This window comes from Nesoenas mayeri, assembly GCF_963082525.1.
Source record: "Nesoenas mayeri genome assembly, chromosome: 18".
Taxonomy (NCBI): Eukaryota; Metazoa; Chordata; class Aves; order Columbiformes; family Columbidae; genus Nesoenas; species Nesoenas mayeri.
Window position 1 is genome coordinate 5,254,692 of NC_137566.1, and position 243,793 is coordinate 5,498,484.

At 44.8% G+C, this 243,793-nt stretch overlaps 1 protein-coding gene across 1 annotated transcript; it reads left to right on the forward strand.

Moving 5' to 3' along the window:
* Nucleotides 1–66,199: 66,199 nt before the first annotated feature.
* Nucleotides 66,200–240,716, forward strand: PAPPA (pappalysin 1; the record flags this gene model as incomplete). Its single annotated transcript, XM_080356158.1, has 22 exons — nt 66,200–67,212; nt 92,296–93,364; nt 117,320–117,465; nt 121,867–122,160; nt 126,136–126,328; nt 132,645–132,766; nt 138,069–138,576; nt 155,005–155,133; nt 156,681–156,772; nt 169,298–169,494; nt 187,916–188,029; nt 188,439–188,574; nt 192,210–192,423; nt 201,402–201,570; nt 208,007–208,190; nt 210,762–210,972; nt 211,575–211,746; nt 215,050–215,197; nt 217,838–217,947; nt 224,776–224,847; nt 228,458–228,556; nt 240,609–240,716. The coding sequence occupies exons 1-22, from the start codon at nt 66,816–66,818 to the stop codon at nt 240,714–240,716; spliced, it is 4,884 nt and encodes a 1,627-aa protein (XP_080212284.1). The 5' UTR covers nt 66,200–66,815.
* Nucleotides 240,717–243,793: the final 3,077 nt, after the last annotated feature.

Genomic DNA, 243,793 nt, shown 5'->3' on the forward strand with positions numbered 1-243,793 from the left:
CACACGTTCAAGTGCTGGCCTGGGCTCTGCTGCTGCAAAAGAGAAATGCTGGTTTGTGCTGGCTGATCTGCGCCCACATTCTGCATGTGGCATCGGGTCTCTGTGTGCAAAGGGGTTCGGGGTGAGCGAGGTGTCTGTGTAGGAGGTTTAGGCACGCTGGCCCAGATTTGTGGTTGTTTTCCTCTGCGAAATATGTCAAGAATAAAGGAATAAGTCAAACAGAAGGTCCAGTTCGAGAAGGGAACCTGAGGTGCTTGTCACCCTGTTTTTAAATGTTCCTTATGTACTTAAAAGCTTAAGGGACTGCATAAGTGATTCTTTGACTGCTGTCTGGGTACTAATTCCAATTCAGATTGGTGAGAAATTAATAGGAGTCGGATGCCTGGAAATTGGTCTGTTATTGATGACCTGAAATGGGGTAGAGTAACACGTGTGTGTTTTTGATGATGAAGGTGCACTTTCTCACTTGGCATTAATTGTCCCTACAACCCTGTTCCATGGAGCTCCTGCTCTGGTTATTTCTGACCATGTTTTGCTGTTCTGGGTCTCTATCTAGTGCTCACCAGGATGTCCAGAGGCAGATGCTGCTCTAAAAGCAGTAGCAGCACTTTCCTTGGCTTTATGGCAGCCTTTGGGGAATCTCACGCTGGTTGTTTCATCTACAGTTAGACTTTGGATCTAACGGCCCTGATTTAGGAATCTAGATTCAACTTTGCATCACCTAAGGCAGTAAAACGCCTGGCAGACTTGAAGGCTAATTATTGAGATAAAAAGGAGACAGTGTGGCTTGCTGCCTTTTCCAGGCAATGCGAGACATGCAGCCTCAAAACAAAACGACATTTATTGTTGGAGTCTCTAGTGAATTTGGAAAGCTTGAATACAGGACAGAAAGAAACCAGAGTGCAAGGGCAGGGGATCTCTTTTCCTTGTCTATTACTTGATATTGTAGAATGAGTTGTTAATTTTTATACTTCGCATTTCCTCACACCTTTGGGCGTATTAGGCTTCTTTGTGTAGCTCCCTTTGGAGCAAATCTGGATTACCTGCCAGACCTCCTCAGTTTAGATTTAACTCTGTGTTGTGTTTTTAATATTGTGCTCTAACTCTTGTTCTGCTTCAGCCCAACTTCCCACTTGTGCACAGAAACACTGATGATAAGGTGAGCAGGGCTGCAAGCTGAATCCATCTGGGCAATGCTGCTGAACAGAAGGATTGATCATGCTCTGGAGGTCGTGGGGGAAACAAATATATTAGAAGACTGTCAGCATCTTTTAAGGCAATGGTGCTGCTTCTCTTTGTCCATCCGCAGCTGCTCCAGAACCGCATCTCCACGGCGGGGATAAAACCGAGCACGTCACTGCTGCCAGCCCAGGGCCTGTGGTCACAGCACTCTCTACAAGAATCTCTCTGTTTTCTTGGCCAAATATCTTTGTAGGTAACTCCATGCTTCCTTGCTAAATTCCTCTCGAAGTTTTATTTTGATTTGCGTCCATTGCTTGTGTAATATGAACTTTTACTTTGTATTGACTAGCACTGTAAATGCCTTTTTTTCTCCCCCAATACTGATAAAAGCCTGAGTTTGCAAAGGGAGAGCTTTTTGGGAAGGTGTTGCAGAATGTTCCTTTTTCCCCAGTGCTCTTAATTTTCATCCCCTGTCAGGGAAGGGGATGGTGAGCAGGCTAAACAGGCCCAAAGGAGTTTAGAAAATGCAGGAGGGGTTGAAAAGCCAACGCTTTTGCAGGTTAAGGGATGAATTTGGGATCCTCTGCATATGCAGATATCTGGATGTGCTGGTGAAATCAAAGAGCTGTAAGTTCAAGTGAGTGTTTACAGGCTCCCAAATTCAGTTAATTTATGACATGTTTAATATGTTTTTACAAATGTTTGCTGTACTCAAGTAGTGACGACGCTTTATTTGGTCAGTAAAATTCCATCCTGCCTGCAGTATGCGAAGACTTGAATGTCACAAGGATGTTCTGTGTCTAAGGAAAAATATTCACACTCATTTAAAGAAGGTATTTCAAATTCTTCATTTTTTTTTTTTAATAGAAACTTAAACCTGTCACTAAAACCACCAACAGGACTTTGCCGTTCTCACTAACATTAAAGGATATTTCTGTTTTTTTTTCTGGTTTCTATTCTTCCTCTTCCCTTTTCTTTTTTCTTCGTTTTCTTTCTTCAGCATAACAAGATTGGAAATTAGTGCTGGCTTGGGGCCATGGCTGCATCTACGAGGCCATTTAACGTTATTGCTCTCTATTCCCTCTGGGCCAGTAGGAAGTTCAGCTGTGATCACAGAGGGGAAAAAACCCACCTCAAAATGCTAGAAATAAAATAATTAAAGAAAAAAAAAATAGTATGAATATGGAGTTGCTTTTGAGTTTTGGATGAAAAGAATCATGAAAGCAGCTAAAAATACCGAAAAGCAGCTTTTTGTGTTGAGGTGCTGGGTTTTCTCTGGTGACATTTGTGGTCATGGCCAGAAAGGAGAGTCTGGTTTACTCTGCACTGAGTTTGGGCTTCTGGCCACTGACTTTCACTCAGGTATAAGCAGGAATAGTCCTGGTGGGGTTCGGAATTTGGAGTAAGGGAAAACTCCAAGTAACCAGGGAAATGGGAAAGGATTTGCGGCTTCATTCCCATTCTAGCTCTGAATTTTGCAAAACGTCTTATGCAAGAACCTGGCTTGGACTAAGATTTGGGAAGGTGGACATAATATTGCTCAGCATAGGCTAGAATTTTAGTGAAAGAACCTCCAATCGTAGAAAATACCCTCGTAAACAGAAGGTTTTTTGGCTGTAAACAGGGAGCTGAAGAACCGGCCTGTGCGTGTTCACACAGATAACCTTTTTGCATGTACAAGTTGGTGGCTTTTCAGCCAGTTTGTGCACAGGTGTGAAGGCATCTGGGTTGGTCCAGCGGGTGTGAAAAAAGCAGATTCTGGTGTATATGAGTGAACGGGCACCCCTGAGCCCTCACCCTCTTTGTTTGTATGAAGCTCAATGACCTGTGAAATCTATACCCACAAGCTTTCTTTTAATTTCTGTACAGCAGTAGCTACTGAGCAATATTTGGGCTACTTCTTCTTGGGAGGCAAGTGGAGTTTCTGTCTTTGCAAGCAGAAGAGGTTTTCTAGGAGAGAGGGAACAAACATATTCACTTCCAGTGAAAAGGTGGAGTGTTTGGGGTCTCTGTATGAAGAGAAGGGGGCGGCGTTTGATGGATTTAGACATTCTCCCAGCACCAAATACACAACCTTTTTCATGGATCTGGAACACGGTTTGTAGGGCAGGGAAACAATGAAACTTTTAAAGAAATGAGTCACGAAAATGCTTTAGGTCCTCCTGATATTTTCCAACTAATAGTAGCTCAGGATTTTTCTTCCTTTGAAAATTTCCATTTTCCACTCAACTCTAAAATAATTAAATCCAGTCATTGATGGAGCTACAGCCCTACTTGCTATTGCCTATCCTCCACTTTTGAAAAGCAGCTCAGGACAATAAGTGATGATTTGGTATTATTTTGATGTTTTTTAATATCATAGAACCTCTGTAGACTCTGAGGATCTCATCCTTGACGCTATGCACATGACGTTTCTCATTACCCCCCAAAGTTTACAGTCAATCCAGGTGAGACAACGAGAATCTTACATCACATCCTTGATTGACACCAAATTCAGTCTGTTCTAATTTCAGACCAGTTACCCTACAGCTCAATTCAGTGCCATATCCACTTTTCAGATTATTTTAAATGAACGCAGGCCCTCTCTTCGCTGAACAGAGATTTTGCTGTACATTTTCAAACCTAGGGGAATTCTTTAGATTTCTACCCTTGGGTTTCCCATTTCTCCCTTAGTCGTTGGTTGGCAGAACCTGCATAAGAAACTCTTTGCTTTCTTGTTTGTCATGAAGGGTTAAAAAATAAATATCTGCGTGTGTTCTGGGGTGCCAATTTTTTTCCCCTGCTCTGTCTCCTTTTGATTTAAAAGCTTTGTTTATCTCTCTGTAAAGTCACTGGCAGGCCATAAAGAGATATATTGCCTTGGTGCAGACAGCACAGACTCCGCTCCTGGGAAAGCAATGGACTGTGAAGTTGAGTGTGTGCGTGTGTGGGCCCGCTCATAACTCAGGAAGGTTCGTTCTTGGGAAGCTCCCAATGGACACGCTGCCTGCAGCCGCTTGCGGCTCCTGGTAGGAGAAGTGTGTGTGTGTCCATGAGGGTTGGTCGGGCTCGCTACTTCTGATGTTCCCATAAAGTCATCGCTTCAACGGTTGGAATCATAAGGCTGTTGAACTCAGTCATAATGAGTGGATAAAACACTCCCAATGGTTTTATTTTATTTTGGGGGTTTTTTTTGATGGAGATGGCATGTCAGAGCCTGACTTGCTTGGGCACTCTCTGTTGAGCCAATGTTGAGTGGTGAGATTCAGCATCAATATCACAGACTGGTTGGGGTTGAAGGGATGTCTGGAGATCATCTAGTCCAACCCACCTGCTAAAGCAGGTTCACCCAGAGCAGATGTCACAGGAGCGTGTCCAGGCGGGTTTGAATGTCTCCAGAGGAGGAGACTCCACAGCCTCTCTGGACAGCCTTGTCCAGGGCTGCTTTGCTTTGCGTACGCCATCATCAGTTGAACCTACATGTGTAGATTCCTTTACGGGAGTTGTGCTCTGTGCATTTGCAAACTGAGTGTTCCCCCAGGTACACCCCCAACTGCTTCCCCAAATGCAGGGGGTCTCTTGGATGGGATAAAAGGCATAGGGTGTTTTAATGGGAGAGATGGAGTTAGGTGGATTATTTATGTCTGGCATTTAGACTGCAGAAACTGCTTATTTAGCAAAGCAGAGGACACTTGGGTTTAATCTTCAATGGAATTGACTTGTAATGTCCTTTTTCGTTTATCACTAGAAGAATCTACTGCAAAAGAGGGCAGAGCACCAAACGCAGCTGAACCACTGCCAGCAGAAAGGTTATTGATTCCCTGCAAGAGCAGGCAGGAAGCTGCCTCTTCTCTTTCCTCTTTTAACAGCAAGTGGTGCTTTGTGGGAATCCTCTACCTGCAGTCACGGATTTCCAAAGGTCTGAGTCTTGAGAAAGGGAGTTGGGAAGGAGCAGCCCCCTGTCTTGGAGAATATCCTCTGCGTAGAGGATTAGCATGAGAACGACAGATCATTTCAACCCTACTGCCTTTCTCAATACATTAAGTGGCATATAGCCTAGAGGAGGCCCCTGAAGATTAATGCTTTCCACAAATTTAGTTTATTTGTGGAAACTCTACTAACATGTGTAGGACACGGGTCCTCAGCCTGCCACCTCCTCAGCCCCAGCAGCCCCTACCCACCCTATGCATCCTCACGGGTGACACAAAAGGGTTTCCAGACCCACTATGTTTTCTGCATCTCTGGGTCACTGTATGTAAAAGGTTGTCAATCACAGCCTCCTCATAAGCTTGTTAGCCTGGGGAGAAATCATTAGTACCTTTTCTACAGTGAGGATAGATCTGAGAATTGCCCGAAAATCTGCAGGAAATTACTGCTCGAGTGACCGATGATATGACCTCTAGTTTCCTAATGATCTAGGAAGAGTTCAAGCCCAAGTGCTTGTATATGCAGAACGTCAAATTTATATACACAAAGCATCATAATTACTGTCATGGAGATTTACAGCGCTTTACAAATCATTAATAACCATAATGATAATATTTACCATAACTCTTTCTGGCATATAAATTGCAATTCTCTTTGGCCATCCTCGAACTACTTTTCTTACAACATCTTTCCCACTGGCATGAAAACGAAGTACACAAAACATAATTTATTGACATAAAGGGTGGCTTTATCTGCATGTGTTTATTTGAGACAAACCCAGCTATTTGCTGTTGAAGTGAAAGCACAAGCATCAATGAATCAGCAGATCTGTTCAGACCGTGCTGCATCTTGCTACCTTTCAATGTGGCCTCAGCAGGTGATGTGCTCTGGTGTGTTTGGGGTGTGATTCTTACTGCTCCGTTCAGGGACCTCTTGCAGTTATAAGTATATAAAAGACATAGTCATTTGCACGGCAATCTTTTAGGTCTTTCATGTCTGCTTTGGGGTAGAATATCTACAGAAGATAAATGTCAAGTTTAGGCCACACTGACTGATGTATAATCGATGGAGTGAGGTGATAGACATTTCTCATTCTTCGAAGTACCATCAAAATGATGAGGTTTGGAGAAAGGAAAAAAGATGATGTTTTCCTATTTCCTCTGCTTTCCTTCTCCTCAGTACACAAAGTTCGCAAGCAATTTCAGATGGGGTAGAAAATAAATGTTGGCATGCAGTGGCATTTTTTAGTTTAAAATGTTGTATGTTAATATATTTTTCTTATATTTCCTTATATTTTTATAAGATAAAAGGCTTTACAAGCTATTTTATCGCAGCAGTTTTATGAATTTTCCTGCCGTTTTTGACAGCATGTACTATTCCTGCCAATGTAACGGGTATTGTTTCTTTTATGAATTATTCTGTCTGGGTCTGGGTTTATCCATTACTAGAAATCTGCTATTAATAGAACTTTATCCTACAGCAGATTCATTAATATGAAAGGGCAGTTGTTGTTTATACTTCTTGACATTGTTCTGTTATCTATTAAAAAAAAGTCAGGCAATATCTACATGTTGTATCTTAGTTTCTCTTTGCTTATTCATCTAAAACATATTTTGGGTTTAAAATGATCATTCCACTTGCTGTGGTGGCACAGCTGAGGGGTGGAAGAGATGATCTGCTTAACCGGTTACAGAAATGCTACCAACTGGTTGATGATTTAAAACAAGTCTGGTTCTAAGATGTACCAACCACTCACATCTTGGTTGAACTTACTGGGAGCTGCAAGTAGCACATGAGTCAGAGCTGCAAAACCGTGTAACCTCGTATTGAAACACTGCTTTAAATATATCGTACAGAGATGTAATTATTTGTCAGAAAGACACAACCTTTAACTGCTTTCAATATTGCAGCATCAGGCTCTACCGAGGTAGAACAACCTGGATATTGGGAAAACTTCCACAGGGTGACAGACAGAAATCTGAGGCACCCAAACTCTGTCTCATCAAACTTTCATCTCTGTGAGACCATTACCAAAGCTCGTGTGTTATAATACAACATGTTGAACTCTCAGTGCCTGCTGACATGGAGAAAAATGATAATAGTATTTCTTTCCCACCTGCCTGTCCTTCAACTTAATTTTATGGAGCGTGTCTCATAATTTATTTTAAGTTTCTAAAATAAGACTTAAAGAATCTTTTCTAAAAGAAAGTTCCAAGCAAGTTAAATGTAGAAGTTGCTGCCAATTCTGCCCTTAATACTTTTAAAACAAATATAAGTTTATAGGCACACTCATTCCAAAGCTGTATGCCAAAGGCCATCAGAACTAAAAGCATGTTTTAGAATATGTATGTATAAAGTGGATTTGATGATTCACATAATTTGATGCCTGGAGGCAGAACACATTTACATGATGTTCTTTAAGCTATTTCTAATTTATAGGATGTTCCTTGGTCCAATCTGTTGGTTCTCCATTCCATGTGTCCAGCAATAGATGGTGCGTGTGTTGGTGACACACAACGGCTCACCCAACAAGGACTGTTCTATGTTTATTCATATATTCTCCATTCAGTGTAATTCCAGAGACATAATTACCCATGAACGCATTCTTCTTTCTCGAGTAAATTAAAGGGTTTCCCATATGGTACATCCTCCTGAGACCACAAGGAGTTTTCTGAGACTCTGCAACCGTTCAGGTACAAGGAGACTCCCAGCTTAGCTGTAACCTTTGAGGTCCTTCCTATTTTCATCCCGACACCTACGTCATCAATCCCATTACAGAAAAATTCCTCTAATCGGAAAACCCTGCTGGTGGAAAAACCTGTCCTCACTCTATGAAAAGCAAGAGGTACCACGGGGCTGTTTTTGTTGTTAGTGAATCATATCTGGTAGGAGTTGTTTCTTTTTCTTGCCACTCCTCCAGCCCCCTCCGAGCCACCCGGCCACTTGCTCTGGCTGGAGCACCCATGGAAATGCAGTGGACAGTAATTGCTTCATTGTGTTGCTTTAAGAGGAAAGGAAAATAGCTATTACTGTGAGCAAGTGCTTCTGGTTTTTTCCCCCCATTGCTGTTGTGTGTTTTGGTTACGAAATGTATCCTATTATGAAACTGGGTTGTTTTTGAGCTGTTGTTCAGGTGGAGGGTTGGGAATGGGTGCCTGTTGGTCATGCAGCCAGTGGTAAAAAGAGAAAACATTGCTTTGGAGAAGCTGTTACTGATTAATTTTCATCCCAATCTCTTTATGGAAGATAACAAAGCAGCATGGTTTTGTTCCTGGAAAGCATGCCGAGGCTAGGCTCGATGCCTATGTCCTTTCATCTCATCTTCAATGACATAAAAGTTAATGGAGATTCAAAATTACTGTACTTACGTGTTTACCCATTTGGCTAAAGATGTAAATATGGAATTTAATGGTCAGTCAGTGGCTGAGATTAAGCTCTATAAATTCAGGATACTGCCTGTAAAGAAGCTCTTTCTCCATAAGGCTATTCTGAGAAAAATGGAGAAAAAAAGCCCAGCTCCAGTAAACTGAGATCAGACTTATTACTGGAGATATCTAGAAATTTATGATTGGAAAAGGTATTAGGTTGTGACCTGATGGTCTTCTGGCTCTTAGACTCCAATGGTGATTAGGAAGAACTGATTTCACAGAATCACAGCATGTCAGGGATCAGAAGGGACCTGGAAAGCTCATCCAGTGCAATCTCCCCATGGAGCAGGAACACCCAGATGAGGTTACACAGGAAGGTGTCCAGGTGGGTTGGAATGTCTGCAGAGAAGGAGACTCCACAACCTCCCTGGGCAGGCTCTTTCAGTGTTCTGATATCCTTACTAAGAATAAGTTTTTTCTCAAATTTAAGTGGAACCTTTTGTGCTCCAGTTTGTACCCATTACCCCTTGTCCTACCATTGGTTGTCTGAGGGAACTGAGGGGCCCAGAACTGGACACAATATTCCAGATGTGGTCTCACCAGGGCAGAGTAGAGGGGAAAGAGAACCTCTCTCGACCTGCTAACCACCCTCCATCTAATACACCCCATCGCCATATGAAGGTTACGGTCCTCTTCCCTGTTTTTTTAAATTCTTGTTGAGAAGCTTAACAAGGTATTCAGGACTAAGAGGAAAAAATCGCCACACATACACATGGAGCGTTATCACTGCTGGCTCCTCATCTTCAAAGACCCCTGACTGGAGGTCTGTGTGACTAAGTCCACTTGATTCCCCACCTAAAAGGAAAAAGTAGAGTTCAGAAGTTCAAGGAACTCTTTTGCTGACCACACGCTTGTGGTTGTCTGGGCGGCAAGGTAAAGAGTGGGAGCTGAATTGCTCAGTGTTTCAGACCTGGTCACAGTTTGTGTAATGGCTTCTTTCGAGGCAATGAATGGCCAAAAAGGTGGAAGGAGGGGTTCACACGCTGCTGGGGGGACCTGAGCGCTCTTGGAAATGTAGCCTTAGGTGTCACCTTGGGAGCTAATCAATGTGGAGTGTCTGGAAGTCTCATCCCAAGTTCTGGGAATGTTTAGCATAAGATTGTGTATTCATGGCCTTGACAGACTCATATATAACCCTGTAGAGCATCGCCCTTTCCTCCCAACTTGTGTAACCGTTAATAGTAGTAGTCTCCTATAAAGCTTAAAGTACATAGACCATTTAAAGCTTATAACATTTATAGATTGCTACAGTAGCAGGAGAATCAAGCTAATGAAAGGATTGGGTGGGTGCCCTGAATTAATACGACCATAATCTAATTCATTTTACCTTCTTTTTTTGCTGCATATAAAATCTTCCTCTCTTCTCCAGCAACACACTTAGGGCCCAATTCACGGGTTCATGGCAGATAATGGGAAGGTTCCCACACAATGGGGGCTGCGAGTCAGGTTTTGAACAGAAGACCCTTGGCAGGGGCAGGGTAGTGATGGAAGAGGTGACCGAGTCTTCCATGGAGGGCAGCAGGAGGTCTAGGAATAGGGGATTCAGAGTTTAAGGGGTCAATAGGAGAGTGAGAGCCAGGAGGTGTAGATCAAACAGTTTTTAAAGCGTCTCTATGCTGTAATTTGAAATAGAGATACGTTTTTTTTTAAATATATATAATTTAGTATAGAGCTTGCTTGCACCCAGACATTGTCTTGTAAGCTCCTGCTTTTCATTTACAACCATACAGCATTTTACCTTTCCTTCTCTGCCCTTGCCATTCCCTGGAGAAATTGTGTTTGGAGAATACTTTTTGTAGTTATAACCCTAAGTGCAGTTAAATGTATTTGGTTGTACTGTCTACTTTTGTTCTTTGTTTCACCTCCATTTACCATCTGTTTTGTTTGTTTTAGCCAAAAAGGAAGGATTACTGAGTGCTCTATAGATCATCCCTCGGAGGATGGGGAGAGAGCTGGGACCTGCGAACGGTCAGGATGAGAGGAGCTGGAGGGGAAAGTGGTGATTGTGTGAGTGAGCGAGGTATTGTGGATTGTTCTGACAGATTTTGTTGAACTGTGTTGCTGGATCACTGAATCCAAGAAAATATTACAGCACGTGTCCATGTAAGAGCTAGTTCATACTTCTGACCTTTTCATATTCTTTTCAGAAGCTACACAACACTGTTTTCTATGCATATACTTTGACCGCCCTCCCTATCTACTAGGGAGTTGTGGAAAATACTATAGTACTATTATAACATGATAAAGGACTATCAATTTATTTTTCTTAACCCTGAATCTGAGCATGCCATGCTGGGGTTTCAGTAGCTTCTGTGTGCTCACAAGCTAAGGGATGGCCCCGTTCTAGGATGTGGAAAATTCAGTGAAAAACAAGGCATTGAAGAAAGTAATAGCTGGACAGGATTGAATGAGGAGTACTGTTCTGCATGGACCTGTCCTGAACTCGTGCCCCAGCACAGTTTGAGGACTGGTGTTGTGCTTGGAGTAAACCTAAAACCAAAGCTGAAGCCATTTGTGCTCATTAAAGAACTTATGGCAGCAGCTTTCACTGTGCTGGATGAGCAACACCTTGCCCTGGTCAAACACTTACTGGAGTGAGTCTCTTCCATGTGTTGATTGCAGCTATTAATAACACTCTGTTTAGGAGGTATTCTCCATCACTTTCTTTCTCCATTGAGTCAGTGAAGGGAGAGTGCATCTAAATTATGTTTCTTCTCTTATTTGCCTTCTGGAAGTATGTGGTTTTCCCCTCACTGAGTATATAAGAAGCCTAGAGAGATTAATCTCCTAATATAGACTAAGATAGGTATCTAAAAGTAAGTGGTGTTTACACCTCCTTTCTCAAAGTGTGGCCTGCATCCTCATTGAGGTAATAAGAGATACCTTGGTCCTTTCTCCTAAATTGCTATGTCATATTAAAGAGTTTCCAAGGTGGTTGCATATCTGTTATGATCTCATGCTTTTGTGAACACCCAGAAGTTTACGGGGGTGATAAAATCTGTTTTATCTGAAGGGACTTACAAGCAGTAAAATACTGCCTTAAATAGAGAAATGCTTGCAAGGGTTTGCACAGAAATATGTGCAGGTGAGGAAAATCATGGTGCCCCCTCCCCCCCCCACAATTAACAACCACTACCTTCCCCTCTGCTCTGCCCTGGGGAGACCACACCTGGATTCTTGTGTCCAGTTGTGGTCCCTCAGTTCCAGCAGGACAGAGAACTGCTGCAGAGAGTCCAGCGCAGCCACCAAGATGCTGCAGGGAGTGGAGCATCTCCCGTGTGAGGAAAGGCTGAGGGAGCTGGGGCTCTGGAGCTGGACAAGAGGACACTGAGGGGGGACTCATCCACATTTACAGATATATAAAGGGTGAGTGTCAGGAGGATGGAGCCAGGCTCTTCTCGGTGACAACCAATGATGGGACAAGGGGTAATGGGTTCAAACTGGAACACAAAAGGTTCCACTGAAATTTGAGAAGCAACTTGTTCCCGGTGAGGGTGTCAGAGCCTGGCCCAGGCTGCCCAGGGGGGTTGTGGAGTCTCCTTCTCTGCAGACATTCCAACCCGCCTGGACACCTTCCTGTGTAACCTCATCTGGGTGTTCCTGCTCCATGGGGGGATTGCACTGGATGAGCTTTCCAGGGCCCTTCAACCCCTGACATTCTGTGATTCTGTGACTTAGAGCTGGATTAAAGTGGGTGAATGCAGGATTGTGCTACCCAGGCAAGGGATCTGGCTGATGAGTTCTGCGGGGACAGTGGTTTTTCCCTGCGAGGAAGGACAGTGCAGGCAGACACTGCTCTGCAGTTTCTCATTCCTGGCTCCATCTGCTCTGTCCTGGCTCCTGCTGTCAGGCACACATCACAACGCTGATATCTCTTGGAGGGTTCTGTGTGCTGCCCTGGGTGAGGGTCCTCCTGCTGTCAGCTCTACCTGAAGGGGACGTGGTGCAGCCCTTCGAGTCTAGGATGCGAGCAGTGAATAATACCCGCAATTTGCATTATCTGTAGGATCACGCAAGGGATTAACAAAGGAAATGCTGAGACCTGACTTGGTGTCTAGTGGGGAGAGGAAACCACAGCTCTCAAAAGGAAGGTGTCAGGGATAGCCACCAGAAAACCACCACATGGTGTGGTGAAATATGCCCATACTATGCTGAAACCTGCTCACCTTCCTTGTGGAAGAGCCATAATCTAGAGTCTTTCCGTAGACAAAGTATTTGCAGGCAAAGCCAATGAGATCCTACCCCTGAGGAGCACCTGCTGAGCCAGGTGCTCTCCAAGCCATTTCAGGATGCATGGCGGAGCAAAGCTGGGCAGCCTAGAAATGCCATAATTTGTTTATTTACACAGAAACTCCCTCTTGTTCCTCGTTTGAAGCCAGAGCTTCATTAAGGAAAGGAGCGTGTGTGCTGGTTTGGGCAGGGAGCGTGGCACGGGGGACACCTGACCTGCTTGAAACACAGCTCCTCTGACTCATCAGCTGCGAGCAAAAGGAGCTGTATATATTTAAAGCAAAGCTCTATTTTAAAAATTAATGATCTGCAAGGGAGAGAGGAGAAACTGCTCTTCTGTAATGCAGAAAAAGGCCCTGATGACCACAGCCTGGGTCCTTTTCCAGATGATGTCATCATCAGTCTAAATAATAAACTTTTAACGATGTGGAAAAGAAAAAAAAAAAGGAGGAGGAAATATAAAAGAGGGGGGACTCTGTTTCAATGGGGAGTAAAAGTAGCTGGTGGCAACAGGGTCTAAGGAAAATATATGGTTAGGTGAGGTTTCTGCCCTGTGTAATTAGATTATCCCAAGTGTAGGAGTGTGCTGCAAAAGGCACATTTAAATGCCAGTAATTGACCGCTCTGTGTCTTCCCCGTACCTGTGCAGAGTGGAAAATTGGGGTACTTGGGACATAGAAGGCAGGGGGGCATTCTATAAACGGGATTGCTAATAATAGGCAGTTAAGATGAGAAGGGAAAGTATGGGCTCTCATCAGCCCAGAGACTAGGGCATATTTTCCCCTCATAAATAACAGGCCACAAGAAATCTATTCAAATGGGTTTGTGTTTGGTTGACAAATGTGTGCAATATATTACCAATGGAGCGCTCATACTGGTTCTTTAATGCAGCTTAAATTGCTAGCAACACATTCATTTCTAAACGTGCTCCGTTTTGTTTCATGGTACCCCCCTGGAAACGTGTTGCCTGTTGCCACGAGCACATTGTGCAGTGAGGGGGGCTCAGACAGAGCCAGGCAGACATCGGCACCAGGGTTTTTTGAGGGTCTGTGGCACCAGCATGAACTTGAATTGGGTTTGTTTTTTCACTTCACATTGATTCTCCATCACAGGGAGCCCTTGGGCATTTTCCATAAGATTCCAGCCAGAAGTTTCACCAAAAAAAAACCACCCCACAAACCTCAGTTAAAGCTGGAATTGTGCGGGATATCGGATTGTATCTGATGTCATTTTAAGCTGTGTTTTAAGTGATCTGGCTTCCAGGTCCTGTTCAGGGCTTGAACTCTGTGTGCTGTGTATTCCTGTGTAGATGACCCTCTCCATGCAGAACTTAGAAGCTAAGGAGACAAGACGGCAGCTCGTCCAACCTGGCAGGCGAGGGGGCCCGACTGTCCAAAAGCAATAAAAAAAGTCATGTCAAAGCTGCGGACCAGAACTGCATTTTTTTGACTCTCAGTCTTGTATTTTCAAAACTAAATGTACTAACCCCAGTCAAAATTTTCATGGACTTTCAGCTATCTGGACATCAGGCCCTGAAAGGAACAGATGTGTTTCATAAGATTTGGGGGTTTATAATGAGAGGTTTAAATGGTTTTAATACCCAAATACACACCTTTTCCTTAAACTATAAGGGAAGGACTTAGGTCATGTTTTGTAGTGTCCTGATCCTAATAACCGTCGTGAGACAGATTTACTGTAGTTGTCAAGACAGATTTGCCATAGAAGTCAATACCTCAGGCTGATGCCTTAAGGAAAAAAGGGCTTGGTGTTTAATGCTGTAAATATTTTATTCTTGCTCTGCAATACAAACCTGGCTTGGCTTTACAAATAACTTCTATCATGCCTCAGTTTCTCATGAGTTAAATAGGGATAACAACACTTCCAAGAGTGGAGTGAATAAGATGGATGAAATAAGGAGACTTCTGACCAGAAAGATGGGAAGAAAGATCTTTGCTAAGCCTCATTATTTAGTTTAAATGAATTATTTCCTTTTTCACTGTTTTCATTGCTGTTTAAATAGTCACTTTAATTTCCTTTCCGTTTTGTTCTGGTACACAAAGGCACACCATTTAGATGCCCTTCAGCTTTGCGGGTCATTTGGCGTCTCTCTGCGTTGCTGCTACTATTCCCTTAGTGAGCGAAAAAGACACCCTGGAAGTATTCAGTGGGTTTGGGGGTGACATTCACAGGGCCCAGCAGAGGTGCTGACGTTAGCAAATACAACATGTATCTTTCTACAGTTAGTTGGTGGAAGTGCAGAGGAAGAAAACAAATATCCAGTCTCAGCTGTCAAGTACTTTTGTCTGCTCTGAGTCTCCTGAGAGGAGACGCTGCTCTGCTCACAGCTGGGTTTTTCTTTTCCGCTGGCCAAGCAAGAGAGGACCAAACAGGGCTTAAATCCTCAGGTCACTGACATGTCCTTTGTGTTGCAATATTTCTTCCACCGCTGTGAAGGATACACTGAGCTTTGGGTTTAATGCTGGGCTAAAGACACTCTCATCCGTCTGAGCCTGCTACAGTTGAAAACACAACAGGTTTCACTGGTCTAATACAGACAATAACAGGCTCTTTTTTATTATTAGCTTCCCCAGAGTTTGCTATGGATGGACAGTTTGTTACATGTTGGCTCAGCGGTGCCTTTTTGTCTGGCTGCCCCATCAGTGAGGAACACACAGGTTAAACGTGGCTCTTTTTGCACAGGAAAACAGTTTGTGAAAAAGATGAGCCGTTTGGGTAGAAAAAGGACACCAGGCTGGCAGCAAACCCGACAGAACAAGCCGACCCTGTTCGGTGGAAACAAACAGCGCCGGTGGGAGGACTGGAGTCACCTCGCCGCTCCTCGCGTGTTGCACCGGCTGCTCCGGGCTCCTTTGCCAGCAAGCTGGACGGGGAGCGGGGAGAAAAGTACAGGAGTTGCCAAAGGCTGTCTGGATGGGATGCGTGTCCGGAGGAAGCGTGAGCCATCACACCAGCTATTTTGGCAGCCGAGGAACCCGTCTGCAGAAACCAGGCCTTCTCCGAAATGTGAGTTACACTGCGTCTCAAAAGCTGGATGTAGCAAGAAATGACTGGGAGGCCGGTGATTCATTCTGGGTTAATGTAAAGGTACCAGAGGGGCTAATATAAAGGAAGAAAATTGATACTGGCTTCGCAGTGTTTGTGGTGCAGAAATGTGTACAAATGTTTTCCAGGGAAAGAAGGGAACAATGCGATGCAATATTAAAACCAAAAAAATATCCACCCAACAACAAACAAACAAACAGCCACGGGGACGTAGGGGCTGGTAACAGTGTTTGGATATCTGTAAATCAGCGCAGACTGCTCAGGTATTTGCTTACTGCTCTACATTTCATTGCAGTTGAAAGGAAATGGCCCTTGTGAGATGGTAGGAATTGTATTAGAAAACTTTGAATTGTAACACTGTGTTTATTGTGTCAAATACACTTTGGTGTGTAGCCATGGGAGCTACACGAGGGATGGATTTGACCCTTTGGGATAAATACTTTGGGGAAATTAAAACTAGCTATAAAAGCTATATATAGTTGCAAGGGCTATGGTAACATTTTATAAAGTATGAGCCATGTTCTATTCTTTACAGAAACCCATATCTGTAAAAAAGCAATTAGAAGTGCTTCCCTGAAGAAAGGCAATTGAACACAGTGAATGAACTGCAGGAATTGTACAGTTTCCAGAAAATGGTGGTAGTGAAGCATTTGTGGGATCCATAAAGTCACCATAAATTCCTAACTGAATATGGATTCGCTCTCCAACCCTGAAACCACAAGATTTATTTCCTGCTGGCTGGGGAGGTGAGGTTTGCAGCTCTCGATCACTGTTGAGCGTGCCAGCAGGTGGTGAAGCACCCGCACGTTCCCCAGTGTGTCATGTTCCCAACATCACCTTGGTTGGCCGTGTCCTTTCCAGATGAGAAGACAGGACTGTTATTTTTTGTTGAAGACTTGTCTGTGCTTTCAACACATGTAATTGTATATGGGTAGGGGGGGTTGGTAGCACACAACATGTCCTGTTGGAAAAGAAGGATGACATGGTGGGTACAGCACTGGTTTCATGCAGGAAGATCCAGTTTTGGCTCAGGCACTGGCTTTAAAGTCACACGAGCTCTATCTGTGCGATGGGGATGCTGCTGGTGATTCAGATTTTGTTGTACGAACCTCAACAATGTAGTAAAGGTTACTTTGCTTCATTTGGTGAAGGGACTTGAACACAAGCCCTGTGGGGAGGGGCTGAGGGAGCTGGGCTTGTTTAGTCTGGAGAAGAGGAGGCTCAGAGCTGAGCTCAGCACTCTCTAGAACTACCTGAAGGGCAGTTCTAGCCAGGGGGGATTGGTCTCTCTCCCAGGCAGTCAGCAATAGGACAAGGGGCCATGGGCTTCAACTCTGCCAGGGGAAATTGAGGCTGGAGATCAGAAAGCAATTCTGTGCAGAGAGAGTGGTCAGGCATTGGAATGGCTGCCCAGGGAGGTGCTGGACTCACCAGCCTTGGAGGTTTTTAAACTGAGACTGGACATGGCACTTAGTGCCATGATCTAGTCAGTGGACTGGAGCTGGACCAAGGGTTGGATTGGATGATCTCTGAGGTCTTTTCCAACCCAGTCGATTCTGTGATTTAAATCCCCTTTGTCCCCCAGACTGTGCATGTTGAATAGACGTGTACTTGCAGGAGGAGGTATGGCTGTAGATGGTGGACATTTTGTTGGTGTATAGATTTGGTGCTTTTTTTCTTTCCCACCCCCTCCCCTCTGCTCGTTTCCATTATTCTGTTCCTCTGGGCCCTGATTCCAAGGCCATTCACTTCAGATTCAAATCTTTTAAACCGTGCTGTACTTCTGCTGCTGCACGTAAGGAGGACACCAGCTCCAGCAGCCCAAACTTGTAGCCACTGACTGCCTGCAATAGTGATGGAAATACGCATGTTAATGTGGATTTAGGGTGGGAAAACTGGAGGATAAGTTATAGCTTCAGGTAGGATGAAGTAAAACGGGGAGATATGGACTAAAAGTTTCTGCACTGAAATGGAGAAGCCTGCGGCTGCAGAGATTTGTAATTATTTGGGCCCTGTCAGAGATGAATAGCTGTGTCTCTTTCCGAAGTCATCTGCATAGCTGAGTAAATGTGATTGCATTGATTTAGTGTGTCTTCAAGAGTCTTTTTACAACCACAGGAGCTAGAAATGTCTTTTGTTGTTGTTGCGTGTTTTAATGAAAGCTGACGTTCTGGAGCACAAGTCAGCAGGAAGCGGGGGTAAGTTTATTGCCTGTTTTGGTGGGGCCTGGAGAATAATTCTGCCTTTCTCCTGCCTTTTGTCTATTCAGACTGTAAATTCATTGAAGCAGGGACCGCTTTCTACTGTGTGTTTATAGCATTTGCTGCAGTGGATCTGTGCTCTCAGCTAAATCCCCTAAGGCTTAACAAAATACAAATTAGGATAATGGTATAATAAGTTAAATGTTTGTGGGGGGTGGTTTATTTACATGAATTATCACCTTAAAAAAAAAAAAAAGAGTTCCTTCTGAAATCCTGGTGGGAGTTTCAGTTTTGTGGCAGAAACTGTGCATTATTCTACAGTACTGGGAAAACAGGGCAGTATTATGGTGGTTGTGCCCCGTTTTAATGGAGAGGACACGGGCTGGTTTCAGACTTCCTGTACCCGAAACTTCTTTAAGCTGAGCCTACTGTTAGCAGTGGGAAATTGCTCCCCATAATTCCTTTCCACAGGCTTTAGTGATTGCTTTGTGTTGCACAGGAAGCGTTCAGAGCTTTGACACCCAGGAATAGATCCTGGAAAGAGAAGATAATTTCTCCCTCCTTCAGCTCCTATGCAAAGGGATCTTCACAGTGTTCCTTGTCTGTTTTGCTAAGAGATGATGTAATGCTGAACTGGGCACATGTTACAGAGTGGAAGAGTGTGATAGAGCTGTACCAAGCCTGATGTCTTGTGCTGATGAAGGATTTGTACCTGACTACAAATAAGGCTACAGATTGTAAGACCGTGGGATCCAGGTTGTCGTGCGTGTGTAGCAGCTCAGAAAAGATGTGTAGAAAAGGCAGGAGTCCTCAAAATCCAGCGCAGAATTTTGTCATCTGTGTTGTGCAAAAAATGGTAATCCCTCCCAATGATCTGTCAGGTCCAAACCTGCATAAGTAGCTCGTTCTGCTGCCTCCAAACCCACAGCCTCTTGTCTGCACCCTTTTAGGCGCTTTGTTTAGGGCAGTGCTGAGACCTGTGGGTACTTAAAGCTTGTGGAAAACTGGTCTCTAGCTCTTGTTTTTGGCATAGCTAGGATCAGCAGCAGCAAAACTTTCATGAGGACTAGCAGTACCTGAGCAATAGAAAGTTAGCGGTCTGTCTGCTTTGAGGTGACCTGCAGCTGTGTTGTCAGCTCAGGAGGAGGCACAGTGTTTCTGGCTTTGCAGAGCAAAGCAGCCCTAAAGTTGGCAAATTTTGCCACCACAAAACAGGCCTGTTTGCAGTTTGCTCAGTGCAGTGATGCAGTGAACATCCCATATCCTTATTGTCTCCTTGATAGTTCCAGGAGGCCAGAATAGCCTGGCTGCATTTTAGCACTGATTTGAACATGGGTATACCTGTCTCCCTGAAGCACCCCCTTCTGCGAGAGATCACTCTTGTTTTTCCATTTCCAGAGCAGCCAGCACAGCTCAGACACACCAAAAAGAGCCTCATTCCAAACAGAGCCCGGAGTAAGAGCCAAACTGAGGCCAGTGGTCTGTCAGCAGATAGTCCGGCTTGGGAAGAGGCAGAAACAGGATTTGCTGTCAGCTTCGTGCCAGTCACAGCCCCGCGACGTTATTTGCTGGAGATTAATGTGGGAGAAGGTCCTTGCCGACAACCCCTGCAAAACAGTTCAGCTTCAAGTGGAATTACAGTGGTCCTTTTAGATAAGTGTATTTTTGCCAGCTGATCCCCAACAGCACGCCCAGCGGTGGGGAAAGCTGAAACTATTACTGTAAATACAAAAGGGAAGACATACTTGGCATCCCTTTACATTAGAGCTGGCTCAGAAGAACGTCTGCGTAGCTGTTCCGCTGCCAAGATGGATTGTAGTCAGATAGTACACATTGCAAAGGAACCAGAGCACACACTGAGATCTGTTGGGGTTTTTTTAACAATAGTTTATTTGTGTTTCAAAGGGATAGTTACAGGAATCCAGATCAATATGCTTGTCCAGAACTGTGCCTTCCTATTTTAGGGCCTGGATGAATAGGAGGTTACTTGAGTTCACATGCATATTGAGGGTAATGCAGCCTCCCAGGCTTGTTACTTTTCCTTTTTGAAAGTGAACGTGAAAGAGCTGCAAGACTGAAGTTGCCATTGTTCTGGTTCCTGGAGTTTTATTTTCTTTCCAACGAAGTTTGTGTGGCATTGCGTGTTGTGAGGCTCTTTATGAATGATGAGGTCGTGTCTCAACAGGAGATGGTAGGAGCTGTGCACTCCCCATCCAAGGTGTTTAAAATGGATTTTGGTTAAACCATTTTAGATGCGTGTCCTGAGAACACGTCAGGCTTTGGGCCGAATTGGACACCTCTGAAAAGGGAGGGCAATTGTCTGTTTCAGTTAAGTGTTCTCATTATTTAAATGGCAAATTGTGTAAGTACAACTCTTCTTTGATGAAAATGTTTGGCATTTCCTAATCCCATGTTTTGAAACCATATATATATTGTCATGATTTTAGCACTCTGGCCCATTTGTCGGGATAAGAAAAATGGTTGACTAATGGAGTTGGTTGCATGAGACCGAAGAAATTATGTCTGGTTGGTTTTGTTTCTTGAGACCTTTTGAAATGCTGTTTCAGACAAGGAGTTTTTAGGGCTAGAGAATTAGACCTGTAATTGCTTTGAAATTCTTGGTTTACAACCTTTTTTTCTCTACTAATCTTGTTATATTTTGAAGTGACACAAGCGAAATAGGAGTTTGAATAGACATGGGTACTTAGATGCTTGGGGTAAGCATAAGATATTTTCCTGTTTAGAGTTTTCAGCCCTGATTTATAGGAAGCAATACATTTCTGACAGTTTTAAGCAATCATATCCCACTGCTGCACCTGGGCTTTTGAGGGCAAAATTTCAGCTGTTACTTGAGCATATACGGTATCTAGCTGATGATGGATTATGCTGCTCATGCTTTGAATGGTGCCACTGCATTTTTTGTGAAGCGTAGACTCAACAAAGTATATCAGCAGACGGAGACAGTTTCTTCTGAATTTCAACCTATGACAACTTTCTCAACGCGCGCTGCTCTGCGTTGATCCAAGGGGCTATCTTGACGGTGCGTTCAAATGCAGCAGCGCTTCAGAGTTCAAATTCTGGTGTCATCTGGCAGATTTCTGGTGTCTCTGGCTTTAGTGATGACATCCTGTTATATGAGGAATTTTGGCTGGTGCACCATGTTCTCCTTTCAGCTGTTTAGCATAGCCAAGGAAGATACCATCCTGACTAAGTCAGTGGAGTTTGCAGCAGTGTGTCTAGTCTTTGTTGTGAGAAGGGTTTCTCTAATCTCAGCTTACTTTTCTCAATTTATCTCATTCCCCATGTGTTTGTGCATTGCCAAGAGTGAATGGTGGGGTGGTCACTGGGGCAGGAGCAATAAGCACTGTGGCAGTCCCAGAGAGGGGCAAGAGAGTTGTGGTTCCTCAGGGGTCTCACAGCCCTGACTCTTAGTTGCACTAGAAGGCGAATGATTGGGAAGGTTACGTAAAGGATGTGGATTATCTTCTGTTCACTGCGGTTTTGCTGGTTTGTTTTTACCTGAGCTAAAGGGATGGGGGAGAGCGGAGAAGATTCTTCCCAGACACCTCAGCACAGTGAGGGGAAGAAATGGTTTTACAGGCTTTAAAGAAGCAAGGCAAGATTTCCAGAAATGCATTAATTACGAACTAGGTGTAACTGTAGGAGGTGTTTTGAGAGCAGAGCTCTTCCTAGATCCAGGTCCCTTTAAAAATAAACCCTTAGCGTGTTTCTAACCCCACAGAATTAGGGGACTGGGCCACCACTGCTGCGCTGAGAGGGACAACAAGAGCACGATCCAGAAGATGCTTGCGCAATCCTTCCTGGTCCTGGCTGGGACTTGAAGTCCCTTGCTGTCCTGTGCACAGAAGAAAACTCTGCACACTGACATTGCCTTGCATATAACTGGCTGGGAATGGATTTCTTCAGGGCTTATACTCCACGTCCACCCACACGTGCAGTCCCAGAGTCACCAAAGAAAGTTTAAAAATATTCTGCCAAATGTTTCCTCATTTTTTTAGGCCTTATTGTATTTAACCTCTGTTTTGATTCTTTTATTTTTTGTCTCTGTGCTCCCTTAAAAATGTTTCCATTCTGGGGGATGATCATTAGGAGCTGGATGTGTAGGAGACTCACACAGGAACAGTAGTCACCTTGCACGTGCTCCCATGCGATGCTTTTCTCTGCACACAGTTGTGATCTGGGAGTTTTATTTAGCATTTTTTGATGGGAATCAAACCAGGGTTGAATTTCAACATCTCTTGAAGAGCGGGAATGCACGGCACAGACTGCATTGCAGGGAAAAATAACCGGTGCGTCATGTGCTTGATCGCTCCTCATTCTTCACTTTGTTCTTGCTGCTCTTCAAGTCAAGGGAGCAACCTCTATTTGCCCCTGTTCAGGAGTAAAGTCACCGAACCTGAGGGGTGATTAGAAGTCAGAGAAGTTCTTTGTTCTGCATAACGAGAAAGAGCCTTTTCGTTCTGTGTGTGGTTGGTTTGTTTGTTTTGGTGGGGTTTGTTTGTTTGGTTTTTGTACTTTGCACAATTTTTGGAAAAAACAGTGGGCTTCTATGTCTATGATATCTGCAGCATGGGGTCCCTGTGTTGAGTCTACCTACACTTCTGGTTGACGAAGAGTGGAAGAGAGGGCAGGGTGCAGCTTCAGGTTCAGCCCAAGTCACTTAATCAATCCCTCACCTTGAAGGTCTGAGAAACATGCTTGGGACAAGCTTCCAGCCCCTGTTGGCTCTTGGATGCAGAAGATCATGATCTGCCCCAGCGGTGCTTCCCCCACCACCACTGGGGAGGTGCAGGTACAGTAACTTTGATGTACAGTCAGCGGTTCTTGTAGGAAGCTTATAACCTGTTCATTTATCAAGATTTTCAATATGTGCGTGGCTAGAGAGGAATGAAAGCAACAGATTTGTTTCTTTAGGGTGTGGGTTAATCCTGTTTCAGCAGTTTCTGGGCAGGGATGTGCAGAGGGAGAGCTGTTTCTGGCGGTCCAAGGCAGCATGCTGTGAGGTGCATTCAGATGAGCTTCACCTCGGCACGCACACTGCGTTGCCTTGGCTTCCTTGGCAGGTCTGCTCTTCAGCATCCCAAGAGAACCCCCAAACAAATTACCAATTACATTTTGTGCTTTAATTAATCGGAAAGGTGGGCATACACTCCAGCTTCACTGTGAGCCACAGCATTAAATAATCTCTTGAATGATTACAGACCCAGCAAATTTGGGGCACTGTTTGCTGCTTTTCTTCACATGTTGGTGACTTACCCTGAAGATCCCCCTGTGAGTGGTGAGTTTAGTGTCCTCCTAACCTGCCCCAGAGAAGTTTTGAGACTTGGGAATGGTGTGAAGAGCCTTGAGCATCTGTTGAAGTCAGTGGGAGCCCCATGTTGTTAAGGGCTGGCTGGAAGATGCTCATAATCCTGCAGCATCTGGGCCCTGTGTGCAAGACCTGATATTAAAGCAAGGAGTGTATCCAAAAATTGTGTCACAGAGGGAAGCATTGGCAACATGACAGGAGCCCAAAGGTTTCGCTTCATTTGCATATGTATTTGCATAATTGCAAATGCATGAGGTGCACATTAATAATCACTCTTGCATCTTTATCATTCTCAATAAGCGCAGAAAAGATTTCTTGTTCTTGGAGTTCATCAGCAATAAAAACCTGCAGTGTCCTCGTTCTGTAATCGCAGGGAATTAGGGACACCTTGGGAGGGACATGTTTTTGTTATTCTGCTGGATGCATCTGCCCTTAAACCTGTAGTCCAAAAAATTTAACTCTGGACTAGTTCAGGGCAAGAGAAATTAACTGTGAATGGAAAAGTACTTTGAATTTTTAGACTAGTGGAGATATTCTGAGTAGCCTAGAAAAACTGGTACCTGGATCCTATGGAATTTCAGTGGAAGTTCCACTGTCTGTTGCACTGTTCAAAGCCTCAGCAAAACCTTATGGGGCATGAGCAAGGATGAGCGTCCTTCTTTTTGGGTGTTCTGTGCAAGACTCGTGAAGCTCGTCTTTACCATTTAGTCTCTTTTTAACCCTATCAATGAATTTCTTTCTCAAGCTTGTATTTGCTTTGCAGAATTGTTCCTTATGATGCCACTGTTCTGCGTTATACTGAGATGGCATTACTTGATTACTGGAAATCACAGTGGTTTTAAGATGGAAAGCGATAGTTTTTCACAAGTGATAGTTGCCTGTTGTAGGAGGGACCTGACTGTGATGGCCTTGATTTGATGGACCAGTGCTGTGTTCCAGCCTGGAAAGCCTGGACTCTGCTCATGTACTTCTGCAATGTTTTTGTTACAATTGGCCTGAAAATCAAGAACTCATTTCAATATAAAACTTGGTGTTTTTCTTTTTTTTTTTAAACTTTCTAATGTTTGTTTTCATTTTTTCTCTGATTTAAAACCTTTAACATTTTTCAGGATGGTGGAGCTGGACAGATACGATTACATTCCTCCCAAACCATCACTGTCCAGTGGCTTGGATTCCTCTGATTCAAATTCAGAGTCGTCCTATTCTTTATTTGGGCCTAGAGTCAAATCTGGGTGGGTACCTTAATCATACTGGAGGGCATTCTGGAAGAGATTCATGAATCCCATCTCGATCTTTTAAAACAATAGTGTAACTGAAACTTATCACTACAGCGTCTGGTTCAACAAATCAGTGTTTTCTCTAAAAGCAAATAAATATCAATAGGTATCATTGATATTGTTCCTTTATCTTCTCTGCTGCATGTGCTGTCATTGTGGAATATTACCTTAATTGGTGAAGACAGGATAGGTTATGCATTTACTGCTGCAGCATCTCAGTCTCATGTCTCTCTTAGGAGATTGGCTCTAGAGTTTTCTTAGTGAAAAAGGAGGTTTTCTTGAGTTTGTCCACAGAAGCAATAACCTGTGAAGAAGGGGACCAGCTCCTTGCCAGCCTTGTGCTGCATGATGAGTGTCCCATGGTTTTGCCACAAGCAAAGGTGTTTCCAGCACCTGCTTTGCCTCAGCATTCATTCTTTCCTCCTCTGTGTGGTTTCTCAGGAATCTGGGAAACTGCTGAGTGTTTGCATAATTGTCTTTATGCTTCCATTTCAGATGTCTTCAAATGTTTCTAAACTGAACACATAGGAGACTAAGCAGGCATTGATTGGTTTCTCCAAGTTAGATCTCATGTTTTTCTTCGACAGGATTTCACTTTACCCTTCAAATAATGTTTGTGCCCTCAGATTCATTGTGGCTTCCGCACTTACTTTGAAGCTGTATTGATCACGGAATTAAAGTGTCTTCCAACCACCTCAGGAATCCAGCAAGATTGAAACCTAGGCTTTCTCAGCTGGTTTCAGAAACCTCAGTCTGTCCTTCATTTTAATCTCAACTCCCAACCTGATTCTTGTGGTTACTTACAGATCTTGCAGCCTGTGCTCCTCAGAGTCTTCAGCTGTGCAGGGTTCAGTCAATTAAGTTAAGATGATTTAGATGGATCTCAGTCCTGCACTGTGTGAATTCCAGTCTTGCATTGTTACTGTCTCATTTTAGATTTGGATTTTCTGTCCACAGGCCCCAAGGAAGACATGAGGAATCACCGTGCAAATAAATGCATGGAGATCCATCCCCTTGGGCTTTGCCAACTTCTGGCAAAGCAATGGCAATGATTCTAGTACTTTTTATTTAAAATGATACATCCTGATGAAACGATTAATGCAATGCTCATCATTCAGTTTTCAAAACCATCACTGGTTCACTTTATGCCAGCTGTGAATAATGACAAAGATGCTTGCCTAAAAAAACACTTTGGACAGATATCTGGTTGATGGACTGAATTGAGTAGCACTACAAAGTGAGGCAATAAAAAACAAGCAAGACTGTTGACCATTCAATCTTTTTTCATCTCTATAGTATCTTTCACAGCTGCTACTTCAAAGCCCTTCACAAAATTATCAATACTTTTAAAAGATGCTTGGGACCGACAGTACAATTCCAGACGCAGCTAAATTATTTTGGGAAAGAAAGGGTTTAAAAGGTTGTTTTAAGGAATAAAACACACACTAGCAACAAGAGGAGGCAAGTCAAGAGTGAATGTGAGTACACTCTGGCAGAGAACTTCCCAGCTGAGGAATATAACGCAGAAAGCCTATCGGCCAAAATTTTCGGTCCAAGACTTCCAAAGTCCAGCATTACCTATAATCATGTCCAATCTCTCACCGATCCAAAAGCCAATTTTTCAACTCAATTCCGGCTGAAATTAGAAACCCATGTAGAGATGTCGGATTGGTGAAAAAAAGCCTGTTACCCTGCGTGCCAGAGATCATTCCTCCTGCCACAATCTGGACCAAGTACAATTCTTTCTAATAAAAACATTTCTGGCAAAGCTGTACATGAAGAGTTAGTGTAATCGAATCTGGATGTGAGGAAAGCATGCAAACTTGCTTCCAAGTCAGCAAGAGTTAGGCAGGATTTAATCCTCCATGTATTTTTATTATGATATAAAAAGCTGTTATATTGGTATTTTTAATACATTTATCAAAAGGAAACTGCAAATCCAAAGTCACTTCCAAATTTCCCACTGATACAGAAATGAGTAGCTGAGACAATTCCGAAGTGAACTAAGGCAATGGGATTTTGTAATACGGGTTTAGCTGCCAGGAGACCAGCACTCGGATTTGACTTTTAACCAGTTCACACTAGAACTATGCAAACATTTTCCCTGAACATTTGCTGTAGCATGAAGCTGCTTTGTTTGAGCACAGTGTTTTGTTGGCTTTTCATGAACATTTTAGCAACCCATAGGGTCTCCTGGGATGACAAACCAGTCACCAGCCATGCACCAGCAGCTCCCACCGCAGCCAGCGCCACTTACTTAGGGGCCTAAGGATAGGAGGCGGCAGACATTTCTATTAAACCCTCTTTTTTGAAAAAGGAGCTTGGCTCCCATTTACTCATCTAAATAAGGTCCAGATTTTCAGAAGAGCTCGATGGATCGCGTGCTGAACACTTGTGAAAATAGAGTCTACATTTCACGTCTACTCTGGGGCTCGAGGCTTTCAGAAAGTTGGCCTCAAATTTCTTGTTCTTGGACAAACAAGGAATGTTTGGGGATACCTTGGGGTTGATTCTGCCTTCCTTGCCCTGTGGTTTCCAGCGGTGTGACGCCATGCAGTGCGAGTGGCCAGGCTGGCGTGACATCCCGCGGGATACGGGAAGAAGTGGTGAGGGGCCTCCGGTACCCAAGACGAGCATTTCATTCCTACTCCACCGCACGTGGCCTTCAGGGTCTTTGGCGGAGATTTTCAGGTTGTTTAATGGATTGTTTGAGGGTTAAAAGGAAACGATTCAGTTTTTGAGTCCTGGAAGTTAAGATACTTTGAAAGGACCTGATTTTGAGACCTACCTTTGCTCTTTGATACATCCCAAATCAGGCGGTGTGAGTGGAGGAGCTCATAGTCATCGCTCAGAGTTCTGTTCTCAGCTTGTGTGCTCTGACTTCTTGGTTTATTTGTTTGCATTTTTAAATTCTTGCTTCCTAGGGATTTGTGAGGACAAATGCATTAATGCTATAAAAAGTGTTTGGGAGCTATGCTAATAGAGACAGTGTAAATCCCATGTACCGATTCTGAAGCCCAATTTAGAGCAGCCTAGGGGCATCTCACCATCTTTTTATTCCTTCTCAATGCCAATTACTTTTGGATGCTAAACAACCTGTCCTGAAGCCTGACTGTACTACAGTATCTCTCATCGTGAAAAACCTTAAAACTACGCAGCAGATATATTACATAAACCACACGGAGGTCATTTTACCCATCGTTAGAAAGCAGCCTCTTGTGGGTTTGGAAAGTGTGAGAACAGCAGCGTTATGCAGGAAGCATCGTTTTTAATCAGGATGCTTTCATCTACGCAGTGGAAATCCCTTGCCAAAAGCTCTCTCATCTCTGACCCCTTATGCGGTGATCTAATGTAGTTCCTCCTGGGGCATGAGAGATGCTGAGGTCAGCCTTGCCATGTAGTCTGAATTGCTGATATTAAAGAGGATAATTGGCATTTCCACCACCTGGTACAGTTAATAAGACAGCATCCAGATCAACTGTCTAGAGCCCTGTAAAGTAATCATGAGGAGAATACAGTTCTTTAATAGCAATAAAAGTATAATAAGGTCCTCTAAATAGAGTAACAAAAGTTGAACAAACCCAATATTAAACCACTATATATTATTAGATTTTTTTTTTAAGTCTATAACAAGGAGATCCTTTGGCACACAAGTATAAAATCAAATTTAACAAGCGAGTTAAATAAGCAATTAGGAGTGGGGATTTTAAACTACTTTCCAGTCTCCACTGCTCTAATTTAGCATAAGTGGAGATCTGCCTTGCGTATTGCAAACCTTCTCCCGTGATGGCCAACGCTGAACAGTGGCACTATCAGAGAAAATGGCACTTTTAGGAAAAGACTGAAGACCTGGCTCTCATAGTGGGTCAGATTCCCCAGACTGACCCTTTCTTACATGGCATCCTTGTGTCTGAATGCTCATTCAGGAAATTGGAGATTTAAATTCAGTTTTTGCTTCTGCTGGGGAGAATTCAGACCCAAATCTCCTTTTTTCCAGCAGTATCTCTGCCCAGGGAGCTGGTTGCTCTGCACTGGGTGCATTTTCCAGCATTGCAGTTAGTTTTAGTTGTCTCTTAATAAGAATATGGGAGTCATTGGATAAGGAGGAAGGAAAAAACAATCCGAAGCCTTGTAAAAAGTGCCTTTGCCAGTGGTGGGAGACCTGAGTTCCAGTGTTAACTCCAAGGTTGTTTAAGCATTTTTCATGCGACGCTGAGCAAGCAAAGAAGCAAAACCCAAGGAGCTTGGGGAATTCCAAAGAACTGAGTGAGGTACCTTTAGGGTTCGCAGAAGTTTTCAGGTTGCTGTTTTGAGTATAAGAATCTAAATTCACGATCTAAATCTGAAGATCCAAGTCATGTTTTGGCCTTGTCCTGATGGACTCTAAAAAAAAATTATCTTTGTCTTAAAAAATGTGTATACAGCAAGCAACAAGCATATTTTCTGTGCAATGAACTCTCCTAGGAAACCATAGTGTCTTTCGAACCCAGCCAGTGGGATTTTACTGGAAAATTGCACATCAGTGTGTGAGGTCCTGGGATGCTATACATTGGAGGAGCTCTGGGACTGCTGATGTTCACATTTGCACCAGTGCCATTTGAAGAATCTGGTCACTTATAGCCATAAAGAAGACAAGCCATCCTATCTGCTTTTATAACTAATGGGTCTGTTGTGGACATCCTTAAGACAAGGTGGGATTTTTAAGCCATTCTCTTCAAGTGTTGCTACAAGAGGGATTTTCAAGGGATTTTTGCAAAGCTGGACTGATGTGCTGCCATCCCTGGCAATTCTCTGTTGATGATGGACTCCATCACCTTTAAAGTCTCTGTTTCTGCAGTTATTGGAAATGTCATGGATGGTAACTGACCAGCAAAGTAAAGACAACCAACTGTTTTGGAGGAGTACAGTGTTTCAGCCACGTTTTGCTTTGCCATTTCCATACAGCATCTGTCTCGCTCAGGAGCGTGTCCTGGTTTAACTCTCTGCTCTACAACATCAGCGCTGGCCCCACAGTCAGCACTAGACATGTCCCTTTTCATTCTCCTTTGTCTGACCGAATATTTCCCTTTAACTATTTTATTTTTTACAAAGAAACTTTTATCCATAGCCACATGTGCAAAACGCTTAAATGGGCTGTTTCAAATCTAGTCAAGGTCATTGAAAAAAGGTATTTTTTTAAGTGACTAGGGCTCTTAAAAGTCCTTTTGGATTCCCCAGAAGCAAAAAAGCAGCATTTACCCTGTAAGCTGTATAGATCAAGGACTTGAGTACCTTTCAACATCCTAAAGCCCGTGCAGACTTTAAACTGGTATTCCCAGATCATTCGCCAGAAGAAGAGGAGGAAAACAAAATGAACTGAAAGCTTTTGCCTTGAGGTTTGGTGCAATAGGCCTTCTGAAGTCTGGAGTCAGAATTGTTTCAATCTATGTAAATATGGGGAAATTAAATTCCATATGTCTCATGCCAGATGCTCCCAGCTGCTGCTGCTGTGTGGGGAATGGGAAGTAGACAGTTTAGCCTTGTCAGGCAGGGGAGGGAAAACGAAATAGAAAGGATGGGAGAGGGGACGATTGTCATTTTGAGGTCAGGAGGGTAATGTGCACAAGTGCCTGTGCCAGTGAGCTGACAAGCCAAATCACCGAATGGCTGTAAGTGTCGTGTGAGGCTTAAAACTGGAAGACCCCAGCAAGAGCGTCACAGGACTTGGCATTAAAGCTTGACTCTAATGTATGTTGTTTATTTCAAAGCCTATAGAAATTGTGTGCGTGTGGGAAACGGTCAGGTTTGGACTGTGAGTGGCTTGAGTGGGTAAATCCAACTTTGTTTTGTAGCCTGGGAAAAACAGCCCAGAGCAGTCAGAAGCTGATGGCTGAACCAACAAGCCATTGCTGGTGACTGCACAAGCCATTTGTCACCAGCCCCTGCTGTTCTACCCCCATGTCGGGCCATACTCCAGCATTGCCCTTCTTCATCACCCTGGCTCCAGCCGTGTTTGCGTCTGACGGCAGGCTCGCACGTTTATTTAGTAGGTTTGTTATTTATATCACGAGCCTCGCGCTGTGGAAAGGACAGAAGCAGAACGACGCAACCACAATTTCAAATGACCTGTTCTTAAAAAAGCACACATGCCCTAATGAAACTAGAGATTTAGGAATCCTCGCGGAAACTCCAGCTGACTAAAAATAGGCAATGCCCCTCTGGTTTCTGCACAAATCCTATGCTGTGCCCAACCAGAGGTGGGTGCAAGTGGCACCAGCATGGCCTGGAGCAGCCCCTCATCTGACCTGTGCTCAAGTGGCTGCTCTTGCCTCCTTCCCCATATTTATTTATATTTTTCTTTTTTTCTAACACAGTGACAAGTGGAACGGTCTGTGAAAAAAAGAAAGCGGCCTTGTGGTTTGCCCCGACATGGCCGCAGACGTTCAGTAAACACGAGAGAAGCCGGAGCCCCGTGGCCAGGGCGAGGAGGACTGAGCGGTTACTCAGCATTTGCTGTCTGAGAAGGTGAGAGTTACTGTGGAAAAACCCTGCAACTTTATTGTTCTAACCTTTATTTAAATATAGAATCTATAACCCATTTTTCCAGAGAATTTAAAATAGCGGTTTTTCTGCTCGCGACCAACTTCTGAGGTATCGCATACTTGCGTATTATTTTATGGAGCTGACGGAGGGCGAGTCTAGGGGGGGAAAATAACTGAAATAGTCGTCAGCAGAGTATGGTATAAACCCATGTGCACATCTCGGGAGGAAGGTCGGCTGCCGCAAGCCTGGCAAAGACCCCGCTTGCTTGTATTTTTGCCCACCATCCTCCTCCCGCACGAGGGGCTGGGACTGCCAACACAAACCACCATTTCCCCACGCAGCGCCTGCGGGAAGGGCTCAGGACGGGCCCTCTCGCCCCCGCCAGCCCGCCTGAATGATTTATTTGTAAACTTTGCCAGTGGAGGCATATCATTAGAAGTGATATTTTCTAGTGGTACGCCTGGAAAAAGAAGCGTGCGTGGGGGAGAGGGTATCGCATGAGCGCAATGGTTTCCTCGGAGCCGCTGCTCTGCACCGGAGTTTGCGTGGCCTCGGGGCCTCCCCCACCGCTGCCCATCCGAGACAGCGTGTTTTGGTTTCTTGTACGTCAGAGGAATCCCTTACAACATCCATTCCTGCTCCTCTTTCATTTCTTTTTAGCATGTTTTTAATACTTTGCCTGAGACTTTTGCTAAAGAGTGAGAGGCAGAGAAGCCGTGAGGGAACACGACCCTTATTCTCAAAGGGCAAACCTGTGCACATATGCGGGGTAGCATTCAGCAAGGCTTTTTTTAAGCTATGAATGCTCATATTTCGGTATTGTCTTGAAGTCCCCATGGAAACCTGGGCCTTGGGTAGATAGTGCTGCGCTGATGTCCAGGTCTGCACAGACAGGATGGGCAAACTGCACATGGGAAGGATGAGGGTCACAATGGAGCTTGATGGCAAAGCCAGGTCTGCTCTGCTGCTCAGCGGTTTTCGTGTTAGTATGTTGGCCATTTTCTGTGTGGCTGTTTCGGCCCTGTTCTCACAGTGTTCTGCAAAAGGCACGGCATTTTTCTTCTTGAAAAGAGTATATTTTAGGGCCTTAAACAGTATCAAAGCAGTCAAGGTGTGCTTGTGGGTTTGCCAACTGAATCTCAATGGATGCACTTAGCACTCATGTATCTGTTCCTCTGGTGCTTCCCTGATGTCATAGGACTTAATTCTTAGTTTTCTGCGTTTTTGAAGGGTTGGCACATTGATTATCTAATGGCTGATCAGAAGTTGCCTACCTGTTTCCCAGCCTTGATAAACCAGGCTGCAGAACTCAAAAGTTGTTTGCATATCATGGCTGAAAGATATTGGGCCAGAAGCAGTAAAATAAATGTAAGCTATCAAAAGGTATTAACCAAATCAAAATGGAATGACGATGGTGGGTGAATGTGTGTCCATCTCATCAGAGTGGGATTCAGAAAGGTGAGTTACCTTTATGGGGAAAAGTTGTAGTGTCTTCTTGTCTTCTTCAGTTGGTTATCTCAACGTGAAACTGTAGTGTGTGCAGGGCATAAGGGAAAGTTTGACAAGATCAAATAAAGGCCATGGCAGCAGGTTAATCAGTGACTCAACCAGTATATTCTGGTACAAGTTCTTAGGTCCATCATAATTTATTATGGAAACATACAGAACAGCTAAAAGAGCATGGTGTACATTATCAGGTACAACATACAAATAGTAAATAAAAGGAGACTGCTAAGGATCTAAACTGAACAGAAAGTGCAGAGGTAGGAATAGGTTTGAGTGATTTTCAAAGGTGTTTCCTCCAATATGGCATCTAAGGTATTCACAGGAAAATGTGACTTTTTTTGGGGAGTCCTTGTGTGAGCGTAAGTTACTCATGTGTGTCTTTCTGACCAGTGTCTCTAAACATGTGGAACGCTAATTGATCTGTTTTCAACTTCTGTAATCACATGGGATTTAGGTTTCCTTTGAAGCCCTCAGTGAAAGTTCAAGTTGGTTCTTATTTACCATAATTTATTTGCCTACCTCTAACTGTGAAAAAAGGGCACTTTTACCATGATGTCAGGGGCCCAGCCTTCCTCTCTGCTCCCCTCCCACAATGTGACCATTATATCAACATATGGCAAACATTTCTCCTATTCTGTGTTTACTCCCAGCAGTAAAAATTCAGTAAAAAGCCAAGGGCCTTCCACAGAGAGAGGAAAACTCAGCTACAACCTTCAGGACAGGAAAAGCAATACACTTTTAACAAGGAAGTTATTGGGACATTGCTAAATATTTCCAAGAAATAAAATAACAAAAGAGCTTGTATCCAAGAGGAGTCACATATCTTCAGAAAGTATAAGCATCATGGAAAAAAACCCTGAAGGATTAGGATTGAAAGGTTAGCTGAAATTAAAAGCATGTTTATGCAGCCAAAGGAGTTTTTGGGCTTTAATTCATTAGCTCAGGTTTCATCTACCAGGATTCCGCCCCCGGCACGTGTAATAAGATTAGTTCATTAATCGTCAAGTCCTTGGGAATTAACATGCTGGAGGTGCTTTTCTCCCCCTCTGAAAGGTCCCCCTGGATATATAAACACAGCAGCGATGTTGTTGAACGTGGGATCAGAGTTAGTTGTGCCAGGTTTGGTTGATGAGAATGACTGAATCCTATAAACAAGTGAACAGTGAGAGAAATATATTAAGGAAAAAAAACCCCTTGTTTTGTCTTTTGGAGTTGGACTGCAGCGTTTGGCTGGTTGCGTGTAGAAATCCAGTGTATTAACTCTTTTAAAGAAGAAAAAAGAAAGACGAAAAGGAAATACAGAGCGGATTTTGTACAGGATAATTTCCCTGGGATCTCTGTTCCCTACCTGCCATACCATTAGAAAAGGGAAGATGAAGGGTCAAAAAGGGACCCAAGCGGCAGCTGGGGACGTATGCGTTCTGGAGGTGTGAGGTATGGATGTGTGCGCATCCTCGGGGCCATATTGGGCATAACGATGTAGAAGCATTTCTACATCCCAGAGAAACATGTTTCATACATCTGTGCAAGGGATGGTGGCTCTGTCCTGGGGCAACGCTGGCCTTGCTCAAAAGGCAGGACAAACTCTTTCGTGGCTCCCACAGCAGATGTCTGAAATGGATGGAGCGAGTGTATGGTCAGCAACGTGGGCAAAGGATTTTGGGTCTTCCCTCACTCAGAGCCTAAACAATGTCAAGGCAACGATGTGGCCCAATCCTTTTCACTGACTGAATGGGAAAGAACCACCTTTGCAATGAGGTCTTTTAAAAATCACTTGGGTCATGCGCCCATTTACATTGTGCCATGTTGTCGTGCAATTTAAGCAGATTAAAAACACATTTAACAAAGTGCAAGGAAGGAAATGCCCTGATCCCCAGTGGCAAGGGTCAGAAGTGACATGAGTGATTAGGTGCCTTATTGTGTATTTTGATACGCCGTTGCTTAGTTCTGAGGTTCTTTAAGGATTTTGAAGCAAGGAGTGTAAAGCATGAGGCTCCAGACTCATGGGAATTTTACCTGCCAGAGGGTATTCGGCTTTTCTTTTCTTGTCATTTCTGAATCTATTTTTTCTTCTCTCCACAATCAGATACAAACTATTTTGTAATAGAGGCATATTTCACTTTAGGAGCGATAGGAAAACATTCCTGACATTGGCAAAAGAGACCAGGGTGGGATGATTTACGAGTAGAAGATTAAAAAGAGCTAAACATGGCTACTTGGTTTAAAATGACTAAGTAGGTATACGATAACTATCTTCAAACACATAAATACTAGAGAGAAACAGAAATGTCTAGTTTGAGCCAACAGAGGCAAACCCGTAGGCAGTGGAAGGAAAATAAGTAAAACTCAGGCTGAGTATCAAGAGAAAATCCGTAGCAGTGAGACTTCTCTAAAATTCTCAAGGCACAACAAAGCTCCAGTTATAATAATGTTGTAAAAGTGTCCTAGTGCTACAAATATTGTAAAGAGTGCTGGGGATTTCCCATTTATTATGCCCAGGTGGGATTAAATAACCCAGGCAAAGGAAGGCTTGATTCAGTCATTAGCCCCTACGAGGATCTGGAAGGAGTGAAGGAGTAAATCGGGTAAAACTCTCAGTGCCAATAAGTGGAGGGAGACGATGACTGAAAGAAAGGTGAATGTGAAATTATCCTATTTGGGCTCCAAGTGCAATCTGAATGGTGAATGCTCTTAATGAAAGCATGGCTGCTTTAGTAACCCAATACATCCATTACTATTTTAGGTTGTAATTGTAGCTAATAGAAGGAAATGGATTTATATTTTGCTAGAATGCATTATTTATCAGTAAGAGTTTTAGGAATCATACAGGATTGTGGTGAGAACTGCTTGATAGAGAGAGCCTGAATAGATTGATTCAGCTATAATGTATGTACTGGTTTTTGGGGTGTAAATCCTGAGTCCAGAACAACAACAACAAAAAAGGAATAATAATTCTATATTGGTATGGCCAAAGGAGACTTTGTAGAGTGAAGGCAGCAAGAAATACCCGGTGAGGGTGTCACTGTGGGATGTGCAGCCTGTAAATAAGGAACAGAGGGCAGAACATGAAGGCAGAATCTCCCAAATGTTTCTAAATCATGGGGTCGATATGTAGACAAGGACTGAAAAAACAACAGCATCAGAGACCCTTTCCAGACCTGCTGGGCTGATGACAAAGTCCTCTTAGGATCATAAAGATCCGCAGGAAATCCTGTATTTATTTCCTTAAAAGAGAAACTTTGTCATGATCCAGCAATCCCAACAAGGTGAATCCTGCTGAATTTTAATTCTACGCCATCCCCTTGCTAGAGAGGGAGCAGTGTGGGGCTACAAATAACGGAGTAACATAGGAAAGAAACACAATAAATATGGTTATTAGGAAACGTCTACAAGCGATGACACCTGGCTACGGAATAGTCACTGCAGCACAATGGTGGAATCCCATTGTTTAGAGCCTTTTTTTAAAGCCATCTGGACGCAATCCTAGAAAACGTCTTTGAAGACAAACCTGCGCTGGCAGGGAAATGAGCCGGATGATCTAACTGGACTTGTCCACCTCCAGCTCCGGCCATCTGAGCGCAGTGTCCCCGAGGAAAGGCCAAGCTCAGCCTGAGTCACTCAGCGGCTGGGTCGGACCCGCAGCCCTGGACGCTCCTGCCGGGCGTCTCCCCGCTCTGCGGACACCGGTGGGACCGTCGTGTCCGTCATTCCTCCCTCCATAAGGAGTTGTTGCACAACCTGGCCCATCCATTAGGAAGTGAGCCATCTAATGAACCATTAACTGTGCACATCCTAGACGTAATTTCTACACAAGCGTTTCTATTTTATCATCTGTACTTATGTCTTTGTGGCTGCTGCTTCTTTCAAAAACCGAAGAAAACAAAGCGAGCTGGTTTATATTTTGTTTTTCTTAGTAATTTATGATTAATGAGGTAAATCTTGGAATCACTTCATGTTACCCGGGGCTTCTGTTTATTCATGTTTTGTAACAGAAATAAAAAGTATTTCCTTTTAACTTAAGGCACCTAATCAGGATTAGGCCTGGAGTGGAATATTTTGCATTCTTGCATTCCAGGAGCACCTTCACTTGGAGTTATCTTTTGTCAAGTGTAGATTGAATATTCAGTTACACTACCTGGTTTTTAGAAAAGGTGTTTTAGGGCCTATCTGATCAACTGATGCTGAATACAGTTATTCTCTGCACCGCATTGCGTGGATGTGGGTCTTCTTACAAGTTCGTTAGCTGAAAGTTGATAGTTGAAGAAGAATTTGGTTTGTGAAGCTGCCTCACGGAGGGACTGGGTGCCATTAATTGCTGTATAAACTGGGCAGCACTCTGCTCACGTCTGGCACCCAGGTTATGGGTCTCAGTCCTATGCTGAGCTCAGACTAGTGTTATGCTTTTAGTCCCCAGTTTATGTAGTATCTGCGGCACAGGAATCGCTGTATTCCCTCCCTCCTGTTGGCACTTTGTCCTTTTCTGTAGACCAACGAGCACTATAATGTTTAGAAGAAGCCGTGATTTATGTACAAAATCAAGGCTCTTTTGAAACAGCATCTAATTTGCAGTTGTTTGAAATAACAGTCTGTCCTTATATCTCCAGCGGGGGAAGACGAGTGACTCGGAGGCAGACAGATGTCAAATCAAGGCAAAGTGTGTCCTGGATGCTGCTCAGTCAATGCCTCATTATCAAAGCCAAACTGAATTGTAGAGCTTTTCTGCAATTACAATAATAAGCAGCTTTATTTAAATGTAATTGCTTTAACTGAAAATACCCTAATGCGGGTTTTTTTGTTCTATCTGGTGTTTGGAAAAGTCTTCATAGCTTTGAGTCACCTATTTTGAATTTTTAAAAGGTTTATGTCTGGTTACAGTACAGACATATTATTACGCATCGAGGTCTTAGTCATTTTGTTCTGCTCTTGCATCCTGGTGTGCTTATTCACTTCGGTTTATCTGAATAGGGAGGGAGGGAACCCAGAGGGAGTGGGAAGGGTCCACAGATTGAAGAAAGGGTCCTTCTTACATTTAGAAACACTTGTTGGCCTTTTAAAAAATAAAATAAAATAATAATAAAAAAATTCATTGACTTACTCTAAATAGTGATAGAATTGTGGAGGAAGGAAGTTGGGAAAAACTGTTTTTCTAAGACAGCTTTCTGAGTCGTGCACTGTGCTGGAGAATCCCATTGAGTTGTAACGTCAGATCTCACCTCTCCAAATAGCTTTTATATTTACAGTGCATTATTTGCTTTGATTTTTATACAAAGGGATTACTTGTTCCTCTTCTATTATTATTATTTTTCCTTTTCCGTTGCTGTGCCTGCAATGTACTCAGAAAGCCGGGCTGTTACAGTAGTGCTTGGCAGCCCTCACTAGGAACTGAGCAAAACTTCCAATGCCTTGACCTTTGGTTGTCCAAAATGAAAATCTGCAGCAGAAGTGTGTACGTTAGGCTTATCGCCTCAATATCCCGGCTGATGCTGCCAGGTTCGGGCCGCAGCAAACCTCGTTTTGCTCTGCTCTGTCGCTTTTGCTCCCCACCCTTCCTGTTGGAGCTGTGGCCTGCGCAGCCACGCAAGAGCTTTTGAATCAGGGCTCCTGAACCTCCTCTCGACCCCGCGCGGGACACTTTGTACAACGTGAGTCACTTTACCAGTCAGTTTGGCCTCGTTTTGCCTGGATATCGGGCAGATGACATCAGTGGGCTCTTGGCGGGACTGTGGGTTCTGGGTCCATCTGGGCTGGTGAGAGCAGCAGTGGGATGACGCGGAGGTGACGCTGCTGAGCAGAACTGTCCCTGAGGCAGCCCCTGTACCCGGATGACTCCCCGTCGCTTTGTCTTCGGGCAGTGGCAAAATTACTAAGTGTAAAAAAACAAAAAGAGGATTATTAAAACTAACGTGGCAGGAGAACTTGTACATGCTGAAGTAAGCGCATGTAAGGAGGAAAAGCATCGGCCAGGTACAAGGAGAGAGCACAGGAAAATGGGGAAGGGCACATCTGTAAATGAATATGAAGAAAGGAAGCAAATTTCCTTACAGGCTGTCCTGAACGCAGCTCTCTGTTTGCTTGTTGTTGCTTTTACCAACAGGGAAGTCGGCCTTTTAAATCTCTCTCCGGCTGCGCAGGTGGCAGTGTAAGTAGCATAAACCAGAACTTGTCAAATCCAGGAATCTGGCTTGTGGAGAGCAAATCCCAGAAAGAGGGGGGAAAAATAAAACAACCCCAAAACAAAACAAAACCACGATACCTAAACCAGACTTCCACTCCTGGGATCAGATCAAAACAACAAAAAGCCCAGAAAGATTAAACTAAGCTGAACTTAAATTAGTTTATTGTGTTGCATGTTTCTCAAGGCAAAAGAGTTTACTTTGGAATTATAGCGCGCACACAAAACACGGCCGTCGACTGGACGTTCATCACTCTAAGAGCTTGCAGAGGAGTTCAGGGAAGTAGACGCTAAAAACCAGATGGGTGTCGAGAGGCGCCGTTGAGGTCTCCGCATTCCTCTCCACGTATCGACACGGGCTTGTTGTGCTGAGATGGTCAGAAACTATGCAGCTGTTTAATTCCTCTGCTTAAACAGCTCTGCACACGTACAGCTGTCGAACGCCCCGTAGGGCCCTATATACCGTATAGCGCAGGCTCTGCCAGGGACCTGCTGCAAAGCCGGGAAGGGGGCGGCAGAGCGGGAGGGCACTTTAGGGGGCTGGAGACCTGCTTGGAAGCATCGGTGAAGTGCTCTGGGTTTGCTCTTTCCAAGAGTATCTACCTCCATCATTTCTTGTGGCTGTGGGACTTCTCGTGTGAGATTTCTCCCAAAAGATTTTTCCCGTAGCATTGGTTTGGTAGCATTTTGTAACGTTTTGGCAGGCGGGGTCCTGGCCGCAAATAATTAGTGCAGAGGTGGCATGAAATTGAAAAATGAATTATGAAAATATTTGCTTTTTAACTTTCAGTAGGAGCTTTGGTGTCATGTTTGGGAATAGTTCCTGTTTCATCGCAGCTGGTTGAATTTTTTTTACTTTTCATTCATCTTTGAGGTGAGCAAAGGGCATTTCTTTATGCCGGGGGTGTCCCCACGAGCCCATCCCCACATTTCCCTAGTGAATGAGGAAAACATGGGTTGCCATGATAGGAAAGGGTCACTGTGAACACCCCGTGTACTGGTCCCCTGAGGAAGCTGCTGTGTTCCCAGCAGATCTGTCACAACGGGGGGTCACGAGCCCATGACAAGTTCATGTCAAATGATGCTCCAAGGTGGAGATGAAGCCCCTGGTAAAACACCTGGAGACAACTGTCCCAGTGACCCTTTTCTACAGTAGTAGGGGGTGCAACCTTCCCTGTTAACTCTGAGGACTGGCAAAGGAATGGAGATATTGCCAGTCTTAGGTTTCTGTTTTATTTACTTATTTTTAAGGCTGCAGTCTTGGCAATAGGAAAATGCCAATGGCTATTTGTGCAAGACCGCTAAGCTGCCTTCCACAGCATCGCTGGGCTGCCTGCCCCGAGAAGGGCATTTCTCTCAGGGTCATCTCTTGAAGACCAAGGATTGCTGTGTTCAGATGAGGGACAGAGTCTCCCTTCTTCTCTCCCCCAAGGCTGCCTGGCTGGACATCGTGCACTGAGAGCTTCCCAGTCCCACTGACTGGGAGGGCTGGGACGTGACGGGTGTGAACGCAAGGACGCTATGGAGAGCAGGAAGAGTGGCTGAGGTGGAGAACTGCCTGCTCTTTTCTTCTACTTCTACTGGCCTAACCCCAGGCTCTTCCTTTACCCCATAATATCACCCAAGATACAACTCTGGTCCATTTGGTGAAGGCACAGGTAGGATTACAGGGCTCTCTGGGAGCAATTAAGAGGCCAACCCTGGGGCTTCTTAATTGTGACACCATTTGTCACCAATTGTGACACCACCCTGACACTATTTCTCAGTTGCCCACAGCAGCACCTCTCCTTGCTGCTCCGGCTTCTCCAGGTCTGGGGACAGCCTGGGCAGATGCCTGTGCTGGCCAGCAGCTCGGAGGAAGGTAAGAAGCAGGGGGTGAAACATTAGTCCCTTGAAGATGAATTTTGGAGAAAAAGAGCAGCTTAGAGTCCCGAGACAAGGTGTCAGAGCAGTGCGGTGCTTGAGGAAAGGACAGGCTGGTTTTCCTTAGTTTATTTTCACATTTGACCTTTTGGTTAAGGAGTCCAGTCAGTCCAATTTCTTCCAGCATAAAGAAAAGACACTGAATTTAATTTGTAACTGGCAGTGGAAGGTTGTATTTTTGGACTGGGGATGTATACTAAGGGAACCTATTCATTAGCTTTCCTAATATTCTGAGTATTAGTTGCTGCTACTGCTTTATGATTCTGGTTTCGTGTGAATAGTGTTTATGCTAGCACTCTGCTTTGATGGTATTGGATGTGTTCCCCAACAGCAACTCCTATGGTACAGTAAAACGAGGTGGAACGAGCACACGATAAATAGAACCACCTGACTTTGCTATGGCCTCATATGCCCTTGACTCTCTTTGCAGTCAGTTGAGGTGTCATGTGGGGTTTCCCTAGCACTAAGTCTTTCATTTTATACAGATTTTTTGAGGCAAGAGGGAGAAACTTTTTTTTTTTAAAGATCTAGCTTTCTTGAATTAACACATAAAAGTCAATAAGGTTGTTAGTAGCTACATTGGGGATCATTAATCCCATTTTTACAGATGAGTGGTGGCTGTTAAGGATGAATGCATGGTTACATCCTCTCTAAACCACACTGGGATAATAAGAAAATGTACATTCTACCCAGTGTTTTACAGGATTGGTGTTTTCTCATTGCTAGGGACTTGGCCATAGGAAGGGCTGTAGTTATTGGCTGTTATGTCCAGTCCCAATGAAAATAGGAAATCCTTAGGAATCACCAGAAATCTATCCAAATCTCATCCATTAAATGAGAATAAAAATAGTGAGGAACCAAACTGATGATCCTCCCTAATATCACGTTTACTGCTGGAGAGGTGGTCCCTGAAATCAGCCAGAAGGTGATAGACACTGGTGGACTTGAAGCTGGAAAACAGCTTTAGCAGGGCTACAGGTAGCGAGGATGCAATGTTTCCCTCTCCTTTATGTATCTGTTTGCTGTACATTCAAACTATCTCCATGTGCCATATTGTGGCATCAGGATTTTTAATTCCTCATTGATTCGAGGGAGGATTTTTGTTTAAAAATCACCATCTCAGGGTGGTTTGTGAGGAGCAGGGCAGGAAAACCCGTCTTGTGTTTGTGTAACATTTGCTAGAATTGGTTAAACAGACACACATCAAAATAAATGCTGTAAACTTTCAATAATGTTTAGTCTCCTTGCGAATGAACATACTGTAAGTATGTGTGTTAAGTATACACCATTAATAGTCTCTGTGACATTTGGGCTGGCTCCACAGGGGAGATGAAGGGCATGCACTGAAAATGGTATCAAAAGGGAAAAATAATCACCTCAAGTCACAGAAATATTATTTACCAGAAACTGCAGGAATAAAAATAGGTTATTTGGCTTCTCTTGATTGAATCTGATCTCTGTGATGCTGCCATCAGAGGACACAGTGTAGATCCTTTCATAGCTCGGGGTTCTTCTCTGAAGTTGTGACAGGAATGGGTCCAAAAATTCCTGGAGAAGCGTCACAGATGATGGATAATTTTGGTGTATGTTACCGCTGTTACTTAAAGGCAGTAGTTTTTTCTTAAATTCTGACTCTCTCGAGTGATCTGTTCTGTTTGGAATGCTATAACCATAAGCATAAACACCTGAAGACAAATTCCCACTATGGTGGACTCAGTCCCCACCAGAGTGCCCTGATGTTCTGCTGAGGGATGCAATCTGCTGCTCTGGAAGCACATGAATGGTCCCAGTCCTCTGCCCCAAAACGAGTGACAGCAGAGAGCTGGCACTGGCCTAGATGTCAATTAAGAAATTCCATGAAGAGCAATTTTGATGGAAAATATTATAAAGCCTGTGAGGAACTCTGTTAATGTCAGTGGTCTTGAATACAGCTTTGAAGGAGCATAAACAGGATCTTTTTGTGGTGGGTTGTTTTGTTTGTTGGTTTGGTTCTGTTTGTTTTTTCTTTTAAGAATTATACTCTACCAGCTTGCTGTTATCTGTGAAACACCCCCTGCCTGATGGTTTGGTTTGCTTTTCTATAATGAACACAATGGCACCAGTTAACTTTGTAGGTTTATTTCCACTAAGCCTGAAGCTGAAGAAGACTATGACTTAACTAAGACTCTGAGCTGTATCAGGTTTTGCACAGGCTCCAGAAAGCTTGGTTATTCCCTTTTTATTAACTTTTCTTGTCTCCCGTTATCTCTCAGTGATAAGAATGGTTGTTATTTCTGGACCATTGAGCTAAGACTATTTGAATTGTTTATTGGTGTATAAAGGCTGATGTGATTCTCGTGGTGGATCGTATCATCCTACAATAAACAGTTAGATAAAGTGAGATGGGATGCCTCAACCTGGTGGATTAATGGTGAGTTTTAGCAGAACACGAGTTCCATGTGATGTTCTGAAGGCCCCTGAGTTCAGCCAGACGTGGCCACTGCTGCCTTTTAAGGCTTTGGACAGTAGAGGTAAGTCACTAAGGGCCGTTGCAATGGATACAACTTTCTATTTACAGTGGATATACGTTCAGTCTTGAGAAAAACTGTCCTCACTACGGTGCATTGCTCAGCTCTGGGGTGTAGTTTGGGTGAATGTAGTTGTCGTGAGTTTATATAACTACTGCATCAACTATGTACATCTTGGTTTAGCTACAAGGCTTCATCTTATGTTTTTCTGTGGCTCTTAATGTAAACTGAACTGACAGAGAGGTGCTGCAGGTGAAATCTTAGGGCCTTTTTGGAATACCCATGGTAATAGGAGGACTTGGGAGTCAAATGCAGCTCTATTAATTTTGTATCACCGTTGCATCAGCCCTGGCCTTGGGGAATGTTCCAGGCTGGACTGGAATAAACTGAGATAGGAGCAAATCGGGGCATGGCTCAAACAGACCTACATTTGGCTGTGGCTCTGCTGGCAGATTAAACTGGTTTTCCAAACTATTTTATCATCGGTGTGACTCAGCATCATTAAGCTTAAAAGCAATAGCCTAATTGGTGATCAGAAAGAGACTTGGGGACCATCACTCAAAGTTTGATGGCCTATAATAAGTCAGAGTGGCATCCAGGTGACTCATATTCTTGCAGGTCTTTAAACCAATGTTTTTTAAACACAGAAGGGGTTCTGAACCAGACCCAACCTTCCAATGGTTTGAGGTTCACCTATTTTCTGTGTAAGTTAGGCAATGGCTTATATTTAGAAAAAGAACTTAATGTGTAAACATTAAGCACTTTGTTTAAATATTAAGCATTAAAGTTGTAGGTTGTTTTTTTCACTTGAGTATGGAAATATGTAACCTAATTTGCAGAGGTGTGGAAGCCAAATCAATTTTGGGGCTGGAGTGAGCTCAGCTCATTGCACTTACGATGTGTGTATTGCTTAGAGCTATAACCAAAATGTTTGCAATTTCACTCAGTGCCCTGGAATGGTCAATATTTGGGATGAAAGAGACATTATTTGCAATTGTAATATTCCAATGGCAGGAAATGAAACTGATAATGTCTGATTGCATTTGAATAAGCATGTGAGAGGACAAAATCCTAATTCTGTAAAGGCTTTTGTGTGTAAACAAAACTTTGCATCCTGGGAGTAGCTGCGTGAAACAGCAATCATAAGGCATACATTAATAATGTACATATGTCTTTACGGGACTGAGGATGTAGATATTCGTCCTCTGAGAGCCAAACCAGAATGAAATAAAAGTGTAGAGTTTGCCGCTGCGATGTTTGTTTGGGGAAATTTTGGAAAACAAAGAACTATTGTGTAAAACTTTTCTCCTTGTTGAGACTTGTGGTTTATCCTCCTCCTTCCTCAAACAATTACAGTTTCTCAAGAACAACCTAAGAATTGTTGAGTAAAGGTCATTTATCTAGTATGGCTTTTCCCGAGGATTGCTTTTCGCTCTGGCTGTCACAAAGATTTCATGCCAGAATCTGCCTCAATTCATTATTGAAGCAAACTTATTAATACAGAGCTGGAATGTAGATGTTTGGAGGAGAAAAGAAAGGCCTCGTCCACTATGAAGAAGCAATATCTTGTTTCAGTTTGTTACCTCCTTGCTTGCCATATTGGTGTCCAAAGAGCAATAACATTTCTACAAACAAAAACAGGGATGACAGCCAAATGCAAAATCCTCCTCATTTATTTAAGATAGTATCTAGATCTACCCACTTTGGTTAGATTTGCTGCTTTTTAGCTTGTTTGTTCCATGTACTGCTTGGATTTAGTGGGATTTGCCAAAGCAGACCTTCAAGTGCTGCCAGCAGGAGAAACTCTGACAGCGCAGTACGTGAAGCTCTCAAGAGGACTTTTCTAGCTCAATGTGTTTTCCAGAGGTGCCTTTTCTTCCTTGTATTCTCAATAAAGTACATTCCCACAAGTTGTCATATCTCCTGCAGTATGACATTCGTCACACAAATGCGTAGATCTTTCAATATGGGCGAACACCGAGTAACGAGAGCTAAATGGAGAGTGAAGTTGAGAGTCACGGACTGGGATATCACGAGCTTTCCTTTAACGAGGTTGTCATTCAAATGAATGTTGGGTTGTTGGTGTCTGAACGTTGTTGCCAGCTGATGATTGTCCAGGCATCCAGGTGGTTTCAGCTCTGGATGTGTCAGAAGCAAACAAACAAATCCTCTGTCGTTTGGCTGGCTCCGGTTGTTGCACTTTCAGGCAGTTTCAGCCAAAGCCTATTTTCCGTGTCTTTGCCAGATCTCAGCTGCAGGCATTTCTCAAGGCCTGGATTTAAAGACTGGTTTGAGGCTGTGAGTGTTTGCTTGTGCGTAGTGAAAGGCACCTGCATGAAAGCTGTCACTTCCCACGAGATCTGAGTGAGCTACATAGACTCCCTACTAACCGCTCCTGATGTCTCAAGGCTCCCTTAATAGTCAAAAGGTGGTACGTAAGACAAAGTTTGGGTCTTGCTGTTCGGGTTTGTTGGTTTGTTTGTTTTCTGCAGGATAATTCATCATAACCTCCTCTCTGGCTATTAAGGGAACCCTAAAAGGTTAACCTGACAAAACCATGGATGAGCTGTGTGAGTGCCACCACCATCACGCATGTACCCAAGCCCTGGGGTCACTCTTCAGTGCTTGAAGTGACAGCGCAAGGTGCAGGAACCCCAGCCGGCGGCTGTGGGGGAGCGGTGGGTGCGCTGCAGCTGTCTGGACTGCACCTATTATGTGGATAAGCAATCAGCTCCTGTCTCCAGGGCTGTCAATCTGGAACCTTTCACCAGCACTAAATTCACTTTAGAAAAATAAAATAGAGAGACAGGGAGATTAGTCAGACTTCTAAAATGCTTCAAGAAACTTTAATGTTATTATCTAAGCAGAAAGATATCCAGCAATTCCTCAGCTATTTAACATAATAGGCAGTTGCTGACAAACGACGTTATCGAGCATACACTCTTGAGTGAGGAAGAACGATATGATCTTGCTTAAATTGTATTTTAACAAACATGCCTATCTAACAATTAAGCTGGAGCAATTTTACTCTAATAGATGCTTTTGCTGCTTAATATAGAAATTTACATGTTCATTTGTAGCCCCCAGAGATCCCACAGCTGCCAGACTCCCAGCTGCCACCACCCCAGTCCTCCCCCTACAACTTGCTCTCAGCTTTGGCTACGAGCACTTGATCTAACGAAGCACTTGAAAATACAAATCTCACTGTTTTCTTGGCCGTAGAGCCGAGCTCACTGGGCTGTGCTTGACACTGGCTGTCTGCCAGCCAGACACCCTTACTCACCTAAGCTAATTTTACTCCATCTGATGGCAAATTTAGACGTTCCCCCTCCCTCCTTATCAGAATCATGTTGCGTTATACGCAATGCTACGAAAGCCTAGAAGGGGCGATTCTCCTCGATGCACTTGGCCGTGGAGTGAGGGCTGTACTGCTCGGGATCAGCTCCATGGGCAGTTTTGGGCAGGACGGGCACCAAAAGAGGCAGCGGCTCTTCGGTTGGATGTCTGCCATCCGATTCACGAGGCATTTCCCCGATAAGGAGCTTACAGTGGGAGGTGGCAACAGGCAACTTGGGCGCTGGCAGCATTTTTTCCATTCTCCAGTTACTCTGTAGTTCAGCTTGGGACAGACACGAGCCTGACGTAATGCGCCGTGTGCTATTTCAAGGAAACGGAGCCCGTGTCCTTCAGGCTGGCCCTCGGAAAGTTTAGTAGATAAGAAATCCGTCTCTGAATGCTTCTTATAGTCTCAGATGAGAGAAGTAGGTAACGCTTCCTTTCAACTCTGCTGGAGAAATACAGTTGTTTCATCTGAAATCCCAGAAGCAGGGTGCTCGTAGCTCAGCATTTCATGTGCACACACGCTTTTAGCATTGAACTCGCAGGAGGTGGCAGGTAGAAATGAACACATGGCTAGCAAATTGAGAGTTGTTAGAGAAATGGGAGATCAGTTTTCTGTGGACTATGGTACCAAAACCCCCACAGTGATGTGAGTACTTGGCTCCTTTTTCCTCTGGGATAAAAAGTGAAGGCCTTTGGTTTTACATTCAGGTCTTATCTGTTCCTCCGTCACCTGGATGAAGGATCTTCTGGTCCAGGTGCTGTCTTTTGCCTCTGGACACACAGGTAGGATACTGAGCTGGATGGAGGCGGGTTCTGATCTTGAGGTTATTCTTATACAGGAACCAGCAAAACCACATGTCCAAACTTCTCTATGAAGTGATTTGGCATGAATAAATCTGTAAGCTATAGACAAAGGGGCATATTGTCCAGTATATTGGCCTACAGCTTTTTCCTCTGACTTGCATACCATCATGACGGTTTGTAAAACGTTGTCAAAGATAATTCATTGTGGATTAGCTTGTGTTATGATCAGGTGTCCATATCGTAACAAGTAGAGTCCAAAAAAGTTATTTCCTCCCCTTTCCCCTTGCCGGATGCTAAACCTCATACCTGCAAGGGTTGGAAGGCCAGAGAACCTGTTCCATTTGTTTTCCCATTTAAAACAAACCCACTTTTACTTAACCATAATCAAGGAGGAAGGCAACACCACTCCGCTTGGCAAACAAAGTGCACTTGCTGGAAAAATTTACAGTTTTTTCCTGAGAAATAGAGCGAGCATATTGATAGCAAAGTGCAATCTGACTTGTGCTTCCTGCGTGGCAAAGGGAATGAGCATCCTCCTTAAGTCTAGAGCCGACCTCTCTTGGGCAAGGTGACGGATGCGTTCATTTCTAAATAGGCCCAATATGAATCAGGATGATAGAGCTCCACAATGAACTTGGGAAATTCCTCCCCTCCCAGAGGGAAGAAATGCATGTTCTGAAATAACTTGTGGAGGATAAGAAGTTACTCCTGTAAGAAGTGATCCCTGGGCTGCTCCATGGTCAGACAAAGCACCACATTGAAATATATTCAATGAACAGCTTTTCCTCAGTCTCCTGCAGGCTTTCCAGAGATGAACCAAAACTCTTGGAGAGGACTTTCCCAACTAATTGAGCACTGCAAATGGACAGCATTGGACAACTAACTACCAGAAGGTACCTTTTAGCCAAATATGAAGGTGTTAATGCAGTTGACAGTGACTGCATGGTTGAGGAGGTTATGTCTGGAAAGCATCTTCCAACCCACACCCAGGAGAGAAAGCAGAATCTTAGATAACCGAAGTCTTGGAAATATTTTCCTCTGCTTAGCGTGTGTCCAGAAACTGCTGGGAAGAGGCTCCTGCTCATCTTGCATAGAGAAGATTTCAGCCTGCAGAAAAGCTCTGCTGACATTTGTGGCATTGCCTCTTGTCAGGGCCACCTCGTGAAGTGTCTTCCCCTCAAGACGCGGAGTGCATCAGACTAGACGACAATTTTTGTGTAGCTCAAAATAAGGCATTGAACGTAGGCGTTCAGTGCTTTAAAATTAAAATGGAGGTAACTTTGGTCTCAAAACTTCACATGAAGTGAAAAATTGAATCCCATCATTCAGAAAAGTTGGAACCAAAACGTTAGGACTCTTTCAAAAGCTTTTGTTTTCTGTTCTTTTTCAACTCCTTCAGCCAAAACTGTTTGTTTAATTTTATAGAGCTTCAAGAGGAATTGTGAAGGGTCCAGAATTTCACTTAAAACAACCCAACAAAACCAAACCATCAAACCGACCTTAAAACAAATGCCTTCAGGTGTAGCTGCTTCTGAGAACAGGCAGTGTGAGAGAGTAGCAACCAAGGTTATGATTTTCTAGTGCGTTCAATATAAAACTATGACTTCTTTTTCGGTTACTCATGCACGTTGAAAATTTTCCTGCTGGTTCATCTCTTAAAACATTTGAGCCAAAGTAGTCTCTTTCCAGGAACAAATTGGGAGGAAATTAGGTTGTATTACCCATTAAAAAAAAAAAAAACCCAAACAAACTCACAGCTGTTTCGATGTGAAACTCTCCAACGTCCACACAAAAAGACTTGACATTTACTGATAGGACATGGGGGCCTCACTCTGCTGATGTGCATTTTTCTGGTCCTAAATTTGCAGCTAATTCTGTCTCCAGCTGTGCATGTTGCATGGATTTGGAGCCCTTGCTCCTGAACTATCAGTGCATGGAAGAGGAAGAGGCTGCTGTCCATGCTCACATACCAAAAATAGAGTTTCATTTGCTCTCCATCCCAGTTCATTCCTGCAGCGAGGATCTGTGCCCCCAGACAGCCCTGAGCAGCATGTGACAAAAGAGCATGTGATCGTAGTGTTGGGGACATTGTTGTAGTGAGTGTGCACATGAGGAATGAATTTTGGTTGCACAATCAGGCATAATTCAGGGATTTCCAAATCGCTGAAATCTTGACTCTCTGACCGTATGAATTTTCTTCCATCTGTGGTGGTGTAATTCATTGCCATAATTGCAACAGATGGTTGGGTTTTGTTTTTTTTATTTAAACCATGATACAGCAAAAAATTGAAATAGTAAAAAATTGAGAATCTTGCAGTCTATGACATGATACACTGTGTGAAGTGTCAGGTTCTGATATGAATATACATTTGGCATTACCTGGCTATAAAATGCAGTTTTCCTTATCAATATTATGAAAATACCCGCTTGGATTTTTGGATAGCTCACAATACGCTTCCTCCTGGGTGGCGGCCACATGCCTCTGTTATAACTCTTCCAGCTCTGTCATGTGGATGCATCATCATCTTCATCCTGACACTACTGAGACTTTTTCCCCAAATCTTTGGCATAAGTCAATGTACATTGTGAGCGCAGTGCTTAGAGGAGATTCAAGGTACCCTCAGTTTCTACAGACCTCTGCAATTCCCGGCTTCACAGCAGCAAGTATGTCAAAATCAGAGTCACAGAATGATAGGGATTGGAAGGGACCTCGAAAGATCATCTAGTTCAATCCATGTCCTGTCAGAGGCAGTTTTGATGGCATCATAGTTCAACTAAACGCAAGATGTGGATCCTAGGAAAGTTTTCCTGCCCTACTTAGAATTTTGGAGACCCTACAGCAAAGGCAGTAGAACATCTGAATTTTTGGGAGTGTCCTTCAAACAAACCTCTGAACATTTTGAGGGTCTAAAGAAAGTGTCAGAGTTTACCTAATTCCATATTGGGATAAGCAAACTGGAGAACGTTGGGAAGAATGTTCCCGCTCCAAATGATGTCTTCCCATTAAAGTGTACCTACCATGCTTCGCCATGTGCTGTGCTGCTGGGGTGCTCTCCTTTGGTACTTATTTGGGGACTTGCTGGTTTAGTGGCAGATTTCTTTACCTGTTTTGTTTTTCAAGGAACAGAAGCCATATATCAGCTGAGAAAAGTTGCAAATCTGTCCTACTGTAGATTTTGATCATTATCTTGCATTTCTCTTGTGTGAAAGTTTTTGCGAAGGATCACGTAGAGGTAAGAGAAACTTTGGACCAGCATTACCCACCTTCTGATACAGGGTGTAGAGCATTTCTAATTCTCCCTACTGCTCCCAGAGCATGTTACAACTGCAGAGAATAATGTTATAAAATTAAAACTATTAGTTCCAGGAGGTTTTTTTTAACTTAATATGTTCACTTGAATTTATAATTGCGGCTGCCTGGGACATCTTTTTAATCTAGTAATGGTATAACTCTATAACAGTCTATTTGAAATGTCAGCATTAGAGAGGGTGAGTGAGCTTGATAGCTGGAAAATGTCCTCATCTCTAATGCAGTTATTAATACTTTTAAATAACTTGTTCAAAATGAGGCAGAGTGAGTTGCTGACTGCTCGTTCAAAGTTTTTTCCCCACCTTGGGATCCATTTTCATCCTTAGTGGAGGTGCGGAAGAAGGGAAGCCAAGGCAATGACATAGCTTCTGCCTTTAGCCCTTGCTAGAAAAACATCCTGTTCCACCTAAAATCCTCCACAGCAATCGCTTCATTGGCCACAGCCCAGAAAACCTTCCCGCTGACGCTGGAGCCTCCTGCAGAACAGTCACAGACGTCGGTGACGGCCACTTGCGAGGTGTGGCTCTGACTCACGCTTTATGTTTGTGCCCCTTCTTCCTGCACACCCACCCCAAAACATGTCCATGGAGCACGGCCCCACCGTGCATTTGTCCCCTTGGTCATATAGCCAAGCCTGGTCTCCTTTCCAGCATCGCCAGCTACTTCTGAGGCTGCTCCTGTGTTTTTTTCCTTTCCAGTTTCTTGAATCTTTTCTGCGGGGTTTGATAATACCCTCTGTAATTCCTGGTCGAAAAACTAGGCAAATTCTACTCCAAAGGTGTTCTAATCAACAGCAAATGTGTGACTGGATGCCTCTGCATCGCAGGGCAAGATAAGCGGTTGGGAACGTTGCCTCTGCTCTCTGGTTTGCACAAGGACTGGTAACCAACGTGGTGGGTTCTGCAGGAGCTGCCCTATGTATTCTCCCTTCCACTGCCTCCTTTGCGTGCTCTGAAAACTTGGGGTCACACTACTTCTAATACATTGATATATTATTTTTTAGTCAGTTAAGAAGCACAGGAGGAAATCAGTAATGGTAGACTGTTGGGATTATTTTTGAATGGTGTTTTATTCCCTTAGTCAACTATAATGGGACTGCAGGAGGCTTTATGATGAGCTGTAAAAACTCACCGCTGAGTATGGTGGTTTAACAGTCATAAGGACTTTCAAAAAAGAATATAGTTTATTTTTATGTAGTGTCCTTAAAAAAAAAAAAAAAAAGAGGAAAAAAAAGTCGAAGTATTTTAAAGGGAGGAAGTAGAATAGGCAGTGAATTCTTCCAGGAGCTGGATGCTGCTTTGGAGGGAGAAAGGGCAAAGTGGTATATAAAGGACAGGTACCATTTACAAGTGGAAGGATGAGGGGAAAGAATGGAAAGGGAGAGCAATGGGACAAAGAAAATGAACGTGGAGGAGTTGGACAGTACGAGAGGGAGAGGATGCAATTATAGAAAGGGGAAGAAGTGCGGAGGTGGATGTTACCTTTGGGGTAGATGTGGAGGACCAGTTTTTGGCAGGAGAGGAGGGTACTGGGATTGGTGGGAGGTGGCTGCTGAGAGGGGCAGGGGCTGTGAGAGAAGAAGGAGGAGGATGGCTGGGCAAGGTGGTTGCCTGACCGAAGTGGTGGGTTTACGTCCTTCTCCTGGAGGTGATGGTTGTACTCTGGTATGGGATTTCTGGGAATTTAAGGGAAACCTGATTCCAATATTAGGTTCACCAGTCATGGTACTAGTTTCTGCACAGGAGCACTCTTTCCAAGGAGTCTCCGTATGGGATTTGCATAGAAAGAAAAATTGCTAAGCAGAAACACCCTCAGATAGAGCAAGCATCCAAACTCCCCTTTCAGTGATAAAAGTATCCAAAAATAGAACTGTCAAAGAATAGTCTTGTGTGCTTTTAATCCTAAGTGATTATATGGCTTCTGCAACATGCCCTATGGTGGCAAACCTCAAGAAAAAGGCAAGAACTTGTTTGAGCTAAGAGATTTTCACTGAAGCTCTCCTGACTGTTTGTCTTCAGAACAAACTGAGAAAGTAGCTCTTGTAATCCCATTACTCGGGGCACAAATACCTAGACACAAAGGCTTGGGATGTAGCAGGGTTAGAAGGGCACGAAGAGACATGGTATCTCCAGGGTGGCACCTCCTGCTCTTCCGGTTGAAGAGGGAACTTCCCAATGTAATTTTAAAGTCAGCATGCAACAACCAATCTGAAATCTACCCCCTGTTGCAACCTGTGTCCCCTCCTGGTAGAAGCTCGTTGTTAAGGCTTGATAGTGCTGTCCCTGTCTCAAAGACCTCACAGGCCTTTAGGAGATGTAGGGATGGGGAGATCTGGAGCCTTTGACAAATTGAGACAAGAAATAATCTTCCTTCCCTTGAAGAAGGCAAGTGAATGAATTTTATGCAGATGAAGTACTTGGTTTTAAAAAAACACTATACAACCCCCAACCAAACAAACAAATCCCCAAACAAAAACCAGGATGTCTGATGACTAGAGAAGGAAATAGTGAGAGAAAGTACCAAAGAGCCTGGAGGCTGAAGAGCTTTTATTCCTTACTCTTCTTCAGAGTAGAGTAGATTTAATGGTCTCGGGAGAGAGGGATAAGGAAGCTACAAGCAACAGAAGTAATTATAGTAAACTGTGCAGAAAATTAGTCTTTCTGAACAGGGTTATGGCTTGACCATTTGTCAGTGAATAATCTTAGCTTTTCCTTTGGATCCTCCCGGTTAGGGTTTCTTACAAAGTTCTGGACAGCCCAAAGCTGTACTCGGGGTGTGAAGGTTCCCCCGGCTCACTGCCTCAAGGGACCCTCACGCGGGGACACCCAGCAGGAGCCAGATGGACCAGGGTGCTCTTCGTGCGAACCTTAGATGTCGAGATGCAGCGCAGAAGTGGAAATGCCACTGTGAATTTCCATTCAGTGTCTTTTTGCCTGAGATGAACCACTGAAATTTAAAAAAAAGCCATCCAAGAGAGAAGTACTCTCTTCCTCTGACCTGCTTCCTACCCGGCTATGTGCGTGCTCCTACTGTAGACATTAAGGCTGTAAAAGCTTATTGTCAAATCAATTCCGCTCTTACTGAGACTGGAGAGACCAGGAGTGCACCTTGAAAGACTTTAAACCTTGCCCCTCCCTGATGATTTGCAAAGTTTAATTTCTGTAATGGGCCCCGGTGACAGAGGCATTCACTGTTTTTCCAACAGGAATTGCTGAATGTATGAATGACTCATTCTGTAGGCGGGAGATATAATGGCAGCCTTCGATATCCTGATCTAAGGGTGGGGAGGTTGTGTGGGAGGGGAGGAATGGGGTACACTTGAAGTTAAATTATCCACCTTGCTTGCCCCTCCAAGTCCCTTCCTGGCCTGGTATCAGGGTAATGCTGAAGGAGGGAAAGGGAAGGCTTGAGGGACGTCCTGTGGGAGATGAAGTTTATAATATATGCATTTGCCTGGAAATGCCATAAGAAATTAATATTTGTTACAGAAACAGTGGGACTGCATTAATATTTTAATATAAAATGAATATTTAATTTGAAAGCTTTGATTTGAAAGTGAATGAGACAGCCATGACATGAACAGTTGTGCTGTTCCTGTTAAGAAATGTTAATGATTTATTGACAATGTCGGTAGCAATAACTTTACACTGTTTCAGTTACATAATGCCTTTGAAATATTGGTGAAGTGATTACTGAGAACAAAAAGCAAACTGGCTTCAGCAGCCCTTTTGGGAAGGATTCGCGTTAGGAAAAAAGTGTGATTTCCTCTAGAAAGAGGATCCCACCCAGTCCCGCGGAGCCCAGCCAGCTGGGGCCTTGGGTGGCCGCCCTCCCCCAGCATCAGCATCCTACCCCAATTTTGCTTGTCTTTCTTGCCTGAGGTGTCCCACGCCAACATGTTTCTCTGGAAGTGCCTCCGAAGAGTCAGGATGAACCCGGAGGGGCTGAGATGTTCCAGGCTTCTCAGCCGGCTTCCCAAAGTGTCTCCTGCTATGGACCTCGATACCTTTTATAGCCAAAAATAGCTTGCTCCAGGGTTTCTTATGGCATTTCTGGCTGAATATGACTCAGGGGTATCTGTTAATTTTCATGCGTTCAGTAATCTTAAACATCAAAAACATCTTAATCACACAAGCAGGTTTATTTTGTACGTTTTAAAGGGCTGTGAAGCTGTATCTGTAGTTTCTGGGAGTTCTCTTAAGGTTTTTCTCTGGGGTGTGAAGGCATCAAGGGAACAGAGGGAAGCAAATGGGTCTGTTGCTTCATGAGCATCCTGAGTTTAATCTTAAATTGCAGCTGAAACTGGAAGTCCTTGGCTGAATGTGGCTCCAGTGAACCTGAACTAGATGCCTACAGCCCGGAGGCATCAGTTCTGAGGACTCTCTGCCTGTAGTTTTTAAACCCCTTGAAAACTCTTAGAAAAAAAGTTCTGCTGAATAAATAGGAATGTGGAATATTTTTGTGACATGGTCTGTTACCCATTAGCTCAGAACAAGGAAAATTCATCTAAAAAATAATTAAAGAGACACATTGGCATGGTACCTTGAAAGTTGTACCAAGTTGTAGGTTCCCAATTCCAGAAATGTGTTTCTTCTTAAGTCCAATCTTTGCACAAAATTAAGAGAAAAATGAAACCCAAACTCACAATATGACCCAATCTAAACAAACAGAGAGTGTTTTTCTTCCTTTTTTTTTTTTCCCTTTTCCCCTCTCTCTCTGTTTCATGTTATTGTTACAATCAACCTTATGAAAAGTAAGTTAGTGGAAGGAGGAAACAAAAACCCAGTATAGGTTGGAGTTTATAGTACTGCTTCCTGAGCCTGGTAATCTTTCTCATTTTTCAGATGGCAGCCTGGGTGAACTGAGTGTTGGCAAAAGATGGTAGACATAGAAGGATGGAGGCTTCAACTTCTACAATAAACGTCAGCACATCTTTTATTTTCTGCTGCACATCTACCCTGGTCATTCTGCTGCCTCCTGGTACCTTCAGGAATGGCAGCTCGAATACATGGCTAAGGCAGGTAATTAAACCGACGACTATGTGAATGACCTGGTTAAGAATCTCAAGAAAATAGACAATTCCTCAGGAGGAATCCAACCTTCAGGTGGATTCTGGGTGAGGTTTTCAGGAGTGAAGGCTCGTGGTGTCTTCCAACAAATCACGTCACAGAAGGCAATCGAAAAGGATCAGATCAACTTGAGAACCTTGGCCATGCTTGTCAGTGTTGGAAAATGAACAGCTGTCATTGCAGCCTGGTAGAAACTTAGCAGTTGAACATGTAAACGTCAACTGTTATTTAAATCCTTCACTTTCACTGATATAATTGGAAAAGTAGGCACCAACATATACCTATATAGCTCCTGATTTTTGTTGGTTTACCTTGGTGTATGCAACGCGGCTCATCACCCCGCTCACCTTTAGCAAGAAAGCTGCCCACGTTCCCCACAAAGCAATTGCTGTAAACTCCATGTACAGCTCTTCCTGCTAAAAGCTGGCAATCCGTGACTCGCCACAAAGCATGCAGTGTTTTGGAGCACATGACGTTTGAAGGGCTGAAATATTGTGAATGCCTCTAGCAAAATTGATTTCATTTGTGAACAAAAAGCCTCCCTATTTTCTGTAGTAACTGGCCAGTAAACTATTCTGACAACAACTCAAGTCTGATCAAATGAAAATCAGTCCAACCTTTTTCTAGTGCTGAACAGAACTGAAAAGATTTTGGTATCCTAGAAAGAGTTTCTAACCTTTCTGGGCAGGTCTTATAGCCTTTATTAGCAAAGCGTACCTTTTTATATAAATATTGTGAGCTATGGAATTTAATGAGATTTGTATTGCGCTATAGAAATGTACTTTAGAGAATTAATTTTAAAGTCTGTAGGTTTAAACGTTTTCTAAAAATAGCATTGAATATATACAGGGCTTTGTGCTTCTATGCCTATTTAGTTTAGGAGAATGTTTTCATGTATTATTTGGGCTTTCATTTGAAGCATTTTTCTCTTTCCTCATTCTTTTTTAAAGCATTGATGGCAAAGGAATGAAAGGAAACTATTTTTTGCTACAGGATAAATTTTGATATTTCAATTCCCGTTTTTGCCTCCTGAGGAATTGTCTATTTTCTTGAGATTCTTAACCAGGTCATTCACATAGTCGTCGGTTTAATTACCTGCCTTAGCCGTGTATCTGAGCTGCCATTCCAACAGTCCAGTCCATTTAGTGTGCCCGATTCCATGCACAGATGTACTCATGCAATAACAAGTAGTTTTAAACTAGAATACATAAAATATTTCCCAATAGAAACAAGGTTATAGTTTTCTTAAATCCACTTCTCCGCAGCTTTTATAGCTGTCCATATGATGTTTCCTGGTTTTCTGTGCTAGGGGGCAAATAGGGTTTACACTCACTAGGGAGCTGTGTGGCATCAGAGAGATCTTCTACATATCACTGGAAAACTGGGTATCATCTCAAAGAGCAAAGGGAATTTTTCAAAATCCTGTTAAATGCATTAACAATGAGCTGGGGATCAAGTCAAAACCCTGCTTAGACGTTTCAATCGAGAGTCGCCATACAACCGTAGCCAGCAGTGGGTCTTGGCTGAAAATGTATTTATATATTAAGACAGATAGAGATGGATTTCACTAGTTTAAATGCAGCTTTAGCACAGACAAAAGCAATAGGGGGTGGCGGGAAAAGCACAGGCTGCCACCATCATCACATATGGCAATCGTTTCCTATAATGCTTGTTATACTGTATTTATTTCATGCAGTGACATATCACAGAAAGTCACCGATGCCAAATTCTCAACAAAGGAAACCCAACCTGCAGCTTTTAGTGAGGGCTGTCCTCAAATTTACTTGTGTTTTGTTGGTGGTTTTCTTTTTCCTTGTGCTTTTCATCTGTCTGGTTTCTATTTCCACTCTTTATGTTCTTTTCTTCCCCGTTTTGCTTTGTCTTGTTTTGGTATTTTTTATCGTATTTGAGGAATCTCAGTTGCACTGAGAAGCCCGGGAGGTATGAGTGGAATGTTTTGATTTAATACATCCTTGCCTGAACTTTCTTTTGACAAATCAATTAATATCTGTGGATTCTGGAGGCAGAGTACTGGGGGTACAGGGAGGTGAAGCAGCCGGGGTGCAAACCTGGGCTGAGGATGGGGAAGCTCGACAGCACGACTGGGATCAGGAAGGGAGTGATTGCTTCAGGTGCAAGGGAATGACAGATAAAGTTATGAGATGTTTCAAATTCTGAAGCTAAGCACATGACTGAAAAGACAAGATATATCTTCCAGGCAGGCAATCACCTTGCTCTGCGATGCCCGATCCTGCTTGCCCTGCTCTGAACTTCAAGTTTAAGGTCTGAGCTGCAGTTTGGCAGAGCTGGGTTCAGATGCTGAGTGCGTTGCATTTGGACTGACGTAGCCTGGGGCATAATTTATCCTTCAACTGCCGATTTATAGGTGACCTCAAGAACCCAAGTGCAGGTGAGGATCAGATGCCTGTTGAGGAGCGTTTGAGGGAAGGACTCGACTTGGGCGCCGTGCGCTGTGGAGACAGGACGAGGCGCTGAATTGGGATGTGCTGCCGAGGGCTGTGACAGCCGGGCTGGGAGGGTTCCCCGTTTGGCTCCGTACCTCGTGTGCATGGGACTCCACAGCTGTGTTTTTCAAATGCCATTCAAATGAAAGCAGAAAGGGGAAATCCCGTTTCACTGGGGATAGCTCTGAAATGCAGAGAGCAGCTTTTCCTCTGAATTGTGTCTTTTGGCTTTCTTGCTGCAGAATGACACACAATGTCTGTCTCTTGATCAATTTGTTTATCATTTGCTTGATTATCTTCTTCAATAGCAAGACACGGCAGGTTTCTCTTGTTAATCCTGTTAGTACTAGCGTTGGAGCAGAAATTTAGTTTATGAAAAACATTTGTGTATGCTAAACTTTCCTGTGGATGGTGCCTGTGAATACCAAAACATGGCCTGATATGTTTGAATTTTCTGGATTATTCATGAGCCGTGTATTTCCATCTGTCTGAGTCCTGCTCCTTGTCTCTCCCCGTGCATAGTTATGTGCCAGCACCAGACTTTCCTTCTGGCTTTGAGAGCAGTTTGTGTGGCTCTTCTGAGACAGTACCACGATGTGCTGATGGCACTTTGGGGGACCTGAGAGAGCAGCAAGCTGAGCCCTCTTCTCCATCCCCACCTCCAGGAATGACCTCTCCTCCAGCAGCCAATGCCACCCTGCCCGAGGGAGCCCACCCTGGTGCAAGGGGCTGGAGAGTTGCCCCACCGCTTCTGCTGTGTTTCCCCCTCCAGGACAGCTGATCGTGACCTCCCTCTCTTTAATGTTTCGAAAGTGATGTATGGCTAGAGGGAGATGTCAGAGCAGAACACTGGAAGAGTGATGACCTCCCATGTATCTTCTGAACAGGTACCCAGCTAGCAGAGGCCCCACGTGCCTTTCCAAGGCAGCCCCCCACCCTTCTCTGCAGCAATCCATGCTATTTGTCTTGTGAGGAAAACATTAGTAGGTCTAAGAGGATAGTTTAGGCTCCGGAGTTCACCCAGTCCTTGACCCCTGGGCTGAGACTTGCTGTGGGGCAGTGACTAATCAACAGCAACTGCAGTGGTGTGGTTTGTGTTGTGGATACGTCTCTTTGGGTGGAATGTATGGTCTCCGTCTTTTCTGTCTTAGAGTTATTTGACAGTCTGGTGCTTTCTGGTAAGTCTTTAGGTCAGTGAAATAGTCCTTTCTTCTCCCCCGTCACCCACCCAATTTGGTCTTGACTGTTTTGAGAGCCTGAGTACTTCTGTGCATCTCTGAGATGGATTTGAGGTGTCCCCAGCGGATGTCAGGGTGGGTTTGTGGGTCCTGCCATGGGTACAGGGCTCTTGAGTTACAGGCTGCAGCAAGGCAGCCTGAACAAGCTGGATGTGCTCAGGGGTGAATAAAGCAATGGCCCCGTGCAGTCCTCCTGCAGGTCATAAACCAGCTACCAGTATTTGCAAATCACTAGGAGATGCAAATCACTAAGAGATACAAATCACAAGGAGTTGTTCCCTTCCTGGTCAGACAACTGCTTCTCTTGTTCCCCTTTCCTTTCCAGCCAGGTCCAGTTCTCTTCCCCCAGCATTTGACCCAAGCCCAAAAGACTGGAGAACATATAACTTTTGGGTGTGAGATGGTTTGGGAACCACATATCCTGATTTTCCGGAATGCAAAATGTGTTGTCTCCTCAACTAGTTTTTACCTGGGTTTTTTTAGGAGCAACGTTTGATAGTTCTTCCTCCTGCCCTCTCAGAAACTCTTCATTGGGCAAGAAGTGCAGAAGCGATATAAATAGCATTCTGCAGTTCTGGGTTTCAGCATCCTGGTTGCATCTGAGGATCTTAAATCTCTGGGCAAACAGACTTTAGAAATAGGCATCATTTCAGTCTCCTGAAATAAGAGGGGAAAGTGGGGCAAAGAGATTTTGTGTTCTTGTTGGGGTTTTAAACCTGTCCAAAGGGGGTAAGGTTCTCTGAGCCAAGCTTTTCAATAAAAGGGCAATGCCAGGAGGCCTGGGGAAGATGCTGGGAGCTCGTTCCTGCTGGGGGTACTCAGGAGAGCCCCTTGGCCACCCCAGAGGTGAGAGCCCTACTGGGCATGGTGCTGTGGGCACTTGCCGAGACCCAGGAGGTCTTTCCTCCTCTCGCTATCTTTTGCTTTAGGCTGTGATTTTGCTGCCCCCATCAGTCTGCTGGTTTAGGAACCTGCCTCCTTTGCCTGCATGGTGCTCTCCGGGTTGGGGATGCGGCTGTGCAGCAGTGAGGGGTAAAGGACCTGGCCCCAAAGTCTCATCCCATGGGACCCCTGGGGCTGCTCACCGAAGCCTCGTGCATCCTCACATGTATGTTTTGGGTCACAGGGACATGGCTTCAGAGTGGCCACTGGGCACCATGTAGGTGAGGTCCATGGTTATTGTTCTTTTCATGCCTGAGCAAGGATTTAATCCAGGCAGCCCACCCCAAATACCCAAATTACGCCATGCAGTCCAAATTAAAATGGAACCCACTGAATTAATCAGCATTTACACAGTTTAATTGAAGAGGAAAAACGTGCCTCATTGCTTACATCATGTACCGTGTCTTTCTGCTCTCAGCACAGTGTTGTAGAATAGTGGTTATTGCCCCACCCCCAAGAATGTATTTCAAGAATGTGGTGAAAAAAATACAAAGAATATGTAACTTTTCTGGAAATACGATATTTCATGAGGGAAATTTAAGGAATAAAGTGGCCAAATTCCAGATGAACACGCATCAGTGTTGTTAGCAAATACAACTCTCCGCAGGGCAAAAAAGAGTGGTATGCCAGGTTTAAATAGGAATTTATAGCCACAGACTGCAAATTACCTTATAAAATTACTGATACCTTCATAAAGTCATCAATTACATGTTTAGTCTTGATTGTCATTTATTGCGCTCCTTAATTGTTCAGTAAACTTTTCTGGATTAAATGGTGTATTTCAAATTGACGTGAAGCTGTTTTATGGATGTAAATTACCGTAGCATGTAGTTTATGTATAGGACAACTGGAGGAACAGCAGCAGAAGAGTGTCTTATCCACTAGCAAAGGCGAAGTAGTGCTGACTTCTCAGTGTAGTGTAGTTGTATGGAATAAGAAGTATGCAGGCAATAGTTATAAAGGACCCTTTAAATAGGGATTATTATTAGCGTGAAGTGTGACAGTAAAGGCAGCACACTGACTTCTAATTGTTCATGCTTTTAAAATAGAAGGAGAAGGGAAAGATATACAAAAATACTACAAAAACTGGCAAATTTACACTGAGTCCAATGTAGGTCTTCTGTGAAATTTTTTCCAGGACTGAACATGTTTGACATTTTTCTTCTTTTTTTTTTTTCGGTTATTAGCATTTCTGGGTTTTCTTATGAGGAGCTGTAGCCACATTACATCTAATGCAACCTCGTCTCACCATCTTGCCACCAAGCAAGCGTCTCTGTCTCCTAAGAGATGCTGGACTTTCTGGGATTGACAACCCAGAATGCCCAAATCCCTTTTTTTCTTTGAAGTTATTCTCGGCATTTGGGGTTTTTTTTATTCCTTACTGTTCTGTGAAGGCAGCGTGATTCCAGTCATACCATTGTTGATTGCATAAAATATTCCCTGAATCCAACATGTTGCATTAAAATCTGCCGTCTGGGTGCTGTCTGATTCTGAGCAGAGGAGCCGTTGGGTTGCGTTTCAGCGATGCTCAACCCCAGCCAAGTTTGGAGCGACTCGATTTGGGATATCGGTGAGGGGTAAAAACCATGCAAACCTCTGCTGTGATTGATGGAGTTGAACACAGGGAGGACAAATATGTACAAATACTTGCCCAAAATAGTAGGGCCTCAATTCAGCTCTAGCTGGCAGACTTTTCAGCTTGACTTTCAAGAAACGTTGCTTTTAATTGACCTTCATGTGAGTAATCTGAATAGCCAACGCTTTTCACAATGAGAGTTTCAAGCAGTAGAATCTCCCATCATATGTAAATTCAGTAATTTTACTATATTGTGAGTGATTAAACCTGACCCCCAGGGAGCCAAAAATAACGCCATGTGACTGCCTCACCTAATTAACACAGAACAAATGTGAAAATGTGTACATTACAGTAAATTGTGTGCTAATTGGCCTTAAAGAAATACTAAACATGAGGAAGAAATGGGCGTATAATTTCAAAGATATTTGAGAGGTTTTGCAGTCTGCTTGCAAATTGGAGGAAAAAAAAAGTCAATATTTGACAAAACCATTATTTGTTATGATTTATTCGCTCAGCTCTAGTCTTGAACCTGGAAGTTATTGGCAGCTTCAGCTGAGATTCCTGCTGAGTATTTCTGCTTATAATGACTGCATACAATATGTAGCACAATGCTATTTTTTGGACATAATATCACAAATATCTATTTTAATTCTTGTCTCTATATGTGTATCTAGGGTTTAGTGCTCCTTTCCTTTTTCTTGTGAAAATACCTCTAGATGGAGGACAATATCCTGCTCCCCTTACTTAGGAGAATACTCCACTCAAGTTCAACAGGAGGATTATTCTCCTTGGGCAGAAACCCCTCTGCCAGAAGGCCCGTATATGACTTAAGTACTGGCTTAAGCAGAGAATAAATGTCCATCTGTGCAGGGTAGAATTTCATCTGTTGTCAGGGAAGTTAGATCTGACCCACAGACTTAAGGAATCGCAGATTAACTCACTGTTGCTAAAATCACCTCTTCTACTCTCTGCTCCTTATCACCCAGGACTCAAGAGTTTACATTTCACATTTTCTTTACACTTTTGTTATGTCTTTGAAATACAACTGATTGAATGTGTAGTTCATGCTTTAGAGGTAATTTCCATCTTTTCCTACTTTCTTTGGGGGATGTTGGTCTCTGCTCCCAAGTAGCGAGTAATAGGACAAGAGGAAATGGCCTCAAGTTGCACCAGGGAAGGTTTAGATTGGATATTAGGAAAAAATTCTTCATGGAAAGGGCTGTTGGGCATTGGAACAGGCTGCCCAGGGCAGTCCTGGAGTCACCATCCCTGGAGGGGTTTAAAGATGTTTAGACTAGTTTCTTAGGGACATGGTTTAGTGCTAGAGTTGAGCTAAGCTTGGACTTGATGATCCTGAGGGTCTTTTCCAACCAAAACAGTTCTATGATTCTCTGTCTACAGTGAGTACGAAAAGCTGAGCTTTGGGCCTTTCCTTTGTAGCAAATGTACCCCAGAATTTGTTACTGGAATTGCAGTCTGATGCATTTAGTGTTGCATTTTGGTCACAGCGAAGCCCTTTCTTTTGCCAGTAATATTGTAAGAGAGAGAAGGTCAAATATGTCCAAAAGGAAATGGCGCAGTGCCATCAAACTGATATGTTTCAATAATTTTCTTTGATGATTTCACCTGAATCATAATGTCCCTAAGAAACATAATTTCGCAGAATTAGCATTTTTCCACTGGAAGGGCTGGAACCTACATTATTTAAGTTGAAGAGCCTGGTCTTCCAGACTACATGTGGGCAAAGCTCTTGGGGGCCTGCGGGGAGTTGTCAGGTGGGGGACACAGTGTCCCCGGCAGCGCGACTCTTCCTGCTTTAGCAATTATTTGAAGTTGAACAGGTTCACTTTAAATTTTTAGAATTTTTGTCTGATTTACATTGCCCTCTGTGTGTCAATTTAGAATAGTAAAGTGCAGTACTTAAGCTCTCATCTTAAATTGTTTCTGCTGAGCAGGCACGTACACGTGTCTTTTTTGCATCCCTCTCAGTTCTTTGGGATGTTTATGGGAGTTTATACCGTGGTATAGCTTGGTTCCTAGCTAACAAATTTCCTCTTGGTTGTTGAGAGGCTTAATTGCTTGTGGTCTTCTATCAAAAACTTTGTAGATGTTGTCGGTACTTTGTGTCTGTCTGGTCAGCAGAGCTTTGTGGAGGTTCTCCTGCCTCTCTGCTCTGCCCTGGGGAGACCACACCTGGAATATTGTGTCCAGTTGTGGCCCCTCAGTTCCAGCAGGACAGGGAACTGCTGGAGAGAGTCCAGCGCAGCCACCAAGATGCTGCAGGGAGTGGAGCATCTCCCGTGTGAGGAAAGGCTGAGGGAGCTGGGGCTCTGGAGCTGGACAAGAGGAGACTGAGGGGGGACTCATTCATGTTTACAGATGTATAAAGAGTGAGTGTCAGGAGGATGGAGCCAGGCTCTTCTCGGTGACAACCAATGATGGGACAAGGGGTAATGGGTGCAAACTGGAACACAGGAGGTTCCACTTAAATTTGAGAAGAAACGTCTTCATGGTGAGGGTGGCAGAACCTGGCCCAGGCTGGCCAGGGGGGTTGTGGAGTCTCCTTCTCTGCAGACATTCCAACCCGCCTGGACACCTTCCTGTGTAACCTCATCTGGGTGTTCCTGCTCCATGGGGGGATTGCACTGGATGAGCAGGTCCCTTCAACCCCTGATATTCTGGGATTCTGTGAGGCGCAGATCTGTGTGGTCAGTGGGGGGCTCAGCTCTAGTTCTTGTTGACTTCTGACGGGACATTGTGGACATATCCAAGATCTCTGAAAATGCCAATTTTACATTCTTGAGTGTTTGCAAAGGAGTAAGCAACTGACAAAAAAAGTCTCTCTGAAGCCTTGCAAGCATGCGACTCTCGTTGAAAAAATTACTTTCATTGATTTTATCATGTGTATTTGAAGCGCAAGTAGTTGTAACAAACTCACACTAACAGAGTAATCTGCAAAACCAGAAAGATTGCAGTCCCAGGAAAACTCTCTTGCATCGTTGCTGCTAAAAGTTTATAGGAAAGTAAGGTGTGACCATCATTAATCTTGTGATGGAAGACAAGGGTGGTGTGTGTTACTGGGTTTGTGCCTGAATTGGGTGTGATTTAATTTGGTTCTACTGGGCTTATTCTGAGTGGAACAGTGGCCCGTAGGTTCAGAGTGTGCTGCTGCTAAGTCATTTCCACTGATTAAATACTTAGAAAAATGCTTTTTGTTGCCATCAGGGGGAGCTTTTGAGATCGTTCAAAAGTGAAAAAAATAAAGGGAAAAAACGAGGAGGAAAAAAAAGAAACGTCCCAGCTCAGAAACAGAGATCTACAAAGCAGCAAGCAGCCAGAACCTTACCTGTGGCTACAACTAAGCCAAGGAAACCAGGGGAGCTGAATTCCTTAGGCTGAAAAATTAGCAGTATTGAGAGAGGATTTTTTGACTCAATCCACCGTTTTTTTAAATAATAATAATAATTATTATTATTATTAAAAAATCAGGAGTTCTTGGAGCATTCAAAAGCCAAATCCTGCTCTGTTGCTACAGCTTCTGGAAGGCAAATGCTCTTCAAAAAGCTTCTCTCCTTTTAGCTCCTGATGATTCGATGGGGACCTTTGATGCAACATTTGGATTAGCTGCACACAACTGCACTGAGGGGGACCACAAAAGGGGGAGCCGGGCTGATTGCATAACTTTAAGAAAATAATAAGAGGAAAAGAAAGAATTAGAAAAGAGAGAGTGAGAAAGAAAGCAGGCAATTAAAAAAAAAATATCTGAGACTCAAGTTTCAAGACTCTTTATGTGCTGCAGAGGAGCATAAGGTTTACCAGCAAAGTGCAACGGGGAGTCTGAGAGGAGAAATAGCTTTCTCTTTTGCCAAGAAAAAAAAAATAGGAATGTGTGTTTTGGACTGGACTGGGAAAGAAAGCTGGGGAGACTGCAAAAAGGGGGGTGCAGGGTTTGTGTCACAGCGATCCATTCATCTTGATTGTCTTGATTGTAAAAAATAAATAAGAGGGGGGAAAGTGATAGGGGGAAAGAGGAAGAGAGGAAAAGAGGTGGGGGGGAGAAAGCAGCAAAAGTGTTTGAACCTCTGGAGCTATCTGCTCCTTCAAGCTGATTGATTAGTCATGATCCCTGCAGTTTTAATGGGAATCATTCAATTGGGAAGGTGGAGCACCCTAGAGTAGATTAGCATATTCTTGTTTACTCATCTTCTGAGGGGCTTTTTCTCTTTTCTTTCATTTTGTGGAGAAGAGGGGAGGGGGGGGAGGCTGGGGGGAAGGAGGGGGTTGTGGCTTATGTTATAAAGGAGGCCAAAAAAATAAATAGATTAGAGCATCTTTTGGGGGGAGGGAAATCAGTGGGTCTGAGTCTTGGAGAAAGCTGGGGGGTTGTTTTGGTGTTTTGTTTTGTGTGTGTGAGAGAGTGTGTGGTGGTGGTTTTTTTTTTTTTTTTTTTTAAGAAGAAAAAAAATAAAGGGAAGAAAATCCAGCAGAGAAAAGAAGAGAGAGAGGAATTCCAGCTGTGGAGGAATAGAGGAGAAGAAGACAGATAGAGGAGGAAGAACAGAGAAATACATTTCAACCAAGGAGGAGTTTTGACTTATTTTATTTTTATTTGTTTTAAGGAAAAAAAAAAATCTATAAGCAGGAAAAAGAAAGAAAAAAAAAAAGAAAAAAAAAAAAAAAAGAAAAGAAAAAGCAACTGAGAAGGGTTATAAAAAGAGCAAATACCAAGAAGGGTGAACAAGAGAAGAAAGTCAAGGCAAGGAGGAGCCCAAAGCTGGCAGATCGGGAGGATTTGCAGGGGAGAAGGGGGGGGAAGATTGGAAATGCAGCTCTGGAGTTTGCTGCTGCCTCTCGCGCTCCTCTGCACAGCCCTGGCCAGCGGAGCCGAATGTGGGACGGACGAGCGCTCCCGCAGGGCCCGGAGGGCGGCCAGGCACCGCCGCCCGCTCCGCGCCGCCGCCCCGGGCACCTGTGCCACCAGGTCGGCCCGGGGCAGACGCTCGGCCGCGGGGCTGGAGCCGGGGCACGGCCCCCGCAGGAGGCAACAGCGGGAGGTGAAGGGCGACGAGGAGTCCCTTACCCCGAGCAGGGCGCTCTATTTCAGCGGACAAGGTGACCAGCTGCGGCTGAAGGCAGACGTTGAGCTGCCCCGAGACGCCTTCACTTTGCAAGTGTGGCTGAACGCCGAAGGAGGACAGAGATCCCCGGCTGTCATTGCAGGTAGGGAGTTCATCGTGCCTGTGGCTGCAGCATCCCTGGTACGTGCCGGGAGCAGGCAGAACGGGCGGCTGTAGGCGTGCGTGTGTATTGCTATATGCATGTGTGCGTTTAACCGTGCCTGTGTGCCCCGCGATGTACGGATGGGTGTGAGTGCATGTGGAAACACACTCGGGTGTGTTTACTATCTATATATTTGGGGAAATACCAGAGCTCAGCAAACTGTCTGAAAGTATATGCTCGCAGGAAAAAGTTATGTAAACTTTTGCATAGGGAAATGGCAGTATCCTGGGTAGTTTCTTGATATCTGTGTGTACGGATCAAGATGCAGGTAGGAGACAGAGCTCTTACGGGGGGTTTTTACTTGGTTTTCAGGTTGGGAAACTGTAAATACAGCATTTGAAAGTAGCTTGTATGTATGTATGAAAAGAAATGTATGTGTCCAGTGTGTGGCTGCAAAGAAAAGCATATCTAAGATCCCTGTATGATTTCCTCAGTTTTATTAGCTTTTCAGTGTACTTCACTGTTACCTTTCTAGATGTAACGTCAGCATGTGGTTTCCAAAAAGCTATAAAGGAACTTTTGGCTATTGTGAAACCTCAAATGAATCAAATGAGTTTATAAAGTTCCCAAGCCCTCGGCACTCAGCTGGGGCTGGGACTAGCACTGCAGCTAGAGGATGTGTGGAGTATTTTTGTCTCCCCTTAGCAATGGCAAGTGTAACACAAATGACTGTAAGGTCAAATAGCCCTATAAAATCATTTAGTACTCAAAGCAGCTACCAGCGTAAGCTGTCTGAGCTGAAGAATAATGAGGAATACTGCACTTTTCTTATTTAAATTTTATGAGCCCATCATGAATTTGGGTCCTTTTCCCCCCTCGTTTGCTCCCTCTCCCCCTCCCTCCCGCCACCTCCCGCCCTCTCCCCGCTTTAGTGATAAAGTGCAGTGGAGTTGTCGTGAAATCGGATACTTTTCGGAGGGTTACAAACCCTTATAAATGTTGACACATCCATCTTTGCTCTGAAGGAAGCCATAGGAAATGGAAATGTCCTCAAAAAAAGAAAACCAGTCAGAAAGAGAAACGGGTATTGGGGGGGTGCGGAAGACATGTTTTACAGTTCTTTTGGCAAGGAGATTCCCTGAAAGTACAAAGTTTCCATGTCCTAGGATGCCTTAAAGAGACAGGGAGGATTTCCCTTTTCCCTGTAACCGGAGTCGCTTCCGAGCAGAAGGCAGCGGGTGCTGGTGGCACCGCGGCTGCTCGCCCGTCCCTGCCGCCTCCCTTCCCTCCGCCGCCCTGTCCCCGACCTGCGCGACTGTCCTCTCGCTAGGAAGTTGCCTTGTCCTAAGGAAAACAAGAACTAAGATGACCCCAGCAGCATGTTTCCTTAACTTTCCCCAATTCCAGCTGCTCCGCTCGCTTGTGGGGAGGGGGGACGCGGCGTGTGTGTGGCTGCCGCGGTGGACAGGAGGTGCCGGGCATGGGCTGGTCCCTGTTGCCTTGAGTAGGACAGGCAGAGGAGTGATTTCATAGGTGATATAGGTTATTACTTGCTTTATTACCCTTGGCTTTCTCATACTCCACTCTTCTGGTTCCCAGTCTTAGCTTAAACCCCAGGGCTCAAAGTGCTTCCCTTTCAAGTTAGGAAAGGCAGAATTTGGGTTTATATCTTTCTCATCAGTGGCAAAACACGGTCGGTGTACGTTTTAATGTGTTTCATCCAACACCTAAGACCCCGTGTCTGTCTTTGGTGCGAGTATCTCTAATTCACACAATAGGGAACCTAAACAAACACGCACTGAGATAATTTGTAGTAAAATACTTTAATTGGCTGGGGGAGGTCGGGTTGTTGCCTGTATAAAACACTTGACCCATTTTATGCATGGAAATAACACTCCACTGTGAAAAATGAAAAGAAATGCCCCAGTTTAGCACCGTGGAGCTCGCAGCTCGGCTTGGGAGGACTTTGTGATTTTTACTTTATTTTGAAGCTCCCCTTCCCCCCCTCGCATGCACTCTTGAAGAGGAGCCAGGTTTGGCTCTGTGTGTAAACACCTGGAAGAGGTCCAAGAGGAACTCACTCGGAGTATCCTCTGCACACCACAGCCTCCCAGACCTGCAGCAAGCTTAGGGAGAGATTACGCTTCCCTCAATGAGGAAATAGAGGGTTCTGGCTGCCAAAACTCTTGGCTTTCTCATTTTCACTGTTTTGGGATGTGACAGACTCAGGAGCCCTGTTCTGCCATTGAAGCTGCATCCGTAGGACCCCACTGAAATCAAGAGCCCTTCTGGGGGCTTGCAGAGGGCGTGGGGGGGCAGGGACTGTGTCCAATTTGCTGACAGTGCCAGAAGTAGGTTTCTCCCCAACTTTCATCGCACTTGCAAAGTGGGAAACTGTGTGATTGTATGGATCTGAGGGAGAGGGCGGGACTGGCTGGAAGACACCTCTTTTTTGGAGTCCTCCTTGTGTCTTCATCTACTTTCTAGCCCCCCACCCTCTGCCTGTGTTGGTTGCCCCCCTTCCACTCCTCCTTGCTGGCATGTGAGTAGTCACTGCAAGTTCTATAGGAGCCACATGTGTGCCTGTAGGGGAAGCCTGTTGTGTCTGTTAAAAATCTCATGTAGGGCCCAAGTTGTTATCAGCTTCTATGCCTGAGCGCTGCTATATCGGAGCTCTTCTGCTAATCCAGGCTACAGGAGTTTCTGTTTCTCTCTGGAGCCAACTCTCCTTACGTCACCCTCTGCTGCAGTATTCCATTTGTTTTCATAAACGGCTAATTTTACAGCGCTGTTAAGTGGGTTTGTCATTGTGCCGGGCCATGCCCTGTCTCTGATGATAGGCAGTCCTCGGTGCCCGGCTCTGCCAATTTTCACGCTGGTTGGCAAGGATGTTATTGCTGCCCTGTTTGACTTCAGCGATATCTGTTCTGGCATTTGTCAGGGAAAGCTGTTGGGAAACTGGAAGTCTGACCCATTGATCTGTGTTACGCAAAAGCTCAGAAGCGTTTTGGGAGCAGGGCTGTGCTCGGTCGGTGCGGCTCTGCAGCCTGGGCAGCGCTCAGCTCGTGCGCACCCGCCTCCCTTCCCGGGCCACACAGTTCTTGGACAAACACTCCTTGGATGTTCGTACCTACCACACAGCACAGTACATCCCTCCTACAAACACACACACACATGTGCACATGGTATTAATCATCCAAGTTTGTGCACTTTCCCCTGTGGACTCTTTGAATGCATCTCTGGTCGTGAACGAAGGAGTTAAGGTCCGGACTGTAGGCAAGTTAGGTGTAATAATACACACGCTGTGCAAAATAAGACGCTTCAAAGCACCATTGACCTTGCTTCTGTTGTAATCAAAGATATTTCAGTTCTCCTGTGGAAATGCAACTCCATCCTGAGAAACAGGATCCCTGTGAGTCCCTCTCGGTGTGTTTTCTGGTATATGGCTCAGGAGCGGGATAGCTCATGTTTTCGTAGGAAGGAGATGTTGACTCTTTACTGGCTGGGAGCTGAGAGGAGAGAAATGAATGATCGGCGGCGGGAGCTGGCGTAAGAAGGCGTGCCTGCTCCGAAGAGTGAAAGTTATTTGTGTTTTGTTTTGTTTTTTCCCTTCCCACTTTCACTCTCCTCTGTCTCTATTCCTCTGCCTGCCAACAGAGAGCATGATCCCAACTTAATAAAGCTTCATATGTAAGGGAGTGCCTATGTTTTCCCAGCTTCAGTCCTTGGTGAACATAAAACTGCAGCAGAATCCAAAGGGAAACAAATGCCAAAATCAGCACAGTGGAGCTCACATAAAGCCTCAGCTCTTGCATGTGAGAGACTGAGAAACATCTGTGTTGAGGTCCAATAATTGGGCAATTATAAAGATGTGTAATTGACACTGTGTAGGTCTGTTCCTTGTGCAGGCTTTAAGAATATGTATTTATTTGGGGGGGTTAATTTAGTTCCCTTGTGAAGTTTTGGAGTCTGATATTGAATTAATACACTTCAGGCAGAATTGGTGAGCTGATTCTTGTACTGGGGGTGTTGGAAACTTGAGGACATCGTCAATAGAGAGCTTGCTCTGTGTTTGGCTGGCATTAAAATAATCGGTAGATAGATAATGCAGCATTTTCTTGTCTTCAACATCCTGTTGTCTTTTCATTGCGTGAATTTTCTTGTTTTGATCCATAATGAAGTTCTAGAGTGAAGGACTATGGAATAAGTCAAACGTAAAGCTTGTGAGTTCTGTCATTTCATTAGGACTGGCATGTCCCTGGGTGATGAGTATGATGGGTGAAGGGGATTGACGGCTGGACCAAAGTGCCAGGAGCACGAACACCTGCCCAGATGTTCCTTCAGGGAGACAAGCCTCCAATACACCACTGCTGAAAGCTACAAGTAGCTCTGTGGCTTGGCTTCCCTGTAGATGGGTTCAAATGATCAGCCACTTCATCATTATGGATCTGGATAAGGCGTGACTAATAGGCCACTGAAAAAATATGGCATAGCTTGTCATTTCCTAAATATTTGCATTTGAACAGCACATTTCCTTCAGCCTGCAGAAGCTGGGGAAGAAATATTTTTTCTTTCCATGTGATTTCCAATTTTAAGTGGTCTTTTGACCAGCTACACACGAGAGTCAGAACAGAGCAGGTTTAAGAAAGTTGGATTTGTTTTGTTTTCTTAAAGCACTTACTTGTAGGCTGCTCTAATTAATAAAATGGTAATAAAAGGAAGAGAGAAATTTGACTCTGTGTCAGATGGTAAATTTAGATTCCTAAATGATGTATGGCTGTCTGCTGTAGGCACGGAGATGTGTCCCAGGCTGAGCTCGCCTATCCAAGCTTCATTTTGGCCTGATTTATTTCAAGCCAGCCTGTTTCAGTTAGAAAGGCTCGTGTGAGGCAGAAAGCAAGCTGAGGGGCTGGTGTTTGGAGAGAGAGCAGGAGCGGGGCGCTCCTCGGGGATCCGTGGAGATGTCTGGAGAAGAGCAGAGAAGAGCTGCGGCGGGAGGGCCTCGGTGGTGAGCGTGAGAAGCAGCCCTTGGAGAGCCTTTGCACGCTAAGCCATCGCAGAAACACAGACCTGCTCCGTGATTCTGGTGCCTGAAAGTTACTGTGTCAGATTGAAGCTGCTCTCTGGGTCCTCATGGCACTAGGGGAGCGTTGCGGATAGCCAAAGGGGTCCCAAGGCCACGGCTGTGCCAATCGGAGGTGGCCACCATCACCCCCAGCCACGCGTGGTAATAAGGAGGGATGCAATTAAATCTCAAATCCCTGAGCTCTCATTGAGCGGCTTGGGAAGGGCTTTGCTGGCTCCCCAGGGACACAGATCCATAAAGGTAGGTGCCTCTTGTGTTTCTCATGAAGAATAGGACAGGGCTTTGCTTTCAAAGAGTGTTCAGGAGTTTGGTCGTGCCGGTCCCGTGAGCTTCATGTGTTCATGAGCTTTTTGCCTAGACCGGGAGAGATCCTTGGTTGGGTCAACAGCAAAGAGCTGAGCAGATGGGCACATCCCTGGGGTCCGACCCTGGTTAAACACAGCAGGGACCCACCAGCTGGGTGGAGTGGGGATTTTTGGAGAAATGCCTTGTTTGGAGCCCAGGTCTGGCTTTCAGAACATAGGCAGTCACAAGATGTGTGGCCACGTCTGCCTGTCTAAGCAGCTTTAGGACAAAAATACTGCGGGACCAATGGGATTTCCGTGCTCTCAAGATAGACTGAGCTCTTTCACCTTGGGTTTCCATTGCTCATGTTGGCCTGAGCCAGAAAAAAAGAGCCAAAATATAGTGGCTTTTTTTCAAAAAGACATATTGAAAAAAAAAAAACCAAAAATAAACCCTTCCATGACTGGGGTCAGCTGAATGTTCCCATATAAGAGATTTGCTTCCAATTTTAGCTATTTTTTTTCAGCTCTTCTTTTCTCTCATGGAAATTATAAGAGCAGAAGCAGAGAAGGGACCACCTGGGTTGCCAAATTCAGGCCCCTGCAGTGTCAGGGATATAACAGGAGATAATTAGTCCAGACATTGACAGAATATCCACTTTGTAGGTTCTGATATAGCACAGGCCACAGAAAATTTGCCAGTGCTTTACTATAAACTAAAGATCTTTAGCTAAGACCAAGAGCCACCACTACAATGTAAGACAGGAAAAGAGAAGGACAGATTGACATCTTAAGTACCTAAAATCCAAAGGCTGGCTTAGAAAAGTGTGAAGTATGAGAAAGAAAAACATTTGCTGGTAAAAGATATCAGCTTTCTTATTTTCAGAAAGTTAAAAAAGAATCAGGTGTTTTGACACTTTCGAAACTTCTACTTAAATTTTCAGTTAGAGCATTTGCCAAACCTGATCCTTTTCCCACAGATAGTCTGTTTTGATTAATTTCCCTTTTTCCTGAGAAAAATATTTTATCAAACATTTCCCACCCTCCTCTGGTCTTAATCTGTGTGGCAGTTCCTACATGGCGGCGCAGTAGGAATGAACGCGTTCACTCTATTGCATTTCTGTTTCTTCAAATCTTGTATTCCAGATTATCTGAAAATGCATCAGAAAAGCCTTGTTTAATCAGAAGCCTCTCCAGTTTTCTCTCAACTATATCAGCTAGTCTAATATCTTCTTTATCTTCATTTTGCCTCCTTTCTTGATACTACAACATTTTTCATCTAACACTGTCTTTACATGATCAGTATTTATTTCTCTTTCTATTTCAAATATGCAGAATATATCAGGCTTTTTTGTTTCCCAGCTTCTGGGCACAGAACAATTGACTCTGCTGTCCTTTTTGTTTGGTTATTTTCCCCAAAACGGGAGTTCTAAAAATGAAGGTGTATTCTGACCTTACGCTTCCACTGCTCTATGGACATTTCCCTACCTTGGGGTAGCTGATATCTGGATAAGATTCTTAGTTTTATTGCTGTGGAGAATAAATGCTTGATTGTTTTTCTGCTAATTTCTGCTTGTCTCTCCGTTTCTCTCCATTTCCTCTGGTGTGAGCATGCATGCACACACACTATTTCCAAAGCACCTTTGATTTTTTTCCCAGATCAATAGAGCATTTAAACTCCAACGATCAAGGAAGAGCAGCTTGTTTATTTCCCCATATATTCTGACACAAGTGGCAGATCTTGTAAACTGCTTTGATTTGACGTTAGTGCCTATTATAAAGTTGATTCTCCCCAAAGCCATCCATGAAGTCAAAGTCCTCTTATTCTGAACGTGAACAGAGCAGAACTCAAAAAGGTGAATTACTATAAAAGGAGTTAAAAGCAGAACAAGAGTGTAAGAATTTGCTTTCACCTCTCCTTGTTCATAGTGATCAGAACAATTTGCTGAATTGAGGGACTGTTCGACATCCATGAGGTTGACAGCGCCAAGTGGGGTGCAGGATGTATCACAGTTAAAACTGTGAACAAATAGAAATACAAGTCAGATTGCCCCTTGGTGAGAGTGGAACTGGATTCATGATGTTAGATTTATGCAGGCAGCATGGATTTTATCCTAAACCTGTTGAAGATCGTGAAGAAATACCATTGACCTTGGCTGATGCTGACTTGGGCTCTGATTTCAGAGTCTCTTCTGCACCCCTTCCCTGCAGCCTCAACCCTTCCGTGGTCCTTCAGCATCCTTTATTTTGCTGTCCATGCTTTGGATGTAAGAGAAGAAAAACTGCAAAGCACTAACATTGGAGAAATTGGCCAGGGGAAGGGGACATGTTTATTTTAGTTGGTTTTGCTATACTCCAAATCCCACTTTGGCCTCTGTCTCTTTCAACCTCTCTCTCTCTCTCTTTTTTTTTTCCTTTAAGTCAGTATTAAAATGAGGACTTATTCAAAACAACACGCTCTCCGGTTTAGTGTTTTGCTGGGTGATGTAAGTGTGTAACTTTCCCAGCCAATCCCTCCACCCTCTCTTATCACCATCCTGGTCTCAGTTCCTTCTCTACTATCTGGTGTCCTTGATTCCCCCATCGTTCCCTCCCTCCTGCTCCACGCAGTTGCTGCTTTTCTCCTCCCCAGCAAGCACACAGCATGTGTAACCCTGCGCTTTCAGTCAGTCTCATCTTCTTTCGCTGTAGGAAGGTGATGTCCCTTTCTTGGGGACCAAGGGTGGCCACCAGCTTGGTGGCTCCAGCCAGGTGGTGTTGGAAGTGCTGTGGGAACAGCGGGTAAGCAGGCTGGGTGTTTGTGTGCTTACTCAGGACATATGTTCATGCATATTTTTCCGGGAATTATTGATATTGTTCTGTTTAATATCCATCCTAGTGGTACACAAACAAGGAGCGAGCAGTTGTTCTCCCAGAGAGGGAACGGGGGTGAAGTGAAACTGAGAAGCATCTGGAATCGGCCTGGTGAAGCAACATCTGAGAGAGGTGACACCAGCTCATGAAAGCAAAAGAATTACTGTGTTAGAGAGGAAAACCATTCTGTTCTTTGGTGGTTAACTCCTGGGGTCTGGTAGGCTTTGCTTGAGTCTTCCTTTTGAGTGATGCTTAGAGCTCTTTTATCTCTTCTCCTTCCTCCCCTCTGCTGTGTTTTTCCTCCTTTTGCTTATCTAATTTATTGTCTCTTTATTTGCTTTAAATCACTTTCCCATATGGATTTCTCTCCTCTGACCCATCTTCCCCTCCCTCATCTGATTCCCAGGAGTCCTCTGTCGTCATGGAATTGGGAGAAGAGCAGCTCTATTCCCAACACGGAGCATCAGCTGCAGGCTCCTTTCCTCCTTCGTTCTCTTCCTTGCCTGTTCTCTGCTGTTAGTGTTGGAAGCATATTCTCAAAGATCATCCATTGGATTGAGGAAGGAGATCTTATCACCATTATTTTGTTTGTTTTATTCAAAACAGGGAAAGAAATGGAAAGGAAAGGCCTTCACTATTACCAGTGTTACTTAGTTTTGAGTGTAGAGTTATTTTCCTTTATAATTGCAGTAAAGTTGTGGTTTTGTAGTCCTGATAACTGCTTCGATGCATCCTGCTCATGATGGGAAGTTTCTCAGGCATGAGAGAACATTGCCCTTAAAATCAGGGAAATTGAAGAACGGAGGGATGTCCTGGTTTGTCCAAGCTTTGGCAGTATGTTGGTGACAGAGCTGGAAAAAGAGCCCAGCAGGCTTGGCCTTTTGTGAAACACTTTCTATTAGGAGCTGTGATAGTTATTCCTCAGCCCGGGGGGGTTCTTTGTGTGAAGTCAACACACCCTGATTCCTGTAGGGTGTTTTGTTGTAGCTGCCGATGGTTCCTCACTGGATAATTGTTGTACTGAGCTGATGGTGGTTATGGCCTTTCACCTGGTGTTGCCCTGTTGAAAGCACTGGCAAGATGGGTGATGGGTGAAGAAGACACCTTATATGTGTGACATGAGCTCTTTGGAGATGGCAGAGAAATCAGATGGTCTGGAATTAATATCTCTGACATAGACATGTTGGTGATGTTTGAATCGGCATGAATTATTGTATTTCTCAAATGGAGCAGCCCATAATGGGAGAGAAAATCAAATATCACCGAAGTCCCTTAGTTCAGAGTGCACTCATTTAAATGGAAATACTTTGATATCTTTGATACATCTGCACATTGATGAATATATTGACTTGCAGAAACAGCTTACTAAGCATGTTCCTAAAAAATGCCGAAAATCTGTCTCCTGATATCTCAGGTTATTAATTAAGGGCAAAAGCAACTCATGTACTCATTAGTTCAATATGGACTGGGTGAGTGGTTGCAGAACGGGCTTTGCACATGTTAGTGCCCCAGACTGTTTCGGGGAGGGGTCGTCATCTAGTTCACGCTCTCATGAATAAACAACCTATGTTTCTGTCGGGAGCATCAACAGAGGGAGGCTGTACATCATACAATCCACACCATTTTGCTCTGAATCCAGCAGCATCTGTGCTTGTACAGACTGAGGCGCTAAGGCTGAAATCCGGTGCTCGCATTGCTACCGTCTCACATTGCACCTGTCTTCTGGATAAACAGAGCAGCCTCACTGAGGTCAAAACAGCACCTTTCACCAGTGATCATTTAGTGGGAATTATTTTCTGTGTGAATTAGACAAGAATTGGAAGGCTTCTGTGCTGTAGCTCCTGAATGGAGATGCTCAGGGAGAAGAAGCAAATGTTAACGAAATGCATTACGCAGGCGATTTTGAAACATGTCCTTGGCAGAAGGAAGGGTGAGCAGCACAAACCAGATTCTGCTGTTGAACGCACCGATGTAAACCAAAAGTATAGTCCATTAGAGAGGAAATCAAGGGGGCTGCCCCAGACTGATGAACGTGTAGAATTTGGGGCAGAAATAGAGTGTGTGCAACGGGGAAAATGAACAAGCTGAGGAGTGGATGTCGTGGAGAGCAACCTCCGAGCATCGGCACCACTGTGGATGGTTTAATTTGTGTGTGTAATGGGTATGGTGATGCAGTGGGAAACATTTGTACAATGTGGGGTTGTTTTTACTTTTTGGAGCATTTTCTGGATACACCTATCGTAATCCCTCTAGACTGTGAAATTAGGCCACGTACTGGTTTTACAGTGAGCCCTTTGTGTTTCTGGCAGCAAACACTCCTGAACTCTGCTCTCCAGTCTTGCGGCTGTAAACTCCTTCACCCCCTCCCATACTGTCCCATCTCCAGCAATAATATCCCCTCCTCTGTTGATAAACAAACACCCCCAGAGGAAGTTCACAGGAAGAATAGTTATTGAAAATGAACCATGCGGTCAGGTCCAGGCCGTGGGTTGCTGCATGTTTCCTACTCTACATCTGCTTGTAGGAGTTGCCTTGATGAGATGTCTGCCTGTCTGTCTAACCATGAGTCTTTTCCTTCTTTTCCAGTCTTCATGGAAAAATGCAGAAGATAAAAGAGAGAGTAAAATTAGTCTCAATTTGCTTTAAAATCAGCGTGGACAGTATTTGGGAACCCCAAGAAGGGAGACTAGCTTCAATGAACTTGTAGAATTTCTTCTTGAGAAATACACTAATTTTTGTTTGGTCTTCTTTTAAACACTGAAATGTAGATTCTGGCTTCAGGCAAAACTGTTGCTCTTGAGTTGTGCAAAGGCTGGAAAAGGACTAAAAGAGCCCAAAGGATAATTGTCTTACTGCAGTCTGAGCAGGAGGCTGATGCATCTGGTGTCACCCATCTTTCTCATGGAGCCACCAGTGTAAGGAGGTAGGAGTGAGCGGGACCCAAGGAAATAGGTAACTGTGCAGTCACTGTGAGCTCTGGAGCAAGGGAAAGGTAGGGATGACAATGGTAATGGAAAACACAAAATGCTTTAGCTTGCTCCAGAGGTCCCTCAAATCCCTCACAGCCCAAGGGGAACCCAAGAAAATGTCTGTTTACTTGTGGCTGCTCCTGGGTTGTGCCTTTGGTGCTGCGCCTTGGTGGCCTTAAGTAGAAGGTGAGGGAATTACGGGTCTGGGTCTGTTTACTTCTAGGAGATGCTGGGATCCTGTATAAAGCCTTTCTGGCTATTCAAATATGTGAGGAAAACCACCAAATTAAAGAAAAGCTCTGGGAGTGGTGGAGGCAGCACTGGAGAGGGCTGTGGCTTCTCACTTATACAAAGGTGTGGTATCAATATAGTGCTCATGTCACTGTCCCAGGCTTCCTCTCTTCCTTAAGGAATGTCTTTGGAAATTGGGAATGAGGGTGTTTAAACAGATTTAACAGATGTGAAAGTTGTAGTCCTACTTTTAGTTCTAAGAGCCTTGAAGGTTTAGATGTATTACAAAAGGTTTCCAGTGCTGGCACAATTTCCGTACCTTAAAATAGGATGGTTTAAAATAGTCTTATCTGTTGCTTTTTGTTGAAAGAGCTGTTTCTCTTATTGTACAAATATTTTCTGGCATGTAATTAATAGCCTTATCTGTAAGACTATTCCAGTGTGGTCTCTCCGCCTCCCACCCCAATGGGGAGGAAAGACAATCAGAAATGAGCATTTTGTATTGCAGCATGGACAAATTTATCAGTTGTTGCACAGTCCCTTTGCCTGTGAACAGATTAAATGAAGAAGGGGGACAGGGTGGTGGTGGAAATGGACCTGATTTATACTGGTGAGCTTCCTTCCGGAATTCCAGGATAGCTATCAGCTGTTCCTCCTAGGAGGAATATTGAGCGATTCATTCTTGGCCTTTCAAGAGCTCTGAATTAATGAAGAGCAGAGTATCTTCTGCTCATCTTTGCACTGGGAAAGACTGGAATTCCCCAAAGTCCTCTTGCTAGAGATGGTTTAATCAAACAGACTGTTTACATTCTGTGTCTCACCAGAGGCAACGCTCAAACAGGGGTGGTCTTCAGCTATACGCTGTAATGCTAAGGGTTTATTTTATTTTCTTTCAAACATCAGCATACCACCAGTTTTACTGGGAAATGGCCGTATCCAAACACCTGCAGGCTCCGTGGAACAGACCAGAGAGAGAAACAACAGCAGCTGCATCTCACAGAGGCAAAATGACACTGCCAGGGGTCTGTGCTTCTTCTCCAAAGGTTTCTGCAGGGTTGGGATTTGGCAGCAAAGGTGGTCCAGGAGCACTTGTGCTCATGGAGGAAAACACCTCACAGAGGTAGGAGCCTGAGCACTGCACCAAACTCTTCTCTCTGCTTCAAGCACTGACGGCAGAGGCCAGAGAAACAGGGTGTTTCTGCCCCAGACATGTGTTTTGTCCCACACTGTCATGGCCAAACTATTGTAGTGACCAATTTCTGTGCCCTGATACTTTAGAAGGCACTAAGTGAAATGAGAACTCTGTATTTCATGAGAGGGAAGAAGGAAATGAGACTATAGTAGCTCTTCCTCCTATTGCCCATCTGCCTCTGGATGAATGTGGCTTGCACTTATATCTAGAAACCAACACTTTACAGCACATCTGTATGTCTGAAATGGGCCACAAACCTTGAGTCCGGATCTAATCTTGTGTTCAGATACAGGATTTTTCTTAAAAAATATTTTGGTATCTTCTGGAAGTGATGTATTTCCGCTCCCCATGCACAGGATTTTCTGTGCATCATTGAGGAGGATGCACGTAAGTAGGCAGCGAGGCCAACATTCTTCCAAACCCAAGCAATCCAACCAGCTGTTCGGCAGGGATGTTATTTATTGAGAACTGTCAATGTGTTCAACACATGGTGTCTTTTGCACTGACAAGCTTGCAGCTTGGCTTTGATGGGGTTTCTCTGACACTTGTCAAACACTGGGGACACTTGTCAAACACTGGGGACAGGGCAAGTTTTTATGTGAAAATTATTATAGAAGGGCATTGCAAAAAGATGTTCTGTAAGGAAAGGAGAGACAGAAACTCTCTGGCAGAGAAGAAAACAGAGGGATTTGCAAAGGGTTTCTTTTTGGCTGGCGGTCACGGGAAGAGAACAGAGATTTCCTTCAGCGATAAATTAGATGCTTTGGGAGAAAGAGAGTGTTTGTGTCAGCGGTGATGAAACTGCTGTGTGAGAGAGAAGCAGGCTCCCTCTTCTGCTAATCCACGCTGCTTGTTTTGTGGCAGAGTGGTTGGAGGTGCACAGGTTGCACTGGGATTTTAGCTCCTGCGTTGCAATTGCTCTGAGATGCCTTCAGCTCTGTCCTTTCCGTCTGTGAAGGTGGGATAATGGTTCTCAGCAGCCTTTAGAGATGCTGTTTGTAAGGATGAGGTAATAACATCAGCACAGCGACAGTGATGCTGTAAATGGCAAACGCCGCTCCATGGTACCAAAAGGAAGAAATGCTCAGCCAACAAGTCCCGTTGGCCAGGGTCGTGTTCGGTCCCTGCAGCGCTGGGCTGCGATAAAGAGAAGACTCAGGTTGAGGGATGCCAGAGACAAAAAGACAGAGGTATATCTTGCCAATCTCACACTTATCAATTTGTCCCATCTTTTTTCTCTTGACTTGTGTAAGCTCGTATTCATGAGTATCCCAGGTATTTATTTTCCCCTACTGAAAAACAGTGTGACTCTGGCCACGTTCCCTCCTATTCAGCACAATGCAATCTTGGCTCTTTACTAGTTAATATTTTCTGTCAACAACCTGCAAGAAAACATAAACTCAGTGCTGATAAAATTTGCAGATGTTGCAGAGTTCAGGGAGTGGTAAACAATGACCAAAACAGGACTCTCTTTTGGGTGTTTTCAAAAATTGAGAACATGCAAACAGTATGCATTTAGATTAAAGCCAAATGTGAAGTCATCCATATAGAAAGACGGGCGGCAGGTCAGATGTAAAGGATGGATGGTGGGGGAAGGGGCTTTCACCTGGAAGCTGAGTGTATAGGAGTAACCACGTGTTGGAATAGATAAAGCATGTCAATGTGAGCTGCCAATGTGATGCTGTGGCCAAAGGTTTGGAGTCATCGTTGGCTATGGAAACAGGGAAGCATTGAACGGGACCGGGGAGGTTCTGTTGTCCTTGTGTTGAAACTGGAGTGGCTGCTGCTGGAGCACTTTGTCCAGCCCTGGTGTCCACAGTTTACGAAGGATGTTGTATGAAAGAGGATTTGAAAGGGAAAAAAAAATAACCATGACAATAATTATAGGATTTGTAACAAGACTTGAAGTATTTGACTCGGAAAGATTAAGAGGTGGCTTGATCATCATGATCTTTAAGTATATGTTTGGGGAATATTAATCTGACAATTAGAGATTGAGAATCTAATAATAGAGCATATGAGTAAATCCAATGGATGCACATGGAGACTAAGCAGCTTCAGAATAGGGAAAAAATGCAGTATTTTAGCTTTAAGAGTAGTCAACCATTGAAAAACCTTTCCGAGTAGAATGGTGGAATACCTGTCACCCTAACTTTCACGTTAAAATTCAGTGTTTTTCCAAATTACATGTTTTTTAAAGAGGAGTTAATTCAGTCCTTACCTGTATTGTGTCTCAGCACTTCTGTAATGTGAGATTATTCTGGGGTTTTCAGCTATTATTGCAATAATAATTGAAGGCAATAGTAAACACAGGTAGCAGCAGGATGCTAATTTTGAACCTTTAAATTTTCCAGTATTTCTGTGGATTCTCCTTGATAGTGATTGGGTATTTCTAATCGCCATAATATTCCCACCTCTTTTTTTAGTGTCTTCTGGGCATTGCTATAGTTGAATTGTCAGGCTCAGTTTCATATGATGTTCTTGATCTTATTTAGATTTTTGTCACTGAGCATTGACTTGGCTTTTCCCCTTCAAAACAGCCCCGTGTGCCAGTCTGGAACACAAGCTGCAAATCAAGACTGAAATCTTTTCTCATTGACGGTAGCAGCAGTTTTACTGTTGACTTCAATGACACCAAGAATTTACCTCCAGAATACAGCTTTGGGGAGTGAGGTCGAGGTTTCCTTCTAGAAGCTGGAGCATTGGCGAGGTCAGGACTGTGAAGCTACCACAGCAATCAGCCCTTAAAAACAAAGAAGTGAATGAGAACGCAGAAAATAAGCTTGGGATGACTTTTGCTTGTCCTCTCCTTGCTGGGTGGTCTGTGTTACAGTCTCAGGGCAGAGCAGCGGTCTGGAAGGGTATGTACGTTGTGTGCTGAAATGACCTATTCCCGGGACTTTGGCTGGGTTGCAACCAGAAAATATAGAGCAAAGACCTATCAAAGGTAATTAGCGTTCTGAGACAGGATTTTATTTCATTTGAGCCATGCTCAGCTGGAGACTGTTTCTCAAAATTCAGATTTAAGCCAAAAGCTTGAAATGCCCCGGTCTGCTCCCTCAAAACACATGTACACATAGGTCTATGCACAGAGAAAGCAGCGCATATACATGCTGTTTTGTTAGTCTTCATTTCTTTGGTTCCAGGTTTAACCAAAAGTGGAAGGGCTGAAATAACTTAAGAAAGGTTGGACATACGATATTTCCTGCTGCTCAGCTAAACATAAGAATTGCCAAAAATCTTCCAAGGTAGCTTGTTTCTTTTACATTTTTCTCCCAGTTCTGCAGACTTGAGAAGGTCAATTACTTCTGAGAAGCGTTTGACTTTGGCAATGCTTATGGAAAGCGAAGTAGAATTATGACCTTTTGGAGGTTTGCCCATCGCTGTCCCATCTTGTCCTTTAAGAACTAAAGGCTGAATTTTCAGCTACAGCCTTCGGCTTAATAGGTGTGAATTTGTTTCTGTACACTTCTAAGACTTTGCGAGTACCTGCGTGAGAATTTGCTTTTAGATGTCTATTTATTTGTGCTCACAGATCAAGCGATCACTGATATTTGTAGAGCAGAAATACAGGCTCAGGTATTTGCAAGAGGAAAATCATACCAAAACAAATGAAATTGGATTCAAACTGAGCAGAAAAATAGAGGTCTAAAATTATATACTTAGGTTAGTATGTGGTGACTACAGCCTATCTGGAATGCATACTATAATAGTTATATCATGTTAGAGAGGCAGGGTTTTTTTCAGCAAGATGTTTCCTAGAAAGCAGAAACATCTCTGTGGTTTGTGTATGGGTTTGGAACTTGTATGCAAGTATGGAGCGGGAATTTGAGGCATGAAATAATCATGATGAGAGAAGGGCCGGATCCTTTTCAGAAGCGACAGCAGCAAACAGGCACCATGGGCTCCGTTCCGCCTGCTGTTGCTGCACGCTGTTCTGGGTATTGCAGCGGAGACGGTTCTTTTAAGGTTGGTAAATTCCTCAGTTGTTTCTATTAGTACAGGAAAGATGCAGTCATATGAGAAAGCCAGATGCAATAAGCTATTTGAGCCTGGATAAGATCTTAAGATATTTTTACAATAAGATGTTTAATTCGCACTGAGGCAAAGACCTTGCATGGTATGAATCAGTGTAAATGCACTGGAACTCCTCGGTTTTGCACTCACAAAGTATCTGCCCAAGAATGTTCTCAAAATCCAATTAAATAACTAGAACTGTTTCATGTGGAAATGCCCCTCAATTACAAAGACAAGTCTAAGCTATCATGATGTGATTTTTACAGCCTCCTTGCAGGGTGCCCTAGTTTGCATTCATGGAATTTTTTGTTTTTGTTTTGGTTTTGTAATAATGTGGATGTTGGCCATCTGTCTGATCCTGGAAAGGTTGTAAGGTTGTCCCCGCTCCCCAGGTCCTCTTCCCACTCCCTCATTGATCATAATGTTTGATTTAGGTGCCACTAGATTTCCTCCTTTGTTCTCCAGCCCTCGCTTCCCCCCCACAAACACACATACATTGTGCAATGGTGTAAAAGCTCTTGTCTCTGCAGCTGCGAGTAGTAACTGCTCAGCTGGTTCCAGTGCTGCCCTAAAGCTGCTGTAAAGGTCAGAGACAAGGGAATTCTAAAAAGCAAAACAAGCTGTGTTGTTGTCCCCCGCTTCAATCCTGGCTAGGTGTTTTGATCAGCACCACATGCAATCTCATGCATAGAGCTCCAGTTCTCACTGCTGTGTGTTTCTGGCCATCGAGGGGGTTCCACAAGGCAGCATTTTGGGCGTTTTTCCAGCCCAACGATGGGTTTGGCTGGTGTTGCAGCTGATGGACTTGCAGTGCTCATCAGGCACAGAGCACATTTTGAAAGGAGGTGCCATATTGAAGTCCCAGTGGGCTGATGGGTGTTGTGCACGGTCATCTGATGGCACAGATGTGCCCCTAATCATCCTTCCAGGAGAACGTTTCCTCCTGGGATGCTCTGGCCATCTGATCTGCTGTGAGGTATGCTGACCTATCTTGACCCAGTTTATGATCAATTCTCTCGGCTGTTTTCTAAAAGGAGCCCAGAAAATACCACTTTATCATTTGAATTGCCTGGAAGTTATGGTACTTATAGCTCTGTTCCTTCCGTAGAAGATACTCTCTGTGTTTGCTCTCAAGCATTAACTCTCAGAAAGGGGAGGAAAGCCTCTCTGTGTTAGCATGCATACACAAGAGCAAATTTCTCTGTGGAGCTTTAATAGCTAATCAGTATTTGGCTGATAGTGCAGGGAGGAGGAGGAGGTGTGGAGGCAGAGGTAACATGTTCCACTGAGCACATTGCTGGGTACGTTCATCTGTGTGTGCAGAGTGAACCTTTTGCTGATGTGCCGTTGTATGTATGTCCCTTTTTTTGCAGCTTTGGTTGTGTGCTTTCAGTTTTGTGTGTGTTACTTGGGCATGCGTACGTGAAAGGCGGGTGATTTTCATGCATGCCTCTTGATATGCATCTGTGTGTTTTGCAACATCTGCTTTTAAAGTGACAATGATGTTGATGCTGGATTTCTCTAAAGGTGAATACACTGGCTGAGCTACAATAGGATGGTTAATTCATAACCCGGCTCTGCTGATGGGTGAGCATAGATAAACTTGGAAGTTGAGAGGTGTGTTAAGGTCCCTTTGAGCCAAACCAACAAACTTACCGAGGGCTTTCCATTCGCTATATTTGAAGGATGTCTGAGTTTTCATAAACACTAAACTCAGCTTTGCTATCAGCAGCACTAGATTATCTAAAACTGGCATCTAGCAGCCTGAATTCTTGTCTGAATCAAGTCTGATGCAAAGTCTCCCGTGTTTATGACATATACCAGTGATTCTCTGAAGGAACACGCTGATGGCTGCAGAGTTTATGGCTTAATGTTAAGTAGTACCCAAAGGAAGCCCAACTGTACAATCTTAATACCATCTCTACATCTGCATGTGTTGTGACGATCTCTAAGAACATGGACGCACGCTCGTTTTTCAACCTTCAACCCAAAATGTTCAGTTTCTGAGAACAAGACAGGAGAAATAACTTGTTTTGTAGATACTGGAAATCCTTACCCTTGTTCTGTGGAATGTTCCCATGGTCCCAGACTTTATAGCAGGGGCTGAAGTTTGACCCTTGCGAAGGATGTGCTTTTTCCTATCCGTCTAAAAGCCCGCCCAAAACTAGTTATTAGATCGTAAACAACCACAGACTGTTAACCAAGTACCAGTCTCCACTGGTTCTGCAAATTTATTGTGAAATGCTGAGGAAGATCTAGATAAGAAGCCAACCTTCCCCCCAATGCTTGTTTATGCTGATGCTGTATACAGAGGAGCCCTTGCAAAAGCAATACTCAGTCCAAGGGTGACCCTGTTGTAACACTGCAAGGACTGAAGCTCGCTCCTCCGTGCCATCTGGTTCTGCAGTGTTGTGTCTTCACTTACGTCTCAAAATCCTCACAATCAAATAAATTCTCACCCCAGCCTACCAGATCTATTTGCAGTAAGCTCTTATATACTGCTAGCGGGTATATTCTCACAATAGGCTCAGTGAAGTGTCGCTAATATGATTGTTCGTGCCAGTGACTGCTCGGTTGCAGCCTACATGATTTTGTTATCAGAAGGGAAGGATTTATATAATGTTCATAACTAACCAACCACTACAAATTCATGTTTTGCTGTTTTAGCTGTTCTCACCTCCCTGTTTTCAGGCTTCAAGGTGTCTCATTGAGCATGAGAGTGACTGGGAATTTGAGAAACAGTACAGAATATATGCTTAATTTAATGCTAAATGGCAATGATATAAAGATGTTGATATTGCAAAGAGCCTTGGGCCAAATTCTCAACGTTAAACAGGCATAGCTGTATTAGACACTGTATTTCTACATGATGAAGATCTTGTCTTTCATGTCGAAACAGAAGGAACTCCATCCTTCTGTTTCAGCTCTGAATCCTATTGCATAGCTTGTGTATGACAATATCTGGTGTAAATTCAGCTAGATTGATGGCAGCAGCAAACGTCCCCTTTTTGCTGGCTTAAGTAGTCCATGGCCACCTGAGCAAGTCTCAGGTGGTTTGCTTGAGCCACTCCTCGTCTCAGGGGGCGACCTCAGGAGGCCTCTCAGCTGTCTTGGAAATGGTATAGACAGAGATGTTGCCTTAAGTACTCTGGACTTTGAATTATTTAACTATTGCGGAAGGAAGTGGGGGCTGGGGGAAGCGTGGCAAAGGAAAGGAGAGATTATTTCTTCCCTTTGTAAAACTATATTGGGTTCAACATCATACCATGAAATATCCAGTGCAGAACTCAAGAACTGCTCCAGTGGATCTTCACTGACTTATCCAATTGTATGGAACATGGGGATACTTAACCCAAATCTGTCACTTTTAATTATTTTCCTCTGGACAGATAAAAGCTTTCTATAGGTTCCTGTAGAATATTTGCTCTTTCAAGCGTTCCTCTGTGCTTTGATACTAAACGATTAAAGCATGCTAAAGAAAAAAACAGCCCCAACCTTTAGCTCCCTGTTCTTGGGCCCCCTGACTGCAGCTTTGATTGTTGACCTAAATTCCCCTTTCATAACTGAGTCCCGTCACCTCTGGTTGGAGTCTCCCAGCAAAACAGCCACGGCCAACTTTCAGAAGTGCAGGGCAGTTTTCCCTCCTGCCTTGCGTGGCTGTGACGGGCTCCGCGGCACACCTGATGTGTTCAAAGTCAAACCGCCCTTCTTCTCCCCCATCCCCCAGCTTTTCTGCTCCTGGAAAGGAAAGCATAACAAGTCCTTTTTCTTTTTTTTCCCCTCTCCTGTTGTTCAGCAAAGTGAGGAAACCTTATTCTGCATAAAGAACTAAATCCTTAGGTAATTCTATGGCTGGGCTGATTACCGGTGAGATTGCTCTTAGGAAGATGCAAGAAACTGCACTGAAGTGAGGGAGGGAGACCTGGAGTCTGTTATTGATAATATTAAAGTGGATTACAGTGGCTTGCATGGGCTACTTCAGCCTCTCTTCTTTCAAACTCTGCCCACAGAGAAAGCTGCTTCTGACTCCGGCAGCTACAGCCTCTAGCTGTGAGTTCCCATTTCTCTGCGGCTGTTGCCGATAAACATCTGCTCCATGCTCGGCATCGCGAGCTCGGTTGCAGCAATGCCTCGTGTCCTCACCCAGGATGTACACGCTGTGCTCGTGCTTCCAAATCATGTCCAGCACACCGGGCCCACAATAGTATGTGGCTCTAGTTTAAGCCCCCAGCAAAGTCCTGCAAGCAAACTGGGGTGTAAATCATACACTGGTGTTAGTCATGGCCTCCTGGAAGAGGTGATGGACAGCTGTATACTGAAGCAGTTGTGGGTCAGTAGCCAAAGAACTGAGATTTCACTTGTGAAAAAAACAAGAGAGACTGTATTTCTGGTTTTCCATGTTTGCCTTTGGAGTTTAATTTTCCAGCTCTCTCCACTCTTTTGATGCTTAGGAATTTACTTTTCCTCTAAGGGACCGACATCATGGGACTGGAAGGAGCCTCGTAAGCCATCAAAGACTGTCTTTGGCCAAGCATCCAGGAACATGGTATCTTAATCTGTTCATGCATTTCTCTGGAGTTGTCTGAAAAGTGACTCACTCTTTTGTGGGGAAGGAAGGTCACCCATGCGTCTTACTGGAAAGCTGAACTAGCACCTCTTATTTTTATTTTTATTTTTTAATACAAGAGAAAATTCCATTTCAGTCCCTTGGGATTCAGGAACAGGAGCTTTACAGGGGAAAAAAATCATTCAGACTAAGGAATAAGAAGGGCTGTCAGTATTCTTCTCAGTTGTAGCTCCATCCCTTTCTAGCAACTCAAGGGAATCAGAAATGAAGAAAACCGTTTGTTGCTGTATGAAACTTGTACTTTTTAAAAAAAGTCTAATTGCTGCAGGGAAAACAAACATCAGTTTTATTTCTCACCATTTCTTGGCTCAGAAACTTCAGGCACATTCGCCAGATTGTGGTTTTGCAGTCACTGGCTTGAGTCTCATTTACCATGAGGCCTCTTTACACTATTCTTGATTTGTAAAGGGAAATCAAGTAGCTAAAAATGTCCTTTACCACATTATTGTAAAGAATTCTCAGTGTAAATGAGAATCTAAACTCTGTATGCTTTTCATGTAAATGTTGGTTGTGGTCACAGCTGAATTTTGAAATTTGGAGCGTCAACCATTGTAAGGATGATTTTGCTCAAAAACAGCTTTGTTTGGGGTAAAAGAGGCCTCTTCTTGTTTAAAAATGTTCTTAATTATATCTGAGAAATAACTCATGGCTATGGAACCCTTTACTAAATTGAAGTAAATTGTGAAAACATCAAATTATTCAGTTTTCAGAAGTTCTGGCAATTATTTCACATGTCCCTCTTCCAATGACTTTGGCCTTATTAGTTGTCATAGAAGAAGTAATAAATTCTTTTATTATGACATCCAAACTCCCAGCTGAAATTAGTTTCATTGTGCTGGGGACAAAACGGAAAAGTGACACTCCCTTAGCTGGAGGATTCTTAGTCTGGAGCCAAAAGTGAAGGATTGGGAAAATAGGTACAGCATACAAGCAAAAGAAGGTCACGAAGAACTGGTACAACTTTGCAAGTTATAGGGAATGTGGGTTTCTTATCCCTTTTCTTACTCTTTCTCTTAAGAATAAAACAAGTATTGCTGCTGAAACATCTTTTCATCAAGAGTTGGATGTCTGTAATAGTAAAAGTTTGAGAAAAGAATACCGTACGTGGCATATGGATTGAGTAATGACCTTTGCCCTGAACTAAAAAATGCGAGGAGCTGGAATAGTAGAGTGTTTTAGTTCAGCAGCTTTCATACTGGCATGTTCAGTGGTGTCCCTATTGTCACTGGTTTTTTTCTTTTTCTGCCCTCCTTTGGCTCCCTGTAAATCTTGAATTGATGGCAGCTATTTGAGCCAAGCTCAAGACACGTTGCATCACATCAGGGTTTAAATGCTCAAAGGCAAGGGAGGATTGCTACTATTCTGTAGTATTCCTCCAGCAGCTCCATCTGTTCAGCTGAGGTCAATCACTAGCATCATGCAGCACTTCAGAGAGAGGAAGATGTTCTTTAATACTGGCTTAGAAACCATGTTTCCATTCCACAATAATTTATTAGTTTTTTGGGGGAATATTTCCAGCCTCGGTCAGTACAAAAAGCCAAAAAAACTTGACCCTTAAAGACTGTATGGTGGCCTTCCCCAGAGCTGGAGACCCCAGAAGACTGTTCCAGGACGTCCAGCTGTCCATCCACCAGCAGGGATCTTGGATGCCTTAAGAAACAGGTGGAGCAGCTTTTGCATGTGCAGCTGCCCTGTGGTCCTCAGGGCTGGAGAATTTGGTCACTCAGTGGCAAAGGTGGCAGGAGATGGGTGGGGAGCATGGCCAGGATGGGTTGACCTTCTATTCTTGTGGCCAAGACAGCCGAGGGAGTCCCTGGGGTTCCCTTAGCCATGTTGGAGACCTGGAGCTTCTCAGAGAGATTTGTTGGGACTAACCCGTTTCTGCATCACTTTTTCTGCTCTCACCATGTTGGCGTTTCTTGGCAGGCAAAAGCTCTCTTGTAAAATGTCTGACCAGCTCTAATGGGCTTGTTACAATGAGCTGGGATTTTTATAACTTTTTTTTTTTAATGACTTGTTTGGAAGAGGAACTTGTCTTGCTAGCTGTCTTCTCATTCATTTCGGCATTATCCACCCACTATTGTTGGACAATACCTTCATTTGAGATTCATAAAAATACAAACACTTATGGGCTCTCATACATCTGAAAATTAATGCGTAGTAGAAGTGTTTATTCCATAAAGAAAAATTTTGAAAGCTTTAAAAACATACTCCAGAAGGTCATTGGTAGCTTTGGCTTTCATATCACAAACTTCTCAGGTAAAAATCCATCCTAGCGAATGTTTTGGTTTGGTTTTCTACCATATTTGTTTTCTCCTTCCCTGATTCTCCTCCTCTCCTTTCTCGTGATCAGAAGTAGGAGGGTAAACTAGAAGCTGGTCTCAAAAAGGTTTTGAACTGAGTGCGCCCTACAGATGAATAAACACATTACCTTCTGAACCCTGGGATCCCTTTTCCAAAGGAAACAGGAAAAGGGGGAGCTCAGAGTCCCTAGCAAAATACCAACGTGCAGAAAAAAGCCCTGTTTAAAGTTTTTTAACTTTCCCATCAGAAGAGGGTTTTTCTTTACAGGGGGAGGAGGAGGAGAAGGGGAAGGGTGTGAGGAGAGGGGAAAGGTGGGTGTTGGGAGAGGGGAGGAAAAATACAGTGAATTCTCCGGTAACCTTTGCTCTGTTGATACTAGACAAGACTGCGCTGTTAATGAGTGATTGTTAACAGATGGCTGTTGAGCAACTTAGTCAGAAGCAGGAGATGTTATTTGGTGGTAGTGCTGGGAGGGTTAGGGTGCAGGGGTGAGGCAAGGGGATATTTAGTCTTTTCATGAGGACTGAGCTGTCAGAGATTTATGATTTTCGTTTGGGCTTTTGGAAGTGGAGGCTTGGGGGAAGGATTCTTTTCTGTGTGTGCATGGTAGAAAGGCCATTTGGTGCTGAAGGCTCTGACGATTATTTTTTCAGTTGAGGGGTGTCCCTGCAGCCCTTGGCCTTTGGCAACTGCGAGATGGAAATGTATGTCTTTAGCTTTCCAAACCTCATGTCCCAAACCAAGAAGGAGTGGGCTCTTCCCACTGTCTGAAGACGGATTAAGAGCTTCAGGTGTGGATCCACACTTTGAGAAAACTGATTAGCTCCCTGCGATGCACCAAATTGTTATTGTGTGTGTGTGAGGGGGCAGGGATCCTTCTGAATGTGTGTCTGTCTGTGCATGTTTCTTGCCCTTTCCTGATATGGTATATACCTTGTCCAGCACATCCAGCCATTTCCTTAATGGGTTTTATTTGGTATAAATTTGAAGGTAGCCTCAACACATCCCATTCACTCTATGTAGAATTTGAGTGCTTGATCCTACCAAGATTATTGCGGTTGTTCAGTGTATCTCAAACAGTGCAGTACTTAGATTTTATACTTAATTCTCCTCTGGACCTTATATGCAAGGTTCAGGGATGTGAGGTACAAATGAGATCACAAAGGATTGCTTCTCAAGGCTCTTCTTATTTTCAACCAGGGATGTATGGTTTGAGTGAAGGCAGGAACCAAATGCACAGTACAACATTTTGTAAAACGGTTTTGGTCTTTTAATCAGGATAAGCGGAATACCATTTGTACACACCGCTGGCAAAATGTGACCTTTAATAGCGAGTCTTAACATGACCTCCCACAATCGTGCACTAGATAATTTAATGTCTTTCTTGTACACTAACTTTGTAACGTATGTAGGTGAGTGTGTGTATATACATATGGAGAGATATATGTATACGATTGAAAGACTAATTTTTTTATTCTGTCATCCTTATTTATTCATATTTCTTTTTTGGGGGCACATAGGACTGTATGACAAATGTTCTTACACCTCCCGTGACCGAGGATGGGTCCTGGGGATTAACACCGTCAGTGACCAGGGGAATAGAGACCCCCGCTATTTCTTCTCTCTGAAGACGGACCGTGCTCGCAAAGTAACCACCATTGCAGCACATCGCAGCTACCTCCCCAACCAGTGGGTGCACCTGGCTGCCACGTATGATGGGCACCTGATGAAACTCTATGTGAACGGTGCCCAGGTGGCCACGAGTGGAGAGCAAGTGGGCAGCATCTTCAGTCTTCTGACCTTGAAGTGCAAGGTGCTCATGGTTGGAGGAAATGCCCTGAACCAGAATTATCGGGGTTACGTAGAGCACTTCAGCCTCTGGAGGACAGCCCGGTCTCAGAAGGAGATCTTGTTGGACATGGGCCAGGCAATTCACAGACAAGACATGCCTCTACCTCAGCTAGTTCTTCAAGACAGTTTACTGAATGTGAAAAACACCTGGTCTCCCATGAAGGATGGCAGCAGTCCTCAGAGCAAGTTCAGCTATCATCACGGCTATTTGCTGGATACAAGCCTAGAGCCTCCGCTCTGCGGACAGACAGTCTGTGACAACACCGACGTCATCACCAGCTACAACAAGCTCCCCAGGTTCCGCCGCAACAAAATTGTTCGCTACCGTGTGGTAAATCTCTATGATGACAAGCACCAGAACCCCACTGTCAGTCGGCAGCAGATTGAGTTCCAGCATCAGCATTTAAATGAGGCTTTCAGCCGCTACAACATCACCTGGGAGCTGGAGGTGCTGGAGGTGAAGAACTCTTCCCTTCGCCACCGACTCATCCTGGCCAATTGTGACATCAGCAAGATCGGGGATGAGAACTGTGACCCCGAGTGCAACCACACCTTGACCGGGTACGACGGCGGAGACTGCCGGCACGTACGCCACACGCTCTTCAACAAGAAGAAGCAGAACGGTGTGTGTGACATGGATTGTAATTACGAGAGATACAACTTCGATGGTGGGGAATGCTGTAACCCAGAGATAACAGAAGTCACCAAGACGTGCTTTGACCCATATTCTCCTTACAGGTAGGCAATTTCTTAAACAAATAAGCATTTTTGCGATCATATTAATGAATATTTGTCTAGGTATTGATCAGCCTGCTGGCTGTTAACCCTTGTGTTATTGGCGTTATGGGTTTTGGAGTTTTTAATTAATTTTTTTCTTAGTATGTAGCTCACATTACGGTTATCCAAATGCAATCTCAGTAACGGTCTCAACGGGGTCTTAACAATAAATTGGTATTCCCCATGTAGGCTACAGAAAGTTATTGCTAAGGACCAAAGCAGCCAGCTTTGGGAGACCCATTACTTGTTGGTTATGAGCAGTATATTGTACCATTGCACAGTATATTTTAACCACAGACTCTTAGGAGTGGGAATTGGATGTCATAGAAAGCTCATGTGTATTTGAAGAGGGAAGAGCCCCTCAGGAATGGAATAGAACATAAATACACGTAGGGAGACTTGAACTCTGTAGCACGTTATTGAAGGTAGGTGGGTTATTCTATATTCTTAATACCATGAGTACAGCACTGCTGTGGAGGAGCAGCTGGGTTATAAGGAGGGAGGGTGGTACCAGGTTCCTGGCAGTGCTGCTGCACATGTTGAGTGGGTAATTGAACTCTTCTGCACCCTTTTCTATACGTATGAAATTGGGGGTAGGGCCACTTCATTGTAAATGGTAGGGAAACTTACTGCAGGTGGATGTGAGATGATAAGATCCTGAGATCCTCAGCTAAAGGCTTCCTTTTGTTGTGGTTTGAAGAGGGGCATCCCTGAATAACTTGCATCAGTTGAGTACCACCTACCTAGAGTTACTCCAAATTGCTTCTGATAATCTTCAGATAAAGTTATTAGATTTAAGTAAAAAAGTGTTCCCTGTGAATGACTTAGAAATCTAAACACAGAGATGAAGGTTAAAGCAGAAATTCTGTTGTCTGTATCCCACGTTACAGGGATTTCTTTAGAGCAATTCAGGGAGTCATGGGGGAAAAAACACTCAATGGTTGGAACACCCTGTGTTGTCAAAACTGAAGGCCAGGTTAAGACGTATGAGCTCTTCAGGAGTCCTTTCCATTATAGCAATTCAGGCTATATTTGTAACTTCCTTGGTAGAGAGAAGTTTTTAAATGACATTATCAGCTCTACTGGATCTTTAAATACACATAATTAAGCTGCAAAGAAATGCTTCCTTTCCAGTTTCTTTCCTTTTTCTTTTTTTAAACTCCGGTGAGGTTGGTTTTTTTTTAAAAATCCTTATAGCTCAGCTTGACTTCACTCAATTCCCAGTGAACAAAGCCAAAACGAGGAAATACTTTAAATACTAATGACTGAAAATATCGAAAGGAAAAATACCAATCTTTTAATGCTGTTCAACTGGAGAGGAACACAACTAAGCAAACATCATCAAAGGCATAACACGCATTGGATTATTTTAACACTGTAGTTCTGAGAACTCGAGGTGTTAGTTATAACAACTATGACAATTTTTAGAAAAATACATTCTTTTTAATCTGGTAGTACCATTTTATCACTTGTTCTATGACCAGCATAATACCCCCATACAAAATGAAACAAGAAAAGCCTTTTAAACTTTAATTGACAATTTTAAGACTGTGCCTTAATGTTATTCTGACATACAGAGATGTTTCTATTTCAAATGAAGTCTTTTTGCCCTACAGATTGTACTTGCACAAGCCCAAGCAAGGAATTTTGTTCTAAAACCTGAACTTACTGTAACACAACATAGTTGCTTTTCACAAGCAGTTGTGTGTTCCTTTTGGAGACAACCAGGATACTGAACTTTTCTGGAGGATTTGCATTTGGTGGCACTGAGCTCACAGATCTTCTACATGTTCATTTTGGCTTGAGAAACACCTTCTCTTGACTGGCACACTTAAGCCAGTGAGGGAGGCCTGAACATCCTCTTCCACAGCATAAAGCCTGAGAAAATCCATAGATCCTCCCAATATATTTTAAACCAGATTTCATTTATTTGTCTTTGCACAGACATTGCAATGCAGCATTGACCATTGTCAATGAAACCAAGAAAGGAGGTAGAAGATTCCATCTCTCTGGAGGTATTATTTGGTGGCTGATGTGCTTTCACTGAGCTCAGACCTACCACTGTGTTTGCACTCAGTATGGCAAAATACAGCAGTTACGCCTGTGGACTGGATCGGTGGGGTTTTTAAGGCTGAACACTGTTTTGAGTATTTAGGCTAACAAAGGTTTAGGGCAGTGGCTTTGGCAGCAAAGCCTTCATTGACTAAAAAGATGAAGATTCAAACCCTATGTTTGGCTTTGGTGTTGCCTTCAGCACCATCCCATGAGAGACATTTCCATGCCAATTAGTGACTCAGTCAAAATCTGTGACTCAGTTGGCACCATCCAGGCCCATTTTGCCTCACCAGCCCCTCTTGTCATCACTTTTGTTGGCAAAGAGTCCTCAGTCCCCTCTAATGCAGGCCTTGCACCACATCAATGAAGACATCTCTACAGCCACCGAGAGCTCACATCTAATTCCAGGTATTTCCTCTGCTAAAGGTCAGTCTGCCAATAGCAGAAGAAAGGGGAAAGAGCCCTCAGTCTGGTGAGGCATAAAATAAAAGGGGGGAAAAAGGTGAAATGGTAACTTTAAGTAAAGAGTTTCCTGAGCTTTGTGCTGTAAAGGCTCTTGACAGCTTTCCTTAGTACTGGGGGGTCCTTTCAGATGCTACAGGGTTTTGTTCCTCCTACATCCTTAGTGGCAGCAGTTGTAGCCAGCTGTTCACCATTGCAGAGTTTATTCCTGAAATACTTTTGTCCTTTGGAACCAACCAAAAAGTGCTAGTGCGTGATTAATGCTGTTATAAACAGGAACCCTCTTCAGTGCCTCTTCATCCCCAAAAGAAGATGTAGCCTCTTCCAGTTGCTTTCCTTCTTCTGATGGTCTCAGTCCATCAAGTGTCCATCCTGGGGACAAAGTTGTTCTGAGCCTTGTTAAAAAAACCTCTGCGTATGCTTCTTGACTAAGTGCAGCCACAGATATATCACCAATCTGCATATACCTCCAATCTGCATTATCAGTTTCTTGTGACCCTTTTGGCACCTTGGACAAAGCGCTCAAGCACTTTAGTGGTGTTCTTTAGCCACTGTTGTGGTGCAACTACATTGACCTTAGAGCTGATCTCAGCAGCAGAGTTGGTTTTGCTTTGTTTGTTGTCTCCAAACTCTTTTTCTGGTGCCTCTCCAAAAACATTTCCCTCCGAAGAGCTGAGGCTCAGGTAGCAGGGGTGCTGGTGCATTTAAATCCAGTGGCATATCCATGAAGAAGTTTGCCAGAGGGGCAGTTCAGAGCACTGGTGGATGGGGACTCTGCTCTCCGAGCTGCTCAGCAGAAAAGCTGTAAACATTGTGGTACTGACTAGATCATCTCTCCTCTTTTTTAATAGCCTACGGGGAAAAAACAAAGGGCTGGTTATCATTAGCCACACAGCAGGCTTTATCCAAGAATATCTGCCTCACTACTTTTTATTAATTTCATGAGAGTGGGACAAAATGTATTTATCCCAGCAGAAGGTTTGCAAGTATTGTTCAGCTTTTCTTTATTTCTGCAGTTCTGGGAAATTAGAACATGCTAAGATCATACAGTCTGGCCCAATACAAAAGCAAGGAGCAAGGATAAACATACTGGCCAGAAATACACATTCCTTGTTTTATTTGGGATGTTGCTGGTTGCAAAACAGGGAAGACTGAGCTCATGACACCTACCATGGCTTCTTGTCAAAATACTTGAAACAAACAGCAAGGGATCATAGGAAATCATGCTCTGTAAGTGCCATTTGATGTGGCAAATTCTTGCACCATACTATGGTTAACTGAGCCATTCCTTTTATTTAATATTGGGCTTGCACTTAAGGCTTCACCACAGGATTGCATGGACAGATAAGCAAGCATTCCCCTTAATGCCTTCTTAGGAAAATGCTGATGAAATTCCTGAAACAGTAAAAGCTACTGGAGTGTCTTCAAACTCCCTCAGTTCATACAATCTACTGAATACTTGCTGGAAATCCCCTCAGAATAACTGACCCTGCAGACAGGCTTTCTCAACAGCCCCGTGTGTGCCCTGGAGGCTCCCGCGACCCTTCGGCTCTGCCTCGCCAAGGGCAGGATGAGCTGCACATGGTCCAGAGTCTGTTTGCAGCACTTGCCTACAGACCGGGGGACACACTGGACCAAAGAGCTGGAGTCCAGTGTCCTGCTGATCCCACCCTTTTCTGTGGCTTTTACCAACATTTGTACCGTGCAGCTTAGCGTTGTGTCACACTAGCTTGCTCAAGATTAAAGGCACCGACACATTTCAGAGTCAGTAGTTTAGACTCTGAATGCATGTTTGAGCAATTTGTAGAAATTTCCGCAGTGGTTTTGAGCAGCAATGGGTACGGCAGAGCCTCGTATGAAGAGCACATCGTGCTGTGCCATGTGGATGGCAGCAGTGGCATTCAAAGGAGGAGGTGGCTGGTTAATCTCCAACCTAGGTCAGCCTCGTCCAGATAACTGAGCTGAGGCTGCACTTCAGGGCTCCTCCAGGGAGATTTTTGATCAGATCAACCTCTTAATTCTTTTTCCTTTTCTTTCACTGGAAAGCTTTTCACGAGGCTACTTTGCAAAATGTGGTTAAATTACTCCAGAGGAGGGAGGCACACTTAGAGCCCTTTTCTAGGAGCTAGAAGAGTTGTAAGAAATACTCCTTGATTCCCAATAAAGGATTAATTTCCACCTAATCCTAAACACTAAAAAGAACAGAAGAAATTCATCAAAGCTCTTCAACTCAGGAAGCTTGAGAACTTAATCCCCTGCCTGGAAGAGACTGTTGTGCAGCTCTTGACTTCAAGGATTCCTGCATTCACACAGATATCAGACAGACATATAGCAAATACTCGAGGTTTTGCCTAGAGATTCAACATTAAATGTCCAGTTCTTTAATTACCAGCCCCAGGGCTGTTTAGAAGGTGGAGAGGTAACACTCTCAAGGACAGAGCTGCTGTGTCTTGGTAGTTGTCACCCAAAAGCCAAGTCCCAACAGGAAATCCTCTGTTCTCTCTGTTTATTCTGTCCTATATTCCAGATGTCAGGGATGTTGATCAGCTGGGAGGGGTTGCATCTGTTCCCATGCTAGGAACTGACATTTATAAGTCTAGTGTTGAATGCTGATATAGACAGGACTTCAGTACTAAAGAAACTATTTCTATGTATACAATTGCACACTCTAGAAACAGTAGGAGTTTGCTCAAATTAGCTTGACCCACAGTCATGTTTTCCAACAGGTTTTTTTTAAGAAACATTTTTTCCCCAAGACTCATAGGACTCATGGTTCCTTTCATGGACGTTATCCATTATGTAAAAAAATCACTGTCTGGTCAAACTGCAGGATGCTTGGAATGAAGACAGCCTATAAAATCTATGGAGTAAACTATCAGAGATCATTAAGAATCCTTGTGGGAGACAATAGATTAAAGTATTATTATACACTCCAGTGCCAATGCAGACCCATTTGGCTCTGGAACCCCCCATGGAAGATTTGCCGGCGCAGAGTCTGCAGATTTGGAAAGGACCGAATTTGGCCCTGGCTGCTCTGCAGCTCCATGTCCCCCTGGCCCTGCTGACGCTCTCCAGCAACCTCTACCAGCCTCCTCAAGGGCTGTGGTGGAGCTCATCCCCTCCCGTGTTCTGAAAAGTAGAAGCATATGCAAGTTGGTTTATTCTCTTAGTGATCAATTCAAATTATACCGTCTCACACACAGACTCTGTTTGATCACGTCCAACGTGCCTCTTTAAAGTACTGTGGGGCTTTGCATTAATCGCCCTGTTTTTTTCCCACATCCATTTGTGTACAACCTCTCTGCAGCAGTGGCTGTGAGGTGCCCCCTGTGTTTTTAATCAGTGGCAGCTGAAACCTTCTGTAAATTCAGGAGGTTGCACCTTTCACACAGAGAAAGATGCAAAGCACAGGCTATTTCTGTGGCAGGCTTAACCAGGTGCAATACTTACATTTGCAGCTCCCATTCTGCCTTTCAGACTCTTTTTTGTTTTTCTGATAGGAATTTAAGTTCGATTCTTGCAAGCAATAGCTGCCCCTTGGGGAGGTGCAGAGCAGCCCCCTCACCGTGCTCCCTTTACAGCATCCATGAGCACGATGCATTAGGCTTTGCCTCTCACGTGGATGGCTGGAGTTGGGCAAACAGTACTTGAGGGCTGCGTTTGGTTTTTTCCTAGTGATTCCTTCACTGTTGCTGCCAATGGAGATGTACAGAAATCTTTCTGAAGAGATGATGCCAACTTGTGTTGTGTCCGGAGGGACTTTGCTCTGTGCAGCCACACTTGGAACCATCAGCATTACTGGTGCCTTCACGTAGTGGGTTCGCAGGGTTGAGGAGAAGGGGTGAGCAGGATAAGGTGAATTTTCTTTATATAGTCTCAGCTGAAAATGTCAATGTGAGCAGAGGCATGGAAAGTGGCCTAGCAGCTCTGCCTTTGCCCAATATCTGAAAACTTAGTGCCAGGGGAGAAAGCCAACTCAAAAGTGTGATTACTCAGGAAATAGCCATTTCTATAAGTAGTTCATAGTTTTGGGTAGAAAAATACCTTTATGCCACAGAGGACTTGTTTGCAGCCTCAGCAGATGTGATGGAAAGACTGGAAAAAGAGCTGCAAGTTCTAAGCAGAAGAGACGGATAATAGTGTGCCATTCTATGACTTCCAGAGCCATGATGTTCCTGATGTAGCTGGGAGAGCTGAAGCTCTTCCAAGTAAGGCACGTTTCAGCAGTGGGGCGATGTCTTTTCTTAAACCAACTTATAGTGTTAGGAAAAAAGATAAGGAAAATACAAGGAAGGGTTTATGAGCTTGAAAACTTGTCTTTTTTTCCCCCCAAAAAAACCCTAATTGGTTGATCTGGTTGGGGAAAAAAAAAAATAATCTCCAAATAAATAATTGCTTGTGATTTTTTGGTAGTCTTTCTTTTGTTTTCATTGGTTGGCCTGTTGGGGGATTTCAGAGGTATGAAAAGGAAGTATATGTCAGGGGATTTGGGTATGTATGTATGTTTAAATTCGATAGCTGGAACAGAGTGAGGAGGGGATTAACTAAATGGAAAGGTGATGGAAAAGAGGAAGGTCTTGGACAAGACTGAAGGAGAAAGGATGCAGAGGCAGATCCGTAGGCAACAGCATGAAGCACAGTCTGTGTCTATTGGCCCTTGTTTGAACTTTTTTGGCATCGGTTCCCGATGTTTTAAGTCCCTGTCTGCCTCCTCCCTATTCTGTCTTCCTTCTTTCCCCAAGGCAGGTCAGCCTGTAAGTACAATCCCTCTTCTGCTCAGCTTGGGGAGAGGGGCAACCCAAGAAGTGGGTGTCTTGGTTTATCTTCTCTTAACTGCAGCAAGAATCGATTGTCCTTCAAACACCTCAGGATCAGCACAATGCGGAGCTGTCCCATCACTTTTACACCTGTCCACCACTCAGATATGCTTGTACAGAGTGATTGGTGAGGCCACTTTCAAAGTACATGTGATTCCTTCTCCATTAGCAGTACAAGGCACCCATTGAAGCCATCACACAGTCCTCAAACTTTCTCTGTGCGCGTGTTTGAGAAGGACGAAGACTCTGGGTGATTTGAAGGGACTGAAAAGAGCTGCTGGTCATTTCCTTAGAGCAATTGGGAAAGACAACGATGCAGAGCCTCACAGCAGATCTTTTAGGATTATCGAGATACTCTGAAACCACTTCAATATTTGTAACGTGTTCATAAAAGCTGTGTTGTAAAAAGCGTGATGCTGATAGCTACAGTTGGTTTTCATCCATTAAAGCCAGATTCATTGAGAAGTAAGACGGATATATCCCCACCCCACAACATGGGAGAGAGTTTAGACCAGGAATACGAACCACTGCTGTCAAAAGCAATTCTGCGTTTGCTTGATTGCAGCCCTGGCTGACATGGGGTTACAGGACCCACATACGGTGGAGGAAGATTAGGAGCACGAGCTCTGCTGGGGTCAATGAAATCCCATCCTTTAGTTTAGTTCTGAGTGGATTTGCAATTTTGGAGTTTGTCAGTGTAACTCAACTGAAACTACCTAGTTTGTACATAATTTCAGCACTCCAGATTAACACAAATTTGCAAGAAAGTGTTTTCAGGTTCATTAATAATAGATGGGTGGCTACACCATCAGAATGCTTGTTCTCAGCTTCCAAAAAGATCAGGGTGAGCTGCACAGAGGAAACTTCTTGGAAATACTTAAATGCTTCGGATATGAAACTCTAATAAACCTCCAAAACGCCAGGAAATTTGGAGTGAAGGCTGAAACTCCATACCCAGCGTACCCTACTGGGTCTTTGTATTTCAGAACACGTCATGTTTGTTCACTGAAATATCTCCAGTATGGAGCTCCTTAGGGTGGAGTTTCACCTTTAACTCTAAATTTCCTGGCATTTGCGAGTTTGAAGCACACGTTTAACTTTTCCCCAGTGCTGTTTTTCATTTTTAATTTCCTTTTTCTTTTAAAGGAGGGACCTCTGCTAAAAAGGGACCATACTGAAACCAAGATTAGCATTTTTGGCCTAATCTGATCTTTCTGAAATTCTTCAGGAGAACTAGGTTCAGCAAATATATTTCTCCCTTTGTTTTCAAGGTTCTTGTGGCCAATCCACCCCAGTGAAAAGGTGGATAAAATCTGCACCCTGCAGACCAATTATTTCAGAAGGCACCCAGATGTTTGAGTTGTATGTAACAAACGTTGGAAACATAGGACATCTCCTGTGAATTGTAGTTAAAGATCTGGTCACAGCCAGCAATATGTGTGAGCTCTTTGTTGTGAAATGTCTTATTTGGGTTAATTCAATAATTGCGGAGGCAGCTCATGTTTGCTATTGACACTTGTTGGTTTACATCAGCGATGGTAAAAGAGTGGAAACAGCAGTGGTTTGGAATAACAGCAATGGCAATTACCTGCAATGCTTTTAAAAATAATTTTGGCCCTAGATGTTGAAAAGATGTGTCATCACTGTTTAGTGTGAGGGCAGCTTCGGCAGGCTTGAATTACAAGGTTTTGGAGAATAAAATTCGTTCTGCTGCCTCAAAATGCTATAATTGAGCTATACTGCCAGTGGATAATATGAAATAGATTTGCTTCTCATGCTATATGCTTGTTGGTAGTTGCTTTCCCCAGCACAAGACTCTGTTGGGTTTTCCAATCATTCCAACCAGCTTTGCAAGGGGAATTTCTTGGTGAAATGTCCTTATGGAAATTTGAAATGTCCTTATGGATATTTGAAAGGTGCTGAAGTTCCGTGGCATTGGCTTTGTAAGTGCCCAAGTGTATTGTGAGTGCTGGGAGCCCGGGCCTGGTTCCCAGAGGACTCAAGGCTCCCATGCCCTTTCCCTGCCCGCCATGCCTGTGGCATTGCACACTTGGCGAAGGGTTTTCAAGAACTTTACTTTATGCAAATGAAAATTTGAAGTAAAAATCCAATGATTCCTGCTGCCTGGAGCCAGGTACGTGGTCACCGACCAGCCCCTCTGCGATGGGACTGGTACCCTGTGGCGCTCAGAGGATGGACGACTCCCCGTATCCTCTGCTAAGCTGGGTATTTCTCATTCTGACACATGAAAGCACTTTGTCGCTTTACCGACAGGCAGTATTCCTCTCCTTTCACCCTTTCCAGTATGGCCCCATCAACATCCTTCTGCTGCATTTCCAGCCTTGACTTTGTAATACAGATCACAGCTGGTTGGTTTGAATTTCCCCTGAGTTACCCAGGATGCTGCTGAAAGCACAGGAAGAGCAGAAATGCTTTAATCAGTTAAATCAATCAAACATTAAAAAAAAAAAAGAAAGTAGACTAGACCTTAAAATGTACCCCTCGACCTTTGATACTCACTGCGATGACGTCTTTGCCCTATTTCTTTAAGTGCAAGATTTTACTGGGGCTTGGCAGAAAAGCGAAGCAAGGAGGACACGGGAGGGGGGTTCGCTGAGTTAAAAAAGGGAAAATGTCAGTGAGAAAATGGAAATACCCTGATGTTTCTCCAGCCTAGTACTGGAGTTGGCCTCTCTCCCCCTCTGTTGCAGGGCAGGGGCTCCTTTTCCGTTCGCTTGACTATGGCCTTATTTAATCGGTTTGCTCTGACACGGAGCCAAGAAAGGGCTTTGCCGTGTGATGCCGGGTCCTGCCTGCGCTCAGGCATCCACAGCTGTTCCCTAGAACGGGTTGGCTTTTGACTACCGAACTGTCTTTTTATAGCCACAGAGGGCAACTATTAATAGATGAGATTTACCAAAACACAGTGCTACGCAGCGTGATGTGGAGGGGAAGAGGGAAACCTGTGTGATTTATGCCAGGAAAATTCCATGTTGAAATTATACTGGAAGACACAGTAAAAATGAATATGCCAAGAAGGGGATTTAATTTGTTATTCAGGCCATGCTTGCAGTTCTCCTCCATTAAGGATCTGCCCCTTTGCATGAAGTATAATATGTTGCTGAGTTATTTCTTCAGCGTTAAACTACACAAATTATACAGAGAATAAAGATAAGACACACAGACACAAAATACCAGCTTTTCTGGGATGTGAAAGAAATACCAAAAGGAAGTGGAGGCATTCCTGACCCCAAAGCCATTTTGGTTTGATCAGATGCGGGATTAGGGGTAAAATGTGAGGAATTCTGTGTTTTACGGTAGGAACATGCTGATCAGGAGTTTGCCTCTTTGTTTATTGATTAATTTCTAATTTCCATTATAGAATCAACTGAGATGTGTGCCCTTGTCAGACTTAAAAATTGTATTTGTATATCGAAGAAGACAGGTTAGAGAGTATTATGCAAAAAGGAATGAAGGTGTCAATTTGAGCTGCTTTTGCAGTCAGAGCTCAGACGTTGATTAAATAACATAAAATCCAGATGATATCAATTAATAGACCCATCACCGTAATCATCTACGCAATTTTTGTGCACCTTCCAAAGGCACAAAAGAGAATTTTATCCCCAAGACAAGATCCGCTGACTGTCAGTAGCATGCGAGCATCAAAATCCCCTTTATACTTTGACAAGCTTTTCCTTTAAGTTGTTTTGCATTTGCTTGATTTATTCATTTGGTTTAATTAAAAACAAGATGGAGAGAGATTAAATGGTGGAAAATTCTAAGTATGGTACACTCATTTAGAGAACATGGGTAGACCTCAGAAAGGCCGGAGCTCAGTTTGCTTCACGTGAGCATCACCGGCTGTGGAAATGTTTCCAAACTGTCTGGACAGCTGAGGTTTGCAGAACTGGTCGAGAACAATTACAAAACAGCATTTTTTCCATGATCTCCTGATTTCCACGAGCTTGAGGATGCTCTATTCCTGTCTTCAGTCCCAGGAAGCACAAATGAGACAAACACCTGAGAAATATTAAGAATTACATAAACGTACATTATTCAAAATACCTGGATGTTTCTCGGTTGGGCATTTCTGATTAAGGGCTTTTATTTTGCCTTCATGTTTGGCTCACTTTCTGCTAAGGACTAATTCTGTGAGTTGCTGATACCTCCCAAAATGTGTAGTGTCCGTGTTATTGCATTAAGTGCTGAGGAGAAACGTTGTCTATTTGTAGTTGTTGCTCAGTTCCTTAAGGCAACAGCCGTGCCATCTGCTCGCAGCAGGTATAGACACTCAGCATAGGCTTGATTTAGAGAATTAAATCGTAAAGTCTTTATAATGGCTGCAGAAAGGTAGGTTAGAGACGGAAAACAGGTATGTAAATGCCATGCACAATTTACATCAGGCTTCCCCATCGCACTGCATTCCTTAACAGTCATTCAATCTTTTCTATTTTTATATATGTAATGTTGTTCCAAATGTATGTTATGCTTTCTGTCTGGACCAAGTTACATATCCCAAGCTCTTTGAAGTCTCTGTATACTGAACTCCCAAAGACTTTGGTCTTTTGGCTTGGATCTCTACATCCAGAGCACGAATAAGGTCGAGAGCCTTCCCGAGTCGAAGGGCAATAGCTGAGAGGAAAGCTCCTACAGAACTGCACTTCACTGAAGTAAGTAGAAATGTTTTGGGTAAGGATTGATGGCAACAGTTCACAGCATTATGAAAGTTACTTCCCTTTTGCCTCCAGCCTTTTTACCACAGCTGTGTCAGTGCCAAAAACCAGAACTCGCTCACTAATTCTTCCAGCATTCATTGGTCATGATAAACTTCCAAACACAGCGTAAATTACTTCCGTCAGATACATCAGAGCGTTTCTCCCAGTTTGCCTGAAGAAATCTGTGCTGTTTGATTCTGATTGCCCCCCTGCACCCAGTTGGATTGAGAAAGGGGCCAGGAGTTCCTGACTTCCTCCTCACACACTCAGAATTCCTCTAAGAGTTCTACTCCTGAGGACAGACTTCTTCATGTGTTTTTGTTTCAAAATGTCTTACTTTGTTTTCAATATGCAGGCTCAAACCTTTAGCTGTCCTCATCTTGATCAGATACCAAGTTCTCTTTGTCCATCTGGGACCAATACCTGAAGCATTTCTAGTCTTTGATCCAGAAAACCATCAGGAGGAGATAGTCCAAACGTGGTTCCAGGCTGCGTTCCCTTCCTGTACAACTGAATAAGGCAGCACGTCAGGTTTTGCAGAGTTCTTGAGATGTACTTGAGCTGGCAGCAGAGCAGTTGTGGAAGTGAGGGAGTTCGTAACAGCCCCGCTCTGTCTCTAACAGGGAGCTGCAAGACGTTTCGTGCTAACATACGTTTTATAAATGCGTGTTTGCATAATTCAGGGTCTATGTGTGGGAAACAGCGGACAAAAATGACAGCTTGCCATTTTTGGTGGATCCTTTGCAAAGCTCGTTTTGTAGTCATCAAGAGCTTAAGTCCTATAGTAGTTGTTAGCGACAGGTTACCAATAAATTACTGCAGCAAACCAGAATGAAGGTTGATGTGTGATTGAGATACACAAATAGAGTGACAGAGGGTCCGGTGGGGAAGTCAGACTGTGCGCTCTGCCTGCAGCCCCTGTACTTGTGGCAAAAGTTGGTCAAGAAGTTTGCCATAAGGGAAAATTAGAGTTTTCCCTCTCTCGTGTTAGTATTCGACAATAGAGAACAGATCTTTGCATTCTCATAGCCCTTTGCTAGAGGCCTGTGTTTGATTCAAGTGGATCCATAGACTCGTGGTGCCAAAACAGGCAATTTCTGCATTTGTGTCTGAAGGCCAAATATATGGGTATGATTTCCTATAGTTTACTGTTACATGCTGGATCAGTACTCGACGTTTCATAAGCTGCCAGTCCAATTTCGTAGGGTCTCGGGAAATGTGTCCTCCGGGGAATGCTTATAATCGCTCTTATGTTTTGGACTGATAGCGCCTGTTTTCTGGTACACGTTAACAGATCCATATGTGAGGCAGCCCAAATGTCCTTCCATCCACCTAATAACCTGGGGTTTTGCTGTGTCTGCTTGCCCGCCGCTTACTTTAGGGGTACAGGATCATGTACCCTTCAGTTCAAGAAACACCCACTTCCTGCAGCACACGTGGTATTTGCTTTGCATTCTGTCTTTGCAGAAGTTACATGTTCTTCATAGTTCACAAATCAGAAAGACTGAAAGTTCCTGAGTGTTTGGAAGAGGCACATGTACATCTTTCCTCCTGCTGCTTGTCTCTGGCTTAACAGAGAGAATGAAGGGGCAAGATTTGGGTGTTAGGAAGTTAAATGTATTAGCAGCATCTGTTCCAGCTGTTGCTGCCACATTTTGTCTTCCAACAGTAGTTGCTTGACAAAGCCATGATCTACTAAGTCTTCTTTCCTGCTTTTTCTTTCCATCTTCCTAATGAACAGAATTAGAAATAAAAAAAAAAAAAACAACCAATTGTTGGATTTCAAAAATACACTGTCCGCAGTATTTTCTTTCTGCAGCTCTGGGGTATTTTCATTGCAGGTGTGTTGGTGTTGCTGCCAGATCACCTGGCAATTTACTGTGGATTCCGGGAACTTCAAAGCTGAATGTTCTTAAGTGAAATTTCTCTTTCAGCGACTGACATTTTCTGTTTCCTTGTAATCTCTTCACTGCTGGGAAAGAACAAGAGTAACGAGCTTTAGTAGATCTCATAATATTTAGTGGTTCTTTGAATCTGTCTATTTAATTTTTCATCCTTAAAAAAATGTGTTCAAGGCTTTACTGCTGAAGATAAAGACTTATGGTATCAATCAGTACCCCCTGAAAACAAAACAAATGCAACAAAACCAACCAAACAAAAAGAATTTTGAAAAAGTGAGGTTTCTAGTACCAGAGCACAAGCTTTTCTTGGTTTCCTTGAATTAAAGTCTCCATCACCAGACTTTGTTCCTCATGATCTCACTTTAGTGTCTTCCACCCTTTCTTGCAAAAGATGCAATAAGAGAAAATCTCAACCAGTCTCATTTGAATCAGGTTTTCATTTCTTTCTCAAGAAAGAGGAAAACTTGGATTATCCTAACCATAAGTCATTGCGACAGGACCAACTTTATGCACAACCCTGCCAGAAGGTTAAGAAATGAGATTTGGAAGTCCATGAGTTGTAAAAACAAAACCAGAAAGGAAAGCGGCATCTCCAAAGCAAAAGTTATGTTCTGCAAGATGCATATTTGGACTGGTTATTTTGGCCCATCAACTCTTGGAATATCTGTAATAAACATGCTAGGTTCTTTGTGATTATATATGATTTTATTGTTCTGCTGATGTCGGCCTGGTTCCAAGTGGCTCTCCATTCCAATAGCAACGTATATCTCACTTTGTGGCACAGCGTTTATGTGCAGGGAGGATTAGTGTCAAAAAGTGAGATGAAAGAAGCAAAGAATTTGACCTTGTTCTTTTTTCATCCTGCCTTTTTTTTTTTTACTGTGTGTTAATTGGGGAAGATGCTAAAGGACCAAACCCTTAAAGTCGCAGCTTTTGGTTGTTCTTGGAAGCTCTTTGGGGTGAGAGGTGGTGTGTAAATGCTGATTATTAGAACGTTGGCTGCTCGCTCATTGAAAGAAAGCAGGGTGCTGGTTCCACAAGATCTGTTTGTGCAGGAAATGCGTTACGTTGTCTTCAGAAACTGTGAAGCCGAGGGATTCGGGCAGGACCAGCCTTTTGAGCAGAGCTTGGACTTTCCATCTGCTGAGCACCAGACCTTTAGGACTTGTTTGGAGATCGTAAAATATGAGTAAAAGATTACAAAATATGATTGAAGGCTTGTAAAAGATGATTAATGGCCACCAGCACAAAACTTAAAGGATCAGCAACACAAGCCAGCGCTGATTTAAAAGGTAATCCGTATTATCACAGAACGTAGGCTCAAGAGAGTTTCCAATCCTTGCTGGCAAACCGAATGATTTTGTTACGTTGAACAAATTATTACATTTCTGTACCTCAGTTTTCCCATTCAGAGGATGTGGAAAATTATTCCTTTTGCCCATTTCATGGCTTTTTCAGTCATGGTAAAACTTGTTGAGGGAAGGCTGAGCTCAAGGGTTCTTGTCCCGCTTTAGTATCAGTGAAGCCCTTGGCCGGGTTGGAGCTTGTGTCAGGGCTTTGACCAGCATGGAATTTCTGTCCTCGTGTTTAGGAAGCGTTTTGAGGCCCAGAGGGGAAGCACTGTGGAAGTGCCAAGCAGCATAAGTGGCAGTTAAAATAGCCTTATGTATATATATATATATATATATATATATATATACATACACCTTCCTATGCTGATTTAAATTCTCAAAGATACGTGAATGAGGTTTGCTGCAGCCAAGAGAGGTTTTCCTAAAGCGTCCAAGGAAATCTGCTCTAACAGAATGGGCTCCTGAAAATATCCTTACGCCACTTCTTTCTTTATTGTTTGACTTTTCTCCTTGTTACAATGGTTCAGCCTACAGAGTCTGGAAAAACATCAGGGTAACCAGGGCAGAGGGAATATCAGATGGAGATGAGGGATGGATAAGAGACAAATTACAGTACATTTCTCATGGGTCATTTGGCTCTAGTCTTGAAAAGGAGTTAGAAAAAAATCCCAAAGTAGTAAAAGAAAGAAAAAGAGACAATCAAAACAAATAAACCTGCCAGTGTTGCTGATTTCAAAGGTCTGTGACATGTGCTTATATGCCTCATAATGCTTTGCTGTTTTAAAGAGATGCGTCTTGAAACGTTCCATGCTTTAATCTCACTGTCTCAGAACTTAATTGTACAGTAAGATCACCATTCTCTTTGCCAAAGGCTTTCCCTTTGTTTTCTTTCTTTCTTCCTGCAAGCTGGCTAGCCAGCATATCTTTTCCTAGTTCTGTGTAGCTGGTTAGCTTAATTATTTTTTATGGTTGTGCGAGGAAAAGGGGTTTTCACTTCTTGCTACACAACTGAACTCAAATGTTGCTCCCCTCTTGGACGCAGCCCTTGCAGAGGAATAAGGCTCCGCGATCGCATATTTATGGCTTGTAGCACTGCAAATCTTCATAAACCTACAGAAAGGTTATATAAAGGTGAGGTCTGTGGTGTTAGAAGTGGGTAGTAGAGCCCTAGAGGATGAACAGAGAGAGGGAACAAATAATTTTGTGTATATTAACAGCCACCCCCAAGTTTTGCCTGGAGCTCAGACAGAGTATGTTTGACATTTGAAGATTTTTACATCATCTTTTTCCCCATTCTTTTTCCCCACTCTTTCTGATCCTCGCCAGAACCAGCAGCAAAAGTGCTGGAAAAAAAAGAAAAAATAATCTGTTTTCACTGTATTTCTGAATCTCAGCCCAGGTTTGCGAAGGATTTGGCAAGGGTTTACAAACCTTTGAGAGAATCCGTGTAGAGATCTGAGGAAACTCGCCTCCTCCCTTAAAAAAGCAAGTTGTGTTGGCCAGAAATTGGGCAAAAATTGGTTATTTCAACTGAGGTTTCCTTTGAGATTTTGGATTTGAACCTGAAGCTGCACTTCAAGATTCAAATTTTGCTCTGACTGACTTGAGATTTACACTGGAGCAAATATATCCCGGTCAGCGCCGATACTTGTGCGCAGCACAGAGAGAGCAGGAGTTGTCTCAAATCATAAGCTCACGTGCACCAAACCAAAAGCCAACCCAGATGTAGGTTTGTAGAGGTCCGGCCATCAGGTTTATTCCAACCGCTTGCTGTGGTTCAGCCCATTAAGTTGATAACGATGTTTAAAACATCCAGAAGTTCTCTCTAGGCAATGTATGAAATGCAGCTGTATCGGTTGTTCAAGGTCTTCTATGAGAAAGTCAGATAGGGCTGAGCCGTTCGGGTTCTGTAGAAAATAATACTGATTTTCAGAATTTGGTGGCATATAGTTTTCTTTATGTATAGGTTGGTGCTTTTCTCTTGAAGTCCTAGAGGTTTGTAGTGCAAAATGCGACAGCAGAAATGTGTATTTCTCTAGGACTGTCCTGCTGGAGAGCCAGCATTTCAAAGAAAAGAGAATGAAAATGATGACTTGACAATAGTAAAAATTCCCTACTTCAGGCCAAGGAGCTGCTGTCAGTCTCTGTGTCAGGATAAGTAAAACCCAGTTGCTCAGGGTCGGTCTTAAACGTGTAACCTGCCACCAATGTAAAAACCTCTGTCTAGCTTTAACCAGGTAACCTGAATGCATTGGCAGTGGCACAGAGTGATACAGAGTTCAGAACAAACCTACCCCAGAAGCTGCGTGTATATTTGAACAAAACATTCTTCCTTTCTTGTAATGGGAGATCAGATTTGGGGGCTATAGAAGGACATTTGCTGCAGCGGGATAACCCAAAATTCTTTGAAAGCTGCCAAGCCTACATGTGCTGACAGTGCTTGCAATTTATGCTTGTGGACATGACCTAGTGGCTGCCTGGTTTGGATGCGGTCAGAATTACAGTCACACATTTGGATTTCAGTGTGAACACAGGCAGTGATCTGGATCTAAATTGGGACCTGAAGCCTTTCACTTGTAATATTCTGGCTCCGCTCTATTTCAGGCTCTGTCCCAATTACTGAAAGATTTATACCTTTATCAATAAATTATCATGACTTTTACTACACTTACACCAGTGTCTTAAATTAACACTAAACTAAATGTAGATGAAGCACGCTTCCTGCTTCACATGATTTATGGCAATCTGTCTGAAATGAGGAGCAAAATTAAATTTGCGAGCAAAGGAAGATCTTTAACATCACGTCAGGCAAAAATTGTATTGCAAGTCCACTGCTACAGAGGGTGTGTAGGTTGTCTTTTTTTGTTCAAGTTTTTGGTAGACCTGTAGCGCTTTAGGGGGGAAAAACAAAGGTAGAAAAAATGTTAGAAATGTTTGTAGGTCTGAAATCTCTCCTGTGTACTTTATGTGGGGTTGGAGGCGATAGATGGGGTGAGTGCCACAGTTACACGGCACTGATAAGCTCTCAGCGTGGGGACTGTGTCATCTTTTGATGACTTGTCTTTGAGAAATGTGTGGAAAGAGGAGATGAGAGTGTCAGAAATGACCAGAGGTCAGAAAAAATATAACCAGTGGGGAGAGGCTGAATAAATAAGGTGGTTTTAACCTAAAAATGAGATGGTTTATGGCTGATATAATAAGCTTTCAAGTAAATAACAGGTCTGATAAAGCAGAAGGGAGTCATCTCATCTCCATGTCTGTGGGCAATGGCACAAATAGACATGAACAACTGTTGCAGCAAAAAAGGTTCAGGTAGACCTTCCGAAAGACTCCCTGGTATTGAAACATGGGCTGCAGGTTGCAGGGGCAGCTGTAGTTGTCTTGTGTGGTCTTAAGGGTGATCAAGGTAAGAATTAGCTTGATGTGACATGTAGGGATGTGCCTGCTTTGGGGTGGAAGGGCCAGTGATGGCCTCTCAACATCCTTTCCAGTGTTGGTTTTCAGTGACTCTATGACAAAAGGCAAAAGGCAGCTTATACACTGGTATCAACACAGGGTCTCCAAAGGAGAGTTCCATGTCTAACAACCCCAGATTGAGAAATCGCAGGGGGAAAAGCTAAATTACAATTGAGTATGTCTGCCAAATGGCCGCATTTCAAGGTCAGCTTTCAGTGCTGTTGAAGTTACAGCTCTTGCCATTATCTTCAGGAAGAACATCATTCATCTCAAAACTGTCCTTGCTGTTCACTGCAGATATTGAAAATCTGTAGGTAGACATTGTGAGCTGAACCCACTAGGTAAAGGCCTAGGACATAGCATGTCAAGAGATAAACCGGAGAATTTGTGAAGCTGGCTCCACAATTCAGAAGATGCTAGCATTTTGTTTTGATTTAATGATGAAATACAGTGCCTTTTATCTCTCAAAAACTCATCAGGCACTTGGAGGCCATACTTCATATTGAGCAGATAGCAAAGTTCTTAGTCTGTGTTTGGGTGGGGTCTTGCAAATAATCCCTTAAGTATTCTGTTTGTTTTCTTGCTGTAAAGCGACACTTGTCTTTGAAGAAAAAGAAAGCAAAAAAGAAACAAAAAAACCCCTAAGTCAAATAGAGAATAACTTGGAGCAAACAGTAGAAAACATTTCTTAACAATAAGGGCTGGAAGGCTCTGAGTTCCTTGCAAAAACAACCACGAGTTCGAGGCTGCACCCAGCTACATTAGGGCAACACGAGAAAGCTGCTCTGTGACATGGAAGAAATGGGGGGAGGAAGAGTTTCCAACAAAACTGCTCGATTCTAGTCAGCAAGGCCAAATTTAACACAGTTAGACCTGAGACCAACAGAGTTTAAAAACCATTGTCAAAAGTGTTTGTAGCTAAGCGGCTGTGATCTGTGGCTGGATTTGCTTGGGAGCAGAAGGCAGCTCCTCGTAGTGGCTCCATGAGCAGGTGGAGATGCCACCGGGGACGGGTCCTGCTGCGGTGGAGCCACAAAAATGGACGGGAAACAGGCTTGATAGATGAGAGGGGAACGCGGATAATGGCTCGTGTGACGGATGGCGCAGGCTGCGTGGCGGGTAGGGCGGCCGCGAGACGCTGCTGGATGAGCTAAAGACTCCATTAGGCTGAAACTGGAGCGCTGTACGGGATGCATGTTACTGATTGAGGTCTGGGCCTTACTGGATAAGGGTGAGTGGCTGTACGGTATGGTTTCAGAGGGCTATTTACACCGCAGAGGAGGAAAAAAGCGAACCGGACCTGCACATTGGATGAATAAGTCGATGAAAAGATCTGGGTGGAAATGTGCACGTTGCCTGATATGATTTGGTGTCCCAAATGGCCTTAAACAGCCCATAGAATTTCTATGTCTAAAACAGATTCCAGCAAAGTAGACCTTTTATGATGCACTAATAGGCTCATTAGGCTTTCTTGAGCAAGGCATGCTCGCAGCATCGTATGTTTTTTCCATTACAGGAATTACACGTGTTTTGTTGTGCTTTGGGTTTTGTTTTGTTTTCCACATAGACTTGCCCTGACAGTTCCCCCATTCAGGTTTATATTGGAGGTACCATCTCGAGCCAATGAATTTTATGAAATATGTTGCTGGCACTCACGGAGAGATGCATAAAGGAAATATTCTAATGACAGTTGGAAAGGCTTTGATCCCTTTCCAAGACTGCACTCATGTCTTTGAAATGTGAGTTTGGCAGTGCTGGAAAGGCTCTTTGGCTCTCTTTGGCACGAGCCCATGTGACAGACATTATGTCCTCTATCAGGGGACCCACATAACCTTGAGAAGTGTAAGCAATGCTCGCAGATTGCATTGGGTCAGATAGTCTGGGCTGATAACAAAGCAGCCGCAGCAACAGGGGGGAGTCAGCCTAGTCCAACACAATGACTGAAAACTATTTTAACCTGGTAACGGTTGGGTCTGCTGCCTGCGGCTATGTAGTTGGACATGAACTGCAAAAGTAGTTAATTTATGCCTCCTTGAGTGTAGGAATGTGGTGATGATGGATAGGGATGGGAGGTTATTAGGAACATGGGGAGGAAGGAGAGGGTGGAATTCCAGCTCGTGTTTTTATCTCTTACACACACACACGCTGGTTCCTTTCCATGCATACTCCGGGCTGCCTTGCATGTGTGCAGAATCCAAAGCCTTGCTTACACACTCACGCCTCTGTTCATGCACGCACATGTTCGCACGCTTACAAGGGATTTGCCTCAGATAAATGCTTGAGCATGTCTATGTGCTGGGGGTTGCTGACTGCTTTTACAAAGGGGTTTGCATTCGCTCCCTCCCAAAGACGATCTGTTCACACCTAATCCTGTGCAGACCCTTTGCTGAAAACCCTTTTAGCATTCTGTTCTTACACCACTTGAGTATGTCCTGCTCATTTTCAGGACTCTTGTTGGCTAGCAGAGATTTAGTGGTCAGAGAAATACTATAAAATCAAGTCCAATTGACTTAGTCCGGTGGATTTACGTAAGAGATGAGTTCAGTCTCGATGATGCACTGAGATCACTGGCCAATTAGTTAAATGCTGTCTGCTCTGGCTGTTGTCTGCAGTAATAACCCATGTACGAAACAGCCCTAGATGTTGAAGCACATAGGTTGTGTGCAAGTGAGAGCGCAATTGTGGCTACGCACTGAGGATATAAATGGGGATCGGATTGTGTAAACAATAAGCAAAGAGACAGCTGAGAATAAAGAAATATTAGTTTAGATTGTTTGAAACGCTAAGAGAAGAGTGAGGATAAAATGGGAATCTCTGGAGGGTAGTTTGATTATAGTTACTCCTACGGGGATTTGCATAGGCCATGAGGTATCTGCATCCAGAGTCAACAACTGCTGTCTCAGTACAGACACTGAGCCTTTCCTTCCTGCTGTGATACAAAACACACAAACATTTTTCTACTCAGAGGTACGCAAGGCTTCTGTTTCTGTCCTTTTCTCTCTTGCACAATGTATCACATCGCTCCCTTGTTGTCTTACGCTTTTGCTCATTGTCTCTTTTACTGATGTTGCCGCACAAGCAGACATAGACATCGTTCCCTTCAGCTACGTGTATCCTCTGCCGTGTGTTCCCCAATGCCTTACACTGGAAATGCACATTAGTGTTCATATGTAATTTCCAACTATTACTCGTGGACATGTATTTAGGGAAGATGTTTTCAAAGGTGCAAAAAGATTATGCACAGCCTCAGAAGGACATGTAGATGCGTGCAGAACAAGCTTGAGGAGCTAAGGGAAAGATCTGTGTGTTTTCCACAGATGTGTTGGGAACAGTGGGGAGATGAGAAATGTGTAGAGGGTCACAGTGCTGACCTGTCCTTCAGGATGTCATCCACATCCATCGGAAGAAAAACACTGTATGGAATGGAAACATACCCTTCCAGTGGTGTCCCCAAAGAACACGTCTTCCTCCGTGAGTCAGCGAGGGCCTGGGGACACCCAGCCATGAACTATTTTGGAGGCAATGACTTCAGCAAGTGGCAGGGGAAGCTATTGTGGAAATATGAATGTGTTTTCCATTGGGGAGTCCCCCAGGGAAGGACAGAAATATCTTGATGCTGAGCCAACCCCCTTATTTTTTCTTCACCCTTCTGGGAACGAAAGCCTTGCAAAGTATGCAAGGAACCCTACTTACTGAATGTGACTGCATTTGATTTGTGAGCTAAATAAGCCCTATACACACCAATGCACATATGGAAAGGAGGATTTAGGAAGCAGAAGTCAACCTGCTCGAGCCCATCATGGTGTCTTTTTCTTACAAGCTCGTCAACCGTGCTTGACTGTATGATCTCTCCATTATTTCCACCTGTCCAGTGAATACAGTTTTAGGTTTGGTGTTAGCACAAACACTTCCTATCAAAAGGCAGTGTGAACTGGAGACAGAGAAGCAATGGGTTTTACTCTTATGTTTCACATTCTCCAGCTTTACTCTGAATTAGAGCATCACGTTGCCGCTGATAGCAGTGTGGCACACGCTTCGGCAAGTAGCTCCTCCTGTACTGACAAAATCTACACCTTTAAACAAGGGCTAACAAGCCAGCAAGCTTAAGGGGTTGGCTTTGCTTGCCTGCAGGCAGATTCCTCTGTAACCTCCAGACATCCCAAAACCCAAGAAGAAATGCTGCTCATCGTGGAGGGGGGACTTAGGGAGCCTTAGGAATTTATATCGGCTTACAGTGCCACTGCTATGGAGATCTCTTGGCACAACTTTGCTTGCTGGAGAAAGCAATTCTTGAACAACTGTCCTATGTCAGGATTAGACCACGTGCAACTTGGCACAAGTGACTGTCCCTGGTGCTAAAGGAGGAACTTGCTGGTGAAGGGTCTGGAGCACAAGTGTGACAGGAGCGGCTGAGGGACCTGGGGGGTTCAGCTGGAGAACAGGAGCTGAGGGGAGACCTTCTGATCTCTGAACTGCCTGAAAGGAGCTTGGAGCATGGAGGAGGTTGGTGTCTTCTCCCAAGTAATCAGTGATAGGATGAGAGGAAACAGCCTCAAGTTGCACCGAGGGAGGTTTAGGTCAGATATTTGGACCAATTTCTTCAAGGAAAGGGCTGTTGGGCATTGGAACAGGCTGCCCAGGGCAGTGGTGGAGTCACCATCCCTGGAGGGGTTGAACAGACGTGGAGATGAGGTTCTCAGGGACATGGTTTGGTGGTGCACTGGGTAATGTGAGGTTGACAGTTGGACTGTATGGTCTTAAAGGTGTTTTCCAACCTAAACTGTTCTGCGATTCTCTAATGAACAGCTTAGAGGAAATCTGCAAGGTAACTGCTGATGTAAAAAGATTTACTGACCATAATGCATGGTTAATTACATTTACAATAAATAGATTCCTATACTTATCTTAGGAATGTGGACAGCTTTATGTATTTACCTTGGATTTTGTGACCTTAGTTAATCAATGGCCTGGAGTGCTCAGATGAGATTCACTATACGAATGTAAAGTAATTGAAGTTTGGGAGCGGGTTATTAAAATATTTCAGGTGACTGATATGCAGGATATTATAAGATCTTTGCCTGGATTGCAGCACTTCTTCAATACTTCGTTACTTTTTGTGTCACCTTTAGAAAGAAATAATGCTTTTCGTTTTCTGCAGAGCGTACTTAGATGTCAATGAACTAAAGAACATACTCAAACTGGATGGATCCACACACCTCAACATCTTCTTTGCCAATTCCTCTGAGGAAGAGCTGGCTGGAGTGGCAACTTGGCCCTGGGACAAGGAAGCCTTGATGCATCTAGGTGAGTGATAAAGATGTTTCTTCTTTGTGAAGCATTCTTTTGAGACGGTAAGAAGGAAAGACAAATATGCGTTAAGCTCTGTTCTGATTTCTTATCATTCCTCTTATATATAGTCAGGGGAAAAAAAGTATTTCACGATTCCCAGATACTGGCTCACAACCAGGAAAATATTAGGTTATAAACCCAAAGCATATTATGGTATTTGTAGATGATGTCAAGCTGAAAGTATTTCACCTTTTAAGTGAAGCTACTTTACAGGGCATTCACTCCATGGGAGCACTTTGTGAAGAAGACTGGGGGGGATAGGTGGGGGATGCTGGACAGAAGTGAATTTTTAACCTTAGCCCGTTACGTTCTGATCCTTAGTTCATTACTTAGTAAGCATTCAATTAATTTTCCTCACAAACAGTAGTTAAAATTCGTTGCTATTTTCCTCTACCAGTGTTCAAAAGAGCAAACTGCTGAGAGATTGTATTTCTAATGTTCATTTGAGTGGAACTGGAAAGAGTTCACTGCCCTGCAGATTGCCCTGCGTGTTTCATAACTAGGTTGCTGGGTATGGCTGCTGGAACCCAGGGATCCAGACAAAGCTGTGCAACCTCCCCAATGACTCATTGCCCTGACACCTGCAGTGCTGCTGGACCTATGCTCCTTGCAAAATGTCAGAGGGACCTCAAAAGGTTCAGAAGCCACTGACTGAGTCTGTATGTACTTCTCTTAACTGCAGAAAAACCTCCCTTGGGCTGCAAACCTGATCTGGTCATCTTACAAGAGCAGGGAGTCTCACAAGTTTTCCAGACATTTCTTCAGGCTGTCCAGACTTTCCTAGGCTGGAAGTGAAGTTTCATCCAAGTTCAGTCTTTGTGAAAGGCTGTTTCAGACAGTTTTTATGTTAACCAACCCCATGCTGAGCAAAACAAAAAGGATGCGGCAAATGTAAAGCCTAGACAAGAAGAACAAATACGGTGTTTATCCTAAAGCATACTGTAAGTGCTGAACTACAGCCCAAGCTATCAGTCAGGGAGGTTTTTCCACGTTCAAAAGTATATTACCCCAAAACGCAGAAGTTAACATCTCCTTAACATCAACTTTCTCCATAGCTGAGAGAGGTGCATGGTCAGACCAAGCAGTTGGAGTCAGCTGCCCTACTTCAGTTAGTAAATGTTTTATCGCAACATCCAGCTCTGCAGCTGCTCTGGAAGAAGCGTGAGCAAACTTCTCTTCCCCAGCACGAGCACTGACACACATCCAGCCTCCTGCTGAGCTCAGCTGGGAGTGAGGCCACTTCCACCCTGACTTGCCTCCAGCCCCATCTCCATGGAGCACCCAAACCAGAAGATGCTGTAGGTGCCTTCCATGGAGCATCGCCCATGGCAACATCTGCTGGCAAAAACAAAGATAGGTATTAACCTCAGCCTCAAGCAGCACCCACTCTGCGGTGATTTCTGTCACTTTGTAATAGCATGGCCCTCTGCTCCAGTGCAGGAACTCTGTTTGCTTCTGATTGTGCAGCAGTATGGTGAGAAATGTTGGCCCTAATGCTGCTGCTGGAGTGAAGTAAGGCTGCAATATAGCTGATCCTTCCCTAAAATGAGTATTTTCACAGCTTCTCTTGGTGTTGCCCTGGGAAGGAGCAGAGAACAAGGGGAGAGCTCCAAAGCACCAAGAAGAACCTTCTGCAAGAGGGCTGGGCCTTGCCCAAAGCCCTGATGAGTTCCGCTGTCACTTCGTTAAACTAATTGTCAACATCATGCTGGAGCAAAACAGTTTAAATTCAGTTCCTAGAGTGTATTGGCAGAATTCATCACCCAAAAAAAAAAAAAAAAACCCAAAAAACTCATGAGAAAAAAAAGACATTAACCAACAGTTTAAAGTTGAGTTGGGGTGGGAAAAAAAAAGGTAAAAATAAATAAATAATGGTCATAATTTCCTGTCATAATAGCCCTCCCAGACCTGTGCCTGGTCTGCAAGAATTCATCTTTAATCTTTTTTACTCTCTTCTATAAATCCAATATGTACTTAATAAAAAATATGAAATATGTCCTTTGGTGCAGATCTAAAGTCTGGGATAGAGATTGGCTGGGTGAGGGAGTTTATCTTTTCTGGAAAACTGCAATTGATTTAGATTCTTGACAGCTGTGAAAAATATAAATTTTCAACAAAGGCAAAAATCAAATCTCCCTCTCCAGCTGCCTCGGGGCTCTCCAGTGCCAGAGCCATTTACCCAGCCTATAATTTGAAGGCATGTCCTGCTGAGGAATTTCACCAATGCTCCTGCCATTGGAAAACCAACTCTGGAGTTATTCTTGGGAAAGAGACCTCCACAAAACAACACACCAGGGCACTCTCTGGGTGTAAATGGCTCCACATGGGTAGATCACAAGAGCGAGGGATACAAGGAACAAGGATATCGCAGTGGCTGCATATTTGTATATGATTAGTTGGGATTGTGGAGAATTAGTGTAGGGGCCAGTTCAGTGCTGTCAAAAGGATGTGCAGATGCTGCACGTGGCAGAATAGACATGATGTTGCAGCGTGATTTGTTTCTTTCACTCTTTTGTGTCTATATTTAAATTTTCAGTTCAGTTTTTTGATGTTATATATGTATTTGTACGTGCCCATGTGACTCCTTTCCACTGTTTGCAAGACACCCAAAGAGGTCCTTCCTCTCTCTTCGGCATTGATAAAATTTCAGCTGGAACCCTGTATCATGTGTGGACACTGTACTTGAAGGAAAACGTGAGACAACTGAGAAAAACAAAGGAGAACAGTCAGGGAGGTCTTGAAAAAGAATTAAACTACAAGGAAAGGTTGAATGAAACGCAGTGATTCAGACCGAAGGAAAAGAGCCTGAAATGGGGATGATGACAATCTCATAAAAGCTGATGAAAGGGGAGGAGAATCTTCTGTTTTTCGTATCTGTGTGAGGCAGGACTTGAAGTCATGAACTTAAATTGCCAAAAAAAATCAATTCAGATTAGATGCGAGTTAAATCTTTGCAGGCAGAAGGATACTGAGTGCTAAAATTGATTGCTGGGGCAGTCATGTCATCAGAGGTTGTAAAGAGACATTAGGCCAATATGTGTGAGGGATGGCATTGACCTAATTGGTCTTGCATTGTTCGAGAGTGGAATTTAGATGACTTCTAAAGATCTTCTTGGTCTTATTTTCCTCTAATTCCATGGTTATTGCAACCAAGTCTCCAGGCAGATGAGAAGGGAGAGTCCATGGTGCATCAGAACCCAGTGATCTCATCTTCCCTGTGCTAAAGTCACTGATAGAGTTCCTTCTGCCAAAACCTTTTCTCTCCTTGTTGTCACTAAATTACTAGTGTACCGTATTCCAGATTTATTTTCCCACTATAACTTTTACAAAGCAGTCTCCTGTTCTCATGGCAGGCAAGATAGTCAAACAGTTTTAAATAAAAGGCTTGGAAAAGTTGAGGTCAACAAGCTAAATAAAGAAAATATGAAGTACATCATAAATCTAAAGGTACATCTAGCAGAGCTAAAAATATAATTCTTATGATTAATTCAGTATACTGTAAAGCCTCACTAATTTACTATTTGCTTATCTACACATCCCATAATTCATACAACAACAACAAATCACCGTTGGTTTTCTTTGCACACATTTAGCAACCATACGGTTCTTTTAGAATTATCACATTCTAGGGTGTAATATTTTTTAATACATTAGATTATGCATATTCATTAGTGGACTGTGCAGTTCAGGTCAGACGAGGCTCGTGTGAGTGCATGAATAGTGTGTTTCTGACAGTCACTTCGAACCCGTCTGTGATCAGAGCACACCTTGCAAAAATTGTTCCAGCCTTGGGTGTATTCTCTTTTCTTTATTCAACTCTTAGTTTGCAAAAGTGGGTGCAACCAACTGCAATTTTTAGGGTGTTTCAGAAGTTAATAGGCTTCTGTTATGTCTATACTCTGCAGAATAACATACAGAGAGTACTTCAGGTATGTTTTATTCGATTCTTGGTATCCAGTGTATCGCTTACACTTAGCTGGGCAGAATAATTTTATGTAGGCACACTAAATGATTTGAAATTGCATAGTATGAAGTAATTGCATATAGGATTTTTCTTCGAGTTAACAAACCAACCAAACTGACAATATGCAGTGGAAAGACCAATTGTCACTGTGTTTTTAGTTTAGGACGTTGGACTTTGTACCACAATTCCTCACCCTTAGAGCCTCAGATTAAGGGTGTGATTGAACCTTGTGGTGCAGTTTCTCTGGGCAGTTGATTTGCCCAATTGTGGAAAAAACAATCTGTGCCATAGAGGATCTGATGAACTACCACTGGGTCTGCCCTTAGGATTGTTTCCCTTTCTCTTACGGTTGTGAGAAAAACAAGACAAACAAAACTCTTTTGCTCTTGCAGGTGGCATTGTGCTGAATCCCTCCTTCTATGGAATCCCCGGCCACACACACACGATGATCCATGAAATTGGGCACAGCCTGGGGCTCTATCACGTCTTCCGGGGAATCTCAGAGATCCTCTCCTGCAGCGATCCGTGCATGGAAACCGAGCCGTCCTTCGAGACCGGCGACCTTTGCAGCGACACCAACCCTGCTCCTAAGCACAAGCTGTGTGGGGATCCTGGGCCTGGCAATGACACGTGTGGTTTTCAGAGTTTCCTAAACACGCCGTTCAGTAACTTCATGAGTTACGCAGGTACTTGGGTTTCCTTGTTTTGCTGATGGTGTCTGTGGTTGGGCAAGAACAGAAGAATGACAGTATTACCTTTGCTTTCTACAGTCCATTTCATGTACGGCTTTATGCTGACCGGTGTGTCCGTTGGTCTGGGACCAAACTGATCAGGGATCAAACTTGGTGGCCCCTGGAATCCCTTCCGATTCTCCTTCTTCCTTTCACCCAGTTTTCCCCAACTTTACATAGTTTCACGTGATGACCAGGCAGAACATTTGGGGTAGGGAAGCAATGAAATAAGCATTAAGAAAACAGCTTCCAAAGGCTCTCCAGCAGATTTGACACCATACTTCCCTGGCATCTGGAGGCTTGATCTGTGAGGTCTTTGAAAAACTCAGATTCAGAGATTATTTACCCTCTTCTGAGGTGATATTGAATGTCAGATGAATATTGATACCACCAAGGCTGTAGGATAAACCTGTGACAGGTAGACATCTAATGAGACACTGCTCATGCCTCCAGGTGTCCGTTCAAATACCATGTTTATTGTGTTTGGAGCCACTGTGTTTCAGCTGGAATCACTCGCATCTGAGTTACATCATTAGAGTGTGAATACTGGGATAGTACCAGGATCAAGATTGCTCTTCTGGTCTAAGACCACCAGTGCTGGTCTGTGCTGGGAGTGCAACTACAAAGGCTCCACATCAGTCTGGTAAAACCACCCCTCCAAGAGCAATAAGCTGCTGAAGCACAAGCCTGATTTGGTTGCTGTAACTTGGTGGGTTTCTGGCACTTCTACTCAGAGTGTAATGCAAAGAGACCAGGAGCTCCTGTGACCCTTGCCTGCCAGACAAAGGGGGTGGGGGATCCTTGCTGCACCCCTGGAAGTTCATAGGGAGTTGAAGGATCCTCTGTTATTTCCCAGAAAGAACAGGGGATACCTTATTTCCCCTTATTTTGGGTCACAGGGTCTAGCCGTGATGGAAGTTGGTGACATTGAGCTGACAGCATCAACAACATTTTAAAGGTAACCAATATACTTACAGCCACTGAAGGGCACCTTTGTACTCCAGGCAAAAACACAGATTGCCCACTCAAAAGGTCACTGGAGTGCTTATTCTGTAATAAAACTGTAGAGAAGCAAAGTGTTTAATGTCATCTGGGGCACAGATTGAAATGATTTATAACAGAAATGCTTGTATGCCCTTCGTGGCACTAGCCAAAAGTGATGCTTAGTTTTCTCTTTATTTTTTTGTTTGTGTAGACAGTGTTTTCAGGGACAAGCATCCATGCATGGCATCAGCTCCTCAGTGCGTTATGTGCTTCTGTGAGTGTGGCAGGGCAGAGTCTTGCTGCTTATTCAGCCTCCTGGTAGCACCGCACAACTAAGTCGATGCCACTTCAGATGACAACATCCCTCCGCCAAATTGTTTTGTGTGGATGCGACAAAGGGCGGAGCGAGTGTTTCCAAACGCTGAGGTCTCTTCTTCCACTAGCCGTGCCAGTTCTCTCGAGAGCCAAGACAGAGAGGCAAACCACAGAGATACCTATCTGCGCTCGAGAGCTACATATGTGCTGGTGTTCTGAGCAGAAACCTTTTTTCTTCTTGAAAAATTAAGTGAAGCGACATGATAGGCATCTCTAGAGCTCATGCATGAATCTGTTTGTTTTTGTGTTGTTGCCAGTGGAACAAAAATCTATCAGGATATCAAATTGCAGTAGAAATACCTTTGAAACATCTAGGTTGAGGTCATGCAGCTCTAAACATTGTCTTTCCTTTCTGTTTTGCTGCTTCTATACAACACGATCATATTGTGTTTGTCTAACATCCATCTGTCTAGTTATCTCAGCTCTGCAGCAAAGCACTGACCTAAAGAGTAACTTTTCGTTCCCTGAAATAACAAGTTACAATGTCAAGATCGAGAAATGTAAGAAATTGGACTTGTAAATTATTTTTACAAGTCCAAATAACCGTGGTGTTCCCAAATAAAATATAACTTAGCCTTTTAGATGACTCTTCATGAAATCAACAGGAATTCTGCCCTGAATTCTGTTGGAATAATCATCTCAGCAGTGCCTCTTGAATTTCTCTAATTATTACTCTAGTGGAGGTTCTTAAACTTCTCTTGAAATCGAGGGATCAAGAGAAACACCTTCCTTGCCTCTCCTCCTCCCCTTCCCCCAGGACACAGCCTGTGCTGGTGTTTGAACAGATTGGGAATGCAGGTCATCTTTCTCCTGTGCCATTGTCTCACTGCTTTGTCCTATATGTATTTTATTGTTCCTTTATGATGGCTATTAAGGGCCTTTGTCTCCTTCTGTGCTTCCGTGAAGAATATTTATGGCATTTAGAGCGTGCTCGGGGACAGACCATTGAAAATTATTGAGGAAATCCAGAGATGTCATATTAAAGCGGCTCTTTGCATACCCACAGGGATTTGTAGATATTTCCAGGCTGGTGGTGTCTGCCTGTCTGTCATCTGGATGTGTTCAATGAGAGGGGGTTCACTGCTCAGGGAAGCGAGGGGAGATGCAGGAGAACGTGTGAACTGAGGTCTCCTCCCTGTGGTGGGGCTGTAGTTGGAGCAGGATCCCACCCGAGGCTGTCTGCTCTTCTTTGCATCTCAGGGAAGATGTGGTAAGGTTTTAAATTAGCCAGCAAATTCACACTTCTCCTTAGAAAGAATTCATATATTTTCATTCCTCTTGAGTTCCACAGGGCACAGACTTGAAGACATCAGAGCATCCAGTAACGCTGTTACGATATTTAACTGCCAGCTTACACGCACGCAAACAACTCTCCCAACAGCCTTCGGTGACCTGCATCTTCCTCGCAATGTGTATTACTTGACCTGTGCAGAACTGTCATTGTTGTTTGTATCGCAGCACTGCGCAGAGGTCCCAGCTGGGACTGAGCTTTACTGGGCTGGGAACTCTGCAGGCTCATGTGAAGAAACACTCTGTGTTTTCAAGGGCTTTTCATCTGATGGGAAGAGTACCAGAAAAACGGTTAAAGTGCTAGCATCGAGTTCTTCAGCATAGCTTTTCTGGGTGAATTTGCACAATGTGTTTATTTCTTCTGTGATCTGCACAATAGAGAAATAGTAATCTTCTGCTTCTCCAGGGCATTGTAGTTGTGAAGTTGTTTGGTGTTCAGAGGGCACTAGATATGTTCTTGTTACCAAGTCATGTTTGGGGAAAACAGATGAAATGAGAAATGGGTGTTTACAGGAAATTATCCAGCAAAATTGTTTCTTCATTTTGAATGAAAAAGAAATTTGAAATATCAAAAATGTTTATGAAAATTCAGAAAGGAGTTAGAATCATCATAGCAATGGGGGAGATTTTTTAGTAGAAATAAAATTCTTTTACTGAACCAAAAAATGACATTTTTGATCAGTGTTTGTAATAATTTCTTATTTAAATCGATGATTCAGAATATTTTTATTCATTAGAAAATGTAAGGACTTGAAAAAATTATGTGTTTTTAAAATTCTGTGTTCTTTTAAGCTAAGAAATATGTTAAAGTCTATTGCACACTGTTTGCCTGAATCTCAGGCAATGCTTTTTCCGAACAGTAGCCATCTCTTGCCCTTATATCGTCTCTGAGATATTCCTTTAGACATGAAATTCTTCTAAGCCCAGAGATCCACTAGTAGCCCCAATTCTGACCAGAAGGTGCTGCACTGCGGCTTTCTGTTTCTTCACCTCCACGTGTCTCTCTCGTCTTGGGATGATCTCTAGGTGCTTCATATGTATCCCAGACCAGAGAGAGAGAGAAGATTTATGGATTTATTTTTTCCTTTTTAACTTTTGTTTCCTTTCCCCTACCTCCACAAGTGATGACTGCACTCATTTGTTCACAGGCCATTAACTTTAGTGTGCTGTAAGAACCCATCCCGGCTCTTGCAAGAAGCTGCCGTTCACCACGTCGTAATTCTCCCTCTTGCTCCCACCTTATCTCCTGTGCCATTGATGTGGCTTCTGTTTCAATTCCAGATGATGATTGCACCAACTCCTTCACACCCAACCAAGTGGCCAGGATGCACTGCTACTTGGACCTCGTCTATCAGAGCTGGCAGTCCACGAAGAAACCGGCTCCTGTTGCGATTGCCCCCCAGATTGTGGCTCGGACCTCCACCTCTGTCACCCTGGAGTGGTTTCCACCCATTGATGGGCACTTCTTTGAAAGGTGACCACGCGCTGCTCTGTACTCTTGCATGGAATTGAATGGGAAGGGAAGAAATAGGGGAAAAAACAGGGCCCCCTCTCCAGGAACGCAGCTTTATCATATGCTGTGCTCAGGCTGGGTTAAGGCTCTTTCTTAAATTGGTTCCTATTGAGAAGGTTATTGATCTGTTTTCTGCTCTTCCTTTCTCAGCCTGTAGCACTTGGTTGAGGGCCATTGATTTGCTATGTAAAGGGCAAATCTTTTTCCATACATTATGGGAAGAATTTTCAATCAACGATTTCAGCCCTGTGATTCCTGCTGTTATTGCTCCTCACAAATACCTGTGGGCTTCGGCTCTGCCTGCACGTTCCCCCTCCTCCTCTTGCACGTTTATTTTGCAAGAACACGGGGAATCTTGTTCCTCCTCCCATGACAACACAGAGGTCCAGAGCAGTGGAATCTCACAGGGCAGGGAGGTGGCAGGGCCGGGGGACAAGTGTTGCCTCTTCCCTGAGCTGCAGGTCTGAGATGGGAGCTGAATCAAACACCCAAACCCCTGAGGATTTATTGTGCAGGTGTCACCTTGCTGCACCCCGAGTAGAGCGCGTAGGTCAGAGTCTATGTGTCACAGGCATGCAGCTACGTGGTACCAATAAAAATTAAATGAGTGTAGGGTTCTGGACAAGAGTTGCACCACATAGCAGTTCATGAGCAACTGGGTAGTTAATCTAAATACTCTTGGATGGACTGTAGGAGCAAAGGGAGCCCTAGCAGACAATTCCCTGAACAACTGACCTTCTCGCATTGCCGTTAACTCCCCTTCCCTGTTTGCACTTCTCCACCGCTTTTTGCTTTGTTATTTTGTAAAGAACAAACATCGCGTGTCCTTCAGGGCTGTAGCAGTACGTACCACAGGAGGCCAAATTTACAAGCACATTAGCGCCCAAAGAGCTGTCTCAGCACTGCTGCTGTGCTCGGTGAGAGCACCTTGAGAGCCGCTGCCTCCGAAACTCCTTCCAGCACTGCGAGGACACCCTGCCCATTTCACTGGCCAGCTTGCACTTTATTTGAGTAGGCAGAGAGCTGTTATTTTCTGCTCGGATGAGGTTTTCCAACTTTATTGCAGATGAATACAGGGAGGGCAATCAAATTGTATCAGGAGTTGATAAAGAGAGGTTTTGTGCTCTGAGCAGTGTTTGCTTTAACTGCAGTTTTGCAACTAAATCCTTTTATTCCCTATGTGTGAAAGAGACTTATGTGGAGTTCTGAAAATTAATTCAGAATTTTTTAGCCTATAATCATTTTTAGGTAAATTAAGTTTCTCCAATTTAATTTAGATTTCTGAAGATACTTATTGTGTTTTAAATAAATACCATCTGCCCCTTAAAACACATTGATGCAGAGTTAATTTTTATGTAACCAAATATGTCTTTATTACATATTTCTTATAACTCAATCAATATGTTCTTAATAACCGCTAGTTAGTTGCTTCTTAAATAACATACAGTGGATAGCCTGCTTAATATAAAATTTCATAACAGAGTTATCATATGTTAAATAAATAGTGATTTTCTAGGAAAAAAAAAAAGTCCTTAGGGTTTTCAAATCTGTGTGCTCAGTATCACTGAAGAGATTTAAAGACACAGCCCCAAATACTTTGAGTCCAATTCCTTGTTAAAATGAGATTCCCAATGCTAACAGATACAGAAATGTTACTGTGACTATTCAAAAATGCCACAGAAATATATAAGTGATCCTGTCTAAAACATGCCCAGATTTCTGATAAATTAATCAAAACAAGGATGATAGTAGTATTAGAGTGACTGACTAATACTGGAAAAGCTCATGTGCTGAGCTTCTAGTACCGAAATGTCCAGCGCTGCTCGGTTAGAGATTCATGCCTGTATCAATTTGTAAAATTGGGTCACTGTGCAAGACAAGTAGGAGGTAAAATTGGCCAAGGATAATCTTATCTGTGTGTGGGAATACTGTAAATCTTTGCAGATATTTTTACACAAAGTGCACACCATGGCCCAAATTTTACTTGCCTCACTTGAATGAATAAACTCATTCACTTCAATGGGACTATTCATGTAAAAAACAGAAGACTGATACTCAACTGCCGAGTGCCTTGGGCCTGGTTTCTAATGCACAGAGGCCCCTTCCATGCTGTTTTGACAGTGTAAAAGGGCCTTAAAAGGATGAATGGCTCTGGCTACATTAGCAAGTATTGTGGCCCAATATAAGTAGATCTCTAGCGCAAAACAAGTTGTTAATGAAGACCTGACGTCAACGCTGCCGGGGTTTTGGGGGGGTTGTTCCAGCCTGGCCCATGGCACCAGCAGTTGGTTCATATTAGGTGTGGTCCTGGAACACACCTCTGCTCTGGTTTCGGGCAAAACTGGGTCCAGCTTCCATGTTCTAGCACTGCTCACAGTGCTGTAAATGGAGTACGTGAAGAGTTTCACTTCACCAGCTCACTCCCGATCCAAATTACAATACTTTTCTGTCCCTTTTCTTCTCTAGAGCTGTGCATAGGCAGTGACCTCTGCTTAATGGAAGTCAGGAAGGGAAAGTTTAGCCTTGTGTTTAAAAATCCGACGCTGGGCTGGCAGCATCTGTGGGTGAGATCCCGGCAGGTCTGCGGCGGGAGGGAGATAAAGCATGGAAGGCCATGTGCCTTTTTCCTGCTTCAATGCAACCTTGTCACAGGTGCTTTTCTTTTAGGCCCTCAGTGCTAGGAATTACATGATTAATTATGTGGGTTTGGGGACAGAGAATAATGCCAACTCATAGTTCGTGTACATTTGGGGTTGGCTGTCCTGTGTCCTCATACCTTGGCAAGAGTAGCTACGTGAGCTCTGCACAGAAGTAAAATCTTCTTCCTGACAAACTCTCCTTACCTATTTAGTGTGTTTAATTGATGGTTGCTATATGGCTCTGGAGAGTCATTTACCTGCACATAAATTTGCCAACAAGTGTTTGACCCTAAACTCCAGCAGCTGGTTGAGCTTCTAAACATCTCTAATAATCACATGTATCAAGAACCAGCATTTCTTCTTGTAGCTACTACACGTGGGATTGGAATTCTTACACAAGTCCATCCTCTCATTTTAAAAAAGCATGAAAAATATCACATGCGCATGCAATAATAAAATAATAATAGATACAACAAAACAAGTGAAAACAAGTGAGAAAAAGAAAAAACTCTATTCATTTCCTGGCTGCATCTATTAGATGCGTTCATCTGCTGTCGCTAAGCATCCATTCATGCGCCTCCTGTTTGATATGCGTAGGCAGGATGTAAACAGTTATTGTAATAGGGCTCTGCAGCAAATTCTGCTTGGGCAGAAAACTTTGAATGCATCTGCTCTTCCAAGTTTTCATTGAGGTGACTGCATTAATTTCCATGAATCTGATGCTATCTCATTCTGAGCAAGCAAATATTTTGGTCAGGATGGTGTCCCAGATCTAGATGGCTGGGCTCGATAATCGCTTGCTTAAACCTTGCTGGAAACTTCCGGTGTCTTTGAGGGGAGAGCACCAATTCTGAATTTCAAGTAAGCAGATATAATTTAGTCTGAAAACAGGCGCTCTTTACTGAAAGGGATGGCAGGTATTTACTGGTTTTGTTGCCCACTGAGCTGGTGCTGGCCCTAGGAAAACTGTCTGGTTTTCACCAGCAATCTTTAGGTTTTGAATCCACTTCACTGAATTATCATGCTGTAGGAATGAATTCCTCCTGAGTTCTGAACTTCATAAACTGGAATTTCCCCAGTACTTGGCTCATTAGAAAACAGAAGTCGTGATTTTCCATTACCCTTCACTTTGGGAAGTCATGTGCACTGGTGTATAAGGTGTTAGATATGCTATCATTCCCCATTAATAGTTTTGAGCCAATTTGCTCTCATTTTGTCTTGATGTCAGCGACTACGTAAGGTGTAAGGATCTGGCTCAGGTTTTCATAAGCCTGTAAATGTGATTCCATAATTAGTTTTGACATTCATGGCTGTTTGTAAGATTTGTGTGTGAGAGTCCGCAAACCAAAAACTTTAACCCAGGAGTCGTTCCCTGCGTAACTCCCTTCAGCCACTGGAGTTACATCAGGGTTGAGTTTGGCTCCCAAATTGGAAAAGTAAAAAGAGAAAGTTTGCTCATAGCCTTTCCCACATGATGCTCCTTGTGATTTCTCTTACCTCCAAGTCCTTGCTGCTAAAAGGAAATGTTTGTCCGTAAGTTTTTTTTCCACCATGGCAGCCTGTGATGAAATTGTATAGCTGCTAATTTGAGTAAAAAGCAGTCCTAATTGTGGAAACTTGGCTTTCAAAGCCCTGTCCTCATCCAGGACCAAGTGCTAATGCAGGAGTCTCTTTATAAAGAAACTGAAAGATTATTATTGCAGCGTCTTCTATCCTGACTATTATTGGATGGGTCTCTGAAAAACAACTGCACAATAATAATTCTACGTTTTGATTTCTCAGTACCTTCTATTCTGGTTTCTTGAATTTTTTTGCATGTATTATTTAGGCAAGCTGAGTTAGACACTTAAACCACTGCTAAATAGCTGAGAAATTAAATAGGGAGGCAGTGTCATAGCAATAGTGTCGGTGGGTGAAGCGAGACGGAGAGAAGTTATTCCCAACATGCCCAAGTTTGTTCATTACCAGCATTACAGATTGTGAGAGGAAGAGGAGGACACCTCTGCCTCCCTTTTCTCTGTTCTACTCGTTTACCACATTTTATTCTTCATATCTTTTCAGCAGGTGCATCCCTTGCAATATGGTATCATCAACATGGCCGTGGGCTGTGTTGAAATATGGTACAAGTTGTAGCACAAATTTCATTCTAGGTTCCCCCGTTGACAATCCCTGCGTCCACCTAATTAAGCCAACAGAAAGTTGAGTTTCCAACAGATCCCTGTCAACAAATAGGAGGTGCGAAGCTGTGGGTCGTTCCTACCACCAGAGGGAAAGGAGATCGCACAGACTGGGAGGGCTGGGAGAGTAAATCTACCATCCCGATATCCTTGTGGAGGATGCAAAAGAACTTGTGCTTGAGGGTCACAGTAACCATCGCAAAGCAGTGCTGAAATAATGGAGCAATGGCTAAAATTTGCATAGCTCATTATAATAATTGATGACTCAGTCCATACTTACTGTATTGCTAGCATGTGTTACGCCTAAAACTTCTTTCCCAGGAGCATTTAATCATTAATATCATTAATTTTTTCCTTTCATTTTGACTGATCATTGTTCCTTAAAGCAGAACAATGAATTCTGAATAACAAGCAGCTTCCTGGGATGAATAACCACACATTCTAGGTCATAGACAGTTGCAAATTTTGTCATCCAAGGAATGTAGGGATGAACTGTGTGAGTTGCATCCTCAGCTGATATAAAATCAGCTTAATGTTATGGAAAACATTAGAGTTACTCCAGTCTACATTAGCTTAAACCCTGATCTTGTGAATGTATTAGCAAAACTATTTATGAATCAGTGTTTAAGTGGGTTTTCCTGTTCAAACTCTTCTGCTGATAGTACTTTATTGACGGTAGCTGGTATTAGATGTATTGTGGAGGTGAAGTAATGTTGGCGTTGGGCAGTGAAGTGCATTTCTTAATGCCATGTCCTGCCATCTGATGGCATGGAGCCCTAAGCTGTTGCAGCTCAGAAAGACCCATCCGCTGGTGCCAAAGCCACCAGATGTCGAATCCAGCTTCCCCTCTGAAGAAGATTCTGGGCATGTTCTTTTCTGAGTGTTCATAACCCACCCCTTTTCCAGGCTCATAATGATCTGGGCTGTGATACACCTCCAAAAGCAGGTCCTTGCAAACTTAGCAAAGCTGTCCTTTGCAGAGCAGCTCTGTCTGATGTTCTCAGAAACTGGGACTTCACCCTCTCCTCTAATCACCAGTAAGCCCAAGACCTTCGCAATCTTGAAGATACTACAGGTTCAAGCAATAAATCCACAGTGGGAGCAGAAACAGATCTGAAAGCTCCTGAGGCTGGTTTTTCTGCTCTAACCACTAAGCAACACGTATTTCCTTTTGTCAGGGTTTGATTCAGTTGTAGTGCAGGGAAAAAGAAATAGAGCTGAGCATGATTTCACAGGTTGCTGCTGTTTTGTGTTGCATGGCAGATCCACAGATGCTGTCTAGGCAGCCCCTTAGCCCAAACCTACAGAATATCAGTGTCAAAAACCACTCTTATTAGTACTGTCAGTTAAGAGGGTTAAGGGGAACCGATTCTAAGTCTTATTGCTCTTAATATCGTTGAATAAGCAGCTCACTCAGCTGTTACTAAGTTGGTGTGTTTTCCTGTTTTCCTGGCCTCCTAGAGAAGTGGGATCAGCGTGTGATCTGTGTGCAGAAGGAAGAGTCCTGGTGCAATACGCCTTCAGCGCCTCGTCCCCAATGCCCTGCGATCCCTCGGGGCACTGGAGCCCGCGGGAAGCAGAAGGTGAGTCACAGAGTTGGGGACAAAGCCGTGGTGGGGAGAGGTTGGGCCAGAGCTAAAGGAGAGCCACAACGGAAGTGGGAAAATCTGGGAGAGAGTGATTATACCTGTATGTAACATGAACAAAACTAGAGGACATATGAATACACTGTGCTCCAAAGTAACGGCGCTGGTTGGAATACCTGCGATTTGGCCCCCGCGTCCTGACCCTGCCCATGAATTAAATGAATTTTGGGAGCTGAACCTGAATTTCAGAAAGCAGCAGAATGCCAAGAAGCGCTCACCATTCCCATCTTACAGATGAATTCTTCAGGGGAGCTGTTTGCTCCTTCCACTCCAACTCCAACAGTAGAGAATTACGTGTTATTTCTTTGGGCCCAATTTCAGCTGCCTTTGCTTACCCTGAACCGTGACAGGCTGCATCCAGCAGACACACTGGAAGGAGCAGAGATTGCCCTTTGGCAAGTACTCTGCAGCATGAACACAGGCGACTACATCAAGCCCAGTCTAGTTAAGGGTGTTTTGTGAACTGTACTTCTCTTTGAGCATGTTGGAGGGATAACAGTCTGCAGAGCTGTTGTATGGTGGCATTAGATCTTCATTGTTAACTCCTCGATATGTACCTTCCATTATGTAAGTAGGTGGATGTGGTAGAACACATGTAAGATTATACCAGGCAAAGGTCAATAATCACAAATTATGGCTTGGAAAGAGCAGAATATTATTTTAGTTGTCCGTCATGAGTGGTTCCTTTGGGTGCAGCACACTCTGGGCCCAGATTTCACCATAAACGTGCAGGTGGGCTCATTGAACTCGAAGGCCAATCCCTGGATTTTACAGACTCGTTATACAAATACCTTCTTACATTAAGGGCTTCTCTGTTCTGCAGCTAGATTGTGTGGGAGTTATTCTAAAAGCAAGATTATTTGTCAGCTAATGTGGTGATCTGTGCAGCGCTGACACCCAGGAGCCCTCCTTTGTCCTAAGGTCAGCATGTGTAGCAAGATGCATCCTTGTTGTGTGGTGGGACAAAACATGTGGGCTAAATGTCCTCTGCCCCAAGCAACTAACTAGGATGGGGACCTAACAGGGATTGTGGTTCACTCCAACCCACCCCCAAAGTTTGGACACGCAAGGACCAGGTTGTCAGGCACCATGCAGAGCCACCTGCCCCTTGGGTCGACGTTCAAGAGCTCCAGCTACAAGTGTAACTGGATTGTCAAGTAAACAGGAGTAGCCAAGTTTGGATCGCTTGCAGTAGTAGTGCAAGGTGGAAGATGGAATTTCCACTTAGCCAAGGATTACGAGACTTCGAAACCTTGTTTCATTTGGAACAAAACCTGAAACTTTAGAAATTCTCCATGAAGGAAAATTAAAAATAAAAAGTGTTTGAGACTGGCCAAAATGTTTTGTTTAGCTCATATAAATCTTCTTTCATGAACTTTTGTTAAATTATAACATTTGAAAAGAACCACTTTTAGTATAAAATCGAGGGCAAAAGCAACTTCTAATAAAAAAAATGAAAAGTGTTTCAAAGTGCAAAAGTGAAATTATTTCTTCCAAAAATGTCAAAACACAATGTTCCAATGTTGTTAGAACTTTCTTCCCATTTTCTATTCCAGAAAAAAAATTGGCTAAATCAACTCAATTTTGCAAAGTGTTTTGATTTTGAAAGAACTTCATATTCCATTGAGATACGCAGTTCTGTCAAAATTCATCCAATGAGCTCTGATTTGAAAACTTCTAGATCTCACACGTCTTGCCAGCGGCATCATTCCTAGAGAAACTAAAGCTACTCTAAGATTTATTACTCAGCTGCATTTTGCATTTAATTTCCTCTTCTTACAGTGTGTGCCTGCATGTTCTTAACTACCAAGGGTGCAGACTGATCCTTATCTGTCCCAGTCAATTGCTGTTGTGCCATTGCTGTGGAAAGAAAATTTGGGAATCCTATCCTCTTACTACGTTAGTAAATTGTCTCCACTTTAGGGTAGAAAATATACCAAGTGTATGGTATTTGTTGCTCTGTCATTTTCTGTCATCGCTACCGCACACCCCGACATTCAGGATCTCTGCCTATTTGCACTTGGTCTGAGTTACAAATAGCACAGTTAGATCATTGTCTGGCTTCTTTAATTGTCTATCTGTGAGTACTCAAGCATGCAAACTTTAAATTCACTTTCTGTAAGCATTCATGTGTGTGTAAATCTCCACTGCTTGAATGTCCATGGAAAGTGAATAAAAAAGAAGCCTAAGCGTGGCCAAAACGAACTAGTTTTAAAATTTGAGACGACGCTCATGGAAAATGTTTCGTAGTGCTTATCCAGCTTCTTAGCAGAAAACCACATTTCTCACGTGTCTCTGAAGCAGCTCTGAACCTGGTGGGTCTGATGTCGTTTTCCTGAGGTCTCACAGCATTGTTGTGCTGCAGAGTTACCCCAGGTAGGTGACACCATGTGGTCTGCACTACGTGTTGAGCTGTTCCTATTGAAAACCGCTGCGGTGACTGTGTCCTTCCCAGTCCCCTACGTGTGCCCGGGATGAGATATCTTGTGATTCTTTCTCAGCCAGTTGTGCCCCTCGTGTGAGTGGCTGTTTCCTCCCCAGCAGCAGTCGTGGGAAGGCACTGGAGATCAGGCAGCTCTGATTTAGTCTTCACCTAAAGTTCTATAAAGTTCTATAACCTACCTGGATTCTCACCAGCAACACCAGCTAGGTAAACAAGCCTTGCAGCACCTCTACGACTCAGTCAAAGGGGTTTTTTGTATGTGAAAGGTAATTTTGGCTCAAACCCAAGTAAGAACCTTCACTTACTGTGCAATATATGTATATATTGGTCAGTTCCTACTGCCTTGCTCACTGCTGACTAGAAAAGTGTGAGAAGATAATAAAAATTTTGTTGCACTAGGCTGCTTTAGTGCCTTTCCCAGTGGCCAATATTTCACTTGAGAGCGATTAATTCTTGTTTTCAAGTGGAGCTTTCTCAGTTGGGACTTAGAGTCCCACTGGACGGTGCCTTTGTCTTGACCAAGTCAGAAATGTGGCAGGTCAGCTGTAGCTGTGACAGCAGCTGCATCCCGAGAGGCCACCAGCCCCAACTGCCCTCCCTGTCCAAGCTTATCAGGTTTCTGGGACGACGGAGGGACACGGTGTCTGCTCCCAGCAACTTAGCTTAACTGCGTGATGAAGGCTTGTGATGCCACATCAGGCTGTGGTGGTGGCCAGCGTTTTTGGGGAAGGCTTCCTCCCATCCTACCATCCCTGCTCTCCGACCAGGAGATGGGATTTGAGTTCTCACAGACCTCACATTCACATTTGGTTTGTGTCGGGCAAGACACGATGTTGTATTACCCAGGTCTAATTCTTTGATGATATTTAAGAAAGGTTCTCTTTATCTCAACATCATTGAAGTTTTTAGTCTATGCAAGGCTCTCATTTTTCCAAGTAGTTCTGTTCTCACTCAGAATGGGGTAATGATCTGTATTAAACTCCCTGGAGGCTGAGTTCAGTTCATCTAACACATGGGATCACACCCTGGTGTTGCAAAATATGTAGGTTTATTCACTCTTTAAGTATTAGAGAGTCTTCGAACTGACAGAGGTGAATTTGCAGGAACCCAAGCGGAGGCCACATTTGATCACGTACTAGGCTGCGAGCCATTAATCAACTCGATTTTCCTATCTGCGAGATGGCAGCGATAAGATTCACAAATCTTTCCAAAGCCCTATGAGATACTAGAGTTAAAACCCACCTTCTCAGGGCTATAGTCAGGAGTTTGCTGTGAATCAAAGCCATCGGATGGCCTGGCCAAGAACATGAGGACAGCAGCGAATGTTGAGATAACGTGAGTCGAACGGGCTATTCGCCACTCAAAATGATTATAGGCAGTACTTGCGAGCTTGCCAGGGCGAAAAAATTTGAGCGTGTTAAATGGAACTCTGGCTTTCTTCAAAATATATCACTCTGTGGTCTCTCCAGACGCCAAAGTTAGTGGTGTTCCTGCTGCTTGGTGGTGTGTGAGGAGAAGAGGAGGGTGTGGGTCATGTGCAGGTGAGGGAGAAGCGTTAGGAGTTGTGCATCTGCAGGACAATTGTGTTGGATCGTAGGGAGGACTGGCCAAGATGCCAGGAAATCTATTCTGCATCTGGGTTCATTTGGTATGAACAGGAGAATTCCCTGTGCTGTTTATCCTTGACAAAACCGGCACATTTCTAACGCTTCATTGGATCACAGACAATAAGAATAACCTTCACACATTGCCCTTTTCTCTTTAAATTAGAAGTGATGTCCTGTTTGTTCATCTTTGCCCAGTGCTTTATCTTGCTTTCCTCCTCAGTTGCAAACAGATGTGCTCCCTGCTTTTTTTCCTCTGCCTTCTTCTCTCCTCTTCTTACCTTTCCTTATTTTCACTTTTCCCTTTCTTCTTTCTTGTACTTTGTCTTCTCCCTGTCCTGCTTGCTCTCTTTTCGTGTGATTACTTGGGAAGGAAGAGGGAATTTATAGCTCTCACTGGATTCTGTTACCAACTGTTCCACCCATCTGACCTCTCTGGATCTTGCAGTCTATGACTCCGTGCCAAATTGTAATGTTACCATAGTACTTGGGAACCCAGCGAGCGTTGTGGCTTTCATTAGTTTTTAGTACTACCTCCCATGTAGCCAAACGTAGCCAATGGTGAGAAATGTAAAAGTACAAGTGCCTGTTGTTTCATCATAACGAGCACAAAGAGCCAGCTCAGACCTGTGCTCCATGTGCCTCCAAGAAAAGGGGTCTTACACAACATGCTAGATGAGCCTGGAAATGGCACAGGAGTTGCCCCTCATCAGCTTCTTGGAATCAACAAAGGCTCTTTTCATTGTCGTTGTTAAAGACAAAAGAAAAAGGTTGTATTTTAGAGCGACAAGCAAGCGAGTAAGCAGGAGCACAGGGGTGAACTGAAGGCTAAGTGACTCTGTTTATTGGGTAAAGAAGCAAGTGGAAGGGGTAGAAAATATCGTTTGGCACAGGGCAAGGCACTAGAATAGGAAACACAGGACCAGACACACTGGCCCCATGTGTGTTGTTTGGTATCCGGTCCAGCTGGGCACTTAAACTAGGTTTGCATCTTTCAACCAGCCAGGAGACATTAATGTTATGTTCCTCCTCTCCACGCTCGCCACACCTCTTCTGCTCAAGTAAATAGGGAGTCTCTGGACAGATATGCTTTCCTGCCACTAGTTTTTCTTTCAACACTGATGCAAGTGGTTACCCATGCTCTCTAACTTGTTTTGTGCCCTGTCTTTGCTTCCTTCCTTCTTTCTTTCAGGGCACCCTGATGTTGAGCAGCCTTGTAAATCCAGCGTCAGAACGTGGAGTCCCAACTCGGCAGTCAACCAACACACGGTGCCGCCAGCCTGTCCCGAGCCCCAGGGCTGCTACCTGCAGCTGGAGTTTCGTTACCCGCTGACTCCAGAGTCCCTCACTGTCTGGGTGACATTTGTTTCCCCAGACTGGGACTCCAGTGGAGCAGTGAACGACATCAAGCTGCTCACCGTCAGCGGGAAGAACATTTCTCTCGGGCCGCAGAACGTCTTCTGTGACATCCCGTTGACCATAAAGCTGGATGCAGGACAAGTGGGCGAGGAGGTGTATGGGATCCAGATCTACACTCTGGATGAGCACCTGGAAATCGATGCTGCCATGCTGAGTTCCGTCCCACACAGCACGCTGTGCGCGGACTGCAAACCCATCCAGTACAAAGTGGTTCGGGACCCTGCTTTCCAGTCTGGATCTCCAGTTGTTATCTCAAACCTCAGCAGGAGATTCGTCGACACGTAAGTGCTGCTTTCCTGAGAGCTGAATAGACTTGTTCAGAGGAAAACAATAACGTGTCCTTCTTATCCTGTTAATGTCCCACATCACGATTGTTAGGATTTTGAATGAGATTGATGTACCAAGTATCACCAGGAGAGGCTCTTCTCATAGTTCCCCTCTGGAACAAGGAGCATCACACTCAGGTGAAATTGCCTGAGATTTCACAGATAGATTTTGAGAAATTTCTGGCGTAGTTGTACAGAGAAGTGAAATTCAGACTTTCCTTAACCAGAATGGATATAGCAAACTATCTGAGCCGTGATAAATTAAATGTTTAAGATAACCTATATGAGGACCTCTGAATAACATGGTCATCATTTTCTTAGAAATCATTTGAAAGTAACATTCTGATGGCGAAGGAGACAGAATGGTTTCAGTGCTGGTGCACCAATTATCTGCTAAAGAAAGAATGCAAAAAAAATACACTTGCATGTTCAGGTATACGCACGTATTTCAGTTACTTTCATTTTTTTACTTTCATGTGCCACTGAAACAAATTTTGTTGGAACAGGATTGTTCTAACATAGTAAATACAGCAAATGCTCTAGTTTGTGGTAGGAACTGAGTTTCATCCCAGATGCAGTTGTGCTCATCAACACATGATTGTTGAGGAAAGTTCAACTTCAAAATATTTAATGATTGCAAGGAGATCCATGGTCTCCATGGGCATTCTACAGCAGCAAGAAAAACATGTTTTGCATAACATGATTCCCTGGAAATGATTCACTCATCTGTAGGAACAACATGAAGCTCTTTTGAAAAATGAACACCAGATAAAAGGAAACCTGCTAAGAAAACTGCACTCTAATTTAGAAAAGATGATCTAATTAGTACAGCTAATATCAAGGAAGCATACATCATTATGGTCTTCTAAAGCATATTTAAATATAATAAAAATGATTAATTAACAATTCAGTAATCATGAGCTACCATCCCTTTCATTGCCCAATTATGCAGCTCAGAAGATGCAAATTGTCCCTACAGATTTAAAAATTCAAGGTTACTAACAATAGTGAATATAAAAACAAAGCCCAGGACACCACTGATGTTATTCATGTGCTGAAAGTTAAGCATGTGCTTAAGTATTTTCTTGGGTTGTAGCCTTGTTCCAACAATTGCTGGCACTTAAAAGGAGGTGAATACTGGCATATTGGAAATATGGAAAATGGTGAATTTTCCCATGGTTTTGCTGTGAAAGCATCTTTGCCTGAAACCTGGCCCACTCTCGTTGGAAAATAGGACTGGTTTGGTTTGAAATATTTGCATACCTTAGCACAAGTTCCCACAGAAACAGGTCCAGTTTGGAGTTCATAACAAAACGTGAAAGAAAAAAAAAAGACATGCCCGAAACATCACTCGTATTCTCAGCTCTATTCCCTTGCCTTTTATTATGATTTTGCGGGTCAGTTTTAGCTTACAGCCATCTGAACATCTGAAATGAAAGGGTGCTCTAATAACTGAATCAGTAGCCAGGGATTAGTGACAATTTTCCTGTGCGTCACTGATTAAATCACAAGGGGTAACATTACTGTACCTGTCCGTATGTCTTATCTAGTGACAGAGCCAGCTGAAAATCAGACATAAAATTTGTGTTAGCCTTGCTGGACTCTACCTGTGATCATTTGACAGAAACGGGTGGTTGGTTTTGATTCAAGACTTCAGCATGCGTTGGAAATTTTGAAAAGCGGGGTGCACAGCACTGATCCGTGTCCTCTGGTGAGGGGAGGTCATGCAGCATCGTTGTCTGATGCTCTGTGTCCAGGCTGCTGCTGGACCACACCTGGGGATGCAGCAAACTCCGCGTGGGGTTGTGGTGATGTGGGAGAGGCAAAGGCAAGATGAGTTATCCATTAGCACCTTGTGCAAAGAGGAGCTGCGGTCCTTGTACTCCGTAAGCAAGAAAGACGGGAAGATGATTCAGGGAGGTCAGGGACAGAGGTGCTGGGCTATGCTCCTGTGTGTATTTATTTATAAATGCAGAGGTAAAAGCATTCTCTTCTCATCTACCTGCTTGTCTCTTTCTGTACAGCTGGAATTCAGCATATCTGTGCAGCCAGCCTGTGCAGCCCCTTTATCGCTCTGTGAGCCCCAAGCCCGTTACCTCTCCTTTATGCTTTTACATGTTTTCCATATTAAATAAAATGACACCCCCACATGTTCTATGGAAGGTTATTTTGAAGGCAGCCACATATCTTTACTCTTGCCTCCTCTGACCTTGATCTTCACTTTCTCGTTTTTGCCCAAAGAAAATATTTGCTTGCACTGTTATCTATGAGCAAGATCCTTTTCCCAGGTGTGGCGATGCTGAAAGAAGAATTAATTTCTCTTGCCTTCTTCCCGTCAAAGAGAGAGAACTTCTCTTTAAGCTAAGAGCAGAGGCAGCCTTTAATGGATAGCCCTTGCCTAGTCAGCACTGGGTGCTCCACAGAGGAGAGTAAATAACTAGAACAGTGGAAACCTTTTATTAAGAATTGCAAAATAATGCCAGACCTTCTGTTCTCAAGCTGAATTTTAATCTCAGCTCCTTGGCTCAAGGCTGAGGCTTACAAATATGTGTAAGGGACAAGACTGTATTCTTGGACCTTACACAAACCAGGCAAGATGCACTACCTTCCAGTGAGTATGATCAGCCGGAATTGCTGGTATCTGTGATACAAAATGAGAGACAGAGCCTAGGAAAGCTAAATAAATCAGTGGGGAATAAAAAAACAAAAACAAACAAAAAAGAGGTCAGGCCAGGTGCAGCACAGAAGTGCTGAGTCTTCACACTGCAGCGGGTGATAAGGAGCCTCATCTGCAGATCTCACAGTCTCAGCTCACCATTGAATCCAAAGTTCAGGTTGTTCTCTTATCTAGAGGGTCTCACTCTGGCTGTTCTCTAGAAGTAATGTGTGAGATGGTCATGATGGTGAATGTGGCAAATGTTTTGCCCTTGTGGCGCTTTTACACTCACGTCACTGCCGTTGGAAAGCAATCGTTGCTCTTGCATTCGTGTGTAGCCGCTGCTGATTTGTTAAGAGCTCAGTGAGAACAGAGTGCCCACAATGAGAAGCTCTCCCGAGCACGTCACCGGTGCAGTTGGGTGTCAGTCCCATGGGGACGGTTAGGGGCGAGCAGCCCATGTTCCCCATTGCACTCTCAGGAGCCACATTTGCGAGCGGCGAGCAGCCGGGTGTGCTGGCGCCATCGATGCTCACCCCTCGGGCAGGCCAAGCTGAAACACGCTGAGGTTGGCTTTGGAAAGCTGTCAGAATAACTGGAAAGGTTTCTTATAAACGGAAATTTTCCCATCCTTTCTGACACAAACTTTGTAGGGAACTTGCAGACTTCATGGACAGTGATGGATCAGGTCGTCTTTGTGGTGTTAACCTGTAGACTATTTCTAGACAAAGGCGTTGACTGAGCCTCAGAAAGAATCCCAACATGAAGCCCTGCTATGAGCTTTGGTTTTGCAGAGTGGAGCACCACTGAGAAGCAAGTATGCTGTCCTGTGATCTATTCATCTGAGCCATTCCTACTTGGCTTTAGTGCCTAAGTGACACCTAGAGATAGTGCATTCATACTTGAAAACAAAAAAAGAGAAACTGAGATGAAAACTTGCATTTTCTCATGTAGGGAATATATTTTTCTTCTCAATTTTGGCTATTTTACACCCACATTCTATGGCTAAACTTTTTACATTGCTTGGTAATAGTTGGAGGGGACTGGTTGTCGTACGTATGCAGTTGTTATTTAAGTGAGTATAATATTTTAAAATATTTTGTTAGAGTCATAAGCTTATAAACTTGATGCTATTTACTGTGTTATAACTCCACACCGGAGGTGGTGGAGTACAGATCTCACTAGGGCTTCGTGGAGTGATTGCAGAGCAACTGAGAAATCATCATCATCAAGATTACAGGTAATTGGAGGGCTGCTGTGGCATTGCTCGTGGGTCCTTAGTGTTCCATGTACTTTATCCAAAGTAATTATTTGCTTCAAAATTTGCATTATTGTTGCAATGGCCATTGTTACTGGTATTGAATCAGAAGGCTGTATGATAAGTGACTTGTCAGAAACACCAGGTGAAGAGAAGTTGAAGGAGATGGAAAATAATTCTTAGTTTGGATGTATATGAAAAATTTGGTAAATTCCTACAAATATGAAGAAGCAGAGAGGCTGGAGAATCAGCAGTGGCTCTTCATAATGAGCAATAATTCATTACAGGCAATTATTGCTGTGCCTTTTAGACCCTGAACTTAATAAGAAGACTGCATTTACATGACACAAGCCTGGCTGAACGCAGGACTGGAAAAACATGAATATCACAATGATGATATGTAAACCTCAGTCCCTGCTGAATGCAACAGTAAAATTTCACGGCAACATCTGTCCTTATTATGGCATTCCTTCCTTCAACTTGAAGATCTATTTCTCTATTTTCTGAAGGTCTACCAGCCAGAGGAATGTATGATCTAAAGCAGCTGAAATGAATTGCCAAATCCATCTGTCATGGAGATAATTAACACCATATTTCCACCCAAACAAGATACAGATCGCCGGGTGGATGTTCTCCCAACACCAAAAGCTGAAGTCCATATTATCACCATCTTCTGCTTCCCCCTGCTCCACAGTTACCATGCCAAAGCCCTCTTGATAAGCCAGGAAATACTGGGGAGTATCTGAGATAGGACTGAAATGTGAAGAAAGAACTTTACGTGCCCAGATTTATTTGCAAGAGCTGCTAGGTTGTCCGTGCGATATTGGCATGCTACACATCTGGATTCCCGAAAGGCTTTAGAAATGCATATGGTGTTCCAGATGTTCTTGTGCACGAATACTTACCCAACGACCCTGGAAATGCCTTGCCTTGATGTGTGTGAGAACCTCATATGCTTCTTTTTTGTGGATACATCCCACTTACAGTTCACAGTTGTATTACAATTGAATAAAAACAACCAACTCCTTCTTTTCTTCTCACCTGCAGTGAAGGGCTCCCAAATGATTCTGAATTTCTTGATCCTACATGCATAACATTGTCTTATACCAACATATGCACCATTTTGAGACATCCCATCCTGTAAATTAGTCATTTCTACATTAGAACTCTGTCCTCCTCTGCATTGACTGGGCCTGTTTACCAATTCTGCGCTGTCTGCAGATACTTGGACTTTTGATGTTCGGATCTTTATTTGTGGAAAATGTTTGTTAGTTAACCTCAAAGTGATAACTGAAAGACAAACTTTGATTTCCATCCAAATTTCTCTTTCGATCCAACCTATTAACAGCTACTAGAAGCACAAAATTGTGTCATCTCTCGTTGAGTCCTTAAGTATTTGATTCCTGCTCTCACTCCTAGCAGCACCAGGGACCTGCCATTAGTAAGAGCATTTGTTCTCTAGTCTGCATCTAGATTTCTTTCCCTTAATTACACGATTCTCTGTACTATTTCTCTCTAGTAATATATTAGAGATCCCTATCTGTATCCATATGAAAGTTTACAGCTCATCTCTAGTAAAAACACTTTTTACCAGGCTTCAACATGAACAGATTTACTCTTATTCATGCTTTCTTGCTCATTCCTAAGAGCTTCCCTGTCATTAGTTTGCGATGCTGCATGGACAAAGCTATTTTGAGCTTTCCCATGAATCAAATCACCCTCCTGTCCCACCGCGTTTCTCTTACCCCTGTAATTTCCCATTTCAGGTACACTTCAGCACTTGTAGTTCTTGCATAGTTCTTCATCCAGAGTCCTTGCATTGAGGAATAAATGTTTCAGTTGTTCCTCTCTGACCCTGGTTTCTCAGATGGATTGGTGACCGTGCTCTCACTGTCTAAAGCCCCTGCATGTCGGTGAAGCTTTGAGTGTATCGTATTTGAGTGTATCGTAGCTGCCACTGGTTGGTTTTGGCAAAGCCAGAGTTGGGCAGAGGCACTGGTGATGTGCTAGCAAGCGCCATCCATCTTCATGCCTTTCCCACCTTCACATCTTTTCCCAGGGAGATGTCACAACCCCAAGCCTGACAGGATTCAAGAAGCAATTCAACAATGTCCTCAGACACATGGTGTGAATTTTGGGGTATACGCAGGGACAGGAGTTGGACTCAGTGATCCTTGTTGGTTCCTTCCACCTCAGGACATTCTATGTTCTTTGTTTCATCACAATAAGATACCTGCCCAGAACTTGAATCACCTTTCCAAGGCCCTCTCCAGCCTTGGCTGCATTGTCAGCTCCTCCCTCGTGCAGCCCATATCGACTGCTCTGTTTCTGCTTAATGAACCTGGAAATTTCCCCTGAAAGAACAGAAAAATCCAGGACAATTTGCTGTCGCACACCTTCCCTTCTAACAGCGGGAAACTGGTTGCTGGCTCATCTGACCCTAACAGAGGTGAAGTGCTGGTAGGAAGGAGATTCCTCCACCCAAGAGCATCTTCTCCACCAACATCCCCCTTGGGTAAGTCCTTTCCTTTCCTAAAGACTTTGGCCTCGCCTCTGGCTTGCATGGCAGCGGGGATGGCTAATTCTGCTCCCTGTGCCAGACAGGAGTGTGAATCCCTGCTCTACACTGAGGGCTTGGTGAACCAGGATAAGGAAGATTGCTTCTTTTCCATCTACTGTTCTTGCATCTCGCCTCCACATATGTTGTACCACTAAATACCGAGGTAGTGCTTATTATTTATAGCTGCCAGTAGCATGCCGGGCGTTTTGCAGAAGAAATACACCAGGTGCCTTCTTTCAAAGAGCTCACAATTAAATGTTAGAGGCTAGCAGTGCTGCCGCTCTCGGGGATTGCACATCTCCACTTGGCTGATAGGACTTGACAGCTGGAAGCCACGTTCTGATGGCTTTCCTTCTTTCTTGCTTTCTTCATTAAAGGTGCCAAGTTATCTTTGCGAGAGAATAAAACCTGCTTCCTGACCCCCCACACAGAACAGATAGAGCAATTTTTTCCCTTACCACCCTCTGCCAAATTGCCTTAGCCCTGCCCTGGAGAAGAGAAAGAACAATTTGACGGTCTGTGCCCATTCAGAAGGCAGCTTTTCTGCTAAGCCTGTGCAAAGATGCCATTTGGTGCCAGCGGTGGTGATAGATTTGTGATTCTTCGCTGTTGCGGTTTCTTATGTAACGCTGTAACTAAAGCTGGCACTTGACAAAATCTGTAGCTCCTGTTCTGGCTCGGCCGGGTATGATGCAAGACTAAGGTAGTAAGGGCGGGTTTAAATCTTTAGAGTTCTGTCATCCTGAGATAGCGCAGCCCAGGGGAATTTTTCAGCCTGGGTTTATCTTTGAAGGGTGGGATGGCTCTGAGTGACCCCCAATGGCCTCTTTCAAAGAAATAATTTGAGAGTGTAGAAAGAGCCAGGAAGGAGGGACTGTCCCATTTGGGGAACGATGCTTGGCTTTGGGATCAGCTCTGCTCCAGCCAGAGACTCCCCAAGGACCGTGAATTTGCATCTCCAACATGGCAATGGAGGTGACTGAGAGATCAGAAATGTAGACTACAACTTAGCCATATGCAAGTGTCCCTGAAAAAGTGAACATTAACAGCTGTCCTATTATTAACCAAATAGATACTATTAGGCATTGATATATTTAATCACTCCCAGCCAGCGTGGAATTTGAACTTGTGACCTAGAAGTAGTAGCAGAGTTTTCAGCTGCAGGATTAAAAAAAAAAGAATGAAGGTCAAATGGGACTTTTCCTGCTGGGCAAAATAATTTATTGCAGGTGAAACAGTCTCAGATATGTGGTAAATTAGGCTGTGCATTATCTCATGGATAATAATTTCTCTCTGATGTTTGCCTTCTTGTGCGCATCTTTATTTGGGGCTCTAAACAAGATAAGAAGCACCAGAAATCTCCCAGGAATAACAAATGCATTTTCTTTGCTTGATTGAGGAAAGAAATATTGGACAGACATGTGTTATGCAACAATTTAAAAATAACTCTCTTGTAAAACTTGGAGTGAGCCTCAAATACCGCAGAAGGAGCAGAAATGTGTTACCTACCTTTTTATCAGCTGTGTCAGCCAGTACAGCTTTTTTCAGCTACTTTTACTGAACTATTGGCCTGATCATTTCCTGGGCATTTTATTTGAATATCTTTTCCTAGGTAATAAATTCCACGTTTTGTTAAATTTGGAACTACGCTCAAACAGGCAAGGATTTGAAAGCAACACTGCAGTAAGACTAAAATACCTGTGCTGTCCTTAATACCTTGTTGGATACAGCGACAGACAAGACAGAAGCCTTTTAGGTGGATTTTAGGTGCAATACACTGAGCACCCATCGTGGGGTTGCTCCACCCAAACTTGATCTTAGTCTTTCTGGCCAGGATCTTCTTGAATACATAATGATGTTTGGTATCCCCATGCTGGTGCCCCAATTCCAGCAAATTCCTGGAACTTTTTACAATAGAAGGGGCAAAGTGGAAATAGAGCTTTTTCTTCTGTCTGCTAATTGTACCACATGGAGGGTGTCTGCAGTTGGGCACCCCAAAATATGAGCCGCCACTAAAAGTACTGGCCTTGAGAGCTCAGTTCAGTAAACCAGATCATTTATTCACAGTGGTACAGATTTCTTTTTGAAAGGTAAGACCAGTTGCAGATGTAATGACAATAGAGGAAATTAGCTCATGATGGGATTTTAGAAAGAGGTTAGTGGAAATATGTTCAGTAATGTTCATTTATTAAACCATTAAAGATCCCACTGGAGACCAGCTAGTAGGATTTCTCATAATCTGAAGCGGCTTAAAGCAAAACACAGAGCCCCTAAGGAGGGAAATGACAAAATGTTCCTTCGGAATAGTCACCTCACCTCCTCTCCGCTGTCTCTGTGCTCTGCTGTCTGGCGTGCGTGAGAGCACATACGTCTCTCATGCATATGGACATGTACCTATAGGCTCCCCCAGGGGCGCCGTGGCCCCCGCGCCCTTACCCTGCACAGCAGAATTTTGTCGAGGAGGGATGGGAGACGTGAAACCAGAGAAAACTGCAAACATCTGTATTCGCTTGGGGCCCAATCTAAGCCCTCCTGAAAACGCACGTAATAACTTCCACCGGCTTCAGGAGCCTTTGGATCAGGCACTGCGAGCGTCTGCTCCCATGGCTGTGTTTACCATTTTGGTGGGATTACATGGAAACAGGAGGGTATTAAGTTCTGAAAATCAGGTCATGGCTCATGCCTGTTGAAAGGAAATCCTAGAGGTCAGGTCTGGATTCAGAGAAGCTGAAGAACGTTATTCCACCAAGTTGATGACCCTAAACTGGGAAGAGCCTTCTGCCTGTGGGGATGGCCAAGCCTGACAAAGAGGACAGGAGCCATTCCCAGCCCCACAATGAATAATCAACATGCAGAAGCTGAGGGATGGTTGTTGGGGTCCCAGACCCTGTGAGGGGTTTGCACCAGGTGTTTCTCCTGCAGCGTGGTCTGAACCAGCACTGGAACTGGGGTGGGTGCTGCTCCTGGCAGTCCTGCACGGAGAAGCCACAGCACAACTGGGATGTTGTTAAGGCTGAGGGTAATCAGGTGTGCTCATCCAGAGGCACGATGCAACAGGCAAGGGGTCACCAGTGACGGTGATGGCCTTTAAAGCAATTAACCTGTCCTAACCTGCCTGCCAGTCACATTACTGTTTTCTCCCTGCCGCGCCAGTACACCAGACCATTATCCTCAGGTGGTGGATACTGGCACCACTGCCTTGAAATCTATAGAAAAGCGCTGGCTTCCACTGGTTGCAAGCAGAACTTTCTGCATATTGTGCCCCAGATCTTTCCTTCCTCAGTTGAAACAGAAAAACCTTCCCTCCTGTGGCGGCCACATCTGAACATCATGTTGAGAAGTGTTCCTGTCTCAGCTTCGGGTCTGATCGCAGCGGTGAAGAAGCAAAAGCAACAGATTTTCCTCCTCCTTCCCTGCTTCTAATAGCAACCAGGTGCTCTGACACTTAACCTGTGTGCTGCTGTGAAATTGCCTCTCTAGTGCAAACACCCATGTGAGGCCCTGGGCCTCTAAGATTTACTTTATCCCAGGATTTGTAACCCAATCTCATTTAAATCCTCCATTTATTTCATCCACCTTAAAAATTCATATTTTTTCTTGTTGTTGTTGTTTAAACATGAAAGTAGAAAATGTCTCTTGACATTTAATTTTTTTTTCTTTTGAGAAGAAACAAGAAATAACTTTAAGGTCTTGGCTGCAAACTTTGTTCTTTATTAAATGTGCTACTGTGTTTTAAATTGGTACCAGGGCAAATATTTGGACGATTATATCAAAGTCTTCTGGAGTTAATCAACTGCATATATATCTGCATGTTTGCTACTTAAAAACCTTATGGTTCTTGCACAAAGGACAGAAAAGAGTGGCCTGTGTGGAAAAAACAAGTGGTTAAAACCAAATGTGTTTAAGGTCCTAAACAGGACCTGGGTTTCAGAGCAGAGGTCCAGGGCATTTTGAGCTGGTCCAAGCAGCAAATGCACACGTTTGCAACTTGGAGGAACAGATGAGCAGCTGGAGTTGCAGTGGTTTAAACCTGGAGTATTTTGCTGGGGTCTCTAAGGTTACTTGAAATATACACCAGCGTAAGTGAGAGCAGAGCTGTAGACTGATGTCCTGGTTTGATTTCATGGTGATTATGAGAGTTGATTGTGACTTTGATTCACAGAAGTATTTTGTGGAGCAAATGATATTTTCCTTTTCCTAATAGATTGGATCCCTCAGCCTTTGACGTCAGTTTCATATACACGGGGTCTCCAAGCTACTGTGTGGTTGGTTCAGGTGTGACTAGAGATACCTTCATCATACGATCAGGAGCAAAACACAAGTCTTGGGCATCATCTTGATGCCACATGGGGAGACTCTGGGCTTCAGATAGCAGAACAACCTCATGGTCCAAAACATACCCCATCAAGTATTCAGCTGAGATCATCTGTTCAGGTTGTTGGCTGCCCTGTTGGTCTTCCTTAGAAATATCCCGTTCAGGTCTAAGCTGGGTTTGGGAGCAAAAATCCGCTGTCCAGTCCCCACTCCCCCATCCAGCCCATGAGCATTCATTTAATACTTTAACCACCCTACTTTGATTTGCCTGTAAAAAAACCCAAATAATAAAAAAAGGCAGAGGGCACAGAGCAAACCCTCTGCCCCAGTTGGGACCTAACTCATCATGGATAGAGAGAAAACCCTCTCTGGGGCTGCTTCCTTGGTGTTTATGACTCCTGAATCAGCTCAGTCTCTGAGAGAGGCAGGAGACTTGTTTTGCACCTGCCATGTCGCTGGGCTTATCCAAACAGAGCTTGGACCGCAGCTGGAAAAACAGCCCATTGCAAGAGCTCCGTTTTTTTGTCATCCTTGTTTTGCGTACAGCATCCCATCCCTCCTCTCTGCTGACTGCAGAGCAGGGCAGGAATTCTCTTCATTATCTTCTGCCGTGCTTCTCATGCCATTTTTATTAAAAAGAAGGACAGGCAAGGCAAGAGAGAGCATGTGCGAGAGGGGATGAAAGAAGAAAACAATCATATGTGTACGGTCAATGACAATGTAGGAAAGCGGATGCGAGTTGGGGAGCAAATCTATTTGGGTTGTCCTAAAGCAACCTAATCTCCTGCGTTACTCTTTATCAGTTGCTTTTGGAGCACCTGAGGATGGAATAGCCTGCAAACACTGCGGTAGCATTGCCGAGAGGGAAAACCCAGCGTGGTTTAATGACCCACCCTCTAAGCAGCAATGAAGAGAGCATTGTCGGCTCCTCGGGTCTAGAAACACTGAGCCCTGGATCAGTGCCCAAGACTGGGAGGCTCTAAACACGTCTGAGCACTGCGGTGCTTCTTCCCTGAGTTTGTGGATATTTGGAGTATTTCAGGACCTCCGTATATGACATTGGGATTTTTGGTGGCTGCGAACAGCCTGTGGAGCTCCAGGTTGCAGAGGATGGGACAGGACATGGCAGAGACCTTCTGTGTGTGGTTGTACTGAGTCCACCTTGAGCAGCTGATCCAAAGCGTTGCAACAAGCGAAGATGTGGCATCACTGCTATTTGCTGCCAGCAGATCTCTTGTTTTCCTCCTTACTAGGGAAGAAGAAAAAGAGAAAAGGTGACAGTGTTAGAGGGAAATGGGAGTGTTGCTGGCAGATCAGGGCTCATTCTGGGCTGTGGAGACCTGTCCAGGAAAACATTTTGTGGCTATTTAAGGTCAAAGAAAGATGGGTCCTTCATGAAGATACTTGAGGTGCAGAATTTGCCTGTTTCACCTGACACTGTTTCTCATAGCCATAATTTAACTGGGGATGCCTAAGAGCCTGTCATCTTGTCCTTAAATAACAGAATTGTATCTGCTTTCATTGTTTTCTGGCCATTTTTGTTTTCATAGGGCAGAAGCTGGGATCAGCCTTAGGGATATTTTCAATTTTGTTGGAAACAAGTCTTTGCCGTACAAAACCCCTCGCTACTGTTACTTGTAGTAGGAAAAACATGTACGCCATTGTAGCAGAGAGAAAGGTGTGGGATGTTTGCTTTCACTGCATCCTGAGTCCTGGCACTCGAGGACATGCGTGTTGCTCTGCAAATTCAGTGATCCTTTAAACCCACCCTGGTCTGAGTAGAAAACTACATCCCAGAGGTATAATTTTTCCCATAAGTTTTACAGGAATGCCCAGATTGAAAGCAGAGGGTCCCTTGCCTGGGGGACACAGCCAGGTTAACTCAACTGCCCGGCTTCCCCAGGAAAAACAGGAAAAGAATTAGAGGGGTTTATATTTCTGACCCTGGATCCATCACTCGTCACAGCAGACAGGAGAGTTGCCCTCATGGTATTTCACACGGCACGTCCTAATTCCCCCTCTAAGCAGAGGGCTTGAGTCATTGCTTTTTAATAAGACGGCCTCCCCACGAGCGGAAGCTGCAGCGATCAATGTGGCTTACTCAGTTCTCGAAAAGGTCGTTAAAAGACCATAGATATAAATTTAAAAGGGTGTTTGTTCACATCCTTAATGTTAAAGATGTTCTTCTCTCTCACTTCCTTAAGTAGCGTCGTACGAAGCCGCCGTGTGTCGGACCTGCCTGACAGCAGAGCCTGTTCTCTCTGTTATTGTGCCATCAGCTCCCAGGAAGGCAGGAGAGAAAATAAATGGTCAAAAATCGCACTTTTATCACCACTTGGAGCAGAGCTTGTCTTGCTGACATCTCCAGATACAGTCTGTAATATCGACCTTGGTGCCCTATGACTATGTAGGACAGAATACATTTGTTATTATATTTTCCCCCTTTGTTCCTGCATTCCTTCCTCCCTCCCTCGCTAGGGTACTGGATTATTGCCTGAAGTATTGCACAGATTATCCCTTTAGCAGCTATATTTTTCCAAACTGTGGGTACAGTGAGGGAATGCTAAAGCTCTCAGTTGCTGCCGATGTGATATATTTAACAGTTCAGGAGGATTTAAGTGTTTCAGGTTCCAGTTGCTGAGATGTGAAATGCCACAGCCAACTCAATCAGGTTTTTGCCACCAGTTGCATCAGGCCAGGGTGAGCTGGAAGCATGTGGCTTTTCTGGTGCTCCAGTCCAGGCACATCTCCAGCTCCGATTGCGTGATGCTGGAGGGCACCTCTGGGGCTCATGGGGTATCACGAGCATAAACAATTTAATACCTCTTTTGTACCCAAACCATCTAAAAATAATAGACACCAGGCTGTGCAAATACCTAAATATATGTGAAACGAGTCAGGTCTTTTGTTCACCTTCTATTTTTGAGGAAAATATAGCCTTTTTTCGGTGTCACTAAACTATAATCATCATTTGCCTGTTACGATACGTCATTTCTCCAAGAGATTTCCAAGTTTGAGCAACAGGCTGCCATTGGAAATTTCCCGTTGGCAGCGTGTAGCAGGTGACACGATCAGACCAAATCCCACTGACACCCGTGTCCGCAGCATCCTCCCCCGAAATTTTTTCACTCACAATCCATACAATTAAATATACCAGATTTCTCTCCACCTATTAACGTTCATTTCCAATTTTCTGTCTTATTCACCCATGTACACATCAATCTCCCATTATCTAATAACCCACAAGCACCCTATTCTCTCCTGTGCTTAATTTAGCACTGTGTCTTCTTCCATTATGTTCTGCCAACTTCTCGCCCTGTACACAAACAAACGTGAACTCTTTCTGTTTTCCATTTGCGTGCACACACAAGCGAATGCAAACACTCCCACGTACCAGGACCGGGTTGTAGAGACACAATTTGAGCCGCATGCCTCCCGTCACCTCTGGGTATTGATGGAAATCACACCAACAAAATCAGAATCTGAAAACTACCCTTTCACACTCATGCGTGTGATCTCAGTGCATCAGAAAGCAGCGTGGATTTATTTATTGTGTAGCTGCTATAGCTGCCCGAACTGTTCATTTGTTAACAGGCTTTTCTAAGAATTGAACCTCTTTTTTTGTGGTTAGCAGATCCCCGGTGATAAAATCCACATTTCTGCAAGTATATTTGGTAATCTTAAATATTTTACAAATGGTTTTGAGAAAGAACTTGAGAAATAACTGCTCTTTAATAATCAAAGCTTGCCTCTACTTTCATTTCATCAGTATATATCAGAAACTTCCTGTCTTAATAAGTGGATTTATCCGGGAGTGAAATGTAGAGAAAACCCACAGTATTATAAGTCAGTGTGTGTTTGGCCACTGAAGTTAGTTTCTATATTTTTTTTATACAGTTGTTTTAAACAGGTCCCAAGGGCAGAAGTTTGGAATTTTTCCCTTTGATTGAATAAACACGTGTACCAATATCTGGGTCGATGTCTCCCCAATCCGTAGACAAATTAAGACAGTGTTTGTTCTACCTCAATCCTCAAATTTAGCTAAAAGGAGCTATGGACTATTGGAGATAGGAATTGGGTGAAGAAACAATGAAAAAAACGGTTGTATTTTCATTCCACTGAGTTTTGCTCCCCATTTCAAGTTCGGTACCAAAGAATCAAATCGCAGCACTGTTCACGTCTGATTCTTTCCATGGCAGTTAATCTGCAGCCATAGTATCCATGAGCAACAGCTTTGTTGTAAAATATAATATGTGATATTGGAGTTTAAGTCATGCTTGTTAATTTAATGAATGTTGTAAGGAGATACTTATTTAATGAACATGAAGATTTCAGTTACTGAAAGCCTTTGATATCTACTTCAGTGGCTTGGTTGCTCTGTGTAGTAGATATATCTCTTCGTAGTACACACTTCATTAATACACACTTTTTGATCAAGTTCCTGTGACAAAAAGACTCATATGTTACTGTCACTAATTGTGGCAATATGAGCATAGTAAGGAGAGAACTGGCATGGGTTAGGAAAGAGCTGGGTTGTGTTATGGGCTCTGCAATTAGCCTGATTGATGACTTAGAGCAAATCATTTTGCCTTCGCCACTCCATGGATTTACAAATAGGCACAATGAGGATAATGGTAATGAGTTTCTTTGTGGAACGTTTTGAGTTCTGATAATGTAAAAGACACTGTAAAAGTGCTAAACATTTATATTAGGCTTTATATTATTTCTGTATTGCATATAAAACTAATTCCTCGTTTACAGATGCACAGGATTGTAATTATGGCTTTGCATAAATATGTATGTTTGCTAATTCTTTCTGTGAATATTTTGATCCTAATACCCTGATGCAGTGCTGTGGTGTGGATCATATATTTCATCCCTTCCTGGAGAGGAGGAAACCTTTAAAACTTTGTTTTAATACCCCTGTGCAGAGTGGAGAACTTATTTATCTATCCCTGAAACATCCTCAGTCCAATTCTGTCTTAAATCAATAGGCAAATTCCCAGTGGCTCCAGCTGCAGTTAGATTGAGCTCAGGGTTGTTGAGGAAGTAATCAGCATTTGCAGGATATTTTAAGTTGCTTAAATGAACTGTGCCCCAGACTTGCAGGTAACGCCTTCCCTGCTGTGGAGAGACGGGAGCGGAAGGGCTGGGAGGTGAAGCTCAGGGCTGGTTTCTTGACCACTGCAGTGCCACCAACTGGGGATGATGCTGTCACCGGTTCCCCCTGCACATGGGCAGCATGGATACCCTGCCATGGTGTCAGTGCGATGCCACCTCTGCAGCGGGTAGACATGCAAGCAGCAACACGTTAAACTGCAGGATTTTCACCCACAAATAGTTTAGCTGTCGAAGTGAAGAGTTGCGCCTATTTCATAGCGGTGTGTAAATCAAGCATGGACATAGATAGTGCTGATTGAACTCACAAGAAACAGACACCCAACCAAAAATTAATCCTATGGGAACAAGGTAGGAATATTCTGAGGACCTGAATGAACTAAAACTTGGGTTTTTTTGGCAGCCAAGCCCCATTTCAGCACCTCCTTCTCTGCCCTTTGCTGCTACCAATCACTTAATATTCCTTTTGTCTTGCAGGGAGCTGAGCGATAGGACCACGTACACATACCAGGTCATCGTCATTTCTGGGATGGAGGAGAGCGAGCCTTCCCCCGCGCTTGTGTATATCTCTGGAAGTGGATACTGTGGAGACGGGATTATCCAAATGTAAGTCTGGAGCGAGCAAACAGATAAATCCAGGCACATCTACTCAGCCAGAATCTAAGACTAGAAAGGAATTGATGACCTCTCCTTAGTTTAGGCCAGCTCTCATCTGTAGATAATGACTCATGTGCTTGATGATTACCAGGATGATGACATTTAATTGGAACTTAGGCCCTGCTATCCTGGCACCAGTAGATACAGACAGAGATACAGATAATGGAGTCCAGACAGCAGGATCAATATGAAAGCACTCTATATGCTGTTTATGCTGTTTGTTCGTGTATCCATGTCTTTATATGTGTATACAACATTTCCTATATGGACCTGAAGCAAGTGCTGATGCTGCCCTTACACATGAAGTCCCACATGCCTGGCAGCTGGTGGGCCAGGTAAAAGCTCTGCCATGGGGTGGGACACGTTCCTGGTGCAACCTCTTGTTTGATCAACCACAAGAGCTGGGATGCATTTGGAGGTGGTAGATTTGGCCTCTGAGGGAGAGTGCTGGGAATTGCATGTTCTCAGTCGGCTCCTCCTCCTCTCTGGCTGCCAAGCCCCAGACCACTGAAAATGGAAAACAATCGTTTACAACTATGTTAGAGTTTATTCTTCTACTATGTTGGCCCTTAAGGCCACCTGCTTCAAAGCTTCCTGGCATTAGATAATTTAATTATTTAAAGGATGGAAGTAACAACAAGCAAGTGCTTAATCCAGCCAGTATTATTTTCTTGAAATAATGCTGATCAGCAATCACATCGTACAACTCTGTCCGATGACATACCTGGCAGCAAGGATTTGCAAGATAAGGCCCAACAGGCAGGGAAGTCAAAGAGAACAATCAAATGACATACGAATCCAGGGCAGTCTTGAAGAGGAAGGTGGAGAAAGACAGATTAATTTGCTTTCCATAACTTCTCTCCTACTGTTATGTTTGCACGTTCCTCAAACATCACTTGTGGCTTCGCAGCAGGCGTCGAACAATAGCCGAGCTGCCTCAGGAGCGAGCAGGAACCAGACTGTGTCACAGCCTGGCTGGTTGTGGCCCCACTCGCAGCTGTGGCAGCCCCTTTCTCATCTGGTTCACACTCTCCCACCCGTACGCTGCTGCAGCCAACCCTGTCCCTGACATCTTGGGGCTGCTCTCCTCCCCATGCTGTCACCTGGAACAGCCCAGCACCAGCCTTAGAGCCTTGTTGCTCCCACGCTGGGGTCACAGGCCGGCCCTTCGAGATTTAATACGAAGTGTTGCAGAGATTCCCGTTCTCCCCACCTGCTGAGTTGCAGCCACAGCAGCTATGGAGGAAGTTGCTCATGTCCTCATCAGAGAACAGCGGGTGGTGTCCACATGTGCAGGAGCAGAGTGGCCAAGCAAGCGTGTGAACCAGGAATGGTGAAACTCAGGGCTGGAGGAGAAAGAGAGAAATATTTTAAGGGTTGGCACGCAAAGCCGCTGTGCTTGATTTCAGGGTTTTAGGGTTCTGCAGAGGGGTTGCAGTGATTGTCGGGATGATGCCGTCTGACTCCTTTTTTGCATGTATGTGCCCTGCCTACAGAGACTTGGGGGAAGAATGCGACGATATGAATAAGATCAATGGTGATGGCTGCTCCCTATTCTGCTTGCAGGAGTTATCCTTTCATTGCGTGGGTAAGTCGGGCTCCCAGCCCTTCCACTCATGGTGGGCAACAGCTCTGTGCAGAGTGCAAGGGAAAAAAATCAACAGTATTTTCAGCGTTTCCAGCTGAAGAGTTGTCATGGAAGAGAGAAAAAAAGGTGGAATTTGTAGGTTTGAAAGGCGAACATATCTTCCCAGCTTCTGGTCATTTTGATGGGAAATTGGTTCTGCTGGCTTTGAAACAGCCCAGGACTTAGGGCTAAGTCAGCCATTGTGGAACTGATCCAAAGCCCATTGAAGTCAGTGGGTGGTTTTCCACTGGCTTCAATAGGCTTTAGATCTGGCTACGTGAGAAGACATGAACTGATTTTTTTTCTGGTAAACAGGAGGAGGAGTGAAAGGGGAAGGGGCTGAGACCAGAAGCAGGTCCAGCTGAGGTCACACCTCCTTTGAGTTGCAAATCAATATCTGAGGATCAAAGGTCTGGCTAATCCCCTTTTTCAGAGGTGAAAACTACTTAATCAGATTTCATTTGCAAGCCTGGTTTGTTCTGATTAGCAAAACCTGTAAGCACAATGGCCGGAAGATGCTCAAGCTATCGGGGATAGCAGGGCTGCGGTTGTGAGCTTTACATATTTATTAAACTCTCTAGGAATGCTGGGGGCAGAGGAGGGAAATGGAGACCAATTTAGGCTGTACCTTGTGTAGGGCATTATGGGATTGCATTTTCCAAACAGGGCTCGGTGAGGTCTGGGGAAGAATTGAACGTGTAGAGCTTCTGACACCAAAGTTAATGTTTATAAAGGGTCAGCTTTTTCTCAAGAGATTTTGAGATTCCTTATCTGGAGTGACCAAGCAAATACTCTGTCTCATCTTGTGATCCCATGCCTTCAGCTCAGGGCATCAGTCCTAAGCAGATAATGTAATGTTGGAAAGACCGAAATTTGCTCTTTTTGGGAAACAGACAATTATCTCTTGTGCCTGGAGCAACATCTCAAGGACCTCACAGGCACCACGTATCCCTTGGGTGGTAAGCTGGGGACTGCTTGTCTCGTCATAATGCACATTTTTACTTCAGAATCCCACGCTGCAGGACTTGAGGCCTGATTTGGTGATGTACTTATTTACATATTTACGCATGTAAATTGCTCTATTGAAATCTGAGAGTACTTATGGTTGAGGCTAATTGTGACTATTGGTGGTCTTGAAGTTACGTTTGCATTTCAAGTAACTTGCTGCCTTAGAGCCTCAAGCACTGAAAGATATTAGTCATAATATTTTGAAAGTGAGATAAACACTTACGCAAACGTTTTGGGCTCTCCAAAAGTCAGGCCTAGCATGAGGCTGGTTCCAGCAAGGGTTTGGGCTTAAGCTGTAAGGTCACGTCTGTACCGCCCTGCTCGGCAGCAGGTTTGAGTTCCTTGGTCCTGGTCCGTGCTTTGACCACATCCCAGCATTACGTTAGGACATGACCCAGGTCCTCTCCGGCGTACAACCCAGGGCACTGGACTGTGTGGGCTTGACAGGAGCTGCATCATGCTCTGAGGATTAATAAATCCTCAGATGGGAGTAACGGTGAGTGTCCCAAGCATTGGACACGCAGCGATGTCCTGCCAGAGAGTGCGGGAACCTGCTTTGTGCTTCTGCATGTGTTCATCTCCAGAAACAGCAACAGGACTGGTTAAGAGTGTTGGAAAAACCTGTCTGACAGCAATATGATCAGAAAGTGAAGCAGCTAAAACATGCAGATCTTTTTCTACGCCATTACAGAGGAAGCGATTTTGTTTTCCGATTTGCTCGTGTTGAAAAGCGAAGGGGAATTCCAGCTTTAAAATGTTTTGGTTTTCACGGGCTTTGGTAGGTTGTGGTTTTGAAAGGGTCCTGGATTACAAAAGTGAATGAAATTGAATTGTTTGTGAAATATAGACTATGAGGAATCACCTAGGTTTATCAAATCAACTGAATCAATGGAAAGGTGCGTGGATCCAGCTCTTTCAGGTGTCTTGTTGTGTGGCTGTGCAATTGTGGTGGTGAAGGTCTCAGTGTCCATGCAGCTGCTGGTGTTTTGGGGCAAACACTGCCTGTATTACGTCTCTAGGAAAGGTTCAGAGAAGGTAAGACCTGTGGAACAACAGGTCCTTTTGGCTTTTATGAGTGCTGGACTACCATGGATCAGAACATCAAGAGCTAGGGAGAAACTGCTGGCTGATCTTGCAGACAAAGGAATGGTGCTGATTTATATTCTGTTTTAACCTAACTTGAGGAGTTGGACTCGATGATCCTTGTGGGTCCCTTTCAACTCAGGACATTCTATGATTCTATGAACATATCAAGTATTAAAATCTCACCAGAAAACATAAAGATGTTGGGAAAGCGAGCGGCTGTACCTATTACGTAATAAAGAATAATTTAAAAGAGCAGAAACTCAGCATCCTCCACAATCTAATACTATCAGGCTGGATGGGTGTTTTCTTGGAAAATACAGAATGCTTGGGTCCCTGTTTGAGTAGCACAAAAAAAATAAGTGTAATTTATTTCTGCATTTACGAGGCTAACACATGTTAGAATCCTGTAGGACAACAAGTAATTATTTCAGACAGTGTTATTTTTGCAGTGATGTTCTTGTTGTATTATGTAGCTTTTCAGAGCCCCGGGAATCGCTCCTCTTCACCAAAGAATTCAGCGAGCCTCAAACACATGTTCAGAGGTTTTGCTGAATCGGGGGCCTTGGGGTTTGATCTTGCAAATGTTTCCTTCCAGGCGTGTTTCTGAACCACCACCAGGCATTCTCTAGCCTTCAGCAAACCTAACCACAACAGCGAACGCAACGCTTGCACAAATTGTCTGCAGGATTGGGTCCCACGTGGCTGAAAATCATCACTAAATCATGTTTTGTTTGCAAAGGCTGAAAGGGCGTCATCGGGGAGGTTCCGTAGCAGGAGGTTCGATGGCAAAGCCCAAGCAGGATTCCTCCTTCCAAAGCAGAGACCGCGCGAGTCCCCTCGCTTGGTAGAAGAGAAATACAATCGACCCCGCAAACACCATTGAGCTTTAGATTTAGAGCCGTGAATGACAGAATAATTCAGGTTGTAAAGAGGTTCTGGAGGTCTCTGGTGCAAGGAAGGCCAACTTCAAAGTTAGATCTAGCTTCAAATCTGGAGCATGTTGCTCAGGGTCACATCCAGCTGTGTTGTGGATGTCTCCAAGGATGGAGGCAGCCTGTTTGCGTGTGTCCCTCTACCTCTCTTGCTCCCTTTGCCTTTTAGGATCATGTTTATGGGGTTTGTTGTTGTTTGTTTGTTGGGGTAGGGGGGGTGTTTGTTTCTTTTTATTTTAATTGATCCAACTTCCCTTTGAATAAACGGCACAAAGCTCTCAAGACACTTTGCGCTAGTGCCTGTAATAAAATTAGCCTTTTTGTTTTCCCCCTTTCTCCTTGGTTTTGTTTTCCCTCCTCCTTTCCTCTCTAATCAGATAACGGTGGATCAATCTGCTCTGCGGCAGGAGGGGTGCGGGGGAAGGAAGGAGGGAGGCAGGGAAGAAAACTGTGTGGTCTCACTGTCAGGCTGTCCTGGCCTTCTCTGAACACAAAGCCGAGTAACAGAAAGCAGATAAGATTAATAGTGTTTTCTTCCTACAACATGCCGAAGAGCGACAGTGAGATTAATTAATTAATTAATGCAAGCATCTGGCAGGGCTCCTTTTCTAAGTTCTGCGGTACACTCACCCTTCCCCATCCTGAAATTTATCATCTCTGCTCTTTTTTCTCCTGTTTTCTCCCCCCGTTGCGTAGCAGATTTTGCATATTTTATCTCCTCCACACGGAACTTGGTCCCGCGGGGAAAGTTTCACTCCGCTTTTTGATTTGTAGGAGACAAGCGAATCAAAGTCGTGTCCGCTGTGACTGATGCGCTCACTCCTACCTCTTGGCTGCTTTTCTTTCACCTTGCTCTTGGTTACTCCCGGGATAACCGATTTGTGTGATTGCTGTGGATCTCAGCCAAGTTCAAACCAACGTGTCCTGTGTAAAACAAGCCCCAGCCCTAAGAGTTATGATTTGCAGTTGTGGGAACACAGAGCTTTTTAGCACTTGATCCATTCCCACCGGAGCGTTGAGAAATGGGTGTCTAACAGGCAGCTGAGCACCTTGTCCTTGGTGTGCACTCTCCCACACACAAACAGCACACACATGCATCTAGATATATGTGCGGACATTGAAAAAGAGCGCCGCTTTCATTTGCATTCCTTTTGTTGAGTGTGATGTGCATTATGCATTGATTTAGTTCACCAGTGCTGAAGAAAGAGAAGGATATAATAAAAAAGATGCAGAGATTCATAAAAAAGAAGGGAGGGGGAGAGAAAGTAATATGAAAAGAGATGAGTAAAGACTGATAGATACGTTGGAACACAGCTGGGAAGTAGAACTTCTATCTACCCTTAAGTTTGCCTGGTAATTTATGGGGTTTTTCAGTCACATCTTATTGGTGTTATTATTGCTATACTTTATCTCCTTTGCTTATAAGGGACTCTTGACTAAAGCCTTTTTATGGCAAAACAGGGCAGTGCTTCTGCCAACTTCCACCTGTGAGTGATCCCACTGAAGACGGTGAACGTTTCGGGTTAGACACATGTCTCTGTGGTTTGTTGGATCAGGGCTTCAGGGACGTAAAACAGAAAGAAAAGACACAGAGTGGAGGAAAAGAGAAAAATATAGCCACGTCTTGACTTTACCCCCAATTTCTGACATGCTGGAAGCATTAGCTGCCAGTGGTTGTTCAGGGAGAAGTATGATTTTGATTTGACAGTCATCCTTAAACACCTTTTCTTTTGCTTGTGCTTGCCCTCAAATGTTTTATTTTTGCTACCTTACAAATCTGGATCTGTCCCTCTCCTCCTCAGAGGCCTCTCCCTCCAGCTGTGAGCCTTACCTTTGTGGGAGCTCTATCCTTTACCTCTTCCATTATCCATAAATTAAGCATAGCACTTTCCCCTAATCTTATTGTTTGGCGGGCTGCATTGCATTCAGGGAAATGATTAATATTCATGAGCTTGCTATCTCTGTTTGGTGCATAATCCTCTAGGGAAATTGCAGTGTTAAATGAGTGACACAAACCTAATTTTATATGTCTTTTCTTTCCTTTCTTTCTTTTTCCTTTTTTTTCCCCCCGTTCTGACAGAGGAGTAATGTGCTTAAAATAAATTGATGGATGACCATCCATATTCATTGTGGGCATGCTCTGAGAGCGCACCTCGCTCCCATCCTCTCCCCCCGCCTCCGCCTCACACCCCTGCACAGGAGCACAGCTTTGACTGCCGAAACCGCGGCCCCACACAGCAGCTAATGGTGATTTCACCTTCTTTCACGAGCATTAAATAGGCCTTGGCTGACCCTGCCAAGGGCTTTCAGGAGAACAACAGCACGGGAGAAACCGAGCCACCTTGCAAGAGAAACTCGGCATCTCACAGGGCATCAATGAGACTAAAGCATTGACCGAGGAGCTTGGGAAAGAGTATTGCTGTTGATAAAGAAGCTGAGGTTCTATAGCAGAATTTCATAGCGAATAGCAATGAATTTACTGACTGGGGCTATTCAGATATTTGTGTGAATCTTTCAGCTTGAGGCAAATACTTTGAAGCTGAGTGTTTCCTGCAGCTCATGGCAGTGTGGCTACATGTTCTAAAATGTCTAAGCACTCACTTGGCAAGTTAGTAATCACAGCATCGTCATGAAGTCTCTTTAAGTGACTTTCAGACTGTTATCATTAATAGTGCAGTCTTAGCAGGGCCAGCTGAGCCACAGAGCAGGGCAAGGAGGCATCTCAGGCAGCAAAATATAAAGGAGAGATGCTTTTTTGTGGGGGAGAATGTGGGCTGGAGTGGTATTTGCCTGCATTTTTCCCTAGGCCAGTGACTCCAGCCCAGCTCAATCCAGCTTTGGTTTTTAGGACACAGCTACAATGAAAGCCCAGCAGAAGAATTATTCCTTTCCCTGTTGCAACCCTCATGCATTGCTCTCCGTGGATCAGAGAGGCTTCCACGGCTGGTCATTCTTCCCTCCTTAGAGCATCCTCTGTGACTCAACAGCAACTTGCTGTGCTTAGGGGCTGAGGCCAAGGACAAGACCTTCCTTTGCAATAACATCCAACCAGATGCACAAACGAGCAGTTGATTTGTCTTGGTGAATGGCAACATGGGGTTTTTTCTCTTGGGCTCCTTCCCAGCCGCTGGAGCCCATGGACCAGATGTCAAGAAGGGCCACGCTAGCCAACCTTCTTGTGGTGGTAGCGGTTGCTGTCTTGTGTGACAGAAGCCTCAAGATTTTCAGTTGAACAGCCTCCAAGTTCAGCTGATAAATACGTGTAAGTCTGAGGAAATATCAAAATGTTCTCAGCACCACTTTTCTGATTTATCCAACCACCCAGGAAGGGAAACAAGATTAGGTGGGAAGAGGATGCATGTTGTAGTGCTTTTAGAAGATGCCTGGTTGCTCGGGATTGGGGGAAGGCCACCCTGGCTCCTGTTGGTGAGCTGTAGAGCAGATGAGGTCTTACTACCACTGCCAGCAATGGAAAATATCCTTTCGCTTAAGTGACAAAGGCTCGTGTTCTTGGAGGTGAAATATCAAATTTCAGTGCTGGGCTCTGCGAGAGAGTTGTAATTGTATCTGTCTGCAGCACGCAGATCAATTGCATAATTATTGCGCTCCGACTGCTATATCATAGCCATGAGCCGAGTCACGGCAGACAAAGGACAAGCCCAGAAATGTATTTCCATGAAACAGCTGAATTACCAGGGAGCCATGCTCCGCAAATGCATTACGCCTGCCTGCTTGGATCAGGAGATGCTCAGACACAATTGCCATGTTGTACAGAAAATAAGCCTCCTGTGAGGCCCCTGGATGTTCCGCAGCAGATTGCAACACCCGCGTTGCCTTCATTTCCAAGATGTCTGTTTTATTTCATTGAAGGAAAGTGTCACAATTTATTGATATGCGACTTTATTCAGAAAGGTCTGCCCAAGGCTCTGTGTAATGGTTTTCCTCTTTGCAAATCAGAACATCCAGGAAGGAAAATAACTCTCTCCAATATTTTACTGTAGCAGGAAATATCTCTGTCTCTGGCTTCTTCAATATTAAAGAAGAGATTAGCAGATATCCTGGAGTGGGGCCATGTTATTCACTCTCTTCCCACTGAAGCCAAAGGTGAAACTCCCATAGAAATAAATGGAGCAGGTTCTGCGATCGCTCAGCCGCCGGGTCCATGTGATCTGCAGTGGAATTATTTCTCCTTTTGTGATAGAAACCTCTGGATACGGTTCTTCTCATCTGTGAACATAAACACCAGTGCTGGTGATGCCGATAAAGTGACACGGGTGGTAAAATCCCTCTCCTGCAGTAGTTGCTGACTTCAGTGAGCCTGTGATGTGGCCTTTGCCGTGTCCGAAAAGACCTGCACGCCCCGGATTGACCTTTCAGGGGTTAAAATGCAAAGCTCGCTCTGTTCCAAGAATTTGTTACTCTGACACAATGCTTCTGCATTTTTGTCCCCCCTTTTTTCTTTTTCTCAGACAAATAGTTATGTGGCATGAGGGCTTGTTACGGTTGGAAACATCCCTAAGTAAACAGCTGAGCTTAAAAATACTCTTTTATTTTTTTGTCTGGCCTTTAGAAAAAAAACAGTAGTTATTGCACAAAAGAAGACTGTGCTGATGCTGGTCACTGCATTCTGGCTGAAAACAGGAAGCTGCCCTGAGTGTCTGTCCCCAGCACTTTGACCATGCGGCTTAGACATTAAAAGCCTCATCGAGTATGTGCCCTGTGCTGTGAATTGGATCTCTTGATCTCTTTTTTTGCCTATCACAGATAAGTGTATATCCTGCATGTCTGCTTCCTGGTCTGTGCCAGACTTTATTCATTTTGCTGGTGATTTTCTAGCCTCGCTTTGCACAGGTGACTGTGATGGGGACTTACCTGCTCATCCAGACCTGGTCTGGCAGGTGCCTTCCCAGTGCTCTCTAAGTCTTACCTTGTGCATCCTTTCATTTCTGAACCCCAGAGAAGTGGGTTGTATTTCAATAGAAAAGGCCGCCTTTTACAACATGGCTTGGACAGCTTGAGAAGCAAGGAGAAATGGAGTTTAAATCATCTTCTGATGCAACATACAAGAGCTCCAAGGTCATTCTGGATCTTGAAGCCCAGCTGCAAGTCAGCAGCCAGGGCTTGCCAATCTGTTTCCCCAATAAATCCTCCATCTCCCAGGTTGACGGCTGCCATGGAGTGTTCAGGGATTCCCAGATGACACAGAAATCTTTGCTGAACAGGAGACTGCCTTTTCCCAAGGGCAAGAGAGGGACTTCATTTTGGCCACAATGTTTTTGTGCCTTCAGTAGGAAGTTTGTCAGGGGAAAGGAGCTCAGGCTCCTTGAGTGAATACATGTTCCCTGAGTTCAGCTTGGGATCCTTTAGCATCTGTTGTCAATCCCGCAGAGACGCTGGCTTGTGCTGCCAGGTGCTGTGCCTGCAGACATTTTACTGTTCGAGATTTAAGCTGGATTTCCAAGCAACTGCTTTTTAATTTCTTAAAGTCATTTTTCCCTGAGGACAAATCGTATTTCCTTCGTGTTCCCTTTCTCCATATCTCCTTTGAATCAGATTCAGCTTCGAAGTGAGGAGTCCATGGTGTTGATGAACGTGGTCCCTGATGCAGGCCACACATGACCAATACATCACTATGACCTTTACCAGGCCTTGGGAGCCTATAGACTTCTATGGACACAAAAGCTAGTTCAAATCCCCAAGGCCCTGAGTACATTTCATGTCACAGTAGTTGAAAAGAGAATGCAAAAGGCATTTTGCACCATTATGGAAATAAAGATGTTAGCGACTGCTTCCTAGAAATACACCACCCTGACACTGCCCTCCCCAGCTTCGAGCCTGTCGAACTGAGCTGTGTTCACACCACTGCGGAAAGCGAAGCAGCCTGTTAGTTTTTATTTTGTGAGGGCAATCGTAGGAAGAAACAATCTGGTTGTTCTTCACTTTACTCATGTAAATGTAAAACTCAATGTGTAGCCTACCAAGCATGCAAGACCGCAGTAAGAATCAGGAGCCAGAGCTGGTGCCCAGTACCCGGGGAAGGAAGAGCCTCTGAGTCTTTTTGGCAGCCCGCTCAGCGATGCACCACATTTGGCTGTTGTAGGCTGGATGCCCTTGTCAGTCCACTCACCACTGTCTGTGAAGGATTTTTAAAATTCCACTTTTTTGCCATTACTCAGAACTAGAAAGCTCATGGGGAGGAAGAGTCTCCCTCTCTTCTCACCAACGCTCCCCTCAAAGCCTTGCACGCTTCAGAATGGCGTGACAGCAGTAGGACATACAGATCTTCCTTAATAGAAAGCTGGGGTTGTAAAGCCACTTTCCCCCATGTTTTTCAAAGCACACAAAAGCGAGCGGGTACGTAATCTCTCAGCCTTTGTGTTCAGAGTCATCCCGCGCTGTGTTGGAGGGCAAGAGCGCAGCGACTCTCCAGGAGCAGCACGAAGGGCTCATGACAGTGCAGTTCAGTAAGACTTTGTTAATCATTTAGGCAGTCTCAATTTAATTCAGACATCTCAGTCTCTCCATTCGGTTCCTCCCTCGGGTTTTGCAGACTCCGAGCAGACAGATTTATTGGGGTCTTAAGCATAATCAGGAACAAATTAGCCTCTGTTAGGATCACACGCTGGCCTGGATCACAGCTATTCACAGGCTGCCTTCCCATCCATGTGAGTATGAATTAAGTCATCGGATTGGAGTAGGTCTTGAGTATTCTTTTATCCCAAACACATGATCTTATCAGAAGCCCATTACGTTTATCATCGCATTAGGAGGGAGCCTTTGGAGCCAGTGCGGGAGTATGTTGCTGTATAAATGTTATGCTGACTTCAGTGCCTGTCTTGAAAATAAGTCAGTGCTTCAGGAAGGCCAGGGAAACACTGTCTAAGCACATATGCCTAAAATTAGGCTGTGATTTCTGGGTATGTGTTTGCATCAGTGGGGTGGCTGCACTGGGGATGTGTAAAGAGAGCGTACATGTGTTTGCGTGTCGCTGTTTCTGTCAGCGTGGGTGTGTAGCAGGATGCGCTTGGGTGCCGGTGTTTCACTGTAAGTGTTTATCTGACTGTGCATATGTTTATAGGCTGAAGGTTGGGTCTTTTTAATATGTTAGGTCTATTCTTTTTTTTTTTTTTTTTTTTCCTTTTTACAGAAATAAGTTTATTTTCATAAAAGGACAAACTCTTTTTCCAAAAATACATACTTTCGTATATTTGGGATTTGTTTTTGAGGACTTTTGATTGCTGACCACAGTCTTTCCAGGGCGGAATATTTGACAGAAATTTGTGCTGAGACTCTCACTCAAACTGGGACATAGTGCTCTGAGGCGGATGAGCTGCTCAGCGTTACCCTGCTGTTCTTGGGCACAGCAGAAACCTTGTCTGTGCTTTGATAGGTCTCTACAGAGACAAGAGCAGAACAAGAGATGCAGAGGTTGGTCTCTTTTCCCAAGTAGCAAGTGATAGGACAAGAGAAAATGGCTTCAAGTTGCGCCAGGGGAGGTTGAGGTTGGATGTGGGGAACAATTTCTTCCCCAAAGGGCTGTGGGGCATTGGAACAGGCTGCCCAGGGCAGTGCTGGAGTCACCATCCCTGGAGGGGTTGAACAGATGGAGATGAGGTTCTCAGGGACATGGGTTAATGCCAAGTTTGGGTTAGTGGTTGGACTCGATCATCTTGATCTTTTTCCAACCGAAGCCATTCTATCCTATGATTCTATGCACAGTTCAAGCGCACGTTCCCAGCTGGGTGGGTATCAGATGCAGAGTGTCAGGGCCTTGCTGGCATTGGGGCTGTGGAGCAATCCGGTGTGGGAGCTGGCGAGGCAGCGGCTGCTGGGCCAGCACTGCTGGGCTGCCTTGGGGCCCATCTGCACATCCACCTGAGCCCTCTCCCACCCTGGAGAAATGGGACACCCTGGGGAGCCGTTGTCAGCTCTTATTCGTGAAGCACTCTCCTCCTCTCAGCTCTTTGAGCTGTGTGGTGTAGGTTTGGTGGCTACCAGCTATTTGAAGATTTTAAGATGTGACATGCAGGGTCAAGAAGTTTGGCCACCCTGGGAATATTCCTTCAGATGCAGGGCTCATACAACTGAATGGCTTCCAGAATCGTGCTGGCTCCTTTTCACCAGCTTGGAGTACTGGCGCAACAAATACACAGTTCCCTGCACTTATCCATGTATACAAGTTGGCCACAGAGGTCATGATGAAATGAAACCATAATGAGGTTCTTCCCTGATAGACTTCTCTATTCTTTCAAACTCACACTCTTTTAAGAACCTGGAGTTTTGTGCAGGAGATTGGGAGTAAAGGAGGGGGAAAGGAGTGAAAGCCGTTAAATAATTGAATTGCAATAAACTGATTTTTCTTCTGGCTCATGATGGTATTTCACTGTGTAAACTAGGAGGAAAAATAAACAGGGGATTTAGTAGTTTGGAAGTAGCTCAAAATTGAGCAGCCGTTGGATTTCCTGATACCTAGCTTGAGATAGTCCAAAGCTACCGACAGAACTCTCCTTAGGGATCGTTTCCATCAGTCCAGCGAGCAGCTCTGGCTAATTTCCTACCATTTTTTCAGTGGGCTTATTTGCCAGACAAAAATACAACAGGCTGTCAGAACTGGATACCTCTGGGGACTGGCAATGATAATACAATACAAAATAGGATACCAACAGGTCAAAGGTTTCCATTTCACAGAGTACTCTAATGACTGAAAGTCATTATTGCTATGCAGTCTGTTTGAAAAGAGTAGATGGATCTCAGTTCAGATTTTAATGGGCCAGTGTTACAGAAACAACCTCAAAAATTTGGCATCTTTGTTGGCAGTCTCATTAGAGAAGCCACAGAATAAATGGGCAAGGATAATAAAGTCTCCTGCTGCTTTTGATCCTTTCAGGTCAAATCTGAGTCACGTTGGTTGAAGCCGTGTTGTGGATGTGGCAAGCTTACCTCACACTATGTATACTGCATCTGCTTTTTGGTTAAATAGATCCCTTTGGTCACTATGGCTGTGAACTTGGCAGTTTTTGCCATCCCTAAATTCATGGTTGCTGTTGCTTTTGTTGTTTTGCAGAGTATCTTTTAATAAGAAAAAGGAAATATTGTAGAATGAACCCTCTGTTGGCATTTTTCCATCCAAGTTGGTGGAATTATGCCAACACCCACATTGTTTCTCCATGTATTTTCTATCTCTCCTTTCTCCTGTCCCTATCCTTTTAACTGGAGGTGGATGGAAATAAGCAGAAAATCCCTACATTAGGAAATATCTTTGGGGAATCACCCAATAGAAAAGTTGACTATTGTTGCTTGGCTTTCTTAAAATCACCTTGCTATTGCTTAGAAGTGACCAATGCTTTCGCTTCCCAGTGCCCTGGTCCAGCAGATCCATGACCCATGATGTTATCAGGTCCTAGCATCTAGATTGCAGCCGTGCCCTTTGTGATTTCTCTTCTTGGCTTTCTCCTGGCAGATGAACCCAGCAGGTGCTATTTCCACGATGGTGATGGAGTATGTGAGGAATTTGAGCAAATGACCAGCATCAAAGACTGTGGCGTTTACACTCCCAAAGGCTTCCTCGATCAGTGGGCTTCCAACGTCTCCGTCTCACATCACAGTGACCAACAGTGTCCGGGATGGGTGGTCATCGGTCAGCCAGCAGCAACACAGGTAAGGAAAGCACAGCTTCCTTTCCTCTCCTGGAAAGCGAAGTCCAACAAGGAGCATCATTCACGAGTGTAGCTCAATGGTCAGCGTTCATGTGTGATGTTGCCCCTGCCAACTTGCTGCTTCACCAAGGAAGGCTCCTGACAGCCGTTTTCCTCTCTCAGAGCCTGGGTAGTGGTGATGAGTTGAAATTCACTTCTAACCATCCAACTGAAAACTGACTGAAGTCGTGGCCTGTTTGATTCAATATGCTGTGTAAGAGTCACCTTGACAGGGGAGGTTTAGATTGGACATTGGGAAAAATTCCTTCCCAGAAATGGTTGTTGGGCATTGGAACAGGCTGCCCAGGGCAGTGGTGGAGTCACCATCCCTGGAAGTTCTTAAAAGACACGGAGATGAGGTTCTCAGGGACATGGTTTAGAGGTGGATTTGCAGTGTTAGGCTAATGGTTGGACTTGATGATCTTAAAGGTCTTTTCCAACCAAAATGATTCTATGATCACCTAAAAGACTAGACAGGCTCTCTGCAACTAGCACAGGGTACTATCTTGTGGCAAGGAGTTCTGAAGGCTAATGCCGAATAATACAAAAGAGTGTTCTTTCTTTTTTTAATAGTTTTGTGTTTTCAGTCTCCCAGTTTTATAAAAGCACCCTATTGTTCTATTCTGAGAAAGGTCTCTTCCATTCCCAAAGCCATTCATTAGCTTTAACCCCCTTCTTACATGTCTCCTTTGTAACATAAATAGCTCCAGTTACCATAACTTTACCTTTTGTCTCCCTGAGAGAATGAGATCCAAATGAGTTCAAAAAGACATTAGATAAATGTCTGGAAAACAGAGCTGTGCACGATGCAGATGCAACAGTCCAGATGCAACCCACTGACTCAGGAAAGCCCCCATGGCTCATTTTTGGCATTTTAGAGACAACAGCAGGGAAAGGATCATGATCTATAAGAGCTGCTTCGCATATTCCTCCTCCAGCATGCACCATTGCCCCTTGCGAGAGATAGAGCAGTGCATTAGATGGACTTTCAGTTTGCTGCAGCAAAGTTGTTCTTACAATCTAATTATCTGGGAGGTGTCCTGAGTGGGCAGTGCCGGGCGGAATGCCGTGTCACAGATGTGACAGGCAGATTTCTCTGTGAATAGTAAACGCTAAGCGTTTCCAGTTGGCTTGCGAGAGAAAACATCTTTGTCCAGGAGACTTGGCCTTGTTCACATTGCACAAGTCTGTAACAAATTAATGACCAGGTCAGTTTTAAATGCATAAAGCGTGGTCAGCTGGCATGGTACCAAGACAGAATCCTGAGCCGAGTGTTGCCTTTTTGTCATGGTCTCATTTATTATTTCACACTATAAAAAGAACTTTCCTCTGGACCCCTACCAGTACCTTTGTAACTGGTTTTTTCCTCATTTGAGCTCTCTGTGCTGTAGTACAGCCCAAAGCCCACTGTCACCAGCTCAGGTGCTGCTTTATGTGTGTGTCCCCAAGCACTCCGTCCCCGTGCAGCCACTACGGAGACCTGCCCTGTTTTTCTGGTAGAAACGCAGCTACGCCATGCAGTAGGTGACATATGGTCCTGCGGTGGAAAAAACACCACCACGTGCACACACAACAGAAAGCCCTGCTGTGTAGCCACAACTCGAGCATGTTTGTTGTACCCAGACGAGATGAAGTTGTCACAGCCTTCTTAAAAAAAAAGGATGAGGAGGACGCAAAAAAATAGCTGTTGTATTTATAGGCAGAGCGCTAGTGTATCACACACTGGCAGAGTGAATGGGAACATGGCTCCTGTTATTGCCTGGCCCCTGGGGAGATAACAGTGTGCTATTTACTTCCAGCAAAAGGAATTTTTGCTTTAGCTCAGCTGGTCCTGTTACACCAGTCGGAGTGCATGGGGTTCACTGACCTTTCTAATCATATATGTTGAGGAAGCCTTTGTTTTCCCCAGGAACAGGGCAGCCTCGTCGGCTTGTGAAAGCACCTGACTTGTCACTCCAGAGAGGTTTGGTGGGGCAGCAGGTCATCAGACTGTTAGCTAGCGGAGATGAAAATTAACCTAAGATCTCCTCTAATCACTGCGTTTAATGATCAGTGGTGTGTAAACATGTTTGGTTTCATTATCTGCACAAGCATTGAGCCTTCGGGGTTTTTGTATTGATGAAAGGAGCACCTTTCCTCACCCAGATATCTTTCAGAGTAAGTTGTGTGCTCGCGGGTGTTGTGCAAACTTTTCGTGTTGTTGCTGGGTAGTTTCCTGATTAATCAGAGTGGCATTTGTGTTGGCTTCTCATCCAGAACGCCATGAAAGATACGTTTGAGTGCAGCACACAGCGATATACAGAATACATAAGCTCTCTGTTTGTTAGCCGTCCCCGTTCCTTATAATTGCCCCGGTGCTCTCAAGGTGCTTTAAAGCATTTTAAGCATGTCCTTCATGATTTAAAATGTTTCTCATCCTTGGATATCTCCATACCTGTTCCTCTACATGATTGTCATTGCTTTCCCTAGGCTGTTTCTGAGGCATAGGCATCACAGATTGGTTTGTTTTCGTATATTTCTCAGCAATATCTGCCCGTGTGTACTTGTTTGCTGTTGAAGGATCGTTTATAAGCACAAGCTGGTGAACACTTTTTATTATTGTAGGGTTGTTTCTGTGAACCGACCACCTGTTTACTCAGTTCACCTATTATAACATTATCCACTTCTGCAGAGCTGGTTGTTCCTTAAGTAAGATGCCCGCACTTGTTTGTTATTTTGAGGTAGATCTTACATGCTGGTTCCTTATTTTTTAGTATGAGGCTGCTGAATGGCAACATACTAAGGGAGGGAAAAAAATTCACAGTATAGGATTTGTTTTGAACAACAAAGTGCTTACAAAGAATAACACAGTCTTGGCAAAGAGATACACATTTGAAAAATTGAAAGGTCAAACAGCCCCCCCCGCCCTTAAACAATTGCTCTTTCTGCAGAAGCAAGACTGATAGACACTTCTACTTTCCTGGCAGCCACTCTTCAGTGCTGATTAAGAAATATTCTCAGTACTGACAGCATCATATTTAGAGCCAAAGAGGACCGGTCAGCAATGTTGCACCAGCACAGCAACGCTAGCACCAGTGCAGGGTGTTTTTACAGTTTGATTTCTAATCTGGCGTCCTCCACAGATCTCAAGCAGCCACTGCTCAGTACCTGTTGTCGACTTCAGGAGGAATCCAGCAATCAGGGCTTTGCACACTCTTGGGCTGCTCTTTTCCCTACCGCTCTTGCTGTGAGTTTGCAAACAGCCTCTCCTTGCCATCCATGTGTGTGTGTGAAATACTCTCAGTGTTGATGTGCTGGTTGTGTGGGGTTTTCTGCAGCACTGTTTACTTCTCGGGGCCTTTCTCGTGCTAAAGATTATTGATGCTAGCATGAAGTCATCAGCTGGTGGATGCTGGCAAAGACTACAGAAAGGCGGTAGCGCCGGGCAGATTTATACTAGCTGAAGAACAGATCCAGGAGGCACAAACAGACAGACACAGGGTGCTTTGCCTCATCTGTCTTGTGAATAGCTGCAGTTTTTTATATATTGGAAGTCCCTAGGGACTTATTTCCTGAACCCAGCTGGGGTCAAGCTCCTCGTTACCAGCAGGAGGGGTAGGACACGGCCCCCTGACACCAATTTAAGCACACCTGGTCTTGACAAGACAGGAATTTATAAAGTCAACTTGTGGCTTACTCAGACAATCCTCATAGTATCATCACTGGTGAAGCTGCACAGGTGAGGAGTGTGAAGTAGGAACGTGCAGTGTGGATTAGGTGACTGTCAAAGCTCGGCTGTCCTGTAGGGTTCAAGAAACCAGGGTCTCGCAGTGGCCTTAATCACCTCAATCTCTGTGTTCTCCCTACTCACCAATTTTGTTTTGCCACAGTTCACCCTGGCTGAGTACATTAGCTTGTATGTTAGTGTCTCTTTCTAGAGTAGCTTGTGCTGAGCAGGAAGGATCTGGATATTTTGCTGAAGTGTCTTTTTGATACAGATGTGCCTTGGGGAAGCCTCTGATGGGCCTGTGTCAGGAGGGTTGCTCCATGGCTTGGGTGACAGGAGCGGAGGCAGGTGGGTACAGTCCAGCCACGGGAGGCTGGAGATGCCGCCGCTTCTCCTTTCCTCTTGCTGGTGGCTCTCCTGCTTTTGGAGAACTAATTCAGCTGCCATTTCCCTTTGGGCCTTTATAATAGAGAATTAGAAAAAAGGACTAATGGATCTTAGGTGGCTTATTACCAACCTTGTTACCTGTGTCACAGCCATGTGTGCTCAAGGCTTGGAAGTTGGTGTGTACAGTAGTGATTCTGAGGGCCAGTCCCCCAGTAGATGTGTCTTTTGTTGCATTTCATCCCAGTCATGCAGAAGTACTTCAGACCAAGTAACCACATATATATGTTTAATTTCTTTTCCTCCCTATGCCATTGTTAGAGCTTGGTTTTCCCCTGTATGGAAAAAGCCATGCAGCTCAGGCACAGTTAACCGAAAGGGGACTCTTTCCCAAGGCTACTGGGCACAGACAAATCCTGGGATTCATTTTCATTCCCGGACTGACTAACACACCCTGTTCTCCTCTGGGTACCCCATGGGGGCTGCTATGGAGTAAGAAGTTGTGGAAGACGAGTCTTATTACATCTTTCCCACAAACAGAGGCCCCCCTCCTGCCCCTGTTACAGTTCCCACAATTGCACTGATCCAGACTCACTGCAACAAACCTATTCTTCCATCGGCAGCAGAAAGATGTCTAGAATTGCAGTATGGCTGAAATGACCCACAAAAGGAGAAGACAGGAGCACAAGAATATTCTGAGTATTAGAAGATGTAAAATGATAGAGCAAGGGCTCCAAGAGTGGTAAGAAAACACCCTAAGAAAAATGAAGAGAAAGATGAAGTTCTCTGCCACACAGCTTTAGTCTGTCTAATAAATATAATGCTGAAGATAATTCCCCAAAGATGTAGCAAAGCCAACAAATAGAGTAATCTTGAACAAGAGTGGGAAGAGAGGAAACCTGCAACTTTTAATGGAGAAGCCATTTCTTTCCTTTGGGGGGATCTTGCTGAGAAGAAGGAGGGTGTCTGTCTGCCGACTCTGCAAGTGGCCCTTTTTGAACTTCCCAATTCACAGCCAAGTCCTGTTGCTCTTCAACGGTAAGAGCTTTGTTGTGGTTGGAGGGATAAAAAAATCCCCATTTTTAATAAGATGATTTGCTTTGCAAATGTCTTCGTTATTTATAGCCAAGCCAGGCTTTGAACCACTAATCTCTGGAGGATGAGGGCAGAATCCCAGTAAGAAAAAACATTAATGGAGGAACCATGAGTGATCGGAGACCAGTTCTGGAAAAAGATGAACTGGACACTGTGCACAGGCTGTCGCAAGAGGAATGTAGGTTTGCTGTACGCATCTGAGCTCATTTCCAGTACTGGCTGATCCAGCAAAAGGCCTCAGCTTACGTTACAGAGTCTCCAAGTCTAAAGTTAGTTCAAGGGGGTCCAAAACTTCATCTTTATTTCAGCCTTCTCCCGGATACAGCAGCCCAGCCAGTTTGGTGTTTTGCCTGAAGGCTGGAGAGTTGCATCACGAGCCTGGCCTAGACCATCAGGCAGATTCAGGCTGAAATGCTCCTTCCTTGGCTTAAGTGATGATATTTTTCACATTTTTTCAATGTGCAGAGGTTAATTAAGCTTTATCACAGCCACACTGATTAGTTTCTGCTCTGTTTAATAGAGGTGGAAACCGGAGCACAGAAAGGTAAAGCTACTGCTTGAGGATTAAACCTCGATATCTTTCAGAGATGTTGCAGGCACTGGGCATTTTTGAGCATAGACCTCCCCAGGACTAGAAAGTTGAGGATGTCTTAGAAAGGAAATGTTCATGTCTTGGATAAAAAGAAAACTCTTCAGTGCCTGCTGAGAGTTGCTGTCTGGGAGCAGAGACCTGGAAGGAGTTTAGGGTCATTAAATCTGCATTTTAGCTCCGTCAGCCACCTCACATCATCCCATTTGTGAATTAATCAGCCGTTATCCTAGCATAGGTTGGCCGTTCATTTCCAGTAGAAAAGGACTGGAAAACTGTCCCACCAGCTCCTTGCTTTAATAGCTGGAAGCCTTATTTCCCACCTGTCTTGCTGGGAAAGCTTGATTTTGCAACCTTTCTGCCAGAGGAGCTCTACTGGTCCTTATTTACACCTTTGGCGTTGCTGCTTTGCCTCATTAGCGGAAGTGATCCATGCAAAGGTTCTGCACCAAGGTAAGGGATGCTGCAAGATGTGTGCTAACATCAGTGGCTCCTGCTCAGGAGTGATCCCAGTGTTCTGGGGAGGTCTCTGAAGCAAAACAAAATGAGAAATGGGATTTCTAGGTAGGCTGGCTTGAAAAAGACTCAGTTGCAGCGAGATGGCTGAGATGAGCGTTACCCTTAAACTTGGTCCAGAGCTGGCAAGAGAAAAGTGGATGCTGCCCATCACGGGGCTGCCTGTTCCCTGCCAGCATGGCCAGTGGTTCCCTCCCTCTCACTCCTCCATCCCCGCATCTTCAGTGCTCCTCTGCTCCTGGCAGCGCTGAACCAGCAGACCCCACGGCTCATGTCGTAGCCTCTGGCTGATTTGTGTAAGGGGAGGACAGAGAGAACACAATGAGATGTCAGAGGAGATTCCAAGCAATTTTTGCCAAACACTCAAGGGATATTTTTTTTATTTCCACTCCCCTCGCCCCGTAGGTTTTAGAATAATTTTTCAAGAGCACATATGCAAGTCATCTAAGGGAAAGAGAACAGTGAGTACCAGGGGCTGGTACACTGTGTTCCCTTTGTGTACTGTAGAGAAAATAGATAAAAGAAACAAAGGATGATGCAGAGAGCAAAGCAACCATCAGTACTCTCAGAGAGGTTCAGTCTGACCTTTGCAGACATGAAGGTCAAACCAAAAATCCTCAGGTGCCGGAAATTGGTCCCATCTTCCTAGGACCAGGAGACATTTACCACTAACGAAATGAGAGCAGAATTCCATGCCGTTTGTTGTTGCTAGAGATGAGAGGAAATGCAAGAAAGGGATATTGTCTTAGGTAAGAATAAGGATTATGTGCTTCTTTAGGAAGTAACTTACCATTTTATGACAATATCTGCTGTACACTCAGCCACCCACCCAGATTACACGCGGTAACAGAAAACAGCTTGGACCCCCCCGGCATCAGCGAGCTGGAAAGCTGGACCCCACGACCGCAGTGGAGCTCGTTAGCACAGGCTCGTCTGAAAGGAGACCCCCCTCCTCGGCCCTTGCCCCTCAACCTGCCAGTCTCTCCGTCTGCCGTTGCTGCTCCCAAGCCTTTAGATGCAGAGCATGTCCAGCCGTAAGCGTGGGATAACTCTCCTGCATCCCATCCGGGTTGTTTGTCTTGGGTCCCTCTCCATTCAGAGCAGAGGGATTTTGCATAAATGCATCGACACGTCTGCTTTGTTCACGCATGAAGGGTTCTCGGCATTTCTCATCCCACCCCCGCCGCGGCCGTCTTCTCCCTAACCCCCCTGGCATGGAGCTTCACCAGCTTTTGCATGATTTCCCTGCGCAACAGCAAATAAACCTGCCTGAAGCATTGCCAGTCAGTCAAACACAGTTAAAAACACCCAGTCGATTATTTTGGATAGAATTAAAACAAGCGATTGGAAGGAGGAGATGGAAGAGGGTGCAAGGGCGAAGCCGTAATGCCCTTTACTATGTAATTTGGTTTCATGTTCTGCACAAGAAAACATGTAAAATATGTAAACAGAGCTCTCCAGGATTGTAATGCAGCTACAAAGCCACAGATATACAGGCAGGCAGGGTGCTATTCTTCAGCAGAACGGAATGCCATCCCCAAAACCACACGATCATTTCTTTAAGCCTGAAAGTAAACTTTCTCATGCCAGGAGCGGAGGATTTATTTTTTTCTCTTTAAATGAAGGATTGTCTGCACTACTTGTGCAGAGCACTGTAGGCATTTGAGCCCACATCATCATAAGAGATCTCGTATTTTGAATGCCACTGAATTTTAGGGTGTTCATCTTGAGCTGTCTCTAAAAGGCATGGGGTTTGGAGGATAGTGCTTACCCAGGTTTCTCTCGTCATTCCCGCTGTCCCCACCTGCAAATAAGTATCTGTTTTAAGAAGGAAAAAGAAAAAATAAACCAACCCCAAACCATTGAGATGAACTCTCAAGCTGCTCTAAATCCATCCTGAATGGTGCTGCCTTAGTTGGAGCTGTTAACTGTTGAGGAACCCCAAATCTGTGCTTATTTTTGGAAATACTGCCTGTGAAGTCGGAGGATCAGTGTTTCCTCTGAGGTCATTTCAGTGGTGGATCAGATAAGAAACCGTGATTCACCCGTCTGTAAGGGGGCCCAGCTCCCCCTGCTATCAGCAAGAGCCTCCCCTGGGCCGGGTTCCCACCACAGCCTCAGGGTCCGGCTGCAGACTGTGCCAGGGAAACGTTATTGGTGTGTGATCAGTGCTGTGATCTGTCTGTGCGTGTACCTGCTCACTGGGAGAAGCCCTCATTTCAGAACATCAAGTTCTGCTTAGCCGTTTTGGTCATCGGGCCAAAATCCTTACACTTAGCACTTTGAGCAGCGGATCTTATTTTCCCGTTTTTTGGTAATCAAGCCTTGCATCATCGCTTTCAGAGAAGACAAGTCTCTTTTCAGAGGGAAGATGAAGCGCGAGGTAGAGATGACCTTCTTTCCACCTTTCTCCATCCAAATATCTTTGAAAAATCTGCCCCTCTAGCAGAGCAGATCTGCTCCTGGTGCCCTGCACTGTTTACACCGTGACCTTTACCTACTGGAGAAGGAAATCCTCTCTGTATGGAAATGTAACTGTTTCCCAGTGGTTGTTTCTGGTGGGAAAAGCTGAGCCTCGGCAGCTCCGAGTTCCTGCATCCCCAGTGCTCCCAGTCTGTCCTCCCAGAGGCTGCGAGGCTGAAGGAGCCACGAGCTTCCTTTCACAGATGATGCTTGTGCTTTAATCCACCGGTAAGTTCTTTTGGGAGCAGCTGGGAGTTTCTGTGAACTCCCCTACTGGCCTGGTACATCAAGGATTAAAAGCTCCAAGTAGTCTTTTGGCTTAATTTGTTAGAATTTGGGGTTTATCAGAGCAATCAGGGCTGTTGTGAGGTCAGAGGGAAGCAACAAGCTTCCCCAGACACCTGCAACCAAACCTTTGCTTGACTGGAGATGTGCACAGGCTGGAGGAACCAACTGGCTGTTGCACTACGGACTCTCCCTAGATGGTCCAGCTCATTCAGAGGAGTTTATTTGCATGGTGGCGGTTTCGTTACTCCGCAGTTTCAGTGGGAAAAGCCCAGTGAAGCAAGGGGGGAACCTTCTGATTTGCATACCACAGGCTAAGCCTTCAGGTATCAAGAAAAACAAGCCGCAGGGTTTAATCTTGATTAATGCACGCTGACACAGGGCTGACTAGTTGGATGGGAAACCGAGAGGCTTTGCTTGCCGAGGTGTAACTGTAGTCGGCTCCCCCGGACAGCTGATGGCTGATCCCCTCTGTGCCCCCCCGCACGCTCCCTGGGAGCCCCACCACAGCCTTCCCTCTCGCTATTAAATACAGGGCCTCTTCCCAATGCATCATCTCCCTGGATGTATCCAATTAAAGCCTGTTGACAGCCCAGAGCAGACTTATACCCTTAGGATTAGAGGCATGTGTATGTCTTCATATAGGGAAGGACAACAAGGGGGTGTCTGGCTGGCGTGCTGGGGGTGCAGTGTGGGAAGCTGAGCAGCTCCAAGAGGGAAAAGGAGCCAGGGAGAGAGAGATTTGCACCCCCAATTATCCTTGCATGTGGAAACGCTGTGTGATGAGGGTTGCATGTGGTTTGCGCAGCGTGTTTACATGGTCCATAACCCTAAACAAAGCTGAAAAGCATGACTTTAACTCAGGAATTAAAAGCGCTGGAAACCCCTGGTTTTCTGCACATGAGAAAGTTTTGTTCTTTAAACACACAGATGTTTTTAAATGAAAAATCGCTCTTTTGACCTTTCCTGAACGCGATCATGTGGTCAGAGCTGACATTAACCACTGCACGGCTGTTTGCTCCAGCTGCAGGCGAAGCTTAGCGAGCAATCTTTGGATCTCATGGTGGCACCTGCGTTGTCTCACATCTCCTGGGAGCTGCTCCTGTGTCCCCTGTGCTCTTGGGACAGCTCAGGGGAGGTGGCTTTAGGTACGGAGATATTTAGGGTCTACTTCTACTATGCTGGAAATAACAGTATTGTGGTTGTTGTCCTCCTTGATAGCTGAAAAAGATGTGGCTTAATTTTTTTTCCCTATTTGTCCCTCTTCCTATCCAAAACGTTGCCCAAGTGTTTCTAAGCATCTCTGTCCACCTCAGCCAGTGTATTATTCTAATGGAGAACTCCTCACCGAGCTGAAGTTCTTTAGGGATTTGTTGTTGTTGTCACCTTTGGGCTTTCTCTAACAAGTTGTGTGCTTACTTCATCCAAGCAAATTTGTCGGATCGTCTTTGGGAGGGAAGGAGGGGATGTTACTGAGTGGACTATAACAAGCCTGGTCGTGCTTTGCACAGAGGTGCCAAACCAGCAAAACTACAATGAATCCAGTGAGTCAGATCCACCAATATAATGTTAAAAATATATTTAAGACTGTCCTAAAGTGCGGTGCACATTCTGCCTTTGACAGTCAGGTTTTCTGATGCCATCTGCTCCCAAATGAAATGCTCCAGTCAAACACAGGGAAAAAAAAGCTTTAGCTCTACTCATCAGTGGCAAAAGCTTATGGGATGGGATTGTTTTCCTTTGCCGCAGCACCCCACAGCCAGCCTTGGCCCACAGCTACAAGCAAGCTTTGGACCTCGCTGGTTCAAGTCAGAGACAGGCAGTTTGGGAACCCGAGTGTGCAGCCAAAAATAATGTTCTGGCTACTGTATTTGTTTAACCTCCCTCTCCAGTGGATGGATATACAGTCTGTTAAAGCACTTATCAGTCTATAATGCCTTCACACTTTTGCGAGCAGCAATGTGGAAGCTGGAGATGGGAGCTTTTGCTGTGGATTGAAAATGTCTTTCAGCTTTATGAGGCTGATGTTTGCAAAACTGAAGGTGTAAGGTGTTGGTTTGGGGCTGTTTCTTTATGCTGTCTAACGGGTTGCATTTGGCTGCTATTTCTACTGGTAGATGTGTTTGTGAATTTGAAAATAATAGCAGAATGCACTTCAGGGTTTATTTTAAGAATTATGCCTTCTAGGAAAGATCCTGGCAGCGCTGGGGTGGAAGATGCTGCTGTTTGAGAGCAGCATCTTTATGTCCTACTGCTATGTTGAAGAAATAGCAAACGTCTGATGTGACTAAACAGGAGCACATGGCAAATTGCTCTGTTATGCTTTCCTGTGCTTCATATGAGCCTGTATTCTGCATTGCTGTGCACTTGGAGCCATCACTTGCTGGCGCATCCTTCCAGGGGACATTGCTGAATGGTAGAAGAGTGAGGAGCCACGTACAAATCGCACTCAGGAGCTCCAAATGCTCATGTTCGCTTGCAAGCTTGTGTAAAAGTTGAGTTGATTAGTAAAACTCATTAGCACAATTATTTCTTCTTTTTCTCACTCTCTTCTGTAGTTTCTGGTTCAACGAATGTCCTTGGAGCGGTCCTTTGAAACACACAAGAATCATCTGGTTAGGGTTTTGTTGTAAAATCAAAACTCCGTATTGTTTCTTCAGCAGGTCCATCTAGCATCCTAGATATTTTGATGACACTTGGCTGGATGTCAAAGCCAATGTGGGTTTGGGATAGGGCCAGGTAGAACTGATTTGCAGTTTTTTCAGGTATACCCTGTGAAGTTTATGGTTCTATGTGATTTTGATTTGAACCCACCGGTTTTAAATGAAGCTCACTTTGAATCTGGAAATAAGAGAAATTCAAAGGGTGCCCGTCTGCGTGATTTAAAAATTGAAATACATTGTTCATACAGACTCTTTGGAAGTCACATAGCTGCATTTTTTGAGAAAGCTAAAGTTAGTAACACACATTGAATACACATGCAATCTGGGCCATCATCTAATGCAAATATACTTGTAGCTCCTATTTGCTTTCCTGAAATTAAACCAACTTATATGACAAAATAAAATAGCCATTGCATCTCCCACTCATTTCTGAATCACAGTCCAGTGTTGCATCCAAAACTCTACCCAAGGAAATTTTCCTTTGGAAATGAACACTACCATTTTTATTGTAAAGTAGACGAATTTATCATCCTGTCACGCATTGCAGACAGACTATTGATGCTACATCATATCGGCTGCAGTGTTTTCATACTCATAAAGGTCACTTTCCAATTACCAGCCAAACTTTCAGGTGAAAATTGTGCCGAGAAAGCTGTAGTAGCATGCTAATTGAATACGAAGTCTGCAAGGTCCGGACACCTTCTACTGCTCCAGATTTGATGGGGAAGTGCCTGTGCTGGACTGGCCATAACAACTGGCAATGGGGTTGTATTTCATCCTGCCAGAGACGTAATCTGCTTCCCAATCCCGCAGCCAAACCCTGTTCTTCATTACACAGGAAAAACTGACAGACGAGATTTCCTCTTATTTCTGAGCCAACTGAATCTGGGAGTAATATAACATCAGTGTGTTACACCAGGGGTTTTATCAGCTTCCAGTTGATAAAGCTTTTCTGTTGATCACCTGCCTGGATGTCTTTGTCCTGGAGCAGGACGTGCTGCAGTTTTTCATCTTTTGCCATCGGGCCTTTAAGTACCCCAACGAAAACAGGCAAAAGCAGACAAATAGCATGAAATTTAGTAAATCTGCTTTATCGGGCATAGAGGACAAGGAGAGGTTTGGAGTAGAAGCTGCGGTTTGTGGGCATCAGAGGTGAGGGAAAATTGCTGCTGAGGAAGAAGCAGCAGACTAGAAGGTAAGAAGGTTAATGAAAGAGGGAGGACACAGCTTTTTGTCATTGTCTTATGTTTATAATCTGTGCTGCTGAATCTTAGATTTGGGGTTTTTATTTTCTTTTTTACAAAACCAAGAAATTTTAAACTCATTATCAGCACACATAAAATTTTAATATACATATCTTTGAATTAATATTTTAATATATGTAACTTTGAATGATTTTCTTAAGTTTTAGAGGCCAGTTTGAAATGCCTCAATGATGACTTGCGTAGTTGGGCAGACAACTGTTGACTCAAATCTTCTGACAGGACAAATCCAGAACACAATTAAAGAGACTAGTCCTAAAGCATTTCTGACCAGAACCTACAAAAAAACCCAGAGCAAAGTTTCCAATGTCACTTGAGTTAAGCCTATTTGTGTACAATTTTTGTCTGAGCTCTGTGGGCTCCTGAGGTTTGAAAGGGTCACAGAACTTGGCTGATTTTTGAGGTGTTCATTGGAACCCAAGTGGTGGCCTTTTTAACGGTTCAGCGCTCACTAATGTGGGCAATTTCGTTTTTTCTGTAACTCCAACCCAGTTCCCAGCCTAAATGAGAACAACAGAGCAACAGCTTTCCGAACAGATTGGAGGTCTGTGCTGCAGTCGGCAAACTGGGTGGTGTCCATGTGGCAGTCAAGCTGCCTTAGAATATTGGGCAATAAACAAGCAGGAACCTTTCTGATACTTAGCAACTGCACCATAGTTTCTCATCCTTGGGTAAGATTAACTTTAGGTCTGCAAGAACAATAACATATTTAAGAATAAAAGGTTTGGGTGACTGCCAGCCCGCTTGTCTGGCAATGGGAAGAGAAAGTTTTCATCTGTAAAGGATGTGTTAAAATGCTGCTTATGTCATGGTTGGGATTCTCTGGCATGTGCTGAGTTAAATATAAATAACATTCTGCAGAGCAGTCGCCTAAAAATTGTAGATTAATTACGTTTCAGTATTACAGTTGAAATCTGTTCTTTAGCTGGATATTCAAGCAACAAATTATGTCCTGTTTGTGCCTCCATGGGTTTCATATCAACCCATGAGTTTTTCTGTGCACTTGTACAACCTCAGTCAGGATGTTGTGTGCTCCACAAATAGATGGTCCTGTGGGTTTTACCAACAGATCCTGTTCCTGCTTGTTCTGTGGTTGCTCTTTGCAAGAGGGACAGGGTATAGCTTGTTTCATGCCAGAAACCCACAGCATCGCCTGCTCAGTGCAGAAGTGGAAGCAGGACAGTCCCCAGCAAAAAGAAGGGAGGGAGAGGCAGAACAGCCTCTCATTTTGGGCATGACAACCACTTCCACCCCTCTCCATCAGAGGGAGGCTGCTCCCTAATGCCTGATGGATGAGTGCTCGCCAAGGTCCTTCACAGCCATACTCAGCTTGATGACCTGGTCTGGAGGAAACCCCACCGTGGGACAACAGATGGGATTTGGGGAGCAGACAGATCTGTGGGCTGGAGATTTGCTCTGTTTGCAGCCACCCGGGGGTACGCAGAGAGGCACGTCCACGCCAACCACGTATGCCAGAGCTTAGTAGGGCAGCACCCAAGTTTAAATGGCAGCATTTAGCATTATTTTAATGTTACAATCTGAGAGACAAGAACCGTCAGTGTACACAGAGCCTGTGGTGTCTGGCTGTGCTTGCCTGATGGGAAGGTCAGAGTGGGATGGCATCTGGTTGTATTCAACCCACTCCTGTATCCTTCACACATGTACGTGCTTGTTTGTCCCTTCTCTTTGTAACATCTGAGCACCTTTTTGTGGCTAATGGCTTTTACCCTCAAGACACACATGTGAGTTGGGGGAATATCACCCTCGTCCTACAGATGGGGGCCTCGGGCCTGGAGAAGCCACATGCCACCCAGAAGTTGTAATGGGATCACGCACTGGGCACAGTCAGGGTGAGACCTGGTCCAGTGCCCAGCCCACAGGATCAGTGATCCTTAACCTGCACTTTGTCTGCAGCGGGAGCCCATCAACGCAACCGAACGTTGCTTGAAGTCATGGGATGGCTGGGAATCGATCACAAGGGTGCTTTCCAAAATTTGGTCTTAGCAAATTTTCCCGTATTACCTTGAAGGAAAATGCCATGAAGAAATGGAGTTGATTGCAAGAGTAAATGCGTTTTAGATGTGGCAATGAACTAAGCGCTTCCGATATATCACTTTTCCCTTTCTTCTGACACATCCCTTGGCCCCCTTGAGTAAGAGAAGGAAAACAGGAGAGGCGGTTTGAAGAACATGTTGTCCCTGTGATTGACAAGGGGTTGTATAAATCAGTCAAAGGGAATCCTCCAGGCATTCCCTCTTGTGGGAAGATCCCACAGTGCTCTCTGGCCTTGTTCATTCTGTCTCTCTATGTTTGTGTACAAAATGTGTGGGTGGGAGACGAGCTGGATTAGAACCTCCGAGAGGAACAGACATCAGCTCTTTTAATTGAAAGCAGCTTCCTAGGGAGGGGTATGACATGGGCTTCCAGTAAGCAGACACAAATAGTCCCCAAATACTTTGGAGCAGATACTAAGCTCCTGTGGATCCCAGTTGCTGTGAGAGTCTGAGAATCTGGATAAACCCCAGTGAGCGAAGCTTTGACTCCTGCATGATTCCGTCATTCTTCAAAGCAAATACTTTAGTGTTTGGTAACACCCTGAAATGAAAAGTACATCTATGTCTTCTTCCCTCCACAGCTGTCAGGTGCTTTAGCTGCTGTTTTGCGTCACTGTAGCAAACCGGAGCGCATTAAGAGATGATTTATTTCTCATAAGTGTGAATTCCTATGGATTTGTAGCCATGAGGAGAGATGCTGTTTTGTCTTCCAGGCCGTTGGAACCTGTAGCTGAGAAGTGATGGTATTGCAGTTATAAGTGCCTTCCCACTGCTGCCATCTCCTAGGGATGCCATAAAGGCAGAGGTGTGGAAGATTCTGCCACCAAGTAGTTCTCAGAGTTTGCAGTTGTGGTGTGGCCTTCAATAACTGGGTATAACTAAAAAGGGATGTATTTTAAGACGTGTGTTAAAGCTTGTTGAGATGGTGGAGTTGATAGCTGATAGGGACTGGTTATCCGATCAGGTTATTGTTACCAAATCTTAAAGAACTCTTTGGCCATGAGCTGGGTTTACTAGATAGCAGCTAGAATAGAAAAGGCTCTTGTAGCCACTCCTGATGTCATGTCTGTTAGACTTTTCCCAATATTCTCAAATATACTCTTCTCCTAAAAGAACTTTTTACCCCAGTACCACTTTAAAACACTTGTCTGAGTACCGATGGATCAGTCTCAGCAGGAGGAAGCTTATCTAACCTGTTCAAACCCGACCAGTCTACTGAGCCTGCACACTTCAATTGCACATGTCTCAAACACAGGCTCTTTATGCAATGTTAAGATTTTTTGCTAATATTCTCAGGCAGAAGCAGAAAGTGCTGGAGTTCACACAGGCACACAAATCAAATAAGGCATTTAAAAGTTATCAGAGATTTCCAACCCGCCTCAGCAGGGGTTTATTTTGGGTTTGATTCAAACTTTTCATGAAGGTCTGGGTGAGTTCTTAATGCAGGTTCTCACTCATCCATTAAGTGACACTTAAAGTGCACTAAACGTCGGTACTTTTGTTTCTTTCGACCACCTTTATGGACCAATAGAGCAGGAGGAGATATAAGAATAAGAACAAAATCATATCAAAGTAATGAGACCTTTGTTCATGTAAAAGAGCTCTCTGACCATATAAACTGCAGATGTGGGTAAGATAAATTCCCTAGCTGGAGAGGTATTAAAATAAAAACCATGCTCCCAACAACAGACAGGCTGCTGAAAATGCAAGAAGGGAGGATTGCGAAATGGTACATGTCGAATTGCTGGCCTGGATTGCAAATGCCAAAGATAGTTTATGTAAAGCCTTGCTCTGCTGTAAAATGTAACACTATCCACTGGCTAGCCTCAATGAAGCTTGGTCCCAGTTGTTTTAAAAAATAAATAAACTGAAAATCTTCTTCCAGCCCATTAAAGCTGATTTATGTTTTGCCCATAGATTCCTCTGGACTGGATCTTGAGGGACTCAGATTATAGAGGTGATTACCTCACTTTCAGCCAATCTGGTTTCTCGTTCGCAGGCATCCCAGGCTCTCCTTGCATTGCCCAGGCTTTGGCTGCTGAGAACAGGAGAGCAGTTCCATGTACATTTACTGAATGGGCATAGAATTTGGAATGGTTAAAAATATCTCTGTTAATTCTCTTGTTTCACTTCGGGGTTTTCTTTTCGGTTTAATAATCGGGGAAACGGCATATGGGACCAGCTTTACTGACAGCACATCACCACCTGACTGCTCAGTTCAGCCTCTGGTCTTGGAAAGAAACCTGAAACTATCCCCAAGAGGACATGGCTCCAGGTGGCACCTAACGCAGGTGGTCGGTGTGAGCAGTTGGGCTCTCCTGTGGCCAGCACAACTGCTGGACATGGTTTGGCCTCTTGGGTTGTATTCATGGCTCCATTGCCACTATATAAGGTATTCCCTCTGTCCCCACACCTCTAGTAATGACAGTCACTGAGTTCACCAAAGCATTGTGGATCTTGACAGGTGCCCTTAGATGCTCCTGAAGCATCTAAGTTGTGGCCTTTTGCACAGTGGACGTTTCCTTCCTGGTTTTTGTTCAGGGAATGAATGCTGTGATCATGCATTTTCATTTTTTGAAGCAGCTTCATTGAGCAGTGTGGTTTCAGGGTAAATCCTAACATTTCTTGCAGCTTCGTTTTCTCATCTTTCATACTGACAGCACTGCGAGGCTCGCTGGTACTGGAGTTCTGGTGTTTTCTTCTTTGAGCTTTTCATCCACACCAGCACTTGGGATTCATCTACTTGTTCTTTACTGAACAGAGCAGTTTGATTAAGATTCCACTGCTCCCTGCCATGGAAAGTGCTATAGGTGCACTAGAAACTAGTTAACAAAACAAGAAACTAGTTTGCTTAAATTGGGTTGTAGAGACAGGACTTTCCTGGCTATGCTTGCTTCCAAGTTTAACTGACCATCTGCGGCTTCCCTGGGGTTATAGGAACATGCAAATTTAAATAGGACATTGCTTGAGCACCGTGAGGAGCATCTGCAGCCTGTCTGTGCTGCGAGTTGGTACGTTCACAAGTGATCGGCATTTGGACTCCAATGGAAAGAATCGTGGTCCAGTTGGGTGGGAGCAAAGTTGCTCTGAATTATGTCAAAGAGCTTGTACCAAATTAAGAAGAAACTGCTGGCTGCCATCTGACTGCCGTGAATCTTTAGCTGCTTTTCATGTTTAAATTTTACTTACTGAGGTGGAAGACCTGGAAACCTCACTTCTGAATAATCTCGTGGTATTTAGAAATGTCACTATTGTGTATTATTTTATTCTAGCAATGTGCCTGGACTTTTTTTCCTCCTCTCAACAGCCATAATCCTTCCTTACTGTCATCTATGCCTGTTTGGGTGTTTCTTTTTCCTCCCACAGGTGTGTCGAACGAAGGTGATTGACTTGAACGATGGTGTCTCTCAGTATGCCTGGTATCCCTGCACGGCCAACTTCCAGTACTCCCACATGACACAGACCATTTTCTGGCTGAAGGTAGGGTGTGCACATCTCATTCAGAAGTCTCCTCTTTGCCTGCCTATACAAAGTTTCTTCAATAGGCCAAAGATCATGAAACAGTCTTCCCAGGGCCAAGCTGCTCCTTCCTTTGAAGTGTGTTTAGTGCAAAATAGCAAAACAAAGTCTCTGAGCACTGTCTAGAGAGTCAGTGGTGAAGTCCCCTCCTGTGACAAGGCTATTGAGTTTCTGAGAGGTTACAGCCTCCAGCTGCAGGGCTGTTTGGCTCAAGTTTATCTAGTTTGTATAGGAGGGATTGAAAGAGAAGACTTCTGTGTGACGTGGGACGGGAATTGCTATTTTAAAAGTCCTGTGCTATCTCTTGGGGTTTTTTTAAAGCTCACCACAGTTCCCCAGCTCAGCCTTTGTGGGTCTTTTGTTTTCCCAGGCTTATTTTTCCCAGCCTATGGTAGCTGCGGCAGTCCTAGTTCACTTGGTCACTGATGGGACCTATTACCTGGATCAGAAGCAGGAGACCATCGGCGTGCAGCTGTTTGATACCAAAGAGCAAAGCCATGATCTTGGTAAGATTGTACTCTGTTCAAATCCTTCTTTATTGCTTACTTCATCTCTTGGTACCCACATTCCCAAGCTGACCAATACTCCTGCTCAGTTTTTCCAGCATCAGACAAAAAAAAAAGTGCTTGCTTAATGCTCCAAGACCTGAGTTTCACTAGGGTTTGTTGAAAATTATGCTCCATATTATACAGACGCTTCTCCATACCTGTTCACTGTGTGTTCAGAAGTGCTTAGTTTCTCTTTAGTCATTAAAATAAGCCTTATTTCAATGTTTCACTCATAGCACCCACCTGGAGAGACATTGGCAATGACACAGATGAACTGCTGGTAGTAGGGAGTGAGGGATCTGCATCAGCTGCTGCAGCAAATGCTTCTGCTTCACATTGTGGTGTTGGGTGGATCTCAAGTCCTGCTTGCAAGGAGGTTTCCATAGCTATTTAATGCAAAGTATTTCAGGTTTGATAAAGGTCTAACACCATGGCCCTTGCGGGATGCTTGCATGGCCTCAAGAAAATGTGCGTGACAGAGGCTGTGGACCTGCTAGGTGTGTTGAAGTCGCAGGTTAGACTATTTTTGTTTCTACTCTGGACACACTTCCCTGAACCTGGGCAGGTTGTGTCTGGTGAAGTGGTTCTGGCTGCATTTATGCTCCGGCACCAAGGAGCTCACCTGAGCTCCCATCTCCATGTCAGGGTAGGACTTGGATGATCCCTTTCCAGATGTCCCCTGCCCTTTTTTCCACTGGGAAGAGTGCTGGCCATGTCATCCTGAGAGCAGTTTTTAGGAAGACACAACCTCCTTCCTCCAGCTTTCTCTTTACCGTACCTTTGTAATTTTGACAAGCTGAAACTCAAATGAAGTTCCTTGTAGTGATGAGAAGGAAGGACACACACAAGTGACAGGTGTTGGATGACTCTCCATGGTAATATATAATTTGGTGGGGTGTGGAAGAAAAGAAGGAAAATATGTGTGGTCTCTGTTGTCCAAGAACAAACTGAAATTCATAGCAAGTTGTGCAGGTTGAGTCAGGATAGCTCCCAGTTTGCCAGAGCCCCTGGATTAGTCTTCTCATCCTTTCACAAAACAGTGGCACATAGCTCTTTCCCTCTGAGAAATAAATGATGGAGGCGCAAGCATGCCAACAAATACTTAATGTGACATTTTATAGAGACAGACAGACAGATTGTGAGGGAAAGAGAACAAGAAAGAGGAGCAAAGAGGAAACTGAGGTTTAGGTTTTGAAATCCTCAATGAAGTTGCAACATGAGTCTGGCATGGCTCAGACTGACGCCTGGAGATCTTCACAGCCGAAATGCTGCCCTTCATCATGGAAAAGCCCCTCTGACCTTTCCAGAAGAGGCTGGCCTAGAGCCGAGGAGAGGTGTAGGTGGGCTACCCAGCAGTGCTCACTCAGACAGGGCTCCCAATCCCTGTTTTGTCTGAGTTCTGGGTGCGGCATTAAGTCCTTTTCCTGGATATTGTATTTGATGTGTTTGAATTATCACCGTGGCAAGCTAGAAACAGCAGTGGGGATGCAAACTTTGGCAGGCACCAGGTGCAGGATTGACTGCAGACAGTCAGCCAGCCTTAAGCAGAAGTTAGTGGCAAGCTAAAAGTATGTCCAAAAGGAAGCAGCAATAATTTTAAGCTTGATCAGTCCTCAGTGTGCTAAAGACACTCCCATGAGCAAAATGCAGCCTATCCAGGAGTGCAGTTTCCCACCTTGATCTGAGCAAGTTTTTACCATGTAGATTCCCAGAAAATAATGAAAAAGCTTCTTCTGAGTCTTAGTAGGAGACAGAGATGTGTAGGATATAAAGCCCTCAGTGCCGTTAGTTCAGAGCCCTTGCAGACACTGGGGTTCAGCTGCTGGGCTGTGCAAGAGCTGGCGAGGGTTGAATAGATGGGTACAGAGCTACAGAAACAAGCATGGAGACAGCTCTAACACCTCTGCCATGGGCACCTGTGCTATCCTGAGCAGGTGTTTTCACTAATGAAGGCAGGTAGTTAAATGAACCTGACCTGTTCAACCCCTGTTTACCTTGTTGGAGTCAGAAGGCACCAGCAGCGCAGCTCTGAGGGTCTATTTTGTTGTGGACACCACCTGAGTGCGAGGAATGAAATGGAACGGAATAAACAGCCTCATACCATAAGGTCTTTCTTGGCTTTCCATCAGAGAAGGCAGAAACTTCCAAAGAATTTGGGAACCCGGGATTTTGAGTATTAACTGCACCTGTTTGTAAGTGAGAAACGTGCACCATTCCACAAGGAGCTGATATCAAAAGACTTGTGGGAGGCAAGTAGACAGGGAGGTTATTTCAGGGTCAGGTAAAGACCAAAACAAGAAGAAGTTTGCTTTTTTATATATATATATATATATATAATTTTTTAATTACAGGAAGATTTTTTTAAGTAGAGGGTGGGAGATAGATGTTTAAAGAGAGTGGTCAGAAGTCTGTCTTAATTTGCAGGAAATCGCTTTCTAAGGAGAAAAGTGAAAACTTTTTTATTCTTTCCTTTTTGAGTCAAGAAACCTGAACTGGGAGGAAAAAAGAAAAAAAAAAAAAAGTGAAATAGAAATCCCCGAGCCAGTTAAACATGCAAATAGAATTTATTTTCTTTTCAAGTTTGTAAGTGTATCAGGGTAGCCAAAGGGCCTGGGCCAAAGCTGGGAGTTCCAGTGAGACGAGTGGAGCTGGAGCCAAGCTGATCCTCGGAGCGATGCCACGGAGCCGCGGAGGCAAGGCTGTGCCGTCAGCCGTCAGGCCCTGAGTCTCAATTAATGCATCCTGAGGCCAGCCGATGGCTGTCTGTCCTTTGAGTTACTCCTGAGATGGATTTGGCCCATTTGAATTGAGGTTGCCTCTACTTGAAGGTGGGAATTTCTCCCCTACTATCATTGAGTGCCTTCTCTGCTGAAGAAAAGGGATTTAGAAGTCTCCGTGTCACCTCTCTAGTGCTTCTTTGCACTCGAGACACTTCTATTTTCCCAAGACGCAATTGTTTTCTTCTCAAAATGAGCCCACCTGTAAAATCCTCGGTGGGTCCATCACCCTTGTTTGTCTCTCCAGAACCATCTTTACCTATTTTAGCAAGAAGCAAGATACCTTCAGGCTGAAAGCCATCAAAAAACTCAAAACTGGACACAATTAGTGTGGAGCTCATGCAAAAATGTTGAACTGTGAGTGCTAATGACATGCACAGCGACAAACAAGCCACCGCTGCACTGCCCATGGTGCACAAAGCCACCCAGCCTGCCGGCTCCGTTTGATGCGCGGTATAAAGGCTCCAACTGTCCTCCCAGGCCGGTTTTACAATAGCGCGACTCCGCTTCCTCCGTGATGGTTGCTCCTGATTTAACAGAGCACAATAGAAACGTAGCTGTGGTCTAAAGAAACTGCTCTGAGAGCCTGCCGCGCTCGTGGAGAGAATGGCCGCCTTTCTTCAGCTGTCTGGAGGGATATACGTCTCTGCTAAGCTCTCCAGAGTGATTTGGGAAGCCCCTCCGGGCAGCTTTCCATAACTTTTCAGCTCTATAGGGCTGTTCCTATGGGTGAAATGATTCTGAAGTGCCCACGGCTTTCAGAAAGTGATTGTGTTAAGTCTGACCCTTCCTCTGATCTTGTCTCTCCTCTGGCAGGTGTCCACGTCCTGAGCTGCAGGAACAATCCGCTGATTATCCCCGTCATCCATGACCTCAGTCACCCTTTTTATCACACCCAGGCTGTCCTCATTAGCTTCAGCTCCCAGTTTGTGGCCATCTCTGGGGTGGCCCTGCGTTCCTTCCACAACTTCGACCCCATCACCATCAGCAGCTGCCAGCGAGGACAGACCTACAGCCCGGCGGAGCAGAGGTGAGCCCGCAGCCCCGTCCCCCTGCCTCGCCACCCACCACCCCCGCGCCGGGGTCTGGGGGGGACAGGGGGGACACAGCAGCTGAACCCTGCTGACCCTTTTGTGTCGCCGAGGAAAAAAACAGCGGTATTCTCATTGATCAGGATGGATGGGACATTTAACCCGCATGGGATACTGTTAGTGAATTATTTCCTCTTCCTTTCTCCTCCCTCCTTTATCCCAAGCTTGGAATTGGGGCCAGTTAACTCTCCATACATTCCCCGGTACAGCATCGTTTTTGCCACTCACACCCCAGCCTTGATCTAAACTGCTTTGTGCTGCTAAAGTGCTACAGGGACCTCCCATGGAAACGGTCGCGCAGAGACAAAGTGATGCTTGTGCCCCAGAAGGGCCGGATCCTGCAAGGTGCTCGGCCCCGTGCGGTGGGTGCTTGGTCACCAGTTTTCATGGTGCTTTTACGGCTGGGGTAGGGGCCCCAGTACCTCTCCGGATCCAGCCCACATTTTGAAAAGCTCTGTGGGACCCCCCAGGATGAAAGGTTTATGGCTACCGTTTTATTCTTGTTGTTATTACAGACACATCAATAGATCACCACCAACCCCTCTCAGTCTCTGCTTTACAGCATCCCACAGAGATTGTGACCTTTCATGGCCTCTGGTGCGGCAGCTTCATGGATCCTTTCAGCAAGGCAGTGAAAAGAAGAGGGGAGAATTTAGCAAAACCCCTGAAAGAATCATTTTTTTCCTCCCCTTTGTGAATTCAAAGTTGTGAGCAGTCGTCATACCATAGTGGGAGCAATAGTAAAAACAAGTTGCATACCCCAGCAAACCTCTGCTCAGCCTCCTAAACAGGCTGTCAGGTTTTTTGATAATGTCCTGGCTTGTTTTTAGGACCTGCTTTTATTCCAGGAAAGGGGAGGTGGAGAAGGGGGTGAGGGAAGGGAAATTTTTCCTTGTTTTTTTTAAAAAAACAGGAGTATATCTGTAGCTAAATCAATCCAGTCAGTATGTTCTGACCTAGATTCGAGGAGTCTGATCATTCTGTGCAATAGGTTGTATAAATTCAGAGGCCCAAAGACAGCAGGATCAAGTTTCAGATGAGAAGTCTGCTGGTGGAAATTTGCCCAAATCCCAGCGCAGGAGCGGGACACAAAAAAGAGCGAGAAGGTCCCAGTGGAAGGAGATGGTGAGAAGCACCAGGGCTGAGGCACAGGACCACATTCCTCCCTCTCACGTTTTCAAGTAGGAACTGAACCATTTGGTCACTTATGAAATTAGAAGTGCTCTGCGTTTAGAAAGTTATTTCCTTAATAAAAAATGCATTCCCCTTAGGCAGAGCTTCAGTGAGCCTCTGCAGCCCAGCAAACTAAGCTTTAGGAATCTCTTGAAGAAGAATCACCCGCCGTTTGCCTCTTTTATTTTCCTCTTGAATTTTTCTTTGTTTCTGTTTTTCCGTTGTTTTGTTTTCATGATGCACTGAACCATTTCAGCCCCTTGTTCTCAAAAACTTCCACCAGAGCCTCGCTCGCTCCCAGTAACAGTAGATTTTGCAGGTTACAAGACTGGACTGATCATAAAGTTTCCCATGTTAGAACTAGAAACTCTCGGAAATAAAGCCCTGATCCAAAGCCGGTTGAGATCCGTGAGACTTTTTCCATTGATGACAGTGCTAGACTGAAAAATCTCCAGTTTACCTTGTAGTGGGATTGTTTTGGGTGACTATATACACTTTCATCTTCTATACGAGAAACTCTAAGCAGTTCAGTTATCTGTGATGTAGGGAAAGTCATACTTGAAGTTGTGCAGGAAATAGGTAAAAACCAACAACCTCTGCTGTCACCTGCCATCTTTTTCCTTCATTATTTCACCCAATCCAGGAAGAACATAGAAAGAGGGAATTTTTAAAACATTTTTTCTTAACCAGTTCAGAAGTTGGATGTGGATTCTGCCCCCCGTACTCACAGTCTCCCTGCCCGTCCTTCCCTCCTTCCCTTTCCCCACTGCCTGCATTTCCCTAATATGTTCTTTTAAAAACATATTTAATGTTTAGAGTAACTTTCCTTCCTACCTATAAGCATCAACTTTACCGCTTTCATTTTCCTTAGGTCAACATAGATATTTTTGACTGCTTTTTGGCTTCTCTCTACAAGAGATATTATTTCTCTCTCTTCACAGAGAATTATTTTGATTGGAGAGGATTTATAACCAGATACAGGTAGTTCTAGGCGAGGGTGCAGATTTTAAATATGTGAGGGAAAAGAAATATATTGGCCCTTAAAAGTTAATACAGCTTTTATTTTGAGGTGAATGGATCACTCCCATGGGTTAATGACAACTTAATAAGTAAAAATAAAACATGCGCTCACTCTTCTTTCTTAAAATATGTATTACAGTTAATATTTTAGGAGAGGAAAAGGAGCTTAAATGCAGAAGTCCCATTGAACTTTATAGGAAGTTGTTCTCAGTCATCGTTAACTCTTTTGAAAATCCATTCCATCCTTCTGAAGACATTTATAGAAGGTCTGAAAAAAAATACTCTGTACTTTGCAGTTGTATTTTCCCAGTTGTTGTTTTTCCTGCTGCAGCTGCCCACGGGCTCTTTGTTGTTTTCAGCAGAAGTTTACCTCGCTGCTGGAGATGTGCTGCAGAAACAACACCCTTTATTCTCACATTGCATCCTTAGACTGCATGTAACAGCTCAGTTCTTCTCTTGCGCTTTATAGCTCAAATTATCACACTTTTATTATTTCCCATTTAACCTCATGGTGTGGACGGTGAGATTGGGTGTGCAGGAGCAGAGATGTAATTGCCCACCCTGCGGTCACTCGAGCAGCGAGAAAGCCCTGGTGCTCTGGGGCTGCCTTTGCCAGCGGTTCCTCAGAAATCAGGTTTTTCGCCTATTCACCAAGTAGGAAACCTCATCCAGGGGGTTCCCAGCCCTGGCCAGACAGACCTTGGGTGGTGCTGCCATCCCACAGGGACATTTCCCTGCTGCATCCCCTCGTCCATCCCACTTGGTGTCATTTGCTCCTCTCCATTTGCTCCTCTCCTGGAAGCTGCAGGCGTGAGGCGTGAAAACAGAGGTAGACACCCCAGTTCAGCCATCACAATTGTGGATTTCAGGAGTTTTTTGCTTTCTAATCCTCTATTAACTCCGTGTTGGTAATAAAGATAGGGTTCCCTCCCCCTAGAGCACACTCTGCTTGCCCGCGGCTCCCCGGTGTGTGTGCCCAACGTTGTGCAGCTCCTTGTGCTCTCCGGTTAGCAAAAGGATTTGCCTTTCTTTGCTTAAATTGTGGCACAAACTCCCTGTTATGACTGCAAAATTGCCTCTTGCAGGGGAGATTTGGGGTTTACCTTCCTCCATAAGTGCGCACATCGGGGTGTTTGGCAGCTGGGGGAACCAGCACTGGAGACCAAGACCCAATGCGTCTTGGGCGCCGTGCAGAACCCTCCTCCCAGCTGCACCCCTCAACACCCCAAACAAGCCCCAGACCCCACTCCAGCTCTTCTCTTTGTCTTGTTCTCCCCTGCTGTCAGCTTCCCCAACAAGAAATGATGAAGATAAATCTTCAGCAGCGGAACAAATGCAACCGCCCTTTATAACTCTTTTTTGTTTTTTTCTTTTTTTCTTTTTATAAGGGGCAAAAAAAAAAGGGTTTCCTTCATCTCTTTTATTTGTGATTTAGTGCAGCTTTCTCTTTTCCGATTCGGCTGCCTTTCCCCTGCCCTGCGTTCTGTCATTAAGCGCAATCTCTGTCAGCTTGCTTCTGGCGAAATTAATGAATTTCTCACAGAACTGTTAATCATAGAAGCTTTGGTCCGTGACATGTGTTATAATTCAATGGGTTTTTAACCTTCGCCCCATTTTGGTAATTGGCAAACGGCATCATTTGGCTTTTATTAAAGCGGAAGGCGATGGGTTTTCTTTGTTTGCCTGGCCAGGCTCTGGCAGGGAGACCTGCAGAGCTGCTGACGCCCCGGCACTCGATCTCGCTGGCAGGGCCAGGGGGCTTGGAGAGCTCGATCGGTTCAATACGGACCCCCTTGGGCAGGAAAATCTCTGCGAGCAGAGCTGGTCCCCAGGGAGAATGTGCCCTGGACAGAGGTGGGGATGTGCTGGCTTGTTCGTCTCCTTCTCCCACAGCTTCCCTGGGGTTGGATCAAGTGTTTTCTGTAAATCTCTGGGTTTATCTTCATTCCAGACCCTATGGATTTGAATTGAGGTTTTGTTGGGGTCGTCAGTGGAGTCAGGCCCAATGGTGCTGTGGTGAGATGGCAGAAGGGACCGTAGGTGATGCCACTCTTCTGGTCACCCTCATGGACCAGATTTGAGGGCAAACACTGAAAGGGAAAGGACTTGATCCTTCTTCCAGTGGGACAGTCAGCGTGGGTTTGTCCATCCCTGTCGAGCCTCAGGGATTCAGGTAGATGTTCTTCGAGATGTTGTGTTAATACAGGGAAACCAATTTATTTTAGCTGAAGCCTGAAGATAAATGCATTGCCACCTTTATAGTTCAAACTTCTTTTTTTTCTTAATTCCTACAACAAGAAGTGTGGCTACCAGCTTTTTCTTTTCAAAATGCTGCATGTTTGTTTGGATTAGAGAGGGAGAACCTGCTTTTTTTGCCTTCAGATGAATCTCTGCAGAGAAGACAAACCCATTGTAAGGATAAATCTGTTGGAAAAACCCTCAGAATGCTACACGTGTGTGAGTTGTATGTATGGCGGTATAGAGCAAAACCAAATTATGCTTCATTTCTGCAGCCCAAGCTGGTCTGGACTAAGGGAAAGGAAGTTTTTCCTGTGTACAATAGATAATGCTATGGCTCTTCTCATAACAAGTGTATACCATGAGCTTTTGTGCTCACCTATGCATATATATGTGTCAGAGCTATCAAGAAGGAAACAAAAATTTAGGGCACTATGTTAAGAGATGAGTTCTTGGAAAACTGCTTGACCCCAGGGTTAGGAAAAGAAAGTTTGGCTGCTGTAAGCTGTTTGAAAGAGGAAGTCCTGGATTATTTTTATGTGAGGAAGGACGAGTTCCACTTAATTGTTATAATTCTCTATAAACATGTTAAAATACAAATGTTTCTAGGATTGTGTCACTAAGACCCCAATTTAGCAAAGCCCTTAGCTATTTGCTTACATCTCCCTGTAGTCAAATCTATCAGTGGGACTTAACCGTGCTTTTGAAGTTAAGCACATATTTAAGTGCCTTGCTGAATTGAGGCCAATATTGGCACAGAGAAATAAAGATTTAGAGGCTAATGACTAAGCTCATTTAGATTAGGGATGGGTAGAGTGGATTTGAATAAAGTAAGAACTGGCGCAGATCTTCAGCCTACATGTGAAACTAAGATCGGGGCTTTTGACATCGCTGAAACTGTCTTGATCTGTGTTTTTAACACCCTGAAGGCAATGGAATGTGAGCAAGAAATCCACTGCTTCTTGCACTCACCTTGGTGTGAAAATGTTGCTTTAGGAAATTATACACTACCAGGGCAAGAACAGGAGCAGGTGAATTCCGAGGTGGACCTAGTAAAGTAAACGCTGCCAGGGAATACCCTAGGTACCAGCACTTGTTCATTGCATATATATATATATATATATATTTATATCAGTAAATCATTGGAGTGGTCCTTGGGTTCCTTGCACAGCTTTTGTCAAGCTCAGCTCATACTCTGGCAAGCAACTCTCAAGTGTTTTGGGGTAGTTAGGGCAGACCAGGGGTGATTTGAAATAAGCAGCTTTAACAAAGCCACCCAGTTCTGATTGCAAGAAAATGGGGTAAGCTCTCCTCCTGTGCCAGGAATCCACATGAGTTATAGAAGTTATTTCATTCTTAGTTGTTCTATATTGTTTCTTTCTGGAGAAATGCATAGTTTCTGGAGCATGTGATGAGTAACCACTGTTAAATGGCAGTACCCATGCAAGAGCTTCTGTAACCCACAATTCTCCAAAATGGATGTGATGGGCTCTTTGTCTAAACTTCCTACTTGGAGATATTCAATTCTCCTCCTTAATTCTGCATTTGCAGAACTCAATTCAGGATCGTGACTTCAAAATTCATTGGGATTTACAGCTGACAGTAGCTGATACCAAATTGGAACCAGTAGCTAGAGAACCAGAAATATTTAAATTGGAAACATTTGGTGGCAGTGGTTGTTTTTTTACAAAAAGTGAATGGTTGTATTGTTTGTCACTGAAGTCATTCATATAGAGTTACAGACAGAGAGAGCTGCCCAGATGATCTGCTAACCGAGGCATAATCTGGAGCCTGGAGGGGGTGGCTAAAAATGTTCCCTGGCCATTTAAGAAGACCACAAGGGGACTTGTAAACAGAAAGAAGAACATCACAATAAGTGTTTCTTAATGCCTTTGTCTGTGGCGTTTCAGTTCTGCAGGACTTTTAAGCCCAGGCTTGCTCATCTGGTGTCCTGATATGAACTCAAGAAACCAGATTCCTTTTCTCCTTTACATTGATGGAAATGAAAAGTGATGCCACTGACTGCTGTGACGTTGCTCCAAATCTCCCTTTGTGCAAATTGCAAAGGTTTTCTTAGGCTCACCTTTCCCTCTGAAGCCATTCATGGCTCAATTCAGTGCTACATCAATGTTTAACACGTTGATTCACATAAATAATAGCAGACCTATTTCATTTAATACTTAAGTTTTTCAACTTTGGTGCAGAAAGGCTTTCAGATTTTGTGGGAGTTTTGCAATGGGCAGTCAAGGTTCACAATATGTGCTTCTGAGAATGGCTTGGCAATAGTGCTCGTTTTTTTTCCTCAATGAGTCAACTTGCTCAGCGCTGGAGCCCTGGCATGGGAGGAACTGGTATTGCAGCCTCACCCTCTGGAAAGCAGAGGGAGCAAAGTGATGGTTGGTCTTCATGGGTAGGTGTAAGTGGGACCTGCAGGGAGGGTTCAACAAGACGTCATGCATTGTTTACAGTCTGACTCAACACTCCTGTTCACATATTGTTGCTGATGTTAGTTGGTGACTTACCCAACCAGCAGTGCCATGAGGTCAGTACTAAGGTACCGCTCGCTTGGGGGCTGCTGCCAAACCAGAGTGAAGTCTGTGGTTCACACTCCTGTGAGGTTCATGTTGGGCATTTACAAGACAGTTGCATGTGGAGGTTCTCCCCACCTCATTTCTCTGCAAGAGAAGACCACCCGGACACTAGGACATACCACCCACTTCTTCTTCCACCATCTCATCCACAGTCTTATTGATCAATGTGAACTGTAATCAGTGGCAGTTTAAATTTGTGTGTCATGCAGTGAGTTCCAATGATTGGAAAACACTTGAAACCTTTGGTATGGGGATGGGTGGATCATACTGAAGGCAGGATCACTCTGTGTAGGTCATCTCTGGCAAAGCATCAACCGTTCTGCAGAAGTAATGAGCATCACAGTTGTAATCCTGGTAGACAGAGTGCAGGTTGTTGCCTACAAGGGTGTCAAGTTGGCCAGGAATTCTCCTTCCTCAGTCCTGTCAGTGGCAATACTTTGTGCACAAGGAGGAAATAAGATCATTCTGAATGTAGAAATTGTTTATGGCTCATCGCACTCCAGGGAAGGGCCACCGCTGAACAAGCAGCCTTAAATTACCAGCCGTGGGCACTTGCCATATAGCACTAGTCTGGGACAGAGAAATGAGTTGTGGAGGTACATAATACTGTCATTTAATCTGATCTAGAGCTCAGTAGAGACATGTGCAGATGTGCTTCTCTGTCCGTGACATGGGGATAACAATACCAGCCCAGGTGTCTCACAGAGGTGTCATGAAAATTAATTAGATAATGTCTGCACAATGCTTTGAACACAGCAAAACACCGTGTACAGGCTAAGTCCTGTGCTTAACTAAGGTGGATGGGAGTTTGGTGGCTGTTAACCCTTTTTCTAGGAGATGGAAGTAACTTGCTTGTAATCCATTTCAAACTATGTGTATTGATGCATTGATTTCCCTTCTTTCTATAACTCTCTGTGTTTCAGGTTCTTGCCTACCCATCTAGATGGTGAAATAAGTCAAAAATTTCCCTCCTCAGTATTAATTTAACTGCATTTAATTCAAATTCAGTTTAATTTTTATCAGAGGCATATCACCCGGTAGGAATCCTTAACCCCAGATATTTTGTCTCTAATCCAGTAAAACGTCTTTGCACATGCTTTAAGACTCTCCGTATTTTCATTGCCCTTTAGCTGAGCGCCTGCCCCATACTCACATTCGAACATGTGCTGTAATGTTTGACTCAGGTCATCAGAGATGGTGAAAGATTTTGTGTCAACCAGAGATCTCTGTGTGTATAAAAATAAAACAAAAACCTCTCTTTTACAAGTAGTGCTAAATGTTATTATAATTTACTGTAGAGAGAGCAGAGAGTTTCCATCCGGGAAAACATTTTATGGATGGCAGGACAGCAGCTGGAGAGATCTGAAATGACAGCATACTGCTGAGCTTGATAAGAGCTTATCAACACAGCTACACAGCTGATGGTTGGTGCTCCTGGTGAAGTGGAATAAAATGAATGTGTTGATCTCAATCGAGTTTCTCAAAGATAAGAGTGTCTATCACAGAAACCCCTCATCACACGCACACACTTATCACGGGAAATATCGGGCACTCCTGAATTCAGCAGAGATGGAAAATGGGATGGGGCGTGAGGAGAGTGCTCTGGTAGATGCGCGTCAGGCCATGGCGCAGTTGAATATTGCAGAACATAAGGTAATTCTGCAGAATTGGCAGGCTCTTCCCTTTTGCCACAACACCTGTAATTTGCTTTCCTTGTCATCACCGTTACCACTGTCCCTGTCCTTTGGGAGATGTAACTAGAGGGTGTGTTTGTTGGGGAGGAGCCGTTTGCCTGCGTACCTGAGAAGTGATGAGTGTGTCAGTCAGACATTCTCACTCTTGTGGGATGATTTAAATGAACTAAATAAGAATACTGCTTCTCGTCTCCCACCTAGCTGTGTCCACTACTCCTGCGAAGCCACCGACTGCCAGAAGCTGGAGATCGAGAACGCGCTGCTGAACTGCACGGGCGGCGGGTGGCTCAATGGTGCCCAGTGCCACGTGAGCTGCAAGACGGGCTACATCCTGCAGGTCCAGCGAGACGACGATCTCCGCAAGAGCCAGGTTTGTTCTGCTGGTTTTGTATGAGCCACAAGACAGGGGCGAACAAACAGACGTGGAGAAATAACCCAACCTAAAACCCAAAATCTCAGCTCAGCCTTGGGACAAGACCTTATCCAAATATGTCTCATCAGAATAGGAGCCATTGGACTCTGTGGGAAGCAAAGCTCTCACAGTGAGCAAAGCTCAGATGTTCCCCAAATTTTGCGGTTTTCAACCCAAAATGTTTAAATTTGCGTTCAGGTCTTCTCTGATCTCACTGCCTCTGCTCAGCTGAGCAGTGTTTCTTGAGCTGGCTTTTTGGGATGCGTTGGTTGTTTTTGTTCTTCACACAACCAGTTTCTGGGCAAAATACTTCAGTTTTATTCCTCGAGTTGAGGCTAACAATGTCTTTTAGCTCCTTTGCAGTGTTTCAGTCCATCTGTTCCCAACCACATGCTGGCACTGCAGAAGTGCATGGTATCAAAGAGGTGGAAAAAGCACCCAAACATTTTGCTTCCAAAGAAAGAACCAAAAACTTCCCCCCATGGGCCAGAGAGTGCTCCCCATCTTCTCTAAGCTGAGCATTACTAATCCAGTCCTACAAACACAGCGTGTCTTGATGCAGTGAGTGAGATATTGAGGAAAACTTATCACTTTCTTGAAACATTAAAAACGTTGCAGGTTCTTTGTGCTGGGGAGGTGGACAAGGTGCATGTGCAGCATGGCCCGGCCTTGGCAGGCTGTGGGGAGCGGGGTGCAGGGGTACGTGGGTGCAGGGCAGGCACCCCGGTTTGTGATCTCATTCCCAATGGCGCCGGATCCCGTGAGCGGGACGTGGGGATGGTTTCCCCCATCGGCACCTTCTCGCCTGCTGTGGGGACAGCACAGACATCTGGGGGCTGGCAGCCGAGCTCAGCAGCCTCTCTGTATTTGTGAAATACTGTGTTCTTCATCAGCTTGTGGAGGGGAATGAGTCAGCCCTTTCAACTCAATTACAAAACAAATACAGGACCCCGCAAGCTGGGCCTCTTCCATCCTAATTGGCATCAGCACCAGAACCCCAGCTCCAGCTGAGCATTTTTACAGAACAGAAAACAAGTTTTCAAACGAGCCTGAATGGCTGAACCAGGAAACAGTTGGAAGGGATCTGTACATTGAGCACACAGGAATCCCAAACCAAATAAAACAGCCTAAACATGTTTCACCAGCGCTGTGCTATTTAAATGCAAGAAGTACCTTTCGGGGAGGCTCAGCCAACTGTACATGGTTTTGCTCTGAGAAGTTTGGTTTCAGAGCCTTGATCAGACTCATGTGACAGGAGCGGAGGATTTTAGCACCCCTAGCAAACGTGATTCACTGCCGATTACAACATGCTTCCTCTCACCCTGGTCTGCTATTGCACTTCATCGTCTTTTTTCCACTGATAAAAACCCTGAGGCCAATGGCTTTGTTTTGCTCAGTGCTGTGCATTCACTGGTCAAATCAGGGAAGGAGTGGAGCATCTTAAAAATATCCATGTTCACCTAAGCACATTAGACACATGCTTATAAAGTTCATTCATGTCCTTTGGAGATCTGTTGAAAGGGAACGGACAGTTTCTTTCACTATCATCTTGTTTTATTTCTGTGCGTCAGGTGCTTCAAACCAGAACGTATGGAACACGTTGGCAAGAAATGAGTTATCTGAGAAAGTCTGGAATCCATGGTTTGGATTCCTTGGATTGTGTTGTATGGAATTGCATTGTGTTCCCTCCACAATTGTTTCCCAGTTTCAGTTCCTCTGCTGATCACAAGCGTTTGGGATGAGACGGGGCACGTGGGTTGTTATCTATAGGCAGAGGGACTTTCTGTTATTATCAAGGAACCTTGCACACAGCTCTTGGTTGTTTCACTGTTGTCGTTTAGTTGGATATTTTACTTGATTGACTTATTTTGAGGGTCTAGAGCTATTCTTTTCTCATTTAACTGACAGTGTTGGGGGGCTGCACAAGGTAGGAAGGAGGTTGAGCTGAGGTGCAATGTCTCAAAGAGCAGACTAAACATCGGTGGCCCATGGCCACTGCAGGCTGATGAAGACTGACTGACAGGTTTAGCATCCGAACCGCATTTGTCTTCTGCATTCCACTGAAAGGCAGAAAAAAAAGGGTGAACGGAGAATTAAAAGCCAAATTTTTAAAAGCAGCTCAGAGATGTAGGGGCACGAGTCACATTTCAAATCAATCTTTAACCTCTAAGGGGTCTTTGAAAATCTTCTTAACAATTTCTGCGCTTTCTGGTCTCTGTGTCTTCTGAAACCACCATTTTAATCAGTCAGAGGGCACAAAAATCATTCAGCTCTGCTCTCTGAGTAGCTCCCATTCCCAAAACCTGTTAAAACTCCATAAAATCACCAAACCCTAAAAACGTCAGCACTATCTACAGTAGAAACTGTTTGCTGTTGGAACATTTTTTTAAAAAGCGGAGTTGTTTACAGGCTCTTGGGCTCTCTCTCGTCCTTATTTAGGGACTTCACCACCAGCAACAAAAAAGGATTTGCACAGTGATGGAGCAAAACTCTCCATGTATCTTTCTCACAAAGATCATCTCAGGATGTTTTCATTCCCCCCCACCCCATTTCTTCCCACCCCCCTGACATCTCCATCGCTCTTTCTTCTCTTCTCCCCCTCTCCCCCCTTTGTCTTCCCCTGCTTTCCTCCCCCTTGTCCTTCGCTGAAAGCCCCACTCATTCAGTGCCTTGTTGTCATCTCTCCTTGAAGCTGCCACCACTGCTGCTCTGGTCAAGAGGTGTTATTTAAAACCCAGCAGCTCCCTAATGTTGTGCAAAGGCATCATCAATCATGCCAGGAAAAGAAAGCGCGGCTCATGTGGGTTCAATTAGAGGCACAGTAGTGGGCAGAAGTGGAAGAATACTTAGAGGGGAGGGCACAGCTGTTCGTTTTTAAGGAGAGGAAACTTCACATGTGAGGCATCGCTTGAAGAAGGAGCCGGCTGGGATCTTGGGCAGCAGGAAGGAGACATGAATTCTCCCAAGCTGTTCAAAGTCCCAAGAAACAAATCTTTCTGGCACCAGATTTGTTTAAGTTTGCATCTTCTTCACTACACACTGTATCTTTGGAGACCTTTTTTTCCCCCCCCCCCCCTTTTCTCGTCCTTACCCTCCCTCCTCGCGAAAGCCTCTTTTGGAAGGCAGGACATGAAGGGAAGCAGTTGCTGTGATGCCAGTCAAAGCAGCGCAGAGTGCCCAAAGTGACAGCTAATAAACCAGACGAGAAAGCCAAGTGCTTCGTGTGGACTGCTGTGAGCTGGGTGACCTTGTCAGATCAGACAGGCGAAACAGGCACGTGTCTGCTCAGGCTTCGCGCAGGAGATCTGCAAAGACAGACACAGATGCTGCCACAGAGACCCAGGGCTGGATCCGAAGGTGGCTGAGTTGATTGGAAATACCCCCAAGATGTGATGTGGTGTTGGGGAGAGCTGGGGTCCTGTAATGATCCCACCTTCGGGTGGGCCATTGCAAGAGGGAGAAGCTGAGAGCCGGTGGGCGCCATCTGCAATAATCTCCATGGTGGGGTTTGTCGTGTGTCCTTTCATTCAAAGCCAGTAGTCTTTGTCTCCATTGTGGGGAATGTTCTCTGTTATGTTCTGCTGCAGAAGGACGTGCTCCTTTTGCTTGAAGTGATGACATGATAGACATACTCTAAAATTTGCCATTATTATGTCTGACCTTGAAAACCTCAGCTTCCATCATACAAAACATGGAACAAATTACTGGAAAAAGCTGAGAAGCCAGGGTCTTACCCACATGGGCACAGCTTCTCTGCATGGGAATGGCCTTGCCAGGAAGAGGAAAAGCCATAAGACCCTGGAAGGAAGTGGCTTTTCCAGATTTGGTTAGTGGTTTTGTTGGGAAAGCACCATGGGGAAAAGCCCAGAGATGAAAATATGGAGAGACTTGTGGGGTTTTTTTCACATCAAGGTCTAGAATGGGGGGAAGGAAAAGGGCAGTGGGAGTACAGCTGTAAGGAGGGATCCCTTCCAAGGAGAGGTGACCCCAGGCAGGTTGTGTTTCCAGCAGGCTCTGGTGTCCTCCAGCTTTCTGCTGACAAAGTCCACAACTGCAGCTGAAATACCCTCACAGGTGTTAGCTTCGGCAAAACCTTCTTGCCCATTCCCTGTAAGGTAGGACTGTCATACACAGATACTCCGTTTTAATTTTGGTGCTATATTCTAGATTCTGAATTTGCACTGTTTATTCGGTGTTTTGTAGAGCTACATCTGATGTGCAACCCTGCCATTAGAGAAGCTCCTTTGTGCACCACACTGTCTCAGCAGCCAGCATCAGCTGGTAGGAACAATCGTTCCTTCCTAAACCAGATCACACCAACACTAATAACTGAATTCTTAGAGTTGAATCTCCTGTCACTGATGGAGCTTCATTGTGCTTGTTGTGGATCCAGCAAGATACAATGCAAGACTTTTCCATAACATATGGGTATCCTGTGACATCAATAGCGTGGTTTTATGTTTTAAACCTCCTGGTGTCGAGGAGCCCATCAGCCACGGGGCTGGAGTGTTATTTGATGATAGCATCTGCTAAGGGAAATGGAGGCTTTGCAGAATGCTGGAGCAGCCCAGCCTGGAGTGCAAATGTGGTGATGATGGTGCTGTGTTATGAAGACATGGAAATACGCTATATCATCCCTTCTCCTGTGGCCATCACACCGCAGATTCTTGGAAGCACGGGTGACTTCAAGTCGTCAACTGTCTGCAGAATATAGCTACTTATTAATGGAGCAGGTATTCTGATAAGGCAGAATTTAAAGTGAATGGGGAGCAAAATGCCCGGGAATGGGAACACAGAGTGTCACTCCACCTGAGTGCTCTGAGAATCCCAGAATGTGCTGCTCTAAATTGGTAGAAAAGACATTTTTTTCCATCAGCAATGCTCCCTGTTTAAATAAACTCCACGGTCTAGAAAAGGGGTTTTGTGCCCACTTGGGAAGTGTCCAGTTTCTCAGCTCTGGGACTGCTTTTTCCATTCTGAATGCAACCATATATCAAAGGGAGACAGGTCTGAACTTCTGTTGAAACCATTAGGGTGTTTTTGCAAAAAGGGAATCCAGGTCTCTTTGATGTGTGCTAGAAAAATTCCCCTTCCTTTTATAAACCCAGATCAATGGTCGGCAGTGCAGATCTCCTGTGAGCGTACCAGCCCTGAATAAAATATTCCCCGGAGGCAGAGGAGTGCTGCTGTACGGCTTGGTCAGATTCCTCGCTGGAATCTTCGCGGGTATCTTCCCCTGCTTGTGTTTGGGTTTCTCATATTTCTTCTGTCTTTCTCTTTATTCTGGTCTGGAGGGGAGAGTCCTACTTTCAGATTTTTCACTTCTAGTTTTTAATGTTTTTCCCTTTTTAATTAGAAAGTGGATATGTTGTTTATTCTGTTCTCTTTGCCAATGTCTGTTTGTCCTTCAGTCACTCAGTAAATTCTTCATCTTAGCTTTGGATGGGTGGCTCCTTTACCTCCCCTGCTTTTATTTTCTCTCTCCCTAACACTTCAGGATTTCAATCCGCTGCATTATTTGGATAATTCCTTGAACCCACAGAAACGTATCTTCTATGTAGCCAGGGTGGTAAAGCAGCATTAGGGAAGTCAGAGCACAGGTGCTGATTCTGTGTTCAACCTCTCTCATTGTGACTTTCTGGTCCAAGTGCCAGGTGAACGTATGGGCAGGATGCTCTTGGGTCTGTCCATTGCAAACTGCTCCAGGAAAACCTCTGTCTGTCAAGCGTACATGTACCAGGGCAGCAGGGCCCTGGTTTTGTTTGGAGCCTCAGGGTGCTCTGATCATAGAAGCCATCACAGCAGCTCTCAGTATCTGAACACAGTGCTGAAATAGCCCAGGCCACCTCCCTGTGTACCTCAGACCAAGGGTGACTGACACCTCCTGGGAGAGCCTCAGGTGAGAGTCCCAAATGGCTTCGTGTCAGGTTGGCTTTCACTTCAAACCCAAGGATGAGTTTGGCTGCTCAGGAATACATGGGGATCCCGTTGGAGCGGCCGTGTCACTGCGGAGGTGGCGGGGATCGGGGACAGCTGCCAGCTCAGCCCTGCGCGCTCCGTTCTGATCCCAGGGCAGCTTCCCAGCCTGTCTCAGGAGGCGACACAGACGAGAGTTCAGATTATTTGTAGTGCTGCACATTATCCCACTCCTCATATTGAAGCACTTTGGTGTCTCACCCCAGAGGTGACAGAAATACATCCTAGTTCCCTTGACACCATTTTCTGTTGATGTTTCCTTGATGTTTTTAGTAGCTGCTGTCCAAATGATGATGGTAGTGGTCAGGCCCAGTTTTGCTTAACTTGTGAGCCAAAATAATGGCTGTTATTAGGCTCAAAATGCTTTTGATCTCCCCCTTGGTGGCTGTGATGGCTGTAGGCATGTGTCTTTTTCCAGATGGAATCCAGCATCACCATGACTTGCACAGATGGGAAGTGGAACAAGCAGGTGACCTGTGAGCCCGTGGACTGCGGTGTCCCAGACCAGTACCATGTCTACCCAGCCACCTTCAACTGCAGCGAGGGGACCACCTTTGGCAAGAAATGCTCCTTCACTTGCCGACCTCCTGCTCTTCTGAAAGGTATCCGAGGGTGCAGGGACCTGGGGACAGCTGCACCGCTAACGCAGGCTGCTCCTAGTAATATATGTTTCTGTTGCTGTTGTTTTAGAATTATTCATGATATTTTAAGTATGAAGAATTACGGAGCCTATGGGAAGGTTTATTTACATTAGGAATTGAGTTCCTTTGCATCTCTCTATTACCTTCCTGTGACCTTTCCTGATCACGTATGGCCAGGCAGGAATGACAGTGAATATTACTTCCATACAACCAAAACATGGAAAAGTCATGGGGATAAATCAAATTGAACTCTCTCTCGTCTTCTTTCCCATGCCTTCTGTTTTCTGTCTGTCTCCCTTCCATGAATTTGGAAAGGCAGGAGAAGACTGAAAAGTCTCATGTCCCAGTTGCACAGTCCCCCATCACTGTCTTTCTTTTTTTCCTAATCCGCCCATCATCTCTTTGCCACATTCGTCTTGCTCCACCTCTGACCTTTCTCTTCTCTTTTTTTTGGGGGGTCTATAATTTTTATTTCTTAAAAATAACACACTTTCTTGCCTCCTTTCCTTTTCTCCTCCATCTTCTTCCCTGCTGCTTTTCTGGTAGCATCCCCAGCACCATCGACTCCTCTGCTCACTGGCATGGTACCCAGAAACAAGAGAATATATCAGTGTTAATTTGAAGGAACATTAGAGCCAAATTAACTTGTTGTCTTGCAATGGAGTAATCCTAGCTGCTGTTGTCAACCCAGGTACAAATGCTGTATAAGCCTTTTTGGTACATATGGTATCACCTCTTCCGCTTTGATTCACTGCAAACCCCAGAAGAGGCAGGTGAACAATATTGTTCATTTCAGTGAAAGGATATGTTCATTTCTTCATATATAACCAAATTTCTTAATTTTTGTAACTCAGACTTAGCATAACCTCAAGCAGCCAACATACAGTGAAAGATAAGACTAATCAAAGGGGAGATTTTTATCAAAAATTCCCTTTTTCTGTTAATAAACTCAGAGGGTCATCTTCAACAAGAGATGTTTTTTCATTGAAAATGCCTGGATTTTTTTTTTTGAGGGGGCAGTGAAAATAATGATATTCATCATGACCAACAGAGCTTCAGCTGATGACTCCATCCAGGGTAGACAGGGGGATGACAACCAACCCCCAGGTCAGGGGGTGCAGCTGTGGTGTGTAGCATCACGTCACTTTTGTCCTGAAACTCTGTGAGCTGTGAGGTAAAGGCACCATTTGGTGTACAGCCATCGGTGATGACTAATAGATGTTACCACTAAGCTTCTGGAGAATGGCGTTGGAGTGACTCATGCCTAATTCAATCACTGACGTCATGACAGCCACGGCTGGTAATGTCACAGCTTATCACTTTGCAGTGGCGAGTATGAGATCACCACGGCTGGTCTGCAGAGCTGCTGCGTGAGTCAGAGCAGAGGAGCGGGCTGGTGCTCTAGAAAATTGCTCCCTTCTGCACAAAATACCTCTGCAATCATCTGCACTTGGGGAGGGGAGAGAGAAAGCCAGGGCTGATTTAATGCGGCTTCTCTTATCTCTGTGGGTAGGGCAGGAGGGCTCCTCCACATACCTTCCTGAGCCCTCCAGAGCCTTTTGTTTTCTTCGTCTTTGAATTCCAACCTCATGCCCCGGCTGTCTTCCTTCGCTCTCAGAGAGATGGCATTGCAATCCGGGGTTAGCAGTTTGTCAGTATTATTTGGGATAACTCCGAAGTTGGCTTGCTGTTGAAAATATGTCTTGTGGGTTGAGTAGAGTTCCTGCAGCAATGCTCAGGGATTTCAAGAGAGTATGAGGGGTTTTTGAAGGGTTAGTGGCTCATAGCTGTGTTTTGCTTCTTAGGAAAAGCTTTTTCCTTTTCAACATACAGCATAAAATAACAAAGAATGTAAAGTACACTGAGACTAGGCTACTTTTAGCTTAACCTTCTGAAGTCAAGTAGGTCACAGCAGAGGCAAAGAGATCCATTGTAGCTTTTACCTTTGAGGTGCTGGGCAAGAAAGCTTCATAAGGAAAATGAATCTCTAATGGATATTATGAATCATATTTATCACACTAGTCCCCAAGGACTGAGAATCTCCAGCTGAGAATGGCTTCTCATTGTGTTGGAGTAGTGACTCTAATACTAACAGATGCTGCTCCAAAAGGCTCAAAATTGAAATAAAAAGGACAGATTCAGGGAAAAGATATAACACAGAAGCGGAATGAAGAATGTAATGGCACCAAACCCTCTGTTAATGCCATGACTTTGGAGAGGAGGGGGTTGATGTGTGAAGCAAGCTTCCTTTCAGAGAAGAACAAAATAAGGAAGAGAAATACAAAAGATTACAAAGCCAGTGGGGTTTCCCCTATGCTATAGCATTTCCTGAAATAAACACTGTCTGCCTGTCATCTGAAAACACAGTCTTTAGTGATTTGATGCCATCATCTAGATGGAGAAAACGCATAGGACACGCAGCTGAATTTGACAGACCGACTGAGGTGGCTTTTGATATATCATGTGTGCAATGATGTTTTGAAAGAATTAGTCCTGCTGAACGTTGCTGACTTTACTCACTGTTCTTCTCAGGAAATAACAGCAACTTGACCTGCATGGAGGACGGGCTGTGGTCCTTTCCGGAGGCGCTGTGCGAGCTGATGTGTCGAGCACCCTCCATCGTTCCAAACGCGGATCTCCAGACCACTCGTTGCCGAGAAGATAAGCACAAAGTGGGCTCATTTTGCAAGTACAAATGCAAACCAGGTTACCATGTCCCTGGATCTTCCAGAAAAGCAAGAAAGTACGTGAAGGAGTTATGCCATGCAGTCAGCATGTTTCAGAAAGCCACAAGTTAAAATGAGTTTGGGAAAAGGCTGGGTTGTTTATAACAGACTATATGGGCTGTAGGGGATAGCACTGAGAAATTCCTTCATGCAGGTAGATGTGCAATTTTAAGGGGATTTAGGCACCTCGTTCCCTTAGACTTCTTTGAAAATCCTAGCCAGTGCACAAATAACAGACCTTACCTTAGAAATAGCCCTTTGATACGCAGCTTGGGGAGTCCCCTTTGAAACTCTGCAGGAAAGGGTTAGTGCTATCATATACTTCTGACTCTGCACAAACCCACTTCAAACCAACCACAGCCCACAAGCCTGGGAAGCAGAGTTTTTAGAAGACGTGTCCAAAGCCCAAAGAGCAGTTTAGGCTGCGCGGCTGAATGTTGGCTTTGCAAATAATCGCTATTTTTGCCCCGAGACCTCATGACGCAGGTTCATGACTTGTTCCCCAGGTGTTAAAAGCTCAAGCGCACCCATCCCCTGCAACCTGCTAGCAGAGCTCAGAGGCTTTAGAGCCTTTTAGCTGACTCAGCCACTCACTGCATGTTTTTTTCCGCACAAAAAGGCGAGCGTTTAAGATCCAGTGCACGCAAGACGGCACGTGGCTGCCGGGCGCTTGCGTGCCCGTAACCTGTGACCCTCCGCCTTCCAAGTTCCACGGGCTCTACCAGTGCTCCAACGGCTTCCAGTTCAACAGCGAGTGCCGGATCAAGTGCGAAGATGATGACAGCCAGCCGGTGAGTCTCTCTTATCCAAATTATCTCAGCCCATACAAGCTGGTTTTATGGTATGTTCCCTATGGACCCTGATCTTGGAGGGGCTGAGTGCCATTGAGCTCTTCTGAGACCAGAGACAGAGAAATGGAGAAGGGAAATACGTAATTGAAGTAGAGAGAGAGAGCTACTGCCAAGAGCCTGGAAATAATATTGTTATGATAGTAGTAATGGTATTAACTATTACCTGTAGAGTACTGGCAATGGGTGACTTACTGTTTTGCAGAAAATAAGTGGCTGAAAAATCTGCCTTGGTGGCTCTATGTAGCTAGGAAATAAGGAGTAATGGAAGAAAGTAAGTAGGATATGAGCTACCCATACTTGTCCTGTTTGCTCATTCCATTTTACCTGGCTTTTCTCTACAGTTCTTTTTCTCACTATCACTGTATGTATCTCTGCCATATGAAAATTTAGCTTTATGGAGATTACAGCTATTCAAGTGAGCTGTCTCTGAACTTTCATGGTTTCTGGGCTGTGAAGGTGTCATTTGGCATCAGGGGTCAGATCCCCATCTGGCGTAAATCAGTGTGTTGCCTTTGACCTCCTAGGACTTCCTCACTGATAGGAGAAGGTCTGGCCTTTAGTACCCTGTTTGAAATGCTTAGTTTCCCTCAACAAAGGTAATTATAGTTTGTGAGATGAGTAACTTCTCCCAGAAGTGCTGCTGCTGCTTAATACACTTGGGAAGAGAAAGTTGGGATGTAGGAGCTGCTGCTTCTACACGCAGTGCAGAGAGCAGGGAGAGCTCTGTCAAAGGTCTTTTTATATAATTCCAGATTCTAAGGACATCTCAAAAAGGGGCCAGTGATCTAAAAGACACCTCTGATACCTGCTCCAGACTTTAAAAGCCACTTGTTGTCCCCAGACCCTGCCAGGCTGGCCTGCCTGGTTCATGGGGATGACACACAGAGCCCTGGGGCACCTGAAAAAGGTTTCCTTGAGTAAGACTTATGTGAGGTTACGAACCTCATGAAGTGAGAAGCTGCACTCCTGGGTGCAGTTTGGGTGGGAGTGACGGGATGCAGCATCTGTGGCTTTGTGCATCCACCACTTGCTCAGCCTGGTCACCGTGGCTGCACCATCGCTGCCAGGGCAGGGAAACCGGCACCACTGGGGTAACGACAACTGGTATAACTGGTTTGTGTTTGCTTTTCAATGAGCTGGATGTGAAGAGGAGCAAGCAGTGGAGTCAGGGTTACAGCAAGAATGAACTGAGAGGTACAGCTATGTCTCTGTTTGCTGTGAGGAAGAGTATAGTGGCTGTTGAGCTGCAAAAGCAGCTTGAGCAAAGGAGCAGATAACATCTTGAGAAAAGGATTTGCAGAGAAAGGTATTTCCAGATATCCCAGAAAACAGACTACAGAAAAAGAGGGAGGACTCCTGGCACAACTCAGAACCACTTGAGAGGTGTTAATTATTTAAGGATTAAACCCCACTAAGTCTCTCTCAGCTATATAAGGTGATAATTCATGTTGCATCCAAGCAAGAAGCCCAGCAGGGATTTTCACAAGAGATTTTGCAGGTCAGGGAATGATGGGCAGCATGTTACTATAGCAATGGATATCCTGGGACCTCTGAGTATGTTGCAGAAACTATACAATAGTATCCTCAGGCACAGCCAGGTCTGGGAACATAAATCAGCTTTCATGGCTCACCTTTAAAAATCACGCTTGAACCCTGGCATGCAAATTATAATGGAAGTGCACCACACTTGCTAAAACAGCAAATTGTGCTCAGTTATCACTTAGTGATCTCTTCCTGAATTTGTCACCACGCTGAAGATCATTACTCAGCTGTACGTATGATATCTCTTAATTGCCAGGAACCGTAATGGTAATTTAAGCAGGTACCTCCCCTGGCACCCAGACCAAGGATTTTCCATTTCTGGATATTGCGCACAAATCATATGAACAGTCAGATCTAAATGAATCAGGCTCTGCCAAACTGGCCCTTAGGTGAGAGTCACCAAGCTGGATCACACCCTGAGTCCATCTGGTCCATTATCCTTTCATATGATTTTCTTATTACTTCTGGCAATGGCCAGATGTCTAGAGAAGGGGAAGCAGGTCCCACGCAGTAGACTGCCAGTAAGACCACTTTGCATCTCACTAAACATTATGTTCATCAACAAAGCTGAGAGAAAAACACAAAACAGGATGAGGATATTAAGGACAAGACCAGCACTGAAGGCTGCACAACCTTCCACACCGGTACCAGTGGCTTGTGCAGACCCCTGTGCTACAAGAGATCTGGGTCACAGGGAAATGCTCCTAAGAAAAGTTCAGCAGCCCTGCTGGGATCCCAGCATAGACAGCAAACTGAAGGATCCCCAAAGACATCAAGCACAATCTTCCACGAGCAGGGTGGGCAGATGGTGGGCAACATGCCTGGCATGTAAAATGGGTGAAGAGAAGCAGAGATCCTCCATGGTTCTCCCACCCAGCAAGGCCTCCACGGGAGGTTTGGAGCCCAGCCACTCCAGACATCGTCCTGTTGAATGTCCCACATTGCCCCATGGCAGTTCAACTCGCAGACCCTGCAGAACAGCTTGTGCAGAAATCCCCAATGCCAGGAGGATAGATCTGACAAAAGATTGCCTGTGCGCTCCTTTGTTGTTTCTAAAGGGCATGATATTTCCCCTTGGATTTTGGTATTCACTCTTCAGTATCATACAGAGAATCTTTTCTATAAGAGAAATGTCATCTTCTATCCCTTGCCCATTCCCACACCAGAGGATTTTTCCCCCCTTTCCACCTGCCTCTGTGCTTGTCTGTCTCAGCCTCTTCGCTCGCTGTCACTCAAGGCAGCCAAGCTCCAGAAAGCACGTTCTGCCCTGCTAAGCATCCCTGCTCGTGTCCTGCTTTCTTTCCCCCTTCAGACAGCCATTGGGGATTCTTTCTGTTTCAAGACAAAGATGATGTAACTAGTTAGAAAACGGGAAGAGGGAAAACGTCTGCATTCAATGCAAACCGCTCAACAATAAGAAAGAAGGCAAATGGGGTGAATGCACCTTTATTACAACTGGAGTGGGTCTGTTTTAAGGTAGAGACCTTGCAAGGGCCTTGTGAAGACATTGCCTTGCACAGAAGAGGCATGTTTGTGTGGTTTTGGAAGAAAAGTCCTTCTTGCCCCCCAGGGCTGGCAGTCCCAACTGGGGGCTCTCCCAGCTCCGGCAGAACTTTGCTCCCACTTCTCACTTCTCAGCCTGTCCTTGCTGCTGTTTTCTTTTTCGTGACCACCCTCATTGTCTTCTTCTCTCATTCCCAGGGCCGTGGAAGCAACGTGATTCACTGCCGGAAGGATGGAACCTGGAGCGGCTCCTTTCATCTCTGCAGGGAGATGCAGGGCCAGTGCGCGCTGCCCACACAGCTCAACAGCCACCTGAAGCTGCAATGCGCCGGCGGCTATGGAATAGGTTTGTGAGCATCGGTTTGTGAGCATCAGCCCCGGCCATCTGCCATGGCGGGATGCAGCTCAGATGGGGCATGAGATGAAGAAGAGGATGGGAATGAGAGGGAGCCTGCAGTCCTTGAAGTCACCTTCTCCTCTGGATCTGTTTGCCTGAGGAAGAGGTTGCTACGGGAGGCTTTTCAGGGAACTGATTTTAGGAAACACAAAGCATTGAGAGGCCAGGCATCATGTAACATGCTCTGGTTGCCTGCCTCCTCCAGTGCTTCCAGTTTCATCATGTTCCTTCTTGGCCAGCTGGTTTTAATGGGCAGCCAGCAAGCCGGACTACACCAGAGACACATCCAGTCCTCAAAATACAAGGAGAAATTGTACCTACATTCGCTCTTACGCTTTCGCAATGTCCCCATCCTTCAACTACATGCACATGCTCACGCCCCAGAGGCTGCAAGGCAGGAGCTGGCAGGAAAACGCAGCATCAGGATAATTCAGGTCTCTCCAGAAAGAATACAAGACCAGATGAGCATCCCCTTAACATGACAGACGTTTAGGAGCTGTTGTGAGGGTGTATTTTCCCCCTTCTGGGGTGCCTGGTCATGATGCAAGGGGTGATGAGCTTTGGGGCGCTTCCTGCGCTCAGTTTTGCTTTGTGTCACCCAGGCAGAGAGAGGAACAGACCACACACAGAATTGTGCGCACTATATTGTACATTGAGCCCCTGTTTTTGATATCTCCCTGCTGTAAGGGCTGCAATGGGAGCTGCACTGGCTGCAGCCTGTGCAGACACACGAGGACCCTTCCCGCAGCCCCCCTGCCAGCCCCCTCCTCCCTCCGCCCGTCCCTTTGAACTTGGAGAAGTTTCCTCGTGGTGCAGCTCCCTCGTTATATCGCAGCCACGCGAGGGACCACGAGCCTCCTTGAGTTCTCTCCTCGGGGAGGAGAACACGACCTGGATGAGATCATCGCTCTGTAATGATGCCAATTACAGATCATATATCAAAACAATTCTGACCCGCTCCTTTCCGTAAGCGTAAATAGCGTGGTGGAGCACGGGAGAGCGAGCAGCGAGCAGGATGTGGTGACTGTCAACGCGGCGAGGCGTTTTACCTTTGAAACGAGGTTGCATCCCAGGGCTGGCCAGGCTTTTGCAAAGAGAAAATACCAGTTCCTGGTGTGAAGGGGAGCATCTCAGTGCTGGAAGCAGGAGGGTCTGCAGCAGGTTCCTGCCAGCCCTCAGGCCTTTCGCAGCCCTATTGGGATGGCTGCCGCAGGTATCGATCCCAGGTGCTGATCCAGGGATGGGACCATGTCACACAGGTGAGAGACTTGTGGGACGGATCCTCCATGAGAGCGCGGTTCTCACCGGAGAGAGAGGAAGAGCTTGGTGAGGGCACAGCAGCCGTTGGCTCTTATCCTCAGCAGATGGAGACATACCACAGACTTTGTTAGGCTGGCCCAGCACCACCTTTTGGGATCAGGTTGTTGGGGTTTTCTTGTCTTATCTTCTTTGTCGTTTTGGAACCATGATCAATGTCCTTCCAGAAGGTGCTCTTCTGCCACTTACTCACAATGGGGCTGGTGTCACTGAGCCTCATCCAGTGGGTCCATGGAGCTGCTACCATGTGCAGTGAGAGCGCAAAACAAATCCCCCTTCTTGCTGGCTCAACAGCCCGGTTCTGCTCTGCTCCCATCATATGGGAGAACATGAGAAGGCAAAAGCAGGTGGGGAAAATAATAGCATCCAGTCGTGGTCACCATGAATCCCACACACCTTCAGTAATTCCTCAGACACCTAATCTGCTCTTCCAGGCCGACGTGTGTGTTGAGCCAAAGGTTCAGCTCTCCAAACCAGTGCGGAGATTAATTCCTCCCCCAGCACTGATTGGAGTGCAGAAATCCTAATGACATGTTTGCAGCAGCTGTGCCATTCGAGAGTGATTTTCCAGGGGGGAAATGGTAACGGTCCAACACACTAGGGCTTACGGTTGTGTCACCACAGGGCTCTGGGATATTGCTGCAGAGTATCGCAGCATGTTTTAATAAAGAAAGGACAGGATTCCCACTGGGCATGACAGTTAATCAGAGAAAAAGCAGGTTTATGTGTGAACAAAGCCATCATTACCTCTCTGCGTACTTCTTATTGACTATGGGACGTAGGTGCTAGCTCATCTGCAATATCATTAGGCTTGGTCACCCTCTGAAAGATTATTATTGAAGGTCTTTAAATCTGACAGATCAAATGATCGGGTTTTGTCATGTCATAGGTGAGATGAGTTCAGCAGCCTCTGGTTCATCAACCCATTGCTTGAAAGAGCAGTTGAAATGGAAAAACCTTCACATTTTCTTGATGACCAGAAAGTGCAAAACCTAACCCCCTTCTTGGAGTTAATAGCCGGAGAAATACTTAGATATGCAGCCCATACCAAAAGGCCCTGGAATATCCACCACCCCCACAGTCTCCTGCTGAGATATAGGGTTGTACTCAGCATTTCACGTGTGGCTAGAAGATAAGTGATAGTTATGGCTGACTGCTAATTGCAGTTTAGTTCAACGAGCCCTAACCCTGCCCTTCAGCTGGAAGGATGCTGGAAGGGTCCAGAGCTGCTTGCTTTATCCTCTGTCTTTGTTCTCTCCGTGTTCTGTGCAGGTGCGGAGTGTACCACCTCCTGCCTGGACCACAGCCACGAGCCCATCCTCCTGCATGTCAACGAGACCGTGCAAGACATCCAGCACTGGATGAACCCTCAAAGAGTGAAGGTCAGTGCCTGACGGTTTTACTAACTATATCGCTTGTTGCGTGGTTATGTGCAGCGAGTAAACAGCCTTACCTGTGGATCATTCTGTGAGGGGAATACCCGGGGAAAAGTCTTCTGCCCTTTAGAAAACAATTCCTGATTTCTGTTGTGTCTTTGTGTGTTGTTCTGGTAATGCGGTGGTTTTGTCTCCAGGTTGCTTTCTTTCTGTGGTTTCCCGGTGAAAGTTAGTTCAAGGTAAAGGTCCCAAATCATTGTGCTCAGATCCACCTGGAACCTGATCTGGAAACACAATTAATTACACAGGAAAATGTGATGAACAATGAGAGAAAGGGCACTGGCCAGGTTTTATTCGCTTCCTCCTGTTCAGTGTTTTGCATTCTTTGGGTGGCAGGGCTGGAATTTTCTGCACTGCTTTTGGATGACAAAAGCAGCTGATACAGAAGGTATTTCATTTCCCGAGCCAGCAGAGCTGGCTGAGTCCTCCTCCAACCCGTTCACCCGCATGCGAGAGATGCCTGCTCAGCACAGCCCTTTCCAGAGGTCACCGCTGCTTCTTCCAGCAGGTACCCGCTCACAGAACCCCGTCCTGTGCACCCTGAGCACACACCAGCATCACGGGTCTGTGCTGAGGGGGACGTGCTGTGTCCACTGCCTTGGACACACGCACAGCCCTGCACACAGATCCCACTTGGGGTGAATTGCTATTTGTTTTCACACCTGGACGAGGCACTGCTGAGGTGGCAGCTTGAATCCTGGGGTCAGTTTTGGGGCCCTCATGACAATCAAGCCCTTGAGGTGCTGGAGTGAGTGGAGAGAAGGGAACAGGCTGGAGCACAAGTGTGATGGGAGCGGCTGAGGGACCTGGGGGGTTCAGCTGGAGAACAGGAGCTGAGAGGAGACCTTCTGATCTCTGAACTGCCTGAAAGGAGCTTGGAGCCAGGGGGGGTCAGGCTCTGCTCCCCAGGAACAAGCACCAGGAGCAGAGGAAATGGCCTCAAGTTGCGCCAGGGGAGGTTGAGGTTGGATTTGGGGAACAATTTCTTCCCCAAAGGGCTGTGGGGCATTGGAACAGGCTGCCCAGGGCAGTGCTGGAGTCACCATCCCTGGAGGGGTTGAACAGATACAGAGATGAGGTTCTCAGGGACATGAGGCAGTGCCAGGAGTAGTTTAACGGCTGGACTCGATGATCTTGAGTGTCTTTTCCAACCAAAATGATTCTGTGATTCTCTGTCTTGGATACCAGTGGCAGACACACTCATCTACCTCTTTCCTGAAAACCCTCATGCCATCTACACGAATATGCCCTCCTGCCTAGAAATGTGTGTAAACAGGCACTGGTGCCTATGCGAGATTTCTGAGGTTGTGGAAGTTTATCTGGACGTGCTCAAGTGCACGTCGGGAGCTGCTGGCACTTCACGTGTCACCAGGGCGCAGGTTGCTGATGGTGCTTGTGCAAACGCTGTCAACTTTTACATACTTGGCCCTGGCTTTGCAGTAGCCCCTGTGTTACACACTGGAGTTGGATTTAGGAGGTGACCAGACAGCCAACACAGCCCCAGCATGTCCTGAGCAGCTTTGACAGTCTTATTTGCTTCTCTATGTGCCTAAATATATGCCCAAGGTTTGGCATTTTTGAAATCTGGCCTTGCCTGTGGATAGCGAGCTGCTCCAAAAGTCTCTGCTGCTTTATATTTCCCTGTTCTGCATGAAGCAATAGAATAAGTCTGGGAAAGGGATGGGGAACCTAAGTCTTCAGAATATGACAAGCTTGCAGTGTCCTTCCCGGCTTCCCATTCACTCTGGACACCGAGATTATCCCATTGCCTAAGCCTAGGCTTTGCCACGTTTCTGGCACAAAACATAAAGAAAAGCCCTATCTCTGTTTTAGGGGCTATTTCTCACTGGCCCTTTCCCGAGTGCTAGACTTTAAAGTGGTTTTGTAATTCATGGTGAAATAAAGTGACAGCTTCCCTCCTGTTCTCTGCTGTGCTCCTTCGTTTATTGATGCGGGTACGCAGAGGGAGCTGTAACGAGTTTTATACCTGCAGGTCTCTGGAGGGCTCATTAGGCAGCAGGGAAAACACAGAGTAGTGAAGGGGGAGATGAGGGATGGAGGATAAATGGCTTCCAAGAGTACAGTGGTAAATAAGATCTTTTTTGCCCTGCCGGTGAGGATCTTGCAAGAGCTTTAGGCTGTTAGCAGGTACAAGTTTGACCTCACAAACATTTTGTGACTAGAGCATGAGATTTGGTCTTGATAACTTGTGTTGGGAGATGGAGCCGTTAGGAGATGAGCGGGATGATGCTGAGACTTGCTGGAGGGGATCTTCTTTTTTCGATAGGTATAAAACATCCATCTTATTCAACTCTCCAGAGGAGGGGATGTCACCCACAGGGGTGCCACTGGGGGAAATGCTACTGGTGGCACCGGGGAGACCCTGGAGAGACAGGACTGGGATGCCTTAGGGGAAGGTCCCCGTGGCAATGCATTCTATATATCATTAATAATCTCTGTCTCTATTTACGACCACTGACAGCTTGCTGTTGTGCCAAACGAGTAAAGCGAGCAGCTGGTTGCATTTACACGGCAAGTCTTCGTGGATCTCGGAGTACTCGAGTGACGCAAAGGAAACACTTGTAGTTACTTAATTTCAGGCACAGGCAATGCACAAATGAGGGCAGTGTGAGCAGCGGATACAGGCAGGGCTGGTCTGGAGAGCTTACCTTTGAGAGAACAGGCACAGAGAAAACACAGGGAGATATCGTGTGTGGCTGCTCAAGCAACAGCTGTTATGGAAGGAAAGTGGGAAGAGGGAAACGTCCCTCCTCTGGGATTTGTTTAGAGCTGTGCAAATCACTTGATTTTTCGGTTCGCTGGAAGTTCTGTCAAATTAAAAGAAAAAAAAAAATGTTTTCTCTTAATCAAAGTGACTCTGTTGTTGTTGTGATTTTTGGTGAGCCAAAAAATTGGAGGAAAAAAAAAACATATTAGTTTGAACATAACTTAGCATTTAATTTCCAAGGATTGTTTTAAACCTTTTGCTTAGCGAAAATGAAAAAAAAAAAAAAAATTAGATGTTCTCGCAAAGGAACAAGAACAAATATTTCATTTCAGAAAATGCCTAAATATTACTGCATGTTTCAGCATTGCTTGAGGCTGAGTTGCTTTGTTGGGTCTGAGACAGTTTGCCGAAATCAGTGCAAGTTCCAAGTTTGTCTTCCAAATCAGAAAAAAAATCACCTGGACTGTTCCATGTGCCTGTTGTCCTGCAGGGAGCTGTGTTCAGAGCAGCCACCGCTCTGCCCACCATTTCCCATTTACTGTGCGTGTGCGGGGGGCAGCGAGCTGTGGAAGACACCTATAGATAGAGCTGCCAAGACTATGCAGGCAGCGGAGAGGAAAAAGGGGAATATCTCAGATTGACACCTTGACAGCTATTTCCCATTGACTGCAGGGAAACAGGGCAGACACCTCATTTCTTAGGTTGTCTGTGTTTGGGTCCTTGCCTTTGTGCTGAGCAGGATCGGGGCAAACACTGTGCAAGTAGATGCATGCCTGGGACAGCCTTGAAAATGTGGGTATGCCCAGCTGAGCGTGGGCATGGCCCTTCTGCACTGCCCTGCTGCTGGCAACGTGTTTTCCCATGTGCACCACAAGCCCTGGGATATTTGGTTGACGAGAAGTCAGTAATGAAAATTCTTAAATACTCCTCCATTCCTTCAAGCTTTGCAGTTTTCCTCCTTCCTTCTCCTCTCCCCTTTCTGTGAGTGTTGGGCTCATTTTGCAGGTGGGGAAACTGAGTCACAGAGTGACGAAGTGACTCATTGCAGTGTGGCAGCTCAGCACCCGGGAAGGCAAGAGTTTCCACCCCGTCTGTAGCTACAGGAAGAAACAGCCACCAAGTGCCAGGTCTCCCCTCCCTTGGCAGCAGGACCTGATCCTTTCACCACCACCACATTAAGCCCACGGTTAATTGTCATGTTCATTTAGTGCCTGAGGAGAGAGTTGGCTGAGACCAGTAGATGCCAGTCTCTGGGCTTTAGCCCTGGGGGACACTTGACCCATCTAAGGTGGAGAAGACTTCTGCACTGGCCTCTCCTGGGGAAACCTAATCCCCTCTGCAGCCCGCAAATAGTTGACATCATTGTGTTAGTCCCACCACGGGAGGGAAACGCCGTGACTGAAGGCATTAGGTCTTCCCTCACAAGGAGAAAATGACAGCTTGATTTGCTTTCTTGGCTCTTTGTTACCTACTGTGGGAGCGCATCCCGGCTTCCTCTCCCTTCGCAGCAGATGGAGTCGCAGCCACCAAACTGCAGATGTGGCTGGATGGCATTTCTGGGATGGGGACAGGACCAAAGTCAATACACGCGGCTGCGCAGCGCGGCCAGGCGGGAGGGCAGCTGTGCTGCAGAAGCCGATGCATGAAGGGAGCCGGGGCCACGAGGGCGGCATATGTCACCACAGTGGCTTGGAGCACGTGGTGACACAAGGAAGGGATGGGGCTCGCAGAGGCAGCAGCCAGATGGGCTTTATCCCCTGGCACATGTTGGATGTGGTACTTCCATCCACCTCTTACTGCATCCTTTGATGGCCTTGTGAGTTGGAGGGGACATTCAGGCTGGACATGAGGAAGGAATTGTTGTCCCTGAGGGTGGTGAGAGCCTGGTCCAGGTCGGCCAGAGAGGTGGTGATGAACCATCCCTGGAGACATCCCAGGCCAGGCTGGACGGGGCTCTGAGCAACCTGAGCTGGTGAAGATGTCCCTGCTCATGGCAGGGCGGGCACTGGGGGAGCTGGGAAGGGCCCTTCCACCCAAACTGTTCTGTGATTCTACAAGTTCACCTTCTGTTCTATGCTCACTGATGTGCAGGTGCCACTCAAGAGCAATGTGAATGTCCCACTGACCCAGTGACTAATCTAGCACAAGGTCAACCGTCTTTTCTACCCTGTGGAGAGTGGCCTGGGGCTGCACTCCCTTGCTCTGGAGGCTGTCGAGCCCAAGGCTCTGCAACCCTTGGAACTGAGGACAATCTTGAGTGAGAGCTCCAAGGAGAGCCCTGACCTAACAGACACTTCACCTTCTGTCTGTTCCTCTAAGGGAGGGTGGTGGGTTTTTAACGCTGGGAGGATCAGGAAAGTAGTCAGTGCATCTTCTGCGAGGGATTGTTCTCACTGGGAAACCTCCTGGTTTCAGGGCTATTCAGCTTCTGTTGTTCACTCCTTGTGCTCACGTACATTCACACGTATTGAGAGGTTTTGTAAATATTGATGCTTCTTACCAGGGGAATGTTCGATGTGCTCTTTGGAAGTGCACTTCTACTTATTGTCTGGCTGGCCTTGGATATGGGAAACAAATGCCTAAGTTTTTCTACTTGGGTTTAGTTCTTGGGTTCAAATGCTCTTGAACTGCTTCTTTTACTCTCCCCCCTCCCGCTCTATTGACTGGCCTTGTTTATTTTGAAACCCAGAAAAATTCCCTTTCTTTTTCCTCTGAAGTGCAATAAACAGAAGAGGGGGAAAAAAAAAGAGAGAGAATCTCAGCATTTGTGGCAGGCAACAGCCTGGAAATCTCCAGCTGTCTGTCAAGAGCGCGCTGGGGGAGCGTCTGACACCGCAGGGCCCCCGCACCTTGCAGCCTCCCTCCCGGGGAATAAACAACGTCCCCCCCTCGCCCGACCGCTGCTCAGCTCATACAGACGGGCCCTGTTGCGAGGCAGGTGGGGCAAGCCGGGCTTGACTAATAGTGGAAAATCCGAGAGCATCGGAAAGATAAACAGCCCAAGTCAGATAGTATAAAAGTCCTTTTTCTAGCACACACCAGGTAAGCCTCAAATGACAGAAACTGTAAAAACATGCTGAGGTTCCTCTGCAGATGAATTAAATTAGCCCTCAAATAAACAGGGGAAGGGATGGCTCGCTTGTTGGGTCTTCCCAAATGTTAATCTTTTCCTTCCCCAGGCCTCCATCCAACCCCGACCCCTGTCTTGGGGTGAGTCCCTACGTGTTTGTCTTGCCCAACTGTTCATTGTAGTGTTCCATCCATGGACAATAACCCAAAATGAACGTCCTGGTGAAAGGATGGCAGTCCTGTCTCCTAGACCTCCATGGTACTGAATCACCATCTCTGTTGACTGGCTGAACTTTTCATGCACTCTTAAAGTTTCCGTGTCTACAGGCAAACAGTGGCTGTCTTGGGTGTGTCATCATTGGGTAGCCTGGTCATCATTTTTACCCAAATTTAGACACTCCAACATTTTTCTTGGAGAAAATCTGTGAACAGAGTTGGTACAGAAATTATTATAAAGCTCATAAAATGTAGCAGATGATGCTGTCCTATCTGGGGGTTATTCTGGAGGTGTGTGGTGGGAGGTACTTTTATCTAAGATGGTGCAAAAAATTATCTGAATGTCCACCTTTAGCTGTTACCATCTTCAAGAAGCACCGGTATGATGGGTAGTGAAAGACAGGAATGTTTTGCAGCACCAAAGAAATTCCCAAAATGTCCCCCTGCTACTTAAGAGCAAGACAGTGGACCTGTGCCTTTGCTTTTCCCTGCCATGTTCCCCCACCATGAGTGAAATATTGGACATGACATTTTAGGAGAACCTTAAATATTATTTTAATCTCAAATGTTCTGTTATTGCAAGTGTCAAGTCCAACACTTCTTGTAAATACCTGGAGGACAGCCAGGTCCTGAGAACACAAGAGGTGTTAGGAACTGAACTTCATTGGTTAAGTACAGGAGAGTCATAGGAGCCAGCACACTGACTTTCTGTACACTGATTTCTTTGTCTTAACCTGTTCTTTTTCCCTTCTTCTCTCCAGAGCATTGTCTGCACAGCAGGACTCAAGTGGTACCCTCATCCTTCCCTGATTCATTGTGTCAAAGGCTGCGAGGTGAGCTTTACCTTAGCTCAGGTGGTCTGTGCTTTCTCTCCTAAATGTGATGGTAACAGTCACTGCAGTTACGTGGGCTGCAAATGCTGTTTTTCAAGTGAAGCAAACAGGCTTTTGTCCTGGCTATGCTATCAAACTGACTCTGCTGGTCTCCATCGGGTCTGACAATCAATGGTGAAATCGGTGGTTTTCATGGACTGACGGGTGGGTGACTCTCAAAGGAGTTTTAAACGATCAAGTAGCTCAACAATATTGATAGACTGTCAGAATTTCCCAGAATCTGGGAATTTCTGGGAAGCTGCAAAAACCTTCATTTGTTTTCTCTTGATTTAAACTTCTTAGCACAGGACTAATTCTTTCCAAGGTCAGCCGGGCTTTGGGCATTGGTGTGTGCAGGTAAGGTTCAGGAAAGCCAGAGGCAGAAATGATGCCACTGGGTGGACAGCACAGCTGGACAGTGAGCAAATCACACATTGCTCCACTGTCCACCTCTGTCTGCACCAGAAAAAAAAAATCAGAAAAATGCAGCTACATTTCAGCTGTGATAGATTTTTTAAGTCTTTTGTATTATTTGAAAAAACCCCCACAATTATCATGTTTCCACTGGCAACAGTCTTTGAAAAACCTGAGAAGTCTTACGATGCTTCCAGTGGTTAAACAGGACTGGAGCACCTCTCCCTGGATCATGGTGCTCATGCAGGTCCTTGAGCATCTCACCCATGTCAAGAAGTCAATCTCTGTGGTACCTCTGTAGGGCTGGGAAGCTTCATGCGTCTTTTAGCCATAGGGTAGCTCACAGGCAGAGAGATAAATGGCTGATGTGGTTACATGGATGGGCAGTGGAAAAGTTGTGTCTTGACCCCCCATCTCTTGACTTTCTGCAGCACTCACTGTGCTCTCAGCACCCAGTAACTCAATTTTACAAGTGCATTGAAGTTATTTGCCTGAAGTGGCAGAATATGGCACAGAATTCCTAAATCTGACACGAAACTCTAGACCGCATTGCTGCGCGATGTGATTTGTCTTGAAGTGAAAGACAGGTTTCCTTCGCATACAAATGTTGGGCCCAAGAGGGTAATAACTCTCCAACAATGTGGTAGTTTCTGTCTAGTTGTTCCCTAAATGAAAAGCATTCTGCTGTCAGTGCTTTGAATGTCAGAAGCCATCTCACACGTTGCATTCATGCAGGCTGGCTGGGCGCCCCTATTCTCCAAAGAGAGCTAAAATCACATCCCGTGACCATTAAGAAATGCCATTCAGGTGCTGATGCACCATTGGGTGTCCATTCTCCTGCTGTTTGAGGACAGTTGTTACTGAAGCAAACTTTGCCATGAGGTCATAATTTACGAGAAGCCATTATTCCCGACATGCTTTTTCTCAGCATTTTCTTCGCTTCCATCATTGTTAATTGCCAGACCCCTCGGCATCAACAGGAACTTTCTCCTTTTCATCATTCACTCAGCGGTGTCACTGCATTGCAATCTATCATCTTGGAAGGCTTTGCCCAGACAATTGATAATGGCCTTTAGCATCACTTTCAGAGCATGATGCTTCCAGGATCCATGAACTGAGCCAGAGCTTGTTCCCTGGTCTTAAGATTTCAGAAGAAATGCCATCTTCACTAAGCCTTTTTTCGCGACTACAGAAACAGGGACTAATAAGTCAGTAGGTCAATAATACTGGGCCATTAAGCTGATACCATCCCTCATATATTAATAGCCATAGCATCAGGAAGGGTTCCCTGAACAGAAAGCTGAGAGTGGGGCATTGTTTTCCTCTTGGCGATCACAGTGGTAATCCAGACTGCTGCTGCAATGTGATTTTTTGTCGCTCCCTAGTGGCAGGAATAGAGGTTTATGAATCAACCCCCTACTTCTCAGCAGCTAATTTAGGTGTTTCAGTAGAAAACTGGTCCCCCTGGACTACCTATATGGTCCTTCAAAAATATAGGAGCACTAAGGTATGCATGAAGAGCTATGGAGACCTCACCTCCACAGCCAAGCCTCCAAGGTCTCCCAAATAAGAACTTCAGTACCAAATCAGAACACATGTAATTTGTCCTAGTTGTCTTCTCCAAAGAGGAGAAGAATGCATAGCAGTACAAGTAAAAGGCAAATTCTTCCATGAGTTTGTTTTACAGATTTTCCAGTCTTCATAGGTGTAGGGTACAGGCATAGGCATGGAAAATTAAAGACAAGTCTTTCTTGACAAGCAGGCACAGCCAGACAATGCAAGGGAAATGTGGAGAAGTCTACAAAATTTCCTGGGAGGTTTGGCAAAGTTCACGTTTTTCAGTATGACCAGGTTGGCATAAAAATATCTCTCTCTGTCTACGTATAAATAATTCTCTTTTAACTCTTAGCATATTAATTAAATTGAAAGGGCATTTGCATGTCAAAGTCTTTGCCTGTATAAAATAGGTCAATCTCTGTGGAAGTCAATGGCATTAAGACAGTTTACAGGGATAGGAGCCTCACCCTCTAACTCTGATTTCCTTATCAGCATTTGTAGTATTTGCGTGTAGCTAAACAAGTGACGCACGGTGAGACAGTCACCTCCTGGAAATCCTGCTCTGGAATGATATTGCCATCGTTGCCTGGATTTCCTAGACCATCATAGAAATATCTAAATTGGCAAAACATCAGCAGTGCAAGCCGGTGTCTGCACCACTCCATGGGATCCATTTCAATACTGATGAGCATGGCCATGGCTGTGCTTTGGGAGAGCAGGGCAAGATCTCATGGCTGGTTCCTCGGGTACCTGTCATCAGGGAAACTCTGGTACTTCAGATGCTACAAAATCCTCCCAGGAAACCTCCACGAGCTTCTCTACCCACTCTGCAATGATGCCTCCTTGTAGGAAAGGTCCTGGTTTGTTTTTCTCACTGCAGGATTAATTAATTTTCCAAAGAGCAGATAAAATGGGAATGGCCCCATAAGCTTGTACATGTAACAAGTGTTACAGGGATATGACTGTGCTCTCTGCAGGGCATCCTTTATTCTGACTTTTCTGAATAATTGCTGTTATCCAGCTCTGAGATGTGGAGCAGAGGGAGATTAAGTGTCATGGCCAAGGTCACATGTAGCCATTGCTGGTCGGAGAACAAGAGCACACGGTCCCTGTGCGGAGCTCAGACCCCTTCCATTTCTCTTTGTGATATGTTTTGTGCCCTCAATACTGGCACTTGTTGCATAGTCAAGAGAGCTGTGGTGAAAAGTACAGCTATTAAAAGCAAGCCAGTTTTGCTGCTATACATAACTCCTTCTTATCCCACATAGTTTTGGAAGGTTAGCTTAAAATTATCAAAAGGTGCCACAATTTTAGATGCCTTGATGCCGTCTCTGGGCTTACTCAGATTAATATTCCTGAAGCATCATCTTATGTGGGATGTGAAAAGCCAACAAGGGCTCATTTTCATTCCATCTAATGTCCTTTTTTTTCTGTCTGCTTTGAAAGGAGAGGGGAATAATTATCTCTTGCATTTCAGGGCAGTTGGTAATGTAACAAACTATATGGCTTCTTCAAGTCTTTGTGTTTTTCTTCTGACATATTGTTACATGTTTTATCTTTGTCCATGTTCTCAGTTGTCTTCTGCTTTTGCCTTTTTCAGCCTTTCATGGGGGACAACTACTGTGACTCGATCAACAACCGAGCCTTCTGCAACTATGATGGTGGGGACTGCTGTGCCTCAACAGTCAAGACCAAAAAGGTAAGGATGCCCTTTCCTCTTTGCACTGGGAGTTACTTGGTGAGTGCTGCTTTGGGCCTGGAAAAATTCTATTTTTGCTGGAATCGGAGTGGTCCAAGGTCTCAATAGGGCCTCAGTCCAAGCACCAGTTCACCAGAGGCACTGTGTTCTTGTTGGGTCATTTTGAAGTTCTCTCTTGATGCGTTTCCCATCATAACCTGGCTTATACCTGTGCAAGGCAGGTTCTTACATAAAGTGGTGTGAGGCATTCATTCATTCTTATCGTAAATAAACCCTGGGTTGTCTATAGGCAAAGGCTGGCTCCCTCCAAAACCCTGGGGCATGTTCATCAGAAAAGCTGCACCTGCAGCTCAGGAGACCTTCACACACAAACACTGAGAAGGGGGTATTTGCCTGTCCTGGTGTCCACCCTCAGTGATCCAAAGGGAAACCAAAGGTTAGGGGTCATTAAGAAAATAACAGAGAGCAAAAGGGAAGTGTTGTTGTAGGTCTGTACTTGGATCCGTGTTTACCCACGTGTGTATGGCTCACTGGCCATCTCATCTCCAAAAGGATGGAGCGGGACAGAGAGGGGAGTGGGGCTGGGCAGAGATGTGAAATGTCTTCTGCACAGAGACCAGGATCTGCAAATCTTGCAAAAGAGACAATGGGCATAGTTAGTGGCAGAGATTTATAAAAGCATTATTTAATGCAGGGAGAATGTTGGGGAAAATAAAATCTACTGTTTCTTATCACACAGCAGTGAGGGGGTGAAATGGTAATTACCGGGAAGTAGGATTCAAACAAGTGAAAGAAAGTGCTTTTTCACACAATGTGCGTTGGAATGATAGGATGCATTGCCACAGAGTATTATTAGGAACAAAAATATATTTGCAGTCAAAAAGAAAATAGGCATGTTTGTGGAGGTTATCTCTGTTAGTGGCTGTTAAACATTGCGATCTGGATGCAGAACATCTAAACCATGTCAATGCTTGTGCCCAGGGAAGGATCCCTCCACACATCTCCCTGCTTTTATGCTGCTTTAACACTCATTTCTGGCTTTGTTAGAGTCAGTGACTGAGGCGATGGAGCTTGTGGTTTGAAGCAGTGCAACACCTCGTGTGTTTCTAACCAGGATAGATTTTGAACTTGTTTCCCAAAAAAAGGAAAGAAAATTTTAGCCTCTGCCATGTGAGATTTTTACTTTATCTTCAAGATGTGAGTGTAGATGAGAATGGAAATCCAGCTATGTTAAGTATCTGATACACGTTAATAAATAACAAAACTTGAGGGAGCTTAGGCTCAGCATAAGACATTTTCCATTTCACCCACGTGAGAATGAAGGTCCTCTCTGCCACAGCCAAGGGACTGAGCAGCTCTCTGCAGGGAACAGCCCTTCTGAGACAGCTTTGGCTGGAGGCATCTTTTCCTTGGTTCAGCCGAAGATCTCCTCCCAGTACAGTGCTGCGAATTGTCTCTGGCTCAACTGGGAACACTGGGGAAAGGAAGTGGATGTGTCTTGGCAGGTGGAAGGAGTTCATTTCTCCACTGGGGAAGAGCTGAGGGAAGAGGTAGTTTTCCTAAATGTGCTTTTTTGGACAGATTTCCCCTGGTATTGCTGTATTTCTTTTGCAAGTGTCCCTGCCAGCCACCTGTGGGGAGGGAAGTGCAGGCAGGTGAGCTTCTCTGTTCCCCAAAGGTGGAGCAGGGCATGGAGCGCCTGTATGGGGCTCCTTGCTGAGAAGCTACCGCAGAGACAAGCTGGGTGACAGGCTGCAGCTCATCTTCAGTGTCGTCTCCAAGAAGAGATTCCTATCTCTGGCTGTTTTTCCACTGAGGAGCAGTCCAAGGGCGGGCATAGTTTGCTCATTAGCTTCTGCTGCGAGGGCAGAGCTGGTAGTACCCAGTAGCTCAGCATGGTGTAGGTCTTCTCCTCCTCCAACAGCCTGCCTGGTAAACTTTATCTCACTCCTCCAGGCTTGAGAGCAAGGGATGAAAGATCCCAAGAGATGCCAGAGGAATGGAAGTGAGGTGGCTGGGAGGGGACCGACCCAAACCAGCCCCATCAAGACAGGAGCTAAGGGCACAACGCATTGCTGGGGTGGGGACAGGACTGAAACACAAGGGATGTGAGTGTTGAATGAAGGGGGAGAGGGGTAGGATTAAGGTTTGGGAGCAGAATTTATTGCTGGGCAGGGAGTTGAGACAGAGTGGGATCTGCACGGAGTCATGAGCGCTTAGCCACCAGGCGAGTATCTGCTGCTTCACTGCCACCCAGAAATGAAGCGGCCACCCAAGAGGGGAAAAGAGTTTTGTAGCCCAGTTGGTTACTGGTTTCTGTGCTAAAACTGCCCAGTGCAAAGGGCAAGTGGCTCAGAGACAGGCAGCTGGTCACACGTCTGATGCCTTTCCCCTATGGAAAGGGAGGTCTTGTAGCTTTTTGGACATAAGTCTGCTTTTACTGACTTCATTGGGAGCTGTACCTTAGTGACCAGGGGAATTACACTTGCTCTAGTTTGTACTGTAGAAACCTCCATCCTAGAGATCGCATGGTTTGAGGGCTGAACCACAGAGCCCATCATTTCCTCAGCACGCATCCTGCTTCCAAAATCTTCTCCTCTCTCCCAAAACACCAACAACATCCCAGGAGCTGAACAAGGCACGCGGGAGGAGTGAGAAAACCACCTTCTCCTTGGGCCTTCCATGCCAAAAGCAAGATGCTAAGCCCTGCTTTATTACACTTATAGGGTAAAAGGGGGAATAATAACCCAGCCAGTGGGGCCATGGCGTCAAAACCAAAGAGGTGGCTCTGCCTGCAGAGCGGCCGCCGGCACCTGCGGCTGCAGCCGTGGGGCCGCGGGTCTCGGCTCGGTGAGTTATTTTCCCGTCTGAAGCCTTTGACTGGGACCAGATTTCAGGGCAGGCTGTTCAAATACAGCCCTGCCTTTGAAGAGGTTTATGAGTGGAGCGTTACAGGAGATATTCCAAAGGGAAAAACAATGAAAGGTGAGAGAAAAGGGAGCTGAATAAAAATACTCCGCATACCAAATCCTTCCAGCACAGTTTGCCACCTACTTAAAAAGGCACAGTTTTAAAATACACATTGGGTGTAAAAGCCAGAAACCTGGAGGAGACGTAGGGAGGGGCGAGTCCAGCTCTGTTAATTCCAATACCAGATGAGGTTGTATTTTCATAGGGTTGTAGAAAGAGCAAGACACATGAAAGAGAGTGCTGTGCTCCTTTTCTTTCAGGGTTACATACTATGTGGCAGAAGTGTCAGTCTTTTAAAGCCCCTGCAAGTTTACCCATAAATGTCTAACATTTATGCAACACCTGTTTTTCTCCCAAAATGTCACAGGACATTTTACAAGCTTTAGATTTATCATCTTTTCACTGTTGCAGCCATTGCTGAAGTGACACATGGTTCACATTTAACAGAACATAGCAACTCCACACGTTATTTTAGGAAAAGGCTGAAGATTAACATTGCATCATGTGAAGATTCAGGAGTTAACAGTCGAGTAAGAGCTGGCTTAAGATCTTTAATGTCCACAAACTGTCAAGACTTTAGTTTCAGTGCAATCCCACTACCCTCCCAAAAGCACTTCCAGCTACACACAATGCTGTGAATGAGGCTGCCTGAAAGCAAAACTGTTCAATCCATATTCACCCTAATTCTGAGCCCTCTTACTTAACATGAGATTTTGCACACTCCTGTTTTGTTGCCCTGAAAATGCATAAGAGAATTCCACCGCAGCATTCGCTTAGGCGATGTTTTTTCCCTTTGCATTTGAGCATTAGCAGCAAATGACCTTGTGCATTTCTGCAGAGAGGGGGGAACAGAGCGGTGTGACTTATCTGACCAACCGCCGACTAATCAGCACTGCTGCTTAGATAGGAAATAATGAGTATTTGCCCTGCACTATTCACAATCAGGCTAGAGAGCTTAAAAGAAATCATTAAAGACCTCTTTTGAATGCTACAAATGGCAGCGAATAAATTCAGTCATATTCTGGGCATAAATTTGAGGCAACTGCAGTCAGCAAGCGGGAAAAAAGAGACATTCATCAGCTTAATTATTTGTTGTGCGCTAATTGAGCAGCGTGGCCCCGCAGCGGGCGAGAAGCCAGGGCTGGCGCAGGGACGGTGCCACCCAAGGAAGGAAGGACACAGGTCCTGGGGTGCCCGATGTCACAGCAGAGGGTTGCAGGGGGAGCCGGGGCTGGGGCAGAGGACGGGGCTGCACTGCTCACTGCTCGCCCTGTGCATGACCCAGGAGCAGCTTTGAGAGACAGGAAGACCATTGCCGGCCAACCTCCAAGGGAGAGAAAGCTTCTGTTGTGTATCTGGAGGGGATAAAGTCTTCCGTGAAGGACAAAGCAAAATCCCATCTCCTTTTAATCTTCCTCCCCTCCTGACCCAGCACAGGTCGCCAGCTCCCTTCTGCCTGGCTGCTCTAGGAAGTTGCTTAATGCTTTGTATCCTGCCACAGATAAAAGAAGACACTATTTTTTAAACAATATTAAATACATGACACTGCTAAAGTGAGAAAAATAAATAACCTGGGCATAACTGGCTGTGTCTGGGCCGCCTGCAAGGAACTCCTAGAGTGTGTGGCATTGCAGGGACGGAGGCTCTGGCTGTTTCTTTCTGATTCACTTCAGGAAATCTTCTTTCAAGTCACTGCTCTTCACTTCTTTTTCTCTTCCCCTTCCCTTTCACAAGTTTTACCTGGACAAGGCTGCCTAGAAAGGCCTTGGAGAAATCAGAAGTGTCTCTCTTTAGGCTCTGCTTATGTACTTTGTTCCGGGCCCAGATCGCAGGTTTGCTTAGGTGAAGATCCTGCAGCCCAATCCCTGCAAATTTACATACACAGAATTTACTGTTTTAAAATTCTCCTAACTTCATAATTTGAAAGGGCAAACTTTCCTCTGTCTTTCCTCTCTGCCTTTCCTTTTCATCACATAAGGAGTAAAGCTACTGCTCCCGTGAGAAAAACCTGTCTCATTCAGTTATCACTTGGGTTTTCCCTCAATGACTTTGCCCCATAGCACTTAGGAAAGAAAAAGAAAAACAGTCCGGGCAAAAATTCCCATCTCAAATGCCGCCCCTTCAGCCTCTTGACATTTCTGTCCAACACCTTGGAGAGGAAAACCAGCAAGTGCCTCGGCGGAAAACAAATGAGGACTTGCAGTAGATACAGGACTGTGTGGGATTCATCCAAAGCTTTGCTTATCTATAAGATAGGTAAGTTATCAAAACCTCTTCAGAGACTTTATGGCCGAGAATTCAAGGCCTAAAGAAAGGAGCTTTGAACTGAGGGGCTAATCCTGGCTCCAGCAGGGATTTCCAAAGACTCCCTGTCTCCCGGGGAAGGGGGGTCTGCTGGACTCCTACCCCTAAGAAAACTGAAGTAACCACTTCTCAGCATTTTGGAGAAATAACTGCCTTCTCCCAGCTCTCTTAACTGCAGCACAGACCTGTGTTAGGGAATCTCAGGTCTTGCTCCATTGGCAGAACGTGGTTTTGAGGCAGTTCATACAATTACCAGTCTAAGTGACTCCCCTGGCTGAGGAAGTTTCTGCTTCTCCAGAAGAACTGATGTTCCTGCCATGATGCTCCCAACAACTTGAACGTCCCCAACTGGGTGTGTTTGTCATCTCTGTAATTAGCTGGCTAGATATAATGAATGGTGGGCGAGCAGGGAGGAAGGAAGGACAGACGGACGCAATGTAGAGTGTTGCTTCATGTTGCTGAGCGCTACTGCGGGCTCCAAGTGCGATGGGTCACCCAGGTGTGTGGGTGAACTCACCCATGAGCTGCTGGTCGCAGTCATGTGAGGAGCATTTTCAGTCATGGTTGGTTGGGACAGAAGCTTATTTTGGGGCTCAGAGCTTGGTTTCGTAATCGTTCAGGGAGGTTTCCAGGCAGGGTTAAATTAAAAGCAGTGATGGTAGTAGCACATGTTGCCTATCCTGAGAGAACGTTCTTGGCTTCAGAGACGTGGGGCTTCCCACAACATACGGCGTTCCCAGGGGACGTGCTGGTGGAGGGTGTTTGCTTTGCTATCCGACCTCACTTCATTAGCAAGTGTTACAAAAAACAGCGAACAAACCTTCCCTGCTCCACCGCCAGCTATTTGGCCTCTGGGTGGTCTGGCTCCTATTAAATCTTTGGTGATTATTTAGACTAATTACATTCATGTTTGCACAATCAGTAGCACGAGGGTAGGAAGTGCAGCTGATTGCTGAGCGACTGAGCTCTGTGTGGTTTGGCAAAGGGGCTCCCCCGTTCCCCGCAGCGGGGGACGCGGGGATCTGCGCGGGCTGGGCTTTCCCGGGGATCCCCGCTGGCTTTGGGCCATCCCGCTTCCACCCATTCTGGTGAGGCTGCTCCCGATTTATACCCAACGGAGAGAGAGGAGCATCTGGTGGGTTCAGCTGAGCTCACGTCTTGTTACACCAGGCTTGCTGGCTTCAGTGAGGGAAAAGCCCAGCTTATGCGAGGCAGCTAGCAAAAATTCAAGCCTTTAAAACTGTTATATGTTGTATGAAAAGGAGGTTTCCTGCAACCTTCATCTTTGCCTTTCCCAGGCCCTCCAGAGCCGTGCCCTAGGTGTGAACCTGCATACCAGCCACCGGAGTCAAAAGGGGCTCGCTCTTGTTCCCTTATCTCAAAACAGCCCTGGTGACCTAAATGCTGAAAACCACTGAGAAGACTCTTACAAGATGCATTTTTGTCCCACAAGGGCCTTGTCAGGGAACAGAATACTCCCCGTTGTTTGAGCCACGAGGGTCTGGGGAGGCGCAGGGCTGCGACACTCACCATGGGCTGCCAGTCTTATCTGGACACGCCGTGCTCGCCTGTGGGGCCTCTGTGTGCAGTGGGGCCTTCAGATTTCCAGCGAGGCTTGTCTGGGAGATTTCGCAAACACTTGAGGGCTGAGCTCTAACAACAGGCTGTTTCCCAGCACCTTGCAGCCCTCTTCCTCTGCTTCCCCCTGCCTCCAACCCGAGCACTTCCCTGGGTCTGGTCCTGCCTGTGCTGGTGCTGCTGTGAACCAGCCCCACGTGTGCTGGGTGGGAGGTACGACCGGGTCAACCTGATACGAGCCTGTGCGAGGGATGAGCTCCAACCCTTTGCCGAACTGTTTCCCATCCTTCCCTGTACCTGTCTGGGATTTCTCCTGTCAACATTCCTGCCGGTTCCCTGTAGACTGGCCTTTCTCAGCAGGGATCTGTCTTGGGATGTCACCAGCCTCTTTAGATAGGTGCCATGTAGCGAGGATTTGTGACCTCTCATTCATTTCATGACCTGGATCCTAATTCTGCACCCGGCTGTTGTATTGTTGTCTTTGTTCCCATAGTCGGGATCATGGCATCAAGGACAGATGCCACCCTGTTTCCAAGAGGGAGCTTGGGTTTTATCCAAAGTCTCATCACCTGGCATGGGAGAGGATGCTTAGGGCTCCCATACCTTTGTGGAGAATAGAATCATAGAATCATTTTGGTTGGAAAAGACCTTTAAGATCATCGTGTCAAACTGTTAACACTGGTATTAAACCATGTCCCTAAGAACCTCATCTCTGTGTCTGTTCAACCCCTCCAGGGATGGTGACTCCACCACTGCCCTGGGCAGCCTATTCCAATGCCTGACAACCCTTTCCAGGAAGAACTTATTCCCAATATCCAATCTAAACCTTGCCTGATGCAACTTGAGGCCATTTCCTCTTGTCCTTGTTACTTGGGAAGTATGGATTCACACACTGTGCCGCATGGGTGGTGAGTTGGTCAGGGTGGAGGTGTCTCAGATCTCCTGTGGTTACACCCCAGATGTTGGTTCTAGCCTCCTGCCTGGCACATAAGCCTACACCTGCTGCAATTGCTCCTTTAGGTTCAGAGCAAGGTGTGTTGTACAGTCCATGCTCCTGGGGTGAGGAATGTGGCTTAGGTTCTGTCCCTTTTCTCTTGAAGATAGATAGGTCCATGGTCCAGTGTGGTTCAGGTGTGACCCATGCTGTGACTCAGTTCTAGATCAGCTCCAGGATATGTGTGTTTGGGTGGGTGTGTAGGCATGCAGAGCTGTGTTCTTCAGTTGTGCCTTTTTCAACCTATTTGATTTAGTCAGAGGAGACCATACCCTGCATTACTTCATCAAATGACCAAGCCAGGCCCCAGGCTTAATTTTTACTTTTTTCTCTCTTCCCTCATAGATATTAACCAGGTTTTCTGCAAGGGGAGATAGATGTAGGTGAAATGCAGGACTTGGCAAGTAGAAGGAAGAAGAGCCCATTCTTTAACACTGTCTTTAAAATGGGTATATCTGGAAATTTCAATACAGGTCATATATCCTGTTAATGAGCTGGGCTTTCACAGACCTATTTAAAAAGAAAAGCAGCAGTTAATCTTTGAGTATGTATATCTGGGCTCCACACCTAAATGGGCTATCATTCAGAAAAAGGTTCAGCATCTATTATTTCTAGCACATCCAGCAGCTTTATTCATGCCCCTGTACTCCAGAGCTATGACTACACCAACCCAGGGCAGCAGACAGTCCTTCTTCTAAAGGGGTTTTATGGTTTCTCTGAGTTGGTTCCTTGTGACAATCCTACTAGATGCTGTGTGCATGTTTTATTCCCTAAATACCTGTGGAAATCAAGTCCTAGGGGAACTCAAATATGTATTTCTTGCAGATGTTGTTTAAAGTCGAAACCCTGTATTACTGCTAAGTGTTTGGAGGGTTTTGTCTTGTGTCGTATGACTGTGGCTGGGCTCATTACCCATAGCTGCCTTTTCACATAATAGAAAACTGATCTCTGGAGCTCACTGCCGTAAGACAAAACAATTCATCTATCATCTGGACAATAGCACTGTAAAAATCAAATTGCATTTAAAAAAAAAAACTCTGTAAGGGACATAAAGTGAATAAGGCTAATCTGATCAGGAAGAAACCCTCTTATACTCGGGCTCCCCACTGCTGTGACTGCTGCTGAGCCATGAAACTGGCCCAGAGAGAAAGCTCCTGCTCTTCTGTCCATGACCGCTGTTAGGAGAGCGGAGGGTTTCTAGGGGACAACACAAGGCAAGAGATTTCTTTTATTTCTTCTCTAGTGGCCCCCTCTTTCCAGAAACTGGCTGCAATCTCATAGCAATCCAGTCTCTTTGGTTGCTCCGGTGCTGAGTACACATGGTGATTGGTAAGAAAGCGAAGCGGGGTACTCAGAAGCAGAAATAGGAGTAGAGGGAATGAAAATGTAGATAGCTTCACGGCAACATCAAACTCATGCCAGTTGGGGTTTCTAAGGCTGCTATTTAGATTGGATATTGGGAACAATTTCTTCCCCAAAGGGCTGTGGGGCATTGGAACAGGCTGCCCATGCCAGTGCTGGAGTCACCGTCCCTGGAGGGGTTGGACAGATGGAGATGAGGTTCTCAGGGATATGAGGCAGTGCGAGGGGTGAGATAACAGTTGGACTCAATGGTCTTGAGGGTCTTTTCCAACCAAAATGATTCTGTGATTCTATGATTCTATTTCAGCACAGCCCACGGGGTAGGTTAAGAGAACGTGAGCTGGTGGTTTGGATACACAGTTGTGCTGAGCTTTCACTCTTGGCTCTGGTGTTCCTCTAAGTGAAATGGCAGAATTTGGGGGATCTTGTTGCCTGCACCACGTTTCACTGCCCCACTGGTGCAGGGACAGCAGCAGAGGCGAAGCGCAGCAGGATGTCACTTTACTGAAATGCCTGAGTTGGGTCTGTGGTTGTCCTGGGTTCCATGCAAAATGTGTGTCCACCTTCTCTGTGAGCCTGTCTCTCCTTTGAACGCAGAGGCCACATAATTGCCTTTGTTAGACTGTTACAGACGAACACAACGAATTCAGCCAGGAAGAGGGAAAAGCTTGATCAAGACAAATGAAAGCATCAGGTTCCCAGGTCTTGCCTCCAACCAGTAGCTTTGTTGTACGACAGGAAGGATTTTTTAAGTCAAAATCATTGCCAAATCCAGATTGAACTGAATGATTCAGGATAAAAAATAAAAATAGGTGAAAACTCCAGACATATTTAGATGTTTTGTTTGAGCATTTTCTAACTGAAATAAGTTTTTATTCCCAGATATAACTTTTGCTCTGAAATAATCTTTTTTATTTGTATGTCTTGGAGGGAAAGGTCAAACCTGAACTATAGCATATAGTCTAAACCAAAATGTTTTCTTCTACAATTAACAAAAATGTCTCTTTTTTTTAAAAAAAAAAGCTTCTCTTTTTTCCTTTCCAGTGTTTTAATTCAGTCATTAAACAATCCTTCCTAAGCCTCCTCCCCAAACCCCATTGTTTGCAGACTTCTCTGCTTTCCTGTCTAAGAATATTCATAACAGTGTGATATGAGACAGTCCTGCTCTGGCTGGCTTCTGTTGGATCAAGTGACCCCTAAGCTCCTATTGTTTTCTGCAGTTTATGAACTTCTTTAGTTTCCAATTATTTGAATTCATTTGCTTTTAACTTTTTGGACTTTCTCTTCTCTTTGCAACCTTGAGATTTGCACATTTGTAGAGTCAGATTATTCAGTAGTTGGTTATTTAGCTTGTAAGTCACTAAGGCCATGGCTTGATGAAGAGTCACCACCCTATTCTACCTGGAGGGTCATGTCTTCTGGGAATGAAGTCAAGAGCAAGAGGAGGAGGCTCTCTAAACTCTGATTTGGTTTTGAGCATTGGCTGTTTAATGACTTTGTCAGCATGTCCCTGCCTTAGGCTCCCCCATTGTGAAATGAAGATCCACAGCCCTGTATCCCGCTCTTGCGTGCGTCAGGAGAAAGGCACGCTGGAGATGGACACGCAGGGACACGTATGGAAGGTTGACGTGGAAATGGCAGCTATGTGTTCACGCACAGCGCTTGGTCCGCATTCCTAGATTATATGCAGGGAACAGGCAGACCTGGGCTTCATAGCCTCCAGAAAAGTGCTTATGAAAGAGAGCAAAAATGTGGCAGCGAAGCCAAGGGAAGCAGACGGAGCGCGCGCGTGCAGCCCTTGCCGGGAACGTTTGAACAGGTTGTGGCTCTGTCTTGGAAGGAGGGTAAAGGAGGGGAATGATGTCATTTTCTCAGCCTGTGCAGATGGGAGAAATTATTTGGAATTCACTTCAGGGCAAGTGAGACACTGTTCCATTGCCACCCCCTTTTCTTTATGTAAATACTATGATGCAATAGGCCAAAATCAAATTCTGCTAGCCAGGCACTGCAGGCTATTGTTTTAGCTCCTTCCCACCCTTCTCCAGAGAGATCGTGTACAGATGACAGATCAGGCACATAGCAGTCTCTCACTTGCATTCCTTTGCTGTTCCTCTGTGCCCATTAGCTGCATCTCTTGACCTTTAATACAACAGGTATCTAGAAAAGTCTCTCTGCTGTATTGGAGCTTCACTGATCTGCTGGGGAGTGTTTGGTTCAGTTCCTGCCCTGAGGAACTGAAACCAAGAACATTCATAGAATCACAGAACAGTTCGGGTTGGAAGGGACCTTCCCAGCTCCCCCAGTGCCCCCCCTGCCATGAGCAGGGACATCTTCACCAGCTCAGGTTGCTCAGAGCCCCGTCCAGCCTGGCCTGGGATGTCTCCAGGGATGGTTCATCCACCACCTCTCTGGCCAACCTGGGCCAGGCTCTCACCACCCTCAGCATCAAAAATTTCTTCCTCGTGTCCAGCCTGAACCTCCCCTCTTTCATTTTAAAACCAACACCCTTGTTCTGTTGTAACAGGCCCTGCTAAAAAGTCTGTCCCCGTCTTTCTTGTAGTTAAATGCATGAATGGCTATGTTCATGTGCCTGATGTGAAGGGAGTATCTGCTGACCAGTGACTGCATGAGTTGAACAGGCTCTTCTTTACACTTTTTACAGCCTCTCATGGACAGGTAGCTCACCCGAGGCCTCAGTGCACCACCAGCACAGAAAAACAAAACAAACCACAGGTGAAAGCTGCAGCTGATCTCTGAAGATACCACTGCAGAGGTCTTGTTTGTTCACGGTACCGTAGGTGCATTCTGTCCTTCACATCTTTGTGTCTTTTGTTTCCTTCCCAGGTTACTCCCTTCCCTATGTCCTGTGACCTACAAGGAGAGTGTGCTTGCCGGGACCCCAATGCCCAAGAGCACAATCAGAAGGACCTCCGTGGCTTCAGTCTTGGGTAATGCCGAGCGACGTGGAATGGAGTACCACACTGCTCAAGGCAGGCTAGGAGAGACACCACATCCCTTTTGGTATCGTTTTTAACATTTAGCTGCTCAACTGGATGGCATTTCTGCACCAGGGACCCTTAGAATTCAACCAGTCTGCCTTTAATTTTTGTCCAAGGAGAACTCAAAGTAGGGGTTTATGTATTAACTATATCTTAAATAGTGATGACAAGAAACAAACAACCAAGAGTCAAGTCGAGAAGACTTTCATGTATCAAAACAGCATGTTATGCCCACCTAATTTGAACAGTTCATATCTAGATTCAAGGCGAGAAACAAGCTATTTATGTATACATATTTATAGAAATAAGTAGAGAAAGAGAGAAAGAGTGAGAGATCAACGCAAAAACACTTTCCCCTCTCCAGCACTCACAACTCAGACCGTTCATGGAAGAGGCTGTGCTCTTGGAGGACTCCAAGCTGAGCCTTTTCTGATGCTGAATGCCAAGGTATTGCATGCTCGGGGCACTGAGGTTGGGGTGGGATCTCCACAGGGCTGTGCCTCTTGGCAAGTGACTTGTCAGACGCCCAGCCAGCACGAGACGTGGGATGTATCTGCTCCTCACAGGAACGCTACTTCCCAGCCAGGGAGCTCAGCAGACTGCAGTGGCCTTTCTGTACGGCTCCTGCTTCTCCCCCTGCCCTCGAAACGCCAACAGAAAGCCCCCCTTGTAGCCTGCCTGCAAGCTGCAGGGCTGTTTCTGTGGGCAGGTGGGCCCATGGTGGAGTCAGGGACTCTTAAGGACTGGCATCGAGGAACGTGGATGATTGCTTCTGAGGAGCAGAGAGGGTAACTCGCGCCCACATTTGTCATTTGAGCATGTCTGCTGCTGCTACTCCTGCTGCTATGTCCCATACAACTAGTTTCTTTACTGTGTCAGGACAGGGTGAAAAACAACCCCATGCAACCAAACAGTCTGCCTTAAAGCTTATCTACAACCTGCCTTTCAAACCCTCTGGTCTCTTCCTCAGCATTGGGGCAAGAAAACAGGACACCAGCCAGCTAAAGGAATCTGCTTTCTGGTCTCCACCCAGCCAAGTGGTTCTCTAGACCTTCTTCACCTGCCTTCCATGGTGGTCGATATCTAACAACTGCTCCATGCTCCTGTTTTCTCAGGAGAAGGGGAGAAGAGAAGGCAGCACATGCTATGGGGAAAGGGCCGCAGGAGACAGTATTAGAATTTTGGCCATATTTGTCAGTATTAAGCTGCCAGGCCAGTGGGTCAGATACTTTTGATAGACCAGGAGCTTAGCTGCTTGTAATCTTCCAGAAGGAAGGGCATTAGCTGCAGCAGGCCTCATACTTCCCTGTTGTATAATATAGCTCCATCCTCCTGTTTCAGCCCAGGGGAGCACATTGTTGTGCCAGACACTTGGGGACTCATTTCATTGTAGGGTTTGAGTCACTGAGGTGCCCAGTGCATCTAGTGCTGCTGCTACAACCCGTCCCATGTAAATCCCAGTGTGGCTTGGGCTTGTCTCCTGCTGCTTCAGGCTCCTGCTCAAAGAACACACATCCAAAAGAGCATCCATCCAAGTGTTGAGTCTGTCTTGGGACTCTCCTGACTTGTACAATCTACTGGGTACTGACAGGTCGGAAAGATTTTTTTTCCTACTCCTGTTTGATTGAATGTATAGGCACTGGAGAAAGGCAGAAAGGTAAATGGGGGGCAGGGAAGGGTTCATTTAGTTCATGGAGATGGATATAAAAATGGATAGGAGAACTAGAAATGGCAAACTGTCAAAGTTGTGGGTGTAAGGAGTCAGGCTCTTGTCACCCACTGTTGGGGTTGTTCCTCTTGGAATAAACCAGAGATGAATCTCAAGAGCTGAAATGTAGAGGTGATTGTCATAAGAAGGTGAGGAGCTCTCGGTTGGGAACCTTCTAGTTGTTCCTTGAGAAGGCCTGGCCACGGGAGCTATGGGGATGGACAGGAAAGCGAGGTGCAGCGCGATCAGGGTTCCTTCCATGGAGTGAGGCTGAACGTCCTCAGTGTAGAGAGCAGTGGCAAACCTTCTGCTTTTGCCCCTTGCCACCTAATTAACAACAGAAGTAAGCAAATGTGAATAGGTTGCTTCCTTCTGGTCCCTTCATCCTCCCCTTTTGTGTTGGCAGTTTGTTCATGTGCCATCCAGCCCATTGGAAGAGCTCACAACCTCAACAGCCTTTGGGACTGCTGATGCATCATGTCCTCAATGCCTGAGGCATCTCGACATGATCTCCCCCCTCCATCCCACCGGGGTTTCACCCTAGCAGGAGCCTCAGCTCAGGTCCTGCATGCATCCTGATGGCAGCTCAGTTTGTAAAATCCCCTTCTCAGCACAGAGGAGATTTTCCATTTGCTTTTCCCACCGTGGACATTATTCAGGAGAGACAGATCTGTACAAGCATTATTGCCACTTGCTGCTGTGGGTTCATGGGAGCTCAGGACTTGCTGAGCTCCTCTGCCCAGCCAGGGCAGCCTCTGCTCTCTGGGTTTGAGTTTTTCTCAGCTCAAGGGTGACTGTGGCCTCTCTCCAGCACAGCCTGACACCTCAGCATCACTCCTGCAGCCCAGGGGTGACTCGACTCCTATTCCCATGGGCAGGCTTTCCTTGCTGCTATTTGACTTGTTTCTTTCCAGTTGCCACGTTGGCACTGTCCACCTCCTCCAACAGGGCTGACAGAACCAGGAGCAAAAGTGCTGCTCTGAATAATGTTAAATCCAATAGCTTTTTTTCCTCTGTTGGGCAAAGATTGCTTTGGGGCAAAGCATTGCCCTCCTCATTTCAGGTGCTGGACTGTGCTCCCAGGGGGTGTGGAGAAGTGAGCTCTGGGGCATGGTCACCTGCCCAGCTCCTGTCCCCTGTGCCCCCACCCTGGGGCCAGGCCACCCCTCCACTGTAAGAGCCTTGAATGCCCAGTAGAGTCCCTAGGAAAGACCCTCCATGACTGTGATGGCCATCGGGTGGGGGGTGAGCGAGACATTACTCACCACCTCCACCCACCGAGCCGGTGGTGTAGGACATCAACCAAGAACCTTGGGGGAACA